At 43.9% G+C, this 274,272-nt stretch overlaps 5 protein-coding genes, 1 long non-coding RNA gene and 1 pseudogene across 17 annotated transcripts; 2 read left to right on the plus strand and 5 right to left on the minus strand.

Moving 5' to 3' along the window:
• Positions 1–50,728: 50,728 nt before the first annotated feature.
• On the minus strand, positions 50,729–89,691 carry KIF20B (kinesin family member 20B). Of its 4 annotated transcripts, none has more exons than XM_028729730.2 (34): positions 89,606–89,691; positions 87,653–87,800; positions 87,280–87,366; positions 87,065–87,184; positions 86,748–86,886; positions 85,391–85,575; positions 82,242–82,299; positions 81,805–81,999; positions 81,194–81,305; positions 80,369–80,437; positions 80,136–80,282; positions 78,721–78,883; positions 77,780–78,103; positions 76,827–76,966; positions 76,023–76,152; positions 74,373–74,595; positions 73,934–73,995; positions 73,353–73,472; positions 71,855–72,014; positions 69,121–70,243; positions 66,840–66,978; positions 66,234–66,356; positions 64,991–65,048; positions 64,219–64,344; positions 63,413–63,552; positions 61,556–61,711; positions 59,863–60,030; positions 58,816–58,959; positions 57,815–58,015; positions 56,767–56,835; positions 55,611–55,694; positions 53,933–54,077; positions 52,455–52,597; positions 50,729–51,056 (listed from the first exon to the last, which is right to left on the minus strand). In XM_028729730.2, exons 2-34 carry the CDS (start codon positions 87,797–87,799, stop codon positions 50,985–50,987), a joined length of 5,472 nt encoding a protein of 1,823 aa, XP_028585563.2. In that variant the 5' UTR covers position 87,800; positions 89,606–89,691; the 3' UTR covers positions 50,729–50,984. The 4 variants fall into 4 exon arrangements, with proteins under 4 accessions (XP_028585563.2, XP_028585561.2, XP_028585564.2 ...); XM_028729728.2 differs by lacking the exon at positions 89,606–89,691 and adding an exon at positions 89,428–89,560; XM_028729731.2 differs by lacking the exons at positions 56,767–56,835; positions 89,606–89,691 and adding an exon at positions 89,428–89,560.
• Positions 89,692–109,514: 19,823 nt separating this feature from the next.
• On the plus strand, positions 109,515–145,213 carry PANK1 (pantothenate kinase 1). Of its 6 annotated transcripts, none has more exons than XM_028729725.2 (7): positions 109,526–110,054; positions 130,366–130,718; positions 134,113–134,366; positions 135,539–135,715; positions 137,197–137,320; positions 141,482–141,607; positions 143,622–145,213. In XM_028729725.2, the coding sequence occupies exons 1-7, from the start codon at positions 109,814–109,816 to the stop codon at positions 143,679–143,681; spliced, it is 1,335 nt and encodes a 444-aa protein (XP_028585558.2). In that variant the 5' UTR covers positions 109,526–109,813; the 3' UTR covers positions 143,682–145,213. The 6 variants fall into 6 exon arrangements, with proteins under 6 accessions (XP_077786590.1, XP_028585558.2, XP_028585560.1 ...); XM_028729727.2 differs by lacking the exon at positions 109,526–110,054 and adding an exon at positions 110,908–111,061; XM_077930466.1 differs by lacking the exon at positions 109,526–110,054 and adding an exon at positions 120,260–120,284.
• A 5,256-nt stretch (positions 145,214–150,469) lies between these two features.
• Positions 150,470–152,529, minus strand: LOC114597305 (uncharacterized). Its single transcript, XR_003706782.2, has 2 exons — positions 152,233–152,529; positions 150,470–151,624 (listed from the first exon to the last, which is right to left on the minus strand). It is a non-coding gene; the product is annotated as an uncharacterized LOC114597305 (long non-coding RNA).
• A 471-nt stretch (positions 152,530–153,000) lies between these two features.
• SLC16A12 (solute carrier family 16 member 12) lies at positions 153,001–194,171 on the plus strand. Of its 4 annotated transcripts, XM_028729721.2 has the most exons (8): positions 153,001–153,192; positions 170,953–171,022; positions 181,326–181,540; positions 186,937–187,040; positions 188,868–189,011; positions 190,816–191,407; positions 192,213–192,472; positions 193,552–194,171. In XM_028729721.2, exons 3-8 carry the CDS (start codon positions 181,359–181,361, stop codon positions 193,797–193,799), a joined length of 1,530 nt encoding a protein of 509 aa, XP_028585554.1. In that variant the 5' UTR covers positions 153,001–153,192; positions 170,953–171,022; positions 181,326–181,358; the 3' UTR covers positions 193,800–194,171. The 4 variants fall into 4 exon arrangements, with proteins under 4 accessions (XP_028585554.1, XP_028585556.1, XP_077786593.1 ...); XM_028729723.2 differs by lacking the exon at positions 170,953–171,022; XM_077930467.1 differs by lacking the exons at positions 153,001–153,192; positions 170,953–171,022 and adding an exon at positions 176,388–176,505.
• A 2,191-nt stretch (positions 194,172–196,362) lies between these two features.
• Positions 196,363–236,488, minus strand: ASAH2 (N-acylsphingosine amidohydrolase 2). The gene is made up of 22 exons (XM_028729720.2): positions 236,208–236,488; positions 232,577–232,706; positions 232,280–232,414; positions 229,775–229,836; positions 227,575–227,727; positions 226,448–226,624; positions 224,036–224,163; positions 217,689–217,766; positions 212,175–212,295; positions 210,322–210,447; positions 208,467–208,553; positions 207,153–207,257; positions 206,954–207,035; positions 204,571–204,686; positions 203,934–204,028; positions 202,224–202,263; positions 201,620–201,715; positions 200,986–201,081; positions 200,365–200,508; positions 199,465–199,524; positions 199,096–199,184; positions 196,363–198,023 (listed from the first exon to the last, which is right to left on the minus strand). The coding sequence occupies exons 3-22, from the start codon at positions 232,398–232,400 to the stop codon at positions 197,849–197,851; spliced, it is 2,151 nt and encodes a 716-aa protein (XP_028585553.2). The 5' UTR covers positions 232,401–232,414; positions 232,577–232,706; positions 236,208–236,488; the 3' UTR covers positions 196,363–197,848.
• Positions 236,489–245,960: 9,472 nt separating this feature from the next.
• LOC144328027 (uncharacterized) lies at positions 245,961–247,362 on the minus strand (annotated as a pseudogene).
• Positions 247,363–247,475: 113 nt separating this feature from the next.
• LOC114596808 (uncharacterized) lies at positions 247,476–269,762 on the minus strand. Its single transcript, XM_077930468.1, is given in 4 exon segments — positions 247,476–249,603; positions 263,812–265,252; positions 266,691–268,115; positions 269,622–269,762. Coding segments are annotated over 4 exon segments (4,347 nt in total). The 5' UTR covers positions 269,678–269,762; the 3' UTR covers positions 247,476–248,178.
• Between the last annotated feature and the right edge of the window lie 4,510 nt (positions 269,763–274,272).

Raw genomic sequence — 274,272 nt, forward strand, 5'->3', positions numbered from 1 at the left:
TACTTATGCCATTTATGCATTATTGTTGGCATAATGAGAAGTACTTCTTCATGCCATCGTTACTCCTACACTGAAACGTGGGAAGAGTTTTCTGCAGTGCAAGCAACTTTTCTCTGCCTGTTTGGAACCAATCCCTCAAAAATCCTTAGTGAGAAGTGTTGGGTAGTATATGAAAAGTGATCTGAAAAGAGTACTTGTCAGAAGCTGACAGAGATTATGAGCTCTGGTAGTGCTTGGTTTGAGGGCACAATGAGCAACCATGCTGACCTAAGCAGGCTGGTGTGGAGGGAAGACTGCCTAGAAGTCCCATATATGGTACCTGAGGTCCACTGGGGAAAGTTGGGGTCTAAAGAAGGATAGGGAGGAATTCAGTTCAGTTCACATTTAAAGGCAAACATGCCTAAGTTGGACTTTTCCGAAACTATGCAAGAACCAAAATGCAGCCGTCCTTTGAAACTCATGCTCTGGATTGTGCAGTTCAGTTATGCAACCAAGTGATGTGTACAAAATACCATATACTGGAGTAACATTAATTTATTAGTGAAGATAATATATAAGAATACCCACTCAACTATTAGCTTACTCCATGTCCATGAGTCAGTCATTGCCTTCAGTCTAAACCAGCCTTTCCCAACCTTGAATGCCCAGGTGTTGTTGGACTACAACTCCCATCATCCCTGACCACTGGTCCTGCTAGCTATGGGTGATGGGAGTTGTAGTATAACAACATCTGGTCACCCAAGTTTGAGAAAGGCTTGATCATCAGCTAAGGATGTTTTAGCAATAAGGTATCATTTCAGAGCTGGAATTACCCTTTCCCCCTTTTCTTTTTATAGTTTCTAATTTATTCTAATAGAATAAATAATTCTAACAAAACTCTAATTTGCTTTTGTGGAAGGTAATTATTTCCTTGACAATATGTAAAAGGGGCAACTGGTTTTCCCAGAATTTATTTATATAGTCATGCCATTTTTGCTCTTAAATAACATGTTTTTGTTGACATTATAGCCCAATCCCAAACTTTGTTAAAGTTTCTTTCCAGGGAAGGAGTAAAGTTTCTTTCCAGGGAAGGAGGGCAGCAGCTGAAGAAGGAACAAAAAGGGTTTTCCTGTAGGACCACTGTAGTCACCCCCAACGACACGTTCCCAAGATGGAGGGTGAGGGAACAGCTGCAGTCGCCTGTGGTTCCTGCGCAATGTTTGCCATCTTGCCAAAGGTTGCAGGCAGCTTTACCTGCAGCAATTGCATGTTGATTGCCCTCTTAAAAGACAAAGTCCAGCAACTGGAGGAACGTGTAGCTACGCTCCAAAGAATTAGAGAGCTGGAACTCTTCTTGGAAGCAACAGAGCACACCGTCTCCACCAAGGAAGAGACAGGGGACTCCCCTGAGAAGGTGGCTAGTTCACCAACACAGGAGCCAGATATATGGAGAAACGTGACTCAAAGAAGTAGGAGGCCCAGGGTTCGCTCTGATTGTTTAGAAATACGCAATCGCTTTGAGGTCCTTTCCCCTAGCATGGAAGACGAAGAGCAGACTCCATTTGAGGATCTCTCCCTCATTACAGTCGATCAGGTATATGAAGACGAGGAGCAAAGGCAGTCCTCTGGGAATGTCCAGGCGACCTTGGAACCGACAGCTCACAGAAGAACCCCGACCAGACCTAAGAGGAGGCGTGTAGTGGTGATAGGGGATTCCCTACTGAGGGGAACAGAAGCAGTGATCTGTGGGCCTGACAAGATGTCTCGGGAAGTGTGCTGTCTCCCCGGGGCTAAGATCCAAGATGTAACTGAACGACTGCAAGGAATCATAAAACCCACTGACAAATACCCCTTCCTCTTGGTTCATGTGGGAACCAATGACACTGCAAGCAATAGCTTCCAGAAGATCAAAAGAGATTACGAGGCTCTGGGCAGGAAATTGAAGCAATTAAATGCACAAATTGTCATCTCATCTGTCCTCCCAGTTGAACGACGTGGCCCAGGGAGAGAGGGAAAAATAGTGGAAGTGAACAACTGGCTTCGCAAATGGTGCAAACAGGAACGGTTTGGATTCTTAGATCACGGAATGCAGTTTCTTGAAGATGGACTTCTGGCAAGCGATGGGCTGCACCTCACAACGGTTGGGAGGAATGTTTTTGCAAAAAATCTCAGAAACCTCATCAGGAGGGCTTTAAACTGACTAATGTGGGGGAGGGAGACAGTGCTCCTGAAGGTAGGAGTCTATCAATTGATGAAGATGATCATCCAAATGTCATAGACCGAATGGAGCAAACAGCACGCAGACCTAGTGATGGAAGGAAAAAATCCTTAAATAAGAGACACGGGGGAATGATTAATGGACTTCAATGTCTGTACACTAATGCGCAAAGCATGGGAAATAAACAAGATGAGCTTGAGCTCCTGGTACAGCAAACTAAATATGACATAATAGGAATCACTGAAACCTGGTGGGATAAATCCCACGATTGGAATGTAATAATGGAGGGATACAATCTATTTCAAAGAAACAGACCAGACAAGAAAGGAGGAGGAGTGGCGTTATATGTCAGGGATGTGTATACCTGTGAAGAGATCCAAGATTTAGAACCTCAAAGCCAAAGTGAGAGCATTTGGGTCAAAATTAAGGGAGAGAAGAATAACAGTGACCTCATTGTGGGAGTTTACTATAGATCCCCAAGCCAAACAGAGGACATAGATGATGCCTTCCTGGAACAGATGGCCAAGCATGCAAAAGGAAGGGAGATAGTAGTAATGGGGGACTTCAATTACCCGGATATTTGTTGGATGTCAAACTCAGCCAAGAGCATAAGGTCAAACACATTCCTCACTGCCCTTGCAGACAACTTCATTGTCCAGAAAGTGGGAGAAGCAACAAGAGGAACAGCCATTTTAGATCTGGTCCTAACCAATGTTGATGACCTGGTTAGTGGGGTAGAAGTGGAAGGATCATTAGGCGCGAGTGATCATGCTCTTCTGAAGTTTACTATACAGCAGAAAGGAGCAGCCAAGCATACTAGGACTCAATTTCTCGACTTTAAGAAAGCCGACTTCATAAAGCTTAGGGAAGTGCTGGGTGAGATCCCATGGACAGTAATACTAAAAGGAAAGGGAGTTCAAGATGGCTGGGAGTTTGTTAAGAGGGAGATAGTAAAAGCACAACTTCAGGCAATACCAATGAGACGGAAACATGGAAGGTGCCTAAAGAAGCCAGGGTGGCTATCTAAAGAACTTTTAACTGAGTTAAGATTAAAAAAGGATGTGTACAAAAAATGGAAAAGGGGGGAAACCACCAAAGAGGAATTCAAACAAATAGCCAGCACGTGTAGACACAAAGTCAGAAAAGCTAAAGCACAAAATGAACTCAGGCTTGCTAGAGAGGTTAAAAGCAACAAAAAAGGCTTTTATGGGTATGTTCGTAGCAAAAGGAAGAACAAAGAAACCGTGGGGTCACTCAGAGGAGAAGATGGTGAAATGCAAACAGGGGACACAGAAAGGGCTGAACTCCTCAATGCCTTCTTTGCCTCAGTCTTCTCCGATAAAGAAAACAATGCCCGACCTGAAGAATTTGGAGCAAATGATTCAGCAGAGGAAACACAGCCCAGAATAACTAAGGAGATAGTACAAGAATACTTGGCTAGTCTAGATGTATTCAAGTCTCCAGGGCCAGATGAACTGCATCCAAGAGTATTAAAAGAACTGGCAGATGTGATTTCAGAACCACTGGCAGTCATCTTTGAGAATTCCTGGAGAACAGGCGAAGTCCCGGCAGACTGGAGGAGGGCAAATGTTGTCCCTATTTTCAAAAAGGGGAAAAGAGAGGACCCAAATAATTACCGCCCAGTCAGTCTGACATCAATACCAGGGAAGATTCTGGAGCAGATCATTAAGCAAACAGTCTGTGAGCACCTAGAAAGGAATGCTGTGATCACCAATAGTCAGCATGGATTTCTGAAAAATAAGTCATGTCAGACTAACCTGATCTCGTTTTTTGACAGAATTACAAGCCTGGTAGATGAAGGGAACGCAGTGGATGTAGTCTACCTTGATTTCAGCAAGGCATTTGACAAGGTGCCCCATGATATTCTTGTAAAGAAGCTGGTAAAATGCGGTCTTGACTATGCTACCACTCAGTGGATTTGTAACTGGCTGACTGACCGAACCCAAAGGGTGCTCATCAATGGTTCCTCTTCATCCTGGAGAAGAGTGACTAGTGGGGTGCCACAGGGTTCTGTCTTGGGCCCGGTCTTATTCAACATCTTTATCAACGACTTGGATGATGAACTCAAGGGCATCCTGATCAAATTTGCAGATGACACCAAACTGGGAGGGGTGGCTAACACCCCAGAGGACAGGATCACACTTCAAAACGACCTTGACAGATTAGAGAACTGGGCCAAAACAAACAAGATGAATTTTAACAGGGAGAAATGTAAAGTATTGCACTTGGGCAAAAAAAATGAGAGGCACAAATACAAGATGGGTGACACCTGGCTTGAGAGCAGTACATGTGAAAAGGATCTAGGAGTTTTGGTTGACCACAAACTTGACATGAGCCAACAGTGTGACGCGGCAGCTAAAAAAGCCAATGCAATTCTGGGCCTCATCAATAGGAGTATAGCATCTAGATCAAGGGAAGTAATAGTGCCACTGTATTCTGCTCTGGTCAGACCTCACCTGGAGTACTGTGTCCAGTTCTGGGCACCACAGTTCAAGAAGGACACTGACAAACTGGAACGTGTCCAGAGGAGGGCAACCAAAATGGTCAAAGGCCTGGAAATGATGCCTTATGAGGAACGGCTAAGGGAGCTGGGCATGTTTAGCCTGGAGAAGAGGAGGTTAAGGGGTGATATGATAGCCATGTTCAAATATATAAAAGGATGTCACGTAGAGGAGGGAGAAAGGTTGTTTTCTGCTGCTCCAGAGAAGCGGACACGGAGCAATGGATCCAAACTACAAGAAAGAAGATTCCACCTAAACATTAGGAAGAACTTCCTGACAGTAAGAGCTGTTCGACAGTGGAATTTGCTGCCAAGGAGTGTGGTGGAGTCTCCTTCTTTGGAGGTCTTTAAGCAGAGGCTTGACAACCATATGTCAGGAGTGCTCTGATGGTGTTTCCTGCTTGGCAGGGGGTTGGACTCGATGGCCCTTGTGGTCTCTTCCAACTCTATGATTCTATGATTCTATGATTCTATGATAAAGTAACTTTCCAGTCTTGACCCAATACCAGCCTTGCAGCTGTTAACAGTTAGGAGGTAAGTTCTTAAAGATAGGTGACATATAGTTCAGCAATATCAGTACTGGATCTAAGGGAACTTCATATTTGTTTATTATTCTAAAAATCACATTCCAGTATTTTCGTGTAGCTACTTCTCTACTACATATAGTTAATATATCTCATTGTCCTTTTTGCACCTCCAACATGTTCTTGAATATGATTTATGTATTGCTCCAATATTTACAGGAGTCAGATACCATCATGCCATGACATAACTTTAAAGCAATTTTTTGTTACATTTGCATTCAGAGAAAATTTATTATCCTTCCTCCATCATTTCTCCCACACCTCCAGGTTTATGTTATTTTCTGTATCTTAAGCCCACCTTATCATATAATCCTTTACCTGTTCCTGTTTGCAATTGTATTTTCACGAAAGATGATATCTCTTAGATAACCGATGTTTGCCCTTCTTTATTACTATATGTTCAGATTCTGTTCATGCTCTCAGCACTGCATTCTCCCTTATAAATTTTGATACTACATTTCATAGCTGTAAATATTCCTACCAATGTATCTTAGCATTCCATATAGCTTCTTTGACCACTGATAACTGAATCATTGTTTCATCTTTAATCAGTTCTCTGTAACTAAATAAATCATTTCTCCTGCAAATGTTAAAACCATCCTCCTCCTGAATTTCATCTGCTCCTGATTGAAGAGATTGTCAGACTTACTAATCCTTTATAATGATTCCATATGTGTAACTACTTAAATGCCAGGACATTATTTTTAGCTTCCATTGTTTGATTAACTGTGGGACCCAAACAGGATATAATGTACTGGTTTGCCATTTTACTACTCTTGACTACTACTACTCTGTAGGACAGGGGTGAAGAAGCTAGGGCCAAATCTAGAACTGGTCCACCCAAATCTATAATTGGCCCACCCTCCACAGTCCATTTTTGTCAGGTTGCCAAGGCCATCCACCTGTCAATCACCTGATGTCATGTGATATCAGGTGGTTCAAATTTCAAAGCAGGAGCTGGCACAGTCATAGCTTTGACCCCAGTGCTAAGATCAGAATAAACCTCTGCTTGCACTTGAAAAGACAGTAGGAAAAGCTTTTGCCCAGTCATAGCTCTGTGATCATATGCATACAATGGGACACAGGTGGCGCTGTGGTCTGAACAACTGAGCCTCTTGGGCTTGCCAATCAGAAGGTCGGCGGTTCAAATCCCCATGACAGGGTAGCTCCCATTGCTCTGTCCCAGCTTCTGCCAACCTAGCAGTCTGAAAGCACACCAATGCAAGTAGATAAATAAGTACTGCTGCGGTAAATGGCGTTTCCATGCGCTCTGGTTTCCGTCACAGTGTTCCATTGCACCAGAAGCGGTTATGTCATGCTGGCCACATGACCCAGAAAGCTGTCTGTGGACAAATGCTGGCTCCCTTGGCCTGAAAGCGAGATGAGTGCTGCAACCTCATAGTCACCTTTGACTGGACTTAACCGTCCAGGCGTCCTTTACCTTTTTACCACAATGGATCGTGTGAGGCCTAGAATGAGCTAGGAGCCAGGAATCAAACTAGAACCAACGGCAACCCAGAAGGCAGTGTCAAAGGAACAAACCTTGAATCAGTCAGGACTGACGGTCATTCAGGGTCAGAGGTCAAGCCAGGAAAGGATTGAACATGAAGACCTGAAACACAGCCATGTTCAAGAAGACATTACTGCTAAAGCAAAGTACTACTGAGACATGACACCTTCTTGTATTTATTCCTGCTTGGCAGAAGCCAACAGATATGCAGGTTGGCAGAGACAGTCCTGTTCTCCCCACTGAGAGGCTGTGGTTATGTGTTTCACAATGTGAGTCAGTGGTCAGCATCTCTGAACAGCAATTATTCCTAGTACCTTTTGGCGGTAACACATACTTTGTATTCAAGATATAGCTAGTGGGGATTGTAAGGGGATATATATATACAATGAAAGCTAACTTAACATTCCTGCCTCAGGGAAATGGGTGTATGCTCAAAACATGTCAGGTAATTGGATTACTCCATTAAATGATCCTGTAAATAGGAATATGGACTAATTCTGGAAACAGACACAAGACCTAAGAGGTCTTTACATTTTTGTTACTGGTTTGGTGCTGTCTCCCCCTTCCCCTTTTCCTCTGCTTTGTAATGTGAGAAGTCCCAGGCCATGGGGAGAGAACCCATCCTGCAACTTCTCCTCACACCAGTTTTAACCTTCAGAGAAGTGGGAAATGCTAGGGTAAGGCGGAGTCTTTTGTAGGCTCCTCCCCTTTAGCCTTATACTTCTCATTACTCTGATAGGACTGCAATGAAGAACTCCCACACTGCCAGCATAATAATGTTGGACAGGAGGAGAGGCTAAGAGTTTTTTAATATGTTTTAAGGGTCCTCGATACAACTCAGTGTAGTAAACAAGCGCATCAAGGGGGAAATCCTCTATCTAGTGTGCTAACTTACTAAAAGAAGGACAGAATTTTCCTGTTTTATTTCAAATGAAAAACCATTCAAAAATATGACATGCCCTTTTCCAGTTTGAAGTGTTATAGAAAAGAATTCCAGCACCTCGTTTTTCATAATGTGTGAAATTACACTCTTTTTTTTGCACAATGTGTAGATTTCTACTTTTAAAGATTCCCATTGCTATCCACAGCTGTCAGACTCATTTACCCACAATGCTTTGTTGCATTCTTCCACTGAAACTTCAGTCTATTTCTAGGACAGTTCCAAAGCAACGCCTTAAGCCAAGTTGCAACAGATACTTTCAGTTGTGTCTGAAAATACTTTTGAGAGGCTCCCTTCTTGTTTTACTATAGTAATCCAGTAAATTTACATGTGAAAACAATGTTTTCCTGTGATATCAGTCTGAAAGTACTGCCAGGAATACATTTTGACACATGTGATTTGTTGATACAATATTGATAACATCCGTATTTGCACCTGAAGGGGTAAAGCTGAATCAGAGACGAAGACCACATATGCAAAAGTAGAAATGAAATTATGGTAAATGGTTTATTGATGCACAATGCTCAGTAAATAAACAGTTGAGAATTAATATTGTCGGCCTAAATGACTACACAAAAACGTATGGAAAAGTCCATAAGAGCAGTTTAGTGTTATAATCAAGTGGATGCAATGTGATTAAAAGAATAATAATAATCAAGAAGGTGCAATGACAACAGAACAATAGCAATTAGGATATGAGTAATTGACAAAGCAACTATTAAGAAAGCAATCATACACACACAACCACTTTTGCAGACCCTATCTTGCCTTTTAATATTTTCTCCAAGCCCTCCACTTTTAAAGCATCTTTAAGTTTCCTGTCTGTACGAACTATGTCACATTTCAGCATTTAAGTTCAGGAGAAATCCATAGCAACCAAATCTGTGAAATGGGTCAACGAATCCAAATATCACTTCATCTCCAGAAGAACAAAGCAAAAGCAGGAACAAAAGAAAGAAAGATCCATTGAGATTGTGCCTTACTAGTATCTAAACCAGGGGGAAAGTGGCCAGGGAAGTATTTGCAAGCCAAAAACATGGACTCCTCCTTATGGTGATCAAACAAGGTGGGGCTATACTAATGAAAGTCTGTGGAGGGATGAAGGAGCTATGTATGTGTCAAACAACACAGCAAGGGCTAAGTGCAGGTGTGAGTTTTACACACACACACACACACACACACACACACATCACAACCTAAACATGTAAATTCCACTGAAAACAGCAGAAATCACCATGAGTAAGTGCAATCAATAGTGCTGTCTTATTTGCCTTGTAGTTGAGCCAGCGCACTCATTCATAGCTGCCAACACGACGGCAAGAGCACTGGCGACATTTTAAGAATATAAAACGGGAACGGTTTCAGATCTCTAAAAGCTGCCTTCATTTTTCTTCTGTGCCGGCAGCACAAGTGCACAGTATCTTGGGGTCAAGTAAACAAACTTCTGAAACCCATTTTCCAGTCCAAATGAAAAATGGGATTATATCACACTATTTGCCAAACAAACCATTACTTAGCTTGGCTCCATTATGTATTAACAATGTGCACTGCATTTCCATAAGACTCTTTTAGAAAGAGCGGTGACACAGTTGGCCGTAGGTATACATTCTGCCTATGGATTATTTATGACTTCCACCTAATCGCCCCAGTTCCACGATATCTTGCAGGCTCTCTGCAACACGCAGAGCTCTCCCATCTGCCAAGGTCTAGAGCGCTTTAATGAGACCTCACACTACTATCGAGGGTTGTGGGTTTCAGTCATAACCTGGGAAACTGCTAGATCTATGTCCCTGGAATTTTTTTCTAGCCTGAACGGCAAAGTTTTGAGTTCAGGCATTTTATTTTCCTAAAATAGCCTCTGCTAGCACTTACTGGGTAGAGTTTGGATCATAATAAAGAAAGTGGGCATTTTACTTATTTTGAAAGGAACAGATATCTCACTGCTTTTCAATAGAATTCTGATTCATAAGTTGTCAGCACTAAAACAGAACGGTCAAATTTGAAGCTTCACTTCCCCTGCCAAATCATTCACTGACATCAGCGCTGCGGTAAAGTTAATATGCAAACTATTTCTGCATCTGTCAAGGACTAGCAGAACACCAGCTTCTTCCAGTTATCTCTCTATAATATGAGAATTCTATACTATTATTATTACTATTATTATTACTATTATTTCTTAAGTTTCTATACCACCCTTCATCTGAGGATCATAGGGCAGTTTATAATATAAAAACTCAAAAATACATAACATAGTTTCAAACAAAAACAATACCTCCCTAAAACCAGTTTAGAAGGCTATGCATTGTTAAATTAGCCAAAAAGCTGGGAGAAGAGGAATGCTTTTGCCTGGCGTCTGAAAATATGTAATGAAGGGGCCAGTTAAGCCTCCCTGGGGAAAGCATTCCACAAGTGGGGAGCCACTGCAGAAAAGGCCCGTTCTTGTCTTACCACCCTCCAGACTTCTTGTGGAGGAAACACACAAAGAAGTGCCTCGGATGATAATCATAGGGTCAGCAGCGGAGGATATGCCCGCGCTGCCCAAGGTGGGCGCACTCCCAAGGGGGGGCATGCTCCCGAGGGGAGTGGGGTGTGGAGGGTGCCCTCCCAGGTGCGGGATAGCCGCTCTGGTGCATGGAGTGGTGCACGCGCACTGTAGCTGGGGGCGGAGCTGTTGGGAATCTGTGTACGTGCAGCTACTCACACAGAGTCAATTAAGGTTTGGCAGACAGCCAGAAGGCAATCTGAAGGAGTAAGTCTGCCTGGTGATAACAGAGACATGGAGAAAACTCCCTGATTGGTCAAGCTCTCTCAAGGGAGTGATACTTAATGGCCTACTAACTGGAATGTGTTAGTTCAGGGTTCAGTGGTTCAGAGTTCTGTGTGTCAGTGAGTGTAGGAGTTGTGAGTCGTGTCAGAGAGAGTTAGCAAAAGATCCGTGTTCTGTTCCTGTAAATAGTCCACTGCATATAATAAACACCTAACTACAAGTTCCTGGTTCCTGCTTCGTCTATCCTGTCTGCAGCCAAGTTGCCAACTGCTTCCGTGGATTCTGCGTTTATTCTGCTAGGTCTGGCTAAGGTCCTGCAACTAGTCAGAAAGTTGTGAAACACCAAATAGGTTTTACCAATAGAGTGAGCCACCCACGGGAGTGGATCGAGCCGCCAATGGCGGACATTTGGCGCGGCACCGCCTGCGACTCCCAAGCCTCCCCCAGCTGTCAAAACAAAGGGGGAAGGGGGGGAACACTGCCAGCAAAGCACCTCAACTCCCATCTTCCCCCGACGGCTCAGGGTAGGCTTGGGAGTCGCAGGCGGGCGAAGCACCAAATGTCACCCCCCTCAGCAAAGACACCCAGGGCAGGCCGCCTCCACCACACACCCCTTCCTCCGCCCCTGCATAGGGTTCAGGTTGGTCCATATTTGGGGCAGCCCTTGTGGTATTGTGGTCCTGAGCCATTTAAGGCTTTACAGTTGAAAACCAGCACTTTGATTGGGCCTGGAAACTAACTGGCAACCCATGCAAGTCAGGCAAGGATTGGTGTCCTTCCCCAGTGTGCAAACTGGTCGCTGAATTCTGCACCAGCTGAAGTTTCTGGACTGTCTTCAGAGGCAGTCCCCAGGTATAACATGTTGCAGTATTGTAACCTATAGGTTACCAGAGCATAGACAATGGAAATTAGGCTATCACTGTCCAGATAGGGGCACAGCTGGGCCACCAGCAAAATCTGATGGAAGGCACTCTGTGCTGCCCTGGCCACCTGAGCTTCAAGTGACAGCAGGAGATCCAGAAGCACTCTAGCTCCACCCACCTCTGAAATGTAATCTCTAGGCAGTTGATCATGAGGGACTCTATGGTAAAAAGGATATGAAAGAAGTTCCCCATGGCTTTAAATTAGTCATATTGAATCTCATGGTAGATTTTGTAGATTTCCTGAGCTGAAATATTTAGATTAGTTGGCTCTCTATACTGGAAAAAAGGCTCTAAATATTAATTCCTTCCTCTTAAGAAAATAACTTATTTAACTAAGTATGGTGAATTAATTTATTCCTAGCGGAATAAGAGGATAATGTATCTGATTCAGGTTGGATGATTACAATATTTCTTAGGAATAAATTGCTAAATTAGCTGTAAAACTCAAATTAGCAAATCTATTTATCATAGATATTTTCATGCTGTTTTCCCCCTTAATCCTTACCAAACCTAATTGGCAAAGATACATAATACAAGGGTGAAATGCCATCATTTAGTGGATGATCTGTATACAATAATTAATTTATTTTATATTACCCGCCCTTCACTTTACAGTGAGGCAATCACAAGAACAGAGTGACTCTCATTCTCTAAGGCAGGAAAGAGAAGAAACCTTAATCTGTTTTGGTCCATTTATCAAGTTAAAGATCATGAAAACTGACTGTATCTTTGCATATGCCTTGTTATCATCAAAATCTGGTATCTCATGTCTCATTTTCAAATTTTGTATTTTTTTTCCAGGAAAATTTAGTTGTTAGTTAAGTTTAGTTAAGCTATAGTTTGTTTGATGAATGAAAACAATGTCCTTTATGACTGAGTATTCAGTGAAAGTTTTCCTTTTCTTTAATAAGTAAAAATATAAAATTCCCTGGTTGCTTTTTTAATGTGCTGCACTCACCTATGAGATTGAACTTGGGAGGTTTTACATAAAAGGAAATGTTCCACTGCTGAGCTATGATGCTCTTCTAATGGTTCCTTGCCTTTGTTCCTATGTTTCCCACATACCCCAGCAATGATTCTCCAATTTGCCCAAAGGGTAATGCTGGCATGATGTAGAGCTGCACCATGGGCAATTCCCATTGGTCTCAGCCCATATCACATGACTCAAGCAATGCAGCAAGGAGCGTCGTTGTCAAAGTTCCCACACTGCCAACACTCCACAAGCAGCCAAGAGAGTGAGGGAGACTGGGGTGAGATTTGAAGAGCCGTGGGAATTTTGAGTGCCAAGGGAGAATGAAACTATTTCCATCCATTTGTTTTATTTCCTCTCAATAAATAGCTCTCCTCTCTATTTTTAGGCCCTGTTAAGAATGAACAGAAAGAGTGATGGATCGGGGAGTGTAAAAATATTTTATGACAACTCTTGGAGACATAAATGAGCGATTATTAGCAGATCCTACTCGCTGAAGGATTGACAGATCTGAAAGGCTGAGAAAGAGAGCAAGCACAGCTTGCAGTGAGACGTTTTGCAGTGCGTGTTTACTTAGAAGTAATGCCCCCTGTCCACAGAGGGACTCAACTAAGCCCCAGGTTAGAGAGAAATCCTAACCTCCAGACAAGGAGCAGCACAGTAGAGCAAAGCAACTTCTGAAGCTCTGTTGACCTACATCAACCAGGGTAGAAGAGGGTTACTGTGCCAGTTCCAGAGAGACCCAGCTGGGGGGCCCAAGGATCAGGACTCTCAGGGATCTGCAGCTCTTTGGATTCCTCTCATTGGACACCCATTTCAGGTCCTTCCACAGGATGCCACCAGCAGAAGAACCACTGTTGGTAGGTTCCTTCCCAGCTGGGCAGGGTGAAGGACTTAGCAGCAGTGGCACCCACAAGTGGAAGCAGAGGGTGTATACCGCAAGGTTGGATTGCAGTTAAAGAACCAAATGGCCGAGATATTGTGTTTTCATAGTTTCTTATTACTGAAGTACGTCTAGGGAACTCCAAGGCACTCAAAATGAGTTTTCAAAGGGGCCTCTACCGATACTTTCAGCCCCAAGTGGAAATACTTGTTAAAGAAAATACCCATTCAAAGACGAAACACGATGAGATGTTTTGTTGCAAGCTTTAAAACAGGGGCTCTCAACAGCCCCGGTGCACTGAGCCAATCAAAGGCCAATCTGTTCAGTACCAAAAATGATAGAAATTATAGAAGCTTCCCTGTCAGAAGTTCCATCAAAAAGCCTGTTTCACTAGACAGTTGGGTGATTACTGTGCATTCCATAAATCCAGGATAATCACTTTCATTGTACTTGCACTACCTTAAATATTTATAACATTGCTCTAATTATATCCACTTTACTGTACTTTAGCAAGAAACCTATTGGTGCATATTAAATCGCTCTTAGAATGGTTCATCCTTATAACTTGAAGCAGGCAGAGGTAATTGTGTGGTCTCATACACTGGTCAGCAACTATATCACAGCTACCACTTCCGGTGGTAAGGTGAACAAAACACAAGACAGGTGTTCAAGCAAAAACTAACTGAACAACTGTAAGGCACACTCTGGCACTTCCCAGGAAAGCAAGCTGGCATCTAGCAATCTTGACCCTGTGCATATATATATATATATGCCCACATGAGTCATAGATGGGCACTCAGTGATGACCAAACATCACTAGCCTAGTTCTGTCAATGTCAACTGGCAGCATCTCTGCAGGGTTTCTGAGATGGGACATCCCCAGTCCTGCCTGGAGATGTTTAGGCCAAGACCTAAGCCAACTTGAATAAAATAGGGGGGGCAGATAAGCCCTGTCCCACATAATTGATCACGTGACACGGTGCACGCACACCGTTTGAATGGCAATGCCCATCAACTTAGGGGGGCCCGGCTCCCTCAGATATCTTATTGGGATGAAGACCCTTCAACCCCTAGGAGTTGGCTCCTATATCTAGGATCGATGCCTGGGATGCTGTGCTACTGAGCTACAGCCCTTACCCTTATGTCCTGGCCCTAAGTGACTCTGGGTGGCTCATTCACACATGTAAGTCAATCCATGGAATTGAAATCATCAATGCGTGTGTGAACCAGCCCATCAGTGTCTTCCTTTGGAATCTGGCAACTCAGTTCTCCTAAAATAGCTCAGAGAAGCTTAGCATTAGTTGATGCATGTAAGACTGCAGCCTTCAACCTCTTACGGCATTAATGTCCGTCACATGTGCAGACAATTTAGTCAGATTGCATTAAATCCCTTTTTATATTTTTATCAGACGGCAGTTCTTACAGCCTCATTGCATTTCATCACTTTGTACTGACGTTTAAGCTGCTGTCATCCCCAGAATGCTGCCTGCTATTATTCATATTCGGTCCTCAATTGTTATAGTTGTTTTTATAGCTGCTGTCTGGCTTTGTTGCTGTCACTGCTTCTCAAATGACCTAAGCAGCATCAAACGTTTCTGCATCTCTACAAGCTTTGAGATAAATTGAGTGCCCCCCCACCCCCCACCCCCCAGTCTCACAAAGGGATTCTAGTGGTGTAATCTCAGATTCTGGAAATGTTGTCATTGGTGTGTGAGAGAGAGGTGGCTCATTGAATGCTATTGTGAAGGGATGGGTAAATATACCAATGCCATTTTTTCTTGGTTTCTTATTTTTCCAGTCTTTAGTTCAGCTCTCCTCATTCCCACATCGATTTGTCATTTTTTAAAAACAAGTCCTCATGAATATTCATCAACATTTTAGTGGAAATTCATCCTGATGTATGTATGTTTGCATGCAATTTCCCCCAATAAACACATTTTTGCAAAGCAATTTGCCCATTCGGAGGGAAAGGGAATTTGTTGCACATGATCTCCAAGTCAACTCTAATTATGCAATCTAAATTTGCTGGCTTGTGATGGAATGCCACCCCAAAATAGTAACAGTCTGGAGGCACCCTAAATCTCAACCTCTGTGCTATATATAGGGCAGGGATAGTTAACATAGTACCCTGCAGATGTTTTGGACTACAACTCCCATCATTCCTAGCTCTTGGCCATGTAGGCTTGTGCTGATGGGCATTGCATTCCTCAACATCTAGAGGGCACCATGTTGGCTAACGACTTAGGGATTTGGTGGCCAGCTGGCTGGATTTACTGATCTGTCCCTTTCCTGTCTAGTTGGCCATGGCTTAGTAAGGCTGCAATATGAGAAGTTACAAAGATGAGGCAACTTTGCAAGCTGGTCTTAAAAACAAAGGGCTAAAAGCAAAAAGTTCAGCAAGAATAAATGTAGGCGCCTGTGCAAGCACGGCAGTTCAACTGGTTCATTCTATTCCACTTGCCCTTGCTGGTGTTTATGTTTCATATTTAAACTCTACAGCTCTGTGCAGCAAGAAGCCAGGTTTTAAAACCTTAAGTGCACAAACGGGCACTGTATAAATAAATAAAAATAATGTACAGCTGAGCTATGTAGCTGGCTCGGTTTCCTTTAACAAATTTAGCACCTGCCTGAAGTTATGTTGTTTTCCCCACAGTTCCCTTGGAACTTTTAACAGCCTCTCTGTAGTTTATTTGTTGTTGTGTTCCATAGAAAGATGTCGCTCTTATCATCAATCTGAAGTGAAGGAGTCATTCCAATTGGTCACGGGACAAGTCTTTGTTTGATGTACTTTGTTCAATATGACGTACCTGGACCCTGCGATTATATGATCATCTGAGCCCCTTCTTTGTGTGCCTCCTCTATTCGAAGTCTGGAGGGTGCAGTGTCTACCCATTTGTGAATGCTCTCCCCAGGGAGCTTTGGCCGGCGCCTTCATTAGACACCTTTAGGCGCCAGACAAATACTTTCCTCTTCAACCAGACCTTTGGCTTATTGACAACCGATGCCCTTTTAAATGTGTTATGGGAGGGAGATTATTGGTTTGTTTTTTGCTCTTATTTTTATTTTGTATTTGTGTATCGTATGTTGTGATTTGATGTTCTGAACCACCCTGAGATCTGCGGATGAAGGGTGGTATACAAATAACAATAAAAATAACAATACTTGAATTATTAAAAAGGGGTGGGGGAGAATACAATTTACTGAGCACCAGATAGCAGCAAAAAAGTCACCCAAAATGGATCTAGTCCTGAAGAAACCCATCTTCTGAATGATTTGTTGTAGGAGAAAGTCTCCCTTTGGCATGCATGCATACCCACAGCAGATATTGCAATTTGCATTATTATTATTATTTTAAATAACCCTGCACATTTGATTCCAAAATCCAACAGTCACATGTAGCTTGACCAACATGGGAAAAATATAACTAATTTCAGAGCTTGTTTTAATAAGGAATACAATGCCAGAGAAGCTTGGACGTTTCAATCTGATGAATTATTTCTGCCGTCATTTTGGCTCAGAGGATGAATCAACAGAGTTTTAATATATTGTTGATCAGCATCCCGGAGAAAACAGAAGAATTATCCAAACAGAATGAGGTCTCAAGGGGCTCGTGGAAAAAGCCTCGCTCTTTTACGAAACGTTTGTGAGGTTGAGAAGGCAAAAAGAGAAGGGAGATAACTGAGTGGAGGAGGGGGTCTCTGTGAGCTGCTTGTATCTCCCTGAGTATATCCATTTTGATCTTACGTTTTCATCCATTGTTTGCTCAGGGTACATGTTGGTTCCACCCCCGCCCCAAGCGCAAGAGAGTGACCCTGCTCTGTATTTGGAATGATGAGTACAGCAGCAGAACAAATTGTCTCTGAAAGGCACAAATTGCACATCAGTTTCCCTCACAAACACCTGTTTCTTTAAGAACTAACAACAGGAAAATGCACTTAGGGGGAAAAAGAAAGCCATTAAAGATATGAATGCCGAGTGAGTGCCGCAAATGAGGTGGCACCATGGGCCAAAGTACACATGATGCTCAATCATGTGTGTGGGGGGGGTGTTTCTCTCTCTCAGTTCTGTGGATTTTCTTTTACAATAGACAGCCACCAAAGCTGCAAAATCAAATGAAAGAGCAGTGGGAGGGAGGAGAAGGGGCAGGAAATTCTTTGTCCTTTTCCCTTTCGCCATTTTCCTGCAATGAATCGCTCCCTCTCAGTTATGAAGGCACAAACATCTGCATCGTTTCCCTTGCGGAGCCAAAAAACCCCCATCTAAGGCTGTGTTCTTCCAAAGAGGGTAAAAAGAGGTATATATTGAGAACCATGTGTAGTTCGGCCCTGTGGAACAACATGATATTTGTATGTACTGTATTAGAAATTGCCCCAATATGTGGAGAATCTTCCTCACGCTTTAAAGAAAATTCAGAAAAGTGTAAATTTTTGACGGATCACTGTGTTTCATTCTTTGTATAGTGGACGCTCGTGTTGTGAACGTGATCCGTGCAGGAAGCACATTCACAACCCGCAGTGTTCGCAACCTGCAGCGCACATCTGCGCATGTGTGGGTTGTGATTCTGCGATTCTGCGCATACGCAAAGCGCAATTTAGCATTTCTGTGCATGCGCAAGTGCCGAAACCCAGAAGTAACTCATTCCGGTAATACTGGGTTCGGCGCGGTGCGCAACCCGAAATCAGGCAACCCAAAGCGTCTTTAACCCAAGGTATGACTGTATTGTTTTAGAAAGTTCAAGTTAGGTAAGTTCACCTTTATATGTGAACTGAATCTTGACTTGACTTGATATTTATTACAGCCATTGGCCCGTTACACGACAATTTCCCATACCAAAGTGAACTGAATCAAATTTCTCCATCATCCCTAGTTGGGAGCCGGAGCCAGAAAGGAGCAGAGTCGCAGAGGGAACTTTTGCATTTGTATAATAGATGCCATTCCAGACACACAAAAGTCACATGCATCTCTCTGTCCACTGTCCAGGCAAACAACAGGCATCATTACTGTCCAGGAACACATTCCACCCAGGCCCAAAAGTCAAGGATGATTTAGAGCTTGGCCAATAGGAAATTTGTTCTAGAAAGATTCCCAGGAGCCAGGCAGAGGGATATGGAAGGTTCCCCACACTTCTCTAGCTACAGCTGTTTCACTAGACAGCTTCTAGGAACACAGTCACGAAAATGTATACCCAGCTCAACTAGATATAAGATATGTGAGATCTGCAACTGGGATCTCCCACAGGTTTTCAAAATTATTACTCGAGGGTTCGCTTCAAAAGCACTTGCATGGGGATGCTAATTTGTTCAAGTGTTATGGGAAGGGATTTTATTTAATTCCTTCCTCCCACACTGTTGCCATGATCCAAATGCCTCCCAGCTGTTATTATTAGCTCGTACAGGGTGGGGGAGAAGGATAAGTAGCTTTTGTACCCACTTAGGTGGCTAAGGATTCCTCGTGTGATAAGAATAGAATCTGACCTTACCATAAATACAGAAGTTAAAAACAAGGATACAGGACTCTAAAACCTTCAAAAGTACGGCCTTGTGCAGAACCTGTGCAGTTCAGAAACTTCAGGTGGCTGAACCCATGAGCTATAGGGTTGTTATAATAGCCATAAATCAACAATATGCATAAAAACATAGAATCATAGAGTTGGAAGATACCCCGAGGTATCCAACCGCCTCCAATATAAGAACCTCAACACATGGTGTGCCAGCCAGTTTGAAACCATCCCAGACCCGGATTAGTTTTGCAAATGTGCTAGCCGTTTTATTGCGGAAAAATGCAGCCCAGTCAATACAGGTCAGCCTTCCTCAATGGCATATATTCATGTGCAGAACTTCTTTCTGCATGACTTCTAAATGCCAAAAATGAAAAACAAAACCCAGGTACAATAATTTAAACATATACCATATTTTTCCGTGTATTGGACGCCCCCATGTATAGGATGCCCCCTATTTGGGGGGACCCCAAATTAAGAAAATGAGGGGGAAATTGCCCTGAATTGTTGAAATTGGGGGGGGGGGGAGGATAGCCCAGAGGCTAACAGCCCCACAAGTCTAACAGGCCGTCTATCAGCTGTTCCCTTGCTGGCAATCACTGAGCTTTTGGAGGGGCCAGAGTTGAGCTTTGGGGGGGAAGAGTGGTGAAGCTTTGTTTTCCAATTACTTTTAGCACTTTTCGCCTTTCCCGCAGAGCCTCCGTACAGTATTCTGCTTGTCTCTTCCCACTCTGCCCGCCCTACGGCTGGGAGGGAGGCTGTAGGCAGTCCATTATTGCCGTGTGGTGTCTTCGCACTGCTCCATTTGTGCGCGGGTGGCGCAACGTTACACAGGAAGAGCGTGGCGAATGAAGTAATATCCCTCCCTCTGTGCCTGTTGAGAGACAGCAATCTATCCACTAGTGCTTTTCATGCTCAGCTATGGATTTGAACCTGGACCATCTTGACATTAATCTGACAAGCTAACCACAACACCAGATAGATTCCCATATTATTCAATGCAGCTTATGCACGCATGATTTTTTTTAAAAAAACCTGTTTCCATTTGCAATCCTGAAAATAACTTGACTTGGTTGAATTCATTTCCTCCTCCTCCTCCTCCTCCCAAAGTAAACTCAAATATAGATAAATCAAATATAGAATGTATGCCGTCAATCTTCAATTTATAAGAATAAAAGGGCATACAGTTCTACTGTGGTTAAGGCCATGCCATATAATAATGTCAGCAATGAACTTTATATGATTCATAGAGGAAGATAAACCAATCCATAAGATAAAGGAGACAAAGGCTGCAATCTTATGCTCATTTGTCTGGAAATAACTCGCATTGAACCTGGTTAAACTTAGTAGCCATGTGTAGCTTTGCGACATCTGTGTGCTCTTTAATGTTCCATTTTTTACCTCTTGATATAAAGTGAATGTATTAATTTCTCCTCTTTAAACTTTTGAACTCCACTCTCCCCAGTCCTACCCTGACATTCTAATCACTATCCAGTGGACGCTTGGGTTGCGAATATGATCTGTGCAGAAGGCATATTCGCAACCCACAGCGTTCGCAACCCACAGCACCATGTCTGCACACACACAGGTTGCAATTTAGCGCTTCTGCGTATGCATGACTGCCAAAACCCGGAAGTAACCCATTCCAGTACTTCCAGGTTTTGGCGCTTCCGTTAACCCGAAAAAATGCAACCTGAAGTGTCTGTAACCTGAGGTATGATTGTATCACACTGACTCTTTATTGAAAAACCATCTAAGAGTTAAAAACAAAACAAAACACTAAAGGAACCACCTTGAAGTATGAGTCATGTTCTGAATCTTTTCCCCAACTGTGACTCTATGAAGGTGTTATCGCACTGCAGCATTGCTTTTGTTGTATTGCAAGGGAAGGGAAGTTTACAGATGTAGTACCTTCTGGTTTGTTGGTTTTTAAAGGGATGCTGGGATGAATTGTAGCTCAGCTAGGTCTGCAAGACTGCGGTAGGGTTTAGAAGGAAGGCAAACCTTTTGCATTAGAAGTCAAGCTCATGTCCAGTACTCTCTCACCCAAAGTGCAGGCGCACACCTGAACATGTCATGCTAAATAGCATGTCTACCGAAATCATAGTACTGAAAAAGAATCCTACAAAGGATAGACCTCACCAGCAGTGTCCATTTGGCCAGGTTAGCATTTCTCCTTGCCACACACACTATTGTCCATCAAATAATAAGAAAAAAAATTATCAAAGAGGAAAGGGGGGAAATGGTGAAATTCTCATGAGTTGACTTCATGGTTTGTGTCACATTTTCTTTACCAAGCAGTGGCCAATAGGTTTTTGTGAATGCCCTCTCTTTCATTACACAAATTATCTCACCAATGGTCTGCACTCTGCAGCCTCCCTGGGTGCCTCTGCTTCAATTAAAGTCCAAGGGAAGTTATGATGAGGTAGCTCCTCCCTTGGTTTTTGTGTGTGTGTTTTTTCAAATCAGAAGGCATGGGTAGCCAGGGATGCTGTAGAATGCTGGGGGAATATGGTTAACCTTATAAATCTTAAAACATTCAAATAGGGACTGGTACACTTGGGGGGGTGGAGGGGAATGCTTCAAGTTATTTTTTCCTGTATTTCATTGGCAGTTAAAAACATTCCTCTAAAACTGTACTCTGTTGGAAGGAAAAATATTTTATTTTCAGGAATTGGTGGGTAATGTGTTTTACTACTGTGTATCATTGTGTGGGGGCAGAGGTAGGCTGGAGCATGTATCGCTTTGCAGTGAGTGAAGTCGTTTCTTAGAGGTGGCTGGCACTTCATTCCACTGCAAGAAAATAAAAGCAGGTCGCATATAAATGATTTACATATGAGCTGTCGTTGCAAAGCATAGAGCAAAATAAAATAGCCACTTATGAATAATGAACAGATTTCTTTCTTTCCAAAGGAGGGCAGACCTTGCAAATGGAGAACTCTACATCCCACCATCCCTGCTTCAAAAAACAACAACAACAAAGCTCCAATTTCTGAATGTCAGAGTTCTTCTTTGCAAATGGAGAATCCGGTGCTGTGAAAAACACTTCTGGCCTGTGAAGAAGAGGTCTTATTTGTACACCGCCCTGAAATCCTGCAGGATGGTCTAAAACAGTGTTTCCCAACCGGTGTTCCGCGGCACACTAGTGTGCCACCGGACGTTGCCTAGTGTGCCGTGGGAGGGAGTCGGGCGAGTCGGGCTAATCCTCCGACAAGCTCCACCTCCAGACCCATTGCTCAAATCCTTTAACCCAGGAGGGCGGGGGGGGGGAGAGAAAAAAGAAAGGGTGGGAAAAAAGAAGGGGAAGAGAAAATATTTTTTTTAAAAAAGGAAAGAGAGGGGGAAAAGCGAGGGATGGAGGAAGGGGAATAAACAGAAGGGGAGGACAATGAAGAGGGGCGGGGCTTGGCAGGCAGCAGATAACTGGGGAGGGGGGTGCGGCTGGCGGCGGCTCAAGGCAGGAAGGGAGGAGCTGCCTCGCGGAGAGTCTTGGGCTGCAGAGATTTCCCGTTCAGGAGCACGGGAGGCCGCGCCGTGGATGGGAATCTCCTCCTCCTCTTCCTCCTCCTCCTCCAGGAGAGAGGGTGGTCCGCCCCACCGAGTCGGGCGTGCTCAAGCGTGGGAGCCTATAGTTAGAGCTCAGCTCCTTTTCTTGCCTTCCCCGCCCCCCCACGGAGCACATTTTCCTCGCCCCCCCAACCCCCGCATGTAGAATAGAAGCCCTCCAGCCTCCACGGTGCACAAACTCTCCCCTCTGCAACGAAGCGCTTTGTTGCATATCTTTGGTGAGGTTTTTAGGCAGTCTTGGTGCACCTTAAATCAGCGCTAATTGCGCCTGGACGCAGTATTTACTTCCGAGTAGGCCCCCTTCTCCCCCCCGGTAGCACCTGACGTTGCTATTCGTATCATCAGGTTTGTTTGTTGATAATTTAATTGTTTTAAAAGCATCATGCTAAAGAGCTCTCTCCCACCCCCAGACCCTTGGGCAAAACAGAAACACACACATACACAAACACAGAGATTGAGCCCTGCAGGTTTTATGAAATGAATGGATTCTGAATGCCTGTTTCAGTGGCTTGTCCGCCTTAGGCTGCTGGGCCAGACACCTGTTACACGGTGCAGTCCGTAAGCTGTGAGCGCTGCTACCTGCCGCCGAGACCACGTAACAACAGTCTTGAAAGACCTACATTGGCTCCCAGTACCTTTCCGAGCACAATTCAAAGTGTTGGTGCTGACCTTTAAAGCCCTAAGCGGTTTCGGTCCAGTATACCTGAAGTAGCGTCTCCGCCACCATCGTTCAGCCCAGACACTGAGATCCAGTGCCAAGGGCCTTCTGGCAATTCCCTCACTGTGAAAAGTGAGGTTACAGGGAACCAGGCAGAGGGCCTTCTCGGTAGTGGCGCCCGCCCTGTGGAATGCCCTCCCATCAGACATCAAAGAGATAACCATTACCTTCTATGCTGTTACTATTTTTTTATTTTTTTTTTACATAAGTAAAAAGTGACCTTTCCCCATCTGGCATGGTGGTGTGCCTCGAGATTTTTTTCATGAAACAAGTGTGCCTTTGCCCAAAAAAGGTTGGGAAACACTGGTCTAAAAGTTTGATTCATAAGTAAACAACAGCAACAGTTCTGATATTCAGGGACTTAATTTTGTTCTCTAAGTCACAGATCATAGTCTGGTTCCAAATTCTTTAGCTGCTAAAGTTTGCACCTCTTTGGAAGGGAGAAAGAAATAATTGCATTGGCTCTTTTGATCTGCAGACAAGGTCTCTGTGTGGGTGCGTTTCTCCTTAGCTGCTTCCTGCCTCCTGAAGAAACAAACGCTCCCTAGGCAGAGTGGGAGGCAGCACTAACTGGAATGCCCTGGCTGCTATTTGTCCTGGCTGCCAGCCTTAGGAGCCTAATTAAACTGCCTAGACTTATGCTGAGTAAATGAAAAAAGGAGGCCAAGACACACACCCCTTCTGCTCTGCTAGCCACTCTTACAAATAGCCCAGCCTGTAGCTGGAGTCTTCCTATGTGCTTTGAATTGCATGCCTGAAGGCAGATTTCTCTCACTGCTGCAGAGCTCCTGTAGTGTTTAGCTTCTAATGGAGATATGGCCAAGAAGTCAGCAGAAGCTTCTAAAAGAGCGCCTTCCACCCTTATTGACCTAAGGTATGAGTGGGATCATTTGTGAAAAACAACTAAGACAAGAAAGGAGATGCAGTTTGATTTCATTTTTAAAAATATCCCCATCAGTTTCTGCTCTTCTTGCTCCTATCTAGGGGTTTAAGAAGGTATCATTTTCTGTTCCACCCTGAATTTGTTGCACGCAGCGCTGTTTCCTTTCCGCTGCAGTTTGTCTTTCACCCCTAACATTTTTTGTCTTGTTGTCTGCTGTGATTAAATTACATACGCAACTTATGTGATTCATTACGTAAAATGCATTATCATTACGTTCTTCCACCCCACCCATTTCAGTGCAAAGGAACTTCAATGCATATGGGGAGGATGTAATCAATTGCGTATTGTTTGCAGACTGAATCAACAGCAGCAAATACCGATCATATTCACTGCATGGATTTCTGTTCCAGCCACAAGACGAACAAGGGAACACTCAATTCCCTGTCTCGTTTCTGTTTTCATCAAGTCAAAACTTACTGTTACAAGATATGCATTGACTGGAAATGAAGCATTATAACTACCCTAAAATGCTTGCAGGTGCAAAGTGTATTGAAACTGGAATCATGTATGACTGCCCCAAGAGCATCATGAGCACAACTCATCAGGAATGTGCAATCTAAAGAACATCTGGAGGGGCCCTTATGGCTGGACCATTAAGAATGAGAGAAAATAAACATTGTTTTTGAAAAGATGTATTTGGCTTTCCTCTTGTCTTCTGAAAATGGGTAGTATGATGAACTGTGGGTGTTAGCATGCCTCCCCCATGTATTTATCACCTAGGACTTCTCCTCGTCTTGCTCTGAGGTCAGTATTGGCCCTAGCTGTGGGCCTTCTGGTTGCCACCATTTTTCCTGCTCACCAGTTCTGGCAATCAGCGCATTGTCAGCTGTCAGCAGAGTGGGGCATTTGTCAGTGTCCACCAGGGTGGATGTCTTGGCTGTGCTCCCACAGCTCCTGCCACCACCTGTGCAGCCACCAGCCTTAGACTTTCCCAGTGGTGGAGATGATTTAATGCGCCAAGCCACTCCTAGGTTCTGATCAGGGCTTGGTGACAACCAAATTTTATCTACAAAAAGTTGTGGAAGATCAAATCTGGTGGCCACTAGCTCAGGTTTTTTGGCTTCCAGCCCATTGCAGGGTCACTAGGTAAGTCCACTTGCAAACATGAGGGAGAGGCTGGGAGGTCCAATTAAGGGGGTCACTGTGGGACCCGTGTGGTAGTGGGGATCTTGCCGAGGGCCCTTCAAAATCTAGAGCAGCCATAGGCAAACTTGGCCCTCCAGATGTTTTTGGGACTACAACTCCCATCATCCCTGACCACTGGTCCTGTTAGCTAGGGATGATGGGAGTTGTATTCCGAAAACTTATGGAGGGCCGAGTTTGCCTATGCCTGACCTGGAGCCAAGCTTGTTGGCAATAAAGTTCAGAGATAATCAACAATTACACCATGGATCAGGATGTGAATCCCCACGTTAGAGATTTTGTTTGTAAAACATTCTCTTGTCCTTAGCATCGAAGTTTTGCATCTAGCTTTTTTTAAAAAACAGGGGAACAATCAAATACCCAACCCCCTCCAAAAACCATTTCATAATGGTAGAGATCAACAAGATCTGCACAACGTAAGTGCTCAGCATGATTTTATAATATACTGCTGAGTATAACTGTGCTGCTTAGTCCCCCAATTTATGACCAGAGATGAGTGTATTTGTTAAATCTGTCAAACCATCAATCATAACTCTGTTCACAGAAATAAATAATGCAGAACAGCCATTCAAGTACACTTAAAGTGTGGTGTGTGTGTGTGTGTGTGTGTGTATGTATGCTCTTGCATTGATACAATAACCCTGGAGTGGATCCTGATCAGCATGAATTTGTATTTCTGTGCAAAATGGGTATATTCAGGTTACATACCAAGAAGCAAGCTAGGAATTCTCCACAAGTGTGTGTATCAATGCCTTAGGGTTTTTTTAAAAATAAAAAATAAAAAAATAAAAACAAAAACACTGCTGTTTTGAGTGGAGAAGCAGTGGCAAGCCAGGGGATTCTTGACCCACTAATAATTTGCCCCATCTAATGCTCCCTGCCTCTTGGTCCCAGAGGTACATTTGTTTTTTTAGGCTGGATGAATTCAATCTTCATGAATTCTGAGAAGAACCAAGATGATCTGCACTTCCCAGGCTAACACGCATGGATCGGAACTTAAGCTACTCATCAATTTCCAGTCTCCCCCAATGTTCTGATGCACAGGGGCACAGTGGCGTAGCGTGGGGGGTGCAGGGGGGCCGCACCGGGCGCAACATCTGGAGGTTAGGGTTATGGGACACAAATCCACGGGTTAGGAGGCGCAGATCCACGGGTTAGGGGGCACAAATTACTTGCCTTGCCCCGGGTGCTGACAACCCACGCTACGCCACTGCAGGGGCATAGCTAGCTACTCTGGCACCCAGAGTGGTGGGGGCAGAGTGAGCCGCCCAGGAGGGCGGGGCGATCTGCACACAGGGTGCTGCGGCCATCCACCCAAGTGGGTAGCACGGCAAGCTACCCACGGAGTCTGCCTGGTGGACATAAGCCCCACACTGCCGTTTTGGGAGAGGCATGTGGCTCGGGTACTCTGCAGGCCAGGCCCCACGGTAAGTGCCATCCCCCGCGGTGTGCCATTTTGTCACACAGCCCCCCAAGGATGACACCGGGGACCGGGATGAGCCGCACCACCCACACCCTCCTTCCTGCGCTCCTGCCGATGCAGTTCTGAACTCAGAACAATGCAAATATGCATGGGAAGCTGTGTTTTGTGAGGGGCGAAGTGTTTTAGAAATATGGATTTAAATGCAATTTTTGAGAGTTGGTTTTTCTAAAATGCAGATGAATACAGAAATGGGATGGAGCAGACCTCTGGGTAAACATATGTGAAAGTAAAAAGGACTGAGAATTAGACCAATCCCCTCATCACTCACTGAAAGTTCTATTCCTATAATGTCAGCCAGAACCTATTCATGTTTACTGATCATGCCTCAAATTCCCACTGCTTTCAAGGGGATTTTCTTCTGAGCTCAGGTGCACAAGATTGCAAGCTTTACTTGAGACTGCAAGCAGCTCCCTTCCATTACCTACATCCCAGAATATACGTTTGGCTAGAGTTCATTGGTGAAGATAACAAGCCCAAAGATGAAAGAAAGGAGGCTGATTGTGTCCTTGAAAATGCTGCTGTCGATCTGGATTGTTTTTTTAATGCATAGGCCTGGCAGGGGGATTTTGAGACAGAAAAAAAGCAAGATGCTAGGAAGTGTTTCCTTAATTTTCAATTCCTCAACAAATTTCATTATTTTTAATGTTCTTGTCAATCTACCTATAAACTTCAATGCACATATTTGTTTATTATTTATCGTGATGAGTTACCTATTAGCATAGACTCTAGGTGGCATATAATAATTTAGCCAACACAAATTAAAAGACAAATCAAATTATACAGTAAAATATCAAATTAGATAAAAGACAACATCAACCCCCAAAATACCCCATTAAAAATTGCTGCAAAAATCCCACTGGGGGTAAACAATATTAAAAGGTGTCAAAAGGTCAGGGTAAAGTGAACAAAAAATTCTTTTTCTTTGCCTGATGCTGAAAATATATCACTTTAGGTGCCAGGCAGAGAGAGCCAACACTCAAGAGTTGAGGAGCCAACACTGAAAAGACTTTCTCTCATACATGCCTTAAGAAAATGGACAACATCCACTAGATAGTAACAGGGGATTGTGGATTTGCAATGTAATGATTCCTGAAAATGACAATAGGCTAAAAAAAGTGAGGCCTGCAACAAAACATTGTACCCTTAACTACAAGTTAGTTTGCGTTGCTGTTTCGCAGAATTTCTGTTGATTCCCCATATAAATTAATTAGGAGATTTTAGCATAGCAGCCAATATTATGAGTGGTGAGCTAGAAAACTGCAGAATTGAACCATGCCAAGCCGAGGAATCCAAACCCCCATTCCAGCATACTGGTGGCGGTTTGGATGCAGCAGCAGCCTTCTGCCTGCCTCTGCAGGCAAGGACATCTGCCACCCGGCAAAAATGTGGATGGGCAGAAGGTACCACTGGTGGTACCCTTGCCAGTGGCAGCTGGAGAGAATCCCATTAATGGGAAGTTTCTGGGGTGGGATGGAGTGCAGCTGGGCCTGTGAAGTACACACTGGGTTCTAAACTGGGCCAGTATGGGCCATCAGCCTGATCCAAGACTCTCCACCACATCAGCCTAGAGCTGGAACAACAAAAATTGGTGCTGCCACCCCTCATCTTCTTCTCTGGCTTTCACAAGCAGCAGCTCCATAGCTCTACTCAGCACTTCTGCTCCCCAGGCTATGACCTCCAGGTGTGGCCTTAGACCATGGGTCAGCAAACTAAGGCCTGTGGGCCGGATCAGGCCCAATCGCCTTCTAGATCTGGCCCGCAGACAGTCCAGGAATCACCGCATGGATTGCCAGTGTGTGGATCACCAGCGCGCACGTTCTTTCCCTCTCCCTCATACAGCGGTGCTTTTCTCCTCAGGGATGGAGCAATCTTGTCCCACACCAGGAACTGTCAACAGCAGGAATCAGCTCGCCCACCTGCCCGCCTCAGCAGGCTGCTGCTGCGTTTTCCTCCTGCTCCTCCTCCCTCTCCCTCAGTCCGTCCTTCCTTCCTTCTTTGGCCCCTTTTCCAAGCCGCTTTCTCGCGTGCTTTCTTCATCACCGCCTGCCTGCCTGCCTGCCTCCCTCCTTCATTCCTCTCATGGTGTTCAGGCAGGTTGTTACGGTGGCCACTGCTTGTGGGTTGGCAGGCGGCTGTCTTCTTCTCCACAGTACCTCTCGGGAAGCAGCAGCAGGTGGTGGGTAAAAGCTCTAGCGATGCCATGGTTTCCCTACCTCCATCCGCGACTCCTCCACCGGGGCTGCTGCTTCTGTCTTCACCGGCCAACACAACCTCCTACCCCACCACAGTGCCTGGCTGGCTGGAGAAGCCCAACTGCAGCTATTGGGATGACAACTGGGACAGGTATAGCGAAGCATCTTCAGGCCTCTTTGCGAGCAGGTGAAAATCGTTCCTTTCCCTCCCCAAAAAAATATAGTCCGGTCCCCCCACAAGGTCTGAGGGATAGTGGACTTGCCCCCCGCTGAAAAAGTTTGCTGTTCCATGCCTTAGACTGTTATATCTCAGCCTTAGTATCCTCCCAGCTGCAACACAAGGGGATAACCCTTTGTAAGGTTTCCTGAAAGAATATATGTGAAGTGCTGTGAACACTCCGAAAGTGTTACGGTTGACTCTACAGCCTTATGTAAAACGAGTCAATTGCTTCTCATGTTTTTGAGTCCTTAAGGACATTTAGCAAGGTCACGGTTGAGGCTTTGTTTGAAGCCGGGGCTCCCCAACTCTCTGATGGCACAGCAGGGAGCTGCTTGGGCTTCCAAAAGGGTTCAGTGCTTCCATGGAAGTTTTTTGTACTGTTCACTATCTAGGAAAGTCTGTGATGCATGTTGCATCAAAATGTGGTTGCTGTTGTTTGTTTTTTACCCAGAAGGATCTGTTTTTCCTTTCCCCTTAAAACTATTAAAAAGTATTAATAGCTGCAATCACCAGGGCGGGGGGGAGAATATTTCAACTCTTTTGTCAATTATGCTACTTAATGGCATGATAGGACAGAGCACAGAAGGGGGTATATTGAAGGTCATTAGCAATGCATGAGTGAAGCAGCTCCTCCTCTGGAGAGAGGAGGAGGGACGCTGGGGAAAGCTTTCGTTTTGATTTAGCAGAGGTTATCGCAGCATGAAAAGCAGGAGAGATGATTCCAAAAGAAAAGAAAAGCTACACAGCGCCTGTATGTGCAGGGGTCACAATTCAGTAACTGGAATTCATTTCACCGGTTTGATATGCAGAATTTGTGCTATGTGTTTTTTGCTCATAATCTGACACAATGTCACACAACAAGACTTATTATACCGTATTTTTTCGTGTATAAGACGCCCCCTATTTTTTTAAACCCAGAAATAATAAGTTTAGCTTTTTTGGGGGGTGGGGGAGGTCACTTCCGTCAGTCGCTCACCTGCCTGCCTGCCACTGCCAATCGCTTGCCACTGCCACTGCCGATCGTACACCTCGCCGCAGCTGCCAATCACCTGCCCAATCGCTGCAGCCACAGCCAATTGCCAGCAGGCCTTGCCACAGCCACCAATCAGCTGCCCAATCGCTGCTGTCAATCTCCTGCTTGCTGCTGCCATTAATCTCACGTTCCCCCTTTACATTCACTATCATTGTATAAGACGACACAGAATTTTTGCCTAATTTTCTTTTAGCAAAAAGCATCGTCTTATACACCGAAAAATACGGTAATTCATTATATGGCACTAAGATGTATTGCAATACATCAAGTGGTTATTTTCAGCAGGTTAGGGCTAAAACAAAGTTGCAAAAGGGAGCTGAAACACTGAAAAGGTTTACCTTTTTCTTAACACAGGACACAGTATCTGCTGTGATGTAAGTAGATATCATTTATTTATTGTATGCAGTGTATTCAGTGAGGGGAATTTTTTAATGAAAGGTTTATTTATATAGTATTTTCCTGAAGAGTTGGTGTGCCACGCTTTAGATTTACAGCAAAATTAAGTCTTTCCTTCCACCCCTGCACACACCAGTTACTGTGTACATGGGTCATGGAGAGGAATAAAACCCTGGTGTTATTTTCTTAAGAATCTCAAAAAGCATTTTAATCTGGCAGACAATTGCTACTATCTTAAAGCATAGGCCTCTTTTCCCCCGTTCAGTTTTTCCTTCTATAAATTGGTTACATACAAAATTTCAAACCCCACAAAAGAGCACACTCTTTTTATTAAAGCTATTAGTACAATTAAAATACTGTCCTCCTACCCACAAAAGGATTTGTGGACCATTTAACAGCTCTCGTTTTGCATTACAATCCAATTTTCTAAGGAAGAATCATAAAGCATCCGAAGACCTTCTGTTTGAGAGCAGCAGCGGAGGCTCAGGTCAGTCAAGATATCTTATAGTCAATATTTCATGAAAATGAGAAAAGTTTTGATGGCTCATCTAATCGATGGCCTTGCCAGGGTAGGGCTGCTCCCTATCAAAAAATTGCCAGTTTTAAATTGGGATCAGGTAAAGGTCACATTCAGACTGATACTGAAGGCCTTGAAAGTCAGGACTCCCAGCACAGTTCAGTGGATATCAAGTGACAGGGAACATTTGTGTTACATTTCCTCTCGTTTTTATCCCCGGTCCTCTGAGGTATAAGTGACTGCAAGGGGGTGGCGATACACAGGCAATTATAACTGCTCAATTGAGCAATATAACATGGTTTTCATCTTAGCCAGTTCTTTTGTACTTATATAAATTTCCCCTTAAAGGTAAAGGTAAAGGTACCCCTGCCCATACGGGCCAGTCTTGACAGACTCTAGGGTTGTGCGCCCATCTCACTCAAGAGGCCGAGGACCAGCGCTGTCCGGAGACACTTCCGGGTCACGTGGCCAGCGTGACAAAGCTGCATCTGGCGAGCCAGCGCAGCACACGGAAACGCCGTTTACCTTCCCACCAGTAAGCGGTCCCTATTTATCTACTTGCACCTGGGGGTGCTTTCGAACTGCTAGGTTGGCAGGCGCTGGGACCGAGCAACGGGAGCGCACCCCGCCGTGGGGATTCGAACCGCCGACCTTTCGATCGGCAAGCCCTAGGTGCTGAGGCTTTTACCCACAGCGCCACAGTGAGAGCCCACAATAATGGTGGGCATAAGACCTCTCTGAGTCAGGGTGGGAGTGCCTATCATTCACCCTGTGCATGATGGACTGGAAGCCCTTGATGTTTCAAGGTTGAGTCCTGGGTCCAAGCTAGTGGATGCAGGTGCCAGGGCCGGCCCACTCAGGAGGCATGGGGAGGCAACTGCCTCGGGCAGCAGTTTGTCCAGAAATTCAGATGTACAGAATTTGTGACAGTAGTTTTCAGATTCCTTAAGCACTGCATCGACAACTTCAACGCTCACACAGCCCAGGGTGGAAGAATTGCTGCTTTGCTGCACCTGTTCCCAGGTTGGATCCTGTGCATCCAGTGCTAGGCTCAGCTGAAACACCCCATTTTCGAGGTTTCTGCTGGGTGGTAGCTTCCACCCAATATTTGAGGAGGTGCAGTGCACCCTTGAGGGTCCCCAGAGACAGCAGAGCTTCCCAACTAGTGGAGGCTGGTTGGGTCATAAAGAGCTGAACAGAGGGGCTTCTCTGCTCTATCCAAATCTCCTCCAGCGCAGCAGATCAGGGCCTTGGGTCACTCTGTAATTTGTTGCCATGTTCTCTATGTACAGACTACTTGCAATCTGCTAAATATTTCTCATGCACATAATCGCTTATGCAACGTTTCGAATACGTCTCACAAAATCTCATTTCTTATCCCCTCTGTTTCTGTAGAATGAATTTGTGTGTATGTTGCAAATAACAATTGCTGATCAGGTCTGCAAAATAAAATTTCTGAATAAAGTTTATTTGTGCCCTATAAAAAGGTAAAGGTACCCCTGCCCGTACGGGCCAGTCTTGACAGACTCTAGGGTTGTGCGCCCATCTCACTCAAGAGGCCGGGGGCCAGCGCTGTCCTATATAATCACTTTAAATGGAACCAAATAATTGTTACATCTAAAAAGGTTTTTTTAAATATTTTAACTCATTTTCACAGTACTTGAGAGACTTCCAGAATAATTTATAGAGTCTCCATAGCTAATTCTTTACCATCCATTTCTATTGTCTTGCTTCTTTTGAATTCAAATGCTTCACATCTTTAAAACTCTGTTGCCTCAGGCTCTTTATTATCCAATCAGTCCCAGTCTGTTAAGCTTCAAATGTGCCTTGATATACTGATCTTACAGTATTCCTTCCCCACCCCACCCCCCGCAGCCCTTCAGGACTGAAAGAAATCAGTAGGACTTCAGTGAGTTCAAAGACGGACTATTTACTTTTTCTGCTGCTGAATTTCCTGAACGCTCAGAAGGTTCCTCAATGATATTGAAAGAGATATACAGTACTGGACTGGCTCATTATCTAGTTTATTCCACTCTTCTGATTGTTCAGCCTTTCCTTTGGTCTTTTCTCTTTCTTCTTGCCCTTGTTCCCTCTGGGGTCTTCCCAAATATGATCACCAAACACACATTCAGCCCGATCGACAAGTGGAGTTTATTACGGAGAAATTTGCAGGATGTTCTCCTCTGTTCTTACCAAACCCTTTGGTCTCCTTGCCTCACACAGAGGCGAAAGCTCTCCTAACCTGCAAGTAGGTTGTATAATGCTGGAGTCTTAGGAGCTTCTACTAAAATTTCCCTCCAAATCCCATACTCCAGCCTCAGCTGCAGCTGGCCTTCACTTGGGGAGACAGGAGATATTCCCTCATTTACAAAGTTGCACTGACTTCCGCTGGAGAGGCGTAAGCACTTTAAACCAGAGGTAGTGAACCTGTGGCTTTCTGGGGTTGGGGGTTGGGGTTGGACCTGTCCATTGACTATGTTGGCTGCAGCTGATAGAAGGTGGAGAAGAACCAGAGATTCCCCATCTCTGCTTCAAATGAATGAGACTTAAGAGTGTTTAACTCTAGTTGAATTGTGCCAAGTTTCTCTCTGAGTGTGAGGGTTTCTTTTTGTAGCGGGGAACGGGTGTGTTTTTTGTCTCTCAAGTAGAAATTCATGCTGGGGGTGAAGTGTGACTATTGTGGCACAATAAGCATGATTGGGAAGAAAATGCTCATGGAAGACAACAGAATCGGAATGCTATACATGCTTACATAGAAAGTTGCCTTATCCTGAATCACACCTGTGGTGAGTATGGCTTGTACTGACTGACAGCAGCTTCCCAGCATTTCTCCTGGACATGCCAAGGATTGAACCTGCAACCTTCCACGTGCAAATCAAGCTCTGCCCCACCAAACTATGATCCTTCCTTGAACTCCCCCCCCCCCAGTTGTCTGGTTTTCTTCAAAGAAACTTTTCTTAGTTTGAGTTAAAATTTTGCCTGTTTAAATTGTGCTCAGAAAGAGGTTAATTTGATTCAGTGACCTGTGTCTCCAAAGGCACCATGGTTCTGTCTCCAGAATAAGCACCGAGAAGGAAAGCACACATTGCACTAGAGCAGACTTGGCCTGAGTGAAAGGAAATATTGATATGTTCCCTCCCCTCTCGGCGCAGGGGACATGTGTCCTGCTGCTCTTGTGAACTGGCGCTCAGCAAAAAGCAGAGGGCTCCTTTGTGCCGAGCTGAAAGCAGCTGCTGGCACATTTATTCCAATGAACAATGTGTATATTCTGCTTCTCCATAATGCCCATCGTTTGCAGCCGATCCCAGGTGGGACTTTTTTTATATACTTCTATGAAGAAAATCTGTTGCACAAGAATGGATAGCTGAGGGCAGAGCTAGTTGTCATCTTGACATGTGTTCTCAAGCCCTTGGATTTATTTTATTTTACTTTTAACAAAGGAAGGAGAATGGGGAAGTTGGGGACACCTACAGAGGAGGATCAATGGATGGGACTAGGAGGGATGCCCAACCAATAATTCCCTTAATAACCACCCCAGGCATTTCCCCCACAGCTGAGCTTATTTTTGGCTACAGAGTCCATCTTCGGGAGAAATCAATGAAACAGCAGTAGAGAAGTCTAGGTGCTTGGGAGAGCCAGTGGGTGGGGTCAAGGGTGGAGCATGCTCTCTCCCAGCTACCAAAGTACCCTTGCAAGCACCCCCTCTCCCCACAACAGTGTTATGAGTAAAATATGGGCAGAGAAACTCCTTTCTCCATAATAACTATTGGATTCTGCCTTTGATTCAGTTGCCTGAATTTTTAATTCAGGAGCAAACAGAAAACTCTTGAGTGCTGGAAGCAGATGTTGTAGGAAGCAGGAGAAATTTCATTTTCCCCATCCCTCTATTTCTTATGCAAAAGCAGCATTGTGCTTAAAGGGGAGAGAGATTCTTTCCTCGTCTTTCCGGGGACCAAACGCCTGGCTGCTGGTACTCCGCCTTTATTTTCCATCTGCTTAAATAAAGAATTGGGGATTACCATATGCTGGACAAAAATTCAACAGAGCTGCCCACCATCGTGAATGTTGCACTAATGCCCAAGAGAGAGAAAATGTGGAGACCCAGCGTATTTCAACAAAATGAGATTCGGTTCTATTCATTTTGGAAAAGTTCAGGGGAAAAATTTGGAGCAGCCCTATAAGGGTTTCTCCCTGTGTAAATTTAAAGGCAGAACTTCTTACAGTATCACTTCTTCAATGCAATGAAGATTTTAGCAACAAATCATTATTATTATTCAATTTACTAGTTGCTTGCCACCTTAGGAGTCTCCATGCAATGTACAAAATTGCAAGAGAATAAAGCCTAACATAAAATCAGAAAAAGAACAATTCCTCATATTAAAAACCATTCACTAACCTAATAGAACCACAACAAAAATATACAGCAAAATCATGAAAGAGTGAGCATTGCTGGAAGGGAATCTACAAAGACTGCAAATTTCTCTCATGTGGGTTTAATTTGTCTGGCAGTCAAGACTTTCTGACTGAAAACAATCAACAGAATGATGCAAGCTCTATTCATTATAGACCTTTATGCCCCAGTAGTCTCCCTCTTGGTTGGATAACAGTTCAGTTAAGGAGTTTGCTATGGCTTTGTTTATTATAGCAAAAATGGTTATTGCCCTCCATTGGTAGAACTTTGACCCTTTATGTCCACAGCTAGGAATGGAACAGGACTGGGAGGAGCAGGATGAGAGAGGACACCAAGATTGGGTAAACCAGGGCACAGTTGTTTTAAATTGGTGTGGGTATTGGTGTGGCAAACACGCTTGCAGCAGGCTTTGTGCCAGTGGTATCCCATAGCTCAGCTTGCTAGGAGTTGTAGAGGGTTGCCAGCCTTGCTCTGGTGAAATATAAATAAGTATTGTGCGGTTCTCTTGACTGGGACCAGGACCAGCTCTTTGTTTTGCTTAAGCAGTTTGCAAGTGGGGGCGCTTTGCTGTGCGATTTTAATGCCTTTGAATCCGTAGGACATGATTTCTCTTCTCACTGTGCTGAGCAAAGGCAAATTCATCCTAGGGTGAGTTAATCGTTCTAGCCAATGTGACTTTAGGAAATTTGGCAGACAAACCTCATTAAAACAGCAGGGCCCATATTCTGTTTATCACACACACACGCACACAATTTATTCCAATTCAATTTACTAACTCGCTCTGACTTTTGTCGAAAAATGCAGTCTCCATCAACATCAGCTCTCTTCTCCAAATGAAGGAATGTCAGCTGCTTTATGCTTCACTGCAGTGAGCTGCGATTCATGGGGTCCGAGAGACTAATTGTGAGGCATTAACAAATTGTATCTCAAGAAACTGATAATGATTCTGCACTAACCATTCACATCCTCTCTGAAATGCTCATGTTTCCACCCATGTCGCCATCCAAGTACATAATGTTCAATGGGCTGAACAATTTCTCAGCGTGCCTTTGTGCCTTTTGTATCAGGGGCTATTCTAAACTGTGTGGCACAGGCTTGCTATGTTGTGTATTAGCATCCTGACACTAAAATTAAACTTTGGGATTTCTGGAGAATACACACCTCTTAGAGACTCTGCCCACCGGGCCTTAATTCTTTAGCAGGAAGACTACCAAAGGTTATGGAGAAGTTATAGGTAAATGTCTGGCTGTATCTGATATATATCAAGTCTTTGGAACTTATTTCAGTTGAATTTCTGCACTAGGAAGACTGTTAATCAATGTAGTCATAAGAAACTCCAGAGTGGATGTTAATGTGTCTTGAGGGCAGTTGTTTTTTTCATGCACCTGTAACAGAGTTCAAATAAAGCAAATCACTAGGCACATTTGCAAATACGCAAGTCCAGTCACGAACAACTCTGGGGTTGCAGCACTCATCTCGCTTTACAGGCCAAGGGAGCCGGCGTTTATCCACTTCCGCAAACAGTTTTTCCGGGTCATGTGGCCAGCATGACTAAGCCACTTCTGGCAAAACCAGAGCAGCGCACGGAAACACCATTTACCTTCCCGCCGGAGCAGTACCTATTTATCTATTTGCACTTTTGGGGTGCTTTCGAACTGCTAGGTTTGCAGGAGCAGGGACCGAACAACGGGAACTCACCCTGTCGCAGGGATTCGAACCGCTGACCTTTCGATCGGCAAGCCCAAGCTGCACAGTGGTTTAACCCACAGTGCCACCCGTGTTCCGCTAAGAATAAGCATAGGTGACCTGAAAACTGGAGAGGAGGCACACCTGCACCTTGCCATGCCTAAATAGCTGCCCTGCCAGCACCTTACAGGACACACATACCTCTTGTGCTATTCCTCTCCTTGTCTGATTTCTTTTTGTTTGGATTGCGGATCATTACTGTGGTGACATATGTTGCCTTTGACTACTGTACAAGAGCTAAGTACTATTACTATTGTTACTGAGATCAAACACCGCAAAAGCTGCTATGCTATTTATTATGCATAATCAAAATGTTGTGATGCTTCTTCCTCTTCTTTCTCATAATTCGAGAGATTTATGAAGAAAGTAAACACAGAGAAGCAGGGCTGTTTATTTTCACTTTTTCTTTTTTATATGTGTGGTGTGAAGAGTTGGGGGAGGGGGAGTGCTTCAAGCTGTGTTCAGCAGCCTCGGGCATCTGTGACTGGCATCCCAGCCTTCATACGCGGGTTATTCTAGCTTTCAATGTGTGCATTCAATAAGCAAGGTTGCCTACCCACATTGCACAGTAAAGATGCATTTAAATGAAAACTCAGGCCACCAGTCTTTAGAAGACAAGTAGCCATGGTGGCACCCTCCAGACGTTGTTGACTATAACTCCCATCATCCTAACAATTTAGTACACCTGGCTGGGGCAACTGAAAGTTGTAGTTAGGGATCAGGAAGAAATTCTTTTCCGTTTGCATTTAAGTATGACATACCCATTTCACAGTGTCCAGAACAATTCAAGAACTGGAAAAGAGCCATCCTTCAAAATTCACAGTTCTCTGAATTTTGCAATGCAGTTCTCCAGCCAACGAATGCATGTCAAAATTCATATACTGTGGGAAAGTGTGTGTACAAGTACAAATGTTCATGAAAATTGCATATAAAAATGCATTATATGAGAACATTATTATGCAGAAGTGTGTACATTAGGCAAAATTGCAAATAAACATATATTTTGGGAGGAAAATCCTGATGAATGCTGATGAATTTTTGTGAGGACTTAAAAAAAAATAATCACAGACTGATGGGGAAAGTGGACAGTGGAAATTAAGAATGGGGGAAAATAAAAATAAATGAGAGAAGCCAAAATGGAAAGATTCGCTCATCCCTAGTTGTAGACTAGAATAGTTAGATGGTACAACATTGGCTCCCCCTGCTTTAGAGGACCTTGACTACTGCATGCTACATATGCACATGGTTGATGGTGATGAAATAGAAAAGCAGACAAGTGCTTTTTTTAAAAAGCTGAAGGTTCAGTTTTAACCAGTGCTGGTTCTGCTTTCACATTCTGCAAAAGAATCACAACCAACCCAAAGTATGCATTGGGGGGTTATTGTTTTTGTTTATTACTATGTGATGGGGTTTTGTGTTTTTATATTGTAAACTATGCTGTGATCCTTGGATGAAGAGCATCCTCATCATCAGTGCTCTTTTTCAGGGGGTGCTCAAGTGTACGCAGTACTGCTACCTCTTTTTCATTGTTAAAAAGTGTTTAAAAGTGTGCACTGTAACAACTTCATGGTGAGTACCAGCACGTTTTTCTAGGGGGGGGGAGCACTGATCGTCATCATATGGTAGAAAAATAGGGATCGCTGTTGTTTAGAATGTGGTAGAGAACTTTTAGTCTAACTTCCCCACCACATACTAAACAACAATGATCCCTATTTTGCTTCCATAGGTGGGTTTTTATATGAACTTACCAGATCTGCACAGACTAAGGCACAGAGTGGAACTTAAGCTATCCCCTAAGTATAAGCTTTTATACTTCCCATAAAATGGATGGTGATAGATAGATGATAGATAGATAGATAGATAGATAGATAGATAGATAGATAGATGATAGATAGATAGATAGATAGATAGATAGATAGATAGATAGATATAGATAGATATAGATAGAGGATAGAGCTTTAAAAAATGCATATTAAAAATGCAAATTTCCATATGGATTTGGTAGATTAATGTCAAAACATGCCAGAACAGGGTGGCCACATGTAATAGTTATACTGTAAATAAACTGTTTCAACAATGCCTAATAGGCTGCAGATTGTAACTTTATGTTGTTGTCAATCAGGGGATTGGCCATCTGAGGGATCCCTCACAGTGCTGTGATTCTTAGTTATGAGACTGAGCTATGGGCAAGGGAGGACTAATGAGACAAAAGCAGAAATGCTGGCAAGGACCCTGGCAGAGCAGTCGATGAATCACATTTGCTAAGGAGATGTCTCTCCATGGACAGGAACGCTGGAAGCAGGGGGCAATTGGCAAGAATCAACAGGGCAACTTGTGCAACTCATATTTCTTTTTACATCTGATCAGAAATGCACAAGAGGATATTGCTCACAAGCAGCCCAACTAACCTCCAACATCTTTACCAGGAAATGCTTCTTCTTTAAAAGGTGGTGTTTCCTATTCAACTTTCTTTGTTGGGCACAGCTATGGGTTGGAAGTAGTTAGTTGGTTGCAAGTAGTCCCCACTGAAATAAGAGCAAATTAATGTAGTTGTTGTGATAAACTTTTCGCACTGAAAATCAATGGGGCCTAAGTTCAGCTAATACAGTCTGGATCCTAACCAGTGTCTGGGGAAAAAATATCTGCTGCCAGAAAGAATCCTTGAAGAACCAATTTCCCTTTCACTCATAAAAAGACATTTCAATCTGAGCTGCACTGCAGCGATTCAATAGAGGTATGCTTAAAGCACATTGAAGCCATGGGCTTCTGCAGGCTTATTTTTTTTTATGGATTTCGTAACCTTTGTGGGCTCTTCTGTTCTCTCCATTCATCTTTTAGTCTTGCAGGTTACCTTACCTCCAACTTTCCCCAAAGAGTGAGAACTTTCATTTTATGATTGCTTTATAGCCATTATTCACAGGAACAGAGGGCGCTAAGAATGTCACTCCAGTCTTTATGGGTTGTGTCCATTTTTTTAAAAATGGAGGGGGAAATTTTGCGCCTTGCTGCTTCTGAAGAAGAGTGCAAGTGTTTGTTTTGCCAAGCGGTAACTTTACATCAGGGGTGGGGAACCTGTGGCCTTCCCTATACTGCTAGACTACAACTCCCAACATCAATCATGATTGGTTGGGGTGGCTGATGGGAGTTGGAGTCCCATCTGGTGGGTCACAGGTTCCTACTCTGCGCAATCATTTATGAGTGAGACCTCTTCTCCTCCTCTCCCCACCCTCAGCACAGTGCAACTATTCCCACCCCCAAGTGTTATTTGTAGCTTCCCCTGAGGGTGGGGAGAGGGTCTTTTCATCAGGCCCACAATAATGAAAGAAAGGGTTAAGCCTTCTCCCAGCATGGTTGCAGTCTTGATTAGGAGCTTCCCCCATCAGCTATTTACCATTTTTTAAAAAAACCAAATAGATCTGAAAACGACAAGTGATGCATTTTAGTACCACATGTAGAAATGTAACCAAGAGGTTAAAGAGAGAGATGTTTGCATGATCAAAATGGTGGGGAGAGAATCAACACCTTGGCTCTCAGGAAATTACCAAGAGAGAAATGAGTCTCAAACAACATCTGTATTGATTGCAGAGGGCATTTCTTCCTTGATTGCTGCTGTGAGGCATCACTATTGCAACAACAAGGGACATTCATCCCATAAATGCAATTACCACAAAAGTTTTGTCTTTACTTAAAAATCTGTCAAGCTGTTTTGCCGTTGCTCTTTCAAACACCCACTTAGTCATTTTCTCTCCTTCAGCACTGAGAAACAATCCCACTCCAGAGAGCTCTAGCGGCAGAAACCTTGTTACCGGAACCTTAAATCAGTTCAGTTTCATTTGCTAGCAATGGAGAAATCCACTTCCCTTTCCTAGATGTTGCCACTGCAGGGTGACTTCATTTGGTCCCCTCTGCCTGTGCCTCACACCGAGCGACAGGGGAGAATTCAACCCAGTTCACATTTCAAGCTGAACTTACCCTATCTGTGATCTCCAAAACAAGAGGTGGACTAAAACATAACTATCCTTCAAGATTCACACTTATCTGAGTCGTATGCTCTGCATGTACTAAAGTGTGCATATAAATGCATATGTTGAGAGACAATGGAGTGCATCTCCAGGGGTGAAATCAAACCGTTGTGTTTGCAGCACCAAAGTGACCTCTCCGGGGTGCAAGCCTGGGAAGTGTGTATGGAGGTCCTTGACTGCCCAGATGACAGGACCCTCCTTTTGGCCTCGCTGATGTTGTCCAAAGGAAAGCAGAGCAATACGTTTTAGCATCAGCTTGGCTGCAGGAGTTGCTGGAAGGAAGTGTGTAAGTCACTATCCAACCATCTGAGGGACTCCTCGCCAGATTTGTGTAGGGTTTACACGTTAGCCTTTTCTCCTCCCAAATATATCCTACAAAGCAGCAGAGGTTAGGATCAGAGTTTTCCTTCTCCTAGACTGCCTACCTTCCCAGGTTGATGAGCCCCAACTGCCCCTAACTTCTCTCTACAGCACTTGCAGAAATCACCTTCTTGACCGTTGGACCCACTATTTGCCTTGTCTGGTCAATCTGCCGGAGCCTGTCTTCACATGCAGGGGAAATTCCTAACTCACCCGGGGTTTGGGACCCATCAGCTATGCTCACCTGGTTTAGCTGGTAGCTTCTAGGAGCCACAGGTGAGAACTGAGTGCAGGATGGAGACCAAAGGTAGACAAACAACCCCAGAAGGAGCACAACATGTCTCTCACCAGAGGTACTACCCCCTCCCCTAACACCCCATACTCCTCAAATGCGTATATTAGTGAAGAGTATGGACAAGCAACACTAAATGCCTTCCTTCTAGCTGAAGCTAAGTGGGATTCTGTGAGGCAGGAACAGCCGACAGCCTTCCTATGTGTGACATCAGTGATTGACTTTCAAGACCTCCTGAGCTCTGGGATCTAAAATATCCTGGATCCAAGCTTTTCAGGGCCTTGTATATTAATTTGAGGATGAGGCATATATTCTCTGTGGGGACTTGCACACAGAAAAAGACTGCAGAGACATGTTTTACAACAGATGAAGCAGGAGACATAGGAAAGATGGCAACTCTGATACTTGTAACAACTCATTCTTCTGTAAAAAAAACATCTTGTGCGCAAAATGCTTTGCCAGTTGAGTTCCTTTATATCCAGGCACCACTTCTTCTTAAGAAGCCATTTTCGAAAGTCAAAAGAGTGATACATCCTTCAGGCAGTGTTTTGAAATGTAAAAGCACAGCTCGTGAGTCAGGCTTAAGAATGAGCACCAAAACATTTCAAGATGGCATTTCCCCCTGAGTTTACAGCAACTGAACATTGTAAGATCATTCACCAACCTCTTCTCACTGTTTTACATCAATACTTGAGACACTTACTGTGAAAGAAAGAGATGTTTAAAATAATTCTCACCACCACCAACACAAGAGGCAGTTGTCTTATATAGATCAACTTTTCACACTGGGTTAATGGTCAGAAACAGTTTGTGTGTGTCTGCTTTGTGCTTTCAGTTTGGCTCTCCCAAATTTGCTCTGCCTCCAAAATCTGAAAGTTAAGGGTTGAAACTAAGGCTACTCATGCTGAAATCTGCGTTGCCTTTACTGTTGTAAAACATGTCTCTGCAGTCTTTTTCTGTGTGCAAGTCCCCACAGAGGGTATATGCCTCATCCTCAAATTAATAGACAAGGCCCTGAAAAGCTTGGATCCAGGATATTTTAGATCCCAGAGCTCAGGAGGTCTTGAAAGTCAATCACTGACATCACACAGAGGAAGGCTTTTGGTTGTTTCCTGCCTCACAGAATCCCACCTAGCTTCAGCTAGAAGAGCTGAGGAGAGCTTGCTTCCCTGCTCCCCCCTTTTTTGCATGTGCCCACTGAGACAAACAGTAGGTGGAGCTAGAGCCAATTGCAGGTGGAGCCAATCCACCCTGGTTTTACTTCCATCCTCCCCCCTGATGAGTTCTACAAAGGCAACACTGAGACGAAGGAGGATTCCAGCAAGAAGGCAGACTGGGAGGGGCTGAACTAAGGGCAGACTCAGATTGGCATGTCAGCGCTCCATTGGTCCTAATGAACCAAACTCCGCTGCCCATCTGTATTGGCATTCCACCGGCTTTTGAAGACGCATCTGTTCACACAGGCATTTCCCCAATTCCTCAACCTGGGTCTCTTGTTTTAATGTTTGTATTGTTTCAATCGGATTTTTTTTGGGGGGGCGGTATTTTAATTATGGTTGCTTTGAGTTTTAATTGGATTTTTCGTGTGTGTTTTTTATTATGAATGTTTCTATTTTAATATTTGTGCAGTTGATCTTTATACTTGTAGAGCACTTAAGAGAGCTGAATAACATACAGAGACTTCTGGAAATAACCTCTAAGCGGGGGGGGGGGGTGCACCTGTAATGTGGCTGTCATGTGTGGTGCCAGTCAGTCTGACATTCTGGCAACAGTATGTAACTGTCCAGGTCAAGAGAAACACCAATGTGCCGCCCCTACCCATAGATGACCCTCACTCCACCAATCTGAGGGCATCAACCGTCACAGTTCCTCACATGAAACAAACGACTGCCTGAAAAGCAGTAAGGAACACAGTACACACCTAGCATCGCTGCAATATACAAGCCCTTGTGTCACAGACATACCTGGGCATTTTGCCAGCATATTTGGAATTCTTTGTTTTGCTCATTCTTCCTTCAATGGATCAGAGATAATATCTTTAAATGCTACACACACACACACAATTTTTAAAGCTAGGTTGTCTAGAACAGTCCTGTCCATCCAGAGCCACTCGGTGCTTGAATTCTGTAAACAGAATTGGAAATGACAGGAAATGGCAGGTCTGTAGCAAACACTCAACACTTGGCCACCCGGTTCCTCTTCCATCTCAGCTCCATTAAGGAGGTCCTTTTTCCATTTCGTTACCCTCTTGAGTGACACATAGTGCTGCGCTGTGCCAAAATCCTCATTCTCCTTATCGTAGCTAACATTAACAAGATGACAGTGTGGTATTTTTAAAGAGATCTAAATATTTGATTAAGGGCAGAAGGAGATTTGAACATAATGTCCACGGGGATGGATCAGAGGGGGCGCATTGGAGTAGGATAGAGTGCTTTCTGAAAGATAAGGTCAACTATTAAAATTACATATTACACATGATGCACACACATTGTAGAAATGTTATTGTTGGCTCAAAATATTTCTGGACAGATAGAAGGCAAAAAGGAGTAGTCTTATGGCGTCCACCTTCATGCTTCTTGAGAACCAGTGTTATGGAGTAGACAGCATTTTGGACTTGCAGTGGGAAGACCTGTGTTCAAATCCTTGCAGAGTGATTATGTTCCCTGGGCAAGCTTAGGTCAATTATTCTCTCAGGTCCATCTCACAGGGTTGTTGTGATGTTCTGGGTGGGACTGATGGGAACTTGGTCCAGAACACCTGATGGGCACCAAGTTGGGGAAAGCTGGTCTAGATCTTCCATCACAAGCCTCAAAAGAGAGGGAGCATGGTGAAGCTCCATCAAGAGGGAACTCCATAATGATGGGAGCACCACCAATCATGGAGCCACCCCAAGCTTGCACAATTTCTTGTCTGGCTAGGACAAGGCCAATCTGAAAAGCTGGAGAGATTGATATGGGGCCAAGTAGTTTAAGGTGTCCTGGCCTGGAGTTCCCAGTAAATTAGAGTTTGTTGTTGGTAGCTAAACCAACCAAAGCTATAACACATATCGTCATCCGTCCGTCCTCCTGCTGCCGCCACACACAGATCTCACATTTTCTTTGCTCTTTGCATTTTTCCTGACCGTATACGGTCCCAGTTACATAGAGGGCAACCTGTAATCTTGGCATTTTTTATTATTTTTTAAAATCAGCTTCTATAGCCCACCTTTCAACTAAATGCACATACAATCCAGAGTTTCAAAACAGACAACATAAAAACACAAATCAAATCCAGCACCAGATTAATGGCTGCAGCAGATCAACAGAGCACAGCAGGGTGGGGAAGCATAATTGTAAAAGCCACAGAGCAGTAGTAACAATCATTTCAAAGCGTGGGCCAATAAAACCCTTTGAAGCAAAGTGTGTATACGTGGATAGGGAATGATGCAGCCATATTCAGCCTCATTTTTTATATAATCATTTCCACCAGGAAATGTGTGCAAAGTACACAGAAGGATAAAGCACAAAGAAGTATAGCAGAAATTTGCAACTGTAGATGAATTCTTGAGAAAACATCCTGCAGCTTTGCCAGAGGAACACAAGAAGATGTCTAATACAGAGTCAGAATGTAGCAAAATTAACGTTTGAGGCTGAAGGAAATCTCCACATGGCAGTGAGAAAACAAAGGGTGTTTATTGCTAGCAATAATGGCTCAGTGGGATCACTCTCCAAAAGCTGAGCCAGCCCAAAAGGGCGGGGCCTGCTTAATATACATGTTGTTGTTTAGTCGTTTAGTCGTGTCCGACTCTTCGTGACCCCATGGACCAGAGCACGCCAGGCACTCCTGTCTTCCACCGCCTCCCGCAGTTTGGTCAGGCTCATGTTTGTAGCTTCGAGAACACTATCCAACCATCTCATCCTCTGTCGTCCCCTTCTCCTTGTGCCCTCCATCTTTCCCAACATCAGGGTCTTTTCCAGGGAGTCTTCTCTTCTCATGAGGTGGCCAAAGTACTGGAGCCTCAACTTCACGATCTGTCCTTCCAGTGAGCACTCAGGTCTGATTTCCTTAAGAATGGATGTGTTTGATCTTCTTGCAGTCCATGGGACTCTCAAGAGTCTCCTCCAGCACCATAATTCAAAAGCATCAATTCTTCGGCGATCAGCCTTCTTTATGGTCCAGCTCTCACTTCCATACATCACTAATATACATAGCTGTTGTCTATGAAAGCAACACATATGCATAAACTTCCTCCAATCTAAAGTTACAATACAATACTAATTATACCATGTATGGTCTTTCCTTCATTACCTATTCATTAGGCAAGGAAACAAAGGACTCCCTCACTAAGCAACCCCTGCTGCACATGGTCTCTTTGCATTCCTTTCTACCTGAGAGGGTTAGCACATTTGAGCACAGCATATCTCATTGTCAAATGTAGACACTTAGGAATGTGTTTAGAACCTTGGGAGTAAAGCTGCTCCTAGCACAAGATAAGGCACTACAAAGAAACAATAGACACAAGGCCTCTAACCTGGCTAGCTAGCTGAGCTTATAGGTCTCTATGTGCATCAAGACCACTGGGCCCTTCTGGTTCAGTAATATCTACACTGACCCTCCAAGTGTCCCTATTTTCCAGGGATGCCCCTGATTTAGAGGTCCTGGTTTCTGATTTGATCTCAGAACATCCCACTTTTCCTTAGGATGCTCCGATTTTCGTTGCAGAAATGTTGGAGGGTATGGAGCTATGCAACCCCTGAGCCGTCTGAAGACAATCCTGCATAGGGAAGTGGCTTTTATTAATGTTTACTGTTTAATTATGTATGTTGGAAGCCACCCAGAGTGGCTGGGGTAACCCAGTAAGGTGTGTGGGGTATAAATAGTAAAATTATCATTATGGAATGGGACATCCCTATTTTCATCGGAGATGTTTCCAGGAGATGCTGTGTTTCAATTTTGGACCTTCGGGGTGTAATGCAGATGTTCTACCAATGAGCTAAAGCCCTTCTGATCTCACATGATCTGCCTCTTACTCCAGGACTTCTCCAACAGAGGGCAGGCCTACCCAGTTTTGGAAAGCAGCCTGAACAAGGATGCCTAAAAGCGGCTTCTGTAGCTACTAATGAAGTTCGTTTCTTCTACCTTTTCTTGTGTGACGGATGCTGCACAAATGACTATGCCAATACATTTGTACTTGGGTTGGTTTTAAGAAGCACTACCCAAGTTAGATATTTTTGCTTTCGCAGCTCTTCTAGAGTTGGGCACCTTGAGGAGGAAGGGTGCAGCAACATAATTTCAGTGACAAATGAATAAAATAATAGTAATAATACCAGCATTAAAATAAATAGGAGTGAATGGCTATTAAACAAATTCTTTTCAAAAGGGATTACTTAAAAGCAATGAAAACAGTTTGGAAGGCAAGGACTGCCGTCTAGCCACTGGTTGGAAGTTTTTGTGCCAAAAAACCTTTCCCGCCTATAGAACAAATAATCTATTATTTGTAGCAGCTTGACATGCCACACGTTAGGCCGTGCCATGTGCAATTTATTACTTCCTGCCTTATTCTAACAAAGACTAGAAGCTGTGCAAATTAGACTAGTCCTCAAAAGTGACCTGTAGGCCTTGTTATTTAATGCCTTTGTTTAGATTTTTTAAAAAAGTTATTTACTTCCCTTTTATTTCTGTGGCTCAGGGGGAATAAGTCGTTTGAGATCAGATTTTCTTTAAATGTGATTTTTGTTTTTAAGTGTTGAAGTGCCATCTAGTGGATCCTGGTTAGATGTGTGGAGTTTTGACCAAGTTTGTGTACAGACATACATCATTTGAGCTACAAGTTGTTTGTAGAAGCAAACACGCTGCATTTTGCCCAGATAAACTATCTTCTTACCAAGCCTATTTTTCATTTCATTTCAGTTTTAATTTGTGTACTGCCTTTCTGTATTACTATACACAAGGTGGTTTATTTATAGCAACAAAATATACAACACACACCTTATGATGATCAGATCCAATAGAAGAAAGTCATACTAAAACATAACTTTAAAATGGAGCGACTTATATAAAATAAAGTAATATTCAATCGTCTTCAAATATCTTGAGCTCGGGGGGAAACCAGCTGTGTGTGTGTATAGCAGGGGATGGGAACAGCAAGCCCTCTAGGTCTCTCTGTGACCCATGGAACTCTCCGTCTGGCCACACAGAATTACTGGCCCCGTTTTCTCCCTCAAGTACTTTTGCCTGGTGTGAATCTGTCCTTGAACTCTAATAAAGCATCTTGCTTGCCTAAATGCAGGATACAGGAGGCAGGGGTGTAGAACATAGCCGGCTCAGCTATGCAAACGTAAATTTTGCTTTCACTGCTATGCCTACCAATGGCATGTGGTCCTCAGAATGCTGTCCAGAAGGAAACACATGCCAAGGTGAAAAAGGTTCCCCATCCCTGTTCTATAGCATAAGACATTGCTGGGTGCGCTGCCAACTGACTGCAATCCTTTGACATCATTAAACCACTTCTTGCCAAAGTCCTTTTTTTAAAAAAATTAGAATTTCATATTAAATTTGTTTAAGAAGAACAAATATATTAACTGAACACACACACCTACACAGCTTTTTGAACTAAGGCTGACAACCTGTTGGAAGCATGGTGAGGAGCAATGAAGAGGCCGGTTTTCTTGCTCGTTGGTTTTGTCAAATCTAACAAATTCACACTCAAACTGCAACATTGGGAGGACAAACATTGCCAGAAGGCGACCCGCACGGAGCTACCACACAGAATTAATGTGGGGCTCAGTCCTCAATACTTCCATATGTTGCTTGGACACTAGATGATAAAGAAGAGCACACATTTTGTGTTGGCTGAGGGAAGTGAAGAATTAATGTGGTGAGACTTTTTGAAGTGCTTAATTTCGCTCCCTGCCAGTTGCACAAATGTGCATTAGCACAGTCATTAAAGTAAATATATACTGTTCGGATTTAGCCCAAGAACACTTGTTAATTTGTTTTTCTTTTAAAAACAGAGATTATCTCAGTGCGAAACCAATGCATTTAGAACTGGGTACATCAAAACAGCCCTAACCAAGCTGAAGAGCTCTCTCTCTTAATGGAGTTTCACTTAAATTCCATTATTTCACAGAAAAGAAGGCAGTTTTTTAAAGTGTTTGCCTCTGCTGTCATTGAAACAAAATGATTGGGGGGGGGGGGCAAAGCCAACATATCTGGAGTGATAAATATGGAATACAGAGGCTGTCTTAATATACTTGTAGCAACTTAGTGGGGGCAGCCACTTCTCGGAGCTCATAAAGGTGATCCCACACACACAAGGTGAGCTCCGGTGGAAGTTTCTTACGAGTGCCACTACCAGAAGCAAATAATACTTGAAGTACAGCTCAGCTTCACAACCCTCCCACCCCCAAGTGGGCGCTGCTTGCAAGTTTTAAACAGCCTTCATAGCTTTAATAGAGGAGTGGAGACTCTTTTTCTTATGAAGGGGCTGTTGAGATTTGAAGGCTGCAGCGAATTGTGGGTGGAACATGAACTGCACCCGCATCAAAATATAGTTTTCTCTCTGAGCCACTCATTCCTCTTGCACATGTACAGAGCAATTCAGAGAGGAGTGGTCTGGAGAGGAGGAGTTGACTGCAGTGTTGGGAGACCAAATAATGCCAAAGACTGCCTGAAATTAAGATTCCCCTCTCCAGTCTATAAACTCAGGTTGCTGGCTCCCAGTATGTTTCCAAGCACAATTCAAAGTCTTGGTGCTGACCTTTAAAGCCCTAAATGGCCTCAGCCCAGTATACCTGAAGGAGCATCTCCACCCCCATCGTTCAGCCCGGACACTGAGATCCAGCTCTGAGGGGCTTCTGGTGGTTCCCTCCCTGCGAGAAGTGAGGTTACAGGCAGAGGGCCTTATCAGCAGTGGCACTCGCCCTGTGGAAAGCCATTCCATCAGATGCCAAGGAGATATGTAACTATACAACTTTTAGAAGACATCTGAATGCAGCCCTGGGTAGGGAAGATTTTAGAGTGGCTGGGGCAACCCTGTCAGATAGGCAGATATAAGTGATGATGATGATGATGATGATGATGATGAAGTTGATTAAAAAGAAATATGCAATGAAAGCAAAGATTCTGAAACTGTCAGCCCCATGCCAAATTTCTAATTTGACCTGGTACAAGTACAGACTCACAGAATGCCCTCAACACTGTGTTGAAGATGTTCTGGAAGCTCTGCAAACACCATCTTGGTAGTCGAGATCAGTGGCGTAGCGTGGGTTGTCAGCACCCGGGGCAAGGCAAGTAATTTGCGCCCCCTAACCCGTGGATTTGCCCTAACCCCAGATGTTGCGCCCGGTGCGGCCGGCCCCCCCTGCACCCCCCACACTACGCCACTGGTCGAGATAACCCTACAATTAATTGGTAGCTTTTACAAGAGTGAGCTCATATATGATTATAGTCACTTGCTTTGATATATGCTAATTGGCTCACTTTTATGTGGGCCCTGGGATGCTGGGCTCTGGGCCCAGAGACAGGAGATATCAGTAAGCCTTGGATAGTTGCCACTTATGCCCTCATGGGTCAGGTGGAGGTTCTGGCCAAACTGATGTATGCTGTCTTTGATATAAGCAATGGTTAACATATTAGCGCTTGGTGGAAAAGTCATCACAACCTCTCAGTGCTGTGGTGTCCATGCCATGTCTGTAAAGGCAGTGAGGCTCTGCAGGTTGTGCTGTAAGTTTTCACCCTTCTTTAACAGAGCATTAGAGCTGGCCATTCCGGCATTTTTGACAATCTACTTTGGTATCCCTGCATCAAACCACTCACACAGACCCTTGTTTGGGTCTGTGGATCAGAACAACTGCTGTGGATTATTGTCTCTGGAGAGAATAGATGGAAACAAAGACATACACAAACACACAAATCAAAACGATGTCGATTATTTTAATCCTCCCAGCTGCAACAAAGCCTATACAGGAATTTCAAAACACTAGTAGGATGCACAAAGTTGTACATATAACTAATAGTACAGATGCTATACTATTTCCAATCTACACCCACTTTCCACTTTAGAAGAGCTGTGCTCCAAAATTCAACTGCTGAGGATTATGTTATGTACATGATTCTCTGTTAAAAAAAAAAAAAAAAACCAACACAACAACACATAACCCACACTAAAATCAATGTGCTTTTTTTGTCCGGAGCCGTCGCTTGATGATTTCGTGATCACTTTCCTTTTGATCCATTACGATCTGAAAGGGAATTTAAGGAACTGCTGTTAACAGATCAAGTGAATAACTACTGGACCAAACTAAGTGAAACTTTTCTAAGAACTTTTTTGGAACGGTATAGAAGTGTGAGATCAGTGGCCAGGAATCTCTAGACTTCAGAGTGTTTTCCATGATTGAGGGCCCTGCGTGCCTGGACAGCTTACTCTCAGGGACAAATGGCTTTGCTGTCTCAGTAATTGCACCCCCACGCTCATGATAAAGCTTCTTGAACCCCTCCCAGAAGTTAGTTGACTAAGTCATGTAGAAATGAACATCTTACACTCTGTCCCATGTGGGCTGACAAGGAATCTGAACTCATGATGAACTACTCAGACCAGGCGTTGGCACACCTCAGGGTTCTACAAGCCAATCAGAGACAGGTACAAAATAGCAGCTCAGGAAAGAGGATGTGCACCAAGAAACAGGGTACCTATGAGCACATCCTAATCCCAGGAATCGTGTTCAGAATCAGAACTGGGCTCATAACCCTTTCACAACAAAATCCACTCCTGCCCCTTGCCCCAAAATCCACTTTGTTTCAATAGGCTAATTTAGAGAGGAAGACACCTCTCAGTTGTTGCCATTGTCGACCACATGGGAATCAGAAGCCCTCCTGGAAACCCTAGCTGAAAGAGGTTTGCCCTCGGGAGCAAGTCCTTACTACAATTCTATGTGTGTTTACTTTGGAGACCTTAGCAGATATGCGTAAAATCACGGCTTGGTGGAGGGAGAAGAGAGCCTCTGGCATAAAATGAAATGTGTTTGTTCCGCCATACTTCCAGTAGATTAAGCTAGCATATTTGTTTAATACAGCTTCCAATAGCAGGAAGCATAGGGAAAGAGGGTTAAACACAGCCTAAATCCCTTTCGTCTATCTGTGCTATATAATAGTGTCCAGTTGGCTGCCAGCTCATTTCCAGGGCTGATTCAAGATATGCTCACATTAGTTGGCCCTAAATGACTTGGACCCAACTAGCTGAAAGACTTCCTCCTTACAGCACGTCACAGGTGTTAAGATGAACGAAGGCAGCCCTGTTGGCTGTTCTACGCTCTCAGGTGCTTGGAGGTGCCCTATTCTCTGTGGCAGCCCCTAAGCTGTGGAGCTCATGCATCTGGTACCTTCAACAGTAGTTTTCACTGTATGCTGAGGACGCAAACTTTACCCTGGCCTTTTGCACAAGATGTAACTGTCTAGGACCCACTCTACCCTTGTGATTGCAATTTGTTTTAAACAATTTTTTAATGTTGTCGTTTAAATTGTTATGATACACCCCCACTCCAGGATCTTGGACTGAAGGAGAGGTAATAAATTAATTTATCAGATGAGTTGTCCCCCAAGGGCAGCTTCCTTTAAAAAACTTTTTTCACGATACCACTTACCACTTGTCCAGAGAACTCCATAGGGGAAGAAATATCCATTGTGTACAGCTTGCGCCTCGCTCGCTTTGGCTTGCTATCATTTTCTTTAATGGACTCCTGCTCTGTAGATCTGGGAGATTTCATCGTTGCCATCAGCTTCTTGGCTGGAAGAGGCATTTCGCAACATTTTACCCTTCTGTTATGTGCAAAACTGCACAGGTGCATCCCTTCCCCACAGGATTGCATCCACAGCAGCAGACCAAATATCAAATGAACAGCAAATAAAGGTAGCAATTTTTTAAAAAATGCAATAGGAACCATTGGAAATAAGTATAATGCAAATAAGTAAATATAAGGCAAGCAAACCTTATTGCTTGTGCTGTTCTTTTACCTAAGCCATCACACTGAAACCTTCATCAAAAAGATACTCTCCTGATGTCCGGTTTCACAAGCTAGGACCAAGACAACTGGAATGCATGTAGCAAAAATGGGCACAGTGTATAGTCTGCCTTTCCTCCAAGGAGCTCAAGGTAGGATATGTGGTTCTTCCCCCCTCTCCCCTTTTAACCTGACAACAGCCATGAGGAAGGTCAGGTTGAGAGAAAGCAATTGTCATGAGTCAAGTGTCGGTCAGCAATAAAAATCACTGCCATCAGTGAAGTTAACTCTTTATTCAAAGAAACCAAAACAGTGCAGGCTTAGTAGGTCTTCCCAGTAGGTCTTGCCCCAATGAGACAGTTGCGAGGACTGAAAGTCCTCACCTTCCCACCACTGAGTGCCGCCCCCCCCCCCAGTTCATTCCTCAGCACCCTAAGGCTTTGTCAACTTGCCTCTCGTTCATTTCTCTGCATGTTCTGAGAGACCAGAGGAGAGGGGAGCTGGTGTCAGCAGGAGTGGGGGCTTCCCTAGATTCTTCAGCAGCCTGCCTTATCTCTGTCTTCTGGCCCCCCTCATCTCCTGCCTCTGAGTCTGGACTGCTCTCTGCCACAGCCTCTTCCTCCTCACTAAACTCTCTTGCCTCTTCAGTCCCCTCTCTCTTCTCCCTCTGACTGCTCATCATCGTCCCACCACCACGCCCCTGGCTCCGAGCCTTCTTCCCCTTGGAGTTCCCCAGCTGGTGCCTCCCAGCACTCCTCTGCATCCATGACACCACTGCTCTAAGGTCACCTGCAAGCTTCATCGCTGATTGGAGATTCACACCCAGGTCTCCCCAGTCCTAGTCTCACACCCAAACCAATGTTTGACAATGCTGCAGCAAAGGGGATGAAGCCACCTCCAAGTCCTTGCTCTGCAAGAGGATCAGACTACAAGAGTGTCATTACAGCTCTAAGTGTGCCTCCCAGAAAATACTGCAAACAGGGGAAATGGAAGACAGATCCTCCAGACATGAAAACTCAGTTCTTCCCCCATGTGATTCAACATAAGCTGTCTCCTTTAGAGTAGGAGTTACAGAAAACCTTTAGGAGATGAAATAAATTAATCTCTGGTTTGCTGTTTACCTTTGGACTGTAGGTTTGTAGAACTCTGAAAGAAATTGCCAACTTTCTGTAGTGCCCCACCGACATTCCCAGGTGACCTTATAGCCGATGCAAGTTGTTTGCTTCTTAAGGGATAATCCTTTCTAGGAGAACCGTCAGGAGCAGTCTGGAGGGACACAAAACATCACGACACTTAGGATGGTAGGCTTGAGATCTAGTGCAGTCTGAAAGACTTTTGCCATCATATAACCAACTGTCTGTGGGCAAGCAAGCAGCTGATCTTCTGGAGGGAGGGGCAGGATCCTGCTACAGTGTAATACAACTAATAAAGCTGAGGCCTTTATTATAAAAGTTATTTGCACAGGATTTTAAGGTAGAGCTTAACTACCCTCCAGAGGCCAGTGGGGGGATTACACTAATGGTTTCTGGAGTGCTGGTATGCCCCAATGGGATTTCCAAAACACTTTACAAGTGTTCTGAGTACAGTCGTACCTCGGCTCCCATATGTTCCAGCTCCCGAATGATCAAAAACCAGGAGTGTTCCAGTTTTTTAATGTTCTTTCGGAAGTCAAACATCCAACAGGGCTTCCATGGCTTCCGATTGGCTGCAGGAGCTTCCAAAGCTGCGCTTTGGTTTTCGAACATTTCGGAAGTCGACCAGACTTCCAGACTGGATTCTGTTCAACTTCCAAGGTATGACTGTGCAGGTGATGACCATTTTGCACACGTCCAATTGACGTGGGTCCTTTTGTTTTTTTTTTTTTTTAAATATTTTTTATTGCTTTGTTTTCCAGGGTCAAAGTACAACATTGATACATCGACAATAACACAACAAAAGCTTTTTTTTTTTTTCCAAAGTAAAGAAACAAAAAAGAAAAAGATTCACTTTTTCAGATCCTTTTTCAACATCATCTGGACTTCCCCACATCCTCCATCCCTGCTTTCTTTACAATAAAAATCAACAGCAAATTAAAACCTTGTTTCATGTGTATTTGTATTTTCGTCTAATTATTTACTCTAAAAGTTAAACTTTTCTCAAACATAACTTAGTTTCAATCATTTCCGAATCTCAATACTGAAGCATGTTTTTCTCAAAACTTAGCAAATTCTCAACATTCATATAACTTAAAATGTTTTTGTAAATAGTCCTTAAATTTTTTCCAGTCCTCTTCCACTGCTTCTTCTCCCTGGTCTCGGATTCTGCCGGTCATTTCAGCCAATTCCATGTAGTCCATCAGTTGCGTATGCCATTCTTCCAGTGTGGGTAACTCCTGTGCCTTCCAGTATTTAGCTATAAGGATTCTTGCTGCTGTAGTTGCATATAAAAAGAAAGTTCTATCTTTCTTTAGCACTCTCTGGCCCACAATGCCCAGGAGGAAGGCTTCTGGTTTCTTATGAAAGGTATACCTAAATACCTTTTTCAACTCGTTATAAATCATTTCCCAAAAGGCCTTCACCCTCGGGCTTGACGTGGGTCCTTTTGGACCTGAAAGAGGGTGGAATGGGCTTACTTCACCAATGCGTGCAGGGGCCAGAAACGGAACCTCCACGCAAAGTGGGCATGACCTGTAACAGCCCAAAGCATTGGGCAGCATCTGCTAGACAAAATGGTGATTTCATATTAAAGTGGACAACTGCATCATTAAAGTCATTGGATACAATCCTTCCCACACATACGTACATGTACGCAAACACACACCTTTTTCTTTTCTCTGGATAATGAACCGGACCAGGTACTAGCTGGGGATGGAGCATTCTTCTCATTTTCACTCTTCAGGAAGTCCTTAAAAACAAAGCAGCATGCTCAGCACCCAAGGAGTATTTCTAAGAAGGGCCGTTTAAGTTAAAAGAAAACTATTGTTTCTCAAAGGAAAAAGAAAACTATTGTTAGAAATCTACCTAAAAGCAATGCTCAGAAATTCATGAACTTGTTATACAACATTACTTAAACAAGAAGCATGCTCTGAAATGAAATGGAAAGACTGAACCGCTGTTTTAATCCAGTTACACCTAATTTCTTCTCTGTGTTAATTATGCAAAGAAATATAATGAAGCGAAGTGAAAGGCCAACTTTTTAATAGCTACAGAAGTCAGTATGGCAGCATCTAGCATTGACAACCAGCATATAGGCCAATAAGATGGGAATGTTTGCTTATGTTGTAATGAATAGCTAGCATGATTCAGGTTGGTGGAATAGTCGGGACCTTTTTGCAGGTTTCTGTCAAGATGTTGGCACCCTGTAGGTTCAGGCTAAACCAAGGGTGAGGTAGCAAACACTATTTGATAAACCACTAAAGCCCACTAAAGAATATATAGCGGGGGCTTGCGTGTCTAAATGGGAAGATGATCGAGTTCAGGACTCCATCGCCACCACTCAATTAAATAAAAACAGCTTTTGAATTTAAAAACAGTTTTTGAATTTTAAAGTGCTGTCACCAATAAAGGCCAGCTTTATAATCCCAGTTCCTGAGCAAGTTTCTCATAACTTGCAAAATAAAACAAACACACACCAAAACCATTTGATGCAGGAAATCCAACCCATTTTAGTAGAATTTACTTTCAGGTACAGATGCTTAAGACTGTAGCCCAAGTGCCTCATAGAATTAATTGACACAAGTTACTGGCAGGCTGATTTCAGTTGTTGTACATCTCCTGAGTGACAAACAAGTATACTAGCATAGCAGATTATCCGCAATAGGTAATAGGTGGTTGATGAGAGGTGGGCTCTGGAAGCTGAATTTAGCTATGGTTTAGTTTCATTGAGGTGTTATGACGCTACACATGAAATATGAAGAACTAATACTGCTGTCATCTACACATACATCTAGAGCATAGAGCTCAAAGAGATCCAGTACCTGACTGAGACCATCAGAAGTGCATTTATTCCTAACTCTGCTTTTCCAGCATCTTGAGAGTGTATTTGTCTTGAAGAAAAATAGTTGAGGAGACCAATTATTTTCCCAGTGAACTCACCTCCTCCAAGTATTCATGAATTCATGTGGTCCCTTCTGCAGCACTCGAAGTTTTAACACAGATGTTAAAAGTATCCACAAGTATCTGCCACAGATAGTGATCCAAAAAGACCACACACTGCTCTCCTTAGCAGAAAGCTACCATTAGTGTGAAAATTAGTTATGATAAGAGTGGGACTCTTATGTGGAAGGGAAGGCCAGATATTTTATGGGCACAACCTGACGCACACTTCTACCACTGTCAATGATATACTGATTGGAAGGCTGCCAATAATCAGAGTACAGGCTGCATTCAGCTAGAAAGCCAATCTAAAAGTAAAATTCAAATTCCCTGGGCTGTGACCTTCTCCGCCTGGGAAATACAGAGATGTCCTCTATGCATTGGCTTGTGCTGCCTTTGCTTAGATGACAGCAACTGACTAAAAGACGGAATTTATGTTTCCGGCTGTGAACAGTCCAGAGGGGCAACTAAAATATGATATAATTAAAACACAACAAAGCTTCTTGCGGCACCTTAAAGAATAACAGATGTATTCTGACATAAAGGTTTCATGCCCACTTCATCAAATGGGTTTGTGAGTTTTTAAGATGTGTTTAGGACTGAAACTTTTGGGAATTTTTCTAATCAATATTTTAAGTACTACAGTCGTACCTCGACCTTGGGAGTTGAACGTTCCGGTTTCCAAACGATCGAAAACCAGAAGTGAGTATTCCGGTTTTCAATCGGTTTTTTTGGAAGCCGAATGCCCAGCGCAGCTTCCGCTACTGTTTCCGGTGTGCCTGTGCAATCGGAAGCCAATCGGAAGCCGCGCCTTGGTTTCTGAATGTTTCAGAAGTTGAACAGATTCTGTTTGACTTCCAAGGTACAACTGTATTTACTGTGTATGTGCACACACCCTGAACAACATTAAACAATCTCATGACTAAATACCTCATCCATGGCACTGCTCTTCCTTTTCCTTGCCTTGGGGACTTTTATGGTCACTGTGGCAGAACTCCCCTGGTGCTTCACTTCCATCTTATTGGGCTGCAGAGGTGTGAACTGAATCTCCATTTCAGGTTTTGGAAATCGACTGGCTTGGCTGCTCTCTGAAGATACTTCACAAGAATCCAGGATGGTGTCTGACTGGTCCTACGGTTGGAGTAAAGCAGCGTAAAATGGAAAGAAGAGAGGATGAAAACCACATGAGTAACATTCAGACTGACAGGTGCCAGGGCAAGTTCCACATGAGCCCCGAGGGAAAAGGAGAAATTGGAGGATGGAGGCCTACCAGAATATGAATGAAAAAGAAAATAAAGATGCAGAACCAGTTATCTTACAAAACAGTGCCTGTCTTATGAAATTCGCTCCTTCTGTAGAGCTTGTTTGCTGCTGAAAAGCCACAAATGTCCATTTATATAACTATTTATATTTTGCTCCTCATAAGACATCAGGGTAGTGTACAAGAAATACACTGCACAATAAAATATCCAGACCATGAAAAACAGAAAAATGCCTGGCTAATCAAAATGTTTTGAACAGTGGACTTGTTAACTTATGATGATGATAATGATGATGTCTTCAAGAGGTGCCTGAAAGTGAGGCCTGCTGAATCTCTGCTGGTATGGAACCAACAACACAACGTGCCCGGTTTCTAGTTGAGACAGTCAGAATCCAGGAATAGAAACAATGAAGGTGAATATCCCTATATGTAACAATAATCATCATCAATATAAAATTCAAAAAAATATACATTTTATTCACAAACACCCCTATTAACAAGTACTGAAATTTACTAATTTTAAGTATGAGTAGTAATTGCAGGAAAAATGGCACCTGACCTAACAGTAAGAGACGTTGGCTGTATTCCTCACTTATCTGGGAGTAAGTCCCACTGAGAACAGTGATAACATACAGGATTCCATTGTAAGATGCTAAAAACATTAAATTACCAGTTTATAGTCACAGAGGTTGTTCATCTTGTTTTCTGCTTCTTTTTTTGGAATGGGTGACATAGTTGTAGATTTCTCAGAACTAACTCGTCTTACATTACTTGTAACGTCGTCTCTAGATTCTTTAGCTGTAATTTTGCAATCCTTTTAAAAGACAAAAAGAAAAGAAAAGCACTGTGGGTTATCAAGAAATGAATGGTCAAGCACAGGTTAAAGTGCACTACATTAGATTCCACTCTTTTATATAAAAACAAGCTAATCCAACTCAAACATACGTTCAATGTGGATGTTTCAGTGCACGATTCTGTTTGTTTAAAAAAGGAGTCCAAAATATTTCTGAAAATACATGTGCAAATCATATTTGTCACACTGAATCTGTCAAAAGAAATCCCTGATGATTAAAAAGCCAGCTTGTATTGCACATAGTACAAAAAAGATGCTCATCGTGATTCAGTAGCTACAAAAACACAAGCTAGATTCTTGAAGAATCTGGAACTGCAAGAAATGCTGTAGTTCCTGTTCCAACGCAGATCAGCAAGGGTGCTTAACAAAGTTTCGCCGTGTAATAATAATAATATAATAATAATATCTTTATTGTCATTGCCCCCTCTCGGGGACAACGAAATTAGCCTGCCAGATGTGATCTGTGAGGCCACCGATGGCAAAAACTGTTGTTCTTCCCCAGCAACTTCTAATTCAGAAGTTTGCACCCCACATGCTCGGTGTTGTTTTTTTTGGTGGTCAACATTAAGTGATCACTTTGTGTGCGAATGGTCCATCACAGACCGAATGCCACACCAACAGAACTTTCAGATCATCCTAGATATGTGTTTCATGGAGTCAGTTTACTCATTCAGCTAACAGTCATTGAACACCCAGTAGGCCAGGCAGTGGACTTGCAAATATCAAACAAGTTCCAGTGGGGGAAATGTCATTAAGACCCTTAAGCATGCTTCCACTACATTTCACAAAAAGCAGAATACATGTGCGAGAGACACATCAATACAAAAAGGCAGATGCGAAAAAAGGAGAGGGCATTGCACAGACCTTGCCAGAAGTTTTCAGTACAGTTTCCTTCAGTTCTTTTATTTCTTGGTCTTTTTGTGCATTACTTGAAAGCAGAGAGCTAAGCTGAACTTCCAGAGCTGCCACCAGCTGATCTCTCTCTGCCCGCCATTTTTGGAGATCATTATCTTTCTCGGTCACAAGTTTTTCCTATAGGCAAGGAATTGAAAATCACAGTAAAAACCCTTTAGGGAGAAATTGTCCCAGCTGCATGACTTTTTGTGGACATGTTTCAGGGTTGTTGTTGTTTTTTAATACAGGGAAGCTTTTGTATTTTTATAAGTTGTACTAATTGTAAACTAGTTTGTGTTGTTTGGCCGAGAAGTAGCAGATTGGGGTGGAGAACCTCTGGCTCATGGGCCAAATTATGCCTGCCAGGCCTTCCCATTTGGACTCCCAGGTCGTTTTCCCCAAACCACTCCTACCTGCTGCACACATGACATCACATAGAGATGTGGCTGGATTGGCTACCCACACAGGTGATCTCTGCAGAAAGCTGGATTTAACTCCCTGTGCATCAGTTGATGCACAGAAAATTCTATCTCCACCTTCACAGGCCAACTTTGATAGGTGGGCAGGAACACCCACTTATCAATCACTTGACATCATTATGACCTGTAAAAGCTGACCTGCAGGGTGGGGAAGATACCGATCTGATCCAAAAAGGTTTCCCACCACTTTGGTAAATTCATTCCCATTTATCTACAACATTTGGGATTGCATTTTTGGGCTCCTTCAATTCTTTGAAGGTATAGGATTTTGTTCCCCAAAGGAGAACATTATTGGCACAGTGCAGACTTCCAGCTGATACCTTCCCAACAGCCCCCAGGCAGCATGTCTGAAGGTCAGGGATAAGGAGCTGCATTGCAGAATATCTGGAGAGCATCAGGTTGGGGAAGACTAGCCTAGAACAAGGCGCTATCTGCAGATCATGGCAAGGGGACTGAATGGAAGGATGAATTCTAAGAGACTCCAGTCCGATTGAAGGTCTAAAGTTCAAATTCAAAGTATTGACCAGTAGCCAGGGAAATTCTCTTGACACAAGTATGCAGCCTGAGTGATCAGCACTGGCTAATGGCTGTGATGGCTCGGTTTGAACAAATTGAAAGTTTCAAGGGCGGCCTAAAATAAAATGCAATTATACTATTCCAGTACGGACAGAGGGTTGGAGTGGGACCAGAAGTGAAAGGGTAATTTGGGGCCAGTGACCATCTCTCTGCTTAATTTGCCTTGCAGGATTGTCACAAGGATAAAATGCAGCATCTCTGTCACCCCCCTGAGTTGCTTGAAGAAAAGGCAGGATATGAAAATGATCAATAAAAGTGATTTAATTAAAAATGTGCACTCTGGGGAGAAGGTAGTGGGGTATAGTATTTTACGTTATGAGCTATGAGTAGGAACAGTACAAAATAGCTCAGCTGGTGGAACATGAGGGTCTTAATATCAGGATTGTTGGTAAAAGATTCCTGCATTGCAGAGGGTTGGACTAGATGATCCTCATGGTACCTTCCAACTCTACAATTCTATGGAAGAGGTTGCTGATCTTTTGAAGGGTTAAGACTGCAATCCTACACCCAGTTACCTGAAAGTAAATCCCACTGAACACAGCAGAACTTACTTCTTAGCACACCCCTCCTGTATACACCTGCTGCATTAGGAGCGCATGGTTACTCACTGCTTCTTCCATCTGCTTCACATGATGTTCTCTGTCTACAACAAATCTTCTCATCTCTCTGTTACGGTGAGTCTCTGCTTCTTTTGCCTGAGTAATGAGAGCCATTTTTTCTCCCAGCCACTTTTTGCGATCCGTTTTCTGTTGTTCTTCATATTCCTGTCAAAATGTTAAAATTTTAGCTGTCACACGGTTTGGAAAGAACATGTTATTCTTTTCTACAGAAAAAAGTGTCAATCTACCAACACGAAGCACCCTTGCTGAGTTATTTGTACAGTACAGTGGTACCTCGCAAGACGAATGCCTCGCAAGACGGAAAACTCGCAAGACGAAAGGTTTTTTGGTTTTTTGAGTTGCTTCGCAATACGATTTTCCCTATGGGCTTGCTTCGCAAGACGGAAACGTCTTGCAAGTTTGTTTCCTTTTTCTTAAAACCGTTAATACAGTTGCGACTTGACTTCGAGGAGCAACTCATAGCACGCGGTGTGGTAGCCTTTTTTTAGGTTTTTGAAGACTTTGGTGATTTTTGAAGCTTTTCCAAAACTTTTCCGACACCGTGCTTCACAAGACGAAAAAATCGCAAGACGAAAAAACTCGCGGAACGAATTAATTTCGTCTTGAGAGGCACCACAGTAGTTCCCAAGCTATGCTGCATTCAGAGGCAGTGCCAAACCATGGTTTAGCATTATGTGAATACCACATTGGCAAGCCTTCTGTTTGCATGCTCTTCTTTTGCCCACTCTCTCTGGCATGCAAAGGGGAGAAAGTTGAAGCTTCCATTTCATCAGAGTCTGGGAAATTGTACATAGCCACATGAACAACTCTCGGGAAAGGCAGATTCCACCCAAATAATGTTGTCATGGTAGCTATGGGCGGTACCCAACTAAGCAGTTCCCCTGGTGCAAGAACTTTAAGCTGTGCAATGAAACTCAATGAAATGCATAAGTAGGGGGCCACAGCATGAGGCTAGGGGCCCACAAAGGGAAGTGAGAAGCGAAGAAAAAAATAGGTTTCTATGCACATCAGTGCAGCTGGCGTATCTTTAACAAAGAATACACCCCTCATAAATTATCTGTGATCCTGGTACAAGTTCCTATCAAATATATGACCTGGGATGAATAATAACCTGACCTTTAATAATTGTATAAAATATCAGTGTTTCTTTGATTTGCCTTGTTCTTTATGCCCCTTATTCCAATTATTTATCCTTAATAAGTTTGTGTGTGTGTTGTAATGGGACACCAAGCATTGTTACCAAGTATGAAATGAAGAACTGAGTAAGCTTTAGGATTATCAGCAGTATGAATGCAACAATCCTTTTTCCACTTGCCTACTCCTCCCCAGAAGGCTCTAGGTTCAGGCAAGGAAATTACAGCAGCTGAAGAAATAAAGAGGCCACTGGAGGCCTAAGAAGAGCCCACTTGTAGCTCTAAGCTACTGGAGCCAGCAGGAACTTGCTCCTGCCAGTATTAGCAGGCCATGCAAATGCACATTTCTAGATACTTTTGGTTCAGTCAAAGGTGCAAGTTGCCCAGGCATTTGGGTAGTTTACATAGGTAAAACTACTCCTTCATGATGGGGAAAACAACCAGTTTCACTAAGGTGAACTTGAGTCAGACAGACTCACACCAAGTGGAAAATCATTAAACCACCTGGATAATGATGTTCCAGACACACGGGTCTTAGAAGCTCAGGCTTACCTGCCCCTTCTACCCTCAGGAAATTCTGCCAAGATTACCCAGTAGCAGTTTATTAATATTCTTCTGACAACAGGCAGGACAGATGACAATGAGGTCTTCCAAGTGGTTTGCAACAAAGTCATGTAGAACCTTTAAACCATGACAGCAACCCAAACATTACCTTCAGCTTCTCTTGCAGCTTTTTTAGTTCTTCACGGAGCAACTCTGTGCTTTTTTCACATTCTGTGTTAACCTTCTGTTGTGCTGGACTCCTCATTTGCTCCTCTAGGTCACGGTACCTTTTCCTCCATGCTTCCAGATCTACAGGGGTAGATGCATTTATAACAATGCAAGAGGCTGCATAAACTGCATTGTCGGAGGGGTTTTTTTGGACTTTCTCCTTCATTTCTCACCCCGATCCCAATTTGTTTAACATCTTGCCCAGTGAAGAGTTCTGGAGAACTTGAACTTGCTTCTGTGGCATTTTGGCTGGACCGAATAAGAGTATTTCCCAACTGTGGATTCTGGCATTTCTCTTTAATTAAAAGTTGCTCATATGTCCTTGGATTTCAGCTATTTCAACTTGAAATGTACTGTCAGAGACTGTACTTTTTGCACTGCATGATATTCAACTACTCCACTTCCTTCTCTTCCCTACCACCACCCAGTTCCAATTTAACATTTAATATTATTTATTTAGAAGGTCTGTATCCTCCAAAATTGCCTATCACAAGCCAGGTTGCATCATATCGTCCCTAGCCCTGCTCTAGTTCATGAACATTAATTATGCCATAGCAAAACTTCTTAGGCTTCAAGCTGCTATAAGGGACTAACAAGGCTATGCCTCTCAAATTCAACAGAAGCTTTGACAAAATTTTAACTATAAAGAATATATATTTTAAGAGGTACACATACGTACCAAAGGGATGGGGGAAGGTTGGGCTCAAAAAAGGGGGTAAAGGAGCTTGTCCTGTCCTCATAACTTACCTGCCATGAGTTTATTATTCTCTTCAAACCTGGCTTCAAGTTGTTGATCCTGTTCTGACTGAGTCTGTTCTTGCTCCTCCAAAGTCATTTTCATATCTTCAATGATTTTCTCTTTGGAACATAGATCTATAAAAAGATTAACAAATACTGACATACAGTGGTACCTTGGTTCTCAAACACCTTGGTACTCAAACAACTTGGAACCCAAACACTGCAAACTTTTGCAAACGTTTTTCAGAAGCCGAACATGATCCGTTTTGAGTGTTACGCTTCTGATTTGAGTATTATGCTGAGGTCTGTCTGTTTTTGCTATTATTTTGCATCATTGTGGCTCGTTTTGTTTTATTTTTGTGACCATGTGGAACCCAATTCAGCTACTGATTGATTGTGTGACTGCAGTACATTGTTTACTGCTTTCATTTCTCGTTAGATAGTAAAATTCAAGTTAAATTGCTGTCTTAGGGGTTGTTTTTAAAAGTCTGGAACGGATTAATCCATTTTGCATTACTTTCTATGGGAAAGCACGCCTTGGTTTTGGAATGCTTTGGTTTTGGAACTGACTTCTGGGGCAGATTGAGTTTGAGAACCAAGGTACCACTGTACTTGTTTAGAGCTGCAGCCAAACTCAATATTTAAAAATAGCAAGGTTTGACTACTAAAATAATAGTCCAGAACAAAAATATTCAACACCGTGAACACAATAAGCAACTTGCATAAACCAAAATTAGGGCACACTTCTCTGTAAAATATACAAACTCTGTTCATTACATACCCTTGCATGCTTTCTGATACTGCTGCAAAGCTTCTTCAAGTTTCTTATTCAGCTCTTCCTAATTTGGACACGGGGGGGGGGGGGGACGCATATGTGCAAAAATGAAAACTACATCAATATCAATAGCTGTCCATAAATTTAAAGCCTTGTTACACAATAACAATCTAAAAAATAAACTCTACTGAACAGTTTTCCTTTGAACCAACTTAATGCTGATGAAGGGCAAGATCCAGCCTAACTTTTCAGTAGCAAAACAAAAAAAAAATTTTCCTTCCAGTAGCACCTTAAAGACCAACTAAGTTAGTTCTTGGTATGAGCTTTCGTGTGCATGCACACTTCTTCAGATACCAAACAGTATCAGTAACTCTAAAACTGAGCTCAACTGTGAAACTCTGGCTTCACCTATGGCAAAGTCAGCAGACCTGGAAGGTAGATTGATGCATTGGTCTTCAACTGATGGGTTGGGAAATACAACTAGATCATCCCCGATCCAAGATAGGTCGAAACAGCAGTACCACCAGCAAACAAATATATGGGGAGAAATTAAACAGGTCTATCAATGCAGGTTTGGGTTAAAAAGATGGGTCCCAGGTCTGAAGGCTACTGGATTATAGTGATGCAGAAGAGAGGTGCAAAACACAGTGGGAAATTCATTGTAAGACTGAAAAAAAGCCGGCACCCATGCAGCATAGAGAACAACATATACGGACATAGGCACACGAAGGTTCTTGACCTATTCCTGATCTTATTTGAGATCTGTTTTGGGTAAACGCTTCTTGACACTTTCACTCTGCATTTTAAAAAGTGTTCAATGTGCTTCATTAACCTCTGATATCGTCACGGGGCCAGTGCAAAATACCTGTATTATCCCATCCGTAATATAGGGAACAGACGGTGATAGTGCTATGTCTAAGGAGTAACCAATGCTAAGAATTCTACTGGGTCTATCTAATCCAGCTTCCTGTTCTCACAAGTGGCCAATCAGATGCCTATGGGAAGTCTGAAGGCAGGACATGCATGTGACAGCACCCTCCCCAGTTGAGATGTCCAACAGGGGAAGCAGAACGTAGCCTTAAGCTGCTGGACTAGAACTCCCATCAGCCACAACCAGTCAGGGCCCAGGACAGCCTAGTCATATGCTTAATCCCTATACTCCAACACTTCTGTATTTGTTATGCAGGGAGTTCTCACAGTATTACACAAAAGCAGACATGATTTTTATTATAATAACAACAAGAAGTACCTTCTTAAATTCCTGGATAGTTCGCTGCTTGATGACCAGCTCTTCAGATAACTGGTTTTTGGCCTTTTCAAGTTCACTGACTTTATTCCGTAGTAGTTTCTCTTCAGTACGCATGTCCCCCACCTGCAAGGAGATTCAGGTCTCTAGGTGTTTGATGCTGTATTATTGTTTCTGCACTGATAAGCCACAAGCAACTGCATGGTTCAAAGTTGCCCACTTTGATTGCAACTGGGAGCACGAGGAGCAGGGCACAGAAAAAAAGTGAACCAGCAAAGCATACTGTAAGATTAATGGTGTCCAGTAGGGGTAGGAGCACCCAATTTTCTCTTAGCTACCAGACCAGCAGCCAGCACTGGATGGGGCCAAACCCCACAACCTCTTGCACTCCCCAGCTGACTGGGAAAGTTTGTCAGGAGGAGATATTTCCTCATGGTCAAATTCATTTCTAGATTGCATTTTCCATATACACACATCTGTGCTCAAAGAAGTTCGCATAAAGAGCAAGTGGTCTAATTCCAGCGGTACAATAATGATATCTATTGATATATATTAAAGAATTATATAAATTAAAGAAATTGCTTTTTCCTGACTGCTCCTCCTACAAACCTGTCTCTGAACTTGCTCGATTTGCTTTTTGGCATCAGCCAGTTTCTCTTTCAGTTCAGCATATTCTTCGTTTTTCTGTTGGATTTCTGTTTGTAGACAGGAGGAAAAAGTCGTGCTCTCAGAGAACTCCTTAGTCAACCTGGAAAGTAAAAGCAGCAGGGGGAGGATTATTTGAGAATTTTTTTCTTTAAGCCTTGGGGCCTAATTCTAGGAAGTCAAGAAGCAGAAGAGAATGAGGGTTTCCGGGAGCTTTTATTAACTGCAGATTCTTCGGTTCAATATGCACTTCTCACCCAGCAAATGCCCTACTAAAGCCTCAGTGGAATTCATCTGCTTGCATGAGCCAAGCCTCAGCTATTGCCACCACTGTTAGTACTTTCCAACCAGGTTCAGCAAGCCTGGTAGAAATAGTATAACATTATTATTAATGATTTAATTTATTAGTCGCTTGCCACATGACTCTCCAAGCAGCTTACAATTTTTTTAAGAGAATAAAATAACATAAAATAAAATTGCATAACATAAAGTCGGAAGCATAACGTTAACACAAAATTGGGGGGAAATGAATACATTACTATAAAAGGCATACAATAACCGATAAAGACAGACACAATAAAGCAGCAGCAAAATTTCATCAGCAATAACATTTCGGCAATGAATAGTAAAACCATCATGATCTGTCAGTTGCCTGGGAGGATGCTCCAAAGGTTGACCAAGCATTCGACAGGAGCACCAGTCGTATCAGCCAGAAAATCCCTCAGATCTGTCTGAAAACCCATTGGATCCATCAGCCTCTGAGAGCAACCTCCCTAACGGGTCCTTTGCCTCTACAGAGAGGGGAAAGGTGCTAAAAGCCTATATCTCAACAGAAAGTGATCTGGTGTCAATATCCCCCACTTTTACGTCACCCTTTTAATAGTAATAATAATAATTTATTATTTATACCCCGCCCATTTGGCTGGGTTTCCCCAGCCACTCTGGGCTGCTTCTAATGAAAGATTAAAAATATATTAAAACACCAGTCATTAAAAACTTCCCTAAACAGGGCTGCCTTCAGATGTCTTCTAAACGTCAGATCGTTGTTAATTTCTTTGACATCTGGTGGGAGGGCGTTCCACGGAGTGGGTGCCACTACCAAGAAGGCCCTCTGCCTGATTCCCTGTAACTTCACTTCTCACAGTGAGGGAACTGCCAGAAGGCCCTCGGCGCTGGACTTCAGTGTCTGAGCAGAACAATGGGGGTTCCTGCCCAGTTGAGAAAACAAGGGCCAGAGTGTGGCTTGCCATGTGCATTGGGCTGGCAGCATGTTAGGAGAACCCCACAGTCATTATGGCAGCCATGAAGTCCCGATCCACCCCAGAGTCAGTCGCCTTGGCATGGATGTTGAAATCCCCCAAAACCAGAAGTCTGGGAGTCCTTAACATGGCCTCGAAAACCAGCTCAAGCAGGGAGACTGCTGGGCAACGAGGCAAGCAGTAAACCAGCAGAACCCCTAATCTGTCCCAATTGCCCAGCGCCAGAAACACACACTCTAAACCCACCCACCCACTGGAGAGGAGGGAGGGAGGAGGGGGGATTTCTATAGACCACAGCAACTCCCCCTTGCTGACTCTCAAATCTGCCCTGATGTTGCCCTGAGCACCCAGGTAGGCAATAGGACAACCTGGCTGATATGACAACCACAATTCCCCAGGTTGGAGGAGGTGCCAACACAAGTCACTAACTGCCTGTGCCATGTGCCCCTTTACCCATCAGGGACATCAGTTACTCAACAGTGTTCAAATCCAATGAATCCCAGCCTTGCTTATTCCGAAGCAAATCCCATTCTTGATTAGTGGGGCTTACTCCCAGAGAAACTGCACAAGTCTGAAGCCTTCATCATGCCTTTATTACACACTCCTCGATTTAATCTACACTATTTTGGAACAGCTTGCAAAGGTAAAGCTCATAACTTGAAAAAATGGCTCAGAACAGTCTGAAGACACGTAAGTTTTCATTGTATTTTTTTCACTGCTGTCTCTTCACAGAAAGAGAGACGGCACGCAACAACACCAATTTGCAATAAAACCATAAGGGCCAATCAAGAACTCTGGTACATAATACAATTCAACTACTGAAGCTAAAAGGGTGGAATGGGGACCTGACCCCAAGCAATGTCAGGATAGGAGACCACCACAATGTAAGCCACTCCTGGGAAAAAGAACTATAAACATAGCAATACAAGAACTAACATCCTTTTATGCTCATGCCTGCATTTTAGGAAGATAAAATAGTTTCTTACCGTTCCATTGCTTGCTTCGATTCTTCATTATTCTTTTCAACGGTTCTCAAATTATTCCTCAACTCTAGAACTTCTGCCTTCAGTTGAGATTCCTGGTCACTTAACCTCTGCATTTCGGATTCTGAACGGTTGAGCTTCTCCTGCATGTCTTTCGCCTCCCTTTCCATGGCTAAAACTGCAGATTCTTTTTCTTTCAGTGCTTGCTCCAGAGATGCTATGCCAGCCTCTTTCGCCCTACACTCTTCCAACAGGCCATCCGTTTTTTTAACCGTCTCTAAATAGCCAAGGGCTCTGTTTTGCTCTTCCCTGTATTTTTCAGCATAACGCAGGTTTTCCTGTTGCAGGTCCCTTAACTGATTCAGGAGGCATTCCTTTTCCTGCAAGGATACATCCCTTTGGCTGGTCATTTCGCTCAGCTCTAACTTTAGGCGAGATGCCTGATCCTCAGCATCCGAGGCCCGCCTCTGCAACTGCTCAACTTGCTGGAGGAGGTCTTCAATACGGGCACTCTTTTGAGAGGAAGCGTGAATGATCTGCTTGCTTATTTCCCAGATAATTTCAATGCTGCAATGAAAGGAGCTCTTTCGAACAGCAGTTACAGGAGTTTCCTGAGGCTCTCCTTTGGCAATCTCTGCCTCCTCCGATTGATTTGCCAAGTCAATATCCACAGTGGGGCACTGTGGGTCTAGCTTGCTTAGCTCGCCTATTTTCACCTCAACCTCTTTTACCTTGGATTTTTTCTGTGCAATATTTTGGCTGACAGCCTCTAGTTCTTGAAGGAGAGCCTGAATTTTCTCTTCTTGACCCTTATTTTCATCTTTCAGCACAACTTTTTCAGCCATTATCTTCTCACAATTAGCCAGCTGCTGTTGGAGTTCCCTGCTTAAGATAGAAGCCCTTTCTTCTGAAGAAAACCGTTCCTGACACAAGCTGGCTATCTTTCTAGAAAAGCCCTCACTCTCGTTTTTCTGTTTTTCCATCTCCTTCCTGAGCGTAGCCAACTGCCTTTCTAACATTCGATTGGTTTCTTGCAATGCCATCATTGCTCCCTTTTCCTTCATTTCTTGCATTTCTTTGGTGTTCTTTGTCTCTGTGGCATCTTTAGACTGGTTGATAACTGACCCTACAAAATTTTTAAAAAGATGGTTACTTCTATCCAACAGTAAGCCAATACCAAGCAAATATTTTCCAGAAGATCTGTGGCCAATAAAAAGATTGTTGGATAGTACAAGTTCACTCAGAAATGGATGTGCTTTCAGACAGCTGGAGACCATCTTTTTAATTTCTGCTCCATTCTAAAGTTTAGATCTTGGGATAAGATCGGGCAACTACAACACCTAAAAAGATATGAGCATCATCATTGGGCAAGGACCTAGGAAGCTTACTTTAACAGTTACTGTAAATGGAGTTAAATACTATCCTTTAAGTTACAGTCATTTATTGGCTACCTTTGTTTCTGGTCTTGCCATACTGAGTAATCCTGCTTTGAGATGTTTTACCAGGAAGTACCATCTTCACATTACAAGAACCACTTTCGTGCTTTAAAAAGGCAACAAATAACTCAGAGAATGACTCAAGTGGGCAAAAGGAGACCTGTTCTCCAGATATATTACAGGTTTCGCTACACGCTTCATCAGTCCAAAAAGCCAATCATACAAAACGGTTTGCTCAGGATAAAGAAAGTATTCACAGGCACAAGCCTCCTTTTGCCCACTTGTGTTATTCTCACCAGGGTAGTGGCTTTGATTTGCCTTCCCGTGATTGATCCATGCATATGGCTTTGTGTTTCTAACTCAAAACCCATTGGAGAACATCTCATCCAGTTCAATCTTTGAAACACAGCTTTGAAAAACTTTTTCATATTCTCCAGTGTGCTACCCTTGCCGTTGTGGCAGCACGGGGCTGCCGTTCTGTGATTGGATTCACGCTACTTGTTGAATGGTTCATTTATCCTGTCTGTATAACGTTTACTGCACATGTAACTAGTTAAGATACAGTTGTACATTTATCTACTCCAGGTTTACAGTATCTGCAGGCTTTGTTTTGCACATGGCACCTTAGTATGTTTGTTGTTTGAATGGTTACAAGTCTATCTCTATTCTAGCTATTATTCTAGTAAATTTGGTTTTATACTTATAAGCCAGATTGTGGTGTTGTTGTTTTGTTGTCTCAAATACCTGGCAAATAATGCTAACCATGGCCTGTTTAACCTCAGTGTGGATATAACAGTGCTGTGCACCATGCAAAAGCTGAAAAGGAAGGAAGAGCATGGAAGAGAGGTGGGAACCTGCAGAAGACGCCTGATGCTTAAGCACTGTTTAAGCATTGTGATGCTTAAGCATCACACTTGCACTGGACTTACACAGATATTTTGGACAATTCTTTTGACTAGAACACATAGAAAAATCAAGTTACATGCACACAGCAACTGAACAAGAAGATTCACTAAGCAAAGGATAGCTCATACAGCAGAAGGATAACTTACACCTACTCTTTGAGGAATAGACACAACATGAAAAAGGAAGTTTGAAATTAAGACACTTTTATTTCAGACTTGTATAAAACAAAACAATAAGCAACAAAGAGTTCAGGCAAGATGCATATGCTGGTTTGATTTGACAGTCAGCTTTCTTCGCAACCCTTCCTTTATGCTGGGGCTCTTTTGTTCTCATTCTAACAAGCAGTTAGCTTTTGACCTCAGGAGCCTCTGCATCTGCAGAACAGGAAATGATACCTTGCTTCGCAGGTGGACCTTCCACCTCCTCTGCATCTTCTAAGCATCGTTTTCTTCTGCCACCCACACAGTTCTCCACAGGCTGACGAGAACAGGAGCAGCTTTCTCTGGTAGCATTTTCCTGCGCCATTTGTCGTTTAATACTGGCTATTGTGCTCTCCTGCATTAATATAAAAAGGGAAGGCAATTTAGTAGAGTGGTACCTCAAACATCTCGGAAGTCGAACGTTTCGGTTTTTGAACACCGAAAACCCAGAAGTAACTGATTCGGGTTTTGAACGCGCCTCGGAAGTCAAACAGGAAAGGCGGCTTCCGCAGAGTGCAAGAGCCTAAATCCTAGCTGTTGGCTATTGAATTTCGGTTTTTGAACTTTTCAGAAGTCGAATGGGCTTCTGGAATGGATTACGTTTGAAAACCGAGGTGCCACTGTATAGCCATTTCAGTTTCATTGGTCTGGTGCTTGAATAACCAATGAGTCAGTGGCTAGAGACCACTGTTGTCTTCCACTCCCTCAGCAGCTCTCACATTGCCTTAAGAGAGGAGGTGGGAACCTTCGGCCTTCCAGATGTTGCTGAATGACAACTCCCATCAGATTTAGTCGTTGGCCATAAATGCAGGTTGATGGGAATTGGGAGCCCAATGAAACTGGGAATGCCTCACTTTGTGGAAGATTACATTAGACAGAAGACATTATTCCTCTTGAGAATTTGGGATTTCTTCAATTTTGATTAAAACTGCTGTGATTGACACACAGTGAAGCCCCTTGCAAAAAAGAAAAAGACATTCCTTCCCCCCCTTTCCTCCCTCTGTATTTTACCCCACTGCTGTTCACTCTTACTACCATCTTCCCCATTCCACCCTCCAAAGTCTGACCATTCTTCCTTGCACATTGCTGCCATTTTAAAATCTGCCTTAAGGTAGCTCATCCTCTGCCCCTCTTGAAATCTAAAGTTGGTGCTTTTCCAAGGAAAATTTGACTGCATTTATAGCCAAGCTTTCTTTTCAAGACATTATACATGGTGTTCCCAAGAACCAGAGCTGCCTAGCTTCTAAAAGGCTGCTGCTACATCATGTGCTTTCAGACCAGGCTCTGGGAACAAAAATGCATTTGCTCTGTCCAAAGGCAGCAAGACAAATCCTATTATGCTTGTATGGTAACATAAAATACAAGTAACAAGTTTTAAGTCGGGAATCCAGGAGCCATATTTTGGACACACCCAAAGGCTTATGCATGCAGCGTGTGTTTAACTTTCTTTGAACAGCAGGCACTCATGTCTTATCACAAAACACCTTTTCTGAAAGTTTCCATTTTCATAGTGTTTTTGTGAGGCTTGCTGTTCAAAAAATAAAGCTCTTAAAAGTCCCCCTTGAGGGAACTGTACTAAGCATGTGGCTTTTGGAGACCAGTTTTGCTCTGGGACAGCATTTTAATTTGGCACCACTATGTCAACATGCAACTGCTACTTTTAAGATTAACAAGTGGAAAATTAAACACTCACAGACTCTTTTATGATCGCCTCCAGCTGATTTATCAGAACTTTCAGCCTTGCTATTTCATCATCCTTTTGCTCCACAATTTCACTTAGCTCTTGTATGCGCTTGTTCTGAAGAGCCATTTTCTTAAGGAGAAGGTAAATAAGTTTAGGATTAGACGCGACAATGCACTGCAATATGTGGCCATTTGGAAACTCAGCATGCAGTGAGGCAAATTGTAGGCCAGGTCCAGGTGATTTTCACAGCTTCATAAGCTATGGGTTTAGAGCTCCTCCCTTCTGGCATTGGAAGAAAAAGGCTTATTGTACATTTAACAGCTGTATTTCTACAATGAGGACCAGCAGACATAGCTGACTTTCCATGGCAAGCATGAGGTTCTCACGGGGGGAGGAGGGATCAGCAAGAACTATAGTATCACTAGTTTTGTGTTATACCATGTCGCCCCTCATAACAGTCCTTTTGTGCTATGCTATGCCCCCTGACAGCCATTTTGTGACTGGTACCCAAAACTCAAAACCAGAATGTCCAGAAAAGTTGGAGACTCCTATTACAAAGGCAGATATTAAAGAAATCTAAACACACTTACCTGAGTAGCATCTTGAACCACTTTAGCAGATTCACTCAGTTGATTCTCCTGCTTTGTCAGCTCTGTAATAGAGTGATTAAAAGTTAACGTTACATACATGTCGTGGAAAGAAATACTCAAATTTGCTTGGGAGATGCGTTAGACGTTCTAACCACATTCTGTATTTGATACTGCAAAGTTTGATACTTTAAAGTAGTAGTAGACACAATATATTAAGTAAAAGGCTACTGGGCTTTTGGACTTATTTCCTCTTAAGAACAGAGCCCTTCCCCGTCTCAATGCCACATCCCAAATTGCTTTTCAGTGTAAGTTTACTGTGGCAACCAAAGACTGCTAGCCAAGAAACACAAGGCCAAAGTCCTGTTAGGTGCATGGAACTGGCTGTTTGTTTCTTTAGATCCTAGTCAATACTTTTATTAAGTTTCTCCATTATACCTACCTTCTTTCCTGGCAAAGAGCTCCTCCCGGGTTTGAGATAACGCAGCTGTTACCTCTGCCAACTGCTTTTCAAGACGCTCAATAGTTGTTTGGGGCGCTTCTAAGGCACTAAGCATCCCATATGCTATTTGGGCCTGCTGCTTAATATCAGAGACATTTTCTTGCAGTGACTCGACCACGCAGGAAAAATCAGCTGGATTTCCCGATTCTCTAGCTTCCGCTCCCTTATTGAAAGAAACACACAAAAATAAAGGGGAACAATGAAAATTTGCTCATACAGGCTTATCACCCCTCTTTTATTGTCCATTCCCGGTCGCCCAACCACTGCCATAGTGTCTTTTCTCTTGGCAGATCAAGATGAGCAGATGACAACAAAGGTTGCAAGGTTTTTAGCCAGGGCAATCAGAATAAGGTCCACTATTTGACTGTTGATTCAGGACCCTAAAGTGTGTTTTATATAATTGACTTTTTCTTTCTTTGTATATCACTTTGTTCTTTTGTTGCTATGGCCGATGGCTGACGCAAATAAAGATTAATTCATTCATTGCTCATACAGGAGCTTCACTGGCCACCAGGAGGCAATATCACACCAGAGGACCACTGGAAAAGTCCTCTGGAGGGAGATGGGGAGAGAGCAAAGAATGGAGGGTCCTTCATGAAGTCTGGTAGACCAGCCAACACTACGCATATACCCCAGCTAATTTGGCATGATGAGGACCGACCCTCACGTTAAAGCAGCATTGTATATGGCATCTTCAAGAGTCAGTCCACCACCTAGTACAGGTAACTTGCATCTTACACAAGGGCTTTGTTCAGGGGGTGGTGGGAATATGTAACAACGCATATACTCAAACCACCCCCTTGGAACTGCCCCCGTGTAAGCGATCTCACCTTCCAGAGATGGTGCACTAAACAGGTTTTACCATCCCAAGCAGTGCAGAGAGTTTCTAAGCTCTCTCCATTGCCTGCTAGGTTCTGGGAGGCTCTTGTGAGATCTTGCAAGGCTGGTCCAAGTTCTCCAAAGCCCGGGGTAAGCAAGTCTGAGAGCTCAAAAGCTCTTTCCCTGCCAAGGAAACCCTGTGCAAAAAGAGCATTTAAGTTCTCCACTGGATCTGTGCAATTTCAACCAGCTGGCCTTCAGCCACATAAAGCTGAGTTTGGGCAGGTGAAACTCAGGCAAGTTGCTCTCTAGGATTTCAGTCAGGGTTCTCTTCCAGCACTTACATGGAGATGCTGAGGACTGGATTGGGGAACTTCAGCATTCAAAGCAGAAGTTCTGCAATTGAGATGTGGTCCTTCTGTATGGCTGCACGTTCTTGTTCTTCCTCAATGCATTCAAAATCAGGGGACCCAGCGGTTAGACTTAGCTAACCTATCTGTTGAAAGGTTTATATTTCAGGTAGAAAGGGGGCTTGACCTTTGGAAAGATCCCTGTAGTCTCAAACTTGCGAGCATCTCAAGTGTCTCTCAGGTAGCAGAACTATACAGTCTGACTTTGTTGGCACAGCAAGAGCCCTACAGCCACATTGGTTTGGTGCCATTTTTACATTAGGACCCCAGCGAGTTTGAGAGCTAAACTTTAGAAATACATCTCTTAAGAGGTTCGAGGTAGAATAAGGTTACTGGCATTCCCAGCCTTATTACACTGTACCTTTTGAGTCTCTTCTGCTGCTTCTCTGCTATTTGGCAGTGGGATGCATTCCTTCACCAAGTCCTTGTAAATCTGCATGCGCTCCTCGCAGTTGTCCTCCATGATTTCTTGCGTAAGGCCAACAAATGTCCTAAGTTTAACCAGTGATGGAAATGAAATACATGTCAAATGGTTCTCCCAAAGAGAAACCTCCTATACTCCAGAGGAGGATGACAGCAGCACCAAAAGGCAAAATGTCAGGAAGAGCAATGATAGTAAGCCCCTGGGCTCTTGGGAAGCACCAACTGCTGGTGCAGGTCTTAAGACAAAAGAATGGTAGAGGACATAACGAAAATGACTTGTAAATGGGAGCTGCTTTAAAATATCTGTAGCCAAAACACATCTGGGAATGGAAAGCAGGGAGGAAAATGTGGCTTATGGCAAATCCTACACTCTGAATAAGAGCAACAAGAAGAAGATACCTCTGTGCAGCTATTACCTTTTGTGTGCCCTCAGGGAATGGAAGGGCCAGGAGTAGAAGAACCCAAGTCTGCTGGCCAAGAGGGCCTTAAGATTTATGAGCTCTGTATTCCACCACAGTGGAGCAAGATGCACATGGGGGTGTTTTCAACCAGGCACCTTGAAAGCTGACGTGTTTGCACATGAAGAAGCCACACACATCAAGCATGCCTTGTTCCCTTGGGTATCAGCGCACAGTTCATAGCCAGCTGGCTGCTGGATTGGGCTGTATGTGGATGCATGCCAATCCCGAACATTAAAGCAATGCTGGCAAGCCCTCCGGAAATACAAGATCAGCAAACTTACTTGAAATGGCTGTCCTTTTCTGCAAAATACTGAGCACATTCCTGCGTGACCTCTTCACGGATCTTCAGCTCCATGAGCAGCTTGTCCTTCTTTTCGGCAATCAGCTTGTTTTTCAGATCTTCTATGATAGCAAGCAGCCTCTAAACAGGAGCACCGGGGGCAGAGTCAGCACATGGGAGGCATGTTTAGGGATTCATTGTCGTGGCGCATTAAGTCATTTTGTTTACGGGGAGCCCCAAAGCCTGTGGCTTCTCACATTGTGAGTCACAAGAAAGGTGGACATAAAAATGCATTCTAGTGAATCCCTAGGGAGACGTGGAAAACCTAAAATGGTTTATAGAAAGGCAGGAAGTCCTGGAGTGAAATTACCAAGTTTGAGAGCCCACCAAATCCCAAGCCTTAACCTGTGGCAACGGTGGAGAACCACCCCATTTGGCTCACGAGGCTATATCAGCCAAGCCATTGTGCCCTGCCCTACACCCAATCTCAAATAGAACCTTAAGCGTGGGACAGGCCTGGCTCAGTCCAAAGCGCATCTGCAGGTCCCACCTATCATGCCTGCACAGCCCTTTGCACAGGGCTTCATAATAGCCATCCTGCAAAGCCCCTTACAAAGCACTTTGCAGGAACTGACGGTCTGACTACCGAAACTTTGCAAGCTGTACCTTCGCCCACAACTGATTTCAAACCAAGGAGGCAAAAAGGGTATTATCGTGACATCAGATCATCTGACAAGTGGGCAGCCCTATCCAGCAGACATTTTTCGGTGCATCTTTATTGTTTTCAAACTGGCTGCTACGTTCATTTTAAAAAATGAAAGCAGATTGAAGTATGAAACACCTTAGAGAAGCGGACTGTAAACGCCCCAAATTAACTCAGTGGCTCTTACTTTCCAGCATTCCTCCTTTTTGCTGCAACAGATTCACATAGCTATTCCTGTCATAAGGGCATACCTGGTACTTTTCTTTTTCAATGACAATGTCACTGTCTTCATCTCCCACGTGGTCTGGCATTTCTTCAGGCTCAGCCTCTCTGTCAAGTCTGGTTTCTGCCACAGAGTTTACCTCATACATCCCACTGCCATCTTCTTCTAGCTCTTCCCCCTCCCCCTCCTCTTCATCTTCCATCACATCCTCCAAAGTCCTCTCCCAGAGTACAGTTGCTCTTTTAACGGGTAAACGCACATCTTCTTCAGTGTTCATTTCAGATTCAGCTTTGACAGCCATCTGCTCAAATGACTCTTCTGGGGGAGAATCGTTGGAATCTAAGACCATGACCTATTTAGGAAGGAAGCAAAAAACATATGAAAGCCAGTTTGTGACGGTGGTTTTAGCTGCTATTAGAGCTTCCTGCCAAAACAAACAAAAACAAAACCCTGCTCATTTTAAGGATTTCCAGAATCCATGCTTTCTTCCAGCACAAACCCATGCCATATAGCTTCTTTATTATGACACAGAAGCAGAGGTTGTGGAGTGGGTCTTGCATGCCATTCAGGTAGCCAAACACCTCCTTGCAGGCCATCCAGCTAGCTCAACACACTGAATGAAATCCACTGAATGAACACCCCAAGTAACGGCTGTCTGGCCTCATTCTGAAGACCCCCAACAAGACAGAGCCCACTGCTTCTCTAGGTCATTAATGTCAAGGTGCTATGTCTCATTTTACAATAAGATGGGAGCACTGCATTTTATAACCCGGAGACCCTCTCCATCCAGGCATCCATCTCTGACTTCTGAAACATTCACCTGCCCTTCAAAAGAGCTCTAAGGGCAGAAGCCAGCTAGCTGACCCATAGCGTTTTGCATGTCTCTAACTGCATGGTGATCTATTTCCAGTTTCATACATTTCCAGTTTCATAATCTATTTCCAGTTTCATACAAATGTGAACACTTACTTTCTGAGCAATTGCTGAAAACCTGAGCACGTTGAGGGTTTCATCATACGCAGAGGCGCTCTGGCTGACGTTCACTATCATGCACACCTTCCCCTTACCACTGAAGAAGCCTTGAAAGAAGTGAGTCAGCTTGCTTTCCCGAAAGGGGATGTGCTGCTGCAGCCTGAAAATGAAACAAACAAGTCAGCTGCAGTTCACTTTTTCGAAGAGTGTTTTCAAGCGCATTTTCTAGGATATGGGGCCAAGCTTCATTTTAAAGAGGCATAGACTGAAGGCTTTAGGTCCATTCAGGCCTGTTGCTTCTTCACCACATGCTTCCCAGTTTGTTTGTTTTTAAAAAGTTTCTACAGAGATCCAAAAGACAAGGGGGTAAAGGATTATTGTCATTGAGGATGGGTTGTGGGCAGCAGCCTGAAGGAAGCCCCAAACTGAAAACCATAGGAGAAAGTCAGTAGTTGGGACCAAATAACAAGTTAATACCGAAGGGTAGGCCAGAACCAAACAAAAACCAACAATCTGTGAGTACGCCAGAGCTCAGGCAGAGTATGTTGCTCAAGGAAGGCTCAGCCAGAACAGAAGGCCATTGAATACTCCTTCCTGAGCAGAAGAGTGGGTTCTTTGCAGAGAAGGCTGCTACCTGTAGTGGTTCAGCGCATGGTGCAGCCACACACAGATTCAACATCTTACTGGTTACCTCTCACGCTTATGAACATCAACTGTCCTTTCAAAACACTGCAGGTGTTCATTGGGAAACAAGTAGTGGACATGCAGCAAGCTTGGTTTGGGCATCAATTTTTAAAGTGTTGTACAGTCAGGGAGGAATTTTGGCTTGCTTCTTTGATCAAGCAAACTTGGGTAACACAGCACTTTTGGCAGGGGAAAGCTTTTTAAATATATTATAATCGCATTATGGCCCTGTCACTTGCATGTTTTGGTTCAGTTTTGAAAAATCATCATCATCATCTATTATTTTAGCTTGGAAGCTGCACTGCCAATTGAGAACTGGTCAAGTATCATGCTTCACCGGACTAGCAAAAGGATGTGCTTGCCCTAAAAATGGAAAGATCTCTTACTCCTATTTAAGGACTGGTTAAAGGCTTAAAGGTGACATTTGGAAAGATAAGGCAATTTCTGGCTCTTTAAAGCACTCTGCCTCCTTTTACACCATTTCCCGCTTGTTAGAGTTCACATCCTGTAGGGATCATGTCAGGTGGGGGGGGGGGGTTAAGGACAGGCTGTTAAGCAGTCTAGGTCTCTCTTAAACACCTAAGTTACATGAAAGGTAGCAGAGATCTGCATGAGGAATATGCATACTTCTCTCATTCAAAAGGTGTTTTCCTTCTCTTTACAGAGAGCTGCTAGAAGCCCCCGCCCCCATCCCTTAACATGAAGCGAAATGCTTTCCCAGAACCTACTTTGATTGCTGGCTCATCTTCAGGGCACTGATGCATTTGCCTAGAATGAGCAAGGAAGTGTTAATATTCCCACTCTCTTTCAACCTCTCTCCTTCGTTGTGGGTTCGTGTACAACGCTCTGAGCCAGCGAGGTCGCAGAGGAATAATCTGGAGATAAAGAAAAAGAGTGAGAAATTTAGGTTGCCTGGTCTTACAATTTTAATCGATAAGAACACATGAAATACAAAACTTACTCATTGACTTGCATCACACGAGTTGCTTCAGGATCAATTTTTAGCATTTTCACAGTGAATATACTGTGGCTGAAAGATCAAAAATACACAGACGTTGCTGCCAGCAATGCTATCTTTAAACATCAGTGAACACGTTGCAGCCTTCTGCCATTTTGAAAATCTTAATAGCTCCTAACCTCGAGGCACTTCTTCCATTCTAGCATATAGTGATAGATTTTAAGATATATTTATACCATTTGGAAGATACATAAACATGCATATTAACTTCTTTTAACATCCCAGATAAGGATTTTAGAATATTGCAGGCCTCTTCACTGCCCTATTCTCCAATGGAGTACAGTAAGTCTGCAACTTACACACATTGTACACATTCAGCTTTATGCACTTGGCCAATTTTTTTTTTAAGGGAGTAGGTGTCTTGGAAAAAAGACTTTGGCAATCCCACCCACCGTTGCACCCAATGTGTGTTGACCATATGCAATTTTGGCTTTACGCGTTATCGCCCGGAACGCAAGCCCTGTGTTGTGTGCTTACTGTACTTAACATTAAAAATCACACTGGAACTCCAAGGAATCACCTACCCATTACTATTTATTAAATCACAGAAAACTTCACATAATTAAAAGCCCCAAAGTTCAGCACAAGATACAAGCATGTGGTTGATTGTTTCAAGAAACACATCTAGCAAGAACGGAGTAGGGATCCTTAGGTACTGGGCATTACTTTAACAAGTCTGTGTTGCATAAACTTGCAAGTAAAAGCTGAAAGTGAACCATTATGCTACTACACATTGAACATATCCTGATTTTACTATCGGCCTCTTACCTTCTACTGGAATTGGCATTCAGTTTCGTGGAAGCAAAACTCTGATGTTTCAGGCCTAGTTGCATGAGCTTAAAAGCTTCTTTGAAATTTGAAACCTGAATCCATTGTAGATCTTCAAGAAATAGAAATGGTTCATTATTCACCACTGAACAAGCATTAAAGCAAGAAATTAAGGGAAATAAGAATGTGAGTTAGGAGCATTAAGGTAAAGGTAAAGGTACCCCTGCCCGTACGGGCCAGTCTTGACAGACTCTAGGGTTGTGCGCCCATCTCACTCAAGAGGCCGGGGGCCAGCGCTGTCCAGAGACACTTCCGGGTCACGTGGCCAGCGTGACATCACTGCTCTGGCGAGCCAGAGCCTCACACGGAAACGCCATTTACCTTCCCGCTAGAAAGCGGTCCCTATTTATCTACTTGCACCTGGGAGTGCTTTCGAACTGCTAGGTTAGCAGGCGCTGGGACCGAACAACGGGAGCGCACCCCGCCACGGGGATTCGAACCGCCGACCTTTCGATCGGCAAGCCCTAGGCACTGAGACTTTTACCCACAGCGCCACCCACGTCCCTTAAGGCTACTGAAACTGGTTACCAAAGATTTAAGATATTTGTTACCTTTAACATATGAACAGCCTTTTACATCCTGTGACAGACGCAACACCTTCCTTCTTCTATCATTGGACACTGGGAGCAGCAGGTCGTAAATGCACTCATTATAAATTTCACAGAACGAAACCCAGATGGAGAATTTTGCACCTCTCCCTTCATCCACATTAGATTGTTCAGCTTCTTTCGCTAGTTCATCCAACTCTGTCGGAACAATGGAGTGGCATTAACATTCTGCTGAAGTGAGTCCATCTCGATGTGATTTAAAACAGGCTGCTTCAATAGCACTGAACATTGTTCAGACAGCATTGTTGTTTGCAGCACAAGATCCAAGGTTGGAAAATGACAGCTTTTCAGAGAAAGTCTCATTTCAGCATTACTTACTATGGCAATAGTGCACGCTGAATTTATGGAGCCTAATTTTGGCTTTCGGATACGTAACTTACCATCAGAATGATCAGCAATTCCACTGCGATTCCCATTAACGACACTTGGATAATCAACCTGAAAATTAAGAGAGAAACAAAATATGGGTTATCCTAGATGTTCTACTGATACTATCATCTATCGTATTTTCTATGGCAGGACTGGAAAATTAGGATGTGCTAATGGATCATTGCAATGAAATTGCCATTTCTATCGTAACCATAGCAAGCCTTACCAGGCATACCTATACGAGTCTGCTGCTGCTCCTGCAACAGCAGCAGCATTGTATGGCACTTTAAGGGCCGAAGGAATAAGCATTCATGGGCCAGAACCCACTTTGTGTAGCTCACAAAGTAATCTGGATATGTTAACAATTCAGAAGTCAGTGGAAGAACATTTCAGTCTCCATGGAAATACCACAATTCCACAACTCCTCCAGGAAAGTTCAAACATGAGGCTGCTGAGTTTATGCTCTGCATAGCAATGGAAACACCTACAGCTATTTCTTGCCATTTTTTGCCTTTGGATCACCACGTTTCCTTCCTCCTCTCATGCACCTGATGAAACACATTCCAACTCATGCCACAATTTCCATAACATGACGGTATTTGTGCCAGAGCATACTTAGCACTTGAGAAGGCACGATGGCTCAGTGGGACAGCATCGGCTTTGCAAATGCAGGTTAAGTCACCAGCAGGGCTGGGGATTTCCTCTGCCTGGACCCCTGGAGAGCTGCTGCCAGTCAGTGTAGACAATTCTGAGCAAGATAGACCAATGGCATAAGGCAGCTTCCTTTGTTCCTGTTTTTTGATAACAGTTGCATGCTGGTCATGCAATATTTCAAAAAAACAGTTTGAACAATGGCATAGGAAGGAAGCATGGACAGTACAGGGATGGACCTCTATGACGAAGCAATGTTACATTAGCTGGAACTCAACATGGTGCCCTCCATAAGTTGTTGGCCACCAGGTCCCATCAGCCCCAGACAACATGGCCTATGGCAGTAGTTTTCAAAGGGTGTGGCAGGAGAGGGTGGCAAATGTGGGAAGATTCAAGGACACCCAAAGAAACATTTAATCATTTCAGTAGTATAGTGCCCATCTATCTATGTGTAGAATACGGATAAATATATTTTCAAAACGAGAGCATCAAGTGATATCGAGGGCAATGCTAGCTGATCCAGAATCACCATTCGGACAGAGTGCTGGAGAATAGCATTGGCTACTCTTCTACAGTTCTCCATGACATAATATTGTGAACAGGCATTTTCAGTTCTGACAAATATGGAAGATCAGAAAAGAGAAAGACTTATTTGCATTGATGAGATGAGAGTTTGTTTGCCTCAAACTAGACCTAATATAAATGAGATTTCCTGGCAAAAGCAAGCTCACACCTCTCATTGAGTTTGTATATATGTAAGAGGCTCATTTATATTTTGTGAATGATTGATGTTCTTATGCAGCTGCATTGTTTTATACTTTCTGGGTGCCCCATGATCATATTATAAAGTAGCCGCTTTTTATTATATAATTCATGTAATGGTAGGAGTCGTTTCTTTTCGTTTTCCAAGTTCCAACGTAATTTTATCAATAAATAATTATGTGTAGCACGAACAAATTTGAGGCCTGTTGTGTTAAAAAAAAAATGTTGTGGGGCTGTGCTACAATCCCATCTCCAACAATAAGCTCTTTCTTCCTCCCCCCACCCCCGCTGGTAGGATTCCCCTGGCAGTTCCCCGACCCCCCCAGTTAGTGTCAAAGAGTGGTACGCACTTAGGCTGGAATTCAAAATGACACTATTACAAATGTCTCATCTGTGCAAGCATCCCAGCTTGACAGGCAGAACAATCTCTCCTCCCACCAAGCACTGTACCAGGATTCTCCCGACCCCCATAAGGCAATTTCAAGTGGCCATGGGGGGGGATGAGAAGGCGATGGGAGCCCCACTGCGCTAAGATTCTGCCGACGGGTTTCATTAAGTGAATCCTGTCAATGGGGTCCTAATCATGGCGAAGAAACCTTCAAAGGGAAGTGCCCATGCGTGTACAACTAGCATAGCAACGTCAGGATGAGGCCAGCTCCTGCTTCCGCCTCTGCAAAATTCAATGGACACACCTGCCTGCCCTTTATATTCTGTACAAACAGCTTTGATCATTACATAATATGTGGTGCCCATGTGGTTTTTATTATGCCACTCTCTACTACTGGTATCACATTGACAATCTACTTTGTTGCAATATAGACTATTTATTATGGCACCTCGGATATGATTGTCACTGAAAGGCAGGGATTTTTTTTCTCTTTATGTATTTAACATGGTCAAATCACCTTTTATTCTTGAACTGAGATTCTACAAAACTGAACAGAAATGTATGAAGATATGTCAAACTGCAGAAAAGGTAAAGGCAGAAGCACAGCAGATTCTCTGGCATTTTGGACAATCACAGCAAGCACATGGGTTGCAGCCAATGTGAATCCTACTCAGAGTTGACTCACCAAATGAATGGACATGGCCAAGTGGTCCATTAATCTCAATGAGTCTCTGCCAAACAGGTAAGAATTCCCACAGCCAAAAAAACCATCACACCAACATAGAAAACTCTGGTCAGAGCATAGTGAATTTTGGTAATATGTGTATATGTATAAAAAGGTAAAGGTACCCCTGCCCGTACAGGCCAGTCCTGACAGACTCTAGGGTTGTGCGCCCATCTCACTCTATAGGCTGGGGGCCAGCGCTGTCCGCAGACACTTCCAGGTCACGTGGCCAGCGTGACGAAGCTGCTCTGGCGAGCCAGCGCAGCACACGGAAACGTCGTTTACCTTCCCGCTAGTAAGCGGTCCCTATTTATCTACTTGCACCCGGGGGTGCTTTCGAACTGCTAGGTTGGCAGGCGCTGGGACCGAGCAACGGGAGTGCACCCCGCCGCGGGGATTCGAACCGCCGACCTTTCGATCGGCAAGTCCTAGGCGCTGAGGCTTTAACCCACAGCGCCACCCGCGTCCCGTGTATATGTATACATACTTACAAAAACACACACATACACAACCATTTTCAGTTTCTTTACAAATGGCTGTTATTAAAACTTATCATAATTCTAAATCTGTCTAACTGATTTAGTGGGGCTTAAATCCCTAGTAAGTAATCAGGATTGCATTCTAAATTGACACACCTCTTTTACAAGACGGAGAAGTGAGCACTTGACAGACATTTCTTCTCTGATTTCTTCTTTAGTCAGCCTTCTGTGTTCTCGGCAACGATGGGGTTTGAGATCCATCTCTGAATACAGTTTGCCTTGGATGCGCTTAAACAACATCTCCAGCGCCCTTGGGAGAATGCCACCATCTTCATTAGTACCTGTCATAAGGACGATTTGACAGAACTTTGAACACTCTTTTGGAGCAGAATCAGGAAAAGGGGGCAAGGAGGCAACATGAACTGTATACATGTGGAATTAGAGATACCCTTAGAGTAAGCACAAGGTGATTGGATCAGCATTCCAATAAAAATATATTCAACCCCCATTTTGGAAAGCAACATTTAAAGCACACTGAATACGCTTTACCCCTACTCACCGAAGTCAAGTATTTCATTTCAAATACTTTTGGCTATTGGAAAAGTTTGAAATATTTATACAGAGCATAAAATTATCACAGTATGCGTTTTCAGTTTTCTTTACTAAAACAGAAATGCTAAAACAGATCAAGTCAATTGAATGTAGTAATCCCTCCCCCACCCCTGGAAAACCCATATAGGCGGTCAACTAGAAATCCATTTGTGCTGTTCATACTTAGATCTATTCCATTCACTCATATTTCAGGGGGCAGGGATCGGAACAACCCTTTAAAGCAAGGGTAGGCAACCTAAGGCTCGTGGGCCGGATGCGGCCCAATCACCTTCTCAATCCGGCCTGCAGACGGTCTGTGAATCAGTGTGTTTTTACATGAATGAATGTGTGCTTTTATTTGAAATGCATCTCTGGGTTATTTGTGGGGCGTAGGAATTCGTTCCTTTTCCCCAAAAAATATAGTCTGGCCCACCACATGGTCTGAGGGACGGTGGACCAGCCCACAGCTGAAAAAGGTTGCTGACCCCTGCTTTAGAGTACCTAGAGGACCCATCAGATGTCAAAGAAATAAACAACTGTCTGACATTTAGAAGACATCTGAAGGCATCCTTTTTTAGGGAAGTTTTTAATGTTTGATGTTTTATTGTATTTTTAATATTATGTTGGAAGCAGCCCAGAGTGGCTGGGGAAACCCAGCCAGATGGGTGGGGTATAAATAATAAATTATTATTATTACTACTACTGCTACTACTACTATACGGGGTTACAAAACCAGTTTCCTATGTTCCAATTCAAAATGCATTTTTTAAAACATCATATTATACACATATTCCAAATAAAAATAAGTAGTTCAGAGAGTTGAAATAACTGTAGCACACAGTTTGATGACACAGAGCATACACAAGTAACATGGAACTCAAGTTAACATTTTGTCCAGAGAAATATGGATGCTCAGTAGTACCTTTGTATGTATATGTTTTCCCAGCATTTGTAACGCCATAGGTAAATACAAGGCGACTGTGTCCCTTCAGGAAGTCTTGCACTGGCTGCTTCACAGTCCCTTCAAAGAGTTCTTCCTGGGTTGTTTCAGGGCCAAATACCTAAAAAGTTAATAAGAAGATATTTTATGACTTTCCATACTGAAATTCCAGACAATTTCTTTCAAGACTATATTTTCTTAAGCTTTTCAAATCAGTGAGAAGTATTCAAGCATTATTATGTGTAAAGTTTCCATACTAAGGGTTATGAGTCGCCAATAGCCCTTTACACTTTATTTACCTGTGAAAAAGTAAATTTCTGCACCAATTGCTGCAAGTTTTTTTCACTAAGCCGGAATACCTTGGAAGACTTGGGAGCTTTTAATATAACACTTGATGCGTCAACAACAGAAATACAATTCTGTAAGAAATGGGAGATAGATAATAGATATTTTTAGTTCAGCAGATGGCATTCTTAAACAAATTTTGCTTTTAGAATTTATTTTTAAATCACACCTGAGAATCACCTTCCTTTTCTGACTGCATCAATGGTCTAATGCGCAGGCAAACATGAATGCGTTCTCTGGATTCCAAGCTCTCTCTCTACAGAGGGAAAGAGTAAAACCACAGTGCTGTCCAACAATATTGCCATATACTCAAGGCTCTTGGTTTTATGAGCCTTTAATCTCAATAGACTATACACAGCTAAGTTATTCCACATGGGGAACAACTTCCCACACAGAAGCTGGACTACAAACTGTTTAATTCCATGAGCAACTGAGTATTCCAAGACATCACATCCACCTCAGCCATTTCTGCGTGGATCACTTTCACAAGTACAGTACAATAGACATTGTCATTATCACTTGGAGTCGTCCAATTCCCTTACCTGGCTTATATCAGAGATTGATGATAAATCACTATAGAGATTCTTCCTAATGTCACTAACATCCACAGGGATAATTCGTGGGGACAATTCAACAGCAGAAATAAAGGATGGTCTAAGCATTGATGGCTTATCCAAATTAGACTCCATCCTATTAAAGAAGACAAAGCGGGGGGGGGGGGGGGAGAGAGTTGCTTGAATGGAACATCCAATAATATGAAATTTGGACCTCTACACAAATTTCTTCATCATGTGAACTCATATGTCAGATTGTAAGTATTAATCAGATTTTAGAGTTGCCTTGTCCTGTTTGTCTGAACTTTCCTTGCAGAAAAGCTACAGTACAGTTTAATGCAGTCATCATCAACCTGGTGCCCATCAGATGTTTTGGAGTACAACTACTTGAAGTGCTGGCTATTCCCAGGGTTGTCAGGACTTGTAATCCAAACATCTGGTGGACAGTGGACACCATATTGAGAAGGCCAATTTAGTGCCATAGTCCTTCGAGTGTCTTCTTTGGAACCTTCATAGCTTTGCAAGGATGCGAAGTAGCATTAATTGCACTTAGTTGTTGTTGTTGTTGTTTTTACACAAAAAGTAACCCAAATTAACTTACAAAAGAGTGCAAAGTTAAAAAGTACTATGTAAAGGTAAAGGTACCCCTGCCCGTTCGGGCCAGTCTTGCCAGACTCTAGGGTTGTGCGCTCATCTCACTCTAGAGGCTGGGAGCCAGCGCTGTCCGCAGACACTTCCGGGTCACGTGGCCAGCGTGACGAAGCTGCTCTGGTGAGCCAGCACCAGCGCAGCACACGGAAACGCCGTTTACCTTCCCGCTGGTAAGCGGTCCCTATTTATCTACTTGCACCCGGAGGTGCTTTCGAACTGCTAGGTTGGCAGGCGCTGGGACCGAACGACGGGAGCGCACCCCACCACGGGGATTCGAACCGCCGACCATGCGATCGGCAAGTCCTAGGCGCTGAGGTTTTACCCACAGCGCCACCCACGTCCCGAAAAAAAGTACTATGAAACCAAAACAAATTAAAAACCAAAAAAACACACCCGTAATATAAAAGGCAGGCTTAACACATCCGAACCTCTGAAAAGAGGCAACAAGTATTTAAAACACTACAAATTAAGGACCAAAAGCCTAGATAAGAAGAAACATGGTCAAGTTTCAGGTAAGATGGCCCAGCAACGATGCTGATATTCCACAAATGTGCAGCTGTAGCAAAACACTGAGCGCATCCTATGCCATACCCCCGATTTACATGTATTTAAAGTGACCTACAGACTTAGAGTGAAAATACAGATTTAGCATGTTAGCAGGGGCTTCTGTGGGTCAGATGCACAGCCACTATCGCCTGAATAGACTGTACTTTTAATAAACCAGACATGACCATTCTATTCCTCAAATGGCTTTGGATATGTAAGGAGTGCTTTAAAAAAACAACAACACGGCACCGTGGGTTTGTTTTCCTCCCCAATTTTCCTGCGAATTTGCTTCAGGAAAATGAAAGCTGTTTTTCTCCCCCATGGCTTCAAAATTCCATCTCTAGTAAAGTCTGGCATGCTTTTTTCTTTTTCTGCAATACCAAGATTCGGATTCAAAGCGCAAGCGCGTTATTTCAAAAACATAAGATATATTGCAACGATGCCCTGCAACTACAGGCTTGCTACCAGCTCAGCTTTGGGCTTGATAATAAAGTAAACCATTCCGCTCGGACCCCGGACCCGAATGCAGACCTAAAAAGGCAAAGTCAGGGCCACAGTTTACTTACTTTTAAAACGACATACAATCGGGTGCGAGAAGCAGCTGGGTCTCCCCCCACGAAACAGAAGAAATCAATCCTATCCCAGGGACGGCGCCCAGCCAACGGCAGCCCTTCTCGCCCCGTTAAGCGCAACACCGCCCCTAAAAGCGGCAACGGGCTCGCCGCCCCAGCTAGAGAACCTCACCTGCGCTCTTTTTCAAACCTCGCCGCCGAGGCTCATGGGAGCCAACCGCCCGCGTCGACGAGCACGCTGGGAAATGTAGTCTGGGAGGCCTGGCAGCGTCCGGCCGGTTCTCTATATAGGAGCCCGTTGGGCGTGGCGAAAGACTACGAATCCCAAGAGGCGCCGCGTCCATCCGGGAACTACGGAAGGATTGTTGACGGTAGGGGTGGCAGCTTTGCCTGGGTGTCTCTCGGAATGCAGGAGACGCGGAAAGCGGTGGGGTGCGAACGCGCACGTGGGAACAGCGGCAGGCTTCGCTCGGGGCAGCAGGCAGGACTTCGTTTGGACCCAGGGCTTGGGGCTCGGGCTCGTTCTTGGGCTCGGTGCGCTCTCAAGTCTGAGATAAATAAAGGGAAGCGGAGAAATGCCTCTGCCAAGCTGGTTACCTTCCTGGTGTTTCCTGGACCAGGAAACCGCTGCCCTGTGGTTGATGGTGCCACTTGTAGCCCCAAATACAGTGGTACCTCGGGTTACATACGCTTCAGGTTACATACGCTTCAGGTTACAGACTCTGCTAACCCAGAAATAGTGCTTCAGGTTAAGAACTTTGCTTCAGGATGAGAACACAAATCGTGCTCCGGCAGCATGAGGCTCCATTAGCTAAAGTGGTGCTTCAGGTTAAGAACAGTTTCAGGTTAAGAACGGACCTCCGGAACGAATTAAGTACTTAACCCGAGGTACCACTGTAAGTGTCTGAACGGCAGAGGGCCTCCTCGGTAGTGGCGCCCGCCCTTTGGAACGCCCTCCCATCAGATGTAAAGGAAATAAAGAACTATCTGACGATTTTGAAGGCAGCCCTGCCTTCAGGGAAGTTTTTAATGTTTGATATTTTATCGTGTTTTTAGTATTCTGTTAGGAGCTGCCCAGAGTGGCTGGGGAAACCCAGCCATATGGGCGGGATATGAATAATAAATTATTATTATTGTTGTTGTTATGTTATTATCATTTTGCTGCTCGGAGGGTCATTATTTGTTAAGATGCCTGACGCAAGTCAAGTTAGAAGGCTTCAGAGTTTCGTTGTGAACACTTAGTTGAGCCGAGAGAGGGCAACTCTGATTCAGGCCTTAAGGGATTGGTTAATGAATGGTATGCAATTTTGGTAAGGGGTTAGGGACAGTTTAAGACAGTGCTTCTCAACCTTTTCCAGACTGTGGCCCCCTTCCAACTTTGTTTCTTCCTGTGCCCCCCCCCCCCTTACCGGTAGAAAGATACCTATTTTGCTTGTAAACAGAACATGGAGACGATCCAGGTGGAACATGCCCTGGTGTGTTTTTTGCTTCTCTCCCCTGGGATCTTTGACCTGCCTATTAACTTACTACTCTTGGAACTGTATTTTTTAATGGGGGGGCAGGGTAGGGGTGAGAAAGGCAGAATTTAAACATTCTGGTTGGTTGATCTGAAGGTTTTCCTATTACAGAAGAGCAGTACGATAACGAGCATTAAATTAAGCACTCATTTCCATGCGACTTAACAATTTTCACTTGTGTATTTTAGAGTAACAACAGATCATTGAACGTATCATGCACTATATATTGAAAAACAGGACTTTTATAAGCTCCCTTTTTGAGTTAGCATGCATTAGAAACAAATCATTTCGCCAGGAAATCCTCCTTACAACTTCTCTCTCCCAAAAAGACCTCAAATATTTCTCTGCAGTAGGAGGATGGGGCAAACTTTACAATTGTCTTTTCACTTGCAAGTATTCCCTACAAATCCAGTTTGGCAAGATTCTTTTTTTAAAAAATCATTAGTTTTGAATTACAATCCAATAATAGCCTCATTGTAAAGGTAAAGGTACCCCTGCCCGTTCGGGCCAGTCTTGCCAGACTCTAGGGTTGTGCACTCATCTCACTCTAGACTAGAGGCCGGGAGCCAGCGCTGTCCGGAGACACTTCCAGGTCACGTGGCCAGCGTGACAAGCTGCATCTGGCGAACCAGCGCAGCACACGGAACGCCGTTTACCTTCCCGCTGGTAATCGGTCCCTATTTATCTACTTGCACCTGGGGGTGCTTTCGAACTGCTAGGTTGGCAGGCGATGGGACTGAACGATGGGAGCACACCCCGCCACGGGGATTCGAACCGCTGACCATGCGATTGGCAAGTCCTAGATGCTGAGGTTTTACCCACAGCACCACCCGCATCCCTACGCCACCCGCATCCCTACAATTATAACATTACATTATACATTATAACAATACCAATTTATAATACAGTTATTATATTATTATTGGTACAAAATTGGGCACAGGAGAATTTTTTGAAATTTCTGCATCAGTTTAGAAAAAACCTCCTGTTTCGCTTATTTTTCAACCGATTGGGTTTATTTTGGTATCAAAATTAAGCTAATTGTGGTCTCTTTCAAAATAAGGTATGTATTAAGTGTGACAGAAAAGGGTCACCGACCACTCAAAAGTAAATTTTTGTCATTTTATTCCCGGTAGGTTCCATAAGCCATAGCGCGCAAACCACAACTAACACGTGTATCATACTTTTGTTGTAGAATGGACTAACCATGTATTTATGTTTTAAAAATAAGGAGGATGCTTTGTGTAGTTATAAAATAAATAAATTTTGAAATAAATTTTGTTTTGTCACTTTTTTCTACAGGTTTAAGGTCTCTTTGAGCCTGAAATAACTCACACATTCGTGCAAATAGTTAAAATTGTACCCTCTTATGTTACAATGTCAACAGGGTAGCAATTTTCAAAGTCTTTCTATAGGAGCTTGCACACCATTGTTCTGGGTCTCTGTTGCCTCCTTCAAAGAGGGGAGGGAACTCTGTTGCAACAGAAAAATAAGGACCTGCCTTGCTTTTCACTGCATCCTGCCTCCATTCATCTCTGACCAATCATGGACTTGGGCAGCAGACGTAAACCCCCTTAGTTTCTATAACATTACTAAGGATTATGGGTGTGAAAAGATTAACCAATGTGGCTTATAACTTGCAAACATGGAGCTAGGCTCTGTGAAGTAATAGTTTAGCAGCTGTAATCTAGTTAGCTAAGGATACAAAATTAGAGTTTTGCAACTGGTTAGGAAGCTGCAACTTTGGGTGCACAACAGCTACATGCTGATTGCTTTTGGGGAGAAACTAATGTTGCTTTACAGATTAGAGTAATTTATTTAGGATCTTATCAAATGGTACTGACGTGAACCTAATGGCCACCAGCCAACAAAAGCTATTAATGCTCATTTAAGCAAACTTCCTTCAGTAGTTATTTTGCCTTAAAGCGACATTTTTATCTTTCATAGTTAAACAAAACCCCGGAATGGGTGGAGTCACAATGTGGCTTACAAACAATAAATAACAATAACATAATAGAACATTTAGGACACAGGTGGCGCTGTGGGTTAAACCACAGAGCCTAGGATTTGCCGATCAGAAGGTCGGTGGTTCGAATCCCCGCGACAGGGTGAGCTCCCGTTGCTCGGTCCCTGCTCCTGCCAACCTAGCAGTTCGAAAGCACGTCAAAGTGTAAGTAGATAAATAGGTACCACTCCGGCGAGAAGGTAAACGGCGTTTCCATGCGCTGCTCTGGTTCGCCAGAAGCAGCTTAGTCATGCTGGCCACATGACCCGGAAGCTGTACGCCGGCTCCCTCGGCCAATAAAGCGAGATGAGCGCCGCAACCCCAGAGTCGGTCACGACTGGACCTAATGGTCAGGGGTCCCTTTACCTTTTTAATAGAACATTACAACATAAATCGTGTAGAATAATTAACAAATCATCAATAAAAGAATTACAAATCATCAGTAAAATAGCACTGAGATAACATTCATTCTGTTTGCAAAGGTGATGTCCCCTATGTCAGTGTTTCCCAACCGGTGTTCCGCGGCACACTAGTGTGCCGCGAGACGTTGCCTGGTGTGCCGCGGGAAAAATTAAAAAATTCGAAAGATATCCGGAGAGGCGGCCTTCAGGCGAGTTTTAATTTTAATTTTCCTTCTCCCACTTAATGCCCCACGCTCGCCCGAGCAGCTTGCAGTCCTCGGTAACCACGGCGACCCGAGGGAGGGGAGGGAACAGGGAAGTCGAGGGCGGCGGCGAGCCGCGATGACGTCAGTGGGCCGCGCCGCCTCGCCCTGGCACGGTGTGAGAGCCCCGGCTAGTGGCGCGAGCTTCGGAATAAGTGGGATCCGCGTGCGCGAGACCGAGATCGCGGGTAAGGAGCTCAGCCCTGGGCAGGAGGAAGCGGGGCCGCGCGTGCGGGCCACATCCCCACAGAGAGCGAGCCTCCCCCGGCCCACCACTCCGGGCAGGTCCACTCGCATGAGGGGGCGGCGATGGCGACGGCCGGCAGCTTGCCTGCAATGCCATCCCTCGAGCAGGCGAGGAGCCCGGAGGCTACCAGATGCGAGTCCTCTTTCCCACCCTGCTCGGGAGTCCAGAGCACTTGGTCGCATTCAGGATCTAGAGTGGGGAAGCGGGGCTTGTGTCTGGGCTGGACACATTGGGCTGCCTGTGCCGCTCGACCTGCGGGGAGAAATCAGGGTGGGAGTCACGACCGTGAGGCAGGGCTGCCAAGTGTGGCAGAAGAGGACACGGCCGTCGCACCTGTCCTTAGGTAGGAGCTTCTTCCGTGTCGACCTGCTGCCCTAAAGTCTTGGCTTTTTTCTTGGCTTTTTGGCGGTTGGCACAGAAGGAAGGCAAGGGGGAGGGGGAAAAATTGAAACTTACACTTTCGTGCGTCCCGGCGTGACGCTGCGCGCTGACATCACGGGGCTGTAATGGTGGTGTGCCTCGAGATTTTTTTCATGAAACAAGTGTGCCTTTGCCCAAAAAAGGTTGGGAAACACTGCCCTATGTAATCTAATATTAAAAGGAATTGACCCCAAGTACCACCAATTGATCACATTTGCTAATATGTTTTGCTGGGTTTTATACACGTCTTTTTGAGAAGTCACTCCCAGGGAGTTCAGAAGAACTTGTTCCCAGGTAAGTGGGTGTAGGACTGATGCCTTACACCATCCTATAAGGTGAAGTGATTAAAGGTCATTATGTAGCATTTTTTTTTCAGTGTAGGAGGAACCCTAATAAAAGATTTCATTAATGTTACTCAATCTAGAACCATTGCTGGTTTCTTTGTTGACACTACATATTCACATGGGTAAGTTGGCTATTTCCCCCATGCCATGATTCTACCATGAGGGTTAGCAAAGCTACTTTCTTCAACTAGCAGATTGGACAACAATACATCATATGTCTCACCCCCTCAAAAAAGAAAAGGAGGAAGGAAATACTATAAACATGAGCATCTCCTATAAATACCACCAACTTCCCTCAACTTCCCCATTTGGGGCCCTAAACTATCCAAGTATCAATCTCGAACCCTAGGGTGAGGCAATAATAGGAATCCTTCTCACCGGTACCTAGGATTTGGTATTATCATGCATTGTAATATATAGCTCTACTGTTTAGATGTGTTTATGCTATAAACATTTTGGACTATTATTTGTTTCTGGTAACAACAGTCTAAAATAAAAAGAATTTGGGCATTGTTAAAATGGAGGCCAGTATCACCAACCTGACCAAACCTTAGAAGCCATGATGGATATAGGCCAGCTTCATCACAGTTTCTATAAAATTAGAGGTGATGACTGGCTGACTCATCCTGTCAGGGAATTAATTAAATAGAAGCAACTCTAAAGCTGGCTGCTGTTGATTTTGTTTACCCCGCCACCCTGAATATTACATTGAGGTGGCTGTTGCTAGTGATAATGCAAATTGGGACCCTGATCTTTTCAGTTTCAGCTGTTCCTGAACAGAGATATTTGGCCACAGTGATCTGTGCAGTAGTAACCTCCTTACAAGATTAGTCCAACTCACTTCTGTCCTTAAGCAACTGCAGCTGGTGAAAAATGCAGCAGCCAGACTCTTGATGGGCATATCTATGAGAGATCAAATAATACTGGCTCTCAAAAGACCTGCACTTGCTGCCTGTTGGTCACTGAGCCTAGATCAAAGTTTAGGAAGCCCTAAATGACTTAGGATGCTACTTTATGTAGGATGCCTTTATCCCATATAGCTCTGTCCAAGCCTTGATATCAGCTGGGGAGGCTCTTCTGGCAGTGTCCTCACTGACAGAAGTCTGGGGATTCAGTTAGAAATGGTTCTTCCTCCTGAGCTTCATCGGCAGCTGTTTTGTCATTTGGTGTCAGCGGAAGACCTGCTGTGCAAGGGCAATATGGCCCTGCTGCTGGTAATATTTAAATGTAGATTGGTGACCATGATTTCTCCTCGCATCTTAACTATTGTCTTTACAGTGGTACCTCGGGTTAAGTACTTAATTTGTTCCGGAGGTCCGTACTTAACCTGAAACTGTTCTTAACCTGAAGCACCACTTTAGCTAATGGGGCCTCCCGCTGCTGCTGTGCCGCCAGAGCACAATTTCTGTTCTCATCCTGAAGCAAAGTTCTTAATCTGAAGCACTATTTCTGGGTTAGGGAGTCTGTAACCTGAAGCGTATGCAACCCGAGGTACCACTGTACTAGTTATTGTAATTTAAATTCTTGTAAACTGCCCCAGGATCACTTGTGCTGAACAGGATATAAATTCTATACAGTACATAAATAAAAGTTCTTCCCTGGAAAAATAACCTCACCAGGTTAGGAAAGGATGGAAGCTGTCAAACCAATATCCCTCCTCAAGTGTGGGCAGAGAGGGGGCAAATCCTGTGGCACTGGTGCTAATCCTTGCGCTGGCACAAGTATTTAGTTGACTACCGCCCTTCTGTGCTGATGGGGAGCTTACAGCCATAGCCATATTTCATTCATGGAGTGAGTGTAACCAGGTGGATTTAATTACCAGCCCACCCCTATTGACAAATGGCTGCTTAGATGCTGACTCAAATATTTGGATGGAATAAATCCAGATATTGCAAGCAGCAGTGTTGACTGTGAGTAGATGTAGATGTAGATGTTCAACAGCACAGGGGATGTGCAACATTGCTCACCATGGAAGCAACTGATGCAATGAGAAGACAACTGCTGACATAAATGGGGTATTTCTCATTACAAGAAGTTTCTTCATCATCCTGTGGACTCTGTCTAGTTGGCAGCCTAAAAATCAAACAAGTGATGACGCAGAAGAAGATCCTCTTTACTCCTGAAAATCAAGGACTGCAAACAGTAGGCATTTTCAGAACAGTCCAACTGGGATCTTTGGTGATTTAAAAGCCAAATTACATTGCACTACACGTGAATGTTCAGAAAGACCAAAAAATGGCAATCTTTTTTTTTATAAAACTTTTTTATTGGTTTTAGAAATACAAAGTACAAATAAGCACAAACTAGTAAAAACTAGAATCTGTATAAGAAGATTCTCTGAATCTTGAGACTTCCAGACACCCCCCTCCATGGAGTCTTATTTTAAACATCTACAACTGCATATTCATCCGTACTCCAATTTCTTTATCAAACCATATTGTTCATAGTAGGGGGTTTTCACTACTGTACAAGTGAGTCAAAATCCTGCTCTTGTTTCCATCTGCTTACAGTACAGTAACTTATATTTCCCCCCCATTCTTTTATAAATATTTTATCCTCTTGGTTTCTGAGTTTTCCAGTCAGCTGAAATGGCAAGAAGTGTTGTCCCACTGAGGCATAGTATAATCTATGAAACAAAATTAATGTTATGTTTTTCTTTAACTTGCTTTTCAGGCAGAATAAATAAAATGGCAGATGGGTCCCTGTAAAAGGCCAAAAATAAAACTACAGTGGCATTTTAAAATTCCTAAACTGAATGATGGATCCTTCTGCAAACTACTAGCTTGCTGTCAGTGCCGGGTGGAACTTCATCTACCAGATGCACAAGGTCTGAGAGTCAGGCAGGAAGGCATGATCTCTGCCTTGGAAGTGTAGCAGCAGAGATCAGTCAGTATGTTCGTTCCTTAGAAAGAAAGAAAAACAGGCTATAAAAGGTTGAATATATATAACTCAGTGAGCAGAAATAGGAAGAAGTGTTGTCCCGCTAAGGCATAGTATAATCTATCAAACAGAAATGTATAAGTAGCATTGTAAGACTGCAGTAATGTAGAGAGAGTAAAACAGAAAGGAATGGTAATTCTTGGAGCATAGATTTGCTAGTAACTGTAGCAAGTTCTTTTTGTAATTATCTGCCCTACACAGTGCTTTCTCTGTCATTTGAGAAGGCGCATGAATGCTACTTATTAAAATTGCTTTCCAGAACACGATTCACTCTCTCGAGCTGGCATTGCATAAGAATAACTCACATGAAATGCTCTGGGGAAATATTTTTGGTTCCTGGGTGTTGCAAGTATATGTTGCACCTGCTACGCTTGTTTTGACCTAGCCTGCAGCCAGAGGTCTGTAAGCCCCAAACAATGCAAGAGAAGTTAGCCTTGTGCAATATCTTTGGGAACTTGGTGCCTAATTGCTATTTTTGAGATGCAGGGTATAAAACGACTCAGACATCTGCTGCATTGTTTTAACTCTCAGTGTGATTTCAGTAAGGGAAGTACAGTACAGTGGTACCTTGGTTTACGAACTTAATCCATTCCGGAAGTCTGTTCTTAAACCGAAACCGTTCTTAAACTGAGGCGCACTTTCCCTAATGTGGCCTCCTGCCGTCGGTGCCCTTCCACCATTCGGCTTCCGTTCTTAGACCAAGGTAAAGTTACCAAACCGGACCACTACTTCCGGTTTTGCAGAGTTAGTAAACTGATTAGTTCATAAACAGGGCTGTTCTTAAACTGAGTACCACTATATGTAACCATGTTTTAAACCGAAACTTCAGATTCAAAGATGGCAAAACAAAGACTTCAGATTCTTAGGCTGCAGTCCTATACTCACTTACCTAGGAATGACCCCTGGGAGGAGTGCAGGGAGAAGAAATGCTATGGTGCACCTGCAGCATAGCTGTCAACTTTCAGATTTGAAAATAAGGGATCAGCAGCCTCAAAAATAAGGGATCAGCAGCCTCACCTGTCCCAGGGACAGTCTATGGGATATCTAACAATCCAGGATAGCAGCGGGAAGCAGCGGGAAACGGCGCTGGAATAAGGGAATTTCCCGCAAAAAAAGGGAAGGTTGACAGCTATGATCTGCAGCAGCACAGCCAGACACCTTCATCTGCCCTATCCGCAAGAAAACATGTCTCTCCCATATTAGTCTCTACAGCCACAGTAGGCGCTGTAACCTGCCAACAGTTTAGCTCCACCCCAAAGGTGCACTCCTCCATTGTCTCCCAAGAAAGACAGATGTCAATACCAGGAGTTAACTCCCACCTAAGTCAATGTAGCTTATTTTTGTGTCGACATATATCAGCTTGCAGTGTTAAAGTCAGAAGTATCGTAGAATTATGGAGTTAGAAGGGACCAAGGGAGTAATGTTGTCTAACTTCCTGAAAATGCAGTAATATTTTGCTTAATGGGTCCTGAGATTAAGAGTCTCATGCTCTACCAACTGAGCTATGCGTGCCATCTCAAGTAAAGTTGTTAAAAGTATAAGGCAAGGGTGGAGAACATTTGTTCCTCCAGATGTTAAAGGTAAAGGTACCCCTGCCCGTACGGGCCAGTCTTGCCAGACTCTGGGGTTGTGCGCCCATCTCACTCAAGAGGCCGGGGGCCAGTGCTGTCCTGAGACACTTCCGGGTCACGTGGCCAGCGTGACATCACTGCTCTGGCAAGCCAGAGCCGCACACGGAAACGCCGTTTACCTTCCCCCTAGAAAGCGGTCCCTATTTATCTACTTGCACCCGGGGGTGCTTTCGAACTGCTAGGTTGGCAGGCGCTGGGACCGAGCAACGGGAGCCCACCCCGTCGCGGGGATTCGAACCGCCGACCTTTCGATCGGCAAGTCCTAGGCGCTGAGGCTTTTACCCACAGCGCCACCCGCGCTATACTACAACTCCCATCAGCCCCAGCAAGCATGGTCAATGGCCTCATATAATGTGTCAGGAAAATCTTAGTATACCTTACTTTAACTCTGCAGCTTACACAGGGGTTGCATTCCAGAGATCACACCCAAAGCCAGAATTGTGTATGGTCAAAACACATTCAGTTCAGTGGTGGGGTTTCCTGGATGCCTGCCCCATTTAAACTATTATTATTATTATTATTATTATTATTATTATTATTATGTGTGTAAAGCTGAATGTGCACAAGTTCAATGCATTCAAATTGTGGGCTTACTGTATAGCAATGGAACAAAGATGCAATATGCAAATTAATTTGTGGCTTACTGATCAGGGTCTGTGAATCTTGACACGTAGGACGATACCCCACATTGAGTGAGCAAAATTCCTCTTCTCTCATCTTTGATCACCAAGATTCCCCCTCATCAAAAGGGAAAAGCTCTAGGGGAGCAGTGCTTTCCCAGGCTTGGCTTCCCTTAGAAAGGAGGTCACAGGAGGCTTATGGTATTGTGAAATATTCATATTTATTTCCAAATACACCAATTGAGCAAAGGTGGAAACACAGCTTTTAACACTCCCAATGCTGCCCAAATCTCCTTTTCTCAGAATATCTTAGCCAGGACTCTAAGATGCTGACTGCTTTTCAGAGCCCAAGACCAGTGGTCTGTCTCTCCTCAAACTGCAATCTGTGCTTGATCTGCCAGTGCTCCTTAACACGGTCCTGTATTGAAAAACAATTGACTTGTAACTGTTTAGTTCCCATGGTAACATATCACTGGGTCATCCTGGCAATCGAAATTTCTTTGTCAAGTCTTAAGAGGCAGGCCCCAAAGCTATTAAAGTACAGTAAGTTGTCTTAACAGGCTTGACCATTTCAGCAGATACTTCACCAGTCTCCAGTCTTAACAGTCTGAATTACTGATTTGGAAGGGAAACTGGGGATCATCCAGTCTACCAACCCAACCCCAAATCCATCTATTTGCGTGGCGAGTTCCCGCCCCCCACCAAGGATAAATAAATACACCAGACACCAGAATTTAAGGTTAAATGGGCGAATTAGGCCACAACTTTATTGAATTCAGGAATGAGAGGCATTGGCTTAGGCATTGGTCCTATTGACTATCCAGCTCCAGCCCATTTGCTGGAGACACAGGAAGGGTTAACACCATAGTGGGGGAGTCTCCTGCTGAGGCAAGTCAACTAGGAGCTCCCCCAGGTCACCGCTCGGGGGCGTGCCTTAGGCCCACACCTCCATAGGCTTCGGACAGGGCCACGCCCCCCAGAGTCCTTTATCGGACCACCCTTCATTCTCTGGGGGGAGGTGATGGCGTCCCCCCCCCACATCCTCTAAACCCCTTCTTACCAATGCCTAACCGCCACATGAGCAATCGCTCGCTACCAATACTCTCATGCCTGAAACCAATCCCTTATCCCCTTTGCTATATCCATCAGCCAAATATCATTTCCAGCATCCAAAAGATGCACGCCATCAAGCCGGTAGAGGGCCTCGCATTTGAAATGTATCCCCGGGTGGTCAATGACCCTCCCACCCAGGGCTGCCACTCTACACACCACCGCCCGATCCAAGGCTTTCCTAGCCCTATTTATGGCTATCGGGCACCTGCCATCTCTCCAAACCCGCCTTTCCATCAACGAGGCCCAAATAATTGTGATGTTTGGGTAAAAGGCCTTGAGCTCCTCAAAGTCACTAAATATGTGCCACTGCAAGTCAACTGCCTTTCGGTAAGCTAGATCATTTTCTCCTAATTGTATCAGTAAGGCATCTGGGGGGCCCTCCGCTGCCGCTCTGGCCTTAATTGCGGGCAACATTTCAGCCCAGCGCATTCCCCGCCGAGAGATCCAGGATATATTGATGCCAGGCGGTAAGTCAAGGCGCGGCCCGTGACTGGAATTGATGGCGCGGACCCTGGCCCAGTGCACAATGCTGTGCCCGATTATCCAAATGTGTGCCCTCATAGCTCCTGCAAGAGAAATTGAAAGAACAGGCCAAAGTCAGGTAACCCCAGGTAAGCAGTCATAGGTTTTTTTCTAACATAGCACTTGTAAGCATCCGATTTCCAACGGCCCAGGTCCTTAATCCTCTTGGCAGTGAGGCCCAGGTGCATTGCTGTGGTGGCCGCTCCTATCCTAAAGGAGTGCGCTGCAAACTCCGCCGGGGGGTAAGCCGCATGCTGCCACTGTTAAGCGCATGACATGAGTGAACTGGTGCCGTGTCAGGGGTAAGCCATCTGCATGGATCAAAAGTGGCCCTGCTGCATTAGTCCTCAGAAATAAGAAACGCCTGGTGTCCTTAACCGAACATGGGCCTGATTTTCCGGTTGCCAAGAGCCGAACCAAAGCCCCCCTCCCGTACTGATCCGTTTTGGAGCTGCGTATCCGCAAGACTAGATCCTCCCGTGATAGTGTGACATCACTTAATAGCAAACCCCGGGAGGAACCTCGCTGATCCTCTTCATATACCACCTCACCGACACGCAGTGTGCCAAAAAAAGCGATGGAATATGCCGCTGAGAATAAGCTTAGACCAGCAGACAGTTCTCAACTTTTTATGAATTTGATAAAGGATGTTGAATGATATTGGCCTTCTCGCATCGCAGCTGGGGGGCTGCAGCCTGCGCCAGCCTTTCAAGGCCCTCCGCACTACAAAATCGGCACACGGGTCAGAGGAAAACACTGCCTTGCAAAAGAATGATATTGCCGCCGCCTGTAGGTTGAGGGTTTTAGGGGTCTCAAGTGCACTAAGTAGGATAAAACTTCTGACTTGACGGGAGGGAAATTGCTTCTAGCAGCATAGATTTTACTGCGGAATTTTAAGAAATCCGCCCAAGCTTTCCTATAAGATCTTAGCGTGGAAGGCGCCACCGAGGCCAATACTCCCTGAATCACTTCTGGTTCCCAAGACTCCACAGGTGCTCCGGGAACGGCTGAGGAAGCGGTTGTGCATCCGGTGCTAACAAGCGGAAGCGGTCCATCTGAAAACGAGATGGGGCATCCGCAATGTCATTGTTAACGCCAGGAACAAATTTGACGGAGAAGTGGATATTGAGCTCTAAACACAGGAGAACGAAGGAACACAGAAGGGCACCCACCGAAAGGGCTCCCTATGCTGCGGATAGCAGCCTGCTGCCCGGTGCGCGGGCCACCCTGAAGCAGAGAAACTCCCGCAGGGCTCCCCACGCTGCGGGTGTCTGCCCGGCGCGCGGGGCGCTCTGCTTCAGGGCGCCCCGCGCGCCGGGCGGCAGGCTGCTATCCGCTGCATAGGGAACCCTTTCGGGAACTCCCGCGGGCTCCCCAGGCTTGCTGATAGCTTCCTGAAGCCTGGAGAGCGAGATGGGTCGGTGCGCACCGACCCCTCTCGCTCTCCAAGCTTCAGCGAAAGCCTGTATTCGCCCCATAGGACGCACACAGATTTCCCCTTCATTTTTGGAGGAGAAAAAGTGTGTCCTATAGAGCGAAAAATACGGTAATATGAAAGCAAAGCATTTTAACTGAATTCTTTTCAGAGTGGTAACTAAAAGTCCACACCCATGCAAATCCCTATTAGAAGGCTTGTTTCTGCTGCACTATTATTATTATTGTTGTTGTTATTATTAATTATTATAGCTGAAAGGGACGCGGGTGGTGCTGTGGGTAAAACCTCAGTGCCTAGGACTTGCCGATCGTATGGTCGGCGGTTCGAATCCCCGCGGCGGGGTGAGCTCCCATCTTTCAGTCCCAGCTCCTGCCCACCTAGCAGTTCGAAAGCACCCTTAAGTGCAAGTAGATAAATAGGTACCGCTTTATAGCGGGAAGGTAAACGGCGTTCTGTGTGCTGCGCTGGTTCAGGCTCGCCAGAGCAGCTATGTCACACTGGCCACGTGACCCGGAAGTGTCTGCGGACGGCGACGGCTCCCGGCCTCTAGAGTGAGATGAGCACACAACCCTAGAGTCTGACAAGACTGGCCCGTACGGGCAGGGGTACCTTTACCTTTATTATAGCTGAATAACTCAGACAAGAAAAAAACTTGTACTGGAAGCTAAGAAACTGAAAAGGCATCGAGTCACATGTGACAAAGGTCCCCCTGAACTGCTTAAATACAGAAACAGAACTGGTTCAAACTACTATTTTGTGCTCAAACAACATTCACAGGTGTAAAGGTAATACAGGCACATTTGCAGAAGCAGAACATAAGAAAACGTGAAGTACAAAGGACATGCCATGGCATCCCATTGAACATAATGCAGAAAAATCCTTAGGTTTTACCATCTGGAGCAATGCCACAGAGTGGCCTTAAGAGGACCACCAGTTATCCTCACATGTGAAAATCACATGTGCAAGGCAACACATGGAAGTAGCAAATGTTTTATCTATTGAAGTGTGAGCTGCACAGAATGTGTATACGCTGACTTACTGTAACAATACTATGCAGTGTTATGAAAGCCCAGGAAAGTGACAAGTACACACATGGTTTTAGATCTGAGTGATGGAAGCTGACTTGCACACATTAGTACCATTCCTATTTATCTGTTCCCAAATTACCCATGTAGATGAGAAACACAGACATAAAGTTCACAGTAGGAGCCAAGTAAATGTCCTGCTGCAGAGTTGAAGGTAAGCAGGTGTGCATCTCTATGGGAAAGCACAGCCCCTTCTAATAGCAGGAAAGAAGTATAGCCATTTAAATACTGAAAAATAGAGTTTTCACAGTAAATGCTGGGAATCAAATCTTCAAACGTATTTGTATTCATACTGTGCTAGATATTACACTGACTGATGCATTCATGTCAACACGGTAGCGAACTCTACAACATTTTGTTCATCTGCATGGTGTAAGAGAGATCTACAACCCTTCAGATTTGTTTGGATAACACCAGGCTTGTTTGGATAAAGAGGAGTACTATTTACATACAGTTACGCCAATGAGGAGAGAAGTGGATTTTATTTTTTTATAAGCAGATTGCTTTGATGACTGTCATTTAGATAATATGGCTTCTATATAAAGACCACATAAACACCCACACCAAGTATATCAGGTGTGAAAAGACCCACTTCACACTTCATTCGGTGATTTAGCCTGCAATCATAGGCATTTTAAGGAGGGATAAAGTCCTATTGAACTCAGCAGGCTTACTTCCAAGTAGGAACATAAGAAAATATTATTAGGATTGTGTTGCATATAATGCAGTGCACTTTCCACAGCTGCAAACAGTGATAAGTTATAGGGGAACTGGTACAGGTTTAGCATTCTTTGGATAAGAGAACACTGCAGCAGACTTACAGTACCTTTATAATATTTGTTTTATTTACAGGGGCTTTTTTTCAGCCGGAGCTCAGTTCCAGCACCTCTCAGGGGGGCACCATTTCCTGTGGCATGCGGTCAGCAGACCAGAGCAGGGGTCGGCAACCTAAGGCCCATGGGCCAGTAGTGGCCCAAGAGGCTTGTCTAACCGGTCCATGGTGACCTCTGCCGCCTGCTCTTCCCGGTGTGGCGTGGTGCGGCATCAGGACCGACTTCCGGGTTGATGGCACTTGCGCATGGGCACTCCTCCGACCCAGATGTGTGCCGGAAATAGCGTGTGGGTTGGAGGAGCGCCGTAAATAGCATGTGTGAATGCGCACAGGCACTCCTCTGACCCGGAAGAGAGTGTGTGCGCCCATGCTCACGTCAACCCATCTTCTGATTAAGGTTGCCAACCTCTGGACTAGAGGGACTAAGCTAGTCCCCTAAATGTTCCTTTGGCTCTTCCTTCCCAAACCTGGGAAGTTTCTGCTCGGCTTAGGGAGGAAGGTGCGATGCTCCAATGGGTCCAGGAACCCTCCTGCCACCTTCCCAAAGCTTTGCGAAGGAGGCAGAAGGTCTCCGGTATCTTGTCAGAGCCTTGGCATCTCCTTCCCAAAGCCCAGGAAGCTTCTGCCTGGCTTATGGAGGGGGGCGCTATGCTTGGGTGCAGGACATCAAGACATCATGCTGTTCTCCTATGGAAAATTTCACTGCACACCACTGACCATTGCCATTCTAAGAGAACAAGGAAGAAGTTCATGGTGTGCTCCGGCACCTCTTTTTCTAGAAAAATGACTGTTTATATATAAGTAGAACAGAAGCAGAGGCAAAGCAGCCCTACTACAAGGCAGCATATCTGCTACCCTACATCAGATAATCAGAAAGAGATCAGGCAGTTCAGAGTTATCTGCCTCCATTTCTTCTGCCCCTTCCAAAAGAGCAAAATGCATTTCCACACACACACACACACACACACACACACACACACACAATCTTCTTATTTCTGGGTCATCCCTCAGCAGGAGAGGTGTCATCCTGGCCAAAAGCACAGAGATCCCTATCACCTAATTAGCTCTGACCAACCTACTATATATTCTTAGTTATTAACTAGCAATAAACCTAACAAAGTGTTGTAAGAATTTTAAGGTCATATATATATTAGATGTTCATAAACGTACCAATCAAACACATACAAATGTGTAAACTACATGTCTGAAACCCACAGAAAACTCCTGAAACCGTTTTCTCACTCCCAAAATGACCTCAAATATTTCTCTGCAAGGTTGAAGGAAATGGGAAATCTCCCCACTGTCTTTGCTCACAAATCCTGTCTTAAGGGCACGTTTAAGATATGAATAGGGTGTGAGCCCAGTAGTTATCATAATGAAAGAATGGCCAGGCTCCCCAGGTACAATGGTACCTCTGGTTAAGAACTCAATTCGTTCTAGAGGTCTGTTCTTAACCTGAGGTACCATTTTAGCTAATGGGGCCTCCCGCTGTCGTCGCCGTTGCGCGATTTCTGTTCTCGTCCTGAAGCAAAGTTCTTAATCTGAGGTATTATTTCTGGGTTAGCGGAATCTATAACCTGAAGCATCTATAACCTGAAGTGTCTGTAACCTGAGGTGCCACTGTAATCCAGTCAAGTGACCGTTAACAGGTAACCTGGCAGACATGATAAAAACAACACACTGATTTCTGTTGTAGTCCGCCCCTTCTGGGATACACCCCTTCTGTGATGTATGTATGATGTTTCTGGGGGTGGTCTGGAGTTTGAGGGCGGGCAATTTAAAAAGTCTATATAACGGTGGTCACACCTTTGTTCTGCGTCCCTCCCCCCTCCTGTGTGTGTGTGGGGGAGAGCACCCTGTTGCAACAGCTTTAACAGGCTTACTAGCTGCCTTGCTTCTCAATATTCTCTGGTTGGCCTCTGTTATTTTCTCCTTCCATTAGAGAACCTAAAAAGAGGACTCTATATGGGCTCTTGGGTACCCCATAAGGGAAAAGAGCAGTTTTTTCTTATAACACGAAGGAATTGTCAGTTAACGGTGTAACAATGGTGGAAGTTCACTCATCTTGGATTTGTTACCCACTATCTATAATACATTTTATCATCATATTTATTGTACTCAAAATTAGAGTGGTTAAAAAGATGTATTTTCCCATCTTTGGCATGCACCTTTATCAGTGAAGAATGAATTTGATCCATGTTAGTGGCTCTGAATATAGAAATTTGGTGGTAGTTGTTGCCATACTGACATAGAACTGAAAAGTATGTTTATATTTGACTCACAGGAGTTTGCATTGTATTCATGATTCAGACTACTTAAAATACAATTTGCACATTTTAAAAATGCACCCACATTAGAAAAGGATTCTGTGGAAAAAGTAATGGGAGATGTGACTCCATGTTGTATTACGCAGAATGTGTGCCATGATGTGATCATGTATTTGCAATATTGCAATATTGGCCTTGGCTCAGGGGCAGAACTGTGTGATCCCTAAGTTGGCTCACGTGCAGTGGGAGCCACCTATGGAAGTTGATTGTGCATAGACAGGATTTCATAATATCTAAAAACAGAGGCACTAGAAATCATGCCCTTTGCCCTTTGAGCTCTTCACTCAAATCTACAGTGAAAGAACTGACTATGCTTATTCAGAGGTGAGGGGAAAATACTGAGTTATCACTTCACTCTCCAGGGTTAAGCTTTGGCACTGAAACAATAACAAAGGGTCTAGGGTTTAATCCTCACATTAAGCATTACAAAAAGCATAAAGGTAAAGGTACCCCTGACCATTAGGTCCAGTCGTGGACAACTTTGGGGTTGCGGCGCTCATCTCACTCTATAGGCAGAGGGAGCCGGCGTTTGACCGCAGACAGCTTCCGGGTCATGTGGCCAGCATGACTAAGCCGCTTCTGGCGAACCAGAGCAGCACACGGAAACGCCGTTTAACTTCCCGCCGGAGCGGTACCTATTTATCTACTTGCACTTTGACATGCTTTCAAACTGCTAGGTGGGCAGGAGCTGGGACCGAGCAACAAGAGCATACAAGGATGTAAATCCTGCCTTAGCCACAAAATCAGGTGGGTGAATCACAATGGCTCCAATTCTAAGCATCCTTATTGGGGAATAAGTCCTGTTGAATTAATTGGGACATACTTCTGAATAAATGTCCATAGGATTCAATTGTATTTATTGGCCTTGATTCTCCATCTGTGATTTTCCTACAAAACTCTGCATAGGAAATAAGGTGTAACGTGTACAGTGACTGGTACAAACACTGAAACCTGCAACTGACTGTGAGAACACACTGCAGAAAAGCTTGATTGTGCAATCATTGCGTGACAGTTCAAACATAAGTCGCAAATTGTTATTGCACAGAAGGGATTTTGTAAATTATGAAGTAGCCCTAATGACAGCATATTACTTCACAGGATTGGTGAAAGGGATAAAAATCAATCATTATGGGGAAATACAATTTGCAAATTACAACTGTGTCAAGCACGCACCAAGATAAAACAAGGGAGGATGTCCCCATCTGACACCCTTTTCCCTTTAGGTGCATCCATTTATTCTCTTTGTAAACTGTTTTGAGGTATTTACAACCAAATGGTCTTTACATTTTATGAAATAAACACAATCCACAGTGGCAGGAAAAGGACATGAAAGAGACCAAGAGATGAGGGTGATAAAACCTGCACCAAGTAAAACTTCAGGACTGTGGCTAAAGATACCAAACAGATACAGTGGTACCTCGGGTTAAGTACTTAATTCGTTCCAGAGGTCCGTTCTTAACCTGAAACTGTTCTTAACCTGAAGCACCACTTTAGCTAATGGGGCCTCCCGCTGCCGCCGGAGCACGATTTCTGTTCTTATCCTGAAGCAAAGTTCTTAACCTGAAGCACTATTTCTGGCTTAGTGGAGTGTGTAACCTGAAACATCTGTAACCTGAAGCGTATGTAACCCGAGGTACCACTGTACTGTCAACAAACAAGGCTGGGAATGGGAGGTCTCTTGGGCAAGAGAGAATTTTTGACACCCATCAAGTGGAAATGGCATTTTCTGCAAGTAGGGACAGGTTGATGAGTAGGAAGGATATATTATTTTTAGTTAAGAACAAAAAAATCAAAACGAAACCATGCCTTTCAAACAGCTCGAGGGAGTCAGTAAGCACGCTTGTATAGCGATTCTGCCCCCACTGAGAGACACGGCTGCGTGGAAATTCATTTGAATCGGGGGTTTCCTCAGTCCTAGTCCAACACTCCAAGCAATGCCCAGCAAGGACTTTTTGCTCCCCTTTTACCAGGTTTGTCTTTTCCCCTCAAATGGCCTGCAACTTTTTAGCGTGTGAGTGTTGGTTTTTTTTTGGGGGGGGGGCTTTGAGGAAATTGTGGCTCCCTAGCTGCCGACCAGGGCTCAGCAACCATCCCCATCCCTCCAGCTTAGCCTGCTTCACAGGGTCGTTGTGAGGGGGAAACCCAGGAGCTGCGCCTTCAGCTCTTCAGCAGGAAAGGCCAGAGCTGTCAAGAAGACGCGAGGCGTCCTGGGAACAAAAGGTCGCGGAGGGTTATTTCACCACGTTTTGTCTTCCACGCGAGGGCGAGTTAAGGAGTCCCTTATGTGAGACACGAAGTGCGCGCGCGGAGGAGGGGGAGCGCGCTCGCGCCTCATGCACAGGCAAAAGCCGCGCCCGAGAGGGAGAAGGTGCCTCCTCAGGACACCGCCGCCGCCGCCGCTCCAGCTCTGGAAGGAGCCGGGAACTCTGCAGCTGCCTCCGCCCCTTCTCGCCAGTCCTCCCTCTCTCCTGCGGAGGGCAGGACGCCTGCGCCGGGGAGGGCGGCGCATTCCGGGCGCCAGGGAGCCGCTGTGGGGAGGCATGAGCGAAGGCGGCGGGCGCTGAGAGTCTCCTCCCTGCCTCGCTCGCTCGCGCGCTGCAGGGGAGAGGAGGACAAAGAGGGAGCGGGCGAGGGGCCGCCTCCTCCCCACCGTCGTCGTCGCCGTCGGTGCGGCCGCCATGGGGGAGCGGCTGCGAAGCCAAGCCGGCGTTTCCTCGGCGGCCGCGTCGGCCCCCACCCCCACCTGCTCGCTGCATAATGGGCTGCTGCACAACGGCTTCCACGGGCTGCCCAGCAATGGGGAGGCTCCCGCGCGCTCGCTGCTCTTCCGACAAGACCCACCGGTGCCCAGCCAGGGCTCGCCGACGAAGAAATGCCGGACGCGCCGGAGGATGGACTCGGGCAAGAAAAACAGGCCACGTAAGTGAGGAATGCGGAGAAGGGCCCGCCTCGGGCTGGGGGGCAGCGCGGTTTGCCTTGCAAGTATGCACGCGCGCATGCATCTGTGCACCTCCAGGCAGGCGTGCAGGAGCCCTCTGCATCGCGTGATGCAGCGCAGGCCAGGCTGTTTCAGTCGTGTGGCAAGCAGCCCTGAGTCACCACCATTCGGCCACCTCGGGGCGGGGGGGGGGTGCCTTGTGAATGAGGCGAGGGCGCTTCTTGGCTGCTGGCTTGCTCACGTGTGTGCTGTCAAATGTGATTGCCCGTGACGAAATCCAAGGCTTGAAGAGCAACGATTTGATTGCTTAGCTGGCTGCAGATAATAATCTCATATGCATGCACATATATATGCATATATATATATATATATATATATATATATACACTGTGTGTGTGTGTGTATGTGTATACACACACACACACACACACACACACACACACACACACACACACACAAACACACATACAGTATTTTAAGGCAGGAAGGAGGTAAGATTAGAAAGGCTGATTTGCCCTACTAGCGCGCTCGTTATGCCTTTTTCTGCCTTAAAGGACCCAATCGTTCCTTCTCATTGTTTGGTTTTCTCTCCAAAGAGCTCCTCCTGCGCGCGCGCTCCGCCAGCGGCGTGCGGCAGCCTCCTGCTCGAACGCACAACAATCAGTTCATTAAGTACCGTTTCGCTCCGTCCAATAGGGCCGCACGCCCGGCGATCACACCCACTGATACCACGTAGGCCGGTCCCGCGGCCGACCAATGAGGAGGCCGGGAGGGAGTGGGCTTGCCTCTGTTTCTACACCGCTGAGTGCAAGTCGCTAAAATGAGAGATTTCTCAATTTACAGCCTGCATAAATGTGACCTTGCTAAAGCGGATGCCGATTGTTGGGGGTGTAAAAGACGCGCAGGCTGGGATTGTCAGCCTCCTGGAAGCCGGCTCTCTGTGCCTTTTAGCAGCTCAAAATGAAGCTTATAATTGATGAGAGGCATTGTAAGTAAATGGCACTGACAGTTGAACTTCATTCTCTCTTTGCCTTCCATTAAATTTAGGGAAGCATTTTAAGAAAAGAGGAAGGTTTTGATTAGGTGGCAGAGTTAAACTCCAGTAGGTGAGACTGTTTTGGATGAGTGGGTTTTAGTTGGCTCTTTTTCACCCCTGTGGTTCTATGCAATTTGTTTCCTTTTTTATCTATAATGCAGAAATCTGAGCTCTGTGAGATTCACCTGATCTGCATGCATCTTGGGGCTCATGTATGTGTGTGATCCCCCCCCCCCAAAAAAGTGAATAATCAAGAATAAATAGAAATTCACACCATATTTTGCCCCTAAAGGGGGCCTTGGAAATGACTGTAATGGTGAGATTAATTGCCTGTTCCTAATTTTGTTTACATGGAAGCCAGACCCATTGTTTTGAGTGGGACTTGCTGGTTGGTATGTTTAGGTTTAACATCATTGAGCTGCAGTGTAGACTTGTCATTCTTCTGCTTTTTTGTTTGTTTGTTTTAAGGAAAGCCAAGCACCTCTCTGGATAACTTGCTGAGCCAGAAAATGTGCACTTATACTCCAATTGAAAACACGAGAGTTTATTATTATCTCATTATGTAGCATCATCGATGCATGATGAGAGAGAGCAGGCTAGTATGAGAGATCAGTTCTATAGTTGGGTAAGAGATAGAAATGATAAAGTAAACCTGAGCACATGGGAATCACATATTCACTGGAGCTGAGGTTTAAATCCTGTTTCACACATGGATTTATTTATTATGGCTGACAGCACAAATACAGAAATTGCAGCTCTTCTAAAGATGAGTGTTTTGCCACTGACTATTTTGGTATCAGAATTTCATGAGCTGCTTTGGATAAATATCTTCTGTAAATAATACACAGCCCTACTGTTGGTGATTAAGCCTAAGCATCCCTTCCTTTTAAGGTGGAACATACTCATCTTTAAAAAAGGCAAAATTTCCAAAGATACTGTTCATTCTGATGCAGGTAAGTTAGTAAGACTACATGGAGTCACTCAAGTGCCAATTGACTCTTTTCCCTCCTCTGGAGTTGATGGGTCTGTGTCAGTGCCATTTTTCCCTATTTCATTTCCTACAGTAATTTAAAAAATAGGAAAAATATGCCCTAGTATCTGGAATACTGTCTGCAGGTTTACAGAGCTGGCCTACTACATCCTCCCCCTCCCAATTTTGTTTACTATGGGTTGCATCTGACTAAAGTCATGCTCAGAGTAGATCTATTAAAATAAACATGCTTATGTTAGTCATTGTTAACTTCAATCCATTGATTCCAGTGGGTTTACCTTGAGTATGAGTTAGTCAGATAGCACCCTGAAGGTGTATATGTCTTTCTATATATCAAGCAAAACTAAAAAAAAGTTTTGCACTGTGCATTTGGTCATTTGATTTCTGTAGATTGTACATGTAATCTTCAAACAAGGCTTGAGTAAGCAAAAGTGAAAGGAAACTTTCTAATTCCCTTTTGTTCAGTTGTTGTTAATGTCATGTTTAAACATTGTGTTTAAGAAAAATAGTCCAAGACAGTGTTGCATTTCATCTTCAACAAATGCAAAGCGGGATGTTTTTATTTCTCTGTCTTCCTGATTTTCATGTATATATGTGGGGTATATTGTCCTGGGCAAGATAAAGCTACTGACAAATTTAATAAATGAAATAAATATTAGGCCAGTACATTTGTGCTGATAATGTTAGTTCCAGTATATACTCAAATGCAATGTTTGTTTGTTTTTTTAAAAAAAATATTTGCAAAACAGGTTGCAACTTCTGTTGTTTTACACAGACCTTAAAGATACAATAACATATTATTTTAATACTTTTTTTCTGAAGAGAATGGGCAAAAATAATGTAAAATGACAGTACAGAATTTTTACACTGAGATACATTTGGGCCAGCTCGGGAAAAAAGCTCTGGGTGATTCTCCCCAGCCCTCATTAATGAACTAAAACAGAGAGCTGGCACAGAACAGATCTGAGTAGAACATAACAATGAAAAATCCAGTCTTACTGGTTTAATGTGATTATTCAACATTGGCCTGCAAAGGTGCTTGTTAGCTATGTATGTTAAAGGGTGCAATGAAAATTGCACCAGCGGATTTGTGGGAAGGGAACTTGCTAATGAAAAGGTCTTGGTAACACATGCCTCCGACCACTAATTTCTTGCATGGCACAAAACATTATTATTTTTTCAGTGTCAAAGAAAAAAAAAATCAGTCCAGTTATAATTTCAGAGCTATATAGGCATTAAATGTACTCTAGCTGAGATCTCTCTTTTTTTTGGTAGCAAGGAGCATGGAAATCCAGACCTGTGGAGAAAGAAGGTTACTTGAAATAAATGGAGCTCATGTTGTGTTATGTTGAAACTCTAGTTGGATTCAACAGATATATTCCATTGCATTGTGATGGAACCTTCATTACTGGTCTCAAGATGGAAATTGTAGTGATCTCACGCTGGGTAGCCAGGTGATGTCTATGGGTTGCATCTGTTTAGAGCAGGGGTTGTCAACCTGGTCCCTACCACCCACTAGTGGTAGGATTCTAGGTGGGTGGTAGGGGGTTCTATGGCACAAGCTGCATTCTTCCATCAAGCACTGGTGGGTGGTAAGGAAATTTTTACCATCAAGAAAGATCCATTAGTGGGCGGTAGGTATAAAAAGGTTGACAAACCCTGGTTTAGAGCGTTTATTTTGTTCAACCTGCTTGTGGTTCAGGGTTCCCTTGTGCAGCAGCTTCTTAGAGAGTGCTCACAGTTCTTCAGTGCATGCCATGGGGTCAGGCATGCATCCCAGTTCTGGAGAAAGAACTCTGAGCTGCCTAGCTTCCTTGCAGAGACTGGTCATAGCCACCTCCTTGGGCAGAGGGAAAAACAAGAGAAAGAGTTATCCAATAGCAGCAGTGGCAGGTGGTACTGTTGTAGTTCGTTTAGCTTTCTTCTCAAAACTATAACTTCTCAAAAGTGTTTTTTTTTTAATCAGACGTTCCCTGGATGAGCTGAGCTCTTCCAGCTTGCATGTGCCCAAGGTTCATTGCACAAAGTACCTTGAAGGGTGGGGAATATAGAGAGATGCAGATTTGAGTCCAGTGCTTTGAATCAGGGCAGGGCTGACCAGCTCCTTATGCATACGAATAGGCCCATATCTGTTTGTGTATAGAATTGTCCTTGAGTCTATATTTCCCCCTGTCTGCCAGAAAGCACTTTTTCCGGAGTGGCAGTATGCAACTGCTTTTCATGCTTTGTGTACCTTGGCTACCAAAACAAACTCTTAAAAAAAAAAAGCCTGTACAGAAACTGGCTGCAAACCAATGCAAATGAAGTAGCCTTATCTGAGGATTCAAGACTTAATGCTTTTGAATGTTCCCTTTCATGCCCCAGGATTATAACTTAGTTGAGTAGTGCTAGTCAAATAAATACTGCACGTATTTCCATTCTCTGTGCCCTCCTCACAAAAAACAAACAAAAAAACAAAACCCCACAACAAAAAACAAGAGGGTTTTTCATTGGTGGTGGTGGTGATAATGGTGTTATTACCTATAAAATGCTCAGAAATTCTGCATCTCTGCGGAGAGCAGAGTTGACCGTAAGACTTTCCAGTGCTTTGAACTTATTTCAGTATGCTGGCAATCATTTGTAAAACCCTAAATAGCCTGGGTCCTGCACACCCAGAAGACTGCCCTCACTCTTATATTTTATTTTGATATTAATGATTCTCTTAAATATTCAATCCAGTCCATAGGCTTCCCTTCAACTTTGAAACTATCTTTTTTCTAGAGGCTTGACTAAAACTACTGATGGGACGGAGAATGGGGGGTGGGGAGGGAAATGGCATTTTGTCGCCTAGCCCAAGCCCTCAGAACCCTGATCACATTGCATAGGGTTGGACTAGATGACCCTTGGGGTCCCTTCCAATACTACAATCCTGTGATACCATAAATCCAATCAAATAATTCCTCATTCTAGAAAGCACTTTAACAACCCTAAACTGGACAGTGTTAGGTGTTTTTTGTATCAGTGAAGCAGTCTAGGCTTGATTCTAACCTGCATCATGTGTATATGTATGAATGATGCATCTGTATATATATGAGTGATGCAGGACAGATTAAACATCACCATAATCATCATCATCATAATTTATTATTTATACCCCGCCCATCTGGCTGGGCTTCCCCAGCCACTCTGGGCGGCTTCCAACAAAATACAGTAATGCATCAAACATTAAAAGCTTCTCCAAACATGGCTGCCTTTAGATGTCTTCTAAAAGTCTGGTAGTTGTTGTTCTCTTTGACATCTGGTGGGAGGGCGTTCCACAGGGCAGGTGCCACTACCAAGAAGGCCCTCTGCCTGGTTCCCTGTAACTTGGCTTCTCGCAGTGAGGGAACCACCAGAAGGCCCTTGGCGCTGGACCTCAGTGTCCAGGTAGAACGATAGGGGTGGAGACGCTCCTTCAGATATACTGGACCGAGGCCATTTAGGGCTTTAAAGGTCAGCACCAACACTTTGAATTGTGCTCATGAAAACACAAACCCAATGGTGTTCAGCAGAGTTCTTGTGTTCTGCTGCAAGTCACCAAAACTGAAGAAATCAAGAGAACTACCTTATTGGTGGTTACTGTTATTATTTATTACCCACCTTGAGGTTAGGCGTGTCCTAAGTACTTGTTAGGCAAGTGATTACATCAGGACTGGAGGGGGAAGCTGTGTCATCCCTCACAACCATGTACTTATTGTTATTACTATTACCCCATTTCTTACCTGCCTTTCACCATAAGACCCCAGAGCAAGTTACAGCAATTTAAAACTATAATATTAAAAACAGCTTAAAACAGATTGCAGTCGCAGGAATAGGGTGAGAGGTGCAGTCTTCCACTTCTGACTTCCTACACTTCTTGACTGCATGGTAGATGACTTGCAATGTGTTGCAATAACAAATGACCTGGTGTGATCTTACCGTGTGCAGGCTGAACATTAAAGTAATGTGTGATGTGCAGCAGCCTTTGCTTTGTGGTTTGATTCATGTCTGCATGTAAAGATCTAAAAAATAATAATATATGAATGAATATGTAAGCATGCATTTTCTGGGGCGATAACCTTGTTGCTATGCGCAGGGTTTTCTAGAAAGGGAGAAAAAGTCATGAACTTCGTACATAAAGATCTCACCCTTGTAGGCCATCTAGATAATTGCAGAACTACCCATTTCTTGCTCTATAGCCTCAATCAGTAAAGTAGATTAGAATTCCCTACTCTAAATCTAGATAGCACACACAGCTCGACTGTTTCCCCCCTTCCCAATTCTGGACAATTAGTCCAGTTTAAAGTGCACCCGGGAACTGTGTTAAAGGTGCTCTCACAGTATCCACAAATGAACTTTCCCCTAGATTGTCCAGCTGTTAGCAGCCATCAAGTTAAGTGATCCTTGTAATCTTTTAGATACCTCCTGTTTGCTTTAGACCTCCTTCTCATTGAGGTGGCAAACATGGGTCTGAGCTGTACCACTTCAAATAGCACGTGGGGCTCACATGATTGAATTGTCCAGAAAAAAGAACTTCCCTGCACATAGGAAGCTAGATGTCAAGAGAAGGCCTTCTAACCGAGCCTAAGCTTGTGTGTGTGTGTGGGGGGGGATTCCTTTTTTATGTAGGATTCCCCCCCATGGGCATACCATCATACATGCCCCCACCCCCAGAAGTATATGACTCCGAGAACTAAGCCACAGTCATATGCTTTTTCTTTGAATGGTTAAGAGTGCCCAGAGTTGGAAGAGAACTTTGAGATTGTCTAATCCAGGCATGGTCAAACTTGGCCCGCCAGATGTTTTGGGACTGCAACTCCCATCATCCCTAGCTGACAGGACCAGTGGTCAGGGATGATGGGAATTGTAGTCCCAAAACATCTGGAGGGCCAAGTTTGTCCATGCCTGGTCTAATCCAACCCCTGCCTTAATTCAGGATGTGTAATGGAGGATGCAACTATGTTATCCCATTGAGTCTCTGCTAAATACCTCTTGTAAAATGAGAGCCCATCACTGCCCTTGCTCTTCCCCTCAGACCTTAAACCCTCACAACTGGAGGTTTTGAAACTTTTATTGATGAAGTCGGTGTAGCATCCCAACGTGTGTCTACAGGTTGCAAGCAGATAAAACATGACAGAGCACTAAAATACATGTGTAGGCTTACCTGAGATGTTTATCCGATACTTGGCTTGGCCCCTGCACTCTTCCTTTTGAAGAGCAAGGTGCGCACACCTTATTCACATGCTTGATGTCCTGAGCCTCAGGGCTGGGCAAGCAAACAGGAACTCCTCCATAGAGGCTGGGCTAGCATGGCCTGCTCACTCAGGCACCTCTGCGTCCTTGGGAGATGGAGGTTGTGTTGATATAGCTTGCTCATAGTTGGACTTGAACCCAGGCACTGGAGCCACCGCCGCAGCTGGTGGTGTATCACTTGGGGTTTTCGATACCACGGAGGCAGGCTGTTCTTCTGACGGGGCCCTTCCTCTGAAGCCAGATCTCCCAATCCTCTGGGACCTTCCCCTGGGTCTGAATCCTATCATGGTGCCAAGTTATCACCCCTCCCCCAACCCACTAGGATTCCCCCTTGTTCAGCCTCTCCTGGCTCCTTCCACTTACTCTTGTCATCCAGCCACCCTCTTCATGATGACAATCACCTCCTGAGGCATCCTGTTTCATTGTGGATCAACCCTTAGCATTCAGAAGTTTTAGCTGAACTCTGCTGCCTCCTTAATAATTTCCCACCTGTTAGTTCTAGTCTTGCCTTCTGGTGCAGCACAGAACAAGTTCCCCCTTCTACCTGGCAGCTGTTTTCCATTGTCTAACAGGTTAAACATATCCAGCTCCTACTGTTGTTCCTCACATAGGATTTGGTTTTTGGACCCTTTTATATCCTCGTCCTCCTCTTTCAACATTCCACAGTTTTATAAAAGCCTTTCCCAATCGGGGAGGGAACTCTGGCCTGCAGATCTATTTAGGGGTGCCCATTTGGCCATTTCATCCAAGCCCTGCCCACCTGTCTGAGATGGAGGTGGTTAGGATCCAGACTACCAGTTGGAGCCAGTTCCCCACCCCTCCATTAGATATTTTGGACTACAACTCCCACCTGCTCCAGAAAGCACTGGCATGTCAGCTGAGGCTGATGGGAGTTGTAGTTTTTTAAAAAGGCAGGTGGATACTTAGAACTGGGTTGTGCCAATGCAAGTTCCTATAACCTGGTACAACATGAAATAACAACAGTAGTGGACACCTTCTCCCATCTCTCAGGATTTTGTTAAAGTAATGAGATTAGGCAAAGGAATTGCTAACAAGTTCTTCTGAACAGATGAGAAGTAAAAAGAAGCAATCCCAAACAATGCAATGAATAATGTTGGTAAGATAATTTTAGATAATATAAAATATTCAGTGATTTCTTTTAAAAGACAGTTGTACAGTGCTAACATTTTAATTGGATTTGTTAATAATGGGTGTGTGACATTTCAGTGAGAAGTTGCCAAGGGTGCAGGGTGGGGTGTAACTTCTCCAAGGCCGTGGGAATTTCACAGCATTAAAGGCATCTTTTAAATCTTATTTTCAATCCTAAAGGATAGATGCTCTTAAAAACAAAACAAAACCCAACAACAATCCCAAACCCAAGAAAACTAATAATCTTAGGATATTCAGGTGCTATCCACAAGCTGAAACCTGTGACTTGTCATGTTACAATTATTGTAATGAAATAAATATTAACCAGCGTGGTACAGTAAGCATATAGTATTGGCCTGGGGTTCAGTTTCCATTTAGCCACAAAACTCAGCCTAGCCTATGTTTATGATTGTTGCTCCCCTGATTTCCTGCGAGATGGGAGGACAGTAGAAATATAAACGGGATAAAATAATGGTAGTAAGCCAGAATGTCTGGAATCAGAATGGGTTTTATCAGTTTAATGTCTATTATGTATATGAGAGAAGACGTTAAACCCAAATAGATCTATGTACTCTGTTCCCAACGAAACTGTTGCTGGAAGAAATGGAATTGTCTTTCAGAAAGCTTTTGGCCTGTCTTCTTCAATGTGTGCCCCCAAAGGCCTTGCTTGGAGAGTAGGTCAGGATGAGCTAATCCAGTGTGGCAATGGATATATACACATGGCACATGGGAATACATAGCACGTCAGGCGCTGCAACCCTCCAACAGTTTGACTTCACCCCCGAAGGCGCACTCCTCCATCACCTCCAAGACAGATGGATGCCAACAAGCAATTAACATAACTGCAATACCACTGGCCAGTGTCTTGTTTGTGTACTATAATTTCTCTGCTGCCCTCATGTGGATTTTAAAGCTTGCGTGCCCTTGATAGGTCAGTCATATGATTTCCTCTCTGCAGTTCAAATTCCTTTGTGTTGGATTAATGGCTTGCAAGTAGTGTAGGAATTAATACGACTCCTAACACCGGGGGCCTGCAAGTTGTTTGTGCTGACACCGGCAAGCAAACTGAAATGTGCTTTAGGTGATAGATGGTGAAAGAGAAAAGTCAAAATCCTTTTCTCTGTTTGTCTTCCCCCAAATGGAAGAGAAGAGGCAGCTACTCTTTACACAGAACACAAGCCCCCTGTCAAGAACAGACTGAGTAAACTCTCAGGATCTCTTTGCTTGCTCTTAAAAATTGAGACTAGTGGAAACCCAGGTCAAAATACACTTGCGTTTCTGTTTGTAGCAAGATGTATGTACTTCCCAACAATGGGACAATCCCTCTTCCTCTTTTGCAAAGGGAAGAGGAAGTGCAAGACACTGAAATGGTGCAGGTGGGTAGCTTGTGGCATCTCCAAGAAGGGTCCCCTGGAGAGTCACTGCCTGTCAGTGTAGACAATACTGAGCTGCATGGATCAATGGTCTGACTCAAATAAGGCATCTTCCTGTGTTCAGACATGTTCCATTTGCGCAGCTTATGCATGAGGTCAGGTCATTGTAGCCATAAGCTATGATCCAGAGAGGGAGAGCGCGCCTACTGTGTCTGCACAGGCTGTAGCTTGATGCAAAGTTTGCATTGGCACAACTGGATGTCATTTATTTACACTGTTCATTTTCCTCCCCTCTTGCGTGTCTCAGTAAACAGAAGCTGTGTTTTGAAATTTCCCTGAATTTAAAGTTCACCGTACAGGAATGGTGGAGTAGCACTGAAGTGCAGGTGTAGACTGTGCCAGGCTCCAGGTGGTAAGGACAGGCCTTCCAATCAATGGTGGCCATGGATTTGTATAGATTCAAGTATAGCTTTAAGCTTTCTCATCAGTAGATGAGACTAACTTATGCTGGCTCTGCATTTTCATTTTGGTGAACACCTGTTGCCAGAGGAACTCTTTCGCTGTGGTGCAAATGGGCAAGTTCCTTTAATTTGCCATCCACAAATAATTAAGTCGATAGAGCGAGTGTGAATTTACCTGTAATTAGAGTTCTTGGTTGCTTAAAAACCAGGATTTGTGTAAGTCTGTAATGGGATTAGTGTTATGAGCTTCAGTGCACCATAGTGCAATACGATGTGAGCTTTTGCAGCGTTTAATCTAGATAATCTAAAATATTATCCTGTTGGCGCTGGCCGCAAGCCTTCTGGAGTTTTATGAAAATGACATTGTAAGTAACAACTCCCCCGCCCCCCAAAGAAGTTACCAGCCTGTTGGGGACTGACTGAAAAAATGCATTTGTATGCTGGGTGCTGGAGAGAGGGCAGCTCATTCTGCTTCTATCCTGTGTGTGGAGATGTTACTTGCCTGGGTGACGCACTTGTTTGGGTATAATTTCATGCACCTGCCTGCTTCCAGTCCTTGGTTGCCGATGGGTACCAGGCTAGTACTTAAATACAAGGGTGTCTTTAAAAGTAAGATCTTTGATGTTGCACCAGGTAACTGCAGAAACATATACTGACAGTATTCCCTGGTGGTTTGTAGATTAGTCTCCTATCGGGCAGACTTTGGCATGCACTGTGCTGGGGTGCTTTCCCCCCAGATACAACAACTTTAACAACAGAGTACATTTTAGTGTGTGAGAGAGCAGGGAGTTAGTTTTGTGTAAATGGTGTAGAACTTCAAATATTACTTGTTGCTGCAGCCAGGTCAAGCTATGAGGCATCATTCTTTCATTCTTTCGCTGGTCAGTAGTACACGTCCTTTGTGAGCGGATATTAGTTGTGCACTGGCTTTGGGTGGAGGAAATCTGGTGTTATCAGGGGGTAGGCAATAATGGAAAGTCAAGTATGTGTATTCCTAACATTATGAACAACCTGTCGTTGGAAGCTACTAAACAAACACACCTTGATGTGTGTGTTAAGAGATCATAGCGCAGATTCTGTTCAACACAAATATGGCTTAATCTTCAGCCTTTATGTGGTACAGCTGAAGTCGTCGTCATTTTTTAAAAAATAACGGGGATCAATATTTAGAGTGTGAAATAATCTGGCTCCTGTTTTTGCTTGTTTGTAGAAATGCCAGTCAGAAGCTGATTACTTGGAAATGGGATCACTATGATGGCAAATTTTCTTTATGGTATTTGAAGTGCAATAATTAAATTTTGGGATATATTACCCGGTAAATAAGAGAACATTTCTGCCAGCATGGCTTCTCTGTCATGCAAGTTTGTCATCTTAGGTTGACAAATCCATCTGGTGAGGGTGTAACTATGATTTTGTGTTGCAATGGGAGAGAAGGCTTTGCAGAAACCTCCCATTAGTTGACAGATTCTTTTGTGTATTACACTAGTAGAATTGAAAAGGAAATCTGTATGGCAGAGGTTTTCAACCTTTTTGAATCCATGGCTTCCTTGGCCAACTACAGTCTTTCTGCGGCACCCCCGTGGGGCTTAGGAGCCCTGTTATGTCACCCCTTGCCTGCAGAGCTGGCAGCCTCTCACCCTTTTTCAAACACCCTACCTTGTGGAGGGTTCCCTCAGTCTCCTCTCCTTTCTCCTTGGGAGTCCTCTGGGCAGCTGCTGCTGCTGCTGTCACTGGTCTCTGAGCTGCCCCCACCCCAAAGAAGAGGTTCCTCCCAAAGGCACCATTTGCCTGCGGAGCTTATAGCCAGGGCTGCTGCAATAAACAGCTGTGCAAGCAGGCACCCCAGGTTGCCACGGTACACTGGTTGAAAACCACTGCTATATGTTAAGCAATTAGACATGCAAAAGGATGAGGTGTTTAGCTTTTTTAACTGAAGTAAAACAGGTTTGGAAACAACAAAAGCTTTTTGTGAACTGTGTGTGTTTGTGGGTGTAGAAGAGCCCTATTTGAAGTTTCCCTCTTAGGTACATAATGTTCTTTATCTCTTAAGGGCTAGAAATTAAAACTTCTATAAAATGGACTTTGAGATGCTGTGGGAATATGAATGAAAGACCTTAAATCCTCAGGGCAACATTACAAACAAGAAGGGAAAACTCACAATAACAATTTGTAATAAGTGTAAGGTTTCATAAAAGGCTGTGGGGAACCATTAACTTGCAATCCTCTGCATGCTTATGTAAGACGAAGCCCCATTAAATTCAGTGGGACTTGCTTCTGAGTACTCATAGGATCAGGTTTTTGGGTTAACATGTATACTATACTAACACTACCTTTCAGTCTCAAGGGTACTATCAGTAAGAGCTTATACATTAGGCTTCTCCTCTAAATTGCCAGAAACGCAGAATGAAAATCCAAAACCAGAAGCTGTGCAGTCTCCAGAAGCTGATTGGACTGAACAACACCCACCGTTTGAATATTATGACAGCAACTATTTGTAGCATGGCTAGTGTTTTGCCTGCTCACCAGTAGGCATTTAGAATCTGAGGGAGCCTTCTAGGAATTTAAAGCACCCTTCCCACTATTATAAAATTGACTATGCCTCTTTCTATGGTCAGCCTTGTCCTAGCAACACAATGGAAATACAGATGAAAATAATTCTTTTAATGAAGGGTTTGGGGAAATGTCTAGGTATCTCTGTTAATTGTATTTGGATTTATTTTATCTGCCTTAGCAGGGGGAGGAGGGGAGGAGGGGGCGGGGAGGACGGGGGAGGGGGGAGGTCGAGAGGGGGAGGAGAGGTCGGAAGGATCAGATGAGGAAGTTGATGAGGCCGTGGTGGGAGCAGGGACGGCAGAGGAGGGGGAGCCCTCTGGTAGCAGAGGCAGCAGAATCTAGTTTGGGACTCCGGTCAGTGAAACCGTAGCAGATAAAGGAAAACAATAACACACAAACTAAATTTTTTATCCTGGAATGTGAATGGTTTGAATGAGAAAGTTAAAAGGAATAAAATCGAGAGAGTATTGAAAAACAAAAATTATGATGTAATCTGCTTCCAGGAAACGCATATCGCGAAAAAACATAAACATATCTTGAAGAACAAAAAATTAGGAGTAGAGTTTATAAATTCGGAGATAAATAAAAAGAAAGGTGTTGTGATATATGTAAAAGAGAAGTGGGATCCCATACAAATTTGTAAAGATGAAGAAGGAAGAGTTTTAGGGGTACAGTTAAATTTCCAGGGGGAAAAAATCAATGTTGTGACGGTATACGCCCCGAATAAAAATAAAGCAGAGTTTTTTGAGAAACTCGAAAGAATCTTACTAGATTTAGAAACGCATAAACTAATCCTGCTTGGGGACCTTAACGGGGTCCCAGTGCCGGAGTTGGATAGGAGCGAAAAGAGAGGGAAGTCAGATAGGGGAAAGCTGCCGAAATCTTTTAAAGACCTGGAGGAGAATCTGGATTTAATCGATGTGTGGAGGTATAAAAATCCTACCTCCAAGCAATTCACTCACTATTCAGAACCTCATCAAAGCTGGGGAAGAATAGACCAAATTTGGGTGACAAGAAATCTTATTTTAAGAGTAAAAAGATGTGAAATCTTACCCAGGACGCTTTCTGATCACTGTGCATTGGTTATGGAAATTAAAGGGGGATCTAAGGGACAATTTAGATGGAGGCTGGATGAAAATCTACTGGATATAGATGATGTGAAAGAAAAGGTCAAAGGCGCCCTGAAGGAGTATTTTGACTGGAATTTGAAGGGGGAACCCACCATAGATACGGTATGGGATGCCAGTAAGTCGGTCATGAGGGGTATCTTAATTCAACAAAATAATTACAGGAGGAAAATGCGAGAACAAAAGAAAGTAGAAATTCTTACAGAATTGAGAAACTTTGAGAGGAAACTGACCACAAATCCAGCAGATGAGGAGGCCATTCGTGCTATAAAGGTGCTGCAGGCCCAGTATTCAGCTATATTAAGCCAAGAATCGGACTGGAGAATCAAATATATGAGGCAGAGGTATTTTGAATCGGCAAATAAAATGGGAAAGCTACTTGCGTGGCAGCTGAGAAAGAGGAAAAAGCAAAATGTGATAAGTAAAATAATAATGGAAGATAATATTATTGAAGATCCAGAGGAAATAGAAAAAGGGTTTGTTCAGTTTTTTGGAAAGTTATATGAGAGAGGGACAGAAGATAGAATAGAAATTGAAAGATACTTGGAGCAGGATAGAGGAAAATATATCTCAGAAGAGGACAGAGCGTGGTTAAACAGGGAAGTTACTGTAAATGAAGTTATTGAGGCCATTAATAGGATGAAAAATGGTAAGGCCCCTGGGCCGGATGGTCTGCCCTCAAAGTATTATAAAATACTAGGAGAACTCCTCGCTCCGGTGCTTAGAGATGTTATTAATAATATCCTCCAGGGAGGGAAAATTCCTGGCTCCTGGAAGAAGGCATATATAACTTTGGTTCCAAAATCAGAAACTGAGAAAACAGATATAAAAAATTTTAGGCCAATCTCTCTGCTTAATAATGATTATAAGATCTTTGCCGATATAATGGCTAGTAGATTGAAGAGGCTATTAATGAAACATATACATAAAGACCAAGCGGGATTTCTTCCTAATCGTTATCAGAAAGACAACGTTCGTCATATATTAAATATTATCGAATATTTAGATACAAGGATAGATGTTCCAGCAGCCCTAATTTTTATAGATGCCGAAAAGGCGTTTGATAACGTTTCCTGGGAATTCCTATCATTATGCTTGGAAAAGGCAGGTATCGAGGGCCCCTATTTGAAAGGCATCAAAGCAATATACTCGGAACAACAGGCTATGCTGATCATAAATAACAACCTGACTAAACCATTTAAGATTGAAAAAGGCACAAGACAGGGTTGCCCTTTGTCCCCCTTGTTATTTATAATGGTCTTGGAAGTCATCGCAAACAGAATAAGAGATGCAGTGAATGTGAAGGGGATTAGAATTGGAAGGAAAGAATTCAAGCTAAAGGCTTATGCAGATGACCTAGTCCTATCCCTGGAAGAACCATTGGACAGTGTTTGCAAGTTGATAGAATTGTTAGAGGAATTCGGCAGACTGTCAGGATTTAGATTAAATAGGAAGAAAACAAAAATTTTAACAAAGAATCTGGCCAATGAAGATAAAACCCAATTGGAACAAAGGACGGGTATTAAAATTGTGAATAAGGTAAAATACTTGGGAATTTGGCTATCACCAAAAAATATAAATTTGGTTGAAGATAATTATGACAAGATTTGGCAAGAAATTAAAAAAGATCTGGATACCTGGCAGAGGCTGAAGCTCTCATGGACGGGGAGGATGGCGGCGATTAAAATGTGTATCCTTCCAAGGTTACTGTTTCTGTTTCAAAATATCCCGATAATCAAGGGCATTACCCGTTTTAGTAACTGGCAAAAAATGTTGACTAAGTTTATCTGGCAGGGGAAGAGAGCCAGGATAAAGTTTAAATATCTGACAGATGCAAGAGAGAGAGGGGGGTTTGCGGTACCGAATTTAAGGCTATATCACGAGGCAGCCTGTTTAAGCTGGTTAAAGGAGTGGGCCACCCTTAGGAATACTGATTTATTGGATCTGGAGGGCTTTGACATTAGGTTCGGGTGGCACGCTTACCTGTGGCAGGAGAAAGGTGAGGTGCATAGAGGGTTTTCAAGCCATATAATTAGAGGTTCACTTTTGGCGGTGTGGAATAGATATAAAAAATTGATTGAAAAAGGGACCCCCTGGTGGCTCTCCCCAGTGGATATCATTAGATTAAAAAAACCAAACATGACGGAGGAAAGATGGACCTATGAGGATCTTCTGATAAAGACAGAAGAAGGTTGGAAGATGAAACCTTATGATGAGTTGAAAGATAAGATAAAAGAATGGCTACTCTTTCACCAGATTAATGCACTGTGGGGTGAGCACAAGAAACAGGGGGTGAGGGATAAAAAATCAAGATATCAGGTGGAAATCCTAGAGAGTAATGATAAACACCTCTCCAAATTATATAAACAACTATTGGAATGGGATACAAGAGAGGACTTGGTGAAGGGTGGGATGGTAAAGTGGGATAGAGACCTAGGATATAATATTGATTACAGTAAATGGCGAACACTTTGGAGGAAGGGTATGAAATTCACAGCGTGTGCAACCCTCAGAGAAAACCTAGAGAAGATGGTGTACCGTTGGTACTTGACTCCAGCAAAGTTAGGAAAGATGTATAAGACTGTCGATAATTGCTGCTGGAGATGTAAAGATAAGATTGGGACTTTTTTCCACATGTGGTGGACTTGTGAGGCTGTAAAGGAATTCTGGGGAAAGATTTATGATGAACTGAAAAAAATCTTAAAATATAACTTCCCCAAAAAACCTGAATTGTTTCTCCTGGGTATGATTGATGAGGAAATAAAAAAACCAGATCGAACCTTCTTCCAATATGCGTCATCTGCAGCCAGGATCTTAATTGCACAAAAATGGAAATCCCCTGATACCCCTGCGATTGGAGAGTGGCAAGTGAAATTATATCAATATATAGAACTAGCGAGATTAACACAGAAAATAAGGCAAAATAACACCATGAAACATAAAGATGAATGGAAGAATTTTTTAATTTATGTTAAGAACAATATTGGTATTAGTAACACAACAGCAGAAGATAGTTAACACCCTCGATGTATAATACAATTGTAAACTCTACTGCAAAGATTATATGATGGTTATGTAATTCCATACCAAGCTGAACGGAAGTCTGCTTTTTCTCGTTTTTTCTTTTTTCTTCTTCTTTCTCTTTTTTTTCCCCCCCTTCTTTTTATTCCAATTTGGAATAAAATAGGAATTTCTGTAATTCGTTTTCTTCTTCTTTCTTTTCTTCTTTTTGTTTCTTTTACCTTTTTAATTGTGTGTATATATGTATCTGATATATGATGTGTAACGTGTAACTTTTTTCTAATAAAAAAAAAAAAAGGAAATACAGATGAAAATAATTCTTTTAATGAAGGGTTTGGGGAAATGTCTAGGTATCTCTGTTAATTGTATTTGGATTTATTTTATCTGCCTTAGCTCAAGACTGCAAGGTTGATTCCGGTACATCTTTATCTCTTTTTATCTACACAACAGGTTAGATTTATCCAAGAGTGGGTGACATGTCCAGAAAAAGTATAGGAATGGGAGATGGTGGGGAATAGAAATACCTTGGCTACAGCACCGGCTGGGTTTGTTTCTCTTTGAGATTTCTTCATCCTTTGATTTGTAATTAATTGTGTAAACCAAATATATTTAGGTTTTTTAGGCTGCCCATTTGGAGGTTTCAGAGAGAGCGCTGTTGGTTCTTAAGCCCTCCATAATGGCTAGCTAAAAATTAAACTTGAGAATGTTAGTCCACTCCCGCCCCCCCCAAAAAAAACAGTCACTGGAAGAAGGGACAACATTCTGCTTTTTTCTTCAAATTTGTGCAGAATGGTTGCATTTTTCACTCACTTGTTGCCCCAACTGCTTTGCTATTCCAGACTGAGTTAAATGAGGCCTTGTTTGCCACATGGAAAGCACATCCCTGTGTCAGTACAGTGGTACCTCGGGTTACATACGCTTCAGGTTACATACGCTTCAGGTTACAGACTCCGCTAACCCAGAAATAGTACCTTGGGTTAAGAGCTTTGCTTCAGGATGAGAACAGAAATTGTGTTCCGGCGGTGCGGCGGCAGCGGGAGGCCCCATTAGCTAAAGTGGTGCTTCAGGTTAAGAACAGTTTCAGGTTAAGAAGGACCTCCGGAACGAATTAAGTACTTAACCCGAGGTACCACTGTAGTCCATGCCTTGCAGCAGCAGTATCACTTAAAGGGCTCTTAATGCCGCCCCCCCCCCGCCTTATCTGGTGCCTGTAGTACCTGCATGCCAATATAGTTCTCTCCCAGAATACAGAATGACATTGCAATGCTGCGTGCAGCCTATAGATGAGTGGCCTTCTGCCTACTCAGTAGTCAATCCCATTGAAATAGAATCCTAGGCATGTGTACTTCAAAGCAGTGTTAGAAACTGAGACCTTAAGCATGGTTATGGGTGTAACAGTGTCTAGGCACACTTTTCTTATAACAAGAATACAAAGCTGAAAATGAATGAACTGCAGCTAAAATATTATGTTCATTTTTCACATGCTCTAGTAGTCCTTCCCCTGACCACCCCCTTAATGCTCTTAAGAGGGTCTCTTCTCTAGTCTTCAGAGAGTGGCTGGAAGTGGGGAGGCAGAAAAAGGTCCTCCTTTCCTTCCACTGCAGTTTTAAACTGAAATCTTAGGGCGCAGTACGGTGCCCAGAACTCAGAAGCTGACCGTGCTAAAGAAATTCCCTTTTGCAAAGTGCGCCTAGAACAATGGGAGCTTCAAACACTTCTTCAATGTAAATCCCACTGAATTCAGTAGGATGTACTCCCAGGATTGTAGTCCTTTATGCTATAATTGATGTGTGGAGCGTGAACATGGGCTTGTGGTGGTTTGGGGGCAGCCTCAACACAGAAAATGGATTGTTCAAATTGACTTTCTGTTTAAATGTTTTCCAGTAACAAATAAATAAATAAATGTAGTTTATTCCAACAACGATGCATAAGCAACACAGAGGATAAATTATGTAAACAGCCCATATGTTTCTGGTGGCATCTTATCCTTTGACGGGAGGCTGTTTTCCATCTGTTTCCTTGTTCAGTTTGGAGCAACTGGTTGGGGCAGGCATGCTCCTAACACCCCCTGTAGCGCTTGTGTCAGTTCCAAAAATAGAACCAGAGGAACTATTTTGGGAGCGTTGTTTCCCCAAAGGAGGGAGACAGGGAAAGCGATTGGCCAGGAAGTGTTCTTCCCTTCCCTTTTTATCCTGGCTCATTCTATTCAGTAATTCTAAGAATCAACCATAATAACATACTGTATACCTGCTGTGCGTAGATCCAGATTTGAGGAGGTGTTCGTAATAAGAAATACGTAATTCTACATTTGTGTGCTGTTCCTTTGAGTTTGAACGTAAGGCTTAATAATAGGCATGGGTAAACAATTCCATGGGCAGTGAGGGTGGTGGTGGCAGTGCTGCTTTTTAAAAGTAGAATAGTGAGTGGGCTGCATCCTAGAACATAGATATCTGCTTGCTCTTTCTTCCGAGCACAAAGTATTCCTGCTGCTTTGCCTCCATCAGCCCCAGCATTGTGGAAACCTGTGCAGGTTATCATTAAGACGGAAGTTGCTATGGGAAATAGGGTTGGGAGGTGATTGCTTTTCACTGCTCTGTTTTCCATCTATGTCAGGAAATACCTGTATGCTTAGTACTGTGAATGTGCCTGGCACAACAGGATAACATTAATTAAAAAGGGACAAGTCTTTGTCCTAAGTTGCTTACAGTCTAAATTTTAATGAAACTGGGCAGAGATGATAGAGGAAAATAAACAATGGGTGGAAATATTCAGAACTTGCTGATACAACTCTTGGAAAAGTGGTGGTGGTGGTTGTTTTTGCAGCCAACTGGGGGTTAGGAGAATGCATATTTGTGACCGAGCTTACTGGTTCTAAATTCTGAACTACCATTGTAATAAACAATTCAGTGATTTTGCATGCTAAATATGCATGTCAGGCTCAGAGAGAGAGAGAAGTATGGTTTTAACTGTCTTGATACGGTTGCTTTGAAGAGGTACTAAATAAGTAACCAAAATATGATTTGTGCTTTGCTGCTTATTATTGAATTATATCCAAGAGAGGACCTTTAAACTTTCTGTGGGACTCTATCCCTGCTGGAATCCCTTTGCTCCCACCCCCTTCTGTAATGGCATCCTAGGCCACCTGAAACTTCACTTAAAACACACAAACAAAAGCTTTCAGATACATGGGCATGAATATCACTTCCAATCAGCGCCACGTTTCTAAGCTTAATGGCTTTGTTACCCTTAAAGTCCCACCTTTAGAAATACTTTAAGAATGCTCACATTAATTCTTCTTTTTGTTTCCCTTCTATTCCTGCCCCTTCTCCAGCGTTCCCCTGGTTTGGCATGGATATTGGTGGGACGCTTGTGAAACTGGTCTACTTTGAACCAAAGGACATTACCGCTGAGGAGGAACAGGAGGAGGTGGAAAACCTGAAAAGCATCAGGAAGTACTTGACTTCCAATACAGCCTACGGTAAAACTGGGATTCGAGATGTCCACCTCGAACTGAAAAACTTGACTATGTGTGGGCGGAAAGGGAACCTTCATTTCATCCGTTTTCCAAGCTGTGCTATGCACAGGTTCATACAGATGGGTAGTGAAAAGAACTTCTCAAGCTTGCACACCACGCTTTGTGCCACGGGAGGCGGAGCTTACAAGTTTGAAGAAGACTTTCGAACGGTATGTTTTGTTTGCACAATGTCTTGGTTTAAGGAGCTCTTTCCTACCCCTTTCCTGGTGCTGCCAGATCAAATACAGGGGGTGTATTTGTGTCAGTCAGACCTTAGGACGTCATTGTTTATTTTTGTCACTCCAAGCCAGCAAACCTGCCTTTAAGCTTCAATAAGTGCTAACTGAGGAGAGTAGTTAACTACAAGTGCTAACTACTGTCGGTGTCTCGGGGGGGGGGGGGGGGAGAGATAAAGGAGGCACAGGGGTGGCAATATCTGTTATGCCGTGTTAACACATACATCACGCTCAGAATTTTCTCCTTATATTTCTTATTTTTATCAGTATTAAGACTAAATGCAGGAAAGCACAGCTTCGACTCAGCATGCCACACAGCCTCAAACTGTGTATTGTAGTCGGAGTCTGTCAACAAAGCAAGTTCCCGTTTTTTTGTTAGCAGGCATTGGTGTTCCATTGGGGTCAGGTTGACCGTTCCTTGTTGGTGTTTTTGTGGACATGGAGGTTGTGCAGCTGCCTCATGATCGGGGAAATGGCTATAGTGTGCTTCTACCTGCAGCTTTGTACACAATCAGATTATGGGGAGCAACTGAATGCATTTTGCAGGTATTCCTCAATATGTGGTTGCTGTATGTGTGTAAAAGATGTGAGGGCAGGGCCGATAGGTTACCACTGAATTATAGGATTACACATCCATGCTTTTTAAGGAAAACTGGCCGCTTGAGTGAGTGGTTAAGAGGGAGCTCAGTGAACTGGTTTTCTGAATCACTTCAAGAAACCATACATAACTGGTGGTGCTACTGCTTTCCTTTCCTCCAAACATGGCTGTCTGCTCAGGTGAGCCGTAGTTGTAGAACTATAGGCATGACACTTAATTTAAAAGAAAGAAAACAATGCTGGACTGCAGGTTGACTTTTTTAAAAAAGTTTCTGATTTAAATAGCTGTATGGAGATCTTGTACTGGGAGCTCTGGTATTTTCTGAAGATTAGCAGGAGTTGTTGATCTATAAATTTTGCAGAACGTTCTTCTCTGGCTGCTTCCAAAACTTTGCCTGAAGTCAGGAAGTCCTGTAAAAAGATGCCCAAACCCCCAATGTAATTTTTCTTTGAGTGATACCAGCTGTTCCCATAGGCACAGTAACTACCATATTTTTCGCTCTATAGGACGCACCCGACCATAGGGCACACCTTGTTTTAGAGGAAGAGAACAAGAAAAAAAATTTCTCCCCCTCTCTGCTCAGCGCCCCTTCAGCGAAGTGGCAGGAGAAACGGAGCCCCTTCCATTTCTCCTCCCACTTTGCTGAAGGGGCGCTGCGCAGCTCTCCCTCTCTGCTGAAGCCTGAAGCCTTCAGAGCACAGCACGAGTTCCTGCTGCGCTCCAAACGGTTCATGTGGCTATCCCTGAAGCCTGGAGAGCGAGAGGGGTCTTTGCGCACTGACCCCTCTTGCTCTCCAGGCTTCAGCGAAAGCAACATGAAGCCTCCGGAGCGTGGAGGGAGCGCTCCCTCTGCGCTTTGGAGGCTTCGCGTTGCTATTGCTGAAGCCAAGGAGCCTGCATTCGCTCCATAGGACGCATACACATTTCCCCTTAATTTTTGGAGGGGAAAAAGTATGTCCTATAGAGCGAAAAATACGGTACTTCCTTGGCCTGCTTTTCTTGTTTAAAAGTACAAGAGAAGCATTTGTTTTTCAAAATCACACAACCCCTGAACAGATTCCACTAAGAATTCAGGCAGGTCTGTGTCAACTTACAATTCTCAGAATGTTTACAGTGTTTGCTGCTGTCCTGAGGCAATGGGTGAGGCAAGGTAAGTAAGATGATACTCTTTCTGTATTGCTTTCTGTGGGTGAGCATGCCGCTGAGGATTATGTAACACATGCACACACGTTCTTTTGTTTTTCACCTTATGGCACCTTAATTCTAGAAGAGAGGTGGGAACGATTATTCTCTGCCGACTTTTGAAGTGTCAGTTAAAACCCCCACCCAACACAATTTTCAGAGCATGCATTATACGCAAACAACGTATGGGTTTCAGATTGTACGTTTCACTAACGAATGGATCCCTCCAGGGAAGGGATGGTAACAGAGCTGTTTCAACACTGTAACAGAAGCAGCTGATATTTCCAGTCCTGTGATGGACTACAGTTTCAGTTATACACCCTTCATTCATTATGCAAAACTCAATTATATTGCCTGTGTGGTTGTAGGTTGACTAAGAAAACAGACCAGTTCTTGGTACGTGTGTGTGTGTTTTTGTTTTCATGGTAAAAACTAGTCCTCTTTCCCTACCACCCACAACTATAATGACTAATGGGAACTTCAGTGCAAAGGTGGATTTTTAATTAGGCTCGACTTTTGTGTGGTGTTTTGTATTCAACTGCACAAATTTTGTTCAACCTGAGGGATTGGCAACCGTTGGCCAGGGAGCTCAAACCCAGGGTGTGTAATTCAGTGGATTATTTGCTCTTCCCTGTGTGCATCTCACGGCTGCAGATTTGGTACCTGAGTAAAGTAAGTGGGGATCAGCACCAGAGGTGTGCAAGGGAGAGAGCATATCCCCAGGCTGTTGGTATTCACACTGGAGCAGAGGTTTTCAACCTTTTTGAGCCTACGGCTTACTTGACCAACTGCATTCTTTCTGCAGTTCCTCTGTGGGGAAACATGCTGCAAGCCTCAGAAACCCAGTTATGTCACCGTTTGCCTATAGAGCTGGCAGCTATATGGCACACGGTTTGAAAATCTCTTCACTAGAGAGAAGGCCTTTTTTTCTGTGAGGCAGTGGACAAAGGCCATGTTGCCTGTCCCTCAAATTTGAAAGGTCACATTTGTTTTAAAGTTGCTGTTAGGCTGGACTTTGCTGCATAGCTGGTGGCTTTATAATTGCACTTTAAAGCTGGCAACATACATTGTTATGGGAAATGAAAATGTTTGAGGGCAATATTGCTTCTCATAAGTTACAAAAGCATTTTGTTTGACTCATCTCTTGGAAAACAGGTTGTGTAGGCTTTGGGGACAATATTAAAAATCTATTTGATTTCAGGTGAAAGTGGGATGGGTAGATCCTTCTTTCGAAACCACTTAAGATTTCCTTTAAAAAATCCAGCAACTATGGTCTGTATCGCAGTGTCTTCAAGGAGCGAAAAACAACAACCCCCAAACCTCGAAATGCACAACATGGCTTGACCTTGTGATGTGCTTGTTTTCATGCTGATGGCCAACCTGCTTGCTTGATTATGAACTTCCTGTGCAAATACTTCTTAATTACTTTAGTGATGACCTGTTGTGCAACTCAAACAGTACAAAGTACTTCAGCAGGGCCTTTTGACTCTTCCATTAGGTTTCTTAACACTGTATCAACGAGTGTTCATTTATTAACTTCTCTTCCAGATTGCTGACCTCCAGCTTCATAAGCTAGATGAGTTGGACTGCTTGATCCAGGGCCTGCTCTATGTGGATTCTGTCGGTTTCAATGGCCACCCGGAGTGCTATTATTTTGAAAACCCCGCAGATCCTGAACGGTGTCAGAAAAAGCCTTACTGCCTTGATAATCCTTTTCCTATGTTGCTGGTTAACATAGGCTCCGGGGTCAGCATCTTAGCTGTGTATTCCAAGGACAACTATAAGAGAGTTACGGGGACCAGGTGAATATACTACCTGCAGGAAACAGCTCTTGCTAAAAGAAAATACCAACCTGTCTAGACTGGAGGTTCTGAATTGTTTTATTATTTTTACAGAGGGCCTCCTGAAGTCAGGTTAATGCTATCTAAACCTCCTCAAGCATATGTGAGGCAGAAAAATAAATAAAATGCCCCTGAGCTGAGGCTTCAGAGCTAAGGGACACCATGGCGCAGCCTGTGATTTGAACCCACCTTCTTCCCCAGAGCTACTGAACCACACTGTATGGATCTGAGACCAAAGCAGACTTCCCCACTTAATTCCACAGGACTGTTAGCCAACATGTTTGAGCAGAATGTTCTTAAGAGATCTGCAACTTTTTGCAGGTGTGATATCAACAATTTATTGCTTTAGCTTAGCTTGAAAATCAGATTCTTGAAAAGTATTATCTTCAAACAGGGTGTCTTCTAGAAATCAGGTACTGCTCCTATCTTCCTTCCTGCAAGTCTGACAATAGATTGATTCACACAGAACGATAAGGCATGGTCAATGGCTTATCAGGATTTGAACAGGATGCTGGTGGCAACTGCTTGATCCTTCCTGCTTCACTCCTCCCCTGGTACCAGCAATAAGCCGTGAAACACGGCTTGTCATTGTGGTTTGTTTCTCCTTAAATCACTGTTGTTTGCCAACATGAAGCTGTGACTTCTTGTTGGCTTTCTGATCATGTTTTTGGGGGACCGGTGGGAGACACAATCCCAGATTTCGACATAGTGACAAACCAAGGCTTTATGACTTGTTACTCCTGCTCTGACCAGGGGAGCCATGTCTGATTACATTTGAACAGAACACAGTCTTCAGATTACAACCAGATGCACCATACCTTAAGCTATCAAGATGCAGTTCCTCCACCACCCTTTAACCAGTGCATCATAGTGAAGTTTCAGTTTGAGGGGCTTTCTTGAAGAAAGGCATTTGAAGCTTGCCCAGAGAATAGGCTATTTAGGAATCCAGACGGTTGTTACTAACAATTATTATTTATTAAACTTGTTAGTTGCTTTGAAAAAACCCAAACAAAAGTAACTCAGAGTGACTTACAACAATAAACAAATAACACATACAGCAAAAACAGCATAAAACAAAACAAGAAAATCTGCAAGTTGCAAGTTGGCTGAAATGAGTCTTCTCTTCCTCCTAGTCTCGGTGGTGGTACATTCCTGGGCCTGTGTTGTTTGCTGACTGGCTGTGAGACTTTTGAAGAAGCTCTGGAAATGGCAGCTAAAGGGGACAGCACCAATGTTGATAAGCTGGTGAAGGATATTTATGGAGGAGACTATGAACGGTTTGGTCTTCAGGGATCTGCCGTAGCATCAAGGTAAATATCAACTGCTCATATATAAATGAGTTATTGCAGATGATGGGAGATTACTTAGATCGGGGTTTCCCAAACTTTGCTCTCCAGCTGTTTTTGGATTGCAACGCCCATCATCCCTGACCACTGGTTCCACTAGCAAGGGATAATGGGAGTTGTGGTCCAAAAACAGCTGGAGAGCCAAGTTTGGGAAATCTGGATTTAGATATTGAGAGCCTAACAACATGTTGCATGCAACCAAACCCAAGTAGGTAGCTATTTTGTTCTTCAGGAAAAACTGCTTCAGGAGGGACAGGAGTAGAAAGAAGTGTGTGTGTTTTCCTTACCTGTTGCTTTTCTGTTCCAAATTGTCCCTGCTAAGCTTTTTTCCTGCACATTTGAAATACCACCGGGGGGGGGGGGGCAGATCACTGGGGGTTAATTTGGAGTGGATAAGAGGTTTTGTGGAAAAGGTTTTGCATGCGTTCTGCATCAAATTGGACCCTCCCAAAACAGTTTTCCTGAAAATAAAGTTTGGTTGCCTGTGTTTGTATTTAAAATTATAGCTGGGCCTCCATGTGTAATGCTTATGTGGGTATAATTAATTATGTGTACTGCTTAGGACCCTAGTTTGATTAATTTCAGCTCACTTGTATCATATCGCTTTGCTTTCAGGATGCGTTGCTTGTACATTAATCTTGCCTTGAAAGGAATTTTTTACTTCTGTAATATCCAACAGCTTTTCTGTGTATTTCATACCAAAGTTAATAGCCTTTAAAGCAGGGGTGGCAAACTTCCACCTGCCCACCTGCCCCCATGTGTGATGACAGGTGTGGCGCAGGTAGAGAGGCGGTTGGATTGGCTGCTTGACTGTGTTCCTCATGGGGAAATTGATCATGCAGTGGATCACTGCAGAAAACAGGGTTGCACTTACCGTCTGTCAGAGGAGAGGCGAGGAGCCCTTCTGAATTGGCCGCATGACTTGAGTTCTCCATGTGAAATGTGCTCACGCACTGATACCTGCAGAAAGACCTATGTCAGCCGTTTGCTGAGTGTAGGGCTGTCAGAGGCCCTTGCACCATGGTTCCCAAGTACCTGACAACCCGCTGACTGTCAGGCAATTGGGAAGCACTGCACAAGTGATGTTGTCAGGTGAGCAGGACAACCCATGCCAGCCATATGATGTAAACTTGTCTGCTTACCTGTCAAAGTTGGCCCGCAGACGTTGCAAGACTCTGTTATTTAGGAGAATTGCTTACTACTAAGTATCCACAATGTTTAAAAAAATGGTAAAAGCTTTCAATATGAAATTTTGTAATTTTGTAAGAGGGTGGTGCTAGCTCAGTAAAGTTAGTTGACGTCCTCTGTGTCTGTGTGCGTGTCTTGCATCCTGCGATGGTGACGCCTGTTTGTCCCGGGCAAACTACTGAAAAACGTATTTTTTAGAAACCTTGGCCTTTCTGAAAAATGTAAGAAAGATCATATCCTCTAGTATTATCACACAGCTTCGGCAACATGATGAGCAAAGAAAAGCGAGATTCCATCAGTAAAGAGGACCTAGCAAGAGCGACCTTAGTTACCATCACCAATAACATCGGCTCCATCGCTCGGATGTGTGCTCTGAATGAGGTAAGAACATGCTGATTTTTTTGAAAGCAGCTGTTGTGCTACTGCCTTACTTTGATCTCTGGTTTTGCATTAGTTAAATACCGAAGGACATTTTTTTGCAGTGCACACCATGCTCACATGTGAAGCTTTGACAGAACGATCCACAGAGTTTTCTTTTCAATGGCTAAAACGAACAGAATCACAGTGCCTCTTCATTCATACAACAGTGCTTGACGTCTCCTGGCGAATTCTTATAGTTGAGCACCAGCAATGGAATCCCACCTCTGGCAAAGCCTGCTTCTCAGCTTTGTCCTTTTAGACCACCAATATTAACAGTGTAACCATGTGAACTGATGTGGTGGTGAATGAGGCTGGTAGTGAATACTACTTTGTACTCTGATAGGTCCTTTGTGTGAAATTCTTCCTGAATGCTTGCTGTCAAATTGGTTGTCATTCAGTCAAGCATTCTGGATTTTTTTTTATTTCTTTTGGGCTACCGTCTGGAGAACCCTGTAGCGTCCAGAAACTTCTCTGCATTCTTTTTAAGGTCAACCCACAAGAGCTTCCAGTCATATTCATATGCCTGATGGAACCTGGTTTGATAGTGGTGTTGACTATGGCATGGCACCTTTGAAGGTGTGCATTTGTTAACTTGACACCTGCAAGTTGGCGCCAGTGCAGTGCAGAGCTAGGAAGAGCATCACTGTTCAGCAGTGACGCTCAGTGGTGGCTTTTGGCAAGTCAACACCTGTAGTTGTGAAGCCAATACCTCTTGCCAAGGGCATCCTTCAGCCATTGAAGCAGCAGCTGCTCTAGTGTTTACTTTCTTGTTCTCTACCCATTTCCCCCCCTTTTGTGTTGTTTCTACTAGACTTATGAGTCTGCGGGCAGGGACAGTCTTATCTATCTATAATTAACATTTCATGTAAGCTCCATATTTTACTTCCTGTTCATTTAATTGGCTGCGTCACTTGTTGAGGCAGGTAAACTCACAACAATGGAATACTCCGTTGCAAATAATAATAATAATAATAATAATAATAATAATAATAAATAATTATCTATACCCCCCCATCTGACTGGGTTGCCCCAGCCACTCTGGGCTGCCTCCAGCATATACAAAAACATAAAACATTAAACAATAAAACTTCTCAGTACAGGGCTGCCTTCAGGTATCTTCTGAAGGTTGTATAGTTACTTATCTCCTTGACATCTGACGGTCACAGGGTGGGTGCCACTACTAAGAAGGCCCTCTGCCTGGTGCCCTGTAGCTTCGTTTTCTGCAGTAAGGGAGAGAGAGAGAGAAGGAAAAAACACAGGTTCGCTGTTTTGACAACAGCCACATGTCTGCCATAACTTTGGGGCATTTGGTGGAGTTGCAGAAGTCTAATATATAACAAACCCGGCAAATCCAGTACATACAAATCCATTTGTTAATTGCTTCAGTGTTGGCGACTGAGAACGTCCTGAATGATGATAAACCTTTTGTATCGAAGTATTGTTAGAAGCTTCTCGGGGAAACAAGTAGTCTTTCTCTTTGCTTTCAGCTTCTTTACAGTGTTGCCTTGTGGCATGGAGTTCAAGCAGCATTGTACAGGGCTATCAAAGCATAGAGAGTTAGCTGCAGTGAGCAACACAGGGTACATTTAAAATGAAGAGACTGATCGCCACTTGTAGACTGGCATATTTGGTTTTGGAAGAGGATGATGGTGATTTGCTTGTGAAAGCATGAATATCACGAAGGAACTTGTGATACGATACAAATATAAATAGATGGGATTGCACAGATTCAGATAAACTGTTACTATGAAATTGCTATTATTTTGCTACGTTATGAAATTGTTGCTATGTTATTGTTTTGCTATGTTATTATGAAACAGTTCTTGTGGTGATTGTTTGAAATGCATCCCTGTTGCTTTGTTGTAAGCCACTTTGAGCATGATATGTGTGCGGAATAGCGGCATACAAATAAAGGAATGAGTTAATGAATTCTATTTGACAAGGGGAAAAATGGATTTTAGGGATCTCTACTAGCTCCTGCATCCCAGTTGTCTTCTGAACCCAGCAACATTTTTGCAAAGGTCTGGAGTTTGTTAATCTATGGCTCATTTCGTATGTTCTTCCAAACCATTATTGGTACCTTAACAGAGATTTGAACATGGGAAGCTTGCCTATTACAAAGCCAAACTTCTGTGCCTCTGTTAGGTGGAAGGCAAGTAGCAAATTGTTCTTTCCTCCCTAAGCTCCCCATTTTTTCTTAAGACCATGGTTGAGCCATGTACATTTTTACATGGTAAGACAGCTAGCTAAATAGATTGTGTTATAGAGAATCCCTAAGTCATCTTTAAAATGAAGCCTCCATGTTTCTATAAACATTTAGGATTTTTGTTTGTTTGTTTTAAAAAACACTTCTAGAAGCTTAAGTAGTAAAGGGCATGGACTGTGTCCCAGCAAAGGTTTCACTCAATTCAAGATGGGTGGCCTCTAAGCGGCCATCACTTAGCTTCAGATTTGGGGATGGAAGCAGCACCAGCCCACTTAACAGGGTACTCGTAAAGATAAAAATGTTCTGAGGGGGTTTCAAAGAGAAGTTCAAAAAAGCACCATACAAATGCCAAACTAAGTATTTTCTGATTTTACTGATTGGAATGTCGGAAAAGCACTGAGTTGTCAGGGGAGGCAGACTTCAGATGTGCTTGATTAACACTAGTCCTTATCACATTAGCACCTGAAAGATTTCCAAGCAAAAAATAACTTGCAGTGATTCATAAGAAGAGGCTGGTGCTTATTTAGTCACCCAAGCCCCCAAGGGTGTTAATTGGACTGTCAGTTTGGGACTGAAACTGCACTGTTGGGATTTACACTTTGACCACCCTAGGTAGTGTGAACTTGAACATTTTTTGCTGTCCTGTTCTTTCCAAAGCAGATCAGTCATGCTAAATACTGATGGATGTGTGTATAGGATTGGAGCCTAGAGTGTCTCTCCCTTGCTGTTCTCTTCCTTAGTTTGTTCATCTATCACAGAATACGTATCACAATATGTACGGGTGGGAGAGAAGATGGGATAGTATAGTTTTTTGGTGGCTATCTGGAGGACATTTGGTAGGTTGTGTTATCATGGGGGCTGCTTGCTTTACTTAAAAATGTAGTTGCTAAGTGAAAATTGTCCACAACCTCCCTAGGGGGTCCATCCACCTGGTACACAGGCTAAGACCCTACCTGCCCACAGACTGTCTTGCCAGAGTGGTGCATGTTCTAGTTATCTCCCGCTTGGACTACTGCAACACACTCTACGTGGGGCTACCTTTGAAGGTGACCCGGAAACTGCAATTAATCCAGAATCCGGCAGCTAGACTGGTGACTGGGAGTAGCCGCTGAGACCACATAACACCGGTTCTGAGAGATCTGCATTGGCTCCCAGTACGTTTCCGAGCACAATTCAAAGTGTTGGTGCTGACCTTTAAAGCCCTAAACGGCCTCGGTCCTGTATACCTGAAGGAGCGTCTCCACCTCCATCGTTCAGCCCGGGCACTGAGATCCAGCGCCGAGGGCCTTCTGGCGGTTCCCTCATTGCGAGAAGTGAGGCTACAGGGAACCAGACAGAGGGCCTTCTCGGTAGTGGCGCCCGCCCTGTGGAACACCCTCCCATCAGATGTCAAAGAGATAAACAACTACCTGACATTCAGAGGGTATCTTAAGGCAGCCCTGTTCAGGGAAGTTTTTAATATGTAACGCTGTACTGTTTTTAACACTTGATTGGGAGCCGCCCAGAGTGGCTGGGGAAACTCAGCCAGATGGACGGGGTATAAATAATAAATTATTATTATTATTATTTTATTATTTTATTATTATTATCCCACTGTCAAACAACTCTTGACGGTCTTAATAGTACTATAGTCAAACCTTTTTCATTCGAAAATGGAGCCATTCGGGAGCCGAGGTTTGACTGTACATAAAATTCATAACATTGCCCTCAAAAATAGCGATCTAGTTTAAGGAGAAAAGTTCCACTGGTGTACAATCCCATTTAAATAAGGTAATCTAGTTTTGATTGTCTTTCTGATGCTTTACTGTTAGGAGACATCTGATGAACACTGAATGAATATCATAGCTGTGAATTCCATAAGTTTTAAGCTAAACATGGCACCCTGTTGAATGTATATATTTTCCTATTATTTGCAGAACATTGAGAGGGTGGTGTTTGTCGGAAACTTCCTGAGAATCAACATGGTCGCTATGAAGGTACTTGCATATGCCATGGACTACTGGTCAAAGGGACAACTCAAAGCTCTCTTTTTGGAACACGAGGTAAAGACTGTTCAAAAGAAATATGTATATATATTTAACTTGGTTGATCTGCTAGTGAAGTCTGCTAGGTTTGAGTTGTGATTGGGTTTTCTCCAGTTCCCAAAATGTAAATAGAAAGACCCATTCAAATATAGAGGTGATATCTGCTGTTGTAGTTTATGTGCAGCCAGCCAATGACAATGGGAAAGGAACACTTTTAATTTGGGATAATTGATGGGTCTTAACACAACTGTGCAGGGGTGGGGAAAGGCTGTGAACTGTAGAAGTCCAATACCTAATTAGTATAGAAGCAATGGAATGCAAAAATCAAATCTTTTGTGTTATAGAGTCGAATAGGAGTTTTTGTAATTAGTTTTCATGAATGCAGGTGCTTGGTAGCGATAGATCTGGGAATAGATAGTGATAGATTAACCAGTTTGCTGTAGTGCCCAGGACTATACTATCTTTGCAGTACAGTGGTACCTTGGTTCTCAAATGCCTTGGTTCCCAAGCACCGAAAACCTGGAAGTGTTCCTGTTTTCAAACGTTTTTTGGAAGCCAAACGTCCGGTGCAGCTGTCGGCTATTGTTTCCGGGGCGCCTGCACCAATCAGAAGCCGCGCCTTGGTTTTTTAACATTTCGAAGTCAAACGGACTTCCAGAACAGATTAAGTTCAAGAACCACGGTACCACTGTAGTTAGTTTAAACAACCCAGCTTGGGTTACTTTGGTATCAGGAGCTACAGCTTTTACTTTCGCTGAATGTGATTTGTCACGTCATCCAGACAAACCCTGTGGTTGCCATTAGCTATTGTTATTTTCAAACAAGTCAACTTCATATCATAGTTAGAGAAGCGGGCTTGTTTAAACTAACAGTTGTTAAGATTAACCACGGAGTCTCAACTAAGCAGACAGCTTCTAAATGCCTCCTAGACAGGTGGAAGAGGAAAGGGCAAGCCTAAGGCTTGCTGAAGCTCATTCCTGCTCTTTGATTTTGTGCTAAATTATGGTTTAGCATGACATGTAAACACAGCGCTCTCTCTCTGTGTGTGCGCGCGCCACTTGAAGGCTGTTTTAATTCATTCAGAGGGGATGCTGTCTTCACTGGGTGAACCATTGGGATGTAACAGCTCCTTCCTCTCCACATAACCCTTTCTGGCTCTTTCCAACACTGTGGAGAAAACTGCTTTACTCACATGGTGAAATGGTGCAAACAATTCAGCACATAGTTAAGGTTCTCATGCTCTGTTAAAGTAGTTTCCAAATGGCACCTGTAATGCATAAGAAGCTGAGCCATGCCCCCCCCCCCATTTAACCAATTGAGAGTAGAATGATAAAGCTATAAGAAACTGTGAAATCTCCCTTAGGGCCTGTTTCCATACCACACCATACTGGCAAGCTTAGATGTCCTTGTGACTCTTATAGCACACTTATAGAAGTCTCTATCCACGTCCTCAGGTGTAGGGACTTGTACAGCAACCCAGTGCCTTACTTACAGCTCAGTGCAAGTAAAATACAGGCAAGGAAATTACCTGTTTATGTTACGATGGCTCTCCAAGGGTCCAAACATTTCTTCCACTGGAAGAAGTTCCAAATGACATCCAGTGACATATGCATGCAAACAAAATCAGTTCTGGCTTTTGCGTAGTTGGGCCCAGTGTATTTGTACAAAATGTGGAATATTTATGTCATCTTTTACTGGGCCCAACTACTTTTAAGCGTTCAGAACTTCTGAGAACAGCTCTACTGAATAGACAATATGCTTGCTTGCTGCTCCCAGCATTCACTTGAATTTCCAGTAGAATTGGCCCTGGCTGGTATGGATTCCTTCCTTTGCTCTCAAACAGCACTGTATTTTGTTTTGCAGTACCTGCTTGTCTGATCTTTCAGATGTTTTCAGACTTGCACCTTTGTTTAAAGAGAGAGAGAGAGCATTTGTTTTATGTTGTGCTGAACTCATTGACTCTGTGACAATTGGTTTGAGCTCAAATAACATTACGTACTAACTCCTTCCTCTCCTTTCAATAACTTTGAAGGGTTATTTCGGTGCTGTTGGGGCCCTTCTGGAATTGCTTAAAATGACAGATGATCAATGATGAAGCCTCCAGGAGCCCAATGCCTGTAGAAGCTGCTACAAGACGGACAGCTGCTAGGAGGATGGAAAGAAGCCATGATGGACACTTGTACCTGCTGGATTTGTAAATAATAATTTAAACTCCTTTTAGCTGATCTTTTAACTTTAGGGTTGGACATTAGCTTCAGAATTCGTACCAGGAATCTAAAAGAAAAAAGAGGCATTTTTAACTGTATAAAACATTTTTTTAAGACAAAAAAAAATGTGCAATGTGGCCAAACATGGCAGATTTTTATGGATCGTATCTAAAAAGTGGATACTGTGTGGGAAATGGACCTAAGGTATGTGACGACACTGGTTTTATTTTATTATTTTTCTTCTGGGGTTTACTGACCTAGTGTGATATAATTATTCTTTTAGTAATTGCTCTAGGAGATTTTTTTTATTAAATCTTTCATGACGTTTCATGATTGCTGTTGGTTTCAGGTGAAACCGCAAAACTAGTATATAGTGTGAGCAGTAAAGTAATGAATCTTGTTGCCTTCATTTTTATTATTATTATTATTATTATTAAACCGTGTTTCCATCTTCCCCAAACTTTCTTGGACTGCCCATGTTGTCATCAAATCCACCGAAAATAGGAAGAAGACTTCAACCTTTCCTTTCAGAAACTCGCGCACAATGAGTTATCTATTCCTTGTAGCACCGGAAATCCTTATTTGTGGTACGCTGAGCTGGGGGGGAAAAAAGATTATTGGGCCATGGGCAGGGGGAGGGCTAGTTCTCAGTCTGCAGATGACGTGGTAGACCTGTATTCTTACATACCTGAATGCACCTGCATGCAAAGAAAACATATCTCTTCCCCTCTCATGCCAGCATTCTACATGCAGATGTATTTTTCTTCTTTTTTCTTATGGAGAAGCATTCAATCCTGTGAACCCCCATCTGAAATCTGAAAATGGTACAATCCAGCAAGTTTAACCACCTCCTCTGCTGTTTGTGAGAACTGGGCCTTACTTAAAATACATTTTTAGTATGCTGAAAAGTTCTTCGGCTGTTACAAGACGAATACCATGCCATATATCTGACACTTTTAAAAATGTCAAATGTGTCAGACCACATGTTGAGTATTAATGTAAACTATTTCTTCGAAGTTCTTATTGATATTTACCACAAGGAACAAATGATGTAGTGGTATAAAATGTTCAAATTTAAAATGTTTGAGTAAATTAACTACATGCCCTGGCTGATCAACTACAAAAATTATGGACCTAGCAAAGAACAGATTAATTTCCTAAGTTCCTTTCTACCCTGTTGATTCACATTGGAAAGACGGTTCTGTTTTTGCAAAATGTAAAATGTCCGTCACGTGGTGGCGGGTGATGACAGCATTAGCTTTAAGGAGCAAACTTTTCTCTAATAAATTTGAATTATTTGTTTGGAATACAGTATTTGATTTCTTTACCTTGAAACCTTTAATAAATTAACACTAACTGTTCACTTACCTGGCTGAAATAAAAATAATCCATTACTGTTGTGATGGCTTTGAATGCATCCGTGGCCTCCTTTTCATTTAAGAGCTTTACAGTCCTGCTTTTCTTTTTAGGTTTTCATTACAGGTGCTTATTTGTTGGATTGTTTAAAAAAATGCAGAAGGGGAAAAAAGAAAGCCAGCTGAACACAACACCCAAAGGTGGACAATCCAGTTCCACACCTAAATCCCTGCCATTATACCTAAAATACTGGATATAACATTTGTGGGCGGAGTTATAAAGTAGCATTTATGAACACCTACATACATTACAATAGGTATATGGACAGGATGAGCAGCAGCATCGAATACTCTTTTCAGGGTGGGGGAGGCATTTAGAGGCTCAACAAATACATGAATTTAGATACAGTACTTTACATGTTGTCTACCAAGCAACTCTGGAGCTGAGTATATATGTCCAGCAAACCCTGACAGAACAATGCAAAAAGCAGCAGGAAGTTTAGGCGATGCAGAGAAAGTAATTTACTCTTGTCTTTTGGTGACACCTGCCCCCAGTCAGAAAATGCCTCTTGTGTTCTCCTCACGGAGGCCTCTTCAAATGCAGTACAGTGGTACCTCAGGTTAAGAACTTAATTCATTCCGGAGGTCCGTTCTTAACCTGAAACTGTTCTTAACCTGAAGCACCGCTTTAGCTAATGGGGCCTCCTGCTGCCACCGTGCCATCGCCGTGCGATTTCTGTTCTCATCCTGAAGCAAAGTTCTTAACCCGAGGTACCATTTCTGGGTTAGCGGAGTCTGTAACCTGAAGCATCTGTAACCCGAGGTACCACTGTATTGTTAGACAAATCTCTTTCTTGCATGCTTTAATTCTTCCAGTAGAGGGCATTGTTGGACAGGAGTTTGAGGTTTTCAAACACATCTCTTGTGGGATTTTGTGATTTATAAGAACTGCCAAAATTCTTTCTGACAGTTTGTTTCTATTTTGTAAAAAATAATAATAGACAAGCTTATTCTCAGATTCAAAGGCAGATTAAAAAATAATAATATAGAATGCGTTGTGTATATAAAGGGCCAGAGAACGAGAATTGTGTCTCTATTGTACCCCCAGACTCGGAGGTCAAATGTCTCCTTGTAGTGGCTCTTCACTGGACGTTCAGTCAAGAGTCTTTCCCAGCTCTGAAGAGCATTGTATATGAAGTGGTGAGAAAACCGGGCTGCAGCATAACGTTAGCGCACAGTCCAACTGGAGCTTGCTCCCACAGGAGGCAGTGATGGCCACCAGATTGGATGGCTTTAAAAGACAAATTTCTGGGGGATAAGGCTATCAATGGCCACTAGCCATGGTGGCTATGCTCTGTTCCATAGTCTGAGGCAAGAAGGTTTCTTAATACCAGTTGCTGGAAACCACAGAAAGTGCTCATGTGTTCGGATCCTGCTTCAGGTTTTCTCACAGGCACCTGGTTGGCCTGATCCGTAGTTAACTGTAATAGTCTGTTCACACATGTAAGTCACCCCCACTGTTTAAGGTCCCCAGATGATAGAAATACTTGTGTGAATCAGTTCTGTGTCAGCCCTTCATCTGTAACATGGAGGTAATAATGCCAATCTGTTTTTAAAGGTGAAGGATTTTCTGAAATGATTGTATGGAAGGGTGCTACATACCGTATTTTTCGCTCTATAAGACGCACCAGACCACAAGACGCACCTAGTTTTTGGAGGAGGAAAACAAGGAAAAAAAATATTCTGAATCTCAGAAGCCAGAACAGCAAGAGGGATCACTACGCAGTGAAAGCAGCAATCCCTCTTGCTGTTCTGGCTTCTGGGATAGCTGCGCAGCTTGCATTCGCTCCATAAGACGCACACACATTTCCCCTTACTGTTTAGGAGGGAAAAAGTGAGTCTTGGAGAGCAAAAAATATGGTAAATGCTAAATTCTGTTAGTTGGTTTTGAGGCATAATCTCCATTCCTTTCAATGAGGCTTAAACAGGTAGTCTTTGGCCGACTTTGTTTGAAACCCTTCAGGTGCAATAAATCAGACATGTTTTTGTATGTCCAGATTTCACTGGAAAATATCCTAACTGGACACCTTATGTGCTGTTGGTGCATGCAAGAGCAATTCTGCGGAGAGCAACATGTCAAAGTAATTGCAAAGGAACGTTGCTTTTAGAATGTTTTTGTGTGTGCCAGGTAAGGGAAAACAATAGCTACATGAAGTATGTCAGAAAGATTTGAATCAGAGACAAGAGCTAACATGCGTTAAATTATTTTTTATCTGTCACTTGTATACCTACCCCTGCTATTGTTGTGTGCTGTGTTTTCAAAACAATTAATGCCAATGTTGAACAGTATGTTATTTCACTATAGCTAAATATTTTTTTCCATGCTGATGGTGTTTGAAGGACTGGACAATATAGGATTTGGCTCTTGTTATTTAGGAGTCCACTTGCTGTATGGCCTTTTCAGTGCTGCCTCTTGTGAATCACGTTGTGGTGAGATGCCTCTGGGTTTTCTCTTTTAATTAAAACTTGCTCTCTGGTTTTTAAACACCCAAGTGAACAGAGTGCTACCACAAAGAAGTGTTCTTGTTTCATGGGCCAAGGGAAACCTCAGAAGTGGTCTTTTAGCTCACACAGACACAGTTATAACTTAGCTTAGTGTTGTGTGTGTACAACCACACTTTTCATTTGTGTGCTCTACGGGGAAATGTTGTAGCTCCTAAGAAGACTGTCCATAAACACCCAGGCTTTAGGGAACTAGATATTGCCCACAAGCCATATGATTTAAACTAGTGATTCCCAAACGTGTACCAATGACTTGTTTCTTTTGAATAGAAGCCCACCGCGCCATTAGCCTCTTTGATATACTGAGAGACACACGTACAGCTGAATGAGTGAAGAGGGCAATAGACTTATGAATGTGGTGGTCACTTTTTAGAGATATGGAATATGTGGCTTGAGTAAATCAATGCACGCATGGAACATAGTTGTGTGAATGTTAGCTAAAGTCAAAACTCATCCAGTCTACACACACACACACACACACACACACACACACACTGCACCTGCTGCTGATTGGCTTGCAACCAGTAGTGCCAGTTGAGACAGCTATAGTTTACAAGCTGCTGACCCACTTGGCCCAGGCAAAATGCTGTGACAGGCATCTGACTCTGGCAAGGTGCTGAGAATCTTCAGCAACACCCATATGGTGCAGACTTCTGCATACAGTGTTTGTTGCACATGGCCAAGCGATCTAGAGATCAGTGTGAATAGCAGCTGCCATGCTAGGAGCTTTACTCCCCAAATTGTTGTTGTTGTTTAGTCGTTTAGTCGTGTCCGACTCTTCATGACCCCATGGACCAGAGCACGCCAGGCACTCCTGTCTTCCACTGCCTCCCGCAGTTTGGTCAAACTCATGCTGGTAGCTTTGACAACACTATCCAACCATCTCGTCCTCTGTCGTCCCCTTCTCCTTGTGCCCTCCATCTTTCCCAACATCAGGGTCTTTTCCAGGGAGTCTTCTCTTCCTGTGAGGTGGCCAAAGTATTGGAGCCTCAGCTTCACGATCTGTCCTTCCAGTGAGCACTCAGGGCTGATTTCCTTAAGAATGGATAGGTTTGATATAATTGCACGTATAATTGCACAACTCCCCAAATAGAGTTGTGCAATTATACATTGCATGGAGGATGCAATGTATGTTATGTCTCTGCTGAACCAGAGCAGGCACCATGCACTTGTTGGGTCCTAGATCCATTAAGGAACTCACCAACTGAGAGCCCTCTTGGCACAGGATCCAACAGGTCAAAGGTAGTACATACTATCTCTGATATGTCCAAGCCTTATTAGGAGTCCCTTGTGACGGTATAATGAATTGAGGGCAGTTCCTTTCCCCTAAGTTCCTGTGTGATTACTTTCTCCCAATTTTAAAGTGTCATTGAGTAGACAATTACATTAGGAAAGAAAATAAAGCCTCAAAATATTTTCTTTTCTTGTGATTTTGACATTTATGCCAGAAGACAATTATTAGAGGCCTTACAACTTAACAGGCTCAATTCTATGCCACCAATGGCTCAGGACCTGCTCTTGGACAGGAATGATCAAATTACTTTAATAGTGGCTGAATTTTTGAGTGCTGTCCATGTAGAAAGACTGGGCCATTATAAAGAGATTTAGTGGTTCTTAATTGATTGGTGATGTGATAGTGTTATATTGTATTATTTATGCAAATTGATTTTCTCTGGAGTTAAAGATCTGACCTTGTTATACTGAATTCATATTTTGCACAATTTGTATAAGGAGTTTGTTTGATAATGTGTGGTTTGCTATGTCTAATAAAGGATAAAGCCCCAAATTAATCTGGTACGGTTAACAAGGAGTGGATGCTATCTGCTAGGTCTTTCATCAGGCCAACAAGTATTTAATCAAGACACAGAGTTTGAAAAACTTCCTCTTCTTCCAAGGCTTTTTGAATAACAATGGGTCTTTCGGCTGAATTGTGAAACAGAAGTGGGTCTTCATTGAACAGTATATTGCATTTTTAAGCATGTTTTGTTTTTATATACAGATGGGTAGCCGTGTTGGTCTGCCATAGTCAAAACAAAAAAAATTCCTTCCAGTAGCACCTTAAAGACCAACTAAGTTAGTTCTTGGTATGAGCTTTCGTGTGCATGCACACTTCTTCAGATACCTGGTTTTTATATGTGGTTTTATGTGTTGGTATATAGTGTGACCTGCCCTGAGAACATCTTACGATGAAGGGCGGGTTATACTTGTGACATGTTGTTGCTGGCATCCCTCTGTCTTGAGAGACAATGGAATGTACCTCTGGGGGTGAAGTCAAACTGTGACATTAGCCACATTGAATATAAAAAAAAAAGTTGTTACAAAGGAGGGAGAACCAGTTTTCTTTTGATTTGCAAAACTTTCTCTAACTTGAACCCTTTTAGAGTTGAAGGAGCATGGTAGAAATCTCTTGTCAATGATAATGGTAATAATAAATATTAACGTGTAGAAATAAGATTTTTTTAAAAAACAAAAACAAACATAAGATTAAAAAGGGCAGAGGGGAGAACTGAAGATGGTTTACATCGGCAAAACATTATGATATAAACCCCCCCACAAAATTCCTTAAACCACAATCGTAATAAAATACAACCCAAGGAGCTGAAAATTCCAGCAAGGAACAAAAGCAGCATTCCACAAGACCAAAAAACAAGAGGGACTAGGACCATCAGAAAACCCATTTTCTCAGCTACGGACTTCCTTGAATAACCATGTTTAAAGCAAGTGCCTAAAGCTTATATAGTGCCATTTTTTAAAAAAACTGAAAGCGTCCTGCAATGGAGATCAAACATTTAAGTAAACAACCTCCTACTTATCTTTCTTGTGTTCTTTGAAATATTTCCTGGTAACTCCCTTTGATGAGCATGTGACAGGCAACACAAATCTGCGCTAACATATCTCTGTGGGTGTTTGCTTTGGCACATGTTAATCTGAACTAACAAGTTACTTCCCCCAAGTAATTTACTTCACACCTGCCCTTGTGTTAAAGGGTTTATAATGAATGGCCAGTCAGCTAGCCAGCCTTCATCTCCCCTGGTTAACATAGGAGAATCAGATGTCACTTATTTTGGTGGTTATTATTATTATTAATTTTATTTTATGATTATTATGACTGCATGGTGGGTCAGCATGATGGGGCATCAGTCAAGGGCCCACTCAGAAGAGCCCCCTGGACCTGCCCCTCCTGCTCCCCATTGCAACCTGCTTGGTTTCCTGCATCTCTCTCATTTCTGCCTAGGCAATGGTGCAGCAGCAGGCAAAGGATCAGTCTGCCTGGCATGCAAGCAGGTGATAGCCGTGATAAGGAAAAGCAGCAGCTGGTGATAGTGTTGGTGAAGAGCAAGACTTGCTGTGGGAAGCTTATGGAGGATATCTAGCCAAAGTCCCTCCCCCCCAAAAAAAATCCCTTGAGCCATCCCAATTGGGAGCTGTCATCTCTATCATAATTCTTATTGGCGAGTTCCAGTAACACCCACATGAGCGCTGCAACTGAAAGGGTGGCATACATCCCATGCGGCAGTGGGGCTGCAGACTCACAAGCATCCATTTCTTCAAAGGCTTTCAGGCTGGGCGGGGAAGGGTCCTGGCCAGCAACTAGCTGTGTTTATGGGGTTGTCAGAGGTGGCAGTGATGCTCCAGCAAAGACCGTCCTCAACCTCTTGTGGCTTAGAGGGAAAGGTGTGGTGGCTCCATTGGCACTGTATGGATGCCTTTACTAAACACAGAAAGCATCATGCAAGAGAAGATCTCTTCTTCTAGCATACTTCATGGCCTTCCACCCTGGTCTCTGTATGCAGCTCTTGCAGATGTGAGGTCAAATATACTCTGCAATAGATTCAGTTCACTTTGGAGCGTATCAGATAGCTGTCAGGAAATGGGTCTTTCTGCACTCTCAAATATGTCGCCTGGAGGATCTGTACAGAAGCAGAGAATGAAGCTGCCTTACATATAAAGCTGCCTTATCCAGAGTCAGGCTATTGGTCTAGCTCAGTAGTCTACACTGACTTAGGAGCAGATCTCCAGTATTTCAGGGAGGGGTCTCTCCCAGCCATACCTGGTTACTCTCAGCTGGCTGGGCCAGGCACCTCCCCCCCCCCTAGATTTGGGAACCAACTGTTCTGTAAGGAAGAGCAGCTTTGCGGGTGTTGGCACTGCAGAACCAACAAGGTGGTGTCGGATTCCGGCAAGGACTCAGAGCGCCAAGTCCTCATCCTTTAAGGTCAACAAGGTATGGCTCAATTGCAGCAACTTCCAAGAAGGCCGGCTACACCAGGCTGTTTCCCATGAAACTCACAGGGGCTGCACAAGCACCATGTATGTAAAGCCCTTGCCTCCCACCACCCTAAAAAGAATCCTGGGAACTGCAGTTTGTTAGGATTCTGGGAATTGTAGCTCCCGAGAGGGGTAAACTACAGTCCCCAGAATTAATTTCAGGCTAGCCTACGCCACAGACTTATTGTGAGGATAAAAGCCGGCGGGGGCGGGTGGGGGCTAGAGAGAGAAAAATGTAGGCTGATAGTACCTTGAGCTCCTTGGAAGAAAGGCAGACTATCGCCACCCCGAGTAAAATCTGAACAAGACCAGTGAGAATTTCGGAGCAATATTTGTGAAAAGTCCATTCTTAACACTGTTCTCTCGCTTGTTGCTTTTCCCACGAGGAAGGGCAAAAGAGCCCCGAGAAGCTTCTCCGCGAACCACTTTGAAAGGATGTGTCGCGGCTCCGGCGTAACCGATTGCGGTGAGGGAAAGGCTCTTTGCCTATGCTCAGAGGCACTGTGGCCTTTAGCCAGACCTTTCCCTTCCAGGACGGAGCCACCCCGCCTTCTGCCGCTGAGCAGATACAACAGAGCAGCAAGCGAGGGCTTTTTCTCTTGGGCACCAACGTGGCCAAACCAGCAGAAGCAAAACCTTTTCTAGGGCGGGAAAACGCGGCGAGACGAAACACGCTTGGCTGTGGGCGCGGCGGCGGCGGCGGGCGGCTTAGCTCTGTCTCCCTGCCTGGGCATCTCCCTGTCCTCGGCGCCACTTACTCCCGAGTAGACATGCTTCGGCGGGGCTCTGCGGGAAGCCTCCTCCCTCCTCTGCCTCCAGCTCGGCCCCGCTCCCCTCCGGCCTGGATTAAGCAGCCGCTTGCTCCCGCCCCCGGCTGCTCTCCGGCTAAATCTCCGCGGTGCCGAGGGCCCCAAATAAATCCCGGGGAGGGAGGCCGGCCCTGTAATCCGATTCCCGGCAGGGCGCGAGGGGGCCAGGCCTGGGCAGAGGGCTGACTTCCCCGCCGCCCTTGATTCCGCCACACAGACGAGCCGGGGGCAGCAGCCGGAGCTGCAGGCTCCGAGGAGGAGCCGCCTCTCATGCGCTAGGTGACCCTTTCTCCCCGCCCTCGTCCCCCGCACAGACCCGCACGCAGCCCGGCTGCCCAGAGGAGCCACGGCGACGGTGGAGGTAGAGGGCGCGTGCCCGCGCGGCTACAAGACGACCGCAGGTGAGCGTGGGTGTGTGGGGCGTGCGCGTGTATATATGTATATTGCCTAAAGGGTTGCTTGCCATAGAATCCTAGAACTGTAGAGTTCGGAAGAGGGACCTTGAGGATCATCTAGTCCAGCCCCCTGGACTCTGCAGCTGCCTCCCACCCCTTAGATGGATTGAACCTTCAGCCTCGGTGTTATGACCAACACCATGCTCTAACCAGCTGAGCTACCTTACCCAGGTGTGCAGTAGCACTGCTGTGGCTTTAAAGCACAGCTGCACACGCCAGGCGGAAATTCAGCTGGTGCAGCCTTTCAGCAAGCAACATTGTAATAATAATATTTCCCAGGAAGGAAAGGCACACACCTGTTTTGTGTTCATGAGGGGTGGAATGGCAGGACAGGGAGCAATAGCGGTGATATATAACTTAAGCATCCTTTTTTTAAGAGTGGGAAGCCTTTGCTCGAATTATCCATCTGGTCGTTCATATAAGAGCTTACTGCCTAACATAGGAGCTGACTCCTGGGGGCCGAGGTCCCTTTGCCCCCCCCCCCCCGCAAAATTGAGGGGGCTAGAACTCCCCAAGTTGATGGGCATTGCCATTCAAATGGTATGCACCGTGCCATGTGTTCGACTATGTGGGGCAGGGTCTACCTGACATGCGCTCCCCCTATATTTTATTCAAGTTGGCCCTCCTGCTGCCTAACTTAAGAACCGGTGCCTGAGGACTGCTCCGGGTGACTAGCTTATTGAGCATTCCTCCGGACTTCATTGCACAAAGGTTGCCCGAGGTTAGATTATGTCAGGTCTTGGTTGAGCATTTGTTCCGATTCCTTTCAAGTTTCACCATGTCCTAGCATCCCTCTCCACGAAACAGGTGATAGTCAGGCAGCACCCTGAGTTTTGCTTGTTTTCTTTCTCCCTTCCCATCTCTTTTTGTTTTTCCCCTTTTGTGTTGTGTACTTTAGATGGGAAGCCTGCAGGCAAGGACCGTCTTGTTATCCTTGCTGTTATGTATGTAAGTTGCTCTTGCAGGCTTTTTTTGCTTGAAGAACAGAGTGAAAAATGCTTAAAATAAATAAGTGTAAGGGAAGTAGGTTGAAGGAGAAAAGGTGGCTGGTTGGAAGTGGAGATTAGGCTGGAGCAGGAGGTGGGAGATGTGTGACCCTCCCATTGTTGTTGGACCTTTGGTTAAGGTTGCCAGATGTCCCCGTTTCCTGGGGACAGTCCCCTGACAAAATCCACCCCCTTCAACTGAAGTTGAAAAGTGTCCCCGGATTCATTGAAAAAAAATCTGGTAACCTTACCCTTGGCCGTGGTGCCTGGGGCTTATAGGAGTTGGAGTCCAACAATAGCTGGAGGTCAGCCACACACCTGACCTAGAGAGGAGAGGCAGGCTATTGAAAATGAACTGCTCACTCTGTGTACCCCCCCCCCAAACTAAGATGGTCAGAGACAAAAAGTGTACCAGGCTCCTGTACTTTTAACATTTGTGTGGAAGAGGAAATTTCAGCACATGTCGCTAGTCAGGCAAGCTATACCTGCTGAAATCCCCCTTTCTATGCAACTATCAAAGATGCAGGAGTCTGGTTTTATTTGTTTGCTTGCACCTGACCATCTTTCACATGACCTCCAGGCCCAAGGAGCCTGCCCTTACTATCTGCACTCTCAGCTGCTGATGCTTCTATGTGTGAGCCAAGACCTAAGCCAAGTGTGGGGAACCTTTGGCCCTCCAGATGTTGCTGAACTACAAACATCCTTATCCCTGGTTGTGCTTGCTGGGGCTGCTGGGAGTTATAGTTCAGCAACATCTGGAGAGTCAAAGCACACCCACCCAGCCACCCACCCACCCCTTGGTCTTGGCAAGTAAGGAATGAATAAGAACAGAATTATTTGCTCCCGTTCGCATTGGTGAGGTAGATTTTTCTTTAGCTTCTTTGCCTGCGTCTCACAATGGAGGCACCATGGATGAACTGGGGAGGAAAGGATTAAAGAGATCTTTGCTTGTGTTTCGCCCAGTTTTTACCAGAATGAGTCAGCGGGTGGAGGAGCATATGATGCTTGCTGGCTCTTCAGCTTTTACTCAAGGCAAAATATAGACTCTCTTCCACTCTCCCACTGTTAAAAAATAATTGCTAACCAGGATTCTAGAGAGAGTTGTGGAGCAAAGGTGTTCTTAGGAAGCTCAAAAGTGGTAAGAAAGTGAATTGTGACTCTCAGCGTGGGCTGAAGCAGAAGGAAGCGGCAGCTTGGCTTGGTCAAGCTATACCCACAAATCCTTTGGCTCCCCAAATTTTAGCCCAAACATGCCTTTTCTCATCCCACAAACCAGCAGAAGCCATCATAGTGCTTTCCAGAAGGTGTGGAACAACAACTCCCATCATGCTAATGAGTACTGATGGGAGTTATAGTCCAGCAACATCTGGAGGATGCCCTGCCATAAACTTAATTGTAAAAAGAGTTACTTCCAACCGTCACCCTAAGAGCTTGTGTGTGTGCTGGTCCTGTGGGTTTCCATGAGGCGTGGTCCGAGTCCAGTCCGAGGTCAAGGGTGCAGTAATAAGGCCGTTCATCAAAGTTGAAGCTGGGTCCAAAGCAGGGAGTCGGGCGAGGTCAGGAGATCCGGCAGGACAGGGTACAGGCAGGAACAGGTTACCAACAATGTTGCTCCTGCAACCTGGGACTGGGGCTGGCTGGCTTTTATCTGCCCAGAGGCATAGGGCGGCCCCGGTCCATAGGTGACTCACCTCTCCTAGCCTGGAGATGAGCATTCCTCGTGCGGGAACTTAGTTCCCTCCACCTCTCTGCCCTGAGCCTCTGCAGCTCAGGAGAGGCTAGAGGGTTACCAGACGCAGAGGCAACCTCAGCCTCCCCTGACGGGGCTGAGAGTGGAGCACCTGCAGGCAATGGGTCTTCCATCACCTCAGGAGCCCGAGCAGACTCAGCTGGTGCCTGCACCTGAGGATCCAGCACAGGTGAGGACCCTTCAGGCTCAAGCCCCAGCCCCAGCTCAGCTGGTTCTGGAGGCGGGGAATCCTGTGCAGGCTGGGATTCCTCAGGTTCAGCCTCCGAGTCCGAATCCCAGGCCATCACATTGTGGGTACAGCAGTGTTTCCCAAACGTGGTCCTCAAACTGTTTTTGGACTACAACTCCCATCATCCTGAGCTAGCAAGATGATTGGAATTGTGATCCAAAACCAACTGGAGACCCAAGTTTGGGAAACACTGTAGTAGAGTTTTGCATCCCCGATGTAATTAGGAATATGAATCTAGAGAGGTTAATTATTCCAAATAATTTATAAGAAGAATAGAAGAGCAGGTGTTTTTGGTGTTGCATGATGCGCAGTGCATCTGATAAGCTTTTATGAGGCCAGAATTTCTATCTGGTTCTTAAGTACAATACAGGGTGTTCACCACATATATAGGGTCACATAATTGCACCTCCTGCTGATTAATCTTGGAATAGGGAGTATCTGGGAACAGGGAGTCCCTGATTCTGGCTTCCCAGTTGCCCAATAAACTGAGGATTCTAATATGCATTAGTGACCTGGAAGATGGAGCTGGGAGTGGCTGTCTGTTTAGATTAATTAACAGAGAACACAAGAATGTGGTGGTGTGCTTTTAGACCCATAGGTGGAGTGCTAAAACTACATTGCCTATTGTGCAGTGCAATCCTATACTGGCTTACTCAGAAGTAAGTCCCACTGTGTTCAGTGAGGCTCCCCAGATAAGTCCCCAGAGGACTTAGATAGTTATCAACACCCTTGCCATACCCCTATAAAACACAAATTCAGGGTTTTAGTGTGTGTTTTTAAAGGGAAAACTGGACATTTCCCATTCTTTCAATTTGTGGAAAGAACATTCGGTCCATGTGAATTTTGAGCAAAGGATTATAGGGAAGATCTGTCAACATATTTACCAGTTCAGTGGGTTGCCAGGTCTCACTCGAGAACTTGTGCTTGTATCTGAGACAGCTGCTGCACCTCCTTTGGTCCCTGCCTCCTCCTGGGGGGCTAAAACTAGGCAGGTGAGGAAAGAGAGCAGACAAAGGCAACAGTGCAGCATCTTCAGCATCTCCTACTCTACTGCCCTGGAACGAGGTCTCTAAGATGCAAATTAATGACCCTAGTCAATGTAGGCAACCAGCTGTTCTACTCAGGCACATAATTTTAAAAGGATGTACATTTTCCCAGCTGCCTAGTACTGGTATGCCTTCATATCCTTTGCCTGCTCTCTTGGGTGTAAGCCCCATTGATCTCAGTGCACCCGACAGACTGAAACAAGCTAAAACTACTAAGTATGGCATTTGGAAGCATTGCTTGTTTACAAGCAAGAATGTGTGCCTTGCTAATGCCCTCCCACTGGCCGCCCCTCTCCCTCCCCTTCAAATCATTCCTTTTGCCAGAGCAAACTTCAAAAGCAGGAAGCAGCGGGAGAGGAAGGGATGCAGTGCAGTGGGGAAATAAGCTGAGAATGGGTTATCCAAATGCTCTTCCACCCAGATCTGAAGCAAGCATCCCCCCCCCCCACCATGCCAGACTAGGTTGTAGGTAATCAGATGCAAAGGCTTTTGCATCTCTGCAGAGTTGTGCAGAACGACTTTTGCCCACCTGGGGCTCTCTGGATGTTTTGAAATACAACTCCCAGCAGCCCCAGGCAGTGCAGCTGGTTGGGACTGATGGAAGTTGTAGTCCAAAACATCTGGATGGCAAAGGCTGGGGTAGAAGGTTGGTGCAACTTTCCTTGTCCCTACATTAAAAGATGCATATACATCAATATTTTCTCTTCTGCTGGTTGGGCCACCTTTGTGTCTGGGGAGGTTCATCTTGAGAAGTGGGCCATGATTCAGTGTTAAAGCACATGCTCTGCATGGATAAGGACCCAGATTCAACTACCAATGAAAAGGATCAAGGAATGCATCTCCCTTTCTAACCTGTATTCTCTTGTCACATATTGCTAGTATTAGTGCTTTCAGGGAGAAGGGTCATATAAAAGCTGCCCTGCAGTAGAAAAACTCATCTCTGGAAAGGGTGGAAAGGGAATTAACCACAGTAGTTTTCTTGGGTGGATGCTTGATTTTAAAGGTTCAGGATTGACATCTTTATGGATTTTATTGCATTATTTGTGTGAATTGTCATAAGCTTTTCCAGGAAATCTGAAGATAAATTATGGGCAGAGTCAGGGGCCTAGCCAGGTTTTATTCGGGGGGGGGGCAGACTTTATGCTAGGGGGCCCGAACTGCATTATCTGTGGCATAATTGGTCAGTTAGTTATGCATTTTTATTTATTTATTTATTTGGTTGGGTGGGCAGCTGCGCCCCCTAAATCCCACTGGCTGCACCCATAGGCAGGGTGGGTGGGTGGTATGGATGTGATGGAATTTGTCATCTATGTTGTGGGTCTTGGACAGGGTGTGTGTGTGTGCGCACAGCAATTGTCCTATACTTGGTCTCATTCCCTTCCTCCCACTCTTTTCGTTGTGTGTTGGGGAGAGTGCCACCACTGGATATGGATGAACTTGTGCAAATGCACCGATAATTCTTTTTCTTCAAATGAACTTAGGAAGCCGCCTTACACCAAGTCAGGCCGTTGGTCGGTCTAGCTGAGTATTGTCTACACTGACTGGCAGGGTTTCAGACAGGGAGGGATTGTGTTTCCAGACATACCTGGAGATACTAGCAATTTAACCACTGCATTCAAAGATTAAATTTGATGCTCTGCAACTGAGCTATGGCTCACTGAATACAGATTTATTCTGCTCATGGTCTGCGGGAAAGCAATTTTTCTTTAGGTAAGTATTTGGGCCAATTTCCAGTAGACCCCCAGTAAACCACTGCAGGGGTTTATGGGATGCAAAACTTTCCTTCCATGAACTTCCTTCCCTTATTATTTTTTTAGGATCCAAGCCTTATCGGCAACAATTTACTTATTTACGGTGAAATTTGGGCATAGATGAAAGTCTGCAGAAACTTCTTAAGGCTTTCAACCTTGGAGAAACATGCTTATTTTATGCTGCCATTAGTTTGGTCCTGCGTCAGGATTTATTTATGGACCCATCTAGACTAGCTCTCATTTCTCTCAATGATGCCACCAGATTGCACTTACTACCTTAAAAAACAACAACAAAAGCCGCCTAGTGATGAATTCATTGCTCAGGAGGAACTGGTTCGAGTGAGTTTTGCATGGAGGCTTTTGAGTACAGTGATTTGATTGTATTAACAAGCAGATTGGAGTGCCCACCTTCTGCTCACAGCTTTCCATGCCTGTTCCCTGCAGAGCTGATGAAGGAACGTTTCCTTCAATGCTGGCAAATTACTAGGACAACAAGAAAACTTAATGAAACGCGGCAGGATTAAGGCGTGCTCTAAAAGTTATGCCTTGATTACAGGTAGCACCAGTCTTCGTAAAATCCGTTTTCACTGCTACAGTTTATTTCAAAGTCCCACCGCACAGCATTTCTCCAGAAATATTTTTATGTGCAGATTCCCAGAGAGAACACAGTGGCCAATTTCTCTTCCCTCTGAGCTAAGCCATGGTTTGGCTTAGTGTGTCATCGGAAGCATGCATTGCCCCACCAACCTCAGCCTCCCCTGCCCTGCCTGCCTGCCTGCTGTCTCGTTACATACAACCAGCCCAAGGAGTGGCATTGCTTGCCAGCTTCTTCCTCCTCATTCCTGTAGAACTTTGCGGGGAAGGAGGATGGGAGCAAACCTGGAATTAGCTGGCTCTTCCTGTCTTTTGCTGTGGCTCCGCTTACTGCTGGTCTCCCTGCCTTCCACCCTCCCAGTCTCAAGAAGCATCCGCAACCACTGGAAACCAGGGTTATGCTTGACTCTCCTGGACAAATCACAAGCTGTAAACCATGGTAGGACTGGTTTATAGCTTGTGGTTTGTCTGGACAGTGCTGTATCACAAGTCCAGGTTATGCCAATCCATGACTTGGCTCAATGCAGTGCAGAAGCAAAATAACCAAGATTGAGCAAAGTGGCTATAATCTATAGGAGCCTGCTCGCTCATACTAAGCCATGGTTTGTAATTGATCTTAAGGTGACTGTTCTGGACCAAAGGAACCTCAAATGGGGACTTCAATGTAAAACCCCAGAATTACAATTCATCAAGAGGTTCTGTTCTGTCATTTGTGGGTTGCATTGTCACAGTGGATTTTTTTAAAAAAACACAAATCACATGACATGGGTTAAGTGACTTGCCAGTGTGAAGATGCCTGTGTTATCAACACAACTTTGTGTGTGTGTGAATGGCCACGGTTAGGAATGAAATACATGCACACTTTCAACTCAGAATAGTGTCTCATGCGTCTAATGAAGTGGAGTGTAGTTCACAAAAGCTTTTGCCGTAAAAAATATATATGGTGGACTTTCATGAATGTGTCAGCCACGTGACTCTGTTATTTTTGCTATAGTAAAGTATGCCACTTAACTATACATTTGCCTGCTTTGGTACTTCATGAGGCAACAAATGCAAAAGCCCTTTTTCATTTGTACATGTGATAAATGTGGCAAATCTGTTTTTAAAAGTGATTGGGATAAATCTATGGAATTGTAGTTTCCTCTCATAACATTCTTTACAAACTAGGGTTCCCATATTTTTTTTTGGGGGGGGGGGAAGTCCTGGGCTTTAAAAGTGAGTTGGATGTGCTTTAAATGTATGGTATGGAGATGTCCTGGGAAACTCCTTGTTTTAGCTGCATATTTTGCAACGCTGGCTCTGCACATGGAGTGTGTGGGAAAATTAAGGGAAAAGCAGGCTTCATACTTCTTTTTTTAAAACTGATTGTGCGTTGCTGCAGTCATGAGACAATGGAAAAGATCCAAAGAGTTATTTTCTTTTGTTATTAAATAAATAATAGAGCAAAGTCAACAGCCTAAGCCCTAAGCTGTTTTGCCTCGCTCTTTGCTTTACTGCTGAGTTTTCAAACCTCCTGTCTTGCTTCGTTTCTGAAAACAGATTAGGGAGCAGCGTCATTTGTTTCCTCAACTCTCTCTCTTTCTCTCTGTTTTCGCTCAGATGTCCCCCCCCCCCCCCGTGTGTATTAAGTGTGCTTACTAACATTACGGTATGTTTGATTCTGTATTCAAAAAAGTTTGCTTTAAGAAAAGAGTTGAAGTGCTTTACGCGGAGGAAGTCACGCTGAATAAAAAAGCATAGAAATGGTTGAGTTCAGGCTTCCACCTTGGTTTCCGTGTCAAGTAAGCAGCAAAAGTGTTCTATAGGCCTGCATTTTGTGCTTCCTTACAACTTGACTTCCACATGCCTGTGCTTTTTCTTGGCCCGTTCAGGGCCCCCCCCCCACTCCCCTCCTTCCTTAACCCTTTACACCTCAGTCCTCATTTGAAATGGAGCTGTATGTTCCTGGTTCTCTGGCTTCCTGTCCATCTGTTTCCCTTTCTACTGAATTTAGGTTGTGAACTTGACCAGGTTGGTGGGCTGTCATTTCCTCCTACCTTACTTTTATCTATAAAGATAGCATTAAAAAAAACCGCTCCTGCTATTAGTGCTCCTACTATTAATACATTTTTGGAGAAAGGAATGTTTTCATGTTGGCCAACTCGACATGAGCCAGTCTGCTATAGCAGAATATAAGTCTGGGAAAAAATAAATACAAATAAATCAAAGAAAGTCTTGAAGTATAACATTGCTTCCTAGATACGGGTAACCCAGAACAATAATAGTGTTCTAGAAAAAAATTGGGGTTGGCTTTTACAGCCCAACTCTCCATCAAAGGATTCGGTTCCCCCCAGGTCGATCGGAGAAAATTTAGTGAAAGCAAGGAAGATCTTTATTTTTCTGTTGCAACAAAGTCCCACCACCCCTTGCAAGGAGGTGAGGACCCAGAGCAAAGGTGCGCCAGAATGACATTTTGAAATTGCCCAACTCCTTAGCCAAAGACCACCGAAAAGGCATAATATACGTGTCACAGAAAGAGGCGGTCTATAACAGAAGAGAGTGTGGCTTGTCTCCTGTCTGACAAGATACCTGATAATGGTCACTGATTGCATTACTTGGCCAGGTCACAGACATACCCTATTCATACACAAAATATGCCCTTAAGACAGGATTTGTAAGTGAAAAGAACGATTGGAAAAGGTTGCTCCAATATATTATTTCCTTCTGCACAGGAAATAAGGGGTGTGTGTGTCATTAAAGGTCAAGATGGCTTCAGGATTGCTCTCTGTACTCTTTCAGACTTGTGGTTTATATACTTACATGTGTGTATTTACCTTGTGCACATACAAACATTTATTTTATATTTGAAACCTTAGAATTTTTGTAACAGTTGGAAAAACATAGTGTTTGTGTCACTACACAGCAAAGGCAAACCAAAAAATGTAGCAGTACTGGTAGTAGCGATCCTGCAATCAAAACAGCATTTGGGAGGAAGGGACAATAAAATGGCTTGACTTTGGTCTGCATTTTGCAAAGTGACCTGTGGCTGAGATGTAAAATTGGCAAAACAACAAAGTTGTACAGCGGCGCCGTTGCTGCACATCTCAGCAAGGGTTTGTTTCCTGGAGAAGGAGATGTTGTGTCCTTAGATAACATTTTGTAATCCTATGGCGCATGATGCAAATATCCGGAGCGACTGGAAAATAAGCATTTTGGGTTGCTTTTGTCTACCCGGAAGTAAGCTCCACTGAGTTCAGTGGGACTCCCAGCAATACTTGGTAGACACATTAGCTGTGCCAGTTTGCTTCAGTTCTCTTTAGCTCTTCATAAGTAATGTTATTGTTTACAATTTTTTATTACACTTTTAGAATTGGCTGAAATCTCATTGAGCTGGTAATTGCTAATTGAAGTAAGGTAAAGGTAAAGGACCCCTGGATGGTTAAGTCCAGTCAAAGGCGACTATGGGGTTGCGGCGCTCGTCTCGCTTTCAGGCCGAGGGAGCTGGTGTTTGTCCGCAGACAGTTTTCCGGGTCATGTGGCCAGCATGATTAAACCGCTTCTGGCGCAATGGAACACTGTGACGGGAACCAGAGTGCACGGAAAAGCCATTTACCTTCCCACCACAGCGGTACCTATATATGTACTTGCACTGCCGTGCTTTTGAACTGCTATGCTGGCAGGAGCTGGGAGAGAGCAATGGGAGCTCACTCTGTCGCAGGGATTTGAACCACCGACCTTCTGATCTGCAAGCCCAAAGGCTCAGTGGTTTAGACCACAGCACTATCCCTTTACCTTGCTAATTGAATTATGCATCTTGCTTCAGGGTTCCTGTCTGTTGGAAGTGAGGTTGAGGGGATGATGCACCTTCACCCCCTGCCTGGAGTTACTCTTCTTGGTGACTTTTTTCTTGCCATCTACACAATTTACATTGTCAAGTAAATGCCTGCCCATTTCATTGATTGTTGCTTTTGATTTTTGGACAGATTTCAGGGCACTGGATGTTTATGGTTTCCCCCCCTCCCCCAGCCCACATGCTCTGTCCAGAAAAGACAACAACAAAAAACAATCCACAATACAGTATTGGGTATTTTTGCATGGATTAATAATGAAAATTAATAAGCATAAACAGCATGATGGAAAAATTAACTGTTTATTACAATGTTATAAATTTGTTACAATGTTATTAGAAAAATATACGCATCCAGCTCACATTTTAACATTCACAAAATACAATGGTACCATGGGTTACAAACACCTTGGTTATAGACGCTTCAGGTTACAGACGCTTCTGGTTACACACTCTGCTAACCCAGAAGTAGTACCTCGGATTAAGAACTTTGCCCCAGGATGAGAACAGAAATTGCGCACCAGCGGCAGTGAGAGGCCCCATTAGCTAAAGTGGTACCTCAGGTTAAGAACAGACCTCCGGAATGAATTAAGTTTGTAACCAGAGTTACCACTGTACAAGTAAAGCTCATTTTTCGCTACATTAATAAATAACATAGACTCACATTTAGATGAAAGACAGTGACCGTGCTTTCTGCTTGCGTCACAGGGCCAAAAAGTGAGAGAAAGATTAACAATAAGCCAATATACGTTAACAGTGGTTAATGGCTAATATAACCATCTCAACAGTGAATAAAATAAGTTAAATTGAATACACAGTTAAGATCAAAGATGGTAGCTGACCAAATCCTATGGCAGGCATAGATGTTTTGGGACTATAGCTCCCATGATCCCTAGCTAACAGGACCAGTGGTCAGGGATGATGGGAGCTGTAGTCCCAAAACATCTGGAGGGCCGAGTTTGCCTATGCCTGCTCTATGGGAACAAAGGCTGTTGAATTCAAAAACTTGGAAAAGGAAAAAAGCCCAGTATTAGAGAAATTCACAGAAAGACACTACAAGCCAAACTAGAGAAAAGTAGACTGTGGGCCAATTTGATGCTTGATCCCTATTCCCAAGTAAGCATGTATACGGTTGCAGCTTCTGGGGCCTAAAATGTGGAGACCAGCAGGGGCATCCTTCTCACTTTTTATTTATTTCACTTCACATGAAGTGAAACTCTAGCTGTGCACCATCTTAATCAGGCCAGAGACATTTGTTTTAGTATTAGTACTATGACATACACAGCAGTACAGGCTGCAGGTGGGGTAGAGGGCCCAGACCACATATAGTGTTCTGAGCCCAGAAAATCCTCTTGGCAGTCAGTGTTTGCAGTCAGGCTACATTTGCATCTATGCGTATTACTGTGCATGGCCCAATCTTTGAGCGGCGAGAGATTCCAGGGGTTCCAGGAGCTCATTCAGGGTTTGGTTTCCTTGGAATGCAGGTCAATGGAGATTGTAGTGTCTTTAGGATACATGGTTGTATTTACACATATATACAACCTGAGCATAGGATGGAATAGCTTATTACATCAATGCTCCAAAAGATCTTGCTCCCCTGTTAGGGTTCTAGGGGTGGGGTGAGGGGTCCCCAATGCCATAGCTTTGGATTCAGCACAGAGCAAGAAGCCTCTTTGTCTTTCTAGCTTCCAGTCAACTTAAACATGCCAACCAGCCTTTGCTGTTCTCCTCCTTACAATATGATGTCACCTCCAGCCAGGTGAGGGGGTAGGGAAAATGTTTGCCCCCTCCTGTATAACACCATCCCTCTGTTGTCTTCATGATATCATGGCCGCCTGTTTAGTCATGCAAATGGGGGTACTTAGCTTGGCTGACTAGGGCCATTATCTTACGAAAAGTTTGGTTTCTTTCGCCAGTACAGCAGGTTCCTTCTTGTACAGATCCCCTTTTTGCAGATTCAAAACCACAGGTTTGGTTGGAACCAATTAGCACCCTCCATACCCAAGCCATCAACTCAATATCTGCACTGGGGCTCATGATTAGGCTCTCTCCTTGCTAACCACAAGCTTCAGACAAGGTTTGTTCTTGACCTTAGCTGATAGCGAGGAGGAGAAAGTTAATCGTGAGTCCTGGTGTGGATAACACACTAGAACAAATCTTGGCTTAGCTTAATTCAGCAGCCAAGAGGGGCAGGAAAGGAGCAAAGTACTGTGAGCTCCTCTCTGGGAACCCGCAAATTCGCACACAAATTGGCTCACTGCGCCATGCAGACCAGGTCATAATATTGGAAGGCATCTGGGTGGGAAAAGCGGTTTCCTCTGCATTTGGTACATCCGTTCATTGAGTTCCTTGGAGGAAGGATCAGATCAAAGCATAAAGTTCAGTACTTTATTGATCATTTTATTGATTTGATTGATTTCTGCCATTTGCCGTATATTGCCGTATATTAACACCATCATTTCTAAGTGGTCACAAAAGAGATATAAAGGATATAAACCATTTAAAATTAGCTATAAAATCTTAAGCTTACTTAAAATTTCTGTGGGAAAAATGGTCTTCACCGAGTGCCTGTCTGGTCTCCCCTGGGAGTGAATTGGACTCAATCATTTCTTAGCTTTCATATTTTGTATCTTATTTCATGTTATAGTAGAAGATTGTAATCATTCTCACTAAGTTTGATTATTTAGCATTTTTGTGAGAAGCTAATGACGTGGGTGGTAATCTTTAAGGAAATAACATTTCTTTTGTTTGTGGTGTATTCTGGGGGGAAAACCCCATAATGAATGGATTTGATTTTAAAAGGAAGTTATGATACAGACACCACCACCCCTGCTCTTTTTCTTGTTTTCATTTTTTTAAAATTAAACTTTAACCTCTTATTTTCTGCCAAAAGGAAAGAAAGGAAATAATATATATCCAAGGCGAAGTGTTTCCCACGAGAAAGTTATCTCTTTGGTGGTTTAGTTGAAAGGGGACAGACCTTTAGGATAATGACTTTAAAGCTGGCTGATACATTATTGCTATGGAAAATCAAGTAGATCACTTGTTTATTATTTTTATCCTCTAGTTCGGTGGCTTAACTTTTCAGTAACAATAATTGCTCAGGAAACCATTAGATTATTGTTTACTTTTCTCATCATACTTAAAAAAAATAAATCATACAAGGATTAATGTGAACAAAGTGATCTTCTATTTAACCCTTTGTTTATAGAAACATTGACGCTTATCGTTTTGTTTTTGGGTACCCAAGAAAGCTATAAAGATAAAATACTTAGTGGAAGGTACTGAGGGTGACCTCATTTACAAACAGAAAACTATGCTTTTATTGATAACGTTCATTTTGCAGTAAAACAATGTAGTGATACATAAGTCATGGGAGTCAACAATGTTCCACTATGTAACATTCATCAATGTCCACAAATGGTATGTGTGTTCTAATTGACCCCACAGTTTGTTAAACATAAAACATTAATATACATATAGCGTAATTATAATAGCTGCACAAGTGTAGGAGTAAACAATCTCCAAAAAAACCCCCCAAAAACTTGCAACCTCAGCACACACTGCTTGAGGAGCCTACGTAAAAACAACCCATTGCACAACTGCATGACTAAGACAGACTAAATGGTTACATGAAGCACATGGTTGCTGTAAAACTATGCCCCCAATTCCCATTCCCTGGAGCCAGTCTGGGAGGATATCATAGCCAATGATATTGAAAGCCAATGAGAGATCATGAAGGAAGAGCGAGGTCACACTCCTCTGTCCCACTTTCTACAAAGGGTGATCAATGAGTCTCGTGGCCAGGTCTGAACCTGAACTGAGTAATGCTTGTCATCTGATAATGCTTGCCACTGCCTCAGAATAAACCTGAACTTCTGCAAACATTGTGGCTTCCCCAAGCCTGCTGCTACTTTTGTCTTGGGTGTGGGTGGGGCTGTCTTGGCTCCATAAGCAATGACACCTTCATGTCTGAACCAAACCGCCACACAAGAGAATGCAGCTCAGACATGAAATGGGTATAGCAACAGTTTCAGTTAATCCTATCTATTGTCACCTATCTGCAGCCGTTGGGTCTCTTAAATGCATTGTTTCCAAGGGAGGACCCTGAGAAGAGCTTAACCAGAGGTAGCCCGCCTGATCTTTCTTTTATTCACATGGTCCCTGATCCCTTTTATTTTCTTTTTCTTTGCTTTAAACAACTGATCTGTCATTGCACGCAGCCAGAATTCTGCAGGGGCAATGATCCCATCGTTGATTAATCCTTTCCAAATGAAGCAAAAAACAAAGCAAGTATTAATGAAAAGCTGGCACAGATGTGTTCCATTTTCTTTGGGAGGTTCGCACAAGGGTGTGTTGGTTACACACAGGGCAGAGATGCAAGGGTACGCCTTGATCTCACGTGGCCTCTTCTCCTGTCCCTGGCCCCATATGACCTTTAATGGGAACAAGAGCATTCTTACATCCATGTCTACTCAGGCAGGCACTGCATACATTAAGAGTGTAGAACACAATGTTCCAATCAGCAGCAAGCATCTAGCTCATGCTCTCTCCTCTCCTCTCCTCTGGCACAGCTGTTGGAAAGAGAGCAGAGGGCTTTCTGTTTCCATTTTCCATGGAAGCCACTTAGAAATGAACTTCAAAGGCGATGTTGCGTCCCAATGTCATGATGATGTCGGGTGATTGACAGGTGGGTGGTCTCGCCCACCTGTCAAACTTGCCCCCTGGGTGTATGTGGAGATTAGGATTTGGCCCACTGGCCAGACTCAGTTCCCCACCCCTGTTTGAATTACTCAAGAGTAGCAGCAACTTCACTACCTCCTTTATTTATTTATTTATTTATTTTTAAAAAACATGTGTAAGAGTCCAATCATACATTCATGTATTGCTACAACAATTAAAATGATGACACCTATATGAAACATACCTATGCAGATATTCATATAAATAATAATAACTAACAATCTGGTATACATAAGGACCTTGGAAATGATGGAGTGGGAGAGAGGCATGTTTATAAGAGAGGGAAACTAAGTAGATGGTTGATTATTCTAAAACAGTATATGCAAACCATTGCAAATAACATCTTTGGATAAGCCTATTTTTCTGATGTTCATTTGTCAGTCTTCCAGTTCTATAGCATGTTAATTTAGTATGACTGTGATATTCCATATTTTCCCATGCCACTTGGCTACCAGACAACTGCTGTGCTAGTCTCTTGCTGCAAAAGCTTCCATGGACTACAGTTCACTTCATCAGACACATGAAGTGTGTCTACAATTCACTTCATCAGACACATGAAATGCTGCATAAGCTTCCATGGGCTACAATTCACTTTATCAGACACATGAAGTGTTCCCCTGAGTTTTTGTTGGCATCCGTCTGTCTCAGGAGACAATGGAGGAGTGTGCCATTGAGGATGAGGTCAAGCTGTTGAACAGTGCCTGCTCTGACTGTAGAGACCGATGCGGAGGAGACAGATGAAGGCGTCCGGTTTTGGTGCTACAGGTGCACCATGGTGTTTCTTCTTTCTGCACTCCTCACAGCTATCATTCCTCCTCTGGTCACTGCTGTGGAAGCACAACCTGGCTGTTTGTCTCCAGGCACAAACATACAATTGGGTTCATGTTGCCAGCAGACGTCTTTGTAACGCAGAGTTGGTCTGCCAACAGGCCTAGTGCCTGAAGCTGGCTCCCCATAGAGCATGTCCTTGGGGACCCTGCAGGGATGGAGTGACAATGGGAAAAGTCCACTCTGTAGGCTTCTCACTCAGGTTTCTTTTCCATGTCTAGTTTGCCTCTAGAATCCCAAATCAGCTCGGCTTTAGTTTACACACACTCTCAGGCTTGGCGGGGGTGGATTTACAAGTACAGTGGTACCTCAGTTTACGAACTTAATCCATTCTGGAAGTCCGTTCTTAAACCGAGACCATTCTTAAACTGAGGTGCACTTTCCCTAATGAGGCCTCCCACCGCCAGTGCCCTTCCACCGTTCGGATTCTGTTCTTAGACTGAGGTAAAGTTTGCGAACTGGGACACTACTTCCGGTTTTGCGAAGTTCGTAAACCAAATCGTTCTTAAACAGAACTGTTCTTAAACCGAGGTACCACTGTACTTGAGGAAAATACCATTGATCAAATCCTGAAGATAGCATAACAGAACTACCTTCGGATCTTGTGGTATAGTATAACCAGTCATTTAATTAATTAAATGCAAAATTTCTATTCAGAAGGGGTAAGCAGTAGTTCTTTAAAAATCACTACTTCTCCTAAAAGGTGTGCGGGCAAGAATGTTCCTCTTTAACTAAGCCTTTGGATGATTGACAGCCAATGCTATCGGTGTGTGTGTGTGTGTGTGTGTGTGTGTGTTATTGGGTTGTTTTTGTTTTTCTTTTGATTATTTTAAAAACAAGTTATTGAAATATGAACAGACTTAAGTAACATGGCAAAATGGACTGGGGTTCTTTTTCTAAATGTAACACTCTTGGGCAGGGGAAAGAGTCAACAACTAAATGGAAGAAAATGGCAGCTCCTGAAAACCTTTGTCCATATCAGTTACAGTCAGGAGTGCAACTGTGCAAATCTGTAGGACACCCTCCCCCCCAATAACCATTCCCTGTTCATGAAGTTACTGCTGGCTGGTTACTCAGATAACAACATGGTCTTTTTCTTTTGTTCTACTGTGGGAGTTCAAAATAAAGCTTTTGAGAAAAGTGTGTAATACAGAAAAATAGACATTTGGGAATGCGAGTTATTCAGCAACTCCAAATTGCTCATTGAGCACAGAGAATTTGCTGACTTGCCTGGCCACACCAGTTACCTTTAAACTTATGGAATGTGAGTCTCTCTCTTTGAAAGACCAGAGCATTAGTTGTGTGAGCAGTTCAAAGTTTCCTAACGTCCGTATAGGTAAGGAAAAAGTGCTTTCCCTTGACCTCCACTTCTTTTTCTTCTCTTTCATTGTTTCATTTCATTTTATCCAGTTGATAGTTTTCTTGTGGTGTTGCTTTTAGCCCAACGATTCTATTCTAGACTTAAGATGAAAGCAGAAGTCATGTACTCTAGACAATTCTGAGATTTTCCACCTGAGTTGAAGTACCTCATGCTGCCTAGTGGTAGCACTCATCTTGACTATGCCTTTATCTTTGGAACACATGCCAAATCTAGACTTCAACGTAACACAGTATGGCTACCGATTAACAAAAATTGGAGGTGAGATGTGTCTTGGAGTGACCGCACTATAAATAAGGATAGGGAATTTTTTTTTCACCTTGCGAGCCAGATCCAGAATTATCCTACCCGTTTTTGATAAGAGTGTGGAGCCAATCCCCTGATGATACATGTCATCAGGCACAGGATTATCTCCCATTTTAGCTTCAACTCCTCTGCCATTCCTCTTGAACTCCTTGACGTAGGTCGGGATGTAAAAGTGTGGACATGGCCAGCTTCTCATGTTGCGACATACAATGATCTTTATATAAATCCTTTTTTTTTTAAAGAACCACCATACATTTATTTACTTACAGATATGTCCTTCCATCTCTTTGCTCTGATCTGCTGACAAGTACATATCCCGGCAGCTCCCAAATCCACAAGGTAAGCAAAGCGTTACGGATTCAGATACACACGGGGTTTACATTATTATTGCTATTACTCTTATTTATTATTATTATAATAATAAATCGCAGGGTGGTTCACAACTCAAAAATATGAAATAAGAACGCAAAATACATAACGCAAAATAGATAAGAAAACAAAAACGGAAGCAAAATCGTTTACTCCACTAACACATTTAAAAGGCCTTGGAATGTTAATCAGCCCAAGGCCTGGTTGAAGAGAAACGTTTCTGCCTGGCACCTAAATATACCTGTATACAGTGGTACCTCAGGTTAAGTACTTAATTCGTTCTGGAGGTCCGTTCTTAACCTGAAACTGTTCTTAACCTGAAGCACCACTTTAGCTAATGGGGCCTCCCGCTGCTGGTGCACCGCCGGAGCATGATTTCTGTTCTCATCCTGAAGCAAAGTTCTTAACCTGAAGCAATATTTCTGGGTTAGCGGAGTTTGTAACCTGAAGCGTATGTAACCTGAGGTGGTGGTGGTTGTTGTTTAGTCATTTAGTCATGTCCGACTCTTCGTGACCCCATGGACCAGAGCACGCCAGGCACGTCTGTCTTCCACTGCCTCCCGCAGTTTAGTCAAACGCATGCTGGTAGCTTCGAGAACACTATCCAACCATCTTGTCCTCTGTCGTCCCCTTCTCCTTGTGCCCTCCATCTTTCCCAACATCAGTGTCTTCTCCAGGGAGTCTTCTCTTCTCATGAGGTGGCCAAAGTACTGGAGCCTCAGCTTCACGATCTGTCCTTCCAGTGAGCACTCAGGGCTGATTTCCTTAAGAATGGATGCGTTTGATCTTCTTGCAGTCCATGGGACTCTCAAGAGTCTCCTCCAGCACCATAATTCAAAAGCAATTCTTCGGCGATCAGCCTTCTTTATGGTCCAGCTTTCACTTCCATACATCACTACTGGGAAAACCATAGCTTTTACTATATGGACCTTTGTTGGCAAGGTGATGTCTCTGCTTTTTAAGACGCTGTCTAGGTTTGCCATCGCCTTCCTCCCAAGGAGCAGGCGTCTTTTAATTTCGTGGCTGCTGTCACCATCTGCAGTGATCATGGAGCCCAAGAAAGTACCACTGTATAATGAAGGTGCCAGGTCAGCTTCCCTGGCACAGAAAAGGCCCGTTCTTGTGTTGCCAGCCTCCAGACCTCTTGTAAAAGGGGCACACAAAGAAGGGCCTCAGATGATGATCACAACCTTCACGTTGGTTCATATGGAGGGAGGTGGACCTTGTGGTCCTGGGCCATTTAAGGCTTTATAGGTCAAAACCAGCACTTTGAATTGGGCCTGGAAAGTAATTGGCAGCCTGTGCAGTTGGGCCAGGGGCAATGTAATATATTCAAACCATCTTGCCCCAATGAGAAACCTGGCCACCAAATTCTGCACCAGTTGAGGTTTCTGAACCGTCTTCAGAGGTAGCCCCACATATTTATTCCTTATTCCTTTATTCCTTAAAAAACAACAACAACTAATGTTGCCATTCCAAACTGTTTACATTATTTAGAAATCTAAAAAAATAATGTGTTGCAGCTTAAATTAGCTATGGGCCCAGCTAGATATTCTTTCTATTGAGCATTCATGATGATTTGTGCTCATGATGCTATAATGTTTCTCTATGTGCAAAAGGTTTGGGGGTGGTCACAATGGGTCGCTTCCCACCAGTGCACATCCCATATTATTTTAGTCTCTACTGTTTATACATTTCTGTATTTGGGTCACAATACAATTTCATGCGTTCATTCATTTCTGAACCTCTCTGCTGGCTAAAAAAACTTTTGGTCTCTTTTAAATCCTAGTCCCACCTGGTTTAGAGGATAAACTCACAGGCCGTGTGTGTTCTTGATACACAGTTGCCTGCTAATAGATATGAAATAACATTGGCACTGATAGCAGCAGAAGCAGTTGTAGCAGCCGCAGCACTGAAACAGAAGCAATATGTTCTTTATCCTCTGTGACTGCCTCAACTTCAGGTCAAGGGTTGAAGCGGGATTGGCAAAGGAGATTTGGAGGCGGTTCAGCCAGGGTGACACAAATGTATCCAAACCTTTACATGAGGTGAACAAACATCTCTCAGGAATCTGTTCTCACCTTTGAGCTATGCTGTTAGGACTGTACCACCTCAGAATTCACACAGGGGTGGGGAGGATTGCTGCTTCAAAGCTGCTCAATCAACCTATGGCTTCTAGGCAACTTGGTTTATTCAGGAGCATTGAATAATTTTTTCAGTCAGTTTTGGGAATTGGAGAGTATTTGGTGCTGCCGATACAGTGCCATAGGAGGCAAGGGGACTACGGTGACATACAACAGATCTTGATTTTTGGAAGTGAAAATGAATGAGGCATGTGTGATCTCTTGTGTGAGTGTATCCACACCCCACCCTCATTTTCTTATTTACCACTCATAAAACATTAGTAACAGCAACAACTTCTCTCGTAGTCCCTACAGATCAGTTTAGTTGATCAAGGCCTTTCCAAATTCACCTCTGATTTTACTTTAGGTGAAATTTTGTGGAAGCTCCAGCGCGTACTGAAACGCACCCATTTCCCACAGACTCAATGAGCTCTTCAAGCAAGGAGTTTCTAATAACTTGGTTAATGTAGATTCTGTCAGATTTGTGATTTGTGTTTGCATTGTTGGCTGCACTGCAGCATCGAGCCTCATTGTTGCAACATGTTCATCAATAACTGCCATGTTAAAGCCCCCTTTTTAAAAAGCCCATACGTCTAAAGAAATCTCGCTTGATTCCTGTGGTTGAGCTATGGACATCCCCTACTTTTGGATATATTCTTTTATTGCTTCCATCAATCCCCCTGATGGTCAACAGTGGTGGTAGTTGAGAGAGGGTGGAATCAATACAATGAGGCTTGATGATATACAGTGATAGGCATCATAATTTTCAGAAGCATAGCGCACCAAGCAAACCTGCAATAAGTGGAAGTAATGGCCATTGAGAAAGATTAATATTATAGTACTAGTAATGGATTTTGTCCATTATCAGAATACATGCTTGATTAAAAAAAAAGCCAGTGGGTCTGGTTGGGTATCTTTTCATGCTCAAGACTAGGAAACAATTGATCCTAGCCTTGTTTGATTTCCACCCTGATAGCAAGGAAGACCTCACTTACATCCATGTAAAAATGAGAGAGCACTAATTAGGGATGGAAAATACCAAGAGATATAGTTGAGGAACCGGAAGTGCTCATTAAATAGGTCATTGCTCAAGTTTCTTTTTAAAATTAGGAATACTGAAGCTCCAGCTTGCCTCCAGGACCGGCTCTCTGACCTAGAAATTCTTCCCCTGGAATCCACAAAGGGTTGGAACTTAATTCTGATGCCGACTAATGGAAATGGTTGGTTGGTTGGTTGGTTTCAGTAAGTGTTTTCCCTCAAGATCATGTACCCAGTTTACACTTTCTGTCAGGGTTTGTGTGCAGTCCAGGATTTCTGGGCTATATACATATTACATAAAAAGGTAAAGGTACCCCTGCCCATACGGGCCAGTCTTGACAGACTCTAGGGTTGTGCGCTCATCTTACTCTAGAGGCCGGGAGCCAGGGCTGTCCGCAGACACTTCCGGGTCACGTGGCCAGCGTGACAAAGCTGCATCTGGCGAGCCAGCGCAGCACACGGAACGCCGTTTACCTTCCCGCCAGTAAGCGGTCCCTATTTATCTACTTGCACCTGGGGGTGCTTTCGAACTGCTAGGTTGGCAGGCGCTGGGAACGAGCAGCGGGAGCGCACCCCGCCGCGGGGATTCGAACCGCCGACCTTTCGATCGGCAAGCCCTAGGCGCTGAGGCTTTTACCCACAGCGCCACCCGCGTCCCTATATACATATTACATAGGTATTAATTAAATAACTGGAGGAACAAGGTGTGGTTGGAGAAAAGGTGGGTGCGAGGACTGTGGGGAAAACAAAGTGAGAAAGATTACAGCGACATCATGATTTGCAGCTTTTAAAGAGGCAGGACGGTTTCACATGGCAACCCTGTATTTAACAAGGGAACAGGTGTAATGGTCTGGGAAAGAGATCTTGATGGGAAATGTAGCCCGAGTCCAAAGCATGGGGTGATTAAGCATGGGGTGTGCCCATTGGGTTTCTGTTTCTTGATCATCAGTCATTTAGAAACAACACCGACACACAACCTTGTGATGTTGTGTGGGGTCTACTGCCTAAAATAAAATGTCAGAAATTCCATTGGTTTTCTGGTTGCCCCCTTTCCTTCTAATTGTTCAGGCTCCATCCTGTGCCCCTACAGCTCCCAATGTGGCTGAAGTGCTGCCATTGTATCATGTCTAGCCCTTAATACTTAATCCCACACTGTTTTGCAGTTATAAGTGGATGCTGTTTCTGACTTCATGTTGACGTGAATGAGAGCTTGTACTTATTATTCCGCTTTTAGCTTCTGTTACATGTACAGCTTCTCATAGTAGGTGTTTTTAGATGGCGGCTACTCACGAGTTCTAGAGTTGAGGCAGATTAAGTATCCTCACTCTGATGTATCTGATTTCCATTTAGCTTCACCGTTCCCGTCCTTCATGGGGCTGCTGAGCTTTTAACAGCTGTCCAGTTTTCATCAAGTTTCCCTATCACTTATTCACTTCTGGGAAATCCCCCCCCCCCCCCCGGAAGCAACAGAAACACAGAGATACCACCTAGGAAAAACACCTTCCATTTTACTGACTTGCTGCTATGCTTCCTCTTCAAAGTCTGTTGCCCACGGTGATGCTGGTGATGTTTTTGCCTTGAGGAAATGCAGAGATTAGTTTCCCCAACATTTGATCTACAGATTAGGAAGGTGTGTCTCATTGAACTAAGATGAATACAATGGTATTTCCAAATGGCCCTAAACAAACAAAGCCTCAACAGGATATTTCTATTAGTTCTGTGCCGAAACCTGTCTTCCATGTTTTCTTCCCCTGCAATAAAAATAAAAATAAAATCTTCAAAAAGTTTCCTCCTTATTCTCAGGGTTTAGAATTTCTTTATCATTTCGTGGGGTGCAGGATTGAGCCTAATTTAACATTGCACAGCGGCCATGGATGGTGTGTTTTCTTTATTCCCATTGAACATTCCTTCACTGCTCTGACTGCAGGCTTCACAGCTGCCTCTGCTTCCTGGTCTGAGAAAGTCCAGCAGTAGAAAGTCACATCTATACCATACATTTAAAGCATATGACTCCCAAAAGGATTCTGGGAACTTCAGTTTGGGGTGCTAGGATTTGTAGCTAAGTGAGGAGTAAACTACAGTTCCCAGAGGGGAGGCCATGTGCTTTAAATGTATGGTGTGGCAGTGACCTTTCCCCCTGAAGTCCCTTAGTGGGCTAGAGAGGCCAGCTGCCAGTTGCAGGATCCAGGCTCATTTGCTATCCTTTCAATATGCCCGTAAGGTAACTGGGATTGTAAGCTCTCTTCTACGAATGCCCTACTGAGAGCAATGCAGAAGAGTGCATTTCAGCAGGTACAGCTTCTCACCTCGCATGACACTTCACACCCACTGAGATGTCCTTTTCCATGCAGCTCTTAAAGCGACCTCACCATCTCCCTGCATGAACGGACTGCAGCCTAGCACACACGGCTCTCATTCAGCTGCCCACTGCAGGAGAATAACAATAAAAAAATGAACAATGACTACTGCAATCAACTCACGATAATATCACCAAGGCAACAATCTGCAAACGAACAATAAACGTCCATAAAAATGGCTAAGGCAGTTTCTTTCCCAAATAGGTTTTATCCTAAACAATAGCAAACACGGTCAATAAAGAGTTCACTAGTAATATATCAGTGGTTCAGTGCTCATTTCTTCTCTTTCCAGAACAGATTTTATCTTGAACAATTGCAAATGCTGTAATAAAGAGTCCACTTGTGATATACCAGTGGTTCAGTGCTCGGATATCATTCTGGTAATCCGACGTTTCGTCACTAAAAAGCTTAGTCATCAAGCTTTCTAGTAAATAATATACAAGAGAAGACAGTATGTAAACGACTTAAAGCAGGGGTACATCTATCCCCTTCTGCATGTTTCCATCGGGAGGAGCATAGAAAGAGGACGATGTTCTTCAGTTTGTTAAACCTGAACCACTGATATATTACAAGTGAACTCTTTATTTGCTATAGTTTGCTATAGTTTAAGATAAAAAAATTTGGGGAAAGAAACTACCTTTGCCATTTTTATGGATGTTTATTGTTGCCTTGGTGATATTATCCTGTGTTGTTCACTGCAGGAGCAGGTAGAAATCGCTGCCTTTTAGGGAAGCTCTAGGTTTAAGGTCACATTTAGATTTGACACCTTTGTTTTCCGGACGAAGTCTCTTGGGGTTGTCTTGAACTAAGGGCTATTTAGCATAGACCCACTAAAATTAATGAACTGAAGTTAGTCAATAAACTTCAGTGGGTCTACTTTGAGTAAGACTTGGTTGAAGACAACCCTTAGGACTGGTTTAAATTTAGCTGGCACAATAGCAGAAACCAGTGCAATGGCTTCCACTCATTCAGTGGGGCTCCCTCCCCTGCATCTCCCCCAAATCCTCATCGGAGAGTTGGGAGAGCCCCCAAAACAGCACTTGGAAGAGAGGAGGAGGGGATCATTCTGTCTGACAAGCAAGTAGCGTGGCGTAGGGGGAAACTGTACCTGTTGCATTTCTTTCAGGCATGAGTTAAAGGCAGCACACCATTATTGGGGTGTGGGGTGGGGATTGTGATGGCTTTTAGGGTACTTCCAGAAACATGATAATGGGTTGTTATGGCAACATTTTTTAAAAAAAAAAAACTCATTGGATTTCCTTCAGGTAGGGTAAATCTGGATTAGATTGGGGAAAGCTAGGTACTGACATTTTAATGTTCACTTTGTCATAAGGAAGGACGCGGGTGGTGCTGTTGGTTAAACCACAGAGCCTAGGACTCACCGATCAGAAGGTCGGGGGTTCGAATCCCCGTGACGGGGTGAGCTCCCGATGCTTGGTCCCTGCTCCTGCCAACCTAGCAGTTTGAAAGCATGTCAAAGTGCAAGTAGATAAATAGGTACCGCTCCAGCGGGAAGGTAAACGGTGTTTCCGTGCGCTGCTCTGGTTCGTCAGAAGCGGCTTAGTCATGCTGGCCACATGACCCAGAAGCTGTACGCCGGCTCCCTCAGCCAATAAAGCAAGATGAGTGCCGCAACCCCAGAGTCGGTCACGACTGGACCTAATGGTCAGGGGTCCCTTTACCTTTACCTATTTCATAAGGATACTGGAAATAATCTTGGATGCATGTGGGGCACCGACAGCAGTGGCGTAGCGTGGGGGGTGCAGGGGGGGCCGGCCGCACCGGGCGCAACATCTGGGGGCGCGCGCTCGCACTCGCAGCGCTAAAATCCACGGGTTAGGGGGCGCAAATTACTTGCCTTGCCCCGGGTGCTGACAACCCGCGCTACGCCACTGGGCACCGATACATAATATACCTCTTTCTGGAAGCAGACTGATTTTTTGCTTGGCACTTAAAACAGTTTGAGTAGAGTGGTCAGATGGAAGGGGGAGCAGGGCTGCTATAGCTGCTGCAATCCTGCTTTTCTACAGCTGTTAAAGGTCCCAGGAGTCCTGCCCTCCTTTTCATCCCACCACCCTTCTTCCGAACCTCTCTTCCACTTTTGGTGTGGTTGCATGTAAGTCATGTGCACGGCTATAAAGGAGCAGCTTTTATAGAAACGTTTGGGGGAAATGGAATGTAAATGTTTAAAACAAGTTGTGCATAAAAGTTAATATGCAAAATGCTGAGATTCTTAGGAAGCACTTTCCTGCCAGATCTCCTAATGATCTGAGAGCCACATCTCGCTTGGAGTTGGTGTGTATGTTCAAGCAGGGCACTTCATGCGCAGCAGAGGATACGAGGCAGCTTTAATGATCACAGTTTTAAAAATAAAGAACGGAGACCCTTGACAACTGGATAGAAGACATGAATACTCTTCTACCCAGGACAGATATAGAGGTATAGGGAAATGTGCAGAACTGCTGCCTGTTATGAACAGCTCATTCCACTGCATGGGACCTTGGCCCTCTGCCCCAAAATCCTGGCTTAGCTGGCACCACACCAGAGTTCTGTCAAGGTAGGGACCATTGCGCAATCTATTACAAATGCGAGTCCTGGGCACATTCCTGGTACTTTATTGGTAGTTATGATGTGGGGCCATAACATTAGAGTTGGCCTCAAGATCAGTGCTAATAAAGCTGAAATGGAACTAAAAGCTTCTTCCAAGCTGCTTATCGTTGTTTATCTTGAAATGGACTCAGTTCCCTCCTAGAAATGGCATTGGATAAGGTTTCAAGGGACTGCCTGTGATTCTTGTCAGCAGGAATATTGTGTGTTCAACCACTAAAGGATTAGGCTGCAGCTGGGCTATTTTAGGTCTCCCTCCAAGGAAAACTATATCACATACCAGACAGCTTTGCTTATTTGTTTTATTATTATTATTTTTAAAAAAGAATTCTTCATTCAGCAGGGGAAGAAACATCCTTTTCAACAGAGCAACAGAATGTTAATGTTGAGGGTCCAAATGAAGTGCTTTTGCTTGAGTAAGGTAATGGAAAGTGTGGTAGTGTCTTAGCTCCAGGGTTTCTCCAGATAATTTAGGCTCTCTGACCTGGAAGCCATTTCCCCTGTTCTCAGATGAACAAGGGGGCATATCCATACTATGGACTAATAACGGTTCATAAATATGAGGAGGTTTTTCCTGTCAGTGTAATTGTTAAGACTTTCTCCAGAGAATTCTGAGAACTATACAACACCACAGTTAGAAAATCCATTCATATCTATGAGGCGGATTTTATATCCATTTAATTGTTAAGGTTTTCCCCAGAGGATTTTGCGAACTGAGAATGGGAATCCTTTCAGCACAGCTTCCTACCCCTGTCCAATAAGACTCTAAAATTGGGCCCTGACAGGAGTACAGACAGGCAACTGACAGGTCCAATGAAAGAGGTTGTGTGGGTTTTTAGATGAAGGTATAAGGTGTTTTATTCACTTTCGTTCGGTAAATTTGCCTACCACTATTCACCTAATGGTGATTTACAGCACAACTAATCCCAACAATAATAAAACCATGATAAACCCATTTGAACTATGAACAACATCACATTCTTTAGAGATACTTGGGTTATTCTGTTGGTATGCTGGCTTGCATATGACTGGAACCAAACTGGATATTTTATTTCTTTTACTGGCTTCTCCTTTGGATTTCATGGATTTATTTGAACATAGTTGTAAAACTCCTCTGAGGGGTAACTTAACCTAAAAAGTACTGTAGTAAAAAAGCTTTTTAAACTAACAAATAGGGAAGGGTTCTAGGAAAAGGAAACATATTCTGCAGAGACTGCATTTGAAACTGGCTGGCTATCTTTGGGATTTAGTAGTGCCCATCTTTGGTCTGGCTTTAAATTCCAGCTTGACGATCTGGTTCCTCATTCAAGCAAAGCTATAAGGGAGATGATCTTCAAAGGCACTTTTAACAGTTGGGCTGCTTGATGTTAGTTATGCCTTTGACATTCTACCCTTCCCAACTTTAGAAAGACGTTAACTGCTTTTTTTCCACCACTGGGGGGAAATGCTGTTGTCTCAGCCATGAAAGTTGCATGCAAACCTTTCAAGAGTCATCATTCTGCACTTCTGGAAGATTAGCCTGTGAGCAGGCCTTCTTCTTCTTCTTCTTCTTCTTCTTCTTCTTCTTCTTCTTCTTCTTCTTCTTCTTCTTCTTCTTCTTCTTCTTGCCATTATTACATGAAAACAAATGTTCTATCATATATCTAAGGCTGTGATCCTGTGCATGGTTACTTAGGAATTAGTGATGTTAATGGAACATCTGAGTAAATATTTGTTTTGTGGACTGGACTCTAAGCCACCTCACCTCACCAGCTCCCAAGTATCGAAGTAAAACAACAGGACATCACAGTTCAGGATTCAGTCCATTCAAATGCATTTTGAATGTTAACGTGCTATGATTTAAAAGTATTCTGATGATAGATTTTCTGTCAGATACAGAGATTCCATCTGTTATGGGTGAGGCAGAACATGAAGTGAGATCAATGGAGTGACTCTGGATTAAAGTGGCGAATATGGCCCATAGTCAGCTGCTGCCAACAATGCACAGAATTTACTCCTGCGGTTGTTGGGAGTTAAAAATAAAAAGCTTAAGTTTAAACAATAAAGCTTGCCTCTCCATTGAACTATTTGATAGTGGCCTTTGACAGAGCCATGTGTGGTTCGCTTTGATCTGTTCCCTATTGTTTCTTTTTTGTTTTCTTGTTTCAGATGTCAAATGACCCATGTGCCAGGTAACATTCCATGCATGCCTTGCCTGTCAACTGGCAGGTCTTGCAGAGTGACTCTGGACAGAAAGGAAGACCTATCCCAGCCATGGCTGCACCAAGGAAAGGTTTAAGCGCCTCCCCTCCTGATGGTGGCTGGGGGTGGATGATTGTGATCGGCTGCTTCCTTGTGACTATCTGCACGAGAGCTGTAACAAGGTAAGGGCGTTTATGGGTGTGATTCTTCACCCAGCTTTTTTTGTTGTTATCCCCTGCTTGAAAGCGATGGGAAATGGTCCAGGAATGGAAGATGTTAATTAATTTATCTGGACACTTCTTAGCCATGTTATCTGCAGAATGATTATAGCAGTCCACTGGATAGCTCAGTTGGTTAGAGCATGGTGCTGATAAAACCAAGGTCACAGGGACAGCTGCGTAGTCCTGCATTGCATGAGATTGGACTAGCTGATCCTCAAGGTCCCTCCCAACTCTCTGATTCTAAGTCTAATAACAGCAGGATTGCTTTGCTAAGGCAGCATTAAAAGTGTGTCACAGACATTGAGAAAGACCCAGGTGGATCACCTGAGAGGAGTGCATTGAACTATGGATGTGACATCCCTCTGCATCCTCACCAGTCTCACCTGATGCATGATGGTACCTACCTCTGAATAGCCGCAAAGACATGTAGGGTTGTAGCCGGCTGTGTCATACTCTTGAGTACACCTACTGAACTTGTTGGCTTTGAGTTAGTCAACCCATAGAGTGGATGAGGGCCATCAAGCTGCTACTGAATCCAGACAAGATGGGTTCCATCCAGATAAAGTGAGTGGATGGAGGCTTGCAACCAGTGCTGTTTGGACATGTACTTCCCCTGGAGGACAAAGAGTGGAATTCTGGAGTTCTCCATGCCAATTGGGGAAGCTCGAGTGGTGATAGCAGCCAGGAGTGTGTTTTTTTAACCAATTTAGACTGGTATGCCAACTGTGCACTGGTCTGACCTTGCCTCAGTTATCCAAGTGTTAGTGATATGCCGGCTGGATTTCCGCAACGTGCTTCACATAGGACTGTCTTTGAAGACTGCCAAGAACATAAGAAGATCCCTGCTGGATCAGGCCAGTTCTCAATGTTCTCTTCTTGGTATGGCCAACCAGATGACTTCAATTGGCACAGAATGCAGCTGGCTGTGTCCTGTTAGGAGCCTGACAATTGGTTCACGAGGCACTTGTGCTGATTGCCAGTGCATTGCTAAGACCAATTCAAAATGAGGTGGTTGCATTTATTTAACAGGGAGCAGTTTGCATCCCCATCAGGGCACGGGGCTGAAGCTTCTCTGCCAACTTTTTTTTCCTTTTGCTGCCACCTTCAAAATTGGTGGGCTCCTGGGAATCTGCTTTGAGCAGGACAGAAGAATTTGTGGAGGGCAGGGAGCAGATCAAGCCCTTGGGAGTCGGGGTTAGGCACCACAGCTTTGGAGCCTTAAATGCTTCGGATCTGAGTTACTTCGAGGACCGCCTTTGCAGCCTGTCCATATGTTAAGATCTGCAACGGAGGCCCTCACATGCCTGCCACTGAGAGGGTGGAGAGCACAAGAGGGAGGCCACAGTGGCCTCACATTTCTAGAAGACATTTCCTGCTGGGATTCCTCAAACCCCATGGTCACACATATCCAGGAGAGCCCTGGATACCCGCCTTTGTTTCCTTCTGAGATTATTTTCCTGTAGCAGTTTTGCTTGGATAATTTATGTATGCATTTCTTGCTTTTCTTAATATATGTGAGGTTTTAATTGCAATTGTACTGCATTGCATTTTCTCTTGTAATCTGCCTTTGCGGCGGCGGTGGTGTTTGACCTTTACAAGGCAACCTAAAAGTACTGTTTTTGGCATTGGATTTAGTAAAACTGCAGAATAAACTCCTTTTCCAGACCTGGGCATAGCCTGGGGTGGGGACTCGTTAAGGAATACAAAGGTGCTGATGACCAATCAGATTCTTGAGGCTGAGCAAATGAGGCTGCCAGGGTAACAGTGGGCGTGATGTCACCACAGGGGAAAATGTCCTTTTTTAAAAACGAAACTTGGCCTGCATTTTTAGCAAGGGTTTTGGGGAAGAAAAAGAGTGGGGCTAGAGGCCATGTGGGCCGAGGGACGGACAAGCTGTATGGAGGAGACACAGGAATGGTGTTTCGGTTGCCTTTAAATCCAGTGCTGTGCGGCTGTAGCAAGCAAGTCCCTCTTGAGATGTGATGCTCAGAACCCTCTCTCCATCCAGACTCAGGTGTAAATAACAAACCATATTTCATAAAGACCCTACAGCCTCCAGTGTGCCCAAAAGAAACATAAGCCCTGGTTGGGTGCCAAGACCCCTTGTATCTTGCACTGCTCAGCAGAGGTTGGGGTGGCCGATAACAGTACTTTAAGTAACTAAAATTAGTCTTAGCACCCGAGGCCACAAGGGTCTTTTCTATACAATAACAGATTAAGCGGTGGATACAACTCGCTGCTCTTTCATCGCATCCTAATCTTGCTGTCTGAGGCTTACTCTGCTTAGTGATAGGACTGGCCTCAGTTCACAACCTTTCTGAAAATTATGCAAGAGGATGGCAAATAAAAGAACCAAGGTGAGGACAACCTCTTGTTAGCACTGCCCCATTGTCAGAGTCGCTACCAAGACGCTTTGTAATATGATTTACACTTCTTCAAAAAGTAATTATTAAGTTTGTTTAATAATTATCTTTGTTCAATAAAAAAGACCCCTATCCAATGGGACTGCTGCACATGCCTGATGGGCTGTGTGCTGTTTTGTCTCGGTGGGCAACGTGAGAGATAGAGAGAGACAGCAGGTTTCTTGGTTCTGCCCTGTTTTTTGAGGACTTGCCTGACATGACTCATGTCTCAGACATTGGTTGTGCAATCCCTTTCCACAACTACCCTCAATGAGATGGGTGAGTGACCCAAGAAGGCCCCTTCTCTATATATACTCTTCAAGCATCTTAGATATTCAGAAAATATCTGATACTGCCTTCCTTCAAAATAGAAAATAGAAGAAGAAAAAATTGGCCAGTATTCAGCGTTTGCATAATACACATGTGTTTTGGAGACAAAATTATTCCTCCAGGTGTTGCTCTTCAACCACATAACACATATCATGCAAACTACAACACTGATTCAGAGCTGCTTTTCACAAACTGTGCAAGGACTGTTCAAGAGTGCATTGCAGAAATTAAAATGCATTTGGCCCCGAGGTGTGGAGGAGATATAGGCAAGCCTGTCTCTGTTGGTTTGCAAATGTGGCTTCAGTTCCATTTTCTTCCTGATGATAAAACTTTAAGAAATAGAATTATACATGGAATTTTGTTCCCACCAACCCAAGAAGGGCAGAAACGTCCAGCCAAATATTTAACACTGCAGGCTGTGTCTGCTAACTTGTCTAGAGGAAAGAGACTGAAGCCTCAGAGTGTGGACCAGGAGGAATATCCTGCAGCTAGACCAAGTGCGACAGATGACATAACTGGGGAGCACATTAAAATGGGCCTCGGTGTTCCAGCCAAATCAGATGGCACGGAAAGACAGCTCTGAGTTGTTTTTCAGAGGTGAACGTGTTTCAGTTAATGCTGTATCATGATGAGCTTGAAACAAACACTGCCATTAATCATCAGTTGTGCACACACGGGCCCCTCGGAAGGGCAGTTTTCTGTCATGTTTGCAGTTTTCCCAGGAGGAAGCTTGTTTATCTTGTGTGAAGCAAGGGGAATGTCTTATCTAAAACGGAGAAAAGCCTTTTTAATCCACACCTCTTCGGTGGGTGGGTGTCTTGCACAGAACAGTGAAAACTGATGTATAGATCACAATAACCGGACATAAACATTATAAGCTTCAAGCTCCATTTTGTATTCCTTCCTAAGAACACCACTCAGTAGATCTGTGTTGTTCGGAACAATGCACCTGAGCAGTGCATACCTGAGATAGGAGCTTTAGTCTGAGACTACACAAAAGACGATCAGCCACCGTCATCCTCCTGTTTCTTACAGAAGCAATCTTTCTCATTTCTCTTTGCCACCAGAGGGCTTATTTGAAAGAAGGGGCCCAGTAACCCTCACAACAGGGTAAAATCCATGGCTAAATAGTCAATGTCCATTGGCCACGAGGACCATATTCTGCCTCTGAGTGCCAGTTGCTGGGAAACACAAGTGAGGAGAGTGTTGTTGGGCTCAAGTTCTGCTGGTGGGTTTCTCAGATGCAACTGGCTGGCCTCTGTGAGAACAGGGGGCTGGAGTAGATGGGCCATGGACCTGATCCAGCAGGGCTCTTCTTACTCTATTAAAAATAAGTCTCCCTGAAATAACAAACTGGGCCTTGAGCCCAAAGACATTCCAAGGCTCCTTGGTGCCCTCAAAGTAAAAACTAAATGGAGTCCACACACTGGTGAGGAGAAATGGACAATTTGCCATTCTTTAATACTAATCTCCTCCACCCCCCAAAAAGAAATCTATAAAATTTTCAGGTTTCCTTGCTTTGCTAATGGTAGGGCTGCTTGATTTTCAGGAGTTACCAAACTTTTGGGACCTGGGGGCATATTTTCAAACCAAAGAAACTGTTGTTGTTGGCAGCACACCAGGGCCCCAACTCTCCCCTCCCCTACCCCCTTGAAAATCCCTCTGTGCCTGGGCATGGAAAAGGGTAAAATAGTATTGGGAAATGATTGATAATGAATTGAAAAAAGTGTTTACAATTACTCCCCCCCCAAAAAAAACACCCCAGAGTCCTTTCTGTTGGGGATAATTCAGACTGAAATTCCTACGTGTAAGAAAAGGTGGTTTATGTATGCGACAACTGTGGCCCATGCTTTGTTAGCCCCAAAATGGAAAATGAGCAAGGTCCCAACCAAAGAAGATTGGCAATTTAAGTTGACAGAATATGCACAGCTTGCAGACTTAACATATAGAATAAGAGAACAAGAAGAACATACGTTTAAAGAAGATTGGAAAAGGTTTATTGAATATATGGAAAATAATTGTGTATATCCGAAAACGCTGGCAGTATTAAGATAAATTCAACGGTGTAAATAAGTTTTGATGGATGTAATAATGGAAAACCGACTGGTATAGTTTTTGTAAAATATGCAGGGATAAGCTCAGGTTCTCCTCACAGATATAAGATATGTAAAATGAACCATGGAAAGAGAAGAAGGGAAGTCAGTGATATCTTAAGTATGTAAAATGTTTATCTGAAATTATAAAACAGGAAATTTAATAACACACACACACACAGTCCCTCTGTGCCACAATTTGGGGTTTTTTGGTTGAGCAGTGGGGAGTATTCTGTTGGCTAAAGGTCCATGAATGTTACTTAACTTTAGATAAAAGATAGATAGATAAATAGATAGCTAATAGTGCTCATATTCGTTTCTATTATTTCCATTCCTGCCCTCGGGTGAACACATGAATTATGGCAATTTCCATGCCCCTTTCCCTTGCTTTGACATCCCTAGCTCAAAAAGCACAAGGAACCATGTTGAATGCAATTCTCTGCCTTTCACTTGGAATCCACCATACATCTTAAGTTAGTTTCCATTTATTCTTTAACTGTAGTAGCTTAACATGTGTGTGTGTGTTTTCCAGATGCATCTCAATTTTTTTTGTGGAGTTCCAGACTTACTTTGCTCAAGATTATGCCCGGACAGCTTGGATCCATTCCATAGTAGACTGTGCTACAATGTTTTGTGGTGAGTATTTGGATCAATTGTGTGTATGGGTGAAGTACTTTTAGGCTGCAGTCCTATGCCTAAAAGTCTCATTCAATTCAATAGGACTTCCTTCTGGGCAAATATGCATAAGATTGTGCTGCACGTCTTCTTTTAGTAACGGTGTGATAAAGGTAAAGGTAAAGGGACCCCTGACCATTAGGTCCAGTCGTGACCAACTCTGGGGTTGCGGCGCTCATCTCGCTTTATTGGCCGAGGGAGCCAGCGTTTGTCTGCAGACAGCTTCTGGGTCATGTAGCCAGCATGACTAAGCCGCTTCTGGCAAACCAGAGCAGCGCGCGGAAACACTGTTTACCTTCCCGCCGGAGCGGTACCTATTTATCTACTTGCACTTTGACGTGCTTTCGAACTGCTAGGTTGGCAGGAGCAGGGACCGAGCAACGGGTCCCCGCTCACCCCGTCGCGGGGATTCGAACCGCCGACCTTCTGATCGGCAAGTCTTAGGCTCTGTGGTTTAACCCACAGCGCCACCCGTGTCCCAACGGTGCGATACATAGTCATAAAAAACCAGAACTAAATGAGCAGAGTTTCTGGTTTAGACCTGCCTGATGATCAGAACAAGCAATTCCACACAATCTCTCTGGTTTCCAGTTGTTTCATTTCATTTATAGTGCACTGCTTTCCTGTTATGGTTTAAAATACACGATATGCATTTTAGTAATCAGGGAATCAAAGTTTAAGGCAGGTACTTATTGGAGAAACTTTTAGGATGCACTCCCATCACTTTGTTTTGGACTACAGTGATACCTCTACTTACGAATGCGATCCGTTTCAGAGTGCCGTTCGCACCCCAAAGGTCCGTAAGTAGAGTGCTGCTACTGTGCGTGCGCAAAGCGCAATAGTAAACACTTCCAGGTTGGCCGCATTTGTAACCTGAAAAGCCACATCGTGAAGCAAACGTAACACGAGGTGTGATTGTAATTACACAAGCTGAAATGCAAAACTCACAGGGTACAATTCACTTCCTGGCCTCCGAAGCCATATTTGCGCAAGCAGAAGGGAATTGGCACTTCTTTCCATGAAAGACCTTTTAAAAAATGGTGTTTTTTGACTTAAGTTTTATTCAGAGCAGGCCTACTGAAATGAGTTAAGCCCATTCATTTCAGTGGGCCTACTCTGAGTAAAATTTAGTTGAACGCCACCCAGTGTGAACTTTCGTACATTTAAAAAAAATCACAGACCAGCATGGAAAAAACACAGATTTATGAATGAGTATGTGTAAAACCGAGACAGAGTAGAAACAGGCCAATCTGCTCATCCCTACTCACATCTATTGTCAAGTGTCACCTGGGAAGGGGATGATGTGGGCTCCTTTGACCTGTATGCCAATTGCTTCCCCATCCACAAAGCGTCACTCACTCAGAATTCCCTTATGAGATAATCTCATTTCATTTATGAGATGCACAGAGTCATTGTGGGGCATAGAACCTTTTTTCCCCCTCGTTGGAAGATAACATTTTAACATAACTTAGGGAGTGTGTTATTAATTTAAATGTACAAATCACCTGGGCTCTAGAGCGGATGCCAATATTTTCTTTTATCCCCCTCCCCACTGTTCTTGATTTTTTTTTTTTAAGGGGAAACAGCCATGGTTGAAAGCTTTATGGAGGGTAGGGTGCAGAACCCATGGCAGCCTTTCTCTCTGTTTGATTTGGGAGCATCACAGATATGTGTGTATCCCTTTTTAGTACACAGAAATCTATCCCCAATGTGCTTGGTTGTCCATGTGAAAGTACGTGTGTTCAAATGGAGATGCACCCCATTGACTGCCTTCATTTTCATTTTAAGCTCCACTGGGGAGTTTCATCAGCAATCACCTCTCCTGCCAAGTGGGCATCATTCTGGGAGGACTTCTTGCATCTGCTGGACTTATCCTGAGCTCCTTTGCCACAAGCCTAGAGCATCTTTACCTTTCCTTAGGAATTCTTACAGGTATCATACCATTATTATTATTATTATTGTTATTGTAGCATCAACACTATTAATCTCCATGCTTCAGGAACCTCCTGGTGAGAGTCCAGTTCTGTGCATTTTTCTGGGAAATAAGCTCTGCTGCTTAATTCATTGAGACTTAACCCCAGATAGGCATCTAGAGAACTGCAACCTTGCAGCAGAGCTCCATGCATGTTGCTCAGGAGACTAATTTGACTAACTTGTGTGTGTGTGTGTTGTGTGTGTTTAGGGCTGCAGCCGCTGCCCAAAATCCAGCTGGTCGTCCTAGTGCTGTTGCTTCACCAGAGGCACCCACTAATGGAGGACAAGAGGAGATGATGTTGGCTGATTCTTTCTCCACCTGCAGGCCCTGGTAGTCCCTGAAAATCTGTCCTGGAGGGTTGAGGGACCCCCCAGAGCATAGTTGTGGAGGAACACTGAAGGCTGCAGAGAGGAGGGGAGATGGGGTGTGGGGTGTGTGTGGAAATTCTCCCCTCCTCCTCCATTATTGGACATATCTGTTAATGGATCAGAATATCTTATGCTTTTACGTATGACCAGCTGTCAGTTTCCCAACTACATATTTGAATTAGGACACCATAATTCCATTTTACAGATTGGGAACTGAGGTAAGGAGACAGTGACTTGGACAAAGCCATACAGTGAGAACCATAACTATGGTGAGATGTGGAGAGGGGAAAAGGAGGGAACCTGGTCAACAAAATCAGGAATATGAAGGAAACTATCAGAACAAAGCCAAGGTTACTTTTGAAAAAAAATAATAATTCTGACTTGGATTCTCAGATTGCAAATTCAAATGTTGGAAATCACAATGGGATCTTAATTTTGAAATTCAGAAATGCAGGTTTGTTGTTTTGGTGGAATGCCATAATTATGTGCCTATGACTGTTCAAATGTTGGTGTTACAATGTGAGGCTCACCAATGACACCTTTTGAAGTTCTGGTCAAATTTCCCACTACTTCTCACTAAGATTCTCAAGTCTGCAGCTGAAAATTCTCAAACTCTGGATTCTGAAAATTCATCAGATTTCAAGTGATTACATGATCCCCCAGTTAAAGGCCACACATTGTGACAGTGTGAAGTAAGCACACCAGTTAACCTTCTATGGTTAATTCACTAAAATTAAATGTGAAACCAGCATTTTCAGCTGATTACATTGCTTGGGATCATCCCCAGCGAATTCAGCCGTGTGTGTGTGTGTGTGTGTGTGTGTGTGTGTAATAACCTGCAATGTTCTGCTAGTTCGTTTTCTTCAAAAATGAGGAATGGAAATGTTTACACAGAAACTGCTGACTTGTTAAAACTCGCATTATAGCCACGGTGATGGGAGCTTAGTGCACAGACCCCTGCAGTTTAATAACAATTTTGTAGAAATGCTGTACTCAAATGCTGCCAATAGCTTGTTTGCTAAGAAAAAAAAGGTCCCTATTATAGCACATATTGTGCGAGTGCTTCAGTATCAGCCTTCAGCTCAGCTATTGCCCCAAAATAACCAGCACTTTATACTAGCAGATTTCCTTCATGCCTTGGCAGCTTCCTGAATGACAATTACTATGAGAACCATCTATGGAACTCACTGCTGCAAGATATGATGGTGAGCCCTCAGTTCAGTGTGCCTTTTGAACATAGCAAAAATCTGAGCGCAAACTATGGAAGGAGGGCTATTTCCTTTATGCTGATCTCATTGGCCTTTTGAATGGTTAACAGTGAAGAGAAACAGTGATGGCATCTGCATTGCTAACAAATCGTGTTTTGCTTGTGTTTGTGATTTTCTTCTTCCAGGCCTGGGATTTGCACTTTCTTATTCACCAGCCATAGCCATGGTGGGCAACTATTTCAACAAGAGGAAAGCCCTGGCTTATGGGATGGCCATGTCGGGCAGCGGCATTGGCACCTTCATCCTGGCCCCGGTGGTCCAGCTCCTAATTGAACAGTTTTCCTGGCGGGGAGCCTTGCTCATCCTGGGAGGTTTCGTTTTAAACCTCTGCGTCTGCGGTGCCTTGATGAGACCGGTTGCGGGCAAAGAGGACCGCAAGAGCGTGCCCGACTTCCCGGAGCAGGAGTTTGGGCCGGAAGCACAGAAGCAGGACTTGACGCAGTGGTCGGTCTGCTCCCCTCTGATCAAAGTCTGGTCCCACAAATACCTGTGCCAATGCTCGTGGCAGGAGTACCACTTTCTGCTGATGCCGGACTTTGTGGTGCTCGCGGTGTCCGTCTTGTTCATGGCTTACGGCTGCAGCCCCCTCTTCGTTTACCTGGTGCCTTATGCCTTAAGGGTCGGGATGAGTCATCAGCAGGCGGCCTTCCTCATGTCCATCCTTGGGGTCGTCGACATCATCGGCAACATCACTTTTGGATGGCTGACAGATAGACGGTAATGGCCAAGAGTGATGGCATAGAAAGCTAGGTGATGTGGAATAACGAGCCCCATTGCACGCCCCACGGATTATTTTCCACGTTAATAATCCGCCCCACGGATTATTTTTCACGTCTTTCTTTCCTCCCCCCTTCAGCATTAACAATTTTGTTGTGGTTTCCATTTTATCCAGTGCATCTCAAGCTGCGTGTCCTTGCTAAATATTACAGGCTAGTTGGGACAAGGGTGGCGCTGTGGTCTAAACCACACCCTCTTGGGCTTGCCGATCAGAAGGTCGGCGGTTCGAATTCCCACAACGAGGTGAGCTCCTGTTGCTCTGTCCCAGCTCCTGCCAACCTAGCAGTTTGAAAGCATGCCAGTGCAAGTAGATAAATAGGTACTGCTGCGGCAGGAAGGTGTACGGCGTTTCCGTGCACTCTGGCACTCATCACGGTCCTCTGTGTGCCAGTAGCAGTTTAGTCATGCTGGCCACATGACCTGGAAAACTGTCTGTGGACAAATGCCGGCTCCCTCGGCCTGAAAGCGAGATGAGCGCCACAGCCCCATAGTCACCTTTGACTGGACTTAACTGTCCAGGGGTCCTTTACCTTTTTATTACAGGCTAGAGTCCACAACCAAAGGAGACAAAAATCCAACAAATGCAACAGAGCACTTCCAGGCAGAAAACATGAGGATCAGCCCATGGAGTTGCAGATAGATAGATAGATAGATAGATAGACCCCAGCTACAGTGAAGATCACGGATATCAGATGAAATAAATATGACTTCATTGCAACTGACTCTCTTGCCTACTGCCTTGCAGGTGTTTGAAGAAGTATCGTTATGTTTGCTACTTCTTTGCGGTGGGGATGGATGGCCTGTGCTGCCTTTTCCTTCCGGTGCTCCAGAGCTTTCCGCTCCTTGTGCCTTTCTCCTTCACCTTCGGGTATTTCGATGGAGCCTACATCACGCTTCTCCCAGTGGTGACGGCGGACGTGGTGGGCACGGCTTCCTTGTCATCCGCCCTTGGGGTGGTGTACTTCCTTCACGCAATACCCTACCTAATCAGCCCACCTGTTGCAGGTCAGTTTTGTATGTGAATCGGCTTCCCTGGTTATGTATGAATCTCAAGTACATGGCTTTACCGGCTCCTTCCTTTTCTTTCCAATCGCTGCTTGGATTCCTCTTGCACTAAACTGAACACCAGAGGGCAATACATTCCTTCTGTATGCAAGGCAAATGCAAGAAAGAGGACCCTAGAGAAGTCCAGTTAAGAGGAAACGAAAAAAACAGCAGACACCATACTACATTGTTGCTATAAAGCCAGTAATATGTGACAGATCTGAACAGAGTTCTTCATTGTCTTCTGGGTATTTTTCTTCATTCTCTCACTGTGAACTTTCAGTGCAAAATCACACCTTGTTTTCCTTAACCACTCTAATGCAAAGGCCGCCTGTGCTGCTATTTAGAAGTAGTGTTTGCCACTGCCACCAAATGTTTGCATCAAGGCAACTCAAATTATCTGCCGAAGAAGTTGGAACCATTCGCCTTATGTGAGCTATGCAGACCAAACAGTCTGGCAGGTCTGGGTTTAAACTCTTACTCAGCTGTGAAGCTCATTGGGGACTGGGACTCAGTCACTCTCAGCCTGACCCCTCCTCATGGGATTGTTGTGAGGACAAAATGGGGTAACCCACATCCATGCAGACGACCATGGGATACAGAGGTTGTTGATGATAATACCTTCTGCTGCTTAGCAATGCAAAGCGTGGAAGCCCTGCCTGTCATATTGCTCAGCATGTCCTCTGGCTTTCGAGATTTCACCAAGTATCATCAACACATTTTCAAGGGTGACCTTTGCAACCATAAGGGTAGTCAGCGGTTCTCAACCTGTGTGTCCCTAGATGTTGTTGGACTACAGCTCCCATCATCCCTGAGCTCTGGCCTTGCTAGCTAGGGGTGATGGGAGTTGTAGTTCAACAACATCTGGGGACCCACAGGTTGAGAAAGGCTGGGTTAGGTTCTCCCTAATGCATTCTTAATATTGCACACTGCCCTGGAATGTTTTGATAAAGGGTTGTATATAAATTGAAGTAATAATAATAATAATAATAATAATAATAATAATAATAATAGCAGCAATGTTGTATCTTTCCCTACAGGTTGGCTTGTGGACACAACTGGCAACTACATGGCCTCGTTTCTGCTGTGTGGGTTTTCCATGATATTCAGCTCGATGCTACTGTGTTGTGCAAGTCTAGCCAAGAAGGCGAAACGGACTCCCTTGAGGCCTGGGGCCAAGCAACCAAGCTGGACAAATGGAGCCATTGTCTATTCTGTAACTAGAGAATTAGATCACAGAGGTGTGGAGCTGCTGGCCAGTGAGGCAAACAGTTATAGCAAAAGATGACAACGTGCTTGAAAGGGCCCTCCCCCTCTCCTTAGCGTACCCAATAACCTTTTGCTAAGATAGATTTTTGTTAAGTCTTGCTACACTATTTGAAGATGTTCCTCCCCAGTGGAAGAAAGGAGAGAAGGAATGCTCCTTTGCATGGGACTTTTGTTTTCTGTCCTTTCAGCAGGTAAAAAGCCTGTGCCCTAATGAGGGTAGCAGAGAAGGAGGAAGTTCTTCTCTGAGGATGTAGTTAAGATAGTTTCTAACGCAGTGCTGGGGAGGTGGAGGGTGGCCCTGTATGCACAAAGAAGGCAAACTAGACATTCAAATAGATGATAAAACTGTGTGTAAAACAATGTTGACACAGTAAAAAGCCTTTTAATTTTGCACGTGGCTGCTCTTGCCTGGAATAAGCAGGGATGAAAAAAGGTTAAATGCGTTCTTTGGTTTACTCTGAAAATCAACAGATGCCTATTGACTTCTGCAAAGGAACTCAGCTGCAGAACTGCTGCTTTATACTGTGGTTAACTTCATTTCACAAGGTCACAAAATCTGCTTTATGGTGTGCCTGGATTTGATAAACAACTGGGATGTGGCTTTTGGAAGGCTGGCGATTCTCACAGGTTTCTTCTGAAAACAATTTGTAGTAATCAGAGGGAACGAATGGAAGGAACGAATTTCCATTTGAAAAAACTCATAGCGAAGCTGGCTCTAGTATCACAAGGAATTGTTGCGACATTGCTGGTATGGAGGCAGCTTTCTACTGAGCAATACTGAGCTTTTGCAGTATTGATCTGCAAAGTAAACACACTTGAATATCTTGAGTACATGCATCCAACCATGTGCATTCTTGCTTGTGATGTAGCCACTTAAGTGAAGTTGTCTATGGTAAGCTTCGCCCTCTTGTTTGGGAAGCACAATACAATGAACATCTAGAAAGGGGCCTTCGTTAAATTTAACTAAGGTTTGTTCCTGATAATCACCTATATTTTAAAGCCTTTTTGATTTCCTAAAAGGCAGTTAATTTTAGCTTTGAAATTCTTTGTGTGCTTGTTCTGCTCAGTTGCACACTTATCAAAACCCAGAAAACATTCATTGTTGATGAGTGCATGCTAGAGATGGGGGAGAAATGAGTTCAGTTTGCATTTGAAGTTGATGCAGATGAATTCTTCATTCCTTCAGTGAATGCATCCAGTGTTAATAATGCAGGTGGCACTGTGGTCTAAACCACTGAGCCTCTTGGGCTTGCTGATCAGAAGGTCGACGGTTCGAATCCCCGTGATGGAGTGAGCTCCTGTTGCTCTGTCCCAGCTCCTGCCAACCTAGCAGTTTGAAAGCACGCCAGTGCAAGTAGATAAATAGGAACCATTGTAGCAGGAAATTAAACTGTTTCCATGTGCTCTGGCTTCCATCACGGTGTTCCATTGCGCCAGAAGTGGTTTAGTCATGCTGGCCACATGGCGCAGAAAGCTGTCTATGGACAAACACCGGCTCTCTCAACCTGAAAGCGAGATGAGCACTGCATCCCACAGTTGCCTTTGACTGACCTTAACTGTCCACGGGTCCTTTACCTTTACCTTTTTTTAATAATGAACATTCTCTGGGTTCTGATGATCTTGATAGTGAACATACCCAGTTTACACTTCCTGAACAATACGTGAGCCGAAACACAGTGCTCCTTAAAAATTTGCATCTTTTGCCTTGTACTTCTCCAACCGAGAATGTGTACAGTACATGTGATTGAAAAGTGCACATGGAATGCATATATTCAGTGAAATCCAGCCCCTGCCCAACAAAGATGCTTTCTGTCAGAAGAAAACTGCTTGACAAAATGCATATAATAAGCAGAATTATGCAGCACAAATGGAAGGTATTTCTCTTTGTTTCAGCCACATCTCCTGCTTAATAGCACAACAATTATAAACCATTGCAGTGACTCTGTTTCTAGGCGTAGCTAGCCACATTTGCTTGTTCATGATGCAGTTATGTGGGTGCAACCTGTTTGTGTGAGGCAGCTCTCTCTCTGCAGTTGTGGTCACTTCAAGTAACCTGTTTTATGGCATGGCTGGAATCTGCACATCTGTACTGAAGCGGTTTTATATATATAACTTCCCACGTAGGGTGACAAATGGTTTTGCATTGTTCACGGTTGGTGTGTTTTGGGCCTTGCCTGTTCTATTGGCCAAAAATAAGAATTCTACTACATGATTACCTACATGCAGGAGAGACATTCCAAGAATGGTTGATCTTACAAATGGCTACTAGACCTCTTCAAGGTTCCTTTTAAAGCAAACCATGAGGAAACTTTTTTGGTCACTCAAGGGTAATCCATGAGGTGACACATGCTGGTGGTGAGCAGGGCCAGAGAATTAAGTGGGTGGGACTGTCTCTTCTTCCTCCTCCTCCTCCTCTTCTTCCAACCTTCTTTCTTTTCCCTCCCTCCTTACCCAGCAGGCTTTGGGGACTGGTGATGGGGACCAGATCAGTCTTAACTGACTGCTTGCAGAGGGGATTCACCCGTTAAACATGTAAAGCGAACATATTCTCGAAAGAAACTTTGGGAGAAATCACCCCATCATCATCATCAACCTTTTATTCGACCGTCAGTCAGAAAAAAGTACATTTGTCAATACACAGTTAAAACATCCAGGAAGATTTTAGAGCTTAGCCAACACTAAAATGGGCTAAACAGATAGCCCCATATCAATACAGTCAATTATACACCCCAATTATATAAGGAACTCACTATTGATCTTTGAACATGTCTGTTGTCACTTGGACATTCCACTGCTAGCTGCGAAAAAGCGATGACTCTCTGAGCTAATCCTTCCACTGTAAATCAGAGTCTGGTGAGTCTGTTGCATAAATAGCTAGGCAATTTAATATTAAATTAACAGCTTGCTTTCATCAGTTTCAAAAGGTTAATCAGTATAAAAATTTCCAAACCAAACCACTGATCAAAGACTGAAAACACACTTCCCCAAAGCTACATTTGGCTAAATATTCTACTGAATTTAATTGTGTTCATGAGTAACTCAGGGGAGTTAGTGCCTGCATGCCATGCAGTATGCATGCCCCAGCCACAGCGAAGTTATCAACTGCTCTTCCTTTCACGAAGATGTTCAAATCTCACACGGCACACAGTCCTGTACTGCCAGGACTGGCAGGTAGACACCTGGTGCTGCAACAAGGATACAGCTCATTGTTTCCTCCCTACAACTTTTCACAGTATGCTTTCCTAAGGCCCTCCTAGGTAGCCAACACAGCTTCCTCCAGGTGTTATAGGTAACAACTCCCACTAGGCCTAGACAGCTTGTGTTGGCTGGGGTGGATGGGAATTGGAGGGTATCCAGTTGGCCAGGGCTGCAATAGTACGGACATAGTTCTCTGTCCTGAGAGAATGAGTAGGTTTTCACAGTAGCCCATTTAGCTCAGCACAACTTTTGGGCAATGTTCTAGCACCCGTGTTACAAATCTTTGAACACCTGCAGTGAACACTATTTCACAGAATAGACTTATAAATTTACATTTCAGCTTAGTTGGCAGAACATGAGACTCTTGATCTCAGGGTTGTGAGTTTGAGCCCCATGTTGGGCCTACGATTCCTGCATTGCAGGGGGTTGGACTCAGGGTCCCTTCCAACTTTACAGTTCTGTGATCTATGAAAATGCTATTAAATAATAGTTATGAAAGAATAAGTTCAACAAGCTGCAGACGAGAATGAGACACCAGAAACAACAGTGTTTCATTTGAAATGCTGGAAGGCTGGTACAAATATTCCGGCTGTCTGTCTTTAAATTTACTCCCTTTAAATGTACTCCCCTGCACAACCAACCTAAAATCTCTATTGCGCCTGGCATTTCATTTTTTACTGCACAGCAGAGGACTGTAAACAAATTGTGAGGACTGTGAACACTGTCACAGAATTCATTCCAGAAGTCAATCCTATTGGGAAGCTAAGGATGGAGATGGCCACTATTGCTACACAAAAGCCTCCCATTTACTTACATCACCCTTATGATAAACATTCCAGCTTCTAGCTACCAATTTTACAACTGCAGATTTCAGTTTGAAACTTCGAATGTGGAAGATGAGCCATTAAATGCCCGAATTGAGCTCAGCAATTCTTTGCTGTGACCAAAGTATTGTAGTCTGTAAGTTCCTGGTTCAGTGTTGTTTTGAATGTGCCACTGTAACTGAGATGTGCTTCGTCCCCAGTTGCCTTTTTGCCAGATGAACCTGGTTGGGAGAGCGAGGGTGATGGATTAAGCCAAGTCAGAGAATACACAAGCAACAGTTACCAGAAAAGTACATTTCATTGGGCAAAATATTCCTGCACTGCAGGGAATTGGACAAGATGAGCCTCGTGGCCCCTTCCTGCTTGACAATTCAATGATTCTACGGGAGAAAGGGACACGATGGATCCCTGTTGTGTGCTTCCCACTCCCGTGTCTTCAGGAAAGGATTGGGAAATGAGATTGCAAGCAGGCAATTACAGGTAGTAGTTTTTAATTGGAACGTAGGCGAGCTAATGACTATGGGATGTCCAGATAGCTATTTGAAATGTCACAATTTGCATTTCATGGTGTCTGCTTCCTATGCCCAACTGGGATGAGCAAGGGCCCTGATATTATGAGCAACAAATTTCAAATTACGTAGATTTTGAGACATTAAAAGCCATAATCGCTGAAGGTTAACATAATATACTTATATATAAGCCAATTCATCAACTTTGTATTTTCACATTTATACTTCCCATTTCTACTGTATGAAACAGGCTGCATCAGTGATAATTTTGCACAAAAAGGAATGTAGTTGCCTGGTGGCCCCCAAATTGATAAAAGATTGCACCAAGCAAGACTCCCTGGGGAATGCATTCCACAAATGTGGAAGCAGAGGTGCATGTCATTGCTTTTGGAGGACATAATCAAGAACAAGCTACATGACACATGGGGCAGCTTCGAAAGAAAATTTCCCTCCCAGGTTGTGGTCCCAGTAAAAACCACTGCTCTGTAAATTGCTGTTTGGAATGGAATAGAAGCTCTCACTGGAACCAAGAAGAACTTGCATCTTGTACCAAGGAATTTTCGTCAGTACTTTGGCAGAGAAGCATAAGGGTTAAATCTCCCTGCCTACAATTGTCCCCTTCCTGATTGTCTCCCTCTTAATGATGCTATTTGCATTTTAAAAAAGAGGATTGCTGCAACCTGCAAGCAATGCTTTTAGGATTGTGAAAAGGTTGGCCCACAGCCGTTTGAGGAAAATGTAACTCCTGCCAGTTCTCTGTATTATTATTATTTAATTGGCTCACCTGGTGTCCCATGAGGCATCGTCATGCAGTACTTGCCAACTTCTGGAAGCATTGTCAAATTTCTCTACTATGAGAAATGTGAAACTGGTCTGGGGAAAAAAAAAAAAGTTTACAGAACAGTGACCCAGAGATTATCACGAGAAGCATGAGATGAGACTTGCCTCTGCGTTGGCATAAATGTTTTTTTTTTCAAACAATGTGCTTTTTAAAGCTCCCAGTGCTATTCCTTCCTCTCCTTTGTTTCCTCTCGGTATCCCTTATGCTCCCATATTTCTTGCACCTCAAATCTCTGCACATAAATGCAGGGAGATGGGGAGGGCGGCTGGAAACCAACGAACCCAGAAAAAACCTGTCCCTGAAGATTCTTACCATATTTGCTGCAGAATTCCTTGGATTTGCACCAACAAAATGAACATCGACAACTTCGCCCTGAGGTGTGAGAGAGAGAATTGTTCTTGAGGAAACGAACGCTATTTTGTGTGTACACACCACACAACACTGCTCCTGCGCAAGGAGGTCAGGTGATTATCGCTACTTATCCTCTGAGCAGTAGGGTGGTGTTTGTTCAGCTCCTACTGTAGTAGGAGCCATTAAACAGACATAAAGGAATGTGCTGTATTGTACAGTGGCTTTGAAAAGAGGGTGGGGTTATTTCTCTGCTGCACAAATGGTGCTGTTTTGGTTCAATAAAGAACTCAGAGGAATGGAGGGTAGTGGCTATATTTTTACCTTTTTTGGGGGCGGGTTAAACATTGTTTTCGTAATTTATTTTGTATGTTTATCATTTGTATTTCGTTAATTCAGATTTAGTTCTTCTGTATTTCAAAATTCAGATTGCATTTCAGAAGCTAACTTTGCACCAATCTGCACAGTAGGGCAAAAAAAGTCCACTTCTGACATAAAAGCATCTGGGGGGGGGGACACCCCTTCAGTTGCCCCGACTTTCATCATGTGTGTGTTGGAGTAGAGTGTGTGTGTGTAGAGCTAAATAAATCTGGAAAGGGTGTGTGTGGAAAAAGAAGCCTGAAAATAATTAATGAAAAAAGTGTTTGGGGTTATCTCATTTGGAGTTCTTTTGGTTCATATCTATTTAATCCAAGATGAATATTAATGGGGCTACTACCATTCTAACTTCTAATTCTATTTCCCAAATGCATATCCTTAATTAGTATATTTGATGTAAGTTAAGAAACTGCATAATTTCCATGTTCAAAATGGTACAAAGAAGAACACCATAGTATTTTATTTTTTAAAAAATTGTATACATACCACCCTGTACTTTGACCGTGCATCTTGTACGACGTCCCCAAATTTGCTACCAAGTGGTTTTGCATCAAGAACAGGAAGCAAAAGGTTCAGGCTTATGTTGAAAATGACTGGCTCTGGGAGTTGGGGCAAGTCCGGAACAGTATCCTGAAATGAGTTAAATTTGCTTTGAAATGGCAATGGTCTGTTGCGTCTTAATGATGTACAGTGGTACCTTGGGTTACATACGCTTCAGGTTACAGACTCCACTAACCCAGAAATAGTACCTCGGGTTAAGAACTTTGTTTCAGGATGAGAACAGAAATCGTGCTCCGGTGACGCAGCGGCAGCGAGAGGCCCCATTAGTTAAAGTGGTGCTTCAGGTTAAGAACAGTTTCAGGTTAAGAACAGACCTCCAGAACGAATTATGGTAAGTTCCTAACCTGAGGTACCACTGTACAGGCATGGAAAAGGGAAGGGGCAAGAGCTTAGCGCTGCCACTATCTACCTAATGGTAGATCCGGTCCTAAATACTGAGCGTCCAAGCTGTATTACGAAATAGCCCCTGAAGAACACAAAAGAAAAGGCCTGCACTTCTGTTTCAATGAAATATAGAGAGTCCCATCTGTACAGCTCAGCAATTACCTTAGCAATAGCCCTGGCCAGAGCACGGAATGACTGGATGTAAGCAGAAAGGGTGTGTGGTCCAAAAATGGTGGATGCTCCTTCGTATCGTTGAGCCTGTGAAGTGACATAGGAAAACACCTGAGTTCTGGGCTGGCATCAAGGGCCTCAGCACTTGCCAAAGTGCCCCGCCTGCCCCTGCTGCTTTTGTGTGGTGGCGGTGGCTTCTTCTGGAGACGTGCCGAAGTTGCCATGTGACCCCTGTAAGCAAGGCAGAGGCAGGGTGGCATCTTCCTGTTTTGCCTCAGGTGGTGAAGGAGAATGGGCCACTCTGATCTGGCTTTTGTGCGCAAGGAGAAGGAACAATAACCTCCACTCCCTCTGGGAGTGTAATGAGGTGTAGTGGCATCAACAGAAAAACAGGGAGCAGGCCCTCTGGGGTTTATTGTTCTTTCGTGCTCCTGCTAAATTACTAGATGACAGGCACCTTGGAAAAGTGCCTTTATATGCACATGGGGCTTCCAATCTATCCTGGAGGTAATTTTGAGTCATTCATTTGCTGGTGTGGGTGTTAATGAGTTTGCAGCTGTAATGAAAGATGGTCAGATATGAAAGAAAAAGAAATTTTGTACGAGGGTGGTGCCAGTTTATTTACCTGGTATTCTTCGTAAGTAGTTATATAGTGGGTATAAATATTACACAGTCCCGAAAGTATAATGTTCATTCCTGGTTTCCCTTGACTCTCAAATTCCTAAGAAACAGGTGCACAAATGAGTCATTCGGCATGAAGCAGAAGCACTAATTACTATTCAGAACTAATGACCCTCAGGTTGAATCATGTGTTAGCTGCATGGGCCTGTAGGGTGCATAGCCAAAGCAGCAGAATTTGACCCTCCGCTCATCAGCTGATAAGTAGGGGGTTTAAATCCTCCTCAATTTAGCAAGACAGTGGCAGTGGCATGTGAGCAGGATGGGATGGGACTAGTAGAAAGAAACTATTGCCCAAGCTAGCTTTTTATAATAGTCTATTGATTCAGCCAGAAGCGGCTTAGTCATGCTGGCCACATGACCCGGAAGCTGTACACCGGCTCCCTCGGCCAGTAAAGCGAGATGAGCGCTGCAACCCCAGAGTCGGTCACGACTGGACCTAATGGTTAGGAGTCCCTTTACCTTTTTGATTCAAAGGGGAAATGAATAAATCAAGAGCGGGAGAACTGTCTTATGGGCAATCCCATATAATTTTAAAGCTGTGAACTTACACTTTTAACAGCTTCACGCACCCTTCTACCAGCCATTGTCCTGAGAAACATGAAAACAGATACATCAGTGCCCATACCATTCCACTGAGCTATAAGTAAATCAGGTTTCAAGACTATCAAAGCGCCTTGAAGGTTTGTAGGTGATTGGTATGGAACCGATTTTTTATGTTGTGAACCACCCTGAGATCTATGGATGTAACGCAGATATTACTACTACAGTGGTCCCTCGCAAGACGAAATTAATTCGTTCCGCGTCTTGCGAAGCACGGTGTCGGAAAAGTTTTGGAAAAGCTTCAAAAATCACCAAAGTCTTCAAAAACCTCAAAAAAGGCTACCACACCGCGTTCTATGAGTCCTCGAAGTCAAGTCTCAACTGTATTAACGGTGTTAAGAAAAAGGAAACAAACTTGCAAGACGTTTCCATCTTGCAAAGCAAGCCCATAGGGAAAATCGTCTTGCGAAGCAACTCAAAAAACCAAAAACCCTTTCGTCTTGCGAGTTTTCCGTCTTGTGAGGCATTCGTCTTGCGAGGTACCACTGTACTACTATTAAGCCCCCCCCCCCATTTGGTGCTCTCCAGATGTTAGGGGCTATCCCTTCCATGGTCATGCTGACTGGAGTTGATGGGATTTGTACTTCCAAAATCTGTAGGGGATTTAGGAGAAGGGCAACAACAATTACTGACATCTCTGACATTGCACAAGGGAATAGAAAAGGACTTGTAGATCTAGATCAGAGCTACTCTTTAAGTTAAGCTGAAACTTAGAGAACAAGCTAGTGACTAGATTAAGTCCCATTGCTTTAATTACGACTGATACTGCAGCCCTATATTACTGCAGGTAATTGGGCACAGAATTGCAACCTTAATCTTTTGCTCAGTTGTGTCCACTGTGTATTAAATATAACATAGTTACTACGCTAATGTGTACAAAGTCAAACGGGAATGGATCTTTTCCAGTGCTATTTTTTCTGGGGGTATTCAAGGGTAAACGGCCTCGGTCCAGACACCTGAAGGAGCATCTCCACCCCCATCGTTCTACCCAGACACTGAGATCCAGCGCCGAGGGCCTTCTGGTGGTTCCCTCGTTCCAAGAAGCCAAGTTACAGGGAACCAGGCAGAGGGCCTTCTCGGTAGTGGCACCCGCCCTGTGTAACGCCCTCCCACCTGATGTCAAAGAGAACAACAACTACCAGACTTTTAGAAGACATCTGGAGGCAGCCCTGTTTAGGGAAGCTTTTAATGTTTATTAAACATTAAACTATTGTATTTTAATATTCTGTTGGAAGCCTCCCAGAGTGGCTGGGGAAACCCAGCCAGATGGGCGGGGTATAAATAACAAATTATTATTATTACTTAGTACCAGCCCCACCTTTTTTTTTTTTTGCAAATGTTGAAAGTGTGGCACTTAATGAACAACTTCATGGTGAATACTGGCACTTTTTTATTATTTAAAAAAAGAAGAAGCGCTGGACCTTCTCCTTTTAAGTTTGCAGTACTTTAATACAGAACTAATATGCCACTCATATTGTCTGTTTGACCTTTCCACTTTTCCAGCTGTTTTTCATTCCATTTCCAAATGCACAGCTGCAGGTCTTTCAGAACTATTTCTTTCCCTTCAACTATTTATCCTGCTTTTGAACGCACTGTGAAGGTCCTTAACACACATTAATGAATGCACTTTACTATCAACGTAGAATGTGAATACATACGTAAACTCTCCTGGAAGAGCCACTATTGCCACAGATCCAATGGTTGCTATTTGAACATCAATCACATGTGGGTGCCATGGGTAAGGTTTTGAAAGCTTAAGAAATTCAGGAAGTAAATGAGAACCTCATGTTAGCTTTTATTCTGAAAGATGCCATTCTGGCTGAATCTAGACACATCAAAGAAGCGTTTCAGTTAAAAGCATTCTAAATTTAAACAGGGAAAACGTGTAGAGAAAAACAGGGCTTCACAGTGCTATCTGGTGGCACAATGTTATATCGCATATAAAATGCATATCAATCGCTTTTTCTTTACCAATCTAGCTGAGTCCTCTGAAACGGCCCGTCCTCATCCTCACCAAAATTGTGGAGACTAGTGACTGATCAGAGAAAAGCGAATGGAGGTATGAGGAGATGCGTCTCTATCTATGCTCCACCTGTTTTATTTGTAAACAAACTCAAATATTGCACAACGGCAATCAGCCTCTTCCAGGAAAACCAGCCTGGGAAAGTGCCTTTTTGCTCAGAGAAGACTGGTGTGCACAGCATTATGTTGACTATCTAGGTCCACATCAATTAGATCACTCAAGTCTGAGCTGAAATGGATTCACTCCTGGCAGCAAATTCTCATGTTTCATACCTCTCCTGTAGGAAGCAGGATGGGCTTCGGACTGTGGCAGTCTTTCGTTTCATTGGATGGCTCAACAAGTAACGCATCACGAAGTGCATCCCACAATGAATTGCCTTCTGTCGTGCCTGTCAACAAATATGTAAGATAGTTTAAGAGGTGTTTATTAGATTTTTGAAGGCAAAAAGCTGGAGCCAAAGAGAGAGGATGTTGCTTTGAACATTATATTCTGCATGAGCCATAATATTTCCATTGCTTTTAAGAGCATTAGAGTGTTTTCTCTTGATTGGTTTTTGCCTGAGATTTCCACCTTCCTTTCCACTGGTTCCAACTGAGCATCTCAAGAAGTAGGTAGCTAAGGGTATAAGGCTGCTCACTGTGAGAACAGTCTTGGACTAGATGGGCCAGAGGGTTCTTGTCATGTTCTCATGTGGTTACTCATGGAAGCTCATGCTATTCTGTTATAAAAAGCTGATTAAATGTTAGTCTCATGCTGCTGCTGAACACATGATTCTTCAGCAGGTAACCTGTTAATATTTTACTTATTTTTGAAATATATGTTGAGAATGAATGCCTAGCTTTAGTTCTAATATAAAAACCTATTATGTGCATTTAAAAAATACACGCACAGTATTTTCAAAAGAAGCCTGATGGATATGTAGTTTCAATTCCATTACCTTGAAAAAAACAAATAGCTTAGGCTCCTCCAAAAACATTATCACTAATTCATATTGCTGTCAAGTATGACTTAAGGTAAAGGTAAAGGGACCCCTGACCATTAGGTCCAGTTGTGGCCAACTCTGGGGTTGTGGCGCTCATCTCGCTTTATTGGCCGAGGGAGGGGGCGTACAGCTTCCGCGTCATGTGGCCAGCAGGACTAGGCTGCTTCTGGCGAACCAGAGCAGCGCACAGAAACGCCGTTTACCTTCCCGCTGGAGCGGTACCTATTTATCTACTTGCACTTTGACATGCTTTCGAACTGCTAGGTTGGTAGGAGCAGGGACCGAGCAACAGGAGCTCACCCCGTCGCGGGGATTTGAACCGCCAACCTTCTGATCGGCAAGTCCTAGGCTCTGTGGTTTAACCCACAGCGCCACCCATATCACCAAGCTATAAAAAGCTGCTAATTACAGCTACCCATCATTTAAAGAGTTTGAGATGATTAATCAACCAACTGAACTTTAATATAGAGAAAAACATTTATGTAGAAATGAGAGATCAAAGAAAGATTCCTTACCACATGTTAATGGCCGCTGCCCTACTTTTAATAGCGCTAATGATTTTCACTGCAGAAGGCCTTGCGATTTCATTACTTACCCTTTGAGCTAAGCTGACTAACAAACATTGCCTGCAGCAGTGGGAACTGCTGTCCACAACATGGCTTATCTCACAGTAGTCTACGTAAGGGTACGAGGATGCAAATCATGTGTGAGGATTGGCTGTACACTCTCATGAGCCTATCTTTTAAGAAGGTAACAGCCTTTACATACAATAAACATACAGGGAATGAACTCCCACAAAATCTCTTATTGTTCACAACAGAGGGAGTTAAAGCTAAGGAAGGCCAATTCAACTTTTTGATATTGATTAATCATTTGGGTAGGGACACGGGTGGTGCTGTGGTCTAAACCACTGAGCCTCTTGGGCTTGCCGATCAGAAGGTCGCGGTTCGAATCCCCGCGATGGGGTGAGCTCCTGTTGCTTGGTCCCAGCTCCTGCCAACCTAGAAGTTTCAAAAGCACGCCAAAAAGTGCAAGTAGATAAATAGGTACAGCTCTGGCGGAAATTGTGTTTCTGTGCGCTGCTCTGGTTTTGCCAGAAACAGCTTAGTCATGCTGGCCACCCGGAAAAACTGTCTGAGGACAAACTCCGGCTCCCTCGGCCTGTAAAGCGAGATGAGCACTGCAACCCCAGAGTCATCTGTGACTGGACCTAACTGTCAGGGGTCCATTACCTTTTTAATCATTTGGGTAAAATCAGACTAAGGGTGTTTAAGGCCTAGCTGGTGTGCACAAGAGAGGGACACCTGAAATTAGGAGCCATCTTGGGGTAGGCCACCTGAGGGGTGAATTTTAGGCCAGTGGTGAAATCAGATCAGATTAGAAGATATCCGACCCTTCCAAATCAACACTAGCTGATTTCAAGGTCCATACTTATCACAAAATGTTATACAATCAATAACAATAAGTAGCAAACATAGACAGACAACTTACAACTTGCGTGGGTATTAGTTTCCAGGGACTGTGCACAAAGGGAAAAATAGTGCATAGCCTGAACTTACCATGTGCGATCATCCCTCTCTCCGGAACCCAACATGCCAGGCACGCAAAGCTGTAATCGCACAAGTTAAAAGTGTGCAAGTTGCAAGACAACTGTAAGGTTTATCTCCACTTGCCTTGAGTGAAATTCAGGATGCCTGGTCCATCTACAGTACCAGCAGCAAAGCTGTACCCCACAGCAGGTTTACATGTTTTTCCCTTGAGAAAAGCATAATGAAAAAGTTAAGATGCACTTTGTAAATGCCTCTGTATTGTTGTTTATTTGCCGACTTTCTACCTAGCAACAGACTTCCAAGGTGGCTGCTGATACTTTACCGAGTGAGTAGCATTGAGCTGCACAGTGAAGTTAGCCATGTCCACCCACTCGTGACTCGATCTGATGGGGCCACTTATCTCTTCGGAGGCCTTCATAGACAGTTCCTGAAATACAAAGGGCAGTCATGGGAAAACCCACCCTAATCTGCATGCTTATATTTCCAGAGGCTCTGTCCTACCAACTTCCCCTACATACAGGAAGGCTGGAGGTCCTATTGCATAGCCTCCCCCTCCTTGCTTTGCTATTTGCTCCTGAGATGGAGTGAGTCTCAGCCATGTCAACAGTTGGTTCCTGAGGGGGTGAGAAGTGGAGGCAGTGGTGCCCTTCCAGAGGCAGTGACAAGGCACTTGGGATGGGGCAAGGTTGGGTGAGCTCTGGGGTGGCAGCAGTGGGTACACTTTTGGGAACACTGCACCTGCCCCAGACATTTGCTGATTTCACTGCAACCCCAGCACTGTCCCGACAAGTGCAGTGCTATCGTGTACAGAAGGATGCCATCATCTCTGCCCCACTCCCAAGAGTCATCTCTGCACGCCATATTAGCCTTGGGTGAATTGTCATTACTGGCAGGTCCTTTTCTGTTCTATTGTTCTCTCTCAAGATTTAATCTTCTCTGCTAGTTAGGAGGGGGTAATACTGGAAGAGAAGAAAGCCAGAACAACGATCAACTACTCTATGGAATGGAACTGCTTCTTCTGAGGACAAAAATGATCTATATCCTTCCTGGGTATCTGAACTGAGTCTTAATAGGTCATGGATATTTGCCTTTTAAAAAAAAAAAAAAAAAAAAAAAAAAAAAAAAAAAAACCACCCCCACCCCCTACTAGAATGGTAGGAACTGTTTATGGCACAGCTAGTTTTGTGCACAATAGTGATATTTATTCCCACTCTATTGAATAGGAGTCAGGCTGGTATTTCCAACAATATTTCAGAGGAAGAAATTCACAGCAAACTATTCGGTCATCACTATTCAGTGGCGCTTCCTGGGTTTGAACTAGTTACATACCATCAGCCTTACCTGTCAGATAAGGCACCTATCAATATGAAGTAAGATAAGAATGTATTGTGACTCTCCCTATGTCCTTGGAATGGACTGGAAAAATAACCCTGAAGTGAGATGAGCGCCGCACCCCATAGCTGCCTTTGACTGGACCTAACTGTCCAGGGGTCCTTTACCTTTACCTACCTATTTCCAGCTGGAAGAAATGGTCAAAGGCATTTTCAAAGACTTACAGATGAAAACTTAATTGTCAGAAGAATGCTTGTTTTTAAAACACAAAGGCATCCTAGAATTTCAACCCATCGAAGCTTACCTTCGCTTTCAAGTAGATGTTTCTGCCAATTATTTTGGTGCTCTCAAACATATCCTTGCCAGGACCTGAAGCTATGCACTTCGTGGCCTAACATTGGAAAGAACAAATAAAAGGGGAAAGGCACAAACTGTTAGTATATAGTTTTATACTATAGTATACAGAGGCAAAAGCCGTTGTAGCAGTTTTATCAAAGAGGGCAGCTCTTATATGTATTTCCATTGTAATTCCATGAACCTGCACTGTCAGAAAACTCATTTATATTACTCCGCTATTATGGGACTCCCACATAGCTAGGAAAATATATGAATGCTTGCTAGATACAGAACAGGCACCTGTGCATCTAGTTTTCCTTGTTTAAATTCAGGCATTGAAGGGGAGGGTTCCTTATCAGGAAGAGGGGAGGCTTATCTCTTTTCTCCCCAGTGCGATCAGAAGGAACTGTCTCCCCACTTATCTCTTATCCCAATAGTACATCCCTCCCTGTGATCTTTGCTCCTGCAGCTCAGTTTCTATGCTCTACTCTAGGTGCACACAACTGAGACAAACACACCAGTTGCTTCTCTAGTAACTCTCTGCCTCTCCTCGCCTTCCTCTTGTGGATAAAACCATTGATTTGGCACAAGTTAAAACCAATTAAAACTCAATTAAAATCATGTGATCAGCAGAGCTCCGGAGCCAGCTTTCTGACCTGACGCCATCTTAACCGGAGTCCCTTCCTCTTGTTGATTTTCTCTCAGTTGATTTTTGGATTGTAAGCACCCTGAGGCAGGAACGTGGCCTCTGGTGCTCTGTAAAGCACCTCACATATTTATTTATGCTAAATAAATAAATATTTCCCTTTCACTCATCTTGTAGGGAAGATAGAAAGATGTCCTGAATAGAATTCTAACACTGCCACAGGCCACTCTAGGGGCGCCAGGGAGGATGCTGTTTCTCCACTACTGTGGAATGGATTTCATTTGTCGTCTTTGCAACCCACTCACACCCACCCCAAAGTGAGATCAAACCCACTATTTGATCTCATATGTCCCTTTCCTTGTTTGCCAGTCTGGCATCTCATTGTGAGTTTCGAGGAAAGGCACATGCAAATAACAGAAGGATGATTGACACTGAATGGGAATGGGGAAATAGCATTTGCATCAGCCGCACACCACGCCTTTAAACTGAATTGAAGCGATAGCTTCAGTGACAAAAACCTCAACAGCAGCTACAGAAGACTGGGTTATTGTGGATCATTGTCCTGGTTTGAGAGATGCTCAGGATGACTTCCCAAGTTCATGAAATTGGTTGCTATAAACGTTGGCTGCATTTCGCTTAGGTTCTGGCCAAATTCACAGGCTGAGCTCAAGCCATTTGGTTGTGCCATCAGGATTGCTACTGGCCTAATTCATTATGTCAGCTAGAATGGTGTTGGATGAAGCACCATTTGCAAAAATGCAGTACAAACAATTCTAAACTCTTTCCGTGGGTAAAGATGTAATTAGCCAGCGGCATTTAACTTGGGCAGCAGTAGTGTAATTTTGTATTTAATGAGTATCTGAAACTCCTCTTGAGATGATTTATGTACAAAGTACGCTGAAACAGAAAGACCGAGACATTTATAGATGGCTGAGTATGTATGGGTTGTGGTTTTGCTAAACCTGCTTATTGAGATTAGGTTTTAGGGTGTGAGGGAAGCACTGGGAACCCTATAATTGAAACTGGAGAGGAGACAAAGCCAATCTAGACATAGATTGATTTTAGCAGTTGGTTTTAAGGAGCACTTTATCCTGTGCTATGTGAGCCACTCAAAGGTTTTTGTTGATTAGGCAATATTTAAACCTTGTTAAATAAATCAAGATAAAATGATACCTACCCCACCTTTTGGACAGTAATTGTTGAAGTTCTCACACGACTCTCCCGTGTTAATGCAATGTGGACCTTTTATGTTCGGAGACACATCTCCCAGGTTAGATGATGCAAAACCTGCTACATATGGCCCCTGCAAGGGGAGGAATGGTCTCATTGGTGATGCCATCAAAAATATTGCTGCAAAACGTCTGCCACACATTCATTTTTGTGCCTCACGGAAAATGTTTGTAGATGCAAGAATGTGAAACCAGTTAATGCTCACTAGATAGCATGCATCACCTAGATTCTCCCATCCACCTCAGTTAAGTCATATATGGCATGATATAATGGAAGTAAATGGTCCTTTATCACAGTGGAGCCCAACATTTCTGCTATCTTTGTTTTTTCCCTTCATTTCATGTCCCTCAACTTTGTGTGACGTAATGTTTATACACTGAGCACCTGTATAGGCAGACATTTCCCTTACAAGGTGAGAAATTATGTGGCAGGAGGGGAAGTTGGACTTCTTATGCTGTTGTGTGAAAATGGTGTGACTGTCCTTTTCCGCTGTGCTGAGGAGCTGCTATGGAGCTCCACCTGCCTTTCCCATTAGATCCCCTTTTTAGCAGATTGTGCTCTTTTTTTATGAGCACCCTAATCTCCAAGCACTGAGAAGTTACAGGGTTTGCAGTGTGTACTGCAGGTTTGCTTTCCTTCAAAGGAAGGCCACTAGAGACTGTAGTATCTTTGCAATATATAACATAACACAGCAGCAGCCTGCTGGATCAAGCCAATCGGGGCAAATCTACTGGGAAACTAATGAAGCTTAAGCTTCAAGGCCTCTAATCCTTGAAGGACTCTAGAAGCAACTTTAGTCCACACTGCTTAAAAATTGTGGGTCTAGTAGACCCAATTTGAGTCACACGACTCCAGTTGGTTACTTTTTTGTTGTATATATTTCAACAGTCCCAAAGTTTGAGAGTCGGTAATACAGATGTTGTAAAGGTGTGGCGATCTGTTGCGGAACAACCCCACTGAAGAAGATAACAATGGTTACCCAGACCTTGTTGCTGGTTGCCAACTCTTTGTATATACAATTATTGAAAGCCACTGTAAAACACTGAGGTAAAAATTAAGGGCATCATCCAATTTAGTGCTGGTACATCATACTGGTTTCGGCTGGAGAGTGAAAAATTTCCTGCCTTCCATATAGAGAAGCGGTATCTAAAACTGGCTGGATTGTGACTAATATTTTACAAGAATTTGGGCATAATTTCTGAACTAGAATTCTGTGCTGGATTGAGCAGGTGGAATTAGAAAGGGGAGATTACAGCTAGAAAAAGGTGATATCCACTACTGTTTTTTAAAAGTTCCTTTTTAACTTCTCCATGCTAAGATTAAAAATTATACTAAAAATAAATTATACACTATAGAACTAAAAAAACACTAAAAAACCCAAAAGTAGTATGAACACCAACAATTGGGAAACACTGGTCTGTGAGAGCTCCAGTTGGAGAACAGCCTTTATCAAAGGTGTCATGGACTTTAAGATGATCAAACTCAGGACGAAAGGGAGAAACGTGCTAAGAGGAAGTCACGTTTGGCAAACCCTCACCATGATCAGCTCCCATCCGGAAACCTATGTCCTCACTGTGGAAGGACGTGTGGATCCAGAATTGGCCTCCACAGTCACTTACGGACTCACTGTTAAGATCGTTACTCAGCTATACGTGATCGCCAAAGAAGAAAGAAGATATCACTGGCTGATAAACCAGTGATGCCGACTGATCACAGTAGCCTGAACATTGGAAAGTCTTGATAAGGTATTGCATTGGTAAGATCCTAATTTATGTCGGGAGCACAGTAAACGGTTCCTACCTTTCCTGGAAAAGATCCTGCATTTTTCTCTTTTTCAAGGAGATGAGCTGCATAACCAACGTTGTCACTACATGTAAGACGGTTGGTGTTGTTCATACTGACAGGGTGAATTGGAAACCACCTAAGAAAAATTAATAAGAATTTTAAAAATTGGAAAAATATTCACTAATGCAGCCTTTTTAGATAATTTGTGTAAATCACATAAAAAGATTTTATATATATATATATATATATATTTGCTTTCGTAGATTTTCACGGGTATAGGTATGCAGGTTTTGGTGTCCTCGGGTGTCTTCCCGTGTAAAAGTTGGGGTGTCTAGGCGACGTTTCGACGAGGTCTCACTCGTCATCTTCAGGCTGGTGCTTTCGGCTTCTTGTTACTGGAACAGAGCAGGATCTCAGTGTTTGAGTTCCTATAAATACTGTTGAGGGGTGTGGTGTATAGCCTCCAATGTTCTGGGCCGAGAGGAAGTTCCCAGGCTAGTGTGCCTTTTCTTCTTTTGTTCCTTAGTTGCTTGAGGGATATCTTGAGTGATTTCTTGAGTGATATCCTGAGTACCACTTAGGTGGGTCATTAGGTGTGGATTAGTTGCTAAAGCCTTTGTGTCTTGACCTCTTGAACTTTGTGAAGAGTTTTTCTGAGAAGATGGCTGTAGTTGTGCTCTGGCTTGGCTTCGTGTATAGGGGCGAGCTGTGGTTTTGTGGCCTGTGCCAGCCAGATCTGTGTAGGGATTGCAGGGGGGTGCAGCATCCGGAGGTGCCATCATGGTTTGGCTACTGGATGGTGTCTGTAATTTATCTGTGGAGAGGGTCTGGGTTTGGGTCTGGTGTGGTTGATTGGTGATGGCGTTCTGTGTGCCTCTGGATCTGGTGTCAGTTTTTGTGGGGAGGGCTAATTTCCAGATGTCTGGCAAGCGGGATGTGTCGTCACGCTTGTTCATGTTGTGAGGGTGTTTCTCTATCTCGATGGCTTCCATGATTATTCTCTTGTGGTGATGTTCCATGTTAGAGAGCAATTTGGAATCTGCAAAATTAATTTCGTGTCCTGTTTCTTTCATGTGTTGGAAAAGAGAGGAAGTTTTTTCTTCTTTTTTGACGGCATTCTTGTGTTCTGCGATACGTGCATTTATTCGTCTGTTTGTTTGTCCAATGTACGTGGCTGGGCAGACTTTGCAGGGTATTTCATAGACCCCTTGGTTTTCCAACTGGATTTTATCCTTGGGGTTTCTGAGGATATTGGCTATCTTTTGGTTGGCGCAAAAGGCTGTTTTGATATTGTGTTTATGGAGGATTTTGCTAATTTTATCTGTAGTGCCCTTGATATAAGGAAGGAGGGCCATGCCATTGTTTTCTTCTGTGTCTTGGTTTTTGGGGGGTGTTTCTTTTTGGATTAGCTTCGTAACCCTGTTTTGCTGGTATCCATTGGCAATTAACACATTTGAGAGATTCTGTAACTCAGTTGTCAAGTGGTCTTTGTCAGCCAGGCGTTTGGTTCTGGAGATGAGAGTCTTGGCTACGGAGTTTATTTGTGCAGGGTGGTGGTGTGATTGTGCATGTAAGTAGCGGTTGGTGTGTGTTTTTTTCCGGTAGATAGTGTGTCCTAGGGAGCCATCAGGTTTTTTGTAGATTAGGACGTCAAGGAAGGGAAGTTGGTTGTTGGCTTCTATTTCCATAGTGAATTGTATTTTGGGGTGTAGGCTGTTGAGATGTGTGAGGAAGATGTGTGAGGAACTAGAGAAACGCCAGAAGCCCAGCCACCCTCCACAACAACCCATGAAACAAACAGTACATAACATATCAGACAGGATCCTCACCTCAACTGAAACCAAAGTACTCTCCAAAGGTTTCAACTTTGCAGTCGCCCCGAGACGCATCCCCACGGAAAACATCATATGCGGAGTCGAAGCTAGCCTAACCAAAATCAACCCAGATGAAGCCAATAAAATCAGACTTGAAGTCACCAACATCCTCTGCTCCAGCAAACCACCCAGAAGCAATTTACACAAAGAAGAACAGAAAGCACTCACCAACCTGAGGAAAGACAACAACATAATCATTCTCCCAGCAGACAAAGGTAATGCCACTGTTGTGATGAACACATCGGACTACCAAGCAAAACTATCAAATCTACTCCAAGACCCTACCTACCAACCTATAAAAACAGATCCCACCACCTATCTGGAAAAAACCACCAAATCCAAAATAAAAGCCTCTCCTATCAGTGAAGAAATCCAGCTAAGAATCATCCCCAGAGAAAAATCATCCAGATGCCCCAAACTCTACGGCCTCCCCAAAATACACAAAGAGGGAACACCACTCAGACCAATAGTCAGCTCCATAGGCTCACCTCTACAAAATCTCGCTAAATTTCTCGCCAAGCAACTTCAGCCCTATGCAGAATCCATCTCTTCACACGTTCCAAACTCCTTCCAGTTCATAGAAACAATAAAGAAGCAAAACCTACATCCCAATGACCTACTTGTGAGCTTCGATGTTGTATCTCTCTTCACACAAGTGCCCATTAATGAAGCCTTGACAGCCATTCAAAACAAATACAATCCCCCCGAATACATCTTGGACCTGACCAACCACTGCCTAACCAACACGTACTTCATCCACAATGGACAAAGATACAAACAGATAGAAGGAGCACCTATGGGATCACCCCTCTCACCGGTCATCGCAAACCTGTACATGGAACACTTTGAAACCAATGCTTTAGACAAGTCAGAACACAAACCCAAACTTTGGCTCAGATATGTTGACGACACCTTTGTAATTTGGCCACACGGGAAGGAAAAACTGGACAGCTTCCTCACACATCTCAACAGCCTACACCCCAAAATACAATTCACTATGGAAATAGAAGCCAACAACCAACTTCCCTTCCTTGACGTCCTAATCTACAAAAAACCTGATGGCTCCCTAGGACACACTATCTACCGGAAAAAAACACACACCAACCGCTACTTACATGCACAATCACACCACCACCCTGCACAAATAAACTCCGTAGCCAAGACTCTCATCTCCAGAACCAAACGCCTGGCTGACAAAGACCACTTGACAACTGAGTTACAGAATCTCTCAAATGTGTTAATTGCCAATGGATACCAGCAAAACAGGGTTACGAAGCTAATCCAAAAAGAAACACCCCCCAAAAACCAAGACACAGAAGAAAACAATGGCATGGCCCTCCTTCCTTATATCAAGGGCACTACAGATAAAATTAGCAAAATCCTCCATAAACACAATATCAAAACAGCCTTTTGCGCCAACCAAAAGATAGCCAATATCCTCAGAAACCCCAAGGATAAAATCCAGTTGGAAAACCAAGGGGTCTATGAAATACCCTGCAAAGTCTGCCCAGCCACGTACATTGGACAAACAAACAGACGAATAAATGCACGTATCGCAGAACACAAGAATGCCGTCAAAAAAGAAGAAAAAACTTCCTCTCTTTTCCAACACATGAAAGAAACAGGACACGAAATTAATTTTGCAGATTCCAAATTGCTCTCTAACATGGAACATCACCACAAGAGAATAATCATGGAAGCCATCGAGATAGAGAAACACCCTCACAACATGAACAAGCGTGACGACACATCCCGCTTGCCAGACATCTGGAAATTAGCCCTCCCCACAAAAACTGACACCAGATCCAGAGGCACACAGAACGCCATCACCAATCAACCACACCAGACCCAAACCCAGACCCTCTCCACAGATAAATTACAGACACCATCCAGTAGCCAAACCATGATGGCACCTCCGGATGCTGCACCCCCCTGCAATCCCTACACAGATCTGGCTGGCACAGGCCACAAAACCACAGCTCGCCCCTATACACGAAGCCAAGCCAGAGCACAACTACAGCCATCTTCTCAGAAAAACTCTTCACAAAGTTCAAGAGGTCAAGACACAAAGGCTTTAGCAACTAATCCACACCTAATGACCCACCTAAGTGGTACTCAGGATATCACTCAAGAAATCACTCAAGATATCCCTCAAGCAACTAAGGAACAAAAGAAGAAAAGGCACACTAGCCTGGGAACTTCCTCTCGGCCCAGAACATTGGAGGCTATACACCACACCCCTCAACAGTATTTATAGGAACTCAAACACTGAGATCCTGCTCTGTTCCAGTAACAAGAAGCCGAAAGCACCAGCCTGAAGATGACGAGTGAGACCTCGTCGAAACGTCGCCTAGACACCCCAACTTTTACACGGGAAGACACCCGAGGACACCAAAACCTGCATATATATATATATATATATATATATATATATATCACATGAAGCAGGAAGCATTCAAAAGTCACCTCATTCTGCCACATGTATAGACCAAGGGCTACTTCACATTTTTATTAATGCATAGAATCTTAGAGTTGGAAGGGACCCCAAAGGTCACCTAGTCCAACCCCCTGCAATTCAGGAATCTCAGCTGAAGCATCCATGACAGATGGCCACCCAACTTCTGTTAAAAAACTTCCAAGGAAGGAGAGTCCACCACCTCTTGTGGGAGTCTGTTCCACTGCTGAACCGCTCTTGCTGTCAGAATGTTTTCCCGAATGTTTAGTTCAAGAGACTCAAAATCAGTATTTCCTTTTTAACCCAGTCTCTCTTAACATCCCTTTTCCATCTAAGCCTACAGCTTGATTTTTCTCTTTATCTACAGTGGTGCCTCGCAAGACGAAATTAATCCATTCCGCGAGTCTCTTCGTCTTGCGGTTTTTTCGTCTTGCGAAGCAAGCCCATTAGCGGCTTAGCGGCTTAGCGGCTATTAACGGCTTAGCGGCTATTAACGGCTTAGCGGCTTAGCGGCTTTAAGAAAAAGGAAACAAACTCGCAAGAACTCGCAAGACGTTTCGTCTTGCGAAGCAAGCCCATAGGGAAATTCGTCTTGCGGAACGACTCAAAAAACGGCATTCGTCTTGCGGGGCACCACTGTATTTGCAATGGTTGCCCTTGTGCTCGCAGAACCTATTTGTGCTTCTATCAAGTGGGTGCTTCTATCAAAAGATGATTCTTGCCAATTCTCCATGTCCCCTGCAGTGCCCGCCCACGCCCAGCACCTTCCTGTTCTGGTGCTGCTCTGGAGCTCTGTTTCCTAGGAAATACTAAGGGGCTGTTGTTGGCATCCATCTCGAGAGACAATGGAGCGCGCCTCCAGGGCTGGAGAATCACAGCGCCTGCTGTGGCTGCAGAGACTGGCAACTCATAACTGATTGCCTCCTCTCTTTATTAATAGAGACATCCACTGGATCAAAAGCCCTCCTGTGAGTCTGAGGGTCACCAGCTGGATTCCACTCAGTATCACAGGTCTCTTTAAACTTCCCTCTCTGCTAACTTTCTTTAAATTTCCATTGTGTGGTCTCTCTGTCCCACCACACCCACCTGCCAGATCGTCCTAATCTTTTAAAAAATTAAAGTGACTGGGGGAAAAAATCATTCTGATATAGTATTTACCTCCCCTTAATTTTTTTTAAATGGAACATTCATATATCTTACATAAACAGTCCGATGTCTTCGCCGTTGTCAGCAACCATCTTCAGCACCACCATTTCTTGATCTGTATTTGATGAATACCTGGATAACGTGAGGAAAAGAGATACAGTTATACCTCATGTTATGCCCACTTCATGTTACGTTCTTTCAGGATACATCCCACAGCGACCCGGAAAGGGTTACTTCCTGGTTTCGCCACTCACACATGCGCAGAAGGGCAAAATGACATCACGTGCATGCGTAGAAGCGACGTTCTTTTCATGTTGTGAATGGGCCTCCGGAACGGATCCCATTCGCAACCAGAGGTACCACTGTACTCTTCACAATGCAGACTCGGAAACAGATGCAAGTCACAATTGGGGAAATGAAATTCTCCTGCGCGCTCTCTCTCTCTCTCTCTCTCTCTGAATTAAGGGGAAATCTGCAAGAGCCAATGGTGCTGTAATGTAATTTTAGACTCCGGCCTGAATAGTCTTACGGAGGCTCCATCTTTAAGGGGGGAAATGAATAACCAGTCTCGCTTTAAAGGGGTCCTTCTGCTGAGTGAGGCCGTGGACCTCTGCCCCAAAGTCCAGAACACTACTGTGCTGTAGTGCACAGGGCTGGCACCAGAAATATGCATCATCCATGCCAGAGCCCATGTTCCAGTAGCATGCTAACTACCACCCCCTGGAGCCTGCTGTCCCTGACATTTCTCCTTCCTGCTGTTGTTGCCTGTTCACCTGCCTTCTCTAAGGGAGCTGTCAGTCGAAGGCTGCATGCCTTTCCCTCAGGGAGCTCGTTCACAGTGGGCACAGAGGCAGAGGCATGTGAATGAGCAGTGGCAACAGCGCCAGGAAGAGATGAACGTATTCAGCAAACTGAGAGCATCTTACACATGGGCAGCCCACCACCAAACCTGGAACTGGCACTACTTGTGTGGTTCCCATTCCTTTGTATAAAGTAAGTGTTGGAGAACTTCATGCTGGAAGATCCACCAGAGAAATCCTGGGCAAGATTACATGCTTTGACTGTATATAGTACTCTTCTGATTTGCCCTCTGCTTTTTGCTGATAACAAATCAGTTCCTTCCACACAATCTGTTAGGTAGCCTCTTAATTTCGATATTCTGTATGCACCCCTCTCTACCTGAAATGCAATTTTATGTGTTTGATGGCGGGAAAGCCTCAGGTAACTGGCATCCCTCCTTCCTTGCCAGGAAGAACACACTGTTCCAAGCGCTGGTGGTTTTGGGATGGCGGAATTTAAAGGATGGACGTTTTGGACAAGAGAACTAAGAGCTGCTGGGTTGTGGTCATATCTGTCTCACATCACCAAAATCTGCTTATAAGTTTCCTTGAGGATCATTTCATTGAAATACATATATACGTATGAAAAACATGTGCTCTCTAAAAACTATTAATATGATATTGCTCGGCATGATAGCAAGTAGGGATATGATTAGAGCTATTCATGTATGCCATCTGATGTGATTACAATTGCGGAAGGATGGAGAGCAGGATAGTGCTTCCTGCCCTCATTTTCTCTTTGCCCTGTCCACAGGCTTCTCACACATTAAGGACAATTTCCACAGCGGAAGAGTCCGCTTCAAGCGATGAGGTTCTCATGTCTGTGCGGACACAGACAACAAGCGTGTGACAGAGGAGAAGCACAACCTCATTCTTCCCCCTTGCACAATTATAATTACGTCCAGGGGAATGCACAAATACAGCCCTTGTTTACCAGTATATGACAAAAGTGTTTTGCTATACACACATGCATATGTTATAAATGGAGCGCTTGGTATGCATGTACAGGATCACTATAATAATAATAATAATTTACTATTTATACCTTGCCCATCTGGCTGGGTTTCCCCAGCCATTCTGGGCGGCTTCCAACAAAACACTAAAATACAATAACCTATTAAACATTAAAAGCTTCCCTAAACAGGGCTGCCTTCAGATGTCTTCTAAAAGTTTGGTAGTTATTTTTCTCTTTGACACCTGGTAGGAGGGTGTTCCACAGGAGAGGTGCCATTACCGAGAAGGCCCTCCGCCTGGTTCCCTGTAACTTAGCTTCTTGCAGTGAGGAAACCGCCAGAAGGCCCTTGGTGCTGGACCTCAGTGTCCGGGTAGAACGATGGGGGCGGAGACGCTCCTTCAGATAAATCATTCTTATTTCATATATTAAAGAACATCAAAATACTATAGGACGATAATCTCACTTAGTCTGTCTATGTGATGATTCACAAACAAAGGTTTGATACACATTGCTAACGCCTGTTGTCGTTTTTGTTTTTTTTTGGTAAGGTCAGGTTATGGTTAACAGAGACCATTTCATTTCTAAGCAATTCCCATAGTTTCATTTGCAGTATGGAGATAAGCAGTGCAGTGCAGTGCAGTGCACGCATAAAGTACATGAATATACTCTGAGTTTATTCAGGTTACAAGCATAGATCAAGCCTAGTCTTGGGGTAAAAATGGATCTTCTTGGCACACACAGCATGTCACATTCAATGCTATAATAAGCAGGGGTGGCAGGCTAGTCATTTCTGTCATATCAAAAAGTGAACTTGCATCTTTTAGACATTAATCTGAAAAAGTAGATAAGGAATTTTCACAAGGTTAAGATTTCCTGTTTGGTTAGAGCCTTAGTTCTGGAGAGCCAGTGTGGTGTAGTGGTTAAGAGCGATAGACTTGTAATCTGGGGAACCGGGTTCGCTTCCCGGCTCCTCCACATGCAGCTCCTGGGTGACCTTGGGCCAGTCACACTCCTCTGAAGTCTCTCAGCCCCACTCACCTCACAGAGTGTTTGTTGTGGGGGAGGAAGGGAAAGGAGATCGTTAGCCGCTTTGAGACTCCTTCGGGTAGTGATAAAGCGGGATATCAAATCCAAACTCCGCCTCCTCCTTCTTAGTTGGCATCCTAGAATAAGTTCACCTTGTTCTTTGTCCAAAGTGCAGACCAGCTTGATCTTCTACTGTATACGCAGCACTATTTACTGTCATTAGTCTCCTGACCAAAGTGCTACGTAGCTTATCTTTGATTCCCATCTAAGTATGATATTGCTTATTGCTCTTGTTTGCTAAGACCACATCTTTCATAACAGGCCATTGCTTTCCCCTGCCCCCACTTTTTAGAACTATGATAACCATTTATTCATGACCTGTAAAGTGGTACATATGCTGCTAATAAACAGATCAGAGGAGAGGGTTTGTATAATTGGATCCAGACCTCTGTCTTCCCTCCAGAACCAGTACCAGAATTACGTATAGCTAAACAAGCTATAGCTTAGGCCCCAAAAAAATTTAAAGGAGAAAACACCTGGATGTACATTTCCAAAATATAAGATAAAAAACAAATAAAATAAAACCTACATACAGCAAGAGTGTTTTGTGTTGTGTAGGCTCCTATGATGTAAGTAATGGGCCCCGCTGCTGGCCTGCTCCCTAATATATTACAGTACTGGTTTGGTCATTTCTATATATAGGGTGCCTACATTCTGCATGGACTGGTTCATGGCAACATGTAGCATGCAGCTGCAGACTGCAGTGTAGCACAGTTGAATGTAGGTCAAACTGTTGTACCTGTTACCTAATACTAAAATACACATTTTGTTATGTGTAAATGGCTTTAGATACCTATTAGGTCTATAAATTAACATATAGCATATTTCCAGTTACAGATAGGTAGCCGTGTTGGTCTGCTATAGTCAAAACAAAAAAAAATCCTTCCAGTAGCACCTTAAAGACCAGCTAAGTTAGTTCTTGGTATGAGCTTTCGTGTGCATGCACACTTCTTCAGATACACTGAAACAGAAGTTGCCAGATCCTTCTATATAGTAAGAAGGTGGGGAGGGGTATTACTCAGAAGGGTGGTTGTTTAAGATTCTGGTTGTAGTATTATTGTGGGTTAGGAGTTGTTTAAGATTAAGATGACAGTTCTCTTTCTCAAGCTCTGGGAGGAAGACCTTTCATTGCCTACAGACAGCCACCCAATCTTAAACAACTCCTAACCCACAATAATACTACAACCAGACTTAACACAGACACTGGCACCAGAGCCTGCAATAAACCCAGATGCCAACTTTGCTGGCACATACACCCAGACAACACCATTACTGGCCCCAACAACATCACACATACCATCTCGGGACTATTTAATTGCTCATCATCTAACATTGTGTATGCCATCAAATGCCAACAGTGTCCTTCAGCTCTCTATATTGGACAAACAGGCCAAACCTTACGCCAAAGAATAAACGGACATAAATCTGACATCAAGAATCACAAGACAGAGAAACCAGTAGGAGAACACTTCAATCTCCCAGGACATTCTATACAAGACCTCAAAGTAGCTGTTTTACTACAAAGGAATTTCAGAAATAGACTGGAAAGAGAAGCTGCTGAATTGCAACTTATTACCAAACTTAAAACCATGGAGAGACCTGGTCTGAACAAAGACATTGGATTCTTATCCATTATACATGACAAAGCCATTTTTCACCTTCTCACCCCTTGCTTTTTCCTGTAAGACCTATTGCAGTCGTTAAGAGTCGTCAACAGGCTCATCACAGCTATCTGCCAATCACCCATTCCCACCACCCTTCTGAGTAATACCCCTCCCCACCTTCTCACTATATAGAAGGATCTGGCAACTTCTGTTTCAGTGTATCTGAAGAAGTGTGCATGCACACGAAAGCTCATACCAAGAACTAACTTAGTTGGTCTTTAAGGTGCTACTGGAAGGAATTTTTTTTGTTTTGCATATAGCATATGTTCAACACAAAAAACAGTGACAATGTGTTGTTGACAAAGGACAGCTGGACATATAAAGGGCTCCATTACCTTCAGTGGCTTAGGGCCTCATCAAACCTAAATCGAGTCCTTTCCAGAACAGCTGATGGACAACAGAGCTGGCACATTATTCTGGCTCTTCCACCCCATCTCCTTTCTGCCATTTTGCTCCCTCATTGCTGCGAGCCCAGTCTTCTTTGTCCTGCCCCTCCAGCTTCTGCTTTGCCACTGTTAAAGTGGTAACAGCTATGGCGGTGATGTGATAAACCTCTGCACCATTAGGCCAATGGATATCGAAGCTGTTGAATCCAGTGTTATGAAGACAAATAATCTTGTCACAGTGGAAGGTGGCTGGCCCCAGTTTGGGGTAGGAGCTGAAATTTGTGCCAGGATTATGCAAGGTCCTGCTTCCACCCACCTTGACGCACCTGTTGTGCATGTCACCAGGGCTGACATTCCCATGCCTTATGCAAAGATCTCGGAGAAGAGCTGCATACCTCAAGTAAAAGATATAATTTTTGCAGTGAAGAAAATGCTAAATATCTAGTTCTGTGTATGCTGTATGTGGATGTTGTTCTTCTGGAGTTAAAAATAAAAGTTCCTTCCTCAGACTGAGGCATGCTAGACTCAGTGGCCCAAAGTTCATGTGCTGTCATGGCTAGAGAGTGTCTTTTAAATGTCTAAGTTACTAGAGAGTCTCTTTTCAATTACTAAGTTACTTAGTAATGCAAACCTTCAAAAAATCTAATACAGTGGTACCTTGGGTTACAGACGCTTCAAATTACAGACGCTTCAGGTTACAGACTCCGCTAACCCAGAAATAGTACCTCGGATTAAGAACTTTACTTCAGGATGAGAACAAAAATTGTCTGGTGGCGGCACAGCAGCAGCGGGAGGCCCCATTAGCTAAAGTGGTACCTCAGGTTAAGAACAGTTTCAGGCTAAGAATGGACCTCCAGAATGAATTAAGTTCTTAACCTGAGGCACCACTGTAAGAATAAATTCCAGTTGCTTTGGCCAAACCATGGGAGTATGCTCACTCTCCAAAGCTACCTTGCCCAGAAAGCCTTGCTCTGAAGAAGGACTCCTTTCCTCAGCAAGGCAGGGGAAGCAATGGCAGTGCCATTGCTGCCTCCACTAGCATTTAACTACAGTTAACAAGCCAGGTGAGATGAGAAGAGAAGGAGGTATGGAAGTTGCAGTGGTGGTGGAGGAGGGCACAAGATTACTCTGGCAAGCCAGTGATAGGGACTCAATGGGTCGTGTCTGCTGATGAGACAAGTGAGATGAAAATTACAATCTCCACCCCCTGCAGCAATTGAAATTAATCAGCTGACCCTGATTAATTCCCCACCCACTTGCTGAGGGAAACACATGTGGAAGACTAATCGACCGGCGAGAGAAATGTGGAAAACGATCACTACATTTAAGCTGGGTTTTTTTAGCCATAACCATCACAGACATGACAAAATTCAGTTCATATTCTTTCATGAAACAAGAAATAAGTGATGGCTCAGTACAGAACCCTACAAACATATTAGTATCTCAATTCTGTTTCCTTCCCAAACTTTACCTGAGCTTTTCAGACTCGGGATTACGAAGATAAGAAAAGGGACTTCTGTTGATTTGAGAGTTCTCTATCAAGCCTTTATTGATAAAAACGTGTCCTTTTGTCATATTTTGATGAGCCATATCAACACTCTGTTGATTAGAAAGTAGGAAAACCATTGAGATACTGGTCATCACAGCACAAACAAGATGTTAACATGAGAAGGTTGGGGGGGAATCAACAAAGATCCCTGTGGTATCTTAAAGAACTAACAGATTTATTGTGGCATATGGACTAGAGTTCACTTCACTGAATACACAAAGGTTTGTCTTCATTCAGCTGGCAAGGAAAACAGTGGGGCCAAATAGCTTTGAGGTGCAAAAAGCAGTTTTATGTTAATTCCATTTAAAGCTAAAGATAAACAGAGTGATCATTCCTCGGTTGCAGTAAATGTGAATGGCACAACCATTCTGAGCTTTGCTGGATTAATTTAGACTTGTAGCATAGCAGGAGACCATTGTCTCAACTGAAGCCTAAAGAAACAGAATCAAACATGCTGAGAAGTTCTAATTCAACAATTTCAGACTGCAGTCACATTGATAATTCCTCACATTATCACAGACTGTCCTTTTCGTATTTTATAACTGTTTGGCCCATAGTGATATTTCAGAGCCCCCCCTTTTTACATTCCCCCCTTTTCCGTCAGTAACCATATACTATGTATATGTGACAAATGATGATAATGCTTCATGCATCTGATGAAGTGGACTCTAGTCGATGAAAGGTACCATCCCTGCTTTTGCAGTAACAGACTGTCGAGCCAAAGGTGAGACTGTTCTGTACAGGGGTGCCAACTTGAATGAAATATTGGGTGGGGCAAGGTAAGTCCTGCCCCGCACAATAAATCACATGATGGGGCACACACATACACCATTTGAATGCCTATGCCCATTAACATTGCCCTGCCCTGTTCCTCAAATGTTTTATTGGGGAGGCCAAAGGGACCTCGGGCCCTAGAAGTTGACTCCTATGGTTCTGGAAGATCCGCAAACACCTTATTGGTAGTCCAGATAACTAAGTGAACTACCAAAACTAACTGGGAGTTGTTATGGGAGCAAGCTCATATATATCTATGTATTCACTTGCTTTAATTTATGCTCATTGGCTCACTTTGATGCTGTGCTTATCTGTGGACCTTGGGATGCTAGGCTGTAGGCCCAGAGAGGGGAGACGCTTTGGACACTGGGCCTCACCCAGTGGTGGAGGAACCCTTTCTGACACCTGGGTCGGAATGCCAAGGGGTGGGGCAAACCGCCCGGTGATGCAGGTGCGCCCTCCGCTGTTCTACAGCTGGGGGAAGGCAGCGGGCCATCTTGTCACCCCCCTGGGCAGTGCCTGGGACAGCCCACCCCCTCCCCCCCTTCATACACCCCTGGCCTCACCAGCCTGGTGTGCTGGGAGGTTCTAGGTAAACTGATGTATGTTGTTTTGTGCATAAGGGATGTATACATGTTTGCTTTGGTGCTGACAAGCCAGCTCCTTGCTGTGGTGTCCATCCTATGTCTGTAAAGGGCTGGGACACCCGGCAGGCTGATTTGCTGTAAGTCCATACCCTTCTTTAATAAAGCAGTAGAACTTAACACTCTCGTGTTTTTGACATCCTTATTTGGTCTCCCTGTACCCACTTACTCCCACAAGCCCACCTTTGGACTAGTGGACCAGGACACTAACACAGCCAACTGCTGGCAGCAGCATAAGAACATGGACATTGATGCACATCAGACTACTTAACATGTTTAAGCAACACTAGCTCAGATGCAGTCATGAATTCGCATCCAATGCCAGCAGTTTCTAGGCTAGGAATCTACACTGTAGTTCTGCACATGCTTACATGGACAGTGGAAGTAAAGCTCACTGAGTTCAATGCGCTTACTTCCAGTTGAGCATGAGTAGGGATGCTAATAAAGTTGCACATTTCACGATATACAGACAAGTAGCAGCACATGCATTGCTTAAACGTTCGACTTCCAAAACGTTCGGAAACCAAAGCATAGCTTCTGATTGGCTGCAGGAAGCTCCTGCAGCCAATTGGAAGCCGCTGAAGTCCTGACAGACTTCAGGTTCCAAAGAACGTTTGTAAACCAGAACACTCACTTCAGGGTTTGCGGCGTTTGGGAGCCAAAACATTCGACTCGCAAGGCGTTTGGGATCCAAGGTACGATTGTACTTTAGATTTGTACTGGTCTGATGATCTCTTTGAATTAGCCAATGAATGTATATAGAAGATTAAGGAACTGCTTTATTAGCTCTCAAAATAAGTCTCCCAGTTCATCTTAACCTTTTCATAGACTATCACCAACTCCATAAATATTTCCCTACAGCATGCTGCAGTAAACTTGTCAAGCACTAAAAGTGAGAGGCTGGGGTGGTTCTTACCTCTAGGATCCCATTGAGAATGGCATTCAAGGATGGCTTTATAAGCCCCTTCCCTGCTATCATGAAGAGAGTGTATTGCAAATACCCTGCAGGCCCTGAATGGGTATGAACTGCAGACAGTATTACGTTGTCATGCTGGTAGAGATCGCCATATCTTTCCTTCAACTGTTTCATTACCTAAGGACAGCAATGGTGCAATTACTGCATTTTCTGATTTGGTATGTTTATTAGATTAGTTGAAAAGAAAAGAAGAAGATGATGTACCTGGTATGGAACCTTATAACTTTGACTTACAAAGGATGTGCTCCTCCACTGAGGTACCATTCCTGGCAAGTTGGAAAATAATACTCCACAAACCTCATCCAGGGGCATCCTAAAGGCTAACACATTTACAATGGCATGGGTTTTTTGTGGCAAGATTCTACTTCCTCAGGTTGTTCAGCAAAATTAACCTCAGAATAGTCATTTCAAGAGGTTGTTAAAGGCATCAAAGCACTCCAGGAACAGAAGGCACAACTAGAAATGGAAAGACTACCTGGGTTTCTTCTGCTGAGCAAAACACACTGGAATAAAATGGAAATCTTGAAATAGATGAGTAAAATATATTGTATTAAAAGAGCTGGAATTATATTATATATTATGAGTTATGAATATATATACCTTCACAAACATTCAAACACTCTGTGACAATAGACAAGGCGTGAGTCCAAATATATGCCTTTCTTTATATAAGGTCATGATTTTCTGTTGCATTTTCTTCCTCACTCACTACATTTTCTCTTTTTTTCTTACTTCACAAATATACTTCTTTTGATTTAGGATATTTTATAGTGGATGTAAGATCATTGTAGATCTCTCAGCTCTTGGCTTGCAGGAGCTGTTATATTTGCACCTACAATATATATAGACATCTCAGGGATTGTGGTGGTTAAGACACCATACATTGTTCAAATCGATTGTTGTGCTGCACACACACACACCATATATTTATGCCCATCACAATTCCATATATAAGGGAGTAGGGGAGAGAGACAATTCTTTGAGGCCAATGATTTTTGGATGATATAAAAACCTAAAAGGAAAAAAGAAAAGAGAGCTACTCTATCTCGCCCCTGCCCCACACTTACCTCCAGCCTAAGCCTTTGAGACATCATTGCTATCTCAGCAGTAACATACAACACTCGTTTGCTCCAGTCGTCGGGCTCTGCTATGATGAATGCTCTACAGTACAGTCGTGAGATCATGCCAGCACCAATCTGATCTGGATTCGCATAGCCCATCTACAGGGGGGCACAACATCTCCTTAGCCACACACAATGTGCAATCCCATACTTATTTATTCAGAAGCAAGTCTCCCTGCATTCAATGTTTCCAGGCCATGTCGCTTTTGTACTGTATTTACCCATAATTCCTTTCTTTTCCATTATGGCACTGAGCTATGGGTTTGTTTTAACCCCGCACCCCACCCCCACAAAAAAGTCTTTTTCAACATCGTATTTTCTATCAAAATATAATTTAAATGTTTATTTTGATATATTTCAGCATGCTAAGAACTGCACTGCAACATTTGCAGAAGCGTGAAACCCAGTGCATAGCTAAGAGGTGCAGTTCAGGTCACTTCATTCAGGTCACTTCATTCAGGAATTTGCAACAAATGAATTGCTCCAGCATCCTTAATTAAACAGAGCTTACTCTGGGGCAAGAGTGCATAATGCTTTTGTGCACTTGTAATGCCTTGATACGCATTGGGGAAGGCTCTTCTCATTTCTCCTGCCCTGGCTTCTGAAGCAAAGCATGTTAATAAAGGAAACATAGCAGTTTCTTTCATAGTGCATACACATATAGTAACATACTGTCAGGGACCATGATGAGGAGGGCTGCACTGAGGAAGAATGGTGGGAGCCACCTCCACCACCTCCTCTTCCTGATCCTGAATCTTCTCAGGAGCAGGAAAACAGCATAGATTTGGAACAGTGGTTTGCAGAGGGGCATAGTTCAGAAGGCAGAAGCTGGGAAATACTGGATGAGGAACAGCTAACAGAAGAAACACTAGGAGAGAGAGGTGCTACTGGAAGGAGAGAGAGGTGCTACTGGAAGGTGCTATTTTTTTTGTTTTGACTATGGCAGACCAGCACGGCTACCTATCTGTAATAGGAGAGAGAGAGTTAACAGATTCACAGTCTCTGGAGAGTATCCACCCCTCTTCCCCAAAGTCCCAGAAAGCTCAGAAAGTGTGAGAACTGAAAACACAGCGGCTCCATGTTCAGATTACAAGATGTAGGAGTGACGTAGATTAATAGGGACAGAGGAGCGAGAGACCTTAATTGGGAGCACCGCCACCCTTCACTGTGTTTATTAAAGAAACTAATTGGTAAGAATTCTCTTTCGTTTGATCTGCTCATTTGTGGCCACGGGGGAGGAAGCCGATTCCCTGAAGCCTGACACATACTTCTTATCATCATAATAAAATAATAATAATAATAATAATAATAATAATAATAATAATTTTTATTTGTATCCTGCCCTCCCCTGGATGAAGAACATAGACATTTCACTCCTACAAGTATATGGGAATCTGATGCAAACAAATCCCATTACTGTCATCGTTATTTCAAATTATAAGTTGCTTCCCACAAAAGTCTTGATGCAACTTAGGTAAAGGTAAAGGTACCCCTGCCCGTACGGGCCAGTCTTGACAGACTCTAGGGTTGTGCGCCCATCTCACTCAAGAGGCCGGGGGCCAGCGCTGTCCGGAGACACTTCCGGGTCACGTGGCCAGTGTGACATCGCTGCTCTGGCAAGCCAAAGCCGCACACGGAAACGCCGTTTACCTTCCCGCTAGTAAGCGGTCCCTATTTATCTACTTGCACCCGGGGGTGCTTTCGAACTGCTAGGTTGGCAGGCACTGGGACCGAACAACGGGAGCGCACCCCGCCGCGGGGATTCGAACCGCCGACCTTTCGATCAGCAAGTCCTAGGCGCTGAGGCTTTTACCCACAGTGCCACCCGCGTCCCTTTTTTGATGCAACTTACAAAAAAATAAAAACAAAATCCAGTGACAGGGCATTACTACTGAAAAGGCCTGCCTTCTCTGAGTCCTCCTCTGGGCTACTGCCAGAGGGAACACATATAAAATAATCTCCAAAGATGGCCTCAGGTCCTGGGCAGGCTCATTTGGGGAAAACCATTCCAGAAGGCATTTCTGGATTTATGATATAAAGGCCTTGTAGAGTGTCAAAAAAAGAAGAAGGGAAAAGCTGAAAGGGGGTGGAAATGGGCTTGTGCTTTCAGTGAAAAGAAGAAAGAAAACTCAGATTGGGTACTTACCAAAGGTATCTCTGCTACAGGGCCGGTACAGTCAGCTCGACCAACACCAATCATGTAGCCAGCTAGAGAAGGTATGAGAATAATACTGCAATTAGAAACAGAAAAGAACAGGACACTTCTTCCAATGCAGGGGCCCAGGACAAGACAGATGCCACTTGCCACTTAAAAATATACAGGCACACCTTGGAGAAAGTACAGGTTCAGTTCCAGACCACTGCAATAAAGCGATTATTGCAATAAAGCGAGTCACACAATTGGGGGGGGGGTCCCAGTGCATATAAAAGTTATGTTTAGACTGTACTGCAATCGATTCAGCCAGCATCCACTGCTTCGCTCCCGCCCGCCAGCATTTTAAGATCACCCTGGACAGCGGAGAAGCCCTCCGCTGTCCTGGGGTTTTTTAAAATGCTGGCGGGCGGCAGCGGAGGCTTCGCTCCCACCCGCCAGCATTTTAAGATCGCCCCGGACAGCGGAGAAGCCCTCCGCTGTCCTGGGGTTTTTTAAAATGCTGGCGGGCGACAGCGGAGGCTTCGCTCCCGCCCGCCAGCATTTTAAGATCGCCCCGGACAGCGGAGAAGTCCCCCGCTGTCCCGGGGTTTTTTAAAATGCTGGGGGTGGGAAGAAAAGCCCTTCTCCCCCCCCCCCCAGCCTTCAGAAGAGGTCGGGGGACAGACTGTCCCCGGACCTGGTCTGAAGGCGGTTTCCATAGGAACGCATTAATGGATTTTCAATGCATTCCTATGGAAAACCGTGCTTCGCAAGATGAAAAAATCGCAAGACAACAAAACTTGTGGAACGAATTAATTTCGTCTTGCGAGGCACCACTGTATTTATTTTGGTATTCTGATACCACCTTTCAGGGCAGAAAGGCCCTTCCAAAGCAGCTCATTATATGGAAGTAATTCATTAATTAAGATACTTCTCGATGCTAAAGCAGCAGTTTACAACCAAGTCTGAGCTACAGTAAGTCCTTCTCAAGTGTAAAAATTAGTTACACAAACATTAAAATAGAAATGTTCATAATTAGCACAAGAAAAATATAGTAACAATATACAGTCATACCTCGGGATAAATACGCTTCAGGTTGAGTGCTTTTGGGTTGCGCTCTGTGGCGACCCGGAAGTAACAGAGACGGTCAAAATGAAGTCACACGCATGCGCGGAGGTGGCGAAACGCGACCCGTGCACGCGCAGACATGCTGTCGTGTCTTACGTTCTGTTCAGGATGCGAACGGGGCTCCAGAATGGATCCCGTTCACATCCGGAGGTACCACTGTATAACATATTAAAACTGAACACCAGGGTAAAACAGATCAAACCCAGACTGTATTATTTGGTGCAATGGCAACTGTAAAATGCTACTATTGCTCCCTGTTCACATTGGGATAACTCATTGACTGTGACCAGACTTAAGGATATTACCTGATTGAGGCATTCTACTCATGGCTAAGGAGAGCACATGAATGGGTGTGGCATTTGCCCTCCTAGGTGGGTCATAAGGAAAGGGTTAAATGAGTGTGAAGTGATTGGCCAGTGGGAACCCAAGAGGAGGAGTTGAGAATTGGGAGTTGGAGAAGAAAGAGGGAGGATAAGTCTGTGGGTTGGTCGAGTTGTGTTGTGAGAGAGTGAGAGAAACTGATAGGATGAGTCAGATAATCAGTTGGGATAATCAGTTAGCAGTTATTAGGAAAGGTATAGGCCGGTATAGAAACTAAGATTAAGAAACTGACAAGAAAAATTATCTGAAACCATAAACTTGTTAAGGCTTATAAAATAAACTTGCTTATTTGATTTAATGTTAACAACGGTCTGGACTCTGTGTGTACCCGAGAGAACCGGGTTGGTGGCAGCGGGAAAGCAATCACAGTGGTGGCACAGGGATCAATAGACCGTCAAACGTCCAGGGACCTGTGTGATCGCCACAATGGGGTGTTTGCCAAACAGTCTTTTTCCGTACAGTGCAAACATCTGAAGGAAACTTTCATGCTTACAGGCTGTCACACAATCTGGGACATTATTAGAGATTTCATTAACTTTTTCTTTAAGGGGCCACAAGACCTTCATTGTTTTTGCTACAAAATATTAACAGAGCAACACTTCTGGAAAATCTTTAACTTTGAGGGAGAATACACATGACTCGCAACCCCAGAGTCGGCCATGACTGGACCTAATAGTCAGGGGTCCCTTTACCTTTACCTTACAGAAGGAAGGTAACTGATGGATAAATATCAGCCGCTGCACATCTGCTATGTGCTACAATACATAAAAGTAGTTCTATTTCCATATCAGCACACCACAAAGTAGAAGAAAAGCTTGTGCAAAATAAATCAATTTGCAATGGAACAGAAAATACTAGAAGAGAGTGTTAATGATTGTTGTAATGGATTAAGGCAACTTTGTACACACAATGTTGCTCAGAATCTTTCTTCAGAATGCTGCCATTCACCACCAAATCTCTTAGGTACCACAATATAGATATTACAAGACATTAAGTAATTGTTGTTACCATTTTTCTCACTGAAGAAATAGTGGACAACGAACAGTGTCACAAGAACCGCTATCACTAGCACCAGAAAGACAGTGATGACAATTGCCAGCCGTGAGAGAGTTGTCTTAGGCTTTTTCATTCTGAAAACACCACCTATAAAAAGAGAAGTAGAGGTAAACTGGTAAAATAGAAGTAGTAAAAATCCTGAATGATGTATCACTTCACAACCTTGACTATTGCCTACGTTGTGTGTACAGAACCTGAAGAAACAGCTAGTTCTCTCAAACTGAAAAAACAACAACAAAACATCCTTACCTTATTGTAAATAGTTGACTGAAATCAAAGACAAATTATTCTGGAAATTTGGATCTTCCTTGCTAAACGGTGCAGCCTTTGGATCTTCTTTTCTGATCACACCTTTACAGACACCTCAAAATTTCTCAAACTGTGAAAGAAACATATTAAAACAAAATGACAACTTTGTGAGACTTTTGTAAGGGTATGAAATGTATGTGCAAGTTACTTATGGACCTCGCCACCATGCACATTATGTCAATGCTCGCATATTTATATATATATGGCCAGCTATCAAAAATGACATATTTGGTGCTGTTTCCTTGATAAGGTGCACTGCATTAGCTAAAAGCAAGAGATCGCTAACACATGATCAGCTTTCATCTAGCCCTTTAACTTTCTGGCATTTATTGCATTTAGGTTGCGAAGTTCAGCGATCAACAGATACAGATTATTCTTTGGCCTTTTCAAAAGCAAATCAGGCACAGCACTGGTTTTTATCAGGTCACTGATTTTTCACTACCTTTGTTTCTTACTCCTGGCCCCAGCTTCTTAAAATGTCCAATAGCCAGAGACAACTTTTTCCTTGTTGTGGATTAAAGTGGCAGCATTAAGGCAGTGTATGGGAATGTAAGAAGGGGGTAAAGGCAGGTGCTAGTGACTGGGGGGAGAAATGCAGGGAAGTTGTGAAGAAATGACCAGGCCAAAGTGGGGAAACTATAGAAAGCCCACAAGGGGAGTTGATCTCACAGACTTCACAGGTAATGGAGGCAGAACGAATCAAGAGGAGACTGATATGCATATGGCTTATAGCCTTCTCACAAATGAAAACAGGTTCGGAATATTGCATCAAGCAGCCACTTTGTTAATTATAAAGAAGATCCAAGGACAAATCATTGCAAAGATAAGATTAGGCTAAGCAGCCTTGTTGCTATCTCTAAGGGTAAACTTTGTTCATTAAGGTCTTAATCTGAACTGCTTTGCAACTACAGTATACACATTACTTCAGTAATAACCTTTATGCTACTGGTCACAGCCTGATCGCTGGCTCTGTCTTTGTATTATTAGCTGAGTTTCAGCAAGCCTTTTTATATCATTAGCTTTGCTTTGGGACAGGGGAGTGGAAATGTGACCCAAGGGCAGGGCCAGATTTAGGTTTGATGAGGCCCTAAGCTACTGAAGGTAAGCTGTCCTTTGTCAACAACACATTGCGCTGTTTTTTTGTGTTGAACATATGCTATATGGTAATTCATGGACCTAATAGGTATCTAAAGCCATTTGCACATAACAGAATATGTATTTTATCAAAGTAATTGTTGAACTGAAATACAATTAAGAAGAAGTATATTAATAGTAAAATAATTATAAATAAATCATGTATTACATGAAATCAATCAGTAGGCATAAGACTCATACCCTTAGTCTATGCTGCCTGATCATCAGTCTACAAGCTCTCTTTAATATTATATAGCAGGTACAACAGCTTGACCTACATTCAACTGTGCTGCACTGCAGTCTGCAGCTGCATGCTACATGTTGCCATGAACCAGTCCATGCAGAATGTACGCACCCTATATATAGAAATGACCAAACCAGTAATATATTAGGGAGCAGGCTAGCAGCGGGGCCCATTACTTACATCATAGGAGCCTACACAACACAAAACACTGTTGCTGTATGTAGGTTTTATTATATTTATTTTTTATCTTATATTTTGGAAATGTACATCCAGTTTTTTCCCCTTTTTATTTTTTTGGGGGCCCCCAAGAGAGTGGGCCCCCAAGCTATAGCTTGTTTAGCTTATATGTAAATCCGACACTGCCCCAGGTTGCTCTGCCTAAATTAAGCTGCATTGAGGGAGCCCTGTGGGAGAGGAAGAGGGAGATCTGAAATGGATGGAGTGGGGGAGGCCAGAAAGCCATCTGAAAACCATCAGTTAAGACCTCTGGCTAGAGGTCCCTTCTGCAACAGCATGCTGGGCCGGGAGGAAGGAGTGAAAGAAAGTGTGAGAGGAATGAGGATAACTTGATTCACTCTTTATTTTGAAGCAATTTAATACACCCTGCTCCTGAACCAGTGCTCGGATTGGAAGTAGATATGTGTCCATGTATCTTTGGTCACATCCATGCCATATATGAAAAATGCAAGGCTTTCCCCCAAAGAATCGTGGAAACTGCAGTGTGTAACTGCCACAGAGCTACCATTCCCAGCTACTCTTAACAAACCACAGTTCTTGGGATTCTGGGCAGGAAGTCATTAACTTTAAATGTGCTTTAAACGCATGATGTGGGCATGAGTCTGCACACAGCCCAACTACTTGCAGTTTACGAGGCAGTTCAAGGGCTGTCTTTCTCTTCTTTTATAGCAGGGATGGGGAACCCCAGGTTCAGGGGCTAAATGTAGTCACCCAGGCCTCTCTTTTTGGCCCCAGGAGTAATGCGTCCTGCTAACCTAGGCAGAAGATGGATAGAATTGTGTATATAGAGACCTCTGGCTTTAGCCTGACTGGAATGTAGCTAAGAGTCACAAGAAGTGCTCCATTCACTTTTGCCTCTGCCCAGGCTCACCTTTGCCCGCAAATGAAGGAATGTTGCTCAGAAGCCAAATAAGGGCCCTCATTCATTTTGCAGTTAAGAACAGTGCTTTTTCTCTTAAAAAATGTTTAGGGGTACTCTCATTTTCCTACTCATATTGAAATACTGCCCCTCAACGAGGCCAAACTTAGATTCGCAAAAGGTTTGGGGGTATGCGTACCCCTGCGTCCCCCCAGACAAAAAGCACTGGTTAAGAGAAGCTAGGAAGCATCTCATGCGTCTAGAATTGACTTTGAACATGCTCCAGGAAGCAGTCATACATCATTATGTGTGGGTGGGTGGCTGCATATCCCCTACCCTTGGTGTGTCTGAATTAAGGGTTTGTCTGCCGAGGTCAGATAATTCCTTCACTTCAGTTTTGATTCCTCATTTCCAGCGTTATTCTTCACTATGGAGAAAATACCCTTGCTGTAACATTTAGCAAATAAAACTGCGAACAATCATTTTCGGTCAGATTGTTTATCCCGATATCCTTGCATTTCCCATTTGCAAAGAAAGGATCCTGCGCTCTGTGTCTCAGGCCTGATTAACCTGGGCATGCACAGCAAAGCTGATGTTTAAAGTTCACAATCTAGTTCCACCCTAACAGGGGTTCGTGACAACTTGTTACCCCACAGTCTTCCAGCGACTTAAAACACTATTAAAAGCATAATTAATTACACCATAAAGCAGAATAAAAACAACCCCCATAACAGCTGCAGAAAGCTTTGACTGTGCACTAACAACAAAAGAACATCACTTTCAATCCAGCAAAAGCCTGAGGAGGGAGAGGGAGAAGATAAATATTTACCTGGTGCTAAAAAGGATAGTTTTGGATAGGGAGCCACAACTGAAAAGCCCCTCTCCCTTGTCACCACCCTCTGAGAGGACTGGACATGACAACAGCATTCATTTTGACAATAAAAGGGACACACTTGAGCAGGTCAGTCCTAGGGACTTTCAATCCCTCAGATTGCAATAAAATTTACTTCCAAAGAAATGCACAGGACTGTAAACATGATTATTATCTATTTGCACAGGAGACATTCAATCAATGAGTAAATACGGAAATAAGGCACCTGCAATATCAGATAGGAGCTCTGCTGGATCTCTTACAAGGCCTGTGTAGTACAGATTCCTGCTCCCCACCGGGCTCAGCTTACAGTGGAAGGTACGTAACTCTGCTGGAGAGGAGGGAAAGTTCTTCACTCAAAGCTCACAACCTCAAAACAACAAAACAAAACAGGGCTAACATGGTGCTCATGGAGAAACAAAGGAATTCTGAAAGTCACAGGAGATATCTATGTCACAACATACATCTAATCTATACATCTTCCAAACATCGCTGTGAAGCATCAAGACAAAACCACTCTCTCAAGAAAGTCGCCTCACACTCCTTCCCTTCTCTTCCTACTCAAGCACAGCAAGTGGCAAGCTAGTGATCTGAGTTTCTAACATCCTCTTGCTCCTCTTTTTCCTCCCCCATAAAAGATTATGGTTGATATTTCTAAGGAATGACCTAGTTTAATTTTAAAAGGAAGAGACTGGAATGCAGCATACTCACTTATTGCATGATCCCACGAGATGGGTGCTCACAGTAAGCTGCCTCTTGCTTTTGTGTCTTAAATATACCTATGTAAGTATCTATTATGAGGACTCTGACCCTCCCAGCAAGTGACTCATTAGCTTCCCAACTGAGTAGGCGTCTCTAAAATGGGAAACCTCTGCCTGGGCTTTACCACTAGGGCACAGGGTAAGGCTCATATGAAAGAATACTCCTCTATCCCAAAACTACCACTAGTATAACTAGCCCTTAAAACCCTCTCCCCAGAAAAAAAACTAGACTTGAAGGACAAGAGTTATAGTCTGTCAGGGACTGATCAGATGGGGCGGAGTGGTGAAGACTGCCACTCCAAGAGGCTTCCAAGGTGGGGGCAGATGAAGATGGCATTGACCCAGGTTTGGTGTGTGTGGGGTGGTGGTGGGTGGCAAACAAGACACACCCCAGAAGAAGAAGAGAAGAGCTTGGAAACAATGGAGAGTGAGGAGCAGGAGCATGTGCTAGTCCTGAACAGAGATAGGAGTCAGGTGTGCTAGATACAGTACAGAAGCCAGTTGACAGGAAGGTTTGCTAGGGTAACTGGGTATCAGGTGACAGAAAAAGGGAGTCTTTTAGCAAGGTGTGCTGGGAAGAAAGAAGGAGAAATTGAAAAAAGATTGGGACCCATCTTGGGCAGGCTGGCTGAAGGCAGGTTGGGAGAGATGCCTTGGACTCCAAGGCTGCATTGCTGTGGGGGATAAGCAGCTCTTGAAAGGACCATGCTGTAAGATCTGGACTCTCTCCATGCAGACTGAAGGTCTAAATAGGCGAATAAACCCTATTTCTTAAAGCTACGACCAGAGGAGTCTTTCCCATTGGGGTTACTGGAGTGTTGCGCCAGGGTGCCGGCCTCTCAGGGGCGCCCCAGCAAGTGGGGGAGCTACGTGGCTTTGCTGGCGGCCTCCTGTTCCCTGCACGCCAGCCAGCTGCGCCTTGCCAACCATATGGCTGGCAGGCATGCAGCTTCCTTCCCAAGCCTCGGCGGGAGGAGAGCGATCCCTGCAGAAGCTTAGGGTGGCAGCTGCACCCTGCCAACTATATGGCTGGCTGGCGTGCAGCACTCTCTCTCTCTCTCTTTCGCCCGCCCTGTGGGAAGAGTGAGGTGGGCAATGGCAAGGGGGAAGCAGAGTGCGAGGAGGAGGAGGGATGAAGGAAGGAAGGAAGGAGAAGAAGAGGAAGAGGCGACACCCCCGACTTGCTCTGTTTCTTCCTTCTGTATCCTGCCTCGGAGCCACCACACTGGGTTTGCAGCCCTGACTGCAGGGTCCCCTTGCCCATCCTGTTCAGCTACATCTAGCCTGAGCTGTTAGCAGCAGCAGCTGCTGCCCTGGTTTCTTTCTCTCCCCGGAATTGTGCCCTGTGTTTAATGTTATGGGCAACTCTATCCCGGGGAAGGGACGCCTCCTCCCTTCCTTCTCCTTCTCCTTCTCCTCCTCCTCCTCCTCCTCCTCCTCCTCCTCCTCCTCTGCCTCCCCAACCCACCAAGAAGGTCCCTAGGGGTTGTAAAGCAAGCCAGGCCATTTAGTACCTACCCCATTCATTCCAGCAGCTGGCCATCACCCACTCACTCCAAGCCCTGTGAAAAATATCACTATTATTATTATTATTATTATTATTATTATTATTATTACTACTACTACTACTACTACTACTACTACTAGTACTGCCCTCCACCCATAGATATCAGGGTGGCTCACAGTCTGAAACTACGGTACTATGCACATGCTAAAAACTAGAACAAAGGCAAACCAAATCAAGCCAGCAACCTACCTTCTCCCTTATTTGTGAAACAAGCCTGGTAATTGCCTATCCAACTAAAAGAAAGAAAGAAAGAAAAAGACACTGAAGGTTTTTGAGACCAATGCAAGCTAAAAAGCATTGCAGGGGGTTGGGCTAGATGACCTGCAGGGTCCCTTCCAATTCTATGTTTTTCTGAACAACACACACACACAACCAAACTATGGTCCCTCTGCAGTCCTCGCCCCAAGCAACTGTGTGAGAGACTTCCTCCCCAGAAAGTGTGCCTTGTCTTGCTACCTGGGGTTTTTGGTCTCTTGTCAGCCCCTCCCCCCAATCTATTCTCCAATATTACATTTTCCTCTGCTTGAGACTTAAAACAGAAAGCCCTAATTCCCAACTGTGTTTCTTGCTGCAGTCCTACTGTCTACTCAGAAGTAAGGTCCCATTAGATTCAGCAGAGCTTACTTTCCGGTAAGTGCTGTTAGGGCTGCAGCCTTTGTGACCCAAGTTTTGGGTCCTTTTTAGGTTCAGGATGTCACTGCTTTACATTCCCCCCCCCCCCAATATTTGAAAAAGTCAGCTTTGTACTTAAACACAAATTGGCCTGGAACTTCATTGTGTCTTTATTAATTTATTTAAAGAACAACAAACTGGTGGTTGCTTTAACTTTTTGATATGTGGTGATTTGAATCATGAGGATGAATTAGAAGAACTGCTGAATCTTGAATGAGTCTTGCTTTGGAATTGAGGACTTCAATAGATTTTTCTTCTGCCTTTTCATTTTATTTCATTTTCTTTACATTTGTTCTAAGGGTTGTTAGAGATAATGTGTAAGTGTGGTGTCAGCTCCCTAAAAAAAAAAAAAAAGGCCAACAACTCTGGGGAACCTTTCCTAAAAAAGGTCAACAACTTTGGGGTGGCCCCCCCTTAAAAAAGGTTGAAAACTGTAGGAAGGGGGGTGCCGGAGGGCTCTTTGCACTATAGTGCCTGATATGCTTAAGACAGTCCTTGTTAGAGGGTTTTTTTCCCCTCTGGTGGCAGATGACAGAAGCTATGACACCACGAAACCAGTGTAAAACCAAATCAATAAAGGTTTTATTACAAAACAACAAACAGCAAAGCTTGTGTGTGTTTTTCCTTCAGGCAAATTCAAATGGCAGCTTGTCCTCATTTTGTAGTCATGACCAGCTGTACCCAATCTTCCCAAAGCTGTTCTTAAAGGTACAAACATCTTTACTGTTTCTTTGCAAAATGACTCCCAACAGTCCTGGCTTCAACAGTCTCGCTGTGTCTTAATTCTTCAAAGGGACACAAACCCTGGGTGGGAGCCTGGAATGCCCCTGGAATCTTGCTATCACTCGGCAGAGAGAGGGAGATGCTTTTGTAACAACGATTTTATTGCTGGTTTGTGTTATATTGTTTTGCTGCTATGGTTTGTGGTTGCTGCCTTATTGTGAGCTGTTATGAGTGCAGCCCTATCCAGGAGAGTGTTTTTGAAATAATTGTAATTAGAAAATTATATTAATTTAGGAGTGGCTGAACTGTGGTAATGAAAAGTAATGCATTTACTAATATAAAGCTTTAAAGAAAAACAGGAGCCACCAAGTGGTAGAGGCTGGTAGTGTTTAATCGGACTCTACCAGTCTAGGCAGCACCATCTTAACCAAGTGCATTTCCTAACTTTCATCTGTTCTCTTGTTTGCTTATTTTCAGCTATACTAACGTCAAGATATTCCCTTGAGCCTCTGTTGAGGACCAGCATCTAAACCACTTTAAAGGTTTAATTCAAACTGTGTGGAGTCATCTTGGGTTTATGAACTCAAATAGAATTGCTGAATTCTAACTCCTATATATACAGTAAAGAGACAAATTGCTTTGCCCTTGATTACTATTATTGCTGCCCTTTATTAACTAAACTAACTAACTAACTAACTAACTAACTAACTAACTAACTAACGGCTCCTATATCACTTCCAGTATTGCGTTCCCAGCATTGATATACAGTGGTAACTCGGGTTACAGATGCATCAGGTTACATACGCTTCTGGTTACAGACTCTGCTAACCCAGAAATAGTACCTCAGATTAATAACTTTGCTTCAGGATGAGAACAGAAACCATGCGGTGGCAGCACAGTGGCAGGCCCCATTAGCTAAAGTGGTACCTCAGGTTAAGAACAGTTTCAGGTTAAGAACGGACCTCCAGAACGAATTAAGTTCTTAACCCGAGGTACCACTGTACTGAGTTTTGCAACTAGGATGGGACATACTGTAAAATATATGCCAACATTTCAGTGAGTCTCCCTGTCCCCATAATTGTAGTTCTGCCCATGCCATAACCATGCAGCAGTGCTCTGTGCCAGCTCACCTGTTTATATTCTTTTGCCGGCATCATTTTTTTGTCTTTTCAACAAACCCTTTGGGGAGTTTTGATTGGTTAATTAATTCATTTTGGAATTTTGGAAGTGCCCTGAATTTATCACTGCGTTTTTGAATTTTTGTTGGGCAACTTTTAATAGGTAAGAAATCAAATTACAAAAGATGTGTTCCTAACTGGATTAAACCTTCATGCTCATTTATTGTAAAAAGATCACAGTTCTTTAGTAATCCTTTTTGCATCCGTGCACCTTGACTGAAATACTTCCTTCCAAAACAAACAAAAAAGGCACCAGCGTTGATCTTACACCAGGTAAAGTTTTTTCTGTATTTCTCTTATTGCCAGTTGTATTTTTCTACAAAACGTGGTGCCGGAGCTCACCATGAATGCCTCCCTTGTTATCTTAGAATGGCAATGGTACCCACCTGAGAGGTGCTGGAACTGAGTCCCAGTGAGTTCCGGCTGAAACAAAGCCCTGCTTATTGCATCTCTAACTGCATTCAGTTGAATTATTACATACTCTTTATTTTCCCATATCCATTCATTTAGGAATACCTACCATTTCGGGATACTTATTGTTCTACCCGGTGAGACCTTGGCTGCTTAAACTGGGATGTGGGGAGATTTCAGTCGGGGCCATATTGTGTTAGTAGAGGAGATCAGTGTGGGGTGGGGTGGGCATGGGTGTTTCTGGGTGTGAGTGGGGCAGGATATTGCAGTAGGAGGTGCATGTGTTATTGCCAGGTGTGATCCACTGCGCACCTAACCACTGCATGACACTGTCATATTCCATAACTAAAGGAATAGGCATTGCATATAACACTCTGCAAACAGTCCAGTCTGGGCAAACTTCAGAAATAGATCTCTGCCTGCCATGCCTTACAGTGGTACCTTGCAAGACGAATGCCTCTCAAGACAAAAAACTCGCTAGACGAAAGGTTTTTCCGTTTTCGATTTGCCTCGCAAGACGAATTTCCCCTATGGGCTTGCTTCGCAAGACGAAAACGTCTCGCGACTTTGTTTTCTTTGTCTAAAAACAAAACATGTTTTGTTTATAAAGTTAATTTATTTTCCCTTCAATTTTTGAACTGCTCTTTACAGTATGTGTGACTTTAAAGAGCAGTTAATAAACTGTTGTTGTACCAAATTTGGCTTTGTTTGGACTTTTTTTGACCATAGGAACGCATTAATTGATTTTCAATGCATTCCTATGGGATTTCGTGCTTCGCAAGACGAAAAATTCGCTAGACGACAAAAATTGCGGAACGAATTAATTTCGTCTTGCGGGGCACCACTGTATTTTGCCAGCAGAGACTAGCAGATTGCATTATGCATTTACAAATCTCAGTATTTTTTTTTTTTTTGGCTTCTTATAATTCCCATGTGACACCAGGTACTTTCTACTAATATCCATGCCTTTTAAAATGTAAACATAGTGGTCGCAAAAACACACACCTCTTCTTAGCCCTATGCATGCTTGCACTGCCTTGGAACATCCCAGAATGAATACATGTTTTTGCACCACCATGTTGAGAAAGAGGATATGCAGCACCATCCTTAAACATATCAAAGAAGAAGAAGAAGATAGGGAGGGAACTGGCCGGGGTTTCAATTTCTGTTTGATTTCTTGGAAGATGACATACTTTTCACATGGTATTAGGTTATTGGATCGGCAAGTACTTAAAGCTTCCTCGTTCTATATATATATTGCTCTGTGGTTCTAGAACAATAACATTACTATGTGGCAATTTGGAGAACATATGTTTGTCACATTTTAATGTGGTAGGGAGGATCCTTCAGATGTTGTAGATATGGTAACACTTCGAGTATCACAAACAAGCTCAGCATTTCCTCTTGCATGAGAATAGGTGAAGGTTTTGGTTCTCTATCATATCACTTAATCAGCATCAGCATCATTTATTTGTATCTCACGCTCCCTGGCTGAAACTGGGCTCAGGGCGGCTAACATCAGATATATAACATTGGTATAAAATCAAACAACTGATGTGCTTAAAATATCCTAGTGAACTGCCAAGGTATTTCTTTCCATGATATAGAAAATCAGGTACAGTAATAATAAGTGTGTTTGTATACAGTGGCAGCTGGTGCTTATTAGGGTTCATAGGGCAGAAGATAGGGAGAACCAACATCAATAGGGGCCAGAGGAATAGGGGTCAGGAAGCAGTGGCGTAGCGTGGGGGGTGCAGGGGGGGCCGGCCGCACCGGGCGCAACATCTGGGGTTAGGGCAAATCCACAGGTTAGGGGGCGCAAATCCACGGGTTAGGGGGCGCAAATCCACAGGTTAGGGGGCGCAAATTACTTGCCTTACCCCGGGTGCTGACAACCCACGCTACGCCACTGTCAGGAAGAGCAAACTAGTGGTTGTTTTGTCCTCCTCTTCCTGCCGAATTCTACAAGGGAAACATTGAGACTAATGAGACCTAAACCATAGAAATTTGTTATGGTTTCAGACCAGGCTTATGTCTTGTTGAGTAAATGACATCTTGGTCTACAATTCTGTGAAATCTAAACACCTCGCCAGACAGTTTTGTTGTTGTTTAGTCGTCTTAGTCGTGTTTGACTCTCCGTGACCCCATGAACCAGAGCATGCCTTGGAAACTCTCACTTTCTTCTCAAAGCTGCTCCTTTTTGTCCATGGTGTTTTCTTGGCAAAATACTGGAGTGGTTTGCCAGTTCCTTCTCCAAGTGGATCACATTTAGTCTAAACCAGGCTTTCTCAACCTCGGACCTCCAGATGTTTTGAGACTACAATTCCCATCATCCCTGACCATTGGTCCTGCTAGCTAGGGATCATGGGAGTTGTAGGTCAAAATCATCTGGAGGGCCGAGGTTGAGGAAGCCTGGTCTAAACTCTTGGCTATGACCTGTCTGTCTTGGGTGGCCCTGCATGGCATAGCTCATAGCTTTTTGGAGTCCTTCAAGCCCCTAGGACGCTCATACCTACAGGACCGCCTCTCCTGGTATGCCCCATGGAGGACCTTAAGGTCCACAGATAACAACACTTTGGAGGTCCTGAGCAGCAAGGTGGTTAGATTGGGCTCAACTAGGGCCAGTGCCTTTTCAGTACTGGCCCCAACTTGGTGGAACGCTCTGTCACAAGAGACCAGGGCCCTGTGGGATTTGACATCTTTTTGCAGGGCCTGCAAGACGGAGCTGTTCTGCCTGGCCTTTGGTTTGGACACAGTCTGACCCTTATGTTTCCCTCCCCATATGGTTTTGATTTATGGGCTACTACTAAAATGAGGCTGCATTTTAAATTGTATTTTAACCTATATTTTTATTAACTGTTCTCTTTCTTTTACGTTTTATTGCAATTTTATTGGTGTTAGCTGCCCTGAGCCCGGTTCTGGCTGGGGAGGGCGGGGTAAAAATAAAAAAATTATTTTATTATTATATTATTATTATTCGCCACGACAAGGCAGTGATCCATGAAGGGGCCCCAGACGGTTAGCCAACACTAAAAACATTGCATGTGCCAATTCACTTTTCCTGGGCCAAGCTGGAAGCAGAAAGGCGGCCTTCTGCGAAATGGATCAGTTGACCCAAAGGCGCTCCCTCAGTGGCATGGCCAGGAATATAAAAGGAACCGTTCAAAGAATACCATGTTCAGCGGCTCTTCAATCAAGCAGAAAGCTGCTCTTTAAGGGCTGAAACTGAGAAGCTTCTACACCAAATGGAAAGGAGGCTTACTAGAGTTGACATTCAGAGAAGCAATGCTGGCCACTCTCTGCTTACGTGGAGGCAATGTTCTGGTGCCCCGTGCACACCTGTGACAGTCACGTAAATTGGGCGCACCCTCTAAACACCCTTTAAATGCCCTCTCTGCCACTCTCTCTCCAATCCAGATCAAAAATATTGTACTAAAAATGCAACTTCGACTGGAATTGAAGCTCTGGGATTGGCAGGAGGCTGGAAAAGTAGTGGTGGCGGCGGCTACTGTGCACACCAGCTGTTAGGCTGGGAGGCTGAGCAGCCTAACAAAGTCCCGCTATGCCTCCAGTCTCTTCTCTGCCCTCGCAGGAATCCTCTTTGGGTTCTGGGGAAGGGTGCCCTCACAAGCCACAAGGACTCTCCAGCTCTCTCCATTTCCAAGTATGAATTAAATAATTTAATTATTTCCCGGCGTTGCGTGTCTACACGGTCACGTGTGAGTCAATCGTGCCCAAGTGTGGGGATGCCTGTATGTTATTACCCCTAGAATAGGTTTTGAAAACAACAGGTCTATGAGCCCTGTGCTGGTGACTCTGGAGGAGCAGTCTACTTTTCAAAGGAGTTACACATGATGCAGGCAAGTTTTTGGAAGTATCTAGACAGGAAAGCAACTGCTCACCCCAGCCTCCAAAGTGTGAATTCTCCACACCAGAAGATAAGGGACACAGCCTTCTGGAATGACTGCTTGAAGAAACCCTAGCCCAGTTGAGTGTGGGTGTGGGTGTGGGTGTGTGAGTATATATAGATATATAGATATAGATATAGATATAGATATAACCAAGGAGGCTATATCCCCACCCATAGGCACCGACTCCATGGGGCTTGAGGGGGCCCGAACCCCCTCAAAAATTCGTTTGGGGGGGCTCCGCCCCCCCAATAATCTCCGGCGCCCCTCCAGCAGAGCACCATCGCCGCCCCTCCCCCAGCCCAAAATGCACAGGGAGGGGCGGGCTGCATGCCTCCTGCCCTCCCTCCCGAGCAAAAGCTCCACCCAATTTCCTTTGGAGCTGATTAATAGGCGCAGCACGCTCTCCCCTATTCGCTCACGAGGAGGCGGCGCCACTTTATTTGCATATTCATGAGCTTATTTATTATTCATGAGCTTTCCCGGGCCCCCCCAATATTTTTTATAAGTCCGCGTCCCTGTCACCTAAACCGAAACTACGGTACTCACACTGTGTCCACATTGCAAAGTGTGGCTTCTCATATTTAATTAACCTTATTGATGTGTGTGTGTGTTTGTGTGTGTTTGTACTCTCATTGTGGGCTTTTTAGCAGGTATTTTACATTAACAAGGAGGAGAAGAAATGGAGGAGAGGATGGAAATGATAGTATCAATACTTACATCCCATACAGATAAACATCTCAGTGCCCATTGCTGTAATTAAATAAAAACTGAAAGATCAAATTTGGAATTTAATCCTACCAGCTGTAATGTTTTAAATAAAAATATTAAACGTGCTTCTTGTTGTTTTAGTGTTTTTTTAATGTCCCGTTTACTATATTTCCCAGGAACGAATTGCCAGATGCCAAAGAACAATAAGTCCATCTCACTATGTTTCATTTCAAGATAGTGCTGCGTTAAAGGAGCCTTGACTGCCTTGTTACGGATTCTTGATCTATGCTCACCTATGCGTAATTTAAGGGGAACGTGTCGTATTTCCTATGTATAATTTGTTACATGGGCAACAAATACAATAGAGGACATTTTTGGAGTTACAGTCATACCTCGTGTTACGCCCACTTCATGTTACGTTCTTTCAGGTTACATCCCACAGTGACCCGGAAGTACCAGAAAGGGTTACTTCTGGGTTTCGCCACTCGTGCATGCGCAGAAGCACAAAATGACATCATGCGCATGCGCAGAAGTGGCGAATCGCAACCTGTGCATGCACAGACACGCCACTGCAGGTTGCGCTCTTTTCATGTTGTGAACCGGCCTCCGGAATGGATCCCGTTCGCAACCAGAGGTACCACTGTACAAGTGATTGTTGAATTAATTGTAAATGCAAAGCGCATGTGTGCGCTCTTAATTTCTTTCACTTGCGGGCTGTACGGGCACATGTTACAATGCCCACACCTATAGTAACCCCTAGTGGTGGTGGTTGGTAATTCGAGGCAGTCAGCTCTGACTAATTGATTGTGTAGGGATCCTTTCTACCTTAAACCCAAAAGGGGAGGATCTTTGCAGCCGGGCATATCCTCGATTATATGCCAGTGTTTATTTATAATCTTTCTTATGTAGCTGGCAAGGGGTGTATAGTCCAATGCCATGGTAAGGTGTGTTTGATATGTGTTGCTACAGTTAAGTCGTGGTTTAAGCAGATAATTCCGGTCTAAACCGTTTGCGCGTCTAAGCGCTTCCTGCACAGTGTTACTAACTATTGGTTAGGGCTCTATTTAGTTGCCCTGCTGCTCTTCTATAATCATTTTCTTCAGTAGCATTCCTTTTTAACCTTATCAGCTGCCCATGAAGTAGATTTTTTCTTAAATGCAGTGGATGACTGGAAGAGAAATGAAGTAGAGTATACTGATCTGTGGGTTTCTTATAGGGCTTGAAATAGCACTGGCACTTCCCCATCTTAATTTTCATGGGCAGGCTAACTGTGGAAGCAGAGCTAGGAATCTTATTATTTCTGATGTGGAATGTTTGGCTTATATGCCAAAACAGCACTATCCACACATTCCAGGAAGGTATCGGCAGACCTTTGGTAAACCCGATGTTTCTTTAAAAACCTTACGGTGGCATCACAAGAAGATCAAGCACACATGTTGATAGGAAATCTTGAGAAGTGAACCATTTGAAAAAAGGACCTCAACATAGTTACAAACACCGCATTTATATTAGCTGTTAAGTATAGGTCTGAAATTACCTGCATAAAGATTTCTCAGACAGTGACTAGTTTAATACCTTTAATTGTTGCAGTTCACAACAGCAATTCAAATATGCTATTAAATATAAGCAACACTGAATTCCTGATAATTAAGCACTTATTTAAAAATGAGTGGACTCTCCTTCATTTGAGGTTTTTGTGCCGAGGCTGGATGGCCATCTGCCATGGATGCTTTAATTGACATTCCTGCATTGCAGGGGGTTGGACTAGATGTCCCTTGGAGTCCATTCCAACTCTAGAATTATATGATTCTAAGATCCACAGATTAGAATGACAAATGGTTATTATTGCATGCTGCTGCCAAATATAATCCAGTCACTTTCTTTGAATTAATTTGAGCTATGCAAATCTGTTTGAAGCAAAGTCAATGCACTTAAATTGGTACAGTTAAAATACAATCATTGATCCCCAGATACTAATTTCCACATATCCCATTTCTAAACAGGCCTGTACATTTCCAAATAAAAAAATCTGATGCAGCGATCTCTTAAGGCATATATGTGTGTGACAATGTATGGTAGTCACAGCAACAACTTTAAAACTTGCAAAATGCCTAACTATTAGAAAGCTATCTTCCTCAGCTGAATTACTTAAAAGAAAACTCATAAGGAGCTACTGCCAAACAAGAAGTTTGTGACTAGTGTTGCTTTTTACATCACCTTACATTAACTGATAGGGAAAAGTGAAGAACATACAATTGCATGCATGTTAGTTTTGTAAGGAAAGTCTTAAGTCCAAAAGAGCACTGAAATATTCTTCATTATCAGGATCCAATTTCAAGGCTCGTTCATAGCAATCAATTGCCTGCCGCTTTTCTCCATCAAGCTGGTGAATGAATCCACGGATGCCCAAACTCTTAGCATCTGCCGGATCTGTCCTGGTTCTTCTTTCTATTAATTTCTTCAGGTTATATTTGCATTTCTCTCTCTCAAATGATTCATTTTCAATCTTCAGCCCTGCCAGATAATGTTCAACAGCCTCAGATTCTGATTTTCTGTGGTATTCCTGAAAGCGCCCATAATTTAAGTGGAGCTGTTGTTTCTCTGCACAAGTAAGTTTCCTCATTGCAAACACTTCCTGAAACGTCTCTTCCGCTTTCTGGAGCTCTTTCCCTTCTGCATACATGTTTGCAAGATCCAAGTGAGCATAGACGAATTTGGTTTTGTGCTCCACCACTTCTTTGAAATGAAAGATGCACAGTCTGATCAGTTCTGCCATCTTTCTTCTGTCTTTATATGGGTCTTTTGATAATTTGATTTTAAAACACTGTGCTCTGTAGCAAAGCCCCATCTGGTGATGTAGGAAGCCTGAGTTTGGTGTCAAGATCAAGGCCTCCTTCAAAAGCTCCAGGGATCTTTCCACATCACCTATTTTCCTATAAAATATGGCAGCGTACCTCAGCACATAAGGGATGCCAGGGAATTTGCCTAGCGCTTCTTGAATGAGTTCTTTTCCTTCTTCCACTTTATTAGTTTCCTGCAGCTTCAGTGCAAGGATAGGCAGGAGAAAGGCATTGTCGGGATTCAGTTTTGCTGCCTTCTTCAAGGGTTCCAGAGATGACCCTTCTGCTGCAGATTTTTTCCCATAATAATCTTCCAGGCGATATACTGTGATTGCATAGCCAGCATTATATTCTGGGTTTTCAGGTTCTTTTCCTAGTGCCTTTAAAAAGCTCTCCTTGGCTTTTTCATGATACTTTCCCCCAAATTTTAGGAGTGCCCATCCCTTTTCACCATCGATATGTGGGATTTTCATTCTATAGGGAGAGGCACTTCCATGTTCCTTGCAGGTTGTTTCCACCTTCTTTATGTAGCTTTGTACTTCTGCAAGTTTGTCCATGCGGTAATACACCCAGGCAAAGTTGCCCCATGTAATAAGGCTTGCCTTTTTGACTTCTTCTGGGTACTCTGTTTTGATACTCTCTTCAGCCTTCTGCAGATTTTCCAGAGCCTCTTCCTCCTTGCCATTCAAGTACTTCACATAGGCCAGCAGGTTATAATTTCTGACTTTGGACAGTAAAAACTTGATCTGTTCAATTATTCTTTCCTCTAATTCGTCAAGATCAATGTCTTCTTTCAGCAACCTCCAAGTAAAATGGCATTCAAGTTCCAAGAGGATCCGTTTTAAAGATTCCTTGGAAATTTCACTACAGACCATGAGGGAAGAGAAAAAAGACAGTCACATTTATATGCTGAAAAAACCACAGATCCAAGCATATACTCATTTGTCATGGAACATCTTTCAGAACTGACTACATTTCGTTTCTTTGCCACATATGCATGCAGTACTTCAAATGGGAGAAGTTTCACAATGCGGCTGGTTCAAGTCTGACCTGAAAGCTATCATATGTAGCTGTTACGCATGTAATAAATCACCTTCCCCACATACTGAGGGTCTTTTTAAAGTTTTTTTTAAAGCAACAACAGCATATTTTTGTTAAAGATTTCTTGGTTTACAAAAGTATGTGCAATGTCTCTTTTTTCAAGTTAACATTTTCTACAGATCAGTTTCATTTCTCGAGACGTTAGTGTTACATTAGGAAGAAAGGGGGGAAAGAGGTGGAGGGGGGCATGGTGAGTGGGGATGGGGTCGGGTGGCAATGGTTGTATTCTACTTAGTGTATGTGTGGGGTTTTGTGTCAGCGTCGTTTGTGCAGGTTCTCTTTACTATTCACTTACAGTCATACCTTGGGTTACAGATGCTTCAGGTTGCATTTTTTCGGGTTACTGACCTGCCGAAACCCGTAAGTACTGGAACGGGTTATTTCCGGGTTTCGCAGGTCACGCATGTGCAGAAGTGCTAAATCGCGCTTTGCGTGTGCGCAGAAGTGCCAAATCGCAACCCGCACGTGCACAGACACAGTGCTGCGGGTTGCGAATGTGCCTCCAGCATGGATCACGTTCGCAACCTGAGCGTCCACTGTATTTGGTGTTTCTTTGGTGGTGAGAGAGGTTGGGTTTGGCCTAGAGTGTGGTTGTTTGTTTGTGACTGGCTGTGGTGAACTTTTCCCCCATGTGTGAGTTGGTTGGGTGGGTGTTTTTGGATCAGGTTAGCCAGATTGATTCGAATGCTGTTGGTGGGTTCTTCTTGTTGTCTTGTCGGGCTGTGTATGTGATAAAGGGTAACCATATCAGGGTAAAGGCGTCTTCTTCTATTTCAGTGTTTCCCAACCTTTTTTTGGCAAAGGCACACTTGTTTGATGAAAAAAATATCGAGGCACACCACCATTACAGCCCCGTGACGTCAGCGCGCAGCGTCACGCCGGGAGGGACGCACGAAAGTGTAACTTTCAATTTTTTTTCCTCCCCCTTGCCGGGGAACCTCCAAGTGGGGTGTGAAGCGAGCGTACCTCAAGACCGAAACGCCTAATTCCTAGGGGGAAAGCATAACTGGGCGTTAACCGATCGCAAACCCTGTCCTAGCCCATTAACATAGGAAATTAACATATACAACGCGGAAAGACACCGGTTTTGGAATCCGTTCCTTCCCCCTCTCGTCTGCCGAGTTGGTCCCTGCCCCTCTCGCGAGACTCGCCGCCGGGTCCGCTCTCGCGCACATAGCCCGGCGAGAGGGCGCCTTCCCTGCGTGCGCGCCTGCGCGCGCGCCTGCGCGCTCTGTGCCCCCTCCATCCCCCTTTTCGGCCCAGCGCGCCGCCTTGCCTGTTCGTGCGCCACGCGTGTGAGGTGAGCGGGAAGGCCGCGTAGCCCCCCATGCAAGAGACCCAGGAGAGCCCGGCGGCCGCCGAGACCCCCGCCGCTCTGCCCGCCCAGGACGAGGGGCCCGGAGGAGGAGGAGGAGAGCCTGGCGGTGGTAGCAGAGGAGAAAGAGGCGGCGGCGGCAGCAGCAGCGGCGACTCGGAGGCCGAGCTGCCGGACGGGCCTTCCGCGGAGGAGCCTGAGGGGAAGAAGGAGCCGGAGCCCGAAAAAGGCGGTGGCGAGGAGAAGGAGGAGGCGGAGGAGAAGCCGCGAAGCAGCAGCGGCGAGGAAGAGGAGGCCGCTGGTGAGCGTCGGGAGCAGCCGCAACCGTCTTCGCCTCCGGCCGCTGTAGCCGCCGCGGCACACCAGGCAACATCTCGCGGCACACTACTGTGCCGCGGAACACCGGTTGGGAAACACTGTTCTATTTGTCCCCTTGTCAGTTTCAGCTTGTTGGTTAGTTTTTCTAATAAGGCTGTTTCCCATACTATTCAATACCATTGGTCTATGCTTGCTTCTGACAGGTCTTTTTAAAGTTCGGTGTCAAGTGTGTTCAGAGAAAAAGGCTGCTTTAAGGATGTTTTAAGCATGGAACAACTCAGATTAATCCTTTAGATCAGTTTTCCCAATTTGTGGTCTGTGTAATCCACCCAGGGGTCCGTGGCATCATTCACATAATGAAGACTACCATCGTAGGGGGTCCATGGCTTAGCTTCTGAAAAAATAAGGGGTCTGCATTACGTAGCCCATTGGAAATCACTGCTTTAGATTATTTTCTCATTTTAGATTAAAAAGGGAAACTACAATACAGTTTTAATTTTTTTTTAAAGCAGACTGTATTACTAACAAGAATTTGTAGGATTGAATTTAGCCATCCAAGCTAATAGTTCTAAAGCAAACAACGATAAGAAAATGTTGGTGTGGTTTATTTGATAAGGGATTGGGAGGAGAATTTTAGCTAAAGGAGGAATGACCAGTCTGGAGAAAAAGAGAGATACACATGAACAGCCTTCAGTGAATTATAGCTCAGTTGGTAGAACCTTGAGAGTTTTAATCTTGGGGCCGTGGGTTCAAGCCCCCATTGGGCAAGATTCCTGCATTGAAGGGGTTGGACTGCACGACCCATGTGGTCTCTTCCAACTCCTATGAATGAGGTTAGGAGGGTATTTGCAAATACTGGGAGGAAGGTCAGTCTAGAAGTCCCAGCTCCTCTGTGTGAAGCATCAGTTTATATGGGGTCAGGTTAGGGTTAAAATGTACATACCACTTACTAGAAAAAAGCCCTCTAAGCTGTTTAGAACAACAACAGAAATAATAATATCAATTTAAAATAAACAAACTACCTAAAAAATGTAAAATACTGTATGACTAAACTCAATAATTTAAAACAAACAAATGAAATGCTAAGATTACAAGCCTGGGTAGGCTTGCTGAAACAAAAGAAAAGGCTTTAGTAGGCACTGAAGACAATACAGCAAAGTTGAGGCTTAGTGATGAAATGAATAAATAAAACCACATATTTGTGCCTCAGAGTCAGGATGGACGAAACTAAGTGACAGACTGGAAGCAAACTGGTTGAAGATCTTATCGCCTCTTGGTTTAACAAAAAGGAGGTAAAGATTGACATGCAACTGAAGGCAACACCTGCTGCTCACTTGTATGCCAGGAGCCTGAGGCATTTAGCCAGTGAAAGTAGTTTGAAAGCACATCAAAGTGCAAGTAGATAAATAGGTACCGCTCCGGTGGGAAGGTAAACGGCATTTCCGTGCATTGCTCTGGTTCGCCAGAAGCGGTTTTGTCATGCTGGCCACATGACCGGGAAGCTGTACACCGGCTCCCTCAGCCAATAAAGCGAGATGAGTGCCGCAACCCCAGAGTCTGTCACGACTGGACGTAATGGTCAGGGGTCCCTTTACCTTTACTCAGGTAAGAGAACAGGAAGTTAGGGTATTAGTTTGGAGAAAATAGGCGTACCAGAAGGGTTACCTTGAAAGCATTTCAGAGAACGTGCCTCACCTGGCTCTGGCAATGGCTTATGTCTTTTGTTTCATGCAAATATAGTAGCATCCCGATACAATTTCAATTAAATGCACTGACGGGGTAGCCAACCTGGTGCCTTCCAAATGCTTGGGGTACAATTCTTATCAGCCCTAGCGCCAGAATGGTCACTGGCCATGGGTGATAGGAACAGCTGTTCAAAACATCTGGGTTGCACCAAATTGACTAACCCTTTTGTCATCTGTCCTCCCCTCCAACACTTGGAAGAACAGAGCAATTCCTTTCTTCTCACACTAAGCAGATAGGAGAAGAAAACGTGCAAGAAACTGACACATAATCTAACTTGCTTCTGGTTTTATTTACCCAATCATATAGGTCAATTTCGGCCAAATTCAAGTTGAGGGCAAATTGTTTGCTTTTCTTTTAAACTGAGCTACCAGAAACTAGTTTGTACTGGAAATAAGCCGTCAATACCATAACCGTTTTAATCCACCCTTAGCTTTCAAATTAACGGTTACATTGGAAGCACAATTCTATGTTTACTCAATAGAGCTAACTTTCTTTTTAAAAGTGTGTTTAGTTTTGTTGTTTAGGCAGCAATCCTATGTAGTCTTGGGAGTAAACGCCACTGAACTCAGTGGATCTAAAACCATTTTAAGATGACAGAGCTAGTTGCCTAGAAAATCGAGAAACCCAGTCATTTGTTACTCACCCCATGCTTTCCAGATCTGTTATCAATTATAAAATATACTCGGTCTCTCTCTCTCTCTCTCTCTCTCTCTCTCTCTCTCTCTCTCTCTCTCTCTCTCTCTCTCTCTTTGGCCCTGGAAGGGACTGGAAGTAGCCTTTCGTTAAAGATGGGCGAATCTTACTGTTGTTACTGATGTTTCCTTTTTATAGCCCTCTGCAGCACTGACAAATGTTTGCTCTGCTTGCAAAAACCAAAGTGGAAAGTGAAACTTAGCTGCTCAAAAGCTAGGAAACAGAAACTTAGAAAAACAAACCAGAGGGTATGATAGAATGGGATCGGTTTCCTTTTCCTCTGATCCCATAACACTGTTTACACTAGACTACATCAGTGACAATTTTTTTGTCTGAATACTGTGCCCATGAGTGGTGGGGTGGGGTTCTGTGTGTTTGAAAGTAGAAGCTGTACTGATGGCTGCATGACGTATTTACTGTATTAATAAATCTGCCAAATCAGAAAAGAGAAGAGAAGAGAAGAGAAAAGAAAAGAAAAGAAAAGAAAGCAGCATTAGAATTGACTTGATGCATCAGATTGAAAACCTGCCTTATTTTTCCTGACAAGCTTAACTTGCTGAAATTCCCTCTTCTGAAGAGTTTTTTAAAGGTGCTAGAGCCCTGTCCACTCTTTCACTTGGCCCTGGAGTTGCTGTACAAGAGAGGGGAAGGGTGCAATTTACTGTATTTTTCGCTCTATAAGACGCACCAGACCACAAGACGCACCTAGTTTTTGGAGGAGGAAACGAAGAAAAAAAATATTCTGAATCTCAGAAGCCAGAACAGCAAGAGGGATCGCTGCGCAGCGAAAGCAGCAATCCCTCTTGCTGTTCTGGCTTCTGGGATAACTCTGCAGCTTGCATTCGCTCCATAAGACGCACACACATTTCCCCTTACTTTTTAGGAGGGGAAAAGTGAGTCTTATAGAGCAAAAAATACGGTATATCACACAACTAGGGAGCAACAGCTGAATCCTATTTGTGCTGAAAAATAAGTGAGTCCCACAATAGGTGTATATATATTGCAGATTTGCTGCCTAAGATACACTGAGTACAGAGGGACATGTTTCTGTGTAAGGATTACACCGCAGAACTGTTTTTCCAACCCTGTTTATTACATCCTCATTTACTTCTTTAAAAAGAAAAGAAAAATTTAAAATGTTTTTGAAGCAGGTTTCCCCCCCCATATTGTGCACCAACTCCTCATCCTCTTTCTCACCCTTCCAAGGCAGCAAACCAATCAACAATAAGAGCACATCTTTAAAAGCACCCACCCAAAAGCTCTTTAGAACATTTTGAAAAAGGTTGAAACATTTTCCCAACCAGGAATTTCAGGGTTGTCAGGAACGGCAACTTCCAGCCATCAAATGTGCGTGTCAGAGAGAGACATCTCACCAGAGATTGCATTTCACAGATGGGAAACCGCCACTGAAGATTCCCTGTAACAGGCCAATGGCAAACATGCAGCATCCATTGGTAGCACCAGGCCTCACATGCCAATTGTAGGGTCCAAAATGGTTGTAGGGTCCAAAATGGTTGGGGGAGATGCTCTTTAGGTACTTGTGTCCCTAAGCATTCAGGCTTTATATGTTAGTACTAGTACCTTGGGGGACGTGGGTGGTGCTGTGGGTTAAAGCACAGAGCCTAGGACTTGCTGATCAGAAGGTTGGTGGTTCGAATCCCTGCGACAGGGTGAGCTCTCGTCGTTCGGTCCCTGCTCCTGCCAACCTAGTAGTTCGAAAGCATGTCAAAGTGCAAGTAGATAAATAGGTGCCGCTCTGGCGGGAAGGTAAACGGCGTTTCCATGCACTGCTCTGGTTCGCCAGAAGCGGCTTAGTCATGCTGGCCACATGACCCGGAAGTTGTACGCTGGCTCCCTCAGCCAATAAAGCGAGATGAGCACCGCAACCCCAGAGTCTGTCACGACTGGACCTAATGGTCAGGGGTCCCTTTACCCTTTACCTTTACTAGTACCTTGAATTGGGGCTGGTAGCTCACTGCCAACTAATGACACATGGGGCAGATCGATACACAGGAAAAGAAACATTTTAAATGTCAGAAATTAGATTGTTATAACAAAATAATAATAAAAAACCCTATGGGAAAATGGGTATTAAAATTTCCTGCTCTCTGGCACCATCTGGTGTTGCATGTTTATAGCGCATTCAAATTGTTTCTTTAGTAATGTAGGTGAGTCCATGGTCCCATCAGGCTGACACACTTACCAGCCTGGCAGCAACTTTCTGCACTAGCTGCAGATACTGTACCTTCTTCAAGTGCAGCCCCACATACAGCACATAATGGTAGTCCAGACTAGGGACAGGGTTCACTAGAGCAAGGAACATCTATAGCTGTTGAGTCAGCCTAATCTGTGCATTAACACTTGAAAAATGTGTACAGTTGTACCTTGGATCTCGAACGACTTGCGAGTCGAATGTTTTGGCTTCCTGCAGCCAATCAGAAGCTGCATGTTGGTTTCCAAACTGTTTTGGAAGTCGAATGGACTTCCAGAATGGATTCTGTTCGATGTCCAAGGCACGACTGTACTTTATTACCTTATGGTGCAGCTTCAAGAACTATTTTTAATCCCAAACCCTGCCACCAATGTCCTGGATGGTTCATCTACTTTATAGGTCCCCCCCCCCCAATGCAGTTCAGACCTGACCCAGGAACCCAGGTCAGCACTTGTCTGTGTTGAAGGCAGAGGTCCCCCCAGAGCTCAGGGTAAACCACTCCTCTGCGGTAGGAAGCTGCCACCACTCTTGTTAAAGTCCAGCTTGATCCCAGGAGATCCCTGAGTTGTATGCTGGACATCCCAAAGATTCCAAGAAGCAAAAGCTAAAGGGATCACCCCCTGCTTCCTGAAGCTTCAGGCAAAATTACGGTATCTTGGGTCTGAGGTACTGTTTTAGGCTTAAGGCTTTACCCAAATAACCATACAAAAGCGAAGTATACATATTTTATGGATAAGACTAAAATAGCATAGCATGAACCTGTAACCCAATAGGAATAAAAGGATTAAGAATAATATCGGCTAATACTGATGAAGCAGAACATTTAGGAACACACACAAATATAACAAAGTCTAGCTAAGGGCTTGCCCACACTTTCTCTTGCTCTGACACTTTCCCTCAGAAAAACCTACTGTTTACTGCTGAATTGGAGCAAACGTCAATTGGGTTTTCTGTGGACGGACAGCGCTAAAGAGTGGGTTTTCCCAGGGAAACAACAGGACTAACGGAAAACTGCTCTGACTTGTGCCTAGGAAACACAGTACAAGCAGAAAATCTCTTGGACCCATGCTTTTAGGCTGTTGCTCAAGGTGTCAGCTGGGAAACAAAATTCAGGGTAGGGGCAGAACAGGGGTAAAAGAATACTGTGAAGTAAATGTCTCAATGCCCCCTTGCTTAGCACCATGCCCCTCTCTCCTCAGCCAGTCAAAAGACTTCTACTGTATGTAACTTTCCAGAAGCCCAAGTCTGGTGATGACCCCCATGACAACACAGCTGAAAAACATTATTCCAAATAAGAAACTAGCCACATAGACCCTTGAGACACTGGCAGTAAATATCAGGGCTTCATAACAATTAGTTGAGGGAGAGAGAACTCACATTATTCCAAATAAGAAACTAGCCACATAGACCCTTGAGACACTGGCAGTAAATATCGGGGCTTCATAACAATTAGTTGAGGGAGAGAGAACTCACCCAGACGTCAAAACTCCTTTACTGAACCAAAGTTTTAAATTTAGAAACAAAAGTTAGACAAGGACCTGGCACAAGATCCAAGTACACTGACAAGGAGTACTCCCAGACTATGTATCTGTTCTTTCAGGAGAAGTGCAGCCCCTCCCAGAACAGGTAATACACCCAGTTCCCAGACACGGCAACCACCACCCACAGCACTCGTGTCTTTTCAGGCTCTGGCTGAGTTTCTTGGCCCCATCCAGTCCCTCACTGCTTCCAGACACCTTCACAGCCTCTCTTGATTCCAACAGAATATGGAACTATTGCCATGGTTTGTTGGCATTTGGAGGATAATATGATCCAGACCCCCTGATGATGGTTCCCAATGCTTTCATACAAATTTTAAATGCACTGGAAGCAGAATGGACCCCACAAACCCAAAAGCCGTGGGGGCTGTGTAACTGTCTCCTAGCACTAAAGAACCGTGTCACACATTGTTGTTTCAAAAGCCCAAAATAGAAGCCCAAAACATCATTTGCAGTAAGCTTCATGAATTATAAACAATACTAAGATGGAACAAAATTAAAATTAAAATTAGTATTAGTATTAAATTAGTAATATTATTAGTAATATTTGTATGGGAGTATTTACTTTCAGCGACATTATCAACTGTGTCCTTGGCCACACCCAGAGTATACAGAAGAGGATATTGGTGCCCTAACTATGTTTGCTTTTTCAGCAATCAGAGCAAATATTCTGAAACTCTGATTCACAGTCCCATATAAGATAACAGTATTGAATGAAGAATTCTGGGGGTGGGTGAATGTGGCAGCACAGTGATAATACAGCAAAAAAACACTAGTCAGGACCGAGGGTGAAACCTATTTAAATCAATAAGTCTCAAATGCATATATCCACAGTTATTATTATTTATTTATTTTAAATGTCCCAAACCATTTGTGGTGATGGAAGTTTATATAGCTGAATGTCTTCTAAGAGGGCTTGCTGCAGACAGAGACACTTTCTGACTTGGCTTTGTTGACGTTGGTCAGAGTCTCCCTAGTCCAGGGGTCAGCAACCTTTTTCAGCCATGGGCCGGTCCACTCTCCCTCAGACCATGTGGTGGGCCAGACTATATTTTTTGGGGAAAAATGAATGAATTCCTATGCCCCACAAATAACCCAGAGATGCATTTTAAATAAAAGAACACATTCTACTCATGTAAAAACATGCTGATTCCCAGACCGGATTGAGAAGGCGATTGAGCCGCATCTGGCCCATGAGCCTTAGGTTGCCTACCCCTGGCCTAGTCTCAGCCAGTGAATCCAAACAGCACTGTTTAGATATCTTCCTTGCCTGCATCTTGACTCTCCCGTTTCTATTGTGAGGCTATTTAGGCCACAGGAAGAAATCTCAAATCCTATGTGTCCCTTATGATCGTTATCAGCAGTCAAAAGCACACAGGACACAATAGTACGTGCCCTGCCACACCATGTGCATTTAATAGCCTTTCTTCTTCTTCTTTGTCTTCACACAACATTGTATGTTTCACGTGGCCTCAACATATTCTAGATTAGCTCAGGGTGTGGCTGCACCTGCGTTGCTTGGGCCCCTAGGGCTAACCTCAGGTATTTGGACAGCCCAGGTGAAATATTAAAATGAGGTCCTGCACTCCCATTCAGACGTCACTTCACTGCTCTGGCAAAGCCTTCCTCCTGCTTGGCTATGTGACCTGCAACAGACTCCTTCCTTTCTGCAGCCGAACCTGCTGGGATCATTGACTGGCTCACCTCTGCTCCTCCAGAAGTTCTGTCTCCAAGTCCTATTAGGGTGGTAGTGCTCAGTTGCCAGGCAGCTAAATCTGGCATAATGCACCCACTGTACCATTTGTCCTCCCTTGCTACCAATAGTATGTAACCAGAGTCTATTGCTCAGATTATTTGGGGGGTATGGGGCACTGCCCCACCAACCTCAGCCAGCCTTCTTTCTTATAACTAGCTGTGATGACTCTGCCTGCCATTGGCTGTAGCTCCCTTGGACATTGACCTTCCTGCCTCCCACCCCCCAGTCACGACCAGGTAAAAAGACCTTAAGGAAATCTACAACCCCCTGAGTCACCTTCTCAGCTGTTGATTTGTGGGGTGGTTATACAGCAATGAACATCCATCCTATACAGACATTTCCGGTCTGATGTTGATCACCTTTCCACTTTAATTCTAAATACAAAGTACCAAAGAGACGCCGCCACCTAGAGCGTCACCGCACTGTGTCCAGTAACAAGGACAAGTATAGAGATAGGGAAAATAAACGGAAATCCCATAGATTATGATCCCGTTTGACATTTCCACACCCCAGGGTGGAAATGAGAACTGCCTATATAAAACAATAAAGAATTTTAGCGTACTTGAGAAGCAGGAGTCCACTCAGAAAGATGTAGCAGCATATACAGTAGTTCTTGCTTTCAGCTAGGACTTACTTTGTGAGGAAAACATGATTGCTGTCGGGGGACTTTGTTTAAACTACAGACCACTATCCCCATGATACAGAAGTTGCTGTAATATTCCTACTTCCTTAAGCTGCTTCCACGCAGCTCCCATGGTCAGGGGTGTTCAGGGTCGCACTCGCCTCCCTCCCTCCCCACAAAGGTCAGCAATCGGGAGGACCACCTTTCAGAGTAAGGAACCTCCGAAAGGAAGCTTCTGGTGGAATGAGAGGCACCGGCACCCACTCTGTTCCCACTGCAATTTGGAACCAGTTTTTGCCTGGGCTGATGCAGCTGTAAGGAATGCTAAAGAACAGACTTCTTTCTCCTTAAGAGAACTGCCTAGACAACAGCACCGCCTACTGACAAGGTTAGAATGCACATGGAAAAACTAACATGCGGCTTTTTGCGCAGCATGCTAGCTTTTCCCCAGGCCGTGGGCATTTTGACATGAGGAAATTTATAGACACCCAATTCCTCCCCTGCAGTTGCTGAAATGCTATAGTGCTGGTGAGGGAAGGAGGGATGCATTTTCAAAAGAGGGGAGGAAGTGAGAAGCCACCAGAGTCAGAGAGAGAGACATGCAGAGGGGGAGGCAGTTCCGTTATCCTGAAAGAGGCCACCTGTGGATGCCTGGGAATCGGATTCAGAGGCTGAACCTGAGGAATCCCAGCCTGCACAGGAGTCCCCGCCTCCAGGACCAGCTGAGCCAGGGCTGGGGCTTGAACCTGAAGGGTCCTCACCTGTGCCGGATCCTCAGGAGCAGGCACCTGCTGGGTCTGCTTTGGCTCCTGAGGTGATGGAGGACCCATTGCCCGCAGGTGCTCCACTCTCAGCCCTGTCAGGGGAAGAGGAGGTTGCCTCTGCGCCCGGTAACCCTCCAGCCTCTCCTGAGCTGCAGAGGCTCAGGGCAGAGAGGCGGAGGGAACTAAGTTCCCGCAGGAGGAGTGCTCGCCTCCAGGCCAGGAGAGATGAGTCACCTGTGGACCGGGGCCACCCTATGCCTCGGGGCAGATAAAAGCCAGCCAGCCCAGTCCCAGGTTGTGGTAGCAACATTGTTGGTAGCCTGTTCCTGTTGGCAACCTGTCCTGCTCTTCTGCCAGAGTTCCTGACCTCACCCGACTTCCTGCCTTGAAGGACAGCCTCCATACCATACCCTCGACCTCAGACTAGACTCAGACCATGCCGTACGGTAACCCCCTGGGACCAGCACACCACCCCAGTAGGTTGCTGGTCCCCCACCCCCATTCTGTCCTCCAATTCAAATAGCCTGGATAACAATAACAATAATAACAACAATTTATTATTTATACCCTGCTCATCTGGCTGGGTTTCCTCAGCCACTCTGGGCTGCTTCCAACAAAATATTAAAAATACAATAAAACACCAGTCCTTAAAAACTTCCTTAAACAGGGCTGCCTTCATATGTCTTCTAAATGTCAGATAGTTGTTTATTTCATTGACATCTGATGGGAGGGCGTTCCACAGGGCAGCCACCACTACCAAATAGGCCCTCAGCCTTCTTGGCAACAGCCCCGCCGCTGGATTGAAAATGCTGCTGGTCAGTGCCAGGCTGGAGAACGTTAAAGCTGGCATGTAGGTGTGTTATTCTTCCTCGGCTCCACCAGGATAATAATAGTAATAATTTTATTATTTGTGTTCCACTCATCTGACTGGGTTGCCCCAGCCACCCTGCGTGCCTTCCAACAGATACAAAAACATAACAAAACATTCAGATGTCTTCTGAAAGTTGTAGAGTTCTTGACATCTGATGGAAGGGTGATCCACAGGGTGGGCGCCACTACCAAGAAGGCCCTCTGCCTGATTCCCTGTAACTTCACTTCTCTCCACAAGGGAACCACCAGGAGGCTTTCGAAGGTGGACCTCAGTGTCAGAACGGTGGTGGTTCAGATCTTTTGTGTACATGACTGCCACAACCACAAATCCAATTTCATGCCTCTCGTTGTCTCAAAAATCCAGATTGCCAGATTACTCATCTGCTAGGTCAGTGGTGGTGAACCTATGGCACGCATAGTGGTGGTGAACCTATGTGCCCTCTCTGTGGGCACATGCGCCATTGCGCCAGCAGGGCTGTAGCTTCCGTGCTGTGGGTGGGGGAGGAGGAGGAGAGGAGGGCTCACGTGCTAGCAGGAGTGGAGGTGGGAATCTCTCAGAAGTGGAGTGGAAGCTTTGCGCTGAGAGATCCCTGCCTCCACTCCTTTTTGCATGCAAGTAGGAGCAGGATTGGGCAGCTCAGTTGTTGAGTGCCTGGCTACCTTCTTGTGGTGCAGGGGCTCTCAGATCCAGCTTCCGGGCTGCCTCCACCTTCCCCAACCCCAGCAACTATTCAGCCTGGCTGCCTTCACAGGGTTGAGGGGCTCCTTTAAACTTCTCCCTTGAGGGGAGTACAGCTGTGAACCCCTCAACGGAAAGTGTGATGGAGCCTGCACCTCCCCAGCTGAGCAGCCCCGATCCAACTCTTTCCTGTGCAAGCAGCAATGTTGCCTAGAGGAGCAAGCAGGAGCAGGCTGGGGGGAGGGGTGGCAGTGACATCCCTTACCTGCTTGCTTACCGCCCGGCCTGCCTTCCCTTACTAGGAAAACGGAAGTGTGGCACTCAAAATGGAAGTTATATTCAGAACAGAGCATGTTCAGCTTCTGAAAAAAGTTCCAAAACTGGAACACTCATTTCCGGGTTTGAAGTGTTCAGGTGCCAAGTAGTTCAAGAACTAAGCTGTTCGAAAACTGAGGTACAACTGTATTTATTTTTCTCAATTTGAACTGTGTTTATTTTCTCTGATTTGAACTGTATTTATTCCCCCACCCCCTGTGGTGATTTTCTTGAGTCAAAATGAGAGTACCCCTAAACATTTCTTTTTAGGAAAAAAACCATTGAGTTATACCATAAAATTATATATCAATGGAAAGATAATTTAATGAAGAATATAATGCAATGATTTTTATGAAGGATTATTTATTAGAACTGCAGTCATAACGAAGAAACGCGAAACACACACAAAAAATGAGATATACAGGTTAAATTGCTGTGTTGGCACTTTGCAACAAATAAGTGGGTTTTGGGTTTCAGTTTGGGCACTGTTTCTTTGTTTCTTAGCCAGCAAAATCCAGTCACATACAAACCAATACACAGATGTAACTATTCTGCTCTGGTTACCCCGCATACCAGAACTATTTTTTACTGAAGTTGATACATTCTGCTCTGGAAAGCTCACAATTTAAGTTTTCAATTCAACAGAGCTAAAAACACAGCTTACTGTACTTCACTTTTAAAAACAAAAGGAGTCATGTTACATGTTTTAAAAGCATTATATATTAATAACTCACAACCCTAAAGGTTTCTAACACAGTGTAAATAAGTTTTGATGGATGTAATAATGGAATGCTGAATAGTTTAGTTAATGTAAAATATGCTGGGATTTAAGATATGCAAATGAACCCTGGAAAGAGAAGGGAAGTCACTGATATTTTAGGGATATTTAAATAGGTATTTAGAATAGTAAAACAGAATATATATATATATATATATATATATATATATATATATATTTGCTTTCGTAGATTTTCACGGGTACAGGAATGCAGGTTTTGGTGTCCTCGGGTGTCTTCCCGTGTAAAAGTTTTACACGGGAAGACACCCGAGGACACCAAAACCTGCATATATATATATATATATATATATATATATATATGTTATAGTTTGAAGGAAGAACCAAGTACCACATATTGAAATGTTTAGCTTTGTACAGAAAACTTCAACTCCAAAAGAGCACTGATATATTCTTCATTATCAGGATCCATTTCTAGGGCTCGTTCATAACACTCAATTGCTTGATGCTTTTCTTCATCAAGTTGGTGAATGAAGCCACGGATGCCGAAACTCTTAGCATCTGTGGTACCTCTCTTAATTTTCTTTTCTATTAACTTCTTCAAATAACACTTGCATTGATGTCCCGCAAATGATTTGATTTCAATTCTCAGCCCGGTCAGATAATGTTCAACAGCCTCCGATTCCGATTTTTTGTGGTATTCCTGAAAGCGCCCATAATTGAAGTGGAGCTGCTGTTCCTCTGACCAAGTAAGTTTCCTCATTGTAAACACTTTCTGAAAAATCTCTTCTGCTTTCTGGAGCTCTTTCCCTTCTGCATACATGTTTGCAAGATCCAGGTGAGCATAGACGAATTTGGTTTTGCGCTCCACCACTTCTTTGAAATGAAAAATGCAGAGCCTGATCAATTCTGCCATCTTTCTTCTGTCTTTATATGGGTCTTCTGATGATTTGATTTTAAAATACTGTGCTCTGTAGCAAAGCCCCATCTGGTGTTGTAGGGAGCCTGAGTTTGGTGTCAAGCTCAATGCCTCCTTCAAAAGCTCCAGGGCTCTTTCCACGTCACCATTTTTCCTAAAAAAAATGGCTGCATGCATCAGCACGTAAGGAGAGCTTGGGTGCTTTTCGAAGGCCTCCTTGATATACTTTCCCCCTTCTTCAGTGTTGTTAGTTTGCTGCAGCTTTAACGCAAGGAGAGACAAGACTAATGCATTATCCGGATTCAGTTTTGCTGCCTTCTTCAAGGGTTCCAGAGATGAGCCTTCTGCTGCAGATTTTTTCCCATAAAAATCCTCCAGGCGGTATACTGTGATTGCATAGCTGGAATTGAATTCTGGGTTTTCAGGTTCTTTTTCCAGGGCCTTTGCAAAGCTCTCTTTGGCTTCTGCAGTATAATTCTGGCCAAACATTAGCTGTGCCCACCCCTTTTCATAGTACGTCTGTGGGCGTTCCATCCTATAAGGAGAGGCACTTCCATTTTCCTTGCAGGTAGTTTCCACCTTGTTTATGTAGGTCTGTGCTTCTGTAAGTTTGCCCATGTGGTAGTACACCCAAGCATAGTTGCCCCATGTAACAAGGCTTGCCTTTTCGACTTCTTCCGGGTACTCTATTTTAACAGCCTCTTCAGCCCTCTGTAAATTTTCCAGAGCCTCTTCTTTCTTGCCATTCAAGAATTTTACATAGGCCAGCAGGTTATAAATTCCGATGTTGGATAGTAAATGCTCAGTCTTTGTAGCAATTCTTCCCTCTAATTCATCGCGATCCATGTCCTCCATCAACACTGCCCAAGTAAAATGGCATTCAAGCTGCTGAAGGATCTTGTATAAACGTTTTTCACTGCAAAATGGGGGGGGGGGGAGAGAGAGGCCCTTTAAAATTTTGCAAAGAAAGGCAAATTCCTGCATATTATCTTTTTTTTTAGAAAGGTGTTTGACAACTGACCTCATTTTTGCATTTTTTAACCTCTTGGTTTTCCTTCCATGTTTACAGCTAGCACTTACTAGTTGCTGAGCTATCTTGGTGGGTCTGGACTGGATTCTTTTGATATGTATTCACATGATATTATTTGCTATAAGTCATTCCATTTTAAAGTTATGTTTTATTATGACTTTTTGTATTGGATCAGATTATTGTAAGGTGTGTGTTCTTTGTTGTGAATTTTGTTGTAAACTGCCTTTTGTATAGTAATATAGAAATACATAAAATTATGTATTTAATTTTTAATACAAATTAAAAAGTGAAATGAAATAAAACAATATTTCACATGTAAGCCCTGTGAGGCATGCGTCATCCATGTCTGAGCTAAAGAGTACCGGTAACTAAATCTTGTCAGAAAGGTTTACTGTATACTGGCATCTGCGAACATCAAACAAGTGCTTTTTGTTTTAAGAACCTAAAAAGGTTTTGCTAGATTTGAACCAGCCTCCATCTAGTCAATCATCCTAACTAGGGTTGCCAGTAAAAGCCCACCTCAACTGAGAGGTCAATTTTAAAAACTCGCAAATTATTTCCCATCTTAGAATGAAATCCAACCCAGAGATGAATTGCCAGTTTTTCTGCCTGGGAAATGCATTATGCATTGGTGTCAATAAACCATTAGCATCAGCACTGATTGGCCGTGGCTCCCCAGGGTTTCAAGCAGGAATCTTGTCCAGCTCCAGCAGGGATTGAGCCTGGGATGTTGTGCATGAAAAGTATGCCTTCTACCACTGTTTAACAGCCCTGCAGACCTTCCCCCTCAGTGCAAGAATTTATGGGGTAGAGTGAGTGTACTGCCTGGGAGAAATTGGAACAGAACCCGCATGTGCTCATGGTCTCCTGCAAGCCAAGTGTCTGTGGACAGCTCACTACAAAGTACATATGGGAGAACAAGCTTAGACTGTCCCTGCCCATTGAAAAACTAGCAAATGGGGTGTGTGTGAGGCTAGAACCTTTTCCTATGAAATGCTAGCTTTCCTCAGGCAAGGGCTTTTTCACACGAGGAAGCATGCACTTCTACAATATGCCTTTACATGCAATTAGGGACTCTTGCATAATTACCACAATCTATTAAGGGAGTGGCTACAGTAATAATTTGTTAAGGGAGGCTATAAAATATAGTGGTCAGAGCAATAACACCCAAAACAGTAAAATGCTTAGCCTTCAACTCAATTCCTGGACTGTAATGCAATAAGAATGGAATACTGTGGAACAAAGAGATGGTGAATGTCCCCCCCCCTCTCTCTCAAACATTATTAATAAAGCAGCTCAAAGAACCACATATAGAAATGTTTACCTTTGTACAGAAAGCCTCAACTCCAAGAGGACACTGCTATATTCTTCATTCTCAGGATCCGTTTCCAGAGCTTGTTCATAACACTCAATTGCTTGCTGCTTTTCTCCATCGAGCTGGTGAATGAATCCACGGATTCCCAAACTCTTAGTATCTGCAGAACCTTCCTTAATTCTCTTTTCTATTAACATCTTCAAATTCCATTTGCATTTATTTCTCTCAAATGATTCATTTTCAATCCTAAGCCCAGCCAGATAGTGTTCAACAGCCTCAGATTTTGAATTTTTGTGATTTTCCAGAAAGTGCCCATAATTGAAGTGGAGCTGCTGTTTCTCTTCACAAGTAAGTTTCCTCATTGCAAACACTTCCTGAAATGTCTCTTCCGCTTTCTGGAGCTCTTTCCCTTCTGCATACATGTTTGCAAGATCCAGGTGAGCATAGACGAATTTGGTTTTGTGCTCCACCACTTCTTTGAAATGAAAGATGCACAGTCTGATCAGTTCTGCCATCTTTCTTTTGTCTTTATGTGGGTCTTCTGATAATTTGATTTTAAAATACTGTGCTCTGTAGCAAAGCCCCATCTGGTGATGTAGGAAGCCTGAGTTTGGTGTCAAGCTCAACGCCTCCTTCAAAAGCTCCAGGGATCTTTCCACATCACCCTTTTTCCTGTAAAAGATGGCAGCGTACCTCAGCACATAAGGAAGGCCAGGGTGTTTGCCTAGCGCTTCTTCAATGAGCTCTTCTCCTTCTTCCACTTTCCTAGTTTCCTGCAGCTTCAATGCAAGGAATGACAAGACAAAGGCATCATCCGGATTCAGTTTTGCTGCCTTCTTCAAGAGTTCCAGAGATGAACCTACTGCAGCAGATCTTTTTTCATACTCTTTCTCCAGGTGATAGACTGAGGTTGCATAGCCAGAATTGAATTCTGCATTTTCAGGATCTTTTTCCAGGGCCTTTGCAAAGCTCTCTTTGGCAGCATAATTCTGGCCAAACGTTAGCTGTGCCCACCCCCTTTCACAGGACACCCGTGGGGGTTCCATCCTATAAGGAGATGCACTTCCATTTTCCTTGCAGATACTTTCCACCTTGTTTATGTAGGTCTGTGCTTCTGTAAGTTTGCCCATGAGGTAGTACATCCAAGCATAGTTGCCCCATGTAACAAGGCTTGCCTTTTCGACTTCTGGGTCCTCTATTTTTACATTCTCTTCAGCTTTTTGTAAAATTTCCAGAGCCTCTTCTTTCTTGCCATTCAAGAACTTCACATAGGCCAGCAGGTTATAATGTTGAACTCTGCCCACTAAAAACTTAATCTGGTCAGCAATTCTTCCCTCTAATTCGTCAAGATCAATGTCTTCCTCCTGCAATGTCCACATAAAATGGCAGTCCATCTGCTGGAGTATTTCATACAAAGGATCCTTGGAAATGTCACTACACAATGAGAATAAAAAGAGACAGAGACATTACTAAGTTGCAAAGAAAGGCTGATGAAAGCTTATCATTATTTGTATTGGTCCATGACCAATACCTCTCCTAACTTGCCTTGTACATGCCTGATCTAAAACCACTACAACATTGTCAGAAATGTTAACCTGCTAGATAAGAGGTCGGCAAACTAAGGCCTGAGAGCCGGATCAAGGCCAACTGCCCTCTGGATCTGGCCCATGGATGGTCCTGGAATCGCCGCTTTGGATTGGCATGATTGTTCAGGCTGTGCCATTTTTGGGGAATTTTTTTCAGGCGCCATTTTCCCCTTCCTTCCCTCACACTGCAGCGGCACTTTTAAACCAGATCACCCCTACACACCTTCATGCCTTCTGAGTACCAAAGAACCCCTCGGACAAGGGGAACTCTAAAGAGTGTTCTAAAGCCCTCTTCCCCCGCCTCGCCTTTCTCCACCCCCTCGCGTGGGCAGGGGACACTTGCGCAGGCGCCGCCATTAGGATGCTCATGCAGGTGACATTCCCCGCCCCCCATGGGTGACATGCCCCCCCCCCACGGCGACGTGCCCCACCCTTCCGCTCCAGGTACAAAAGCCCCCAGCTCCACCACTGGTCAAGAGGCCTTGGACCCATGACAACTAGGGTCCAAAGTGTGTGAGGCTAAATAACACATACATGCTCAAATTCACACGCTCTCTGCTTGCCTTTTGTGTACACTCATGTACCTAGATCCCACTTTCTCAGCTTGGTGTCATTGATGCATGCCAAGGGAGCAAAAAATATCTATACCAAAGGACAGAGAGAAAATACAGCGAGCTAACCAGGCAGGAATAGATCTCATCCTGAATCACTAGTTCACTGCATTTCTCTGCTGTTTATTGAGAAAGAGGCTTTCTGAATAAAAAAATGCAGCTACAGTGGTACCTCGGGTTAAGTACTTAATTTGTTCCGGAGGTCCATTCTTAACCTGAAACTGTTCTTTACCTGAAGTACCACTTTAGCTAATGGGGCCTCCTGCTGCTGCCGCACCACCAGAGCACGATTTCTGTTCTCATCCTGAAGCAAAGTTCTTAACCCGAGGTAATATTTCTGGGTTAGCAGATTCTGTAACCTGAAGCGTATGTAACCCGAGGTACCACTGTAATTGGTGAGTCAGGCAGAGACGTATTCCTACATGGGCAACTCTCCACAAAACCAAGTAGGTGAGGTGGTTACGTGGCAAGCCAATTTTTTAAGTTTTTCTGAGGAGACCCTGCTAGCCATTCCAGTACCAATGAATTGCCATTTGGTGACAATGCCACAGTGGATCTTTTTTGTGATAGCAACCAGTCTCAAATACCCTCCCTCAAGTAATTTCTAAGCTCCATATTTCGTAATCTATCTATATTTATCTAGCAAAGCAAAAAAAAAAGTGTCTCTTTATCTATAGCATTCATATGAATAATATAAACAAGAAGCAAGCACTGTACACACTAACCTATTATTTGTTACTTACCCCATAATCTCAGATTGTTTCTAAGGTGTAATGAAGCTTGACCTTCCTCTTCCCATAAAACTGGGTATGGTAGGGAGTGCTCTTTCCTCTTTATAGTCCTTCACAGTACTTACAAGAATTTGTTCTCTGCTTGTAAAAGGAAAGTGGAAAGTGAAACTTATGAGCTCAAGATTCTGGAATCAGAAACTTAAAAAAGGGGGAATCTGTTTCCTGTTCCTCTGATCCCATGACACTGTTTAGACTAGAGTACATCAGTGATTAAATGTTTGGCTATATGCTGTACCCATGGGTGGGGGAGTTTCTGTGTATTTTAAAGTGGAAACTGTAGCGATGGCTGTATGACAAATCACCAAAAAATTAAGCAGCCTTAGAATTGACTTGATGGATCAGTTTCTTTTGCCTGACACGCTAATCCTGCTGAAATTCCCCTCTTCTACGCAGTCTGTTATAGGTGCGAGAGCCCTGTCCTCCCTTTCACTTGGTCACTACAGACCCTGAGTTGCTGTACAAGAGAGGGGAAAGGTGCAATTTTTAACATACTAGGTAAAGGGACCCCTGACCAGTCACAGACAACTCTGGGGTTGCGGAGCTCATCTCACTTTACTGGCTGAGGGAGCCGGCGTACAGCTTCCAGGTCATGTGGCCAGCATGACTAAGCCGCTTCTGGCAAACTAGAGCAGTGCATGGAAACACCGTTTACCTTCCTGCCAGAGCGGTACCTATTTATCTACTTGTACTTTGATGTGCTTTCGAACTGCTAGGTTGGCAGGAGCTGGAACCGAGCAACGGGAGCTCACACCATCGCAGGGATTCGAACTGACGACCTTCTGATTGGCAACCCCTAGGCTCTGTGGTTTAACCCACAGTGCCATACTACCAGGGAGTAAAAGCTGAATCCTATACATGCTGAAAAACAAGTGAGCCCTGCAATGTGTGCATATACTGTAGATTTGCAGCCTGAGCCACACTTGAGTACAGAAGGGGTATGCTTCTGTTCAGGTCAACTGTTTTTAAATAGTTGCCTCCTGTAGTACACAACATGATATTTAAGTGGAAAGTGACACTTAAGAGATGGATGGAGAACTGCACTGGAAAATTCAGGGAAGTGTGAATTGTGAAGAATGGCTGTTTCAATTCACGTGATGTTTTGGAAAGTGCAGATTATTGGTAACTTTGCCTTTAAATCCAAACTGTATCCAATTTCTTTTCTACCCCTATTAGTAAGTCAAAAGGGGCTTCTTTCTCAGTAAATACATAGATAGGATGGTATTGCATGAATGGTTTTCCCTTCTCTCTCTATGTATATATGCCTTTTGGGTGGTGGTGGTGGTGGTGGTTGTTATTGTTGCTGTTTTGCATGTGTATGTCTTCCATACAGATGCACCTGGCCAGGGGATGATGGAAGCATGTGTTTCAAAAGTGGTGCTTGCTTGCACATTCAGTTTGAAGTGGACATCAATTTGAAATGCCACTGAGACAAGCTTTGTGCTAGTTTGCTTGCTCAGGGTAGCCATATCCATGCAAATGATGGCAGGGAGTGAGGAGTGCCTGCTGGGCAGTCTTAGTTGATGCTGAGTGGAGGGAGGCGGCTAGCCTGATGCCACCAGCCTAGTGCTATCACTGTACTTTTAGCTTGCCTGCTGGAGTCTGAATTTGGAAGAAGAGCGGTGTCAGTAGAACTTATCTGCCAGTCCAGGCAAAAAAGGAGGAAGCAGATAAGCCAAAGCCTACATCACCCCCACCCTCGGGTGTGCACAGATGTGAAAGTACGGTAAGTATTACCCAACATTGCACTGTTACTTAATTTTGGTTCTCTGTACATGTTTATTTTATTCAGGGGGTGTCCTCTTTTTGTTTTTAATACATGTGATCCACCCATCCATTTTACCACATCAGATTGCATGTGTGTGTTAAAACAGGCCTGCATAAATTTGTAAAGGACAAAGCAAACCAGACACAGCTCACACACAGTATGCCTCAGGCACTAAAAAAAAAGAAGTCATCTGTTTTGCTGCCTTTCTGCAAAAAGGAAATACCGTATGTTGAATCCGCCTCTCTCCACCCACCCACCCACCCCAGTTTTCTGGAACCATTAGTTCCTTGCAACATGGAAGATGCCCCAAAGCTGTTCCCCTTTGCCCATCCTTAGCAGCAAGGCAGGGAATGCAGGAGGGGAGACAAAGAAAGCCAGGCGGAAGGGTCCAGACAGCCTAGGGTTTGCTCCTCTGCTTGGCAACAGCCAAAAGCAGTGAGGAGAGTCCAAGACTCCAGGAATCCTGCACAGCTCTTGGGGCTCAAGCTCATGGAAATTCAGAGAACAAAACAAGTACAACCAAATCCACCAAACAGCATGTTTTAGCAAGAAAGTGATCCTTTTGGATCACAAAAGATGCTGTGTAAAAGGAATACAGTCCTTTGGATTATATAAGATGTTGTATAGAGCGCAAACAGTCATTTTATTTACAACAAAAGAAAAAAGGACTTGAGGCTTTGCTCAAACAAGGCATCATGCCATATTTGCCTATGCACCACAGGGTGGTGCTGTGATATCCACAAGCTAACATAGTTACCTTTCTTTGGTAGTTATGTTTGTGTTTTCAACAGAAATAGAAACCAGCTGTTTGTTCAATGTTACTACATCATCTAAGCTAGAATATGTTCGCTGTTAAAGCTCTACAGTATTCAGAGCCATTGTGAGACAAAACAATAAACCTTTTTAAGAATTTCACTAGCCCTCTATGCTTTAGAGTAGTGGGTTTCAAATGGTCCAGACCCAAGACCCACCTCCCAACCTGCAACATGGCACCTACTTCCACATATTCATTTTTTATTTATATTTAATAGCACTAATAAGGCACATGATTAATCCTAAAATGGCAATTTACAGAGCAAGCTTAGTATTGCTACTATGTAGATGAAAACCAGTGTGGTTTTTTCCATACTTGCTCAAAATTTCAGTGAGACATCTGGACATGTTTGTTGTTCCAGATTTCATTCCAGTGAGGAGTGATATTAGAAAGGCCAACTCACATCTCATTCCATGCAGATAAACTGTTGTTTTTTGGATCATGATTCTTGAGAAGTCTGATCACAAGACAAGTGGTATACAAAATAGCAGCGGGTGGATGATTGTTTCATTTGCTAATTCTGGGTGTGTATTCTTTAGTCACTGAAATCCAAAACTTTGGTAATGTTACTTGCTGAAATTTCCCTTTTACGGTTGTGTCACAAGAGAGCTCAAGGAACTGTTCTTGTAACTCATATCTTGATTCCAGTGCCTCTGTGTCCACAGTGAATAATTGTACTCACTGTACATCCTCACACAGTTTTTTGGGGAAATAGGCACTGAACCAGTTAACTGCTCTACATATTACATAACTTCTCCTTTGACGGAAACAATTATTTACTTTTTGATCAACCAGTCAACCACTCAAAAACCAGTCAAAAGTGGTAAAAGCCACCATGAGTTGTCAAATGAAGCACATGCTGATTATTTATTTCTGAAGAAAACCAGAACAGCCTTGTGAGCAATTGTCCTCCTGACAATCACCTCACTTTTATGCGTAACAAGAGTTTGGAGTGCAGAACCCACTCCTTTACAGAGAACTTGTATGGAGAGTACTGCTTTTGATTAAATTAACAATTTTCTTAATTTTCACACATTTTTCTAGAACAGGGTCCACCTACTTGGAAGCTAGGGTTTCTCTGTGAAGAAAGCGGTTTATCAAAGTTGCATTTGAAGCAACTTTGTGAACAAGTCGGATCAGTCCATTCTTCCTGTCATAGATGGCGCAAAGTTTTCTTGCTCTTAAAAACTGGTTGCCTATAATTTGGGGATAGGGGGGGAATCAAGTGGCTTGTATTAAAAACTGGTATGCTCCCCCCGCCCACCGCAATGCCTCAACGGACACTTTCATTTCCTAGTGTCTTGCCACATTTTGCCCACTGAGGTATTGGCATGCTACTTTTTTCAATATTAGTGAACTCATTTTCATTGGTCCAAATCTCGGATCCTTTTAGTGGTTGTGACCTCTCTTTTCACTTCAGTCATGTTGAGCAAGTGGACAAGTCATCATCACCTTTATGTTTGTGTTTTCTTACCAGAAGAGCATCCAGATAGCATCTCCCTCACCATCTGTTTCTTCCCCCACTTTCTCTTTCTGGTGTGTTCCCTCCCTTTTGTTTTCACAACAACCCTGTGAGGTAGGCAAGACTGAGAGTTCAATGACTGGTTTAAGGTCACTCTGAGCTTTATGGCTGAGTGGATTCACACCTGGGTCTCCTTCTAGTCTTGACACTCAAACCACTGCAACTCTGTTGGGATTTCTGCTAACACACAGGAAACCAAAACTGTTCACCAACCTGGGGCTCTCAGAGCCAAGTCAGTAACGTGTGCCCAGTTCCTTGTGGCACAAAGGGCCAGTGCATCTCGCTGTTAAGTAGAAGGTTGGGGGCTCATGCCCACCCAGGGATGGCTATGGGCAGGATTCCTGCTTTGCAGGGGGTTGGACTAGATGACCCTTGGAACCCCTCCAACTTGATGATTCTATGATTCTATGTGCTGTAAAAGCCCAATCCCAACATGGGTCACATCTCCAACACACACTGAGAGCACACGTGTAACAATTAACAGTCTCATTGTCCCCCAAAG

Source organism: Podarcis muralis, chromosome 6, assembly GCF_964188315.1.
Source record: "Podarcis muralis chromosome 6, rPodMur119.hap1.1, whole genome shotgun sequence".
NCBI lineage: Eukaryota > Metazoa > Chordata > Lepidosauria > Squamata > Lacertidae > Podarcis > Podarcis muralis.

Bases quoted from the DNA above. Each gene is read 5' to 3' on its own strand.
- SLC16A12 (XM_028729721.2), top strand. From the start codon at position 181,359: ATGCATGCCTTGCCTGTCAACTGGCAGGTCTTGCAGAGTGACTCTGGA. The intron at 189,012-190,815 runs GTATCATACCAT...TTCTTCTTCCAG, and splicing joins TTCCTTAGGAATTCTTACAG to GCCTGGGATTTGCACTTTCT. The intron at 192,473-193,551 runs GTCAGTTTTGTA...CTTTCCCTACAG, and splicing joins AATCAGCCCACCTGTTGCAG to GTTGGCTTGTGGACACAACT.
- ASAH2 (XM_028729720.2), bottom strand. From the start codon at position 232,400: ATGAAAAAGCCTAAGACAACTCTCTCACGGCTGGCAATTGTCATCACT. The intron at 226,625-227,574 runs GTAAGTGTGGGG...TGCTGTCCTTAG, and splicing joins CTCAAAGGCTTAGGCTGGAG to GTAATGAAACAGTTGAAGGA. The intron at 212,296-217,688 runs GTAAGATATATG...AATTTTTCTTAG, and splicing joins GAAGACATCGGACTGTTTAT to GTGGTTTCCAATTCACCCTG.
- KIF20B (XM_028729730.2), bottom strand. From the start codon at position 87,799: ATGGAGTCTAATTTGGATAAGCCATCAATGCTTAGACCATCCTTTATT. The intron at 74,596-76,022 runs GTACAGTGTAAT...TCTTTCAATAAG, and splicing joins CAGCAGAAGAGACTCAAAAG to GGAGCGGAAGCTAGAGAATC. The intron at 58,960-59,862 runs GTCTGTGCAATG...GTCTTTTAAAAG, and splicing joins TACTGAAAACTTCTGGCAAG to GATTGCAAAATTACAGCTAA.
- PANK1 (XM_028729725.2), top strand. From the start codon at position 109,814: ATGGGGGAGCGGCTGCGAAGCCAAGCCGGCGTTTCCTCGGCGGCCGCG. The intron at 130,719-134,112 runs GTATGTTTTGTT...CTTCTCTTCCAG, and splicing joins TTGAAGAAGACTTTCGAACG to ATTGCTGACCTCCAGCTTCA. The intron at 135,716-137,196 runs GTAAATATCAAC...ATTATCACACAG, and splicing joins GGATCTGCCGTAGCATCAAG to CTTCGGCAACATGATGAGCA.